General features: G+C 39.7%; 2 protein-coding genes and 2 pseudogenes across 12 annotated transcripts; 1 reads left to right on the top strand and 3 right to left on the bottom strand.

Annotated features, from left to right (window-relative positions):
* Window positions 1–26,095: 26,095 nt before the first annotated feature.
* ZC3H12B (zinc finger CCCH-type containing 12B) lies at window positions 26,096–220,632 on the top strand. Of its 4 annotated transcripts, XM_074323581.2 has the most exons (7): window positions 26,096–26,768; window positions 97,461–97,628; window positions 199,076–199,839; window positions 209,552–209,691; window positions 212,664–212,898; window positions 213,550–213,656; window positions 214,870–220,632. In XM_074323581.2, the coding sequence occupies exons 3-7, from the start codon at window positions 199,229–199,231 to the stop codon at window positions 216,288–216,290; spliced, it is 2,514 nt and encodes an 837-aa protein (XP_074179682.1). In that variant the 5' UTR covers window positions 26,096–26,768; window positions 97,461–97,628; window positions 199,076–199,228; the 3' UTR covers window positions 216,291–220,632. The 4 variants fall into 4 exon arrangements, with proteins under 4 accessions (XP_074179682.1, XP_074179684.1, XP_074179683.1 ...); XM_074323583.2 differs by lacking the exon at window positions 97,461–97,628; XM_074323582.2 differs by lacking the exons at window positions 26,096–26,768; window positions 97,461–97,628 and adding an exon at window positions 148,954–149,742.
* On the bottom strand, window positions 82,173–84,729 carry LOC109439766 (extracellular sulfatase Sulf-2 pseudogene; annotated as a pseudogene).
* LOC109437974 (protein phosphatase 1 regulatory subunit 15B pseudogene) lies at window positions 205,625–208,469 on the bottom strand (annotated as a pseudogene).
* Window positions 220,633–228,843: 8,211 nt separating the features above from the next.
* LAS1L (LAS1 like ribosome biogenesis factor) lies at window positions 228,844–249,256 on the bottom strand. Of its 8 annotated transcripts, XM_019717513.2 has the most exons (15): window positions 248,934–249,256; window positions 248,000–248,125; window positions 246,936–247,005; window positions 246,033–246,114; window positions 244,922–245,203; window positions 244,628–244,674; window positions 243,659–243,768; window positions 241,766–241,851; window positions 241,368–241,418; window positions 240,861–241,067; window positions 240,371–240,518; window positions 234,774–235,309; window positions 231,155–231,305; window positions 229,713–229,851; window positions 228,844–229,183 (listed from the first exon to the last, which is right to left on the bottom strand). In XM_019717513.2, the coding sequence occupies exons 1-14, from the start codon at window positions 249,122–249,124 to the stop codon at window positions 229,728–229,730; spliced, it is 2,211 nt and encodes a 736-aa protein (XP_019573072.1). In that variant the 5' UTR covers window positions 249,125–249,256; the 3' UTR covers window positions 228,844–229,183; window positions 229,713–229,727. The 8 variants fall into 8 exon arrangements, with proteins under 8 accessions (XP_019573072.1, XP_019573070.1, XP_019573071.1 ...); XM_019717511.2 differs by lacking the exon at window positions 229,713–229,851; XM_019717512.2 differs by lacking the exon at window positions 229,713–229,851 and having other exon boundaries at window positions 231,155–231,302.
* Window positions 249,257–268,632: the final 19,376 nt, after the last annotated feature.

Below are 268,632 nucleotides of genomic sequence, written 5' to 3'. Positions count from 1 at the left end.
GTCAACCAGGAGATCAAGGAAGAAATCAAAAGATATCTCGAGATAAATGAAAATGAAAACACGACGACCCAATAACTATGGGATGCAGTGAAAGCAGTCCTAAGAGGGAAATTCATAGCATTGCAGGCCTACCTAAACAAACATGAAAAATCACTAATCATTCGTTTATATTCACACTTAAGGGATCTGGAAAAAAAAAACAAACAGCAAAATAAGCCCAAGGGAGTACAGGGAAGGAGATAATAAAGATCAGAGCGGAAATAAATGAAATGGAAACCAGAAAAGCAATACAAAAGATCAATGAATCCAAGGGTTGGTTTTTAGACAAGATAAACAAAATCAACAAACATTTAGCCAGACACATCAAAAAACAGAGAGAGAGGACCCAAATTAATAAAATCAGACATGAAAGAGCAGAAGTGACAACAGACACCACAGAAATACAAAAATATTTAAGAAATTACTATGAGCAACTATATGCCAACAAATTTGACAATCTGGAAGAAATGGACAATTTTTGAGTCGCATACAACCTACCAATGCTAACTCAAGAAGAAATAGAAAACCTGAATAGACTGATTACCACCAGGGAAATTGAATCAGTAATCCACAATCTCCCAACAAACAAAAGCCCTGGACCAGATGGCTTTACAGGTGAATTTTACAAAACGTTCAAAAAAGAGTTATCACCTATTCTCCTCAAGCTCTTCCAAACAATCCAGAAGGAGGGAAGGCTCCCAAACACTTTTTTTGAGGCCACTATCACCCTGATCCCAAAATCAGACAAAGACACTAGAAAAAAATAAAACTACAAGCCAATATCTCTAATGAACATAGATGCAAAAATCCTCAAGAAAATATTAGCAAACAGAATTCAGCAATGCATAAAAAGATTATACAGCATGATCAAGTGGGATTCATTCCTGGTAATCAAGGGTGGTTCAACATCCACAAATCAATAATGTGATACTCCACATTAACAAAATGAAAAATAAAAATCACATGATCATATCAATAGATGCACAAAATCATTTGACAAAGTACAGCGGCCATTTATTATAAAAATCCTTAAGAAAGTGGGAATAGAGGGATCATATCTCAACATAATAAAGGCCATATATAATAAACCCACAGCTAACATCATACTCAATGGGGAAAAGCTAAAATCATTCCCCTTAAGATCAGGAACAAGGCAAGGTTGCCACTTTCTCAACTTCTATTCAACGTAGTGCTGGAAGTTCTAGCCACAGCAATCAGACAACAAAAAGAAATAAAAGGCATCCAAATCGGTAAGGAGGAAGTAAAATTGTCATTATATGTAGATGACATGATACTATATATAGAGAACCCTAAAGACTCCATCAAGAAACTATTAGAGCTGATAGATGAATTTAGTAAAGTAGCAGGATACAAAATTTATATTCAGAAGTCAGTTGCATTTGTATACACGAATAATAAAATATCAGAAGAAGAAATTAAAAAACAATTCCATTTACAATTGCTTCAAAGACTATAAAATACCGGGGAATAAGTTTAGCCAAAGTTAAAGATCTGTACTCAGAAAATTATAAGACACTGAAGAAAGAAATTAAATAAGGTACAAATAGATGGAAACATATACAATGTTCATGGATAGGAAGGATTAATATAGATAAAATGTCCATAGTGCCTAGGGCAATAGACATATTCAACGTAATTCCTATCAAACTACCAAAAATATTTTTCACAGAAATAGAACATATAATCCTATAATTTATATGGAACCATAAAAGACCCTGGATAGCCTCGGCAATCTTGAGAAATAAGAACAAAGTGGGAGGTATAACGATACCTGACATTAAATTATACCACAGGCTACAGAATCAGAACAGCATGGTACTGGCATCAAAACAGACACATAGATCAATGTAACATACCAGAGAGCCCAGAAATAAATCCATGCCCATATGGTCATTTAATCTACGATAATGGGAGCAAGAATGTACAGTGGGGTAAAGACTGTCTATTCAATAAATGGTGCTGGGAAACCTGGACAGATACATGCAAAAAAAAAAAAAAAAAAAAATGAAGCTGCACAACCTCCTTACACCATATACAAAAATAAATTCAAAATGGCTTAAAGACTTAAATGTAAGATCTGAAACCATAAAATTCCTAGAAGAAAATATAGGAAGAAACTTTACAGACATTACCCGGAGTAAGGTTTTTACTGATATATCCCCTCGGGCAAGGGAAATAATTGAAAAAATAAACATGCGGGATTACATCAAACTAAAAAGTTTTTTCACAGCAAAGGAAACCATCAACAAAACAAAAAGGAGTTGCCAGAGGGTAAGGGGGGGTGGGAGATGAGGGTAAGGGGGATCGAATATATGGTGATGGAAGGAGAACTGACTCTGGGTGATGAACACACAGTGGGATTTATAGATGATGTAATACAGAATTGTACACCTGAAATCTATGTAATTTTACTAACAATTGTCACCTCAATAAATTTAATTAAAAAACAAAACAAAAAACAAAACAAAACAAAAAGGAATCCTACTGAACGGGAAAAGATATTTGCCAATGATATATCCGATAAGGGATTAATATCACAAATTTATAAAAAAACTCACTCATGTCAACTCCAAAACAAACAAACAAACAAAAAAACAAACAAAAAAAACAAATAAAAAATGGGCAGAGGACATGAAGAGACATTTTTCTAAAAAGGACATACAGATGGCAAACAGATACATGAAAAAATGCTCGGGCCGGCCCGGTGGCTCAGGCGGTTAGAGCTCCATGCTCCTAACTCCGAAGGCTGCCGGTTCGTTTCCCACATGGGCCAATGGGCTCTCAACCATAAGGTTGCCAGTTCGATTCCTTGGTGGGCAGAGACCCCTGCAACTAAAATTGAACATGTCACCTTGAGCTGAGTTGCCGCTGAGCTCCCGGATGGCTCAGTTGGTTGGAGTGCGTCCTCTCAACCATAAGGTTGCCGGTTCGACTCCCGCAAGGGATGGTGGGCTGTGCCCCCTGCAACTAGAAAACAGCAACTAGACCTGGAGCTGAGCTGCGCCCTCCACAACTAAGACTGAAAGGACAAAAACTTGATTTGGAAAAAAGGCCTGGAAGTACACACTGTTCCCCAATAAACTCCTGTTCCCCTTCCCCAATAAAATCTTTAAAAAAAAAAAAAGCTCAACCTCACTAATGATCAGAGAAATGCAAATAAAAACCACGATGAGATACCACCTCATCTCAGTCAAAATGGCTGTCATCAATAAATCAACAAACAGCAAGTGCTGGAGCGGATGTGGAGAAAAGGGAACCCTTGTGCACTGTTGGTGGGAATGCAGATTGGTACAGCCACTATGGAAAACAGTGTGGAGGTATCTCAAAAATCTGAAAATGGAACTACCTTATGATCCAGCAATTCCACTCCTAGATATCTATCCAGAGAAATCCAAAATTCTAATTCAAAAAAGTTTATGCACCCCTATGTTTATTGCAGCACTATCCACAATAGCCAAGACATAGAAACAACCAAAATGCCCATCTGTAGACGACTGGAATAAGAATGGGTCGTACATTTATACAATGGAGTATTATGAAAGCATAAGGAAGAAAGAAATTTTACCATTTGCAAGAACATGGATGGACCTAGAGAACATTATGTTAAGTGAAATTAATCAGACAGAGAAAAACAAATACCATATGATCTCACTTATATGTGGAATCTAAAGAAAAAAATAAATGAAAGAACTAATTAGAAACAGTTTCAGAGACATAGAGGAAAACCTGAGGGTTGCTAGATGGTAGGGCGGGTGGGGATAAGGGGGAAGGTGAGGGGATTAGAAAGCACAGTCAGTAACCACAAGATGGCCACAGGGTTACAAAAGTCAATTTGGGGAATGCAATCAATAATGATGTAAAGATTTTGTAGGGTATCTGATGGACACTTGTCTGATTAGGGAGACCACTTCAGGGAAGACGTAGATGCCATATCACTGCATTGTACACCTGAAGCTGAAGCTGAACAATAATGAATGTCAACTACAAGTTTATATATTATGTATATAGTTACAGGAAGTGGAATAAAGCATTAGGAAAGTAGACAGTAGGAATGTAATGGCTGTGTGCGATGTCAGAGGGATAGTGGATGTGGGGAGAATGGTTGACACAGTGTGAGGGATATAAATGATAAATGTCTAACTATTACATTGTTTTGTGCACCTGAAACTAATAAAATAAAAGAATACTATGAAGGACTATATGCTACCAAATTCAATAACCTAGAAGAAGTGGTCAAGTTCTTAGAAACATATAGCCTTCGTAGGCTGAACCATGAAGAATTGGAAAACCTAAATAGACCAGTAACGAAATTGAATCAGTCATCCAAAACCTTACCAAAAGCAAAAGTCCTGGACCAGATGGCTTCACTAGTGAATTCTACCAAAACCTTCAAAGAGGATCTAATACCAGTCCTGCTCAAACTCTTCCAAAAAATTGAGGAAGTGACATTATTCCCTAACTCATTTTATGAGGCCAACATTACCCTGATACCAAAACCTGGTAAGGATAACACAAAAAAAGAAAACTACAGTCCGATATTTCTGATGAATACAGGTGCAAAAATCCTAAACAAAATTCTAGCAAATCGAATGTAGCAATACATTAAAAAGTGTATTCATCATGACCAAGTGGAGTTTTACCCAGGGCACAAGGATGGTTCAACATGTGCAAATCCATCCATGTGATACATCACATAAACAAAATAAAGGACAATAATCATATGATTATATCAATTGATGCAGAGAAAGCATTTGACAAGAAACTACATCCATTTATGATTAAAACACTTAATAAAATATGCATAGAAGGAAAATACCTTAACATAATAAAGGCCATAGATGACACACCCTCAACTAATCTCATAATTAATGGGGAAAACCTGAAGCCCTTTGCTCTATGTTCAGGAACAGGGCAGGGCTGTTCTCTATCACCTCTGCTTTTCAACATAGCACTGGAAGTCCTTGCCAGAGCAATCAGGCAAGAGAAATAAATAAAAGGCATCCAAATTGGGAATGAAGAAGTTAAATTGTCATTCTTTACAGATGACGTGATATTATATATAGAAAACCCTAAAGACTCCACCAAAACGCTATTAGAAACAATCAACGAATACAGTCAAGTTGCTGGCTACACAATCAACGTACAAAATCCATTGCATTCCTATATGCTAACAATGAAATCTCAGAAAAAGAAATACAAAAAACAATTCCGTTTGCAATTGCATCAAAAAGAATAAAATACCTAGGAATAAACTTAACGAAGGATGTGAAAGACCTATACGCTGAAAACTACAAGACATTTTTATAAGAAATTGAAGAATACACAAAGAAATGGAAGAACATTCCGTGCACATGGATTGGAAGAATCAACATAGTTAAAATGGCCATATTACCCAAAGCAATATACAGATTCAATGCAATCCCTATCAAAATCCCACTGGCATTTTTTAAAGAAATAGAACAAAAAATCATCAGATTTGTATGGAAGCACCAAAGACCCCGAATAGCAAAAATAATCTTAGGAAAAAATAACATGGCTGGAGACATCACACTCCCTGACTTTAGCTTGTACTACAGGGCAACAATAATCAAAACAGCATGGTATTGTTAGAAAAACAGACACATAGACCACTGGAATAGAATTGAGAACCCAGAAATAAACCCACACAAACATGGACAGATAATTTTTGACAAAGAAGCAAAAAACATGCAATGGAGGAAAATACAGCCTCTTCAATAAATGGTGCTGGCGGAATTGGAAAGTCATATGTAAAAGAATGAAACTGGACTGCTATCTGTCTCCATGTTCCAAAATTATTTCAAAATGGATCAAAGACTTAAGCATAAGACCTGAAACAACAAACTGCATAGAAGAAAACATAGGTACTAAACTTATGGACCTTGGGTTCAAAGAGCATTTTAAGAATTTGACTCCAAAGACAAGGGAAGTAAAAGCTAAAATAAATGAATGGGACTATATGAAACTAAAAGCTTCTGCACAGCAAAAGAAACCATCGAGAAAATAAAGAGGCCAACAACTGAATGGGAGAAGATTTTTGCAAACAGTTACACCGATTAGGGGCTAATATCCAAAATATACAAGGAACTCATACAACTCAATAACAGAAAAACAAACAGTAGAATTGAAAAATGGGCAGAGGACTTGAAGAGACATTTCTCCAAAGAGGACATACAAATGGCAAATAGACATATGAAAAAATGCTCAACATCAGAGAAATGCAAAGAAGAACCACAATAAGATATCACCTCACCCCAGTCAGAATGGCTATCATCAACAAGACAAATAGTAAGAAGTGTTGGAAAGGCTGTGGAGAAAAAGGAACCCCTATACACTGTTGGTGGGAATGCAGATTGGTGCAGTCGTTATGAAAGGCAGTGGTGAGGTTCCTCAAAAAATTACAAACAGAATTATCATATAACCCCGCAATCTCTCTCCTGGGTACCTACCAAAAAAATCTGAAAACGTTTATATATAAAGACATGTGTGCTCCAATGTTCACTCTAGCTTTATTTACAGTGGCCAAGACATGGAAACAACCAAAATGTCCTTCGATAGATGAATGGATAAAGAAGTTACACAATGGAATACTATTCGGTGGTAAGAAAAGATGAAATAGTACCATTTGTGACAAATAAGTCATACTGAAAAAGCAGAGAACCATATCATTTCACTGACATGTAGTATATAAATTAAAAACAACAAAAGAACAAGACGAACAAATGAGAAACAAATCTCATAGACATAGAGAATAGTTTAGTGGTTACCAGAGGGTAAGGGGGGAGGAGGTTGGTAGATGAGGGTAAGGGGGATCAAATATATGGTGATGGAAGGAGAACTGACTCTGGGTGATGAACACACAATGTGATTTATAGATGATGTAATACAGAATTGTACACCTGAAATCTATGTAACTTTACTAACGATTGTCACCCCAATAAACTTTAATAAACCTCCCCCCCCACACACACACAGAAAAATAATAGATGGTAAACAGAGCATTACGTTATTATTAGTTCTACCTGGGCTCAATATGTCCAGACAAAGTATTGGAAAACTTGATTTGAAGTACATGGCACAGGCTGGAGGCCTGAAAGAGGTTGCTACCTCCCCAGCTCAGCACGAATAAAAATATTACCACCATTTTATTACCTGCAGGGCAGAAAAACCTTAGGTGAAGAGAAAGAACTTTGATGATCCCAGTAGAATGGAAGGAGGAATAGCTGAGAACAAGGCCATGCCCGGTGGCCTGGCCTTTAGTCTATGAATCCATTCCTCAGCTCACAAGTAAATGTGATCCAGGCAGTGACTTTCCATCTCATCTATCAGTTTGGTGTTCCATCCTGTTTAGGAAGCGGGAAGTAAAGAGTAGGAAAAGGTGTAGAAACCACATGTTATGAGTAGAGGACCAAGAACTCGTACTCTCTCTTATCTCTTTGGGTTTAATAGCCAAGATGGTAATCAGCCCACTTCAGGGAGAAGAGCCATGGGAATATCATGGAAGTTCTGCTCCTGCTTTTGTGATATCATCTCCTTGACATTCATCATTCTTCTATGTATCCTCCCAGGACCACAGCAGCACAGCAAATGAAAAATTTACCTACTATTTTTATTTCCTATCTGAAATTATGCTTATCTACAATTGTCCAAAGTTCTTCAATGAGTACAACATAGTAGCATAGTCCAGATAATGCAACATTAGCTCAGCAATATGTTTTACATTTGAACAATATGAAATCCTTCGAAGATTAAGTTTCTGCAAAGATAGAGAGTCCCATATGGAAACCTGCTTCATTTGTAGAAATTAAATTCCCAAAGGAATTAAAGCCCCAAATGATCTTCTCTCCAATTTATTATTTTTGTATACCTCAGTTGGACGAGGTATCACTCAGATGCCTGGGTGGAGTCTGGTTTCCTCCAACAACTACATATTTGGCTCCATTTCACTGAGATTGTAACTCTAACACTTTGGAAGTTGGATTCATACAACTTCAAGTCTCCCTTGGGTCTCACTTTTCTCAAGTTTCAGTACCAGATTCATAAAATGTAGGACAAGTGCTTATGACAATCCCAAGCAAAAAGAATGTTCCCATGTTATTGTTATTACCCTTATTGTTTGGGGAATATGGACAGAGGGTGAACAGAAAAAAAAAAAGCTAAAATCTTCTTTTAACTTCATCTGTATGCCTGTTAATTTGAAGTAATTGTGCAGTGTCTATAACTTATTAAATACAATTCAACTGTCAAGAGATCATGTAAACTTCCATATGTATTTTCTAAAAGCCTGTGCAATCTCAAATATTTATTAGCTCTGTGCTGCTACTATTGGCACTTACCAAACATAGATTCATGGCAGTATTGTTTTCTATCAGCTTTTGAATTCTCCAGGCTTTGGTTACCAAATAGCAATACAAATTTTCTTCTCCCATCTAAATTTCCTGCCACAGGAGGATGTGACCTGTCTCGAAGAAATATACAATTATTGAGCTCCAAGTGAGAGACAGGGTAGATTGGGAAGTGCGTGAGAGAAAGATGCTGTCCCTCCACTCAATGCTTAAAAGCATGTGCACCAACATTTTTTCTATCTAAAGGGTCCTTTCCTGGCTGGCCGTAAGGAGAACCTTCCTTTCTCCATGTGGGACTCTACCCTCTAATCCAGCTTTATTAGAAGTGCAGCTATCTCTTCAGTCTACATTCACCATAGGATCTCCTACTTCAGGACAAAATCTCCTTTCCTACTAATACCAGCTGCAGCTGTTACTAAATATAGGGGGTTGCTCAAAATATTTCCTGGTGTAGAGCGATGGGAAAATGTTGTTGAAATGTGGCTGACTTAAAATCTAAGTTAGGTTTCCTGATGGCACTTCTGTTCCCAAGCTCAAATCCAAATGTTACTGTTCTCTGGCCAGCCACAAGGCACAGGAATGTGAATTAATGCCAGTACTCATTGGGAGACAGAGAGAGGGAGGGAGAAGAGAAAGAGTGGAGGGGAGGGAGAGAGGGAGGAGAGAGATAGGGAGGGAGAGAGAGAGAGAGAGAGAGGGGGAGAGAGAGAGAGAGAGAGAGAGAGAGAGAGAGAGAGAGAGAGAGAGAGAGAGAGAGAGGAGATGAGAGAGATAGCAATGCTGGAATTGCTATAAGGTAGGCTCTGGCTCTCCTATCATATCCACAATAGAGATAGAGGAGAAATAGGAATGGAAGGGCCATGCATAGACATGGGACTTTTGTTTTGCAGACAATGATGCTACCTGCTATTAAATCTGACCTAATCAGTCATGCCATCTAACCTATATTATCAGTATTCCCTTTTCTTGAAACAAAATGAGGATAGAGAAGGGTGGAAAAGCAGGTACCTTCTTGGTCTGGGTAGAAAGGCCTGAGTTCTACCTTCTCTGCTAAAATAGGAATTATTCAGGCAGAAAGGTTGTAAGGGGTGGGGGGTGGGATATAGTTTTCCGGTTAAAGGGAAAAGAATAAGCAAAGATACAGGAGTGTTAAACAGCATGATATGGGAGAACAGTGTGTGTGTGTGTGTGTGTGTGTGTGTGTGTGTGTGTGTGTGTGTGTGATTTTTGTTGGAAGGAAGAGAAATTCGATTTAAACTAGATTGAGCAACAAAAGAAATTTAGCATGACAATAGAGTATCTTACAGAACCCAAGAACATTAAGGCACGTGGGCTTAAAGGAATAAGCTGGATCCAGGGACTCAACTGCTATCTGGAGTCTCCCTTTCTCATCTCTGCATCTTTCTATGTGGCTGTTTCATCTTTTGTAGCAGACCAGTTTTTTCTATTTCCCAGACCATATGGTATAAAAATGGCTGCTGCCAGCAGCTCTAAAGTATACACTACTCAGAATAAGAAAGCAGCCAGAGTGGGCCGAAATCTCTTTGTCTAGATTCCAAATTTCTAAGAAAGGACCACTTCAAGTGATAGATGAAGTGTTTTTATTTCCCACCCCTAGTTCCTTTTCTCTATTTCCCATGGACAGAAATCTGGGTGAAATATAGTCACAATTTCCTTTTGCCTCATTTCAGATACAAAAAGAATACATTCCTCCTTAATCTATGAATATGAATATATATGTATATATTCTGCTGCAATCTAGTGGAATTCCTATATGAAAGCTCTTTAAGCAGGCGATATAGATTGATTCATTTATTGAGGGCTTGCTATGTTCCAAGCACTATTCTAAGCACAAGAGATATGGCAGTGAAAAAAATAGACGAAAATCCCTGTCTTCATGGAGTTTCCATTCAAATGATGCAACTAATTCCTTTTTGGTGCATATAGGCAGCCTATCTTTTAGGAAATGGTACAGCAGTCTTGAGATAACTCACATAAAATGCTCATAATCCAGTAATTTTACCTGTTTCTGCGAGAAGGTGAAATTATTGTGTGATCAGACAATAGTTTAGTAGTTACCAGAGGGTAAGGGGGGTGGGGGGGTGGGAGATGAGGGTAAGGGGGATCAAATATATGGTGATGGAAGGAGAACTGACTCTGGGTGGTGAACACACAATGGGATTTATAGATGATGTAATACAGAATTGTACACCTGAAATCTATGTAATTTTACTAACAATTGTTACCCCAATAAATTTAAAAAATAAATTAAAAAAAAATTATTGTGTGATAACATGGTCTCCCTTTGGTGAGGTTTTTTGTTTTTGTGTTTTTTTAACAAGGAAGAAGAAGACATTAGCATGGGAAGATGATGAGTTTAGTTATGGAAAAAATGAATTTGAATTGCTTGGGGGGGTATCCAGGTGAGGATGTCTAGTGGACAGTTGGATCTACTGATCTAGATATGATGACGGAGGTGTAAACTAGCAGTACAGATTTGAAAGTCATCCATATATAGGTACAAGAGTGTGGAGAGTAGAACAGAAAACATAGGCCATGAGCAGATAACAGAAACATTTAATAGGTAAGTAGAAGAAGAGGGATTCATGAAAATTCCATAAATGAAAAGGCTAAAGAGGAAGGAAAAGAAAAAGGAGAATGTATGTGTCTGGAAGTCAAATGAGTAGAGAATTTCAAGCATACTGAAGTAATCAACACTATCATATGTGGCAGTAAGGTCTAATAAGGAAGGGGCTTAAAAGTACCCTTACACAGAGAAATTTGTCAGTAATTGGTGTTCTTAACAAAAGAAGTTTCAGTGGAGAGGTAGGTGAAATTCCTATTACAATGGTTGAAAGGTGAATGGGAAGTGAAGGAATTGAGGCAGTAAACGTTGATAACCACTTTTGAGACCTCCGGGTGATAAGGAAAGGCAAAAGAGTAACAGGAGAAACATCAAGAAAACTAGAAGAGGCTTCAGGATAAAAGGAAAGTTTTTTCTCTTTTTCTTTTTCTTTTTTTTAAGGATGGAAGAGCTTTGACTATGTTTATAAGCTGAGGGGAATGAGTCAGTAGAGAGGGAGAGGTATCAGGTATTGAAGACAGGAAAAGTGATAGAACAAGACCTCTGAGAGGCTGGCTGGGTGAGACAAGGATCAGGAGGTCAAATGGAATATTTAGTTTTACACAGTCTATGTGAGGCTGAAGGAATCTAAGTAATATGGGAGCAGATGCAGACTGTAGCTGAGAAAAACGATTTTTCAATTTTTTAAAGAAGGTTGGTGATGAAGTAATCAGTTAGGTAGCGGGTTTGAAGGTTGGGTAATGAAGTCATCAGTCAGAGTGGAGAATGGATAAGGTTTGGAATAATAGCTGTGAAGAATTGGAGATGGACTGACCAAGAAAAAGTGAAAGGATTGCCAAGTGGTGCCAAGTGGAGATGAGAAACTAAATCTGTGGTGACATTAGTTTGAATTAAAAGGTCCAAGTGACTTTCTTCAGATGAGCCGGCATAAAAACAGGGAACAAAGTGGGGAAGAACTACAGCACACGGACACACAGGTTTCAAGTATTTGGAATTCCAGGAACTACTTTAATTATGGAGAATCTTTACATTATAGGTCAAGATGAAATCATCCAAGGAGGTTTTGTCAGTAACTTTATCCAAAGTCTAGCACAAGTCCTATTTCCTCCCCTTCAAATATATCTATCAACTTGTGGTATTTTGTTATCTTCTTGCATCCGTCAGATTATAAGCTCTTGAGGAATGGGGCACTGTCTAATACTTATTTGTCCCTGACCCCCAAACAAGTATTAGTATGTTGCCTTATTTTAGCCATCAGATATAAATAGACCTTTTCCAAACTCTTTGGAATGGCATTTACGGCATTTCACAATCTGTCTCTAACCTACTTCTCTGTACTCAGCTCCATTACACCCTTATGCTGCTCAGCTCTTAAATACAAATATAGGATGTATAAGTCAAACATTTTTACTTTCACTAAACATACTATGAACTTACACATTTTCTGAACCTTTAAACATACTTTCCCCTTGCATGGAATATTCTTACCCTTTTCTGGAAATCCCTTACTCATATGTCAATACCCAGAGCAATGCCAAAGTCTTCTATGACTTTCTTATTTATTTAAGAAAGATTTCCTCATGATCTACTAGGTGCCATCTACTGTGCACAGAGTTCTGTTTTTGAAGAACTCACTGAACTGTAAAGGTAAATAAGAGTGAGTAAAGAAGAGACTATGTTCCTCTCCACTTCTTAGAGTGACTTTTTGGGAGATGTAGTGGGCCCGAATCCTTTCTTTAAATTTTGAAATGTAGATAAATCTCTGCAGGGACTAGAAGAGCTCAGTGTCCAGTTTTAGAATGTTGACATGTTTACAAGGTAATGAGCCACATTACCCTTTGAAATGTAAATATATATCTATAGAGTTAATATGAAAGCCCACGTCCAGGTGTAACCATTTGTCTTCCAGGAAGATTCAAGGTGTCTTTTGGGGCGGTTACAAGAGTTTCATTATTTGCTTGGGGGAAGCCAATTAACTAAACTAAACTAGCCACCTCAATTCCCAAGTGAACTTTGTATTTGTTTTACTGAATAAGTTATGTGGAATTTTATTCTGATTTTGCAATCTCTTTTTTTTTTTTTTTTTTTTTTTGAGGGGATTATTTTTACTTTTTATACTTCAGGATATGTAGTATTTTCTTGGTGCTAAGGAAATACTATTTTCTCTAAGTCTTCAACCATTCAGCTCTCCTACAATCTAATCTACTGCTCTATCTCTCACTTAGAAAGGATGTTTATAAAGAAATTAGATCAAACTAATACTAAGATGTCAAACACTGCCCTCCTCCCATTTCAATCTAAGTATTTATCTAATTAGGTTTATGCTTAAGTTTGTCCTTGATTATCAGAGATAATTTACCTGTTTTAGAAAATGTGGAAAAGGAATGGGAAAAGCAGGAATGTATTTTAAGCTCTATCTGCCATGTAAAATAAGAATAACATTGGAACCATGTTATAAGAGTGCTTAGATTACATGGACTCAGCAATGCCATAGGCCACATATTCTCTCTTTTTTTCTTTTAAAAAATATTTAAAAATATAGCTAACATACAATATTATATTAGTTTCAGGTGTACACCACAGTTGTTCAATATTAATATACCTAAAGAAGTGATCACCATAAGTCCAGCAACCTTCTGACACCATACCATTCTATCACAATATTATTGACTATATTCCCCATGATGCATTACATCTCCATGACTCATTTGATCCATTCCTAGAAATTGGAACCTCTTATTCTCTTTCACCTCTTTCCCCCTTTTTAAACTTTTCAATTACAGTTAACATTCAATATTATTTAGTAATAATTTCAGGTGCAAAGCATAGTGGTTAGACACTTGTATAATTTAAGAAGTGATCCTCCTGACTAGTCTAGTACTCACTTGGTACTATATAAAGTTATTACCATATTATTCCCTAAATTATCTATGCTTTACTTTATATCCACATGATTATTTTGTAACTACCAATTTTCACTTTTTTTTAAATTTATTGGGGTGACAATTGTTAGTAAAATTACATAGATTTCAGGTGTACAAATCTGTATTACATCATCTATAAATCCCGTTGTGTGTTCACCACCCAGAGTCAGTTCTCCTTCCATCACCATATATTTGATCCCCCTTACCTCATCTCCCACCCCCACCCCACTTACCCTCTGGTAACCACTAAACTATTGTCTGTGTCTATGAGTTTTTGTTTCCCATTTATTTGTCTTGTTCTTTTGTTGTTTTTGGTTTATATACCACATATCAATGAAATCATGTGGTTCTCCGCTTTTTCTGTCTGATTTATTTCGCTTAGCATCATACTCTCAAGAATCATTCATGTTGTCACAAATGTTCCTATATCATCTTTTCTTACCACCGAATAGTATTCCATTGTGTATATATACCACACCTTCTTTATCCATTCATCTATGGAAGGACATTTTGGTTATTTCCATGTCTTGGCCACTGTAAACAAAGCTGCAATGAACATTGGAGCACACATGGCTTTATGTATAAATGTTTTCAGATTTTTTTGGTAGATACCCAGGAGAGGGATTGCTGGGTCATATGGCAATTCTATTAGTAATTTTTTGAGGAACCTCCACACTGCCTTCCATAATGGCTGCACCAGCCTGCATTCCCACCAACAGTGTATGAGGGTTCCTTTTTCTCCACAGCCTCTCCAACATTTGTTACTATTTGTCTTGTTGATGATGGCCATTCTGACTGGGGTGAGGTGATATCTCATTGTGGTTTTGATTTGCATTTCTCTGATGATTAGTGATGTTGAGCATTTTTTCATATGTCTATTTGCCATTTGTATGTCCTCTTTGGAGAAATGTCTCTGCAGGTCCTCTGCCCATTTTTCAATTGGGTTGTTTGTTTTTTTTGTTATTGAGTTTCATGAGTTCCTTGTATATTTTGGATATTAGCCCTTTATTGGAGGCACTGTTTGCAAAAATCTTGTCCCATTCAGTTGGTTGCTTCTTTATTTTGTTGATGGTCTCCTTGGCTGTGCAGAAGCTTTTAAGTTTCATATAGTCCCATTTGTTTATTTTAGCTTTTACTTCCATTGCCTTTGGAGTCAAATTCATAAAATGCTCTTTGAACCCAAGGTCCATAAGTTTAGTACCTGTTTTCTTCTATGCAGTTTATTGTGTCAGGTCTTATGCTTAAGTCTTTGATCCATTTTGAATTAATTTTGGTACATGGTGACAGATAGCAGTCCAGTTTCATTCTTTTGCACGTGGCTGTCCAATTCTCCCAGCACCATTTATTGAAGAGGCTGTCTTTCTTCCATTGTATGTTTTTTGCTTCTTTGTCAAAAATTATCTGTCCATATTTATGTGGTTTTATTTCTGGGTTCTCAATTCTATCCCATTGGTCTATGTGTCTGTTTTTCTGCCAATACCATGCTGTTTTGATTATTGTAGCCCTGTAGTACAAGCTAAAGTCAGGGAGTGTAATATTTCCAGTATTGTTCTTTTTTCTTAAGATTGCTTTGGTTATTTGGGGTCCTTTGTGGTTCCAAACAAATCTGATGATATTTTGTTCTGTTTCTTTAAAAAAATGCCATTTGGATTTTGATAGGGATTGCATTAAATCTGTATATTGCTTTGGGTAATATGGCCATGTTAACTATGTTGATTCTTCCAATCCATGAGCACGGAATGTCTTTCCATTTCTTTGTCTTCTTCAATTACTTTCAAAAATGTCTTATAGTTTTCCGCATACAGGTCCTTCACATCCTCGGTTAAGTTTATTGCTGGTATTTTATGCTTTGTGCTCCAATTGCAAAAGGAATTTTCGAGTTTTTTTTTTGTATTTCTTTTTCTGAGATTTCATTGTTAGGAATGCAAAGGACTTTTGTACGTTGATTTTGTAGCCAGCAACTTTACTGTATGCATTGATTGTTTCTAATAGCTTTTTGGTGGAGTCTTTAGGGTTTTCTATATACAGCGTCATGTCATCTGCAAAGAGTGATCATTTAACTTCTTCATTCCCAATTTGGATGCCTTTTATTTCTTTCTCTTGCCTGATTGCTCTGGCAAGGACTTCCAACACTATGTGGAAAAGCAGAGGTGATAGGGGACAGCCCTATCATGTTCCTGAACATAGAGCAAAGGGTTTCAGTTTTTCACCACTAATTATGAGGTTAGCTGAGGGCTTGTCATATATGGCCTTTATTATATTAAGGTGTTTTCCTTCTATCCCTATTTTATTGCTTTAATCATAAATGGATGTTGTATCTTGTCAAATGCTTTTTCTGCATCAATTGATATAATCATCTGATTTTTGTCCTTTATTTTGTTTATGTGATGTATCACATTGATGGATTTGCGGATGTTGAATCATCCTTGTGCCCCAGGTGAACCCCACTAGGTCGTGATGAATAATCTTTTCAATGCATTGTTGTATTCGATTTGCTAGAATTTTGTTTAGGATTTTTGCATCTGTACTCATCAGTGATATTGGTCTGTAGTTGTCTTTTTTTGTCTTGTCCTTACCAGGTTTTGGTATCAGGGTAATGTTGGCCTCATAAAATGAGTTAGGGAGTACTGTCTCTCCTTCTATTTTTCGGAAGAGTTTGAGCAGGATTGGTATTAGGTCCTCTTTGAAGGTTTGGTAGAATTCACTAGTGAATCCATCTGGTCCAGGACTTTTGATTTGGGGAAGGTTTTGGATGACTGATTCAATTTCGTTACTGGAGGTCAGTCTATTTAGATTTTCCAGTTCTTCATGGTTCAGCCTGGGAAGGCTATATGTTTCTAAGAACTTGTCCATTTCTTCTAGGTTACTGAATTTCGTGGCATATAGTCCTTCATAGTATTCTTGTATGATCCTTTGTATTTCTGTGGTGTCCGTGTTAACTTCCCCTTTTTCATTTCTGATTTTGTTGATTAGTGTCTTCTCTCTTTTTATCTTAGTGAGTCTAGCCAAGGGTTTGTCAATTTTGTCAATCTTTTCAAAGATCCAGCTCTTTGTCACATTAATTTTTTCTATTGTCTTTTTGTTCTCTATTTCATGTAGTTCTGATTTTCGTTATTTCAATTCTTCTGCTGACATTGGGTTTCACTTGTTCTTTTTTTTCTAGTTCTGTAAGGTGTAACATGAGGTCATTTATTTGGGATTTTTCTTGTTTCTTGAGATAGACCTGTAATGATATCAGTTTCCCTCTTAAAACTGCTTTCGCTGCATTCCCAAAATTTTGGTAGAATGTATTTCATTGTCATTTGTTTCTATGTATCTTTTGATCTCTCGTCTAATTTCTTCTTTGACCCAGTCGTTCTTTAAAAGTACGTTGTTTAGTCTCCAAGTACTTCTGTATTATCCTGCTTCCTTTTTGCAGTTGATATCCAATTTCAAAGCCTTGTGATCAGAGAATATTCTTGGTATGATTTCAATCTTCTTAAATTTGCTGAGGCTGATTTAATATCCCAATATATGGTCTATCCTTGAGACTGTTCCATGTACACTACAAAAAAATGTGTATTCTGATGTTTTAGGATGAAGTGCTCTATATATGTCACTTATGTCCACTTCACCTGACGTGTCATTTAGGGCTGATATTTCATTATTTATTTTCTGTTTAGATGATCTATCCATAGCTGTCAATGATGTGTTTAAGTCCCCTAGTATAATTGTGTTTTGGTCAATTTCTCCCTTTAGTTCTGTTATTAGTTGTTTGGTATATTTTGGTGCTCCCTGATTGGGGGCATAAATATTGATGACTGTTATGTCTTCTTGTTGTATAGTCCCCTTTACCATTAGGAAATGTACATCTTTGTCTCCTGTTAACTTTTTCATCCTGAAGTGTGTTTCATGTGATATCATTATGGCTACACCTGATTTTCTCTGGGTACCATTTGATTGGAGTGTCAATTTCCACCCTTTCTCTTTGAGTGTATGCTTGTCCTTGTAACTGAGATGTGTCTCTTTGAGACAGTATATGGTTGGGTTTAGTTTTTTGGTCCAATCTTCTACTCTGTGCCTTTTTATTGGTGAGTTCAGTCCATTTACATTTATGGTGATTATTGATATGTGAGGTTTTCCTGTCATTCTTTCTTTAGTTTTCTGGTAAGACTGTGTCTCCATTGTTTCTTTGCCATTTTGTTGTTGTCTATTATTTCTGTGTGGTAGTATTCTATGATGTCTCCCTCTGTTTTTTCTTTTATTACTGTATACATTTTTTTTCTGGGTTTTTTTTCAGTGGTTACCCTTAAGTTTATGTAAAAGAAAGTTTGATGTTTAGAGTAATCCATTCTCTTCAGCATGCTTACTTTCTCCATTCCCATATTCCGGTTCGGGCCTTTAGTCTCTCCCTTTTTATGTTTTGGTTACCACAAATTGTCCCTGTTGATGGTGGTTGGATAGCCTCCTTTAGTGTTTCTTGTAATGCAGGTCGTGTATTCCCTCAGCTTCTGTTTGTCTTGTAAAGTCTTTATTCCTCCTTTATATCTGAAGGATATCTTTGCTGTATATATTATTGTTGGCTCATAGTTTCTCTCTTTCAATAGTTTGAATATTTGGTTCCATTCCCTCCTGGCTTGTAGAGCTTCTGCTGAAAAATCTAATTATAATCTAATAGGCTTTCCTTTGTAGGTTACCATCTTCTTTTCCCTGGCTGCCTTGAGGATTCTTTGTTTGTCGTTGATTTTAGATAGCTTCAATACAATGTGTCTTCGAGAAGGCCTGTTGGGATTGAGGTAATTAGGTATTCTATTTGCTTCTTGGATTCGAGGATGCAGTTCTGTCCAGAAGTTTGGTAAGTTCTCCTCGACAATTTGTTTGAATATATTCTCTGTTCCCTTCTCTCTTTCTTCTCCTTCTGGTATGCCCATTATTCTTATATTGCTCTTTCTGATGGAGTCAGGAAATTCTTGTAGAGTTCTTTCATTTATTTTGAGTCTCAAGTCTCTTTCTTGTTCCATCCGTGTAATTTCCAGGTTTCTATTTTTGATGTCACTGATTCTTTCGTCCATCTGGTCAACTCTACTACCTAATCTGGTTATTTCAATTTTAATTTCTTCTGTTGAGTTCTTAATCTCCAGAAATCCTATTTGGTTCTTTTTAAAATTTCAATCTCTTTTGTAAAATGCTCATGTTGTTCTTTGATTGTGTTTCTGAGTTCATTAAACTGCCTTGCTGTGTTTTCTTGTATCTCATTGAGTTTTTTCAGAACTGCAATCTTGAATTCTCTGTCATTTAAGTCACATATTTCCATATCTTTAAGTTCATTTTCTGGAGACTTTTCACTTTCTTTCTGAGCTGTCTTGTTGCCTTGATTATTCATGGCAATTACTGATTTATTATTTCTCTTCCTAGACATCTACAAGAGTGACTTCTGCCACAGGTTGATAGGAAGAGGTCCTTCTTTTGTTTTCCAATACTTGTTGGTAGAATGATTTATTTTCTCTCCAACTGCATCCTTTTTTTTTTCTCTGTCACATGGTAGTGCTATGTTTTCTCTGCACTATTCCAGCTTCTCACACAATGGAGGGATTCCCTGGGGGAAGGGGTTCTCCTCTGTTAATAGTTCGCCTGGGTCACAGGGCGCAGTGTCCGTGTGGGTATGCGGAGAGCTTTTGAAGTTCCAAAGCTCTTCCTGCACCAGATTCAAAGCCTGTATGTTTCAGCAGTTCTGTTTACTCCTGTTGGGATCTGCCCAGATAGGTCGGGCCGGGGGCCGGGTGAGTTGTGAGAAGTGGCCCAGAGCAATGGCAGCGACCACCACCACATCTGGTCCTGCTTCCACAGCTCCCTCCCCTTTGCCGGAACTAATTGGGCTTGGAATCTGTGTCTGCGGTCCATAGTTCTCAGAACAGCAAATATTCTGTTCTTTTGATGTGACACTGCTAGTGTTCTACTTCTAGCACTGGGCTGGTGGTGCGGGGTGAGCTCTGGGAGGGTAGGGAAGGGGCGGCTAGTCTCAGTGCCTAAGGCTTCTGTTCTCTGCTCCGCAGTGAGAGCTTAAACCACTGTTTTCAGCCTTCTTTCCTCAGTCTTTTCTCCGAGGTCTCTGCCGTGAGCGTTGGGTTCAGCCGAGTTATATGCTGCCCCCTCAGCCCTATGGGCCATAAGTGGAGCCCTAGCAGTCTGAGTTCTTTCCTCTCCCGCAGCTGCAGTAGTTCCGGATGCAGCCAGCTCCGAGCACTGAGCTAGGTCTGCGTCCTGTGCCCACGGGGCTCCATCTTCACACTTCTCCCTTCCCTCCCACTTGCGTTATTCCCCCACCTTTAGTTGAATTCGGTAGTGGGCTTCTTTGTCTTTCCTGTCTGCTGTGCAGGGAGTCCTTTGTGTAGTTATTGTTGTTTGATTAGTTAAATTCCAGGGGATCTTTCAGAGGCTCACCTCAAGCCGCCATTTTGATACGGATCATCCAATTTGTACTTCTTAATTCCTTTGCCTTTTTCACCCTGTCCCCTAACCCCCCTCCCATCTATCACCCTATTAAATCTAGTGCCCATCTGACCCCATACACAGTTATTACAATATTATTGATTATGTTCCTTCTGCTATACACCACATCCCATGACTACTTTGTAACAACCAATTTGTACTTCTTAATCCCTTCCCACTTTTCACTCACCACTCAAACCCACTCCCATCTGGCAACCATCAAAATGTTCTTTGTATCTATGAGTGTGTATCAGTTTTGTTTGTTTGTTTATTTTGTTCTTTAGATTCCACATATAAGTGAAATCACATTGCATCTGTCTTTATCTGTCTGACATACTCCACTCAGCACAATATCCTCCAGGACCATCCATACCACCACAGGTGGGAAGAACCCATTCTCTTCCATGCTGAGCAATATTCCATTGTATATGTATACCACTTCCTCTTTATCAATTTATCCATTAATGGACACGCAGACTGCATCCACATCTTTGCTATTGTAAACAATGCTGCAATGAACATTTATATGCACACATCCCCTTGAAATAGCATTTTGAGTTTCTTTGGATAAATACCCAGAAGTAGGGTTACTGGGTCCTTCTTTGTATCTTGTGATAGCCTTTGTTTTAAAGTCTATTTTGTCTGGTGTAAGTATTGCTATCCCAGCTTTTTTTTCCATTTCAATTTTTAATGAAATATCTTTTTCCATCTTTTTACTTTCTATCTGTGTGTGTATTTTGATCTGAGGTGAGTCTCTTGTAGGCACCATATGTAAGGGTTTTATTTTCTTATCCATTCAGCCACCCTATATTTTTGGTTGGAGCACTTAACCCATTTACATTGGAAGTAATTGTTGATAGATATGTAGGTATTGTCATTTTATTATTAATTATTATTAATTAATTTTATTATTAGTTTTTTTATCTTTTTTTTTTCCTTCTTAAAGAAGTCCCTCTAACATTCCTTGTAATACTGGTTTGATGTTGACGAATTCATTTAGTTTTTCCTCATCTGGGAAGCTCTTCATCTGTCCTTTGATTTTAAATGATAGCCTTGCTGGGTAGAATAATTTTGGTTGTATATCTTTGCTTTTCACTACTTTGAATATTTCCTGCCAGTCCCTTCTGGCTTGTAGTTTCTGTTGAGAAATCAGCTGACAATTTTATGGGAGATCCCTCCTAAGTTACTAGTTGCCTTTCTCTTGTTGGTTTTAGGATTCTCTCTTTGTCTTTAACCTTTGCCATTTTAATTATAATGTGTCTTGGTGTGGGCCTGTGTGGGTTCATCTTGTTTGTGATTCTGTGCTTCCTGGGCTTGTATGACTATTTCCTTCACTAGGTTAGGGAAGTTTTCTGTCATCACATCTTCAAATAGGTTATCAATTCCTTGCTCTTTCTCTTCTCCTTCTGGTACCCCTATAATGCAAATGTTGGTATGCTTGATATTGTCCCAGAAGCCCCTTAAGCGCTCTTCAATTTTTTGGATTCTTTTTTCTTTTTGCTGTTCTGGTTGGGCGTTTTCTGCTACCTTATCTCTACCTCGCTGATTGGATCATCTGCTTCATCTAATCTACTGTTGATTCCCCATAATATATTCTTCATTTATGTTATTGTATCCTTTATTTCTGATTCGTTCTTTTTCATGGTTTCCATCTCCATTTTTATGCTTCCTATCTCTCTGTTGAGGTTCTCCCTGAGATCAGTGAGGATCCTTATATCCAGTGTTTGGAACTCTGCATCTCTTAGATTGCTTATCTCCATTTCCCTTAGTTGTTTTTTCTGGAGCTTTGTTGTGTTCTTTTATTTGAGACATGTTTCTTTGTCTCACCATTTTGGCTGCCTCCCTGTTATTGTTTCTGTGTATTAGGTATGGCTGCTATGTCTTCCAGTCTTAGTAGAGTGGCCTTATGTAGTAGGTGTGCTGTGGGATTCAGTGGCACAGTCTTTCTGTTCACCTGAGCCACACACTTCAGGTATATCCCTTGTGTGGGTTGTGTGTGCCCTCCTCTTGTATTTGAGCCTTGGCTGATAATTGCACATCACTGTGAGGGACTGACCCTTGGGCTCACTGGTTGTGAGGATTGGCCTTGACTACAGTGGAAGAGTTGCTGTGCAGGGGCTTATCCTACAGAACAGGCTCTGCCTCAGCAGGACTCTGGTGCCTGTCCAATCTGCCCCTTGGGTGTTTCGTATTTGGAAGTGGCTGGATAACGCTCCAGCTCATTTTGAAGCTGGCTCCTGGGGGCGTTAGCCTCAGGACCACCTTGGAGGGGATCTACTGTAGTTCAAGTTCAGCCACGGCCCATGCCCCACCCAGAGTCACTCGGCAGGAGCCACAAAGAAATCCACAGATGGCTGCTGCCTGTGCTGTGCTTGGAAGCTCCTTGAGAGGCCAAGTTGCAAACCAAGGCTGGCTGCCACTAGTGCCGCACTTAGGGCTGCTCAGCCAGAGTTACAGCACATGCTCAAGCTAAATGCTGATTATCTGGGTTCCGAGAACCTTTGAGAGACCCTAGGAAAGTCTGTAACTTGAGCCAGGGCAGGTGGTCTGCATGAAAAAGCCACTGGAAGCAGCCTGGGTGTGCCCAAAAGTTGGGTGGGGTGGGTAAGTCCGTGCAAGGTCCCTTTAAGAGAAGCACCTAGGAGTGCAGCTGCACTTAGTCTCACTCAGTCACAATCTCCACAGGTTTTCACAACCAGAAATTATGGGGACTTCTCTCCCCAGCCATGGAACCCTGGGCAAGGGCTAGGATCTCTCGCTTTTCTGTGGCGTGGGGTGGAGGGGACCTCTATAGTCGAACTATTCCTCCCGATCTTTAATGGTCACACATGGGTGTGGAACCAGCCCGTTCCATGTGTCTACCCTTCCTACCAGTCTGGACGTGGCTTCTTCTGCACGTCCTTAGTTGAAAGTCTTCAGTTCAGCTTGCTTCTAGGTGATTCTCGATAATGGTAGTTTTGTAGATTAGTTGTAATTTTCATGTGGTTATGAGAGAAAGTAAGCACAGCATTTACCTACTGCGCCATCTTGGTTGTCTCCTGGATAGGTCTCTCTTTGCTTGTAGGAGTTTTCACTTCACCAACATAGTAGAGGCAGATAGGCTGATGTGGGCAAAGAAGCTCAGATTTTATATTGAAACCCTACGAAAAATATTGAAGGAGTTTAAGTGCAGTAGTGACATAGTTCTTCATATATAGAAAGGAATATGGAAGAATTAAAGGTGACTAGCAAAATTGAAATATTTATTCCTCTGATTCACTGTAAATGTAATACATATATGCTATAGAATGTAACAAGTTCAACAAGTACACAAATTACAGATTTTATATAAATACAGGTGTGGGGACAGAGTCCCAGAGAACAGTTTCCAGGCTCTCAGCCTCAGGTAGTAGATGGCCATCAGCTGTGACTAGTTGGCCATCAGCTGTTACCAGTTTGCCATTAGCCACTGATATAACTGCCGTGGCTAAGCTAGCAAGCACAGGTTGCAGTTAGCTTGTTGGATTGCAGTTAGCAAGTGAGGTTGGTTGGCAGAGAAATGGACGGCAGGTTGCGGATCGTGAGGCTCCTGCTTCCTGTGTCTCCAACCTAGCCATCAGCGAGAATATAGTGGTATGACTCCCCTATCTATGGTTCTGTTGGTGTTCCTTTTTGGCTTCACCATATCCTGCGTTCTGGTGCAGGGAGCGGGAGCTGAGACCCCGCATGACACCCCATATGACAACAAGTTTTAGAAGATCTGAGCAAATTCTGTTAGAAGTCTGTTCCTGTGAGTCCTTGATGGTCCTTGAAAAATGTTGAACACTAAGGAATCGTCTTCCTTTGAACCTGAAAGGCATGTCTGTATCATATGGAAGGAAAAGTATAATCTGTGTGAGAACTTTATTCAAGCTCATAGTCATATTCACAGTTGTGATACATATTCCCTCTGTTGATTACAGTTTGTTGATTATTTCCATCTGGTACTTCTATTCAATTAGTCTCAGAGTGAGTCACTGTTTTTCACCTATCCATTGTTCTTCTCTTAAACATTTTCTGGCTGTTTAATCCTCGTAAAGTTTCATTTTAGTCTTATACTCCATTTGAGTTCTCCACTTACGTTTCATTAGCAATTCTTCTTGTGCTTCTCAGACTTCTTACACATGATCCAACTATTTTTACACTTCCTAAAATCTTTAAATCTTTTATTAAATAAACATCCATCAGGGCACATAATGTTTATAAATATGTTTATGTGGTGTATTAAGTTCAAAATTGTTGACATATTTTTATCATTACACATTACAGATTGTGGGGACAGAGTCCCAGAAAGCGGTTTCTAGGCTCTCGGCCTCACGTGGAAAGGTGCTGACTTGAGTAGTAGATGGCCGTCAGCTGTGGCTAGTTGGCCATCAGCTGTAACCAGTTAGCCAATTAGCCACAGATATATATGCCACGGCTGTGCTGGTTAGTCAGTTGGTTGGCAGGCAGGGAAGCGGACGGCAGGTTGCAGGTTGTGTGGATCCAGTCTCCAGTGAGACTATAGTGCCTCCATTGAGACTATAGTGGTATGACTCCCCTACCTATGGCTCTGTGGGTGTTCCTTTTTGGCCTAGCCATATCCTGCGTTCTTATGTGGGGAGCGGGACTAGAGACCCCGCAGGCCGCCTCGATCGACAAACGGCGCAGCGAGCAGGGTCTCCCGCATGACAAATGGCCCAGCATGCAGGGTCTCCTGCACAACACAAATCAAGTAAATAAGCCCCCAGAAAAACTACACAACTTTTGTAAACATTCACTATCTTCACTTGTAGCGAATGACATCAAATTAACATGTGTAGTTTGGGAAGGATCACTGGATACTTACATATTCATTAATTGGAAAGTTTTTGTAGATTTCTTTCCCAGATGAATCTTGGGGAAATATATTTAGGCACTTTACAGATATGGATGTATTTCAAAACGTGCAATCACTGCTCTGTGTTGGGTGCCCAAAGGGAAGTGGAAAGGAGCTACAGTTAGAAAAATAGAGGCAAGATCTTAGAGGACCCCGACTGCTAAGCTAGGGAGTTAGTCAGTACTTTATCCTTTATTATACGCAATAAGATCTCCTGAAAAATAGATCTAATTTTTACTGAGTGCTTACTCTGTACTAGAGTTATGTATGTGAAGTGCATGCTCTCATTTAATCCTCATAGCTATTATATAGGTACTATAATTATTCCCATTTTACAGATGAAACAGATTCATAGAGGTTAAACATCCTCGCTTAAGGAAATATAGCTACTCAGTGATGGGGCAGAAATTCAAAATTGGCTCTAACTCAAAGGCCCATTCTCTAAACCAGAGGGAAGTGAGAGTAGGAGATTTATGTTTCACAAAGATCGCTCTGGTAGAAGTATGAGAACAGATTGCAGGGAGACAAGTCTAAAGTCAGGGGAACCAGAAAGGATGCTTGTTGCAGTAGTCAAGAACTGTTAGGCCCTGTTAAGGGGCTGTCCCTTAACCATAGGAGTTAACGCAGATGAGTGACATGATCAGAGAAATTATTTTGAACATTCCTCAGGAAGCCCATGTGAAGGATGATAGGAGTGGAGGAGAGACTAAAAAATACATTAGGAGGTTGTTGGGATTGTCACTCTCCACCACCAAAGTATTTGTGGAGGGGCCAGGAGACGGTCTCATCTAAGCCCTTAAGGCTCTTCAGATTTGCAGAGCATCCGCCCCTTTCCCCATCTCACTTCTACTTTGACGATGTTCCATCCAGGCCCTGGGAAGGAGGTCTCCATGCACTTTCTTAGGTGGAGTACTGAGCTCTGACAGCCGCGCCAGCGGTGGCGGCGGTCGCCGGCGGGGGTGGAGCGCATGCGCGCGGTTGCTAGGCGACAGCAGTCAGGGCGCCGCGACTGTAACAGCGCCGGGGCTGTGTGAGTAGGCAGCGGCGCCAGAGGAGGAGGAGCACAAGGATGCAGCTGCCACCTTGGCCCAAGAGGGAGCCGCCGCTGCTCTATGTCCGCGGGGGCTGAGGGACGGGAATCAGGCCTGGGGGTCGCGTAGCTGAGGGGACCCGGGGCAGCAGTCCCGCCGGTGCTCCGGCCTAGTACTCCGGGAGGGTCCTGGCCTCCGGGCGAGGGCCTCCCCTTCATTGCCTCCCCTCGCCCCTCCACGTCGATGGTGGTGAATTTGGCGGCGCCAGGGAGCGCAAGGCACCAGGCTGTTTCCCTTGCACCCAGCTCCTCCTGGGGCGCGTCTCTGGCCCCTGCTCACGGACACCTGCGCCGCCGCCTCCTCTCGCTGGCTGAGCCCACCTCTGGCGGCGGGCGGGGGAGGGGCTCCCCCTGCAGGGGCTGAGTCGAGCTGGGCGACGACGGGGACCTTAGGAGAGTAGGGGTGAGTAGTGGCACCGCACTTGCCTGGTGCTGGGGCACGTTTCCGGCCTCCGGGGCCCCGGGAAGCGACTGAAGCGCTGCTTTCTCTTGCAGAAGCTTCTGACGCCTCTCGTACATCTGCTCGCGGCTCCCTATTCCCTTTGAGGTAGTTTTCCTTCTCAAAATCACCACTCTCAGCCTCAACCGCGGCGTCCAGGAATGTGGGGTCGGTGCTTAAGGCCTGGGTCTGCTTCTTAGATGCCATAAATGCTGATAGTTCTACGTACAATCATGTAGCCTGGTCCCTGATTCGGGGAAAGACTTTCCCAGTGACGAGCTCTCCTCTTTTTCCCTCGCTCTTGCTCTCAGGAGGCTCAGCTTGACCACAGGCTTCTCAAGAGTGGATTCTCAGGCTGCTATTGCTCCATGCCTCAAGGCTTGAACAGGCAGCTGGCGTGGCCCCTTTTCAGTTTTCGTGTGCCGGGAGCTTCAGACTCCTGACATATGAATTAGGAAGACAGTACTTATATTCAATAATGATAATGATAAAACTAGCAAACACACCACTTGACTTCCAAAGTGGCATCAAACTTGAAGTAGACAGAGTTGCTGATTGATAACAGGGGAAACAGGTTTTACGAAGTAACTACTCTTCATTCAGAATGATACCGGTATGATGAAACCTAAAATGCCCATAATAAAAGCGAAGATGTGTTGTGATCTATCGGTTCTCCCTGGGATAGACTGAATTTGGAACAGTTGCTTCCAAAAAAACATTGGCGTGAGGGACCTGAAGTGATATTTTGGACAGGGTGATAAAGATCCAAAGTTGTAAGGTGCTTTTTGAAAATTAGCAATATTATCTTTGAGGAATGAAGTTGTTTCATTAAAAGAAAATGTTGACAAAAATTATGGTTCACAGTTGATCCCTTTCAAAAGTAAACTGAATTTAGATTAACTAGTAATTTTGATTTTAAGGTACTTCTGTGCACAATGAAAGATGGGTTCCTTCTTTTATTTGACTCTTCCCTTCATATTGGTTTTTAAGCCATTTCAGGTTTCTATTATTAAACAAGTGGAAAAGAAGTACAATAATGGAAAAGCTAAATATAGTATTGGATAAATGGTTTTAAGCTAAAGATTTTTGAGAAGGATATAGATGTCATTTGTGATTAGATAACTTTATCTAGTGAATCAGTCAAAACTGACAACTCCCTGATAGTGGGTGAAATGCTTTGCTTTGGCAGTTTTCATGCTGTTTGAGTTATAGTTTAAAGCACGATATAATTCTGTTATCATTGCAAAATAATCGTGGACCTTAGCAAGTATTGTTTGTTTTGTGAATTGGCAAGCTGACATGCTTTCAGTTCCTAGATTTCCAAAGTTAAAGATTTTTTTGTTTTGGAAAAGCTCTTGATGAATTCAAGTCTGAGTTATTTGAAATAATAATGTACCATGTGGGTACTTGCTGTTCATCTTCACATACTTTTAGAACCAGGCAGTCATTGGATCCAGTTTAGAATTCTATTGTAATGAATATGGCTACAAAGGTGCCACGTACTCCAGAGCATTTACCTAGAGTGTCGTGACCATATTATAAGAGAATACTAACAGTTAATTTTGCAAGTACAATCAAGGCACTTGAACAGTAAACTCTGGATGAGTTAATTTTTAAAAAAATTGACTTTCAACATGCTTTTATTTTCTATCTTCTCCGAGTGCCCATTACTATACTAGGTACTGTGGAAAATAGAACAGAGACAGGTCCCAGGAGTTAATTGCTTGCCCATTGGAGAAAGAAAATGCATATATGAGAAATCATGGTCAACAATTAGAACATAGAGTAGTACAGAATAAGAGCCACAATAATTAAGAGTAAAGGGAGATCTTTGAAGTTTGGTGTTTGTCTGAGAAGGCTTTATAGAGAAAGTTAAACTTGAGTCATTTTTTGATAGAAGTATAGACTGTTGGAAGGGGGTGGTCAGCGTGGCATGAGCTAAGGCGCTTGATTTTTCTAATCTTTGTGAATATTACTCTTCTTGATAAACCTAAAGAGGGAGGACTCTGTCAGTGGCAATTGACTCCTTTGTGTGGGCATAGTTTTTTTTTAATGAAAAATACTAAATTAATAAATTAAACATAAATAGCTTTTCACATATACATATTACAGAAGTCAGATGTAAAATAGTCATCCTATTTTCTGAGGCAAGTGAGAATGTTTTCTAAGCCGATACAGAGTTTTAAGTTCACATATTTTTAGAACCTGTTTATATATTACTTTATCCTGAGAGAGTTATAATCTATGTGTTTTGTTTAAAATTGATCTGATTAGTACACCTTAGCAGTATTAATATGCTCTAAAGACTATTTCTTGAAAAAGTAAATAATGGAAATTATATAAGCAACATGAATTTTTGTTTATTAAAGTATATAACTTAGTTTTAATACTGCTAAGTAGTACTACTATTTCTATTATTTTCTGAAAACAAAGGAGGGAGGGTATGTCAGAGTCCTGCAAATAGATGTCAGTCAAAGTTCTAATATAATTTTATTAGTAATGCATGTGTTAATATTTGGCAGCTAACATCAGTGTTTAAACTGCAATTACAAACCAGCAAAACTTACTTTCGTGCTTTTCTAATAACTTTTGCAGTGTTGCTAATTAGTTATATGACTAATAGTTTTGTGGGTTTTAGTCAACCATTGTAAGTTAATGTTTGTATATAGAAAAATAACAATAAGAAACTATCCTACAATTATTACATCAGAAGAGAGATATGTCCCTCCCCCAACAGAAATTCACATATTAGAGTGACAAATACAAAGAAATCTTAAGTTAATACACAGATTTACTCTAAGGAAAAATATACCAAACTGGAAATATTATAAGCCTCCCATCTTATACTTTCCATTTGGTATCTTTTGCTGCCAGCAATAGTCTTCTCTGATTACCGTTATTACTAATAAACTTTAATTCACAGTAGATAATAGTTTTAATAAATATAATAATTGTTTTGAGCATCCTCTACTTAGGTCATCAGCAATTATTTAAATAAACAAGTTAGAAAACAGAATGGTCCACAGAGATAGTCAATGAATATTTGAACATTGTTGGAAATTAACCAGTTAAGAGAAAGCAAAATATATTCAGAAGGCATTGGTGTTAGTCTCCTTTGCTAAGCAATTATTTAGTTGCTTATGCTGGTATCAAAAGGGAAAATCTTTGGAAAGAGAACTGGTGAATTCAAATAATGGGCAAACTGCTGAGAAAATAAAATTACCTTATGTTAACTTCTAAGTAGTATGGTGGTTTAAGGCAGGTACACATCTTAGGTAAATTGCTAAATCTCAGTGGTGGCAACATGAGAAATAGGGTAAGGAGTTGTCAGTTTGTGTTATTATATAATATTAATAGGTAACTAAATAATTTTACCATATTGCTGAGTTGGGAGGTAGAGCAGCATTACACTAAGAACCAATGATGTATCCGTAAGTTATAATTTTCCTTAAATATGTCATTTAAAGAGTGCTATTGCATTATTTTTTAAATAATTTTTTATTTCTCAATTACACTTGGCATACAATATTATATTAGCTTCAGGTGTACAACATAGTGATTAGCCATTTATGTAACTTATGAAGTGATCACCCTGATAAATCTAGTACACATTTGACACCATATATAGTTATTACAATATTATTGACTATATTCCCTATGCTATTCTTTACATCCCCATGCCTATTTTGTTACTATTAAATTGTACTTCTTAATCCCTTCCCCTTTTTTGCCTATCCCCCCAACACCCTTCCAATCTGGCAACCATCAAAATGTTCTTTGTATCTGTGAGTTTATTTCTGTTTTTTATGTTTATTTTGTTCTTTAGATTCCAATATAAGTAAAAGCATATGGTATTTGTCTTTCTCTGTCTGACTTATTTCACTTAACATAATATCTTCTAGATCCATCTATGTTGGATCTAGTTAATGTTGCCATCTTGTCTGGATGGCAAGATTTCATTCTTTTCTATGGCTGAATAATATTCCATTGTATATGTGTACTACTACTTTATCCATTCATCTATTGATGGACACTTAGGTCGCATCCATATCTTAGTTATTATAAATAATGCTGCAATGAATATATGGATGTATATATCTTTTTGAATTAGTGTTTTGGGTTTCTTCGGATAAATACCCAAAAGTGGAATTACTGGGTCCTTGTTTGTCTCGTTATATGCATTGTTTTAACGTCTATTTTGTCAAACATAAGTACTGATACCCCAGCTTTTCTTTTTTTGTTTCCATTTTCATGAAATATCTTTTTCCATCCCTTTACGTTCAGTCTGTGTGTGTCTTTTGATCTGAAGTGAGTCTCTTGTAGGCAGCATATGTAAAGGTCTTGTTTTCTTATCCATTCAGCCACCCTATATTTTGACTGGAGCGTTTACTCCATTTACATTTAACGTAATTGTTGATAGATATGTAGTTATTGTTATTTTATTCATACTTTTTTTTTTTTTATAGAGGCAGCCACATCTCTGGGTGATTTTTTTTTTTTTATTAAATTTATTGCGGTGACAATTGTTAGTAAAATTACATAGATTTCAGGTGTACAATTCTGTATTACATCATCTATAAATCCCATTGTGTGTTCATCACCCAGAGTCAGTTCTCCTTCCATCACCATATATTCGATCTCCCTTACCCTCAACTCCCACCCCCCACCCCCCACCCCCCACCCCCCTTACCCTCTGGCAACCACTAAACTATTATCTGTGTCTATAAGTTTCTGTTTCTCATTTGTTTGTCTTGTTCTTTTGTTGTTTTTGGTTTATATACCACATATCAGTGAAATCACATGGTTCTCTGCTTTTTCTGTCTGACTTATTTCGCTCAGCATTACTCTCTCAAGATCCATCCATGTTGTCACAAATGTTCCTATATCATCTTTTCTTACCGCCGAATAGTATTCCATTGTATATATATACCACAACTTCTTTATCCATTCATCTATTGAAGGACATTTTGGTTGTTTCCATGTCTTGGCCACCGTAAACAAAGCTGCAATGAACATTGGAGCACATGTGTCTTTATCTATAAATGTTTTCAGATTTTTTTGGTAAATACCCAGGAGAGGGATTGCTGGGTCATATGGCAATTCTATTCGTAATTTTTTGAGGAACCTCCACACTGCCTTCCATAACAGCTGCACCAGTCTGCATTCCCACCAACAGTGTATGAGGGTTCCTTTTTCTCCACAGCCTCTCCAACATTTACTATTTGTCTTGTTGATGACATACTTTTAAATCTTTTTTCATTTTTTTGTCTTAAAGAAGTCCCTCTAAGCTTCCTTGTAATATTGATTTGGTGATGATGAACGCCATTCGCTTTTTTGTGTCTGGGAAGCTCTTTACCTGTCATTCAATTCTAAGTGATAGCTTTGCTGTGTAGAGTAATCTTTTTTTTTTAGAGATTTTATTGGGGAAGGGGAACAGGGCTTTATTGGGGAACAGTGTGTACTTCCAGGACTTTTTATTTTTTTTCCTCCAAGTCAAGCTGTTGTCCTTTCAATCTTAGTTGTGGAGGGTGCCGTTCAGCTTCATGTTGTTGTCCTTTCAGTCTTAGTTGTGGAGGGCACAGCTCAGCTCCAGGTCCAGTTGCCATTGCTAATTGCAGGGGGCGCAGCCCACAATCCCTTGCGGGAGTCAAACCGGCAACCTTGTGGTTGAGAGAACGCGCTCCAACCAACTGAGCCATCTGGGAGCTCAGTGGCAGCTCAGTTCAAGGTGCTGTGTTCAATCTTAGTTGCAAGGGGTGCTGCCCACCCTCCCTTGCGGGACTTGAGGAATTGAACTGGCAACCTTGTGGTTGAGAGGATGCGCTCCAACCAACTGAGCCATCTGGGAGCGCAGCAGCAGCTCAGTTCAAGGTGTGTTCAATCTTAGTTGCAGGGGGCGGAGCCCACCATCCCTTGTGGGACTTGAGGAATTGAACTGGCAACCGTGTGGTTCAGAGCCCACTGGGCCATGTGGGAATTGAACCGGCAGTCTTCGGAGTTAGGAGCACTGAGCTCCAACCACCTGAGCCACCGGGCCGGCCCTGGGTAGAGTAATCTTGATTGCAGGGCTTTGCTTTTCGTCACTTTCAATATTTCCTGCCAATCCCTTCTGGCCTGCAAAGTTTTTGTTGAGAAATCAATCAGCTGACAGTTTATTTTCTAATTAGTTTCAGGTGTACAAAGCAATGTACTAGACATTTATACCGCTCACAAAGTGATAACCACCTCCCCCATTCTACTACCCCTCTGACATCGCACACAGCCATTACATTTCCACTGTCTCTATTCCTTATGCTGTACCCCACTTCCTGTGAATGTATATATGTGTATATATATGTATATATATATACACACATATATATATATATATGTATATATATAAAAAATTATAGTTGACATTCATTTTTATTAACCTTCAAGTTCAGGTGTACACTGCTGTGGTCAGGCACCTACACCATCCATGAAGTGGTCGCCCTAATAAGACAAGTGTCCATCAGATACAGTACAAAATCTTTACAACATTATTCATTATATTCCCCAAACTGTCTTTTGCATCCCCGTGGCAATTTTGTGGTTACTGATTGTGCTTTCTTGGGCACTCCCTTGTATGTAACACTGCTTTTCTCTTGCTATTTTATGATGATTTATTTGTCTTTAACCTTTAACACTTTAATTATGATGTGTCCTGGGGGCCTATTTCGGTTCATCTTGTGTTTATGACTCTTTGCGCTTCCTGGGCTTGTATGTCTATTTCTTTTGCCAGGATAGGGAAGTTTTCCATCATTATTTCATCAAGTAGGCTCTCCATTTCTAGCTCTCTTTGGCTTCTCATATCCCTATCATGTGAATGTTGGTACGCCTGATGGTGTCACAGAGGCCCCTTAAACTATCGTCATTTTTTGGACTTTTTTTTCCTTTTACTATTCTCATTGGGTGGTTTCTGCTACCTACTCTTCCAAATCACTGATTCGATCCTCTGGTTCATCCAATATACTATTGATTCCCTCTAGTGTTTTCTTCATTTTAGTTATTGTAGTCTTCATTTCTTTTTTTAAAATTTATTGAGGTGACAATTGGTAGTAAAATTTCGTAGATTTCAGGTGTACAATTCTGTATTACATCATCTATAAATCCCATGTGTGTTCACCACCCAGAGTCAGTTCTCTTTCCATCACCATATATTTGATCCCCCTTACCCTCATCTCCTACCCCCCACCCCCCTTACCCTCTGGTAACCACTAAAATATTGTCTGTGTCTATGAGTTTTGTTTCTCATTTGTTTGTCTTCTTCTTTTGTTGTTTTCGGTTTATATACCACATATAAGTGAAATCATATGGTTCTCTGCTTTTTCTGTTTGACTTATTTCGCTTAGCATTATACTCTTAAGATCCATCCATGTTGTCATAAATGTTCCTATATCATCTTTTCTTACCACCGAATAGTATTCCATTGTGTATATATACCACACCTTCTTTATCCATTCATCTATGGAAGGACATTTTGGTTGTTTCCATGTCTTGGCCACTGTAAACAAAGCTGCAATGAACATTGGAGCACACGTGTCTTTATGTATAAATGTTTTCAGATTTTTTTGGTAGATACCCAGGAGAGGGATTGCTGGGTCATATGGTAATTCTATTAGTAATTTTTTGAGGAACCTCCACACTGCCTTCCATAACAGCTGCACCAGTCTGCATTCCCACCAACAGTGTATGAGGGTTCCTTTTTCTCCACAGCCTCTCCAACACTTGTTACTATTTGTCTTGTTGATGATTGCCATTCTGACTGGGTGAGGTGATATCTTATTGTGGTTTTTATTTGCATTTGTCTGATGATTAGTGATGTTGAGCATTTTTTCATATGTCTATTTGCCATTTGTATATCCTCCTTGAGAATGTTCCATGTACACTAGAAAAAAATGTATAGTCTGATGTTAGGATGAAGTGCTCTATATATTTCAATTATGTCCATTTCATTTAACGTGTCATTTAGGGCTGCTATTTCGTTATTTACTTTCTGTTTGGATGATCTATTCATAGCTGTCAATGATGTATTTAAGTCCCCTAGTATAATTGTGTTTTGGTCAATTTCTCCCTTTAGTTCTGTTAATAGTTGCTTGGTACATTACGGTGCTCCCTGATTGGGGGCATAAATATTGATGAATGTTATGTCTCTTTGTTGTATAGACCCCTTTACCATTATGAAATGTCCATCTTTGTCTCTTGTTAACTTTTTCACCCTGAACTCTGTTTCATCTGGTATCATCAGTATGGCTACACCTGATTTTCTCTGGATACCATTTCCTTGGAGTGTCAATTTCCACCCTTTCACTTTGAGTGTATGCTTGTCCTTGTAGCTGAGATGTGTCTCTTGAGACAACATATGGTTGGGTTTAGTTTTTTGATCCAATCTGCTACTCTGTGCCTTTTTATTCGTGAGTTCAGTCCATTTACATTTCTGATGGAGTCAGAAAGTTCTTGTAGAGTTCTTTAGTTTCTTTGAAGTCTCAAGTCTCTTTCTTCTTCCTTTTGTGTAATTTCCAGGTTTCTGTCTTTGATGTCACTTATTCTTTCCTCCATCTGGTCAACTCTGCTACCTAAGCTGGTTATTTCATTCTTAATTTCTTCTATTGAGTTCTTAATCTCCAGAAATTCTATTTGGTTCTTTTTTTTTTTTTTTTTTTTTTAAGATTTTATTGGGGAAGGGAAACAGGACTTTATTGGGGAACAATGTGTACTTCCAGGACTTTTTTCAAAGTTAAGTTGTTGTCCTTTCAATCTTAGTTGTGGAGGGCACAGCTCAGCTCCAGGTCCAGTTGCCGTTGCTACTTGCAGGGGGCACAGCCCACCATCCCTTGCGGGAGTCGAGGAATTGAACTGGCAACCTTGTGGTTGAGAATCTGGGCTCCAACCAACAACTGAGCCATCCGGGAGGCAGCTCAGCTCAAGGTGCCGTGTTCAATCTTAGTTGCAGGGGGCACTGCCCACCGTCCCTTGCGGGACTCGAGGAACTGAACTGGCAACTTTGTGTGAGAGCCCACTGGCCCATGTGGGAATCGAACCGGCAGCCTTCGGAGTTAGGAGCACTCTAACCGCCTGAGCCACCGGGCCGGCCCCTGGTTCTTTTTTAAAATTTCAGTCTCTTTCGTAAAATGTTCATGTTGTTCTTTGATTGTGTTTCTGAGTTCATTAAACTGCCTCTGTGTGTTTTCTTGCATCTCGTTGAGTTTTTTTCCGAAGTGCAATCTTGAATTCTCTGTCATTTAAGTCACATATTTCCATATCTTTAAGTTTCTTTTCTGGAGACTTTTCACTTTCTTTCTGAGCTGTCTTGTTGCCTTGGTTTTCATGGCAATTACTGATTTATTATTTCTCTTCCTAGACATCTACAGGAGTGGCTTCTGCAACAGGTTGATAGGAAGAGGTCTTTCTTTTGTTTTCCAGTACTTGTTGGTAGAATGTTTTATTTTTCTCTCTGACTGCAGCCTTCTTTCCTCTCTCACAAGGTAGTGCTATGTTTTCTCTGCACTATTCCAGCTTCTCACACAATGGGTGGATTCCGTGGGAGACGAGCTTCTCCTCTGTTAATAGTTCGCCTGTGTCACAGGTCGCAGTGTCCATGTGGGTATGTGGAGAGGTTTTGAATTTCCAAACCTCTTCCTGCACCAGATTCAGAGCTCTTATGTTTCAGCAGTTCTGTTTACTCCTGCAGGGATCCGCCCAGATAAGTGGGGCCAGTGGTGGGGTGAGTTTTGAGAGGTGTCCCAGAGCAATGCTGGCGACCACCACCACAGCCGGTCCTGCTTCCACAGTTCCCTCCCTTTTGCCGGAACTATTTGGGCTGTGAATCTGTGTCTGTGGTCCACAGTTCTCAGAACAGCAAATATTCTGTTATTTTGATCTGACACTGCTACACTTCCGCTTCTAGCACTGGGAATGTGGGGGCAGGGTGAACCCTGGGAGGATAGGGAGAGGGCAGCTAGTCTTAGTGCCTAAGGCTTCCATTCTCTGCTTGGCAGTGAGGGCTTAAAGCACCGTTTTCAGCCTTCTTCCCTAAGTGTTTTCTCCGAGGTCTCTGCCATGAGCGTTGGGTTAAGCCGTGGTATATGCTGTCCCCTCAGCCCTGTGGTCCATAAGTGGAGCCCTAGTAGGCCGAGTTCTTTCCTCTCCCGCAGCTGCGGTAGTTCCGGGATGCAGCGAGCTCGGAGCACTGAGGTAGGTCTGCGTCCTGTGCCTGCGCGGCTCTGTCTTCGCACTTCTCCCTTCCCTCCTCATCCACTCTTGCGTTTTGCCCACCTTTCGGTGAATTTAGTAGTGGGCCTCTTCGTCTTGCCTGTCTGCTGTGCAGGGAGTCCTTTGTGGAGTTATAGTTGTTAAATTAGTTTAAATTCCAGGGGAGATTTACAGAGACTCACCTCACGCTGCCGTTTTGATGACGTCTCTCCGTAGTCTTCATTTCTGACTGGTTCTTTTTTACGTTTTCAATCTTCATTTTCATGTTTCTTATTTCTGTGTTGAAGTTCTCCCTGAGATCATTGAGCATCCTTATAACTAGTGTTTTGGACTCTGAGTCTGGTAGATTGCTTGTCTCCATTTTGCTTAGTTCGTTTTTTGGAGTTTTGTTCTGTTCTTTCATTTGGGGCATATTTCTTTGCTGATTTTGGCTGCCTCCCTGTTTTTGTTTCTATATATTAGGTAGAACTGCTATGTCTCTGAGTCTTGGTAGAGTGGCCTTATGTAGTAGATGTCCTGTTGGGCCATTGGCACAGTCTCCCCAGTCACCTGAGTCAGGAGTTCCACATGTGTCCCTTGTGTGAGTTGTGAATACTCTCCAGTTGTAGTTGAATCTTGATTGCTGTTGGCATGCCAGTGGGAGGAATTCACACTCAGGATGATTGGTTGTGAGGATTGGCCATAACTACAGTGGAGGAGCTATTGTGCAGGTGCTGACCCTATGGAGCAAGATTCGCTTTAGCGGGGCTCTGGTGCTTATCAAGTCTGGTCTTTGGGGGTGTTGTTTGTGGAGGTGGTTGGGTTGTGCTCTGGTGTGGTCTGAGGCTGGCCACCAGTGCGTTGGTTCTGGGGCCTCTTGGGAGGGGCTCTGGTGCAGGCCAAGGTCAGCAACTGCCAGTTCCCTTCCAGGAGCCACTTAGTATGAGGTACAAAGTGATCTGAAGATTGTTGCCACTTGTGCTGGGCTTGGAGGTGCCTACAAGAGGCTAATCAGCAAACAGGCTAGCTGCTGCTAGTGCCGGGCTTGGGACTGCTTAGCAAGAGTTACAGGCCATGCTGAGGCCAGATGCTGTTTGTGTTTGGTTTGCGAACCTTTGAGAGATTTTAGGAAAACCTGCAGCATGAGTCAAGACAGGCTGTTTGTATGGAAAAGCCACTGGTAGTGGCTTGAGTGGGCCCACAAGTTGGATGGGATGGGGTCTCATGGAATCTCTAGGGTGAGGCAAACGGTTTTAGCTAGGTTGATGGAGATTCAGACATGGCATCTGCCTGGGAGTGCAAGCTGAGTGTTGGGAGGGCTCAACAACAGAACAGTGGCTTCTGCCAGCACTTGTGTCTGTGAGAAACATGTCCTCCATTCTTTGCCATGAAGCCAGATAATTCAATTACCTCCCCCCCACATGTCCCGGGTGCTTTTTGAGCTGCTGCCACAGTACTTGAGCTCAGAGCATGTGAGTCCATCAGCAATTAAGTCTGTGTGCAGGCCTTTTAAGAAGAAAGTCTGGGATTCCAGCAGCCCTCTCTCTCACTTAGCCATAATGTCTGCTAGTTTTCATAGCCAGAATTTATGGGGACTTCTCTCCCAAGCATTGGAACTATGGGCTGGGAAGCCTGGTGTGAGGCTGGGATCCCTTGCTCCTTAGGAGGGACCCCTGCAGCTGAGATATCCCTCCTGATTTTTAACTGCCACACGTGGGTGTGGGACCAATCTGTTCCTCATCTTCGCCCTGCCTACCAGTCCCTACGTGGCTTCTCCTGTATGTCCATAGTTATAAGACTTCTGTGCAGCCAGACTTCAGGTGATTCTCAATGATGGTTGTTCTGGAATTTAGTTGTAATTTTGATGTAATTGTGGGAGGAGGCAAGCACAGCGAGTACTCTGCCATCTTGAGTGGAAGCCCCTGTTATCATATTCTTCTTCTTCTTTTTTTGATTGTTGTATTCTGCATTTACAGAGGAAGAATTTCAAGAACTTAATTTTTCAGGGCAAACAGGTTGTGAGATTTTTTTCACTTAGTATTCCAAATACAGACATTAACTCCAGCAAGCTGGAACAGATAGCTTCGTGGAGAGAGAGCAGACTAGACCCAGGATTTGAAGATGGGGTTTACACATCGGAATTAGCACTCCAACGCCATCTGAATCTGTGGTCCATTTTGATCTTTGGTTTTCTTACCAGTAAGAGTTACAGCAAATCAATGATTTTCAAACTGGTGCAAGAGCTCTATGGAGCAGCTAGGTTTTGGATTCCCCACCTCTACAACAGCTAATGCATCAAGCTTTTTTTTCTTTTAAATCCTTTAAGATTTCTCATAAATAAAATCTAGTCCAGTGAGTTTACAAATCAGTAGAGTAGATAAAGCTTCCATCACCCAAGGATCTAAATGTTCCATAGTTTTCTAATCAGGCAAACTCATAGTTATGCACAAAGCAGCATTTTGATTCATAAATTGGGAAACAGTGAACTGAGTGAAGCCCAGGTCAAGGAATTTGGAACATTAGCCAAATTCTTTCTTTCCTTCTTTCCTTCTTCCTTCCTTCCTTCCTTCCTTCCTTCCTTCCTTCCTTCCTTCCTTCCTTCCTTCCTTCCCTTTTTTTTTGTCTCAGGTGTACAAAACAATGTAATAGTTAGACATTTATCATTTATATCACTCACACAGTGGTAACTCCCCTCCCCCATCTACTACCCCTCTGACATCACATAGAGCCATTACATTTCCACTGTCTCTATTCCTAATGCTGTACTCCACTTCTTGTAACCATATATATATAATTGTAGTTGACATTCATGATTGTTCAGCTTCAGCTTCAGGTATACAGTGTGGTGATCAGGCATCTACATCATCCCTGAGGTGGTCCTCCTAATGAGACAAGTGTCCATCGGATACCCTACAAAATCTTTATAAAATTATTGATTACATTCCCAAAATTGACTTTCGTATCCCCATGGCAATCTTGTGGTTACTGACTGTGCTTTCTAATCCCCTCACCTTCCCCCTTATCCCCACCCCCCCTCCCATCTAGCAGCCCTCAGTTTTTTCTCTAGGTCTCAGAGCCTTTTTCAGATTAGTTCATGCATTTATTCTTTTCTTTAGATTCCATATATAAGTGAGATCATATGGTATTTGTCTTTCTCTGTGTGAATTATTTCACTTAGCATAATGTTCTCTAGGTCCATCCATATTATTGCAAGTACATGTTGTTTCATTCTTCTTTATGGCTGCGTAATACTCCATTGTATAAATGTACCACAGTTTCTTAATACAGTCCTCTACTGATGGGCATTTCGGTTCTTTCCATGTCTTGGCTATTGTGTGTAGTGCTGCAATAAACATAGGGGTGCATAACTTGCTTTGAATTAGAGTTTTGGATTTCTCCGGATAGATTTCTAGGAGTGGAATTGCTGGGTCGCAAGGTAGTTCCATTTTCAGATTTTTGAGATACCTCCACACTGTTTTCCATATTGGCTGTACCAATCTGCAATCCTACCAACACTGCACAAGGGTTCCCTTTTCTCCACATCCTCACCAGGACTTGTTTGTTGATTTATTGATAATAGCCATTTTGACTGGGGTGAGGTGGTATCTCATTGTGGTTTTTATTTGCATTTCTCTAATGATTAGTGAGATTGAGCATTTTTTCATATGTCTGTTTGCCATTTGTATGTTCTCTTTAGAAAAATGTCTCTTCATGTCCTCTGCCCATTTTTAATTGGGTTGTTTGTATTTTTGGAGTTGAGTCGAGTGAGTTTTTTTTTTAATCAATTTTGGATATTAATCACTTATCGGATATATCATTGGCAAATATCTTCTCCCATTTAGTAGGATCCCTTTTTGTATATTGATGGTTTCCTTTGCTGTGAAAAAACTTTTTAGTTTGATGTAATCCCACATGTTTATTCTTTCTTACTTCCCTTGCCCGAAGGGATATATCAGGAAAAATCTTACTCCGGGTGATGTCTGTAAAGTTTCTTTCTGTATTTTTTTCTAGGACTTTTATGGTTTCAGATCTTACTTTTGAGTCTTTAATCCATTTTGAATTTATTCTTGTATATGGTGTAAGGAGGTGGTCCAGCTTCATTTTTTTGTATGTGTGTGCCCAGCTTTCCCAGCACCATTTATTGAATAGACTGTATTTACCCCACCATAAATTCTTGCTTCCATTGTCGTAGATTAAATGACCATATAGGCATGGATTTATTTCTGGACTCTCTATTCTGTTCCATTGATCTATGTGTCTGTTCTTATGCCAGTACCATGCTGTTTTGATTACTGTAGCCTTGTAGTATAATTATATGTCAGGTACCGTTATACCTCCCAATTTGTTCCTATTTCTCAAGATTGCTGAGGCTATCCGGGGTCTTTTATGGTTCAATATAAATTTTAGGATTATATGTTCCATTTCTGTGAAACATGTCCTTGGTAGTTTGATAGGAATTGCGTAGAATCTGTATATTGTCTTAGGCAGTATGGACATTTTAACTACATTAATTCTTCCTATCCATGAACATGGTATGTGTTTCCATCTATTTGTATCTTATTTAATTTCTCTCTTCAGTGTCTTATAATTTTCCGAGTACAGATCTTTTACTTCTTTGGTTAAATTTATTCCCAGGTATTTCGTCATTTTTAAGCAATAGTAAGTGTGATTGTTTACTTAATTTCTCTTTCTGATATTTTATTATTGGTATATACAAATGCAACTGATTTATGAATATTAATTTTGTATCCTGCTACTTTACTAAATTAATCTATTAGCTCTAATAGTTTCTTGGTGGAGTCTTTTGGGTTCTCTATATATAATATCGTGTCGTCTGCATATAATGACGATTTTACTTCCGCCTTATCAATTTGGTTGTGTTTTGTTTCTTTTTCTTATCTGATTGCTGTGGCTAGAACTTCCAGCACTATGTTGAATAGAAGTGGAGAAAGTGGGCAACCTTGCCTTGTTCCTGATCTTGAGGGGAATGGTTTTAGCTTTTCCCCATTGAGTATGATGTTAACTGTGGGTTAATCACATATGGCCTTTATTATGTTGAGATATGATCCCTCTATTCCCACTTTCTTAAGGGTTTTGATCATAAATTGCTGCTGGATTATATGAAATGCTTTTTCTGCATCTATTGATGTCATCGTGTAATTTTTATTTTTCATTTTGTTAACGTGGTGTATCACATTATTGATTTGCGGATGTTAAACCACCCTTGTATACTTGGAATGAATCCCACTTGATCATGCTGTATGATATTTTTAATGTATTGTTAAATTGTGTTCGCTAATATTTTGTTGAGGATTTTTGCATCTATGTTCATTAGGGATATTGGCCGGTAGTTTTCTTTTTTTGTAATGTCTTTGTCTGATTTTGAGATCAGGGTGATAGTGGCCTCGGAAAAAGTGTTTGGGAGCCTTCCCTCCTTCTGAATTTTTTGTAATAGTTTGAGGAGAATAGGTGGTAATACTTTTTGGAATGTTTTTTGAAATTCACGTGTAAAGCCATCTGGTCCAGGGTTTTTGTTTATTGGGAGCTTGTTGATTACTGACTTAATTTCCCTGAAGGTAAGCCGTCTATTCAGGTTTTCTGTTTCTTATAGAGTTAGTCTTGGAAGGTTGTATGCTTTTAGAAAATTGTCCATTTTTTTCCAGATTGTCTAATTTGTTGGCATAGAGTTGCTCATAGTAATTTCTTAAAATTTTATGTATTTCTGTGGTGTCTGTTGTCCCTTCTCCTCTTACATTTCTGATTTTATTAATTTGGGTCCTCTCTCTGTTTTTTTTTTTTTTTTTTTTTTTGATGAGTCTGGCTAAAGGTTTGTTGATTTTGTTTATCTTCTCTGAAAACAAGCTCTTGGATTCATTGATCTTTTGTATTGTTTTTTGGTCTCTATTTCATTTATTTCCACTCTGATCCTTATTGTCTTCTTCCTTGTACTCCCTTCGGGCTTATTTTGCTGTTCTTTTTCCGGACCCCATAAGTGTGAAGATAAACTGTTGATTACTAATTTTTCTTGTTTCTTTAGGTAGGCCTGCAATGCTATGAATTTCCCTCTTAGCACTGCTTTCACTGAATACAATAGATTTTGGATCTTCGTGTTTTCATTTTCGTTTACTCGAGATATATTTTCATTTCTTTCTTGGTAACATTGTTGACCCATTCATTATTTAGTAACTTGTTATTTAGCCTCCATGTATTTGTGTATCTTCCAGTAGTTTTCCTGTAGTTGATTTGTTTTTATTTATTTATTTATTTATTTATTTATTTATTTATTTATTTATTTATTTTTTAATTAAATTTATTGGGGTGACAATTGTTAGTAAAATTACATAGATTTCAGGTGTACAATTCTGTATTACATCATCTATAAATCCCATTGTGTGTTCATCACCCAGAGTCAGTTCTCCTTCCATCACCATATATTCGATCCCCCTTACCCTCATCTCCCACCCCCCACCCCCCGCCCCCCTTACCCTCTAGCAACCACTAAACTATTGTCTGTGTCTATGAGTTTCTGTTTCTCATTTATTTGTCTTGTTCTTTTGTTGTTTTTGGTTTATATACCACATATCAGTGAAATCGCATGGTTCTCTGCTTTTTCTGTCTGACTTGTTTTGCTCAGCATTACTCTCTCAAGATCCATCCATGTTGTCACAAATGGTCCTATATTATCTTTCCTTACCACCGAATAGTATTCTATTCTGTATATATACCACAACTTCTTTATCCATTCATCTATGGAAGGACATTTTGGTTGTTTCCATGCCTTGGCCACTGTAAACAAAGCTGCAGTGAACATTGGAGCACACGTGTCTTTATGTATAAATGTTTTCAGATTTTTTGGGTAGATACCCAGGAGAGGGATTGCTGGGTCATATGGTAATTCTATTCGTAATTTTTTGAGGAACCTCCACACTGCCTTCCATAATGGCTGCAGCAGTCTGCATTCCCACCAACAGTGTATGAGGCTTCATTTTTCTCCACAGCCTCTCCAACCCTTGTTACTCTTTGTCTTGTTGATGATAGCCATTCTGACTGGGGTGAGGTGATATCTCATTGTGGTTTTTATTTGCATTTCTCTGATGATGAGTGATGTTGAACATTTTTTCATATTTCTATTTGCCATTTGTATGTCCTCTTTGGAGAAATGTCTCTTCACGTTGTCTCCCCAATTGGGTTGTTTGTTTTTTTGTTGTTGAGTTTCATGAGTTCCTTGTATATTTTGGATATTAGCCCCTTATCATAGGCACTGTTTGCAAAAATCTTCTCCCATTCAGTTGGTTACCTCTTTATTTTGTCAATGGTTTATTGTGCTGTATATAAGCTATTAAGTTTCATATAGTCCCATTCGTTTATTTTAGCTTTTACTTCCCTTACCTTTGGAGTCAAATTCATACAATGCTCTTTAACCCAAGGTCCATAAGTTTAGTATCTATGTTTTCTTCTATGGAGTTTATTGTGTCAGGTGTTATGTTTAAGTCTTTGATCCATTTTGAATTAATTTTGGTCCATGGTGACAAGTAGCAGTCCAGTTTCATTCTTTTGCACATGGCTATCCAATTCTCCCAGCACCATTTATTGAAGAGGTTGTCTTTCCTTCATTGTATGTTTTCAGCTTGTTTGTCAAAAATTATCTGTCCATAGTTATGTGGTTTTGTTTCTGGGTTCTCAATTCTATTCCATTGGTCTATGTGTCTGTTTTTCTGCCAATACCATGCTGTTTTCATTATTGTAGCCCTGTAGTACAAGCTAAATTCAGGGAGTGTGATACCTCCAGTATTGTTCTTTTTTCTTAAGATTGCTTTGGCTAATCAGGGTCTTTTGTGGTTCCAAACAAATCTGATGATTTTTTGTTCTATTTCTTTAAAAAATGCCATTGGGATTTTGATGGGGATTGCATTAAATCTGTATATTGCTTTGGGTAATATAGCCATGTTAACTATGTTGATTCTTTCAATCCATGATCACGGAATATCTTTCTATTTCTTTGTGTCTTCTTCAATTTCTTTCAAAAATGTCTTATAGTTTTCTGCATATATGTCCTACACATCCTTGGCTAAGTTTATTCCTAGGTATTTTATTTTTTTGCTGCAATTGCAAAGGGAATTGTTTTATGTATTTCTTTTTCTGAGATTTCATTGGTAGCATATAGGAATGCAATGGACTTTTGTACATTGATTTTGTAGGCAGCAACTTGACTGTATTCGGTGGTTGTTTCTAATAGGTTTTTGGTGGAGTCTTTAGGGTTTTCTACATATAGTATCATGTCATCTGCAAAGAGTGATAATTTAACTTCTTCATTTCCAATTTGGATGCCTTTTATTTCTTTATCTTGCCTGATTTCTCTGGCAAGGACTTCCAACACTATGTTGAAAAGCAGAGGTAATAGGGGACAGTCCTGTCGTGTTCCTGAACGTAGAGCAAAGGGCTTCAGTTTTTCACCATTAATTATGAGATTAGAAGAGGACTTGTCATATATGGCCTTTATTATGTTAAGGTATTTTACTTGTATACCTATTTTATTAAGTGTCTTAATCATAAATTGATGTATCTTGCAAATGCTTTTTCTGCATCAATTGATATAATCATCTGGTTTTTGTCCTTTATTTTGTTTATGTGATGTATCACATTAGTGGATTTGCGGATGTTGAACCATACTTGTGCCTCAGGGAGTAACCCCACTTGGTCGTGATGAATAATCTTTTTAATGCATTGTTGTATTCTATTTGCTAGAATTTTGTTTAGGATTTTTTCATCTGTATTCATCAGAGATATTGGTCTGTAGTTTTTTTTTTTTTTTTTTTTTTTTTAGGTTTTGGTATCAGGGTAATGTTGGCCTCATAAAATGAGTTAGGGAGTACTGTCTCTTCTTCAATTTTTTGGAAGAGTTTGAGCAGGATTGGTATTAGATCCTCTTTGAAGCTTTGGTATAATTCACTAGTAAAGGCTTCTTTTCCCGGACTTTTATTTTTGTTAGAGTTTTGTATGACTGATTCAATTTCGTTACTGGTGATCAGTCCATTTAGGTCTTCCAGTTCTTCATGGTTCAGCCTAGGAAGGCTATATGTTTCTAAGAACATTTCTATTTCTTCTATGTTATTGAATTTGGTGGCACATAATTCTTCATAATTTTCTTGGGTGATCCTTTGTATTTCTGTGGCATCCATGATAACTTCCCCTTTTTCATTTCTGATTTTGTTTATTAGTGTTTTCTCTCTCTTTATCTTAGTGAGCCTAGCCAAGGGTTTGTCAATTTTGTTAATCTTTTCAAAGAACCAGCTCTTTGTCACATTAATTTTTTCTATTGTCTTTTTGTTCTCTTTTTCATTTAGTTTTGCTCTGATTTTTATTATATCCTTTCTTTTGCTGAGGTTGGTTTCTTTTGTTCTTCTTTTTCTAGTTCTTTAAAGTGTAACGTGAGGTTATTTATTTGGGATTTTTCTTGTTTCTGGAGATAGGCCTGTATTGATACAAATTTCCCTCAGAAACTGCTTTCGCTGAATCCCCCAAATTTTGGTAGAATGTATTTTCATTGTCGTTTGTATCTATGTGTCTTTTGATCTCTCCTCCAGTTTCTTCTTTTACCCGGTCTTTCTTTAAAAGTATGTTGTTTAATCTCCATGTGTTTGTGTTTTTTCCTGCTTTCTTTTTGCAGTTGATATCCAATTTCAAAGCCTTTTGATCAGAGAATATGCTTAGTATGATTTCAGTGTTCTTATGTTTGCTGAGGTTAACTTTATGTCCCAATATATGGTCTATCCTGAGAATATTCCATGTATACTAGAAAAAAATGTATAGTCTGATGTTTTAGAATGAAGTGCTATATAAATGTAAATTATGTCCGTTTCATCTAATGTGTCATTTAGGGCTACTGTTTCATTATTTATTTTCTGTTTGGGTGATCTATCCATAGCTGTCAATGATGTATTTAGGTCCCGTAGTGTAATTGTGTTTTGGTCAATTTCTCCCTTTAGTTCTGTTAGTAGTTGCTTGGTATATTTCGGTGCTCCCTGATTGGGGGCATAAATATTGATGACTGTTATGTCTTCTTGTTGTACAGTCCCCTTCACCATTTCTAAATGTCCATCTTTGTCTCCTGTTACCTTTTTCACCCTGAAGTCTGTTTCATCTGATATCAGTATGGCTACACCTGATATTCTCTGGATACCATTTGCTTTCAGTGTCAATTTTCAACCTTTCACTTTGAGTCTATGCTTGTCCTTGTAGCTGAGATGTGTCTCTTGGAGACAGCATATGGTTGCGTTTAATTTTTTGATCCAATCTGCTACTCTGTGCCTTTTTATTGGTGAGTTCAGTCCATTTACATTTAGGGTGATTATTGATATGTGAGGATTTCTTGTCATTCTATCTTTAGTTTTCTGGTAAGGCTATGTCTCCATTCTTTCTTTGCCTTTTTGTTGTTGTGTATTATTTCTGTGCGGTGGTATTCTATGAGGTTTCCCTCTGTTTCTTCTTTTATTACAGTATGTGTTTCAGATGTGGATTTTTTTGAGTGGTTACCCTCAAATGTATATAAGAGACAGTTTGATATTTAGAGTATTACATTTTCTTCAGCATGCTTAGTTTCTCTATTCCCATATTCCGCTTCAGGCCTTTACTCTCCCCATTTTGGTAGCCACAAATTGTCCCTGTTGATGGTTGTTTAATAGCCTACTTTAGTGTTTCTTTTAGTGCAGGTTGTGCATTAGAAAATTCCCTCCGCTTCTGTATGTCTGGAAAGGTCTTATTCCTCCTTCATATCTATAGGATATCTTTGGTGTGACATGGCTTGGCTGTGAGAGAGAAGGACCCTACTACATCCCCAGAGCCCACCCTTTCTGGCCTGCCATGGGTTGGGCAATTACAACTGCAGAGGCACTTCCAGGGATCAGTATTAATCGGCAAATACAGCTCTGGGCTTTTAGCAGATCAAAAATCTCACGCCTGCCACACACACACACACACACACACACACACACACACACGTAAGAAGTGCCCTAAGACTGAGGATAACTGGACAGAGGGCTGGTGGTGCTACTCTCAGTGTGCATATATGCAGGGCAGAGCAGAAACTGCACTGACTTTGTAGAAACTACCATCTAGACCTTAGCCCGATGCATCTAAATCTGCAGTTCCAACGCCACTCTGGGCACCAGGTGACCGGCTCTGCCTGCACAACACACAGAGGACTCATTGGTACAGCGGACGACAACCTCAAGATTACTTGGTGGGGTTAAGACAAGACTGGCGCTGCGTTTCTTGGTTTTGTTTTGTCTTTATATCTTTGGTATCTCTGCCTGTGCTTAGTGGGGGTTGTCGGTTGTTTTTACATGTGAAGGTATTTGATTTTTCTTTGTTGTTGCTGTTGTTGTTGTGCTTGGTGATTTGCTTTGTTCTGAAATTGCCCTACCAGGGCCTAGGTTAAGAGGCACAAGATTCAACATACCCAGAGGCCAACTCCAGACCAAACCAGAGTACTACCGGGTTTGACCTACAAGTGACATACCCAGAGGGAATTCTCTACAGGCACAAGAGCCCATAGAGGCCAAACCACATTTAAGTGGTCAACCCTCACGCAGCAGAACACACTGCAGTGGACAGAGCCAAGTCTCACAACTAGTCAGCCTAAGAGTTAACCCCACCTACTCACAAGCAAAAAGCAATTAAAGATCTTCTTTAACAGGACAATATGCACAACATGAGAGTCACATTTGGAGCACACACAGAGAAGAACGAAGTAGTGCACGTCAAATATAAAGGACACATACTACATAAGATAACCCAGCAAGAACTAAGAACTCTAGGGGATCTACATAATACATCGAAGCAAACACAGAGAGTCAGCCAGAATGGGGAAACAAAGAAACATGTCCCAAATAAAACAACAGAAGAAACTTCCAGAAATGGAACCAAATGAAACAGAGGTAACCAATCTATCAGAGACAGAGTTCAGAACACTTCTGATAAGAATGTTTAAGGAGCTTAGAGACAGCATAAAGAAGGATGTAGAAATCATAATGAACACCCAGCTAGAACTAAAGAACACAATTACTGAAATAAAGACCTCACTTGAGGTAATTAACAGCAGGTTAGATGAAGCAGAGGACCGAATCAGCGACATGGAAGACAACTTAGCAGAGATCACCCAAACAGAACAACAGAAAGAAAAAAAATGGAAAACAATGAAGATGGTTTAAGAGACCTCTGGGATAACATCAAGCGCAACAACATGCGCATCATAGGAATACCGGAAAGTGAAGAGAGGAAGCAAGATGTTGAGAACATATTTGAAGTTATAATGTCCAAAAAGTTGCCTAACCTGATTAAGGAAACCAGCAAACAAGCCCAGGAGGAACAGAGAGTTCCAACCAGGATAAATACAAACATGCCCACACCAAGACACATTATAGATAAAATGGCAAAGGCTTAAAGACAAAGAGAGAATCCTAAAAGCAGCAAGAGAAAGACAGCGGGTTACATACAAGGGAACTCCCATAAGACTATCAAATGACTTTTCTGCAGAAACATTAAAGGCCAAGAGGGAGTGGCAGGAGATACTCAAAGTGATGGAAAACAAAGGTCTACAACCTAGATTGCTTTATCCAGCAAGGCTATCATTTAAAGTTGATGGAGAGATAAAGAGCTTCCCAGAAAAGAATAAGCTAAAGGAATTTATTACCACCAAGCCAGCATTGCAAGAAATACTAAAAGGACTTTTGTAAATAAAAGACAAATGAAAACAATGCAACTACAAATTTTAAAATGGCAATAACTGTGTACCTATCAACAAGCTCTTTAAATGTAAACGGATTAAATGCTCTAATCAAGAGCCGTAGGGTGGCTGTGTGGATAAGAAAGCAAGACCCTAGTATATGCTGTATATAAGAGACTCACCTCACATCAAAAGACACACAGAGGCTGAAAGTGAAGGGTTGGACTAAGATATTTCATGCAAATGGAAATGAGAAAAAAGTTGGGGTTGCAATACTTATATCTGACAAACTAGACTTTAAAATGAAGAACATATTAAAAGACAAGATGGGCACTATATAATAATAAAGGGATTGATCCGATAAGAGGACATAACCCTAGTAAACATCTATGCACCCAACATAGGAGTACCTAAATATATAAAACAGATATTGACTGACATAAAGACAGAGATCAACAGTAACACTATCATAGTAGGGGACTTCAACACACCTCTGATACAGGGACAGGTCTTCCAGACAGAAAATCAATATGGAAACAACCGCCTTAAATGACACATTGGACCACTTGGATTTAATCGATATTTTCAGAGCATTTCACACTAAAGTTGCAGAATACACATTCTCCTCAAGCGCACGTGGAACATTTTCCAAGATAGGCCATATGTTAGGCCACAAAACAAGTCGTGATCTATTTAAGAAAATTGAAATCATACCAACTGTCTTCTCTGACCACAGTGCTATGAAATTAGAAATGAACTACAGGAAAAAAACTGGAAGACACACCAATTCATGGAGGCTGAATAACATGTTACTAAACAATGAATGGGTCAACCAGTTGATAAAAAAAAGAAGTGAAAAGATATCTTGAGACAAATGAAAATGAAAACACGATGACCCAAATTCTATGGGATGCTGCGAAAGCAGTCCTCAGAGGGAAATTCATAGCATTGCAGGCCTACCTAAAGAAACAAGAAACATCACTAATCAACAGTTTATCTTCACACTTAAGGGATGTGGAAAAAGAAGAGCAAAATAAACCCAAAGGGAGTACAAGGAAGGAGATAATAAAGATTAGAGTGGAAATAAATGAAGTAGAAACCAGAAAAAGTATACAAAAGATCAATGAATCCAAGAGTTGGTTCTTAGAGAACATAAACAAAATTGACAAACCTTTAGCCAGACTCATATAAAAAAAGAGAGAGAGGACCCAAATTAATAAAATCAGAAATGAAAGAGGAGAAGTGACAACAGACACCGCAGAAATATAAAACATTTTAAGAAATTTCTATGAGCAACTATATGCCAACAAATTTTACAATCTGGAAGAAATGCACAATTTTCTAGAGGCGTACAACCTTCCAAGGCTAACTCAAGAAGAAACAGAAAACCTGAATAGACTGATTACCACCAGGGAAATCGAATCAGTAATCAACAATCTCACAACAAACAAAAGCCCTGGACCAGATGTCTTTATAGGTGAATTTTACAAAACGTTCAAAAAAGAATTATCACCTATTCTCCTCAAGCTGTTTGAAAAAAATCCAGAAGGAGGGAAGGCTCCCAAACACTTTTTTCAAAGTCACTATCACCCTGATCCGAAAATCAGACGAAGCCACCAAAAAAAAAAATAAAATAATAAAATAAAAATTTTAGAATAGAAAAGGTATGTCTTCTCTATTTTTTCTGTTCTGTCTTATTGCTATACTTTATGTTTATACAGCATCTTTCAACTGAGGAATTCAAAGTATTCTTTTTACATTCTGTGACATTTCTTATCATTCACCTGGAACTATTTTTATTTATCTTTCAAGTTGACAACTAGTTGACATATGAGGTGTGACATGACTAATAGGTTTAATTCCACAGGTCATACATAAGCCAGTTTCATTACTTATTAGTTGTTCCTTGCCCTTTTCCAGGCTGGGAATATATCATATACTAATATATTTTATTGTTCTTGCTGAGTTTAATCTCTAAATGTGTATACAGATCCTTAACTTGTTTCTCTTCCTCTATACTTTCAAGGCTATCGTTAACTGGCTTGTATTTGCTCATCATCACTGGATTTAATAGATTATATTGGTATTGCTGCCAAATTGGTACAGATACCTGTGATTACATAGAAGAAGAGAAAAAGTAGGGGTATAAGAAGAGTGGATGTTAGATTTTATATATTTTAGTTTTGTCTTAATTTGCAATAACTTTGGTGGAATAGGTTTAAAATGGTTGAAGTTTTGAATTTTAGAATATTTTTATGAATTGCAGCTTTTATGGCTTCCTTATACATGTAGTAACCAGAACTAAGTTTAAAAAGCATTACCCTTAGGGAACTTGTTTTAATAAACAGATGAGAATGGATTGTAGTTAGTGTATCAATTAACTCTACAGAGGTGCCCAAAAAAAGTATACACATTTTAAGAAAGGAAAAAACTATATTAAAGTTAGGCTGGTGGTAACCTCTTTGAGCACCTCTTGTAATTGCAGTAGTCAAATGTGACTTGTATTCATCTTTTGTTATCCGTATATATTGAGTATTACAATTTTAATACAGTTTTTGCCTTTCTTAAAATGTGTATACATTTTTTTTTGGCACCCTCTCTATGGAAATTGATATTTCTAAAGTATTTAAAAGTGCTTAGAAGCATTTGTTTTAAGTAGTTTCGATATCTTCTCTATTATCTTGTTTACACTATTAATTTGCTTAACAAACTCTTTATAAGTAATACTAAGGTCAATTTAATTTCAGCCCTGTCTGAATTATCACAAATTCTGAATAAGTAGGGTCCAAATTACAGTACAATAAAGTTCCCTTAATTCAAACCCCACTAATCAATAATTTGTTACAGCCTGTATATCGTATTTATGCTAAAAATATCTTCAGTAGGCTGTTTACCCCGTGCAGGTGATGCATTACACTCCGGAAGAGGTTAAGAATATTAGAACTTCTTTAGCAGCTATCAAATCACTGATACTGAATTAAAATAAGTGCTAGGAGGGATGAAGGTAGGAACATTTATATTTATGTATTTAAAAACATTTAAGTGCTCTATTGAGTATCTGAGAATTAGGATATTAATTGCATTGGGCTATTTACAAGAAAAGAGATTTGTACATCAGTTCATTGTTTAAGCAAAATCAGGGCAATAGTTATGGTATACTGCTCTCAGATGTTTTAAAAACTACCGTAGCAGTATTATTTGCATGTAAATTCTGTACACTTACAAATGTTTATCAATTCATCAGAGTAGGAAAGTAAAGTGTGCATTAAAAGTTACAGCCAGTTGTCTTAATATGTTAATGGTGTTGTAACAGCTCTGAAAGCAGTAAAACTTCAGGACATCATTCTTCTTCAATTCTGAATTAATAATCATGTAATGCATGCATGCATGCTGATACAAATTTGTTCTATTTTTGTTATGTTTCAGTAAGCTCTAAAACCCAGCATTTATGGTGTTATGGAATGAAATTCTTCTAACAAGAAGTTGGAATGAATGTCAAAGTTAACCAGGACAGAGCACAACTACACCTAATAATAGGGTTGCTAGACATTTATTGTTTACTATTGATATTCTTTTGGGAGGGGACAAAAGCTAGTTTTCTGCTTCATGCCTTCTACAGTAATGATAATTTGCCTCTACTATGGAACTCATTGCTCTTCACTTATAGATCTTAGAGTTTAGGAGAAAGAGCAGAGGTTATTGGATGAACTAGAATAAAAATTTAGCCTTCTGGAATTTTTTAAAACTAATTAGAACTCTCCATTTCCCACCCCCTTTACCATTATGATTGAGAGGAATAGAGACTGAGTATTCATGTAACACTTTTCTCATAGCTAAACATCCGATGCAGAATAGGAATTAGTGAAATCTATTTAATTCTTAGTAGTCTACACTAACAGGAGGGGGCAGAAGCTTAGAATTTTTTTTTTAATTATTTGATTTTGTAGGGGAAGATTTTATTGACATTTGAATGCACATGGTTCTAATCTAGGTAATACCAGAGACTCAGTTAAATAAAGGCTATTGAAAAAAACATCGTGGTTGATGAATTTTCTAATTAACTAAGGATTAATTCAAGTATGTAATGAAACTAGGGCAAGGATGCTTTGCATAAGATGTCTGGAGCTTTAAGTTGTGCATAATTTTCTTTGTTAACCGCTGACCCATTTGTGTTTGTTTTGATTCAGGATTTTTGGTTGCAAATAATAGAGGTCCACTTCAAGCTAAATGAAAACAACAACAACATTTTTCCTTTATTAAACTTACTGGGGTCACATTGGTTAGTAAAATTACATAGGTTTCAAGTGTACAATTCTATAATACATCTCTATATATCACATTGTGTGTTCACCACCCAGAGTCAGTTCTCCTTCCATCACCAAATATTTGACCCCCTTTACACTCTTCTACTACCCCTGTCCCCCCTTACCTTCTGGTAACCACTAAACTATTGTGTGTCTATGAGGCTTTATTTTCTTTTTATCAATTTAAGGTGCACAAGACAAAGTAATACTTAGACGTTTATCATTTATATCCCTCACACTGTGTGCACCCCCTTCCGCCATCCACTATCCCTCTGACATCGCACAGAGCCATTACATTTCCAGTCTCTATTCCTAATGCTGTACTCCGCTTCTTGTAAGTACATACAGACAGACAGACAGACAGACAGACAGACAGACAGACAGACAGACAGATAGATATCTATCTATATATATGTAAATTATAGTTGGCATTCATTATGTTCAGCTTCAGATGTACAGCGCAGTGATCAGGCATCTACATTATCCCTGAGGTGGTCTCCCAAATGGGACATGTGTCCATCGGATACCCTACAAAATCTTTACAACATTATTGATTACATTCCCCCAATTAATTTTCAAAACCCCGTGGCCATCTTGTGGTTACCGACTGTTTTCTAATCCCCTCACCTTTCCCCTGATTCCCAACCCCCGTCCATCTAGCAACCCTCAGTTTTTCCTCTATGTCTCCAAAACCATTTCTGATTAGTTCATTCACTTATTCTTTTCTTTGATTTCCTCATATAATTGATATCATATGGTATTTGTCTTTCTCAGTCTGACTTATTTCACTTAACATAATGTTCTCTAGGTCCATCCATGCTGTGGCAAATGGTAAGATTTCTTTCTTCTTTATGGCTGCATAATACTCCATTGTGTAAATGTACCACTTTCTTTTTATTTTATTTTATTTTATTTTATTTTTATTTTATTTTATTTTTTAACTTTATTGGGGTAACAATTGTTAGTAAAATTACATAGATTTCAGGTGTACAATTCAGTATTACATCATCTGTAAATCCCATTGTGTGTTCACCACCCAGAGTCAGTTCTCCTTCCATCACCATATATTTGATCCCCCTTACCTTCATCTCCCACCCCCCAACACCCTTACCCTCTGGTAACCACTAAACTATTGCCTGTGTCTATGAATTTCTGTTTCTCATTTGTCTTGTTCTTTTGTTGTTTTGGGTTTATATACCACATATCAGTGAAATCACATGGTTCTCTGCTGTTTCTGTCTGACTTATTTTGCTCAGCATTACACTCTCAAGATCCATTCATGTTGTCACAAATGTTCCTATATCATCTTTTCTTACCGCCGAATAGTATTCCATTGTGTATATGTACCACAACTTCTTTATCCATTCATCTATCGAAGGACATTTTGGTTGTTTCCATGTCTTGGCCACCGTAAACAAAGCTGCAATGAACATTGGAGCACACGTGTCTTTATCTCTAAATGTTTTCAGATTTTTTGGGTAGATACCCAGGAGAGGGATTGCTGGGTCATATGGCAATTCTGTTCGTAATTTTTTGAGGAACCTCCACACTGCCTTCCATAACGGCTGCACCAGGCTGCATTCCCACCAACAGTGTATGAGGGTTCCTTTTTCTCCACAGCCTCTCCAACACTTGTTACTATTTGTTTGTTGATGATAGCCATTCTGACGGGTGAGGTGATATCTCATTGTGGTTTTGATTTGCATTTCTCTGATGATTAGTGATGTTGAGCATTTTTTCATATGTCTATTTGCCAATTGTATGTCCTCTTTGGAGAAATGTCTCTTCAAGTCCTCTGCCCATTTTTCAATTGGGTTGTTTGTTTTTTTGTTGTTGAGTTGCATGAGTTCCTTGTATATTCTGGATACTAGCCCCTTATCAGAGGCACTGTTTGCAAAAATCTTCTCCCATTCAGTTGGTGGCCTCTTTATTTTGTCAATGGTTTCTTTTGCTGTGCAGAAGCTTTTAAGTTTCATATAGTCCCATTCGTTTATTTTAGCTTTTACTTCCATTGCCTTTGGAGTCAAGTTCATAAAATGCTCTTTGAACCCAAGGTCCATAAGTTTAGTACCTATGTTTTCTTCTATGCAGTTTATTGTATCAATTCTTATACTTAAGTATTTGATCTATTTTGAATTAACTTTGGTACATGGTGACAAATAGCAGTCCAGTTTCATTCTTTTGCACGTGGCTATCCAATTCTCCTAGCACCATTTATTGAAGAGGCTGTCTTTGCTCCATTGTATGTTTTTCGCTTCTTTGTCAAAAATGATCTGTCCATATTTATGTGGTTTTATTTCTGGGTTCTCAATTCTATTCCATTGGTCTATGTGTCTGTTTTTCTGCCAATACCATGCTGTTTTGATTATTGTACCCCTGTAGTACAAGCCAAAGTCAGGGAGTGTGATACCTCCATTATTGTTCTTTTTCCTTAAGATTGCTTTGGCTATTCGGGGTCTTTTGTGGTTCCAAACATCTGATGATTTTTTGTTCTATTTCTTTTAAATACGCCATTGGGATTTTGATGGGGATTGCACTGAATCTGTATATTGCTTTGGGTAATATGGCCATTTTAACTATGTCGATTCTTCCAATCCATGAGCACGGAATGTCTTTCCATTTCTTTGTGTCTTCTTCAATTTCTTTCAAAAATGTCTTATAGTTTTCAGCATATAGGTCTTTCACATCCTTGGTTAAGTTTATTCCTAGGTATTTTATTCTTTTTGCTGCAATTGCAAAAGGAATTGTGTTTTGTATTACTTTTTCTGAGATTTCATTGTTAGTATATAGGAAGGCAATGGACTTTTGTGCGTTGATTTTGTAGCCAGCAACTTTACTGTATTCGTTGATTGTTTCTAATAGCTTTTGGGTGGAGTCTTTAGGGTTTTCTATATATAGCATCATGTCATCTGCAAAGAGTGATAATTTAACGTCTTCATTCCCAATTTGGATGCCTTTTATTTCTTTCTCTTGCCTGATTGCTCTGGCAAGGACTTCCAATACTGTGTTGAAAAGCAGAGGTGATAGGGGACAGCCCTGTCGTGTTCCTGAACGTAGAGCAAAGGGCTTCAGTTTTTCACCATTAATTATGAGAATTGCAGAGGGCTTGTCATATATGGCCTTTATTATGTTAAGGTATTTTCCTTCTACACCTATTTTATTAACTGTTTTAATCATAAATGGGTGTTGTATCATGTCAAATGCTTTTTCTGCAACAATTGATATGAGCATATGATTTTGTCCTTTATTTTGTTTATGTGATGTATCACATTGATGGATTTGCGTATGTTGAACCATCCCTGTGCCCCGGGGATGAACCCCACTTGGTCGTGATGAATAATCTTTTTAATGCATTGTTGTATTCGATTTGCTAGAATTTTATTTAGAATTTTTTCATCTGTATTCATCAGAGATACTGGTCTGTAGTTTTCTTTTTTTGTGTTGTCCTTACCAGGTTTTGGTATCAGGGTAATGTTGGCCTCATAAAATGAGTTAGGGAGTACTGTCTCTTCTTCAATTTTTTGGAAGAGTTTCAGTAGGATTGGTATTAGATCCTCTTTGAAGGTTTGGTAGAATTCACTAGTGAAGCCATCTGGTCCCGGACTTTTGCATTTGGGAAGGTTTTGGATGACTGATTCAATTTCGTTACTGGTGATCGGTCTGTTTAGATTTTCCAGTTCTTCATGGTTCAGCCTTGGAAGGCTATATGTTTCTAAGAACTTGTCCATGTCTTCTAGGTTATTGAATTTGGTGGCCTATAGTCCTTCATAGTATTCTTGGATGATCCTTTGTATTTCTGTGGTGTCCATGATAACTTCCCCTTTTACGTTTCTGATTTTGTTAATCAGTGTCTTCTCTCTTTTTATCTTAGTAAGTCTAGCCAAGGGTTTGTCAATTTTGTTAATCTTTTCAAAGAACCACCTCTTTGTCGCATTAATTTTTTCTATTGTCTTTTTGTTCTCTATTTCATTTAGTTCTGCTCTAATTTTTGTTATTTTCGTTCTTCTGCTGACCTTGGGTTTTACTTGTTCTTCTTTTTGTAGTTCTTTAAACTGTAACATGACGTTACTTATTTGGGAGTTTTCTTGTTTCTTGAGGTAGGCCTGTAACGAGATAAATTTCCCTCTTCAAACTGCTTTTGCTGCATCCCAAAAATTTTGGTACAATGTATTTTCAATGTCATTTGTTTCTATGTATCTTTTGATCTCTCCTCTAACTTCTTCTTGACCCAGTCCTTCTTTAAATGTATGTTGTTTAATCTCCATGTATTTGTGGTCTTTCCTGCTTTCTTTTTGCAGTTGATATCCAATTTCAAAGCCTTGTGATCAGAGAATATGCTTGGTTGATTTCAATCTTCTTAAATTTGCTGAGACTGATTTTATGTCCCAATATATGGTCTATCCTTGAGAATGTTCCGTGTACACTAGAAAAGAATGTATATTCTGATGTTTTAGGATGAAGTACTCTATATATGTCAATTATGTCCACTTTACCTGACGGGTCATTTAGGGCTGATATTTCATTATTTATTTTCTGTTTAGATGATCTATCCATAGCTGTCAATGATGTGTTTAAGTCCCCTAGTAAAATTGTGTTTTGGTCAATTTCTCCCTTTAGTTCTGTTATTAGTTGTTTGGTATATTTTGGTGCTCCCTGATTGGGGGCATAAATATTGATGACTGTTATGTCTTCTTGTTGTATAGTCCCCTTCACCATTAGGAAATGTCCTTCTTTGTCTCCTGTTACTTTTTCACCCTGAAATCTGTTTCATCTGATATCATTATGGCTACACCTGATTTTCTCTGGATACCATTTGCTTGGAGTGTCAATTTCCACGCTTTCACTTTGAGTCTATGCTTGTCCTTGTAGCTGAGATGTGTCTCTTGGAGACAGCATATGGCTGGGTTTAGTTTTTTGATCCCATCTGCTACTCTGTGCCTTTTTATTGGTGAGTTCAGTCCATTTACATTTAGGGAGATTATTGATATGTGAGGATTTCCTGTCATTCTATCTTTAGTTTTCTGGTAAGGGTGTGTCTCCATTGTTTCTTTGCCTTTTTGTTGTTGTCTATTATTTCTGTGTGGTGGTATTCTATGATGTTTCCCTCTGTTACTTCTTTTATTACAGTATATATTTCAGTTCTGGAATTTTTTTGAGTGGTTACCCTTAGTTTATGTAAAAGAAAGTTTGATATTTAGAGTATTCCGTTTTCTTCAACATGCTTACTTTCTCCATTCCCGTATTCCGGTTGAGGCCTTTACTCTCCCCCATTTTGAGTTTTGGTTGCCACAAATTGTCCCTGTTGATGGTGGTCGAATAGCCTCCTTTAGTATTTCTTGTAGTGCAGGTCATGTATTTGAAAATTCCCTCAGCTTCTGTATGTCTGGAAAGGTCTTTATTTCTCCTTCATATCTAAAGGATATCTTTGCTGGATATATTATTCTTGGCTCATGATTTCTCTCTTTCAATAGTTTGAATTTTGGTCCCACTCCCTCCTGGCTTGTAGAGTTTCTGTTGAAAATCTGATGATAATCTAATGGGTTTTCCTTTGTAGGTTACCGTCTTCTTTTCCCTGGCTGCCTTGGGGATTCTTTCTTTGTCGTTGATTTTAGACCGCTTCAATACAATGTGCCTTGGATAAGGCCTGTTGGGATTGAGGTAATTAGGTGTTATATTTGCTCCTTGGATTCAAGGGTCCAGTTCTACAAGTTTGGGAAGTTCTCATCGACAATTTGTTTGAGTATATTCTCTGTTCCCTTCTCTCTTTCTTCTCCTTCTGGTATGCCCATTATTGTAATATTGCTCTTTCTGATGGAGTCTGAAAGTTCTTGTAGAGTTCTTTCATTTCTTTTAAGTCTCAAGTCTCTTTCTTCTTCTATCTGGGTCATTTCCAGGTTTCTATCTTCGATGTCACTGATTCTTTCCTTCATCTGGTCAACTCTACTTCCTAAGCTGGTTATTTCATTGTTAATTTCTTCTATTGAGTTCTTAATCTCCAGAAATTCTATTTGGTTCTTTTTTAAAATTTCAATCTCTTTCGTAAAATGCTCATGCTGTTCTTTAATTGAGTTTCTGAGTTCATTTAACTGCCTATCTGTGTTTTCTTGTATCTCGTTGAGTTTTTTCAGAACTGCAGTCTTGAATCCTCTGTTATTTAAGTCACATATTTCTGTATCTTTAAGTGCCTTTTTGGAGATTTTTCACTTTCTTTCTGAGCTATCTTGTTGCCTTGGTTATTCATGGTGATTACTGGTTTACTATTTCTCTTCCTAGACATCTACAGGAGTGACTTCTGCAACAAGTTGATAGGAAGAGGTCTTTCTTTTGTTTTCCAGTACTTGTTGGTAGAAAGTTTTACTTTTTCTCCGACTGCAGGCTTGTTTTTTTCCTCTCTCACAAGGTAGTGCTATGTTTTCTCTGCACTATTCCCGCTTCTCACACACTGGGGGGATTCCCTGGGAGACGGGCTTCTCCTCTGTTAATAGTTCGTCTAGGTCACAGGGCGCAGTGTCCCGGTGGGTATGCGGAGAGCTTTTGATGTTCGAAAGCTCTTCCAGCTCCTGATTCAGAGCCTGTATGTTTCAGCAGTTCTGTTTACTCCTGCAGGGATCCGCCCAGATAGGTGGTGCCAGGGGCGGGGTGAGCTGTGAGAGGTGGCCCAGAGCAATGGCGGCGACCACCACCACAGCAGGTCCTGCTTCCACAGCTCTCTCCCCTTTGCCGGAACTAGTTAGGCTGTGAATTTGTGTTTCTGGGCCACAGTTCTCAAATATAGCAAATTTTCTGTTGTTTTGATCTGACACTGCTACTGTTTCGCTTCTAGCACCGGGCAGGTGGGGGCGGTGCAAGCTCTGGGAGGGGAGGTAGGGGGCGGCTGGTCTCAGTGCCTAAGGCTTCCGTTCTGTGCTCGGCAGTGAGGGCTTAAAGCACCGTTTTCAACCTTTTTCCCTCAGTCTTTTCTCCGAGGTCTCTGCCATGAGCGTTGGGTTAAGCCGTGTTATGTGCTGTCCCCTCAGCCCTGTGGAGCCCTGGCGGAGCCCTAGCAGTCCGAGTTCTTCCCTCTCCTGCAGCTGCGGTGGTTCCGGGAAGCAGCGAGCTCAGAGCACTGAGCTGGGTCTGCGTCCTGCGCCCGCGGCTCCGTGTCCGCGCACTTCTCACTTTCCTCCTCCCCCCACTCGCGCGAATCTCCCACCTGTAGGTGATTTCAGTTGGTAGTGGGCGTCTTCGTCTTGCCTGTCTGCTGTGCAGGGAGCCCTTTGTGGAGTTTTTGTTGTTCGATTCATTGTAAATTCCAGGGGAGCTTTGCAGAGGCTCACCTCACGATGCCATTTTGATGACTGTTGAGAGATTTTATCATGAAAGTGTGGAAAAATTTTTTGAATGTTTTCAAAAGCTTTTTTTGACTCTGTTGATGTCTGACTCTATTGAGAAGACCATGTGATTTTTATCCTCTGTTCTTTTTTTAAAATTTTTTTTATTGGGGAACAGTGTGTTTTTCCAGGGCCCATCAGCTCCAAGTCAAGTGTTGTCCTTCAGTCTAGTTGTGGAGGGCGCAGCTCAGCTCCAAATTCAGTTCCTGTTTTCAATCTTAGTTGCCGGGGACACAGCCCACCATCTCATGAGGGAATGTGAACTGGCAACCTTGTTGTTGAGAGCTCTCACTCTAACCAACTGAGCCATTCAGCTGCCCTTCTTGCAGCTCATCGGCAGCTAATTGTTTTCAATCTAGTTGTGGAGGTTATAGCTCACTGGCCCATGTGGGATTTGTACCTGCAACTCTGTTGTTCAGAGCTCGCACTCTAACCAACTGAGCCATCTGGCTGCCCCGTCACTTGTTTTGTGATGTTGAAATCTCCAATTATAATTATGGATTTTTGTTTTTCTTTTTTTCAGATCTGTTAGTATTTGCTTCACATATTTTGAAGCTCTATATATTGGTGCATTGATATGTAGGATTTCTGTGTCTTCTTGGTGAATTGACCTTGTTACAATTTTATCATTTTTCCTTTGTCTCTATTATTTTCTTTGCTCTGATATATAGTTCATCTGATATCAACACAGACAACCCTGCTTTCCTCTGAGTAATGTTTGCATGTTATATCTTTTCCCAATCCTCTTTCAGTTTGCCTATATTATTTTTGAAGTGATTTTCTTCTAGACTACATATAGGTGAGTCATATTTTTTATTCCACTCTACCAGTCTTTCGCTTTTAATTGGTGTATTTGTGCCATTTATAATAAATGTAATTACTGATATATTAGGGCTTTTAAGCCTGCCATTTTGTTGTTTGTTTTTTGTATATTCTATTTCTTTTTCATCTGTTTCTCCTGTGTTTCCTTCTTGGTGGTTACTTAAGCCTATTTTAAAGTTCCCTTGTGATTTATCTATAGTGTTTTTGAGTATATCTCTATATATTGAATTTAGTAGTAAGTTGGTATATACATATATATGTACTAGAACAACCACATATATGTATATATAGTGTATATGTTAATGTATATTAAATGTTACATTATACAATGTTATTTTATACATTACATATTATGTATATAGTATATATTATAACACTGTACTACTGTCATCATTTTATTAATTCTGGTGAAGTGTAGAAACATTAACAACTTTTATGTTACTTTACTCGCATATATAGTTTTCTTAAATATTTCCTCTCCATATATATATATTTAGAAGCATATGTGGCGGTATTATGATTTTGCTTAAAATGTCAAACATAATTTTAAAAACTCAAGGGGAGAAGGAAAACTTTATTTTATTACTAATGTTTTGACTGTGTTTTTTTCTTCCCTACTGAATTCTAGGTTTTCTCCTTTTATTATTTCCTTGCTATTTAGGGAAATTTACCATTCTTTTAGGGTAAGTATGCCTATGACAAATTCTCTTAATTTTCCTTCATCTGAGAATATCTTGATTACCCTTTCATTCCTGAAGTATATTTTCACTGATATAGAATTTTGGATTGAAAATTCATTTGTTTTTTCAGCACTTCAGAAATATTGTTCCACTTCCTTTTGGCTTTCATCATTTGTGATGGGAATTCCGCTATCATTTTAATCCCCCCTCCCTCCACCCCCAGCAAGGTGTCGTTTTCCTTTGGTTTCTTTCAGTATCTTTTCTTTGTCTTAATTTTTGCAAGTTTTATTATGATGTGTTTTGTCATGGAATAATTTGGGCTCATCCTGTTTGGGTCTACCTCAGCTTCTTGAGTCTGAGGTTTTATATCTCTGGCCAAATTTGGGATGTTTTCAGTGTCAACCTGAATAAAGAGATAAACTAAGACAAGCTCAAATTACCAAAATTGAGTTTACTTGATAGTAGAAAAGGAATTGCAATTCTGAAAATGCGTGCTGTAGCAAGCTACAGGAGAGCCCATTGGGGGTTTTGAGTGGGCTGTATTTATGGGCAAGGGGTGCAAAGAGGGGGAGGTCCAGCTAAAGTCCAAGTGGTAAGTTCATTGGCTTGAGAATTTTAAAGTTAAGAACATGCCGGAGGTGCCAAAAAATGTATGTACATTTTAAGAGATATTATCTATTTATTGCTTTTCTACCAAACAGTGTTTGCCGTAATCAGAAGTGTCTGGACACTGATGGTAAACACTTTGAGCATGTCTTGTAATTGCAGAAGTCAAACATGACTTGTATTCATCTTTTGTTATCGGTATATATTGAGTATTAAAATTTTAATACATTTTTTCCTTTCTTGAAATGTGTATAGTTTTTTGGCACCCTCTGTGTATAAAAATAATTTTGAGTTCTGAAATTTCAAAGATATTAAGTTTTATAGTTTCCACTTCATTATCATTTATTGATAATAGCCACATACTGTGTTGCCCCCAAAATAAGACTGGGTCTTATATTAATTTTTCCTCCAAAAGTTGCATTAGGGCTTATGTTCAGGGGATGTCATCTGAAAAATCATGCTAGGGCTTATTTTCCGGTTAGGTCTTATTTTCAGGGAAACACTACCTCTTACAAGAGTTTTATAAATAGTTGCGGCAACCCCTAATCTATTGTGTATGTTTATGAGTTTTTGTTCCTTCATTTGTTTGTCTTTTTCTTTTGTTGTTTTCAAAGGGTAAATGGGTCTAATATATGGTAATGGAAAGAGAGCTGACTCTGGGTGGTGAACACACAGTGTGAGCTATAGATAATGTATTACAGAATTGTACACCTGAAATCTATGTAATTTTACTAACAATTGTCACCCCAATAAATTAAAAAAAAAAATAGTTGCAGCAGACATTGAATTGTCCCCAGATAATTTTCTTGGAAAATGCTAAATATTTTGTTCCCCAATAAAACATGCTGAAAAAGGATTGTTAAAGATAATTTAGTTTACTGCAAAATTGACTTAGAGCTTGTGTGGGTCACAGGGCTGGAATAATGTTGACTGCAGTTTGTCTAAGGCATCCTCTAATCAGTGCTCTTTTTCTTCTTGGTGATTCTCTCTCTCTTTTTTCTGTCTTCTTTTCTGTTCCCACTAAATTATGCTAAAGCGTTGTGTTTAACAAAAATTTTAGTTGTTTGGGATTTAAAGTATCCTTCTTTATCTGTGTATTTGGTTAGGGCTTGTGGAGGAAAGAATACCCAGCCCTCCTGTTTCTTATTACCCATTCCTGTCTCAGAGCCCCCAGGTTTCCAAATCTAAGGAGCCTGAAGCTTGGGGGAGTGATAAATCCAGGTGTTCCTTGTGAGATATCTGCCTCTATTCCACCAGGCCTGTAGACCTCTTGTCATTTGAGAAACCAAATGCTCTCCTTAGACCACCTGAGCTGCATCCTAGCTTGGCCTCTGTGTCTAAAGAATATATGAACTTGGGTTACTTGACTTCTCTGTGCCCAAGTTTCTCTGTCAATCAGAAATAAGAAGAATAAGAAGAGCACTTATCTAGCTCTTGATATTGTTATGAAGATGAAATGGCATAGTGGATAGTATTTAACATTCCTTTATGATAAAAGCACTTTAAAAATTACATTGTGACGTGGGCATTTCTAGTAAGTACCCCTCTAAAATACTACTTGTAATAACTTTCAGGTCTTAATAATAAAAGTACTTAAGAAATATAACATACATTTTCCAAGTAAAAACAGAAAGCTAGTGAACTGATAGAATTCCTTAAGCACCCTAATTCATAAAAAACCAGTAACATAAAAGGATAAATATGTATGAATGCATCTGTGGGGACAGAGCCCCAAAGAGCAGTTTCCAGGCTCTCGGCCTCATATGGAGGGCTGCTGGCTCGGGTGGTAGATGGCCATCAGCTGTGGCTGGTTGGCCGTCAGCTGTAACCATTGAGCCATTGGCCACTAATATAACTGCTGCGGCTACGGAGGAGAGTCGAGGAGAGTGGAGGAGAGTCGTCGGTCGGTTGGCAGAAAAGCGGACAGCAGGTTGCACGTCCGGTGAACCCAGCCTCCAGTGAGACCATAGTGGTATGACTTCCCTACCTATGGCTCCGTGGGTGTTCCTTTTGGGCCTGGCCACATCCTGCATTCTTATGTGGGGAGCGAAAGCAGAGACCCCACATGACTCCCTGCACGACAGCATCCTTTCTTCATTTGAAACCCCAATGTCATGTTTTATTTTATGTTTTCCTTACTACATCTAATTAGTTGAGAAATCCTTTGGATTCTTCACTTTAAGTATCGCTTTAAGTATCTGTTTCCCCTTCCTTTTCCATTTCCACAGTTGTATAGGTCTTCATTATTTTCTCCCTGGACTATGGCTAATGAACATAAAGGTGACAGGAATCTTCAAGGAGATTTAATAATAAAGCAGTATGGGCATTATTCATTTAGGGCTATAAATGCAGATCTCTTTAGTGCTTAAATCAACCCACTCCTTCTGGACCTCATATTTGCTGAGACAAAGATGGAATCTTTCAGTATTTTAAAATGTGATTAGTAACTATAAAACCATATACACCTTTCCATTTTTAAGATCCAAGGCAATTTGTTTTACCTCCCTTGCTTCTTTCTGTGAAGATGACATTCTCCTCAGTTTCCTCTTCTACTGAAACCTGTTACTACTCATTTTGTCCTTTGGGGTTCTAGTCTCCATAAATCTGGCTGAAGAATGGCTATGCAATCTCCCCTGCATCTCCTTCCTAGCTACTTCCAATGATAAGCAAACAATTCCCCCCTTTTTAAATCCCTTTTTATTATGAGGTTTTATTCTTTTAAAATGTGTTTTATTAAAGTATATTTGACATAGGATATTATATTTCAGGTGTACAATATAGTGATTCAGCATTTATATACTTTACAATGTGATCATCATGATAAGTCTAGTAATAATCTGTCACCATGCAAAGTTATTATGATATGATTGACTCTATTCCTTGTACTATACACTACATCCTCATGGTTTATGTATTTTGTAATTGGAAGTTTGTACCTGTTGTTCCTCTTCACTTTTTTGTCTTGTTCTTTTGTTGTTTTTGGTTTATATACCACATATCAGTGAAATCATATGGTTCTCTGCTTTTTCTGTCTGACTTATTTCGCTTAGCATTATACTCTCAAGATCTATCCATGTTGTCACAAATGTTCCTATTTCATCTTTTCTTACCACCGAATAGTATTCCATTGTGTATATATACCACAATTTTTATCCATTCATCTATCGAAGGACATTTTGGTTGTTTCCATGTCTTGGCCACTGTAAACAAAGCTGCAGTGAACATTGGAGCTCCTCTTCACTTTTTTCACCCATTCCCCAACCCCCTCCCCTCTGGCAACCATCAGTTTTGTCTATATTTGTGAGAGTATTTCTATTTTGTCTTGTTTGCTCTTTTAAAATAATTTATTAAAAATATAGTTGACATAAATATTATATTAGTTTCAGGCATGCACCATAGTTATTCAATATGTATATACCTGAAGAAGTGATCACCATAAGTCCAGCAACCTTCTTACACTGTACAACGCTTTCACAATAGTATTGACTATATTCACCGTTCTGTACATTACATCCCCATGACTTATTAGTTTTATACCTGGAAATTTGGACCTCTTATTCCCCTGCTCCTTGCCCCCCTTTTTAAATTTGTCAGTTAAAGTTGACATTCAATATTATTTTATATTAGTTTCAGGTGTACAGCATAGTGATTAGACTTTTGTATAATTTAAGAAGTGATCCCCCTGACTAGTCCTGTATCCACCTAGCACTATACATAGTTATTACCATATCATTGAGTACATTCCTTATGCTGTACTTCACATGCCCATGCCTATTTTGTAGCTACCATTTGTACTTCTTAATCCCTTCACCTTTTTCACGCTGCTGGCAACCCCCTCCCATCTATCACCCCAGCAAATCTACTACCCCTCTGACACCATACATAGTTATTACAATGTTATTGACTATATTGCTTATGCTATACCCTATGTCCCCATAACTGCTTTTTTTGGGGGGGAGTGAATATTGGGGAACAGTGTGTTTTTCCAGGACCCATCAGCTCCAAGTCAGTCATTGTTTTCAATCTAGTTGTGGAGGGTGCAGCTCAGCTCCAAGTCAAGTCGTTTTTTTGTATTTGTTTTTGTTTTTAATTTTATTGGGGAATATTGGGGAACAGTGTTCCCCAGGGCCCATCAGCTCCAAGTCGTTGTCCTTCAATCTAGTTGTAGAAGGTGCACCTCAGTTCCAAGTCCAGTTGTTGTTTTCAATGTTAGTTGCAGGGGGCGCAGCCCACTATCCCATGCGGGAATTGAACCAGCAACCTTATTGTTGAGAGTTCGCGCTATAATCAACTGAGTTATCCGGCCATCCCTCTGGCAGTTCAGCGGCAGCTTGTTGTCTTCAATCTAGTTGTGGAGGGTGCAGCTTACTGGCCCATGTGGGAATCGAACTGGCAACCCTTTTGTTCAGAGCTCACGCCCTAACCAACTGAGCCATCCGGCTGCCCCAAGTCATTGTTTTTTCAATGTAGTTGTGGAGGGTGCAGGTCACTGGCCCATATGGGAATCGAACTGGCAGCCTTGGTGTTATGAGCACTGCGCTCTAATCAACTGAGTCAACTGGCTGCCCCCCCATAACTACTTTTTAACAAACAATTTGTACTTCTTAATCCCTTTCCCTTTTTCACCCAGACCCCCAACCCCACTCCCATCTAGCAACCGTCAAACTGTTTTCTGTATCTATGAATTTATTTCTGTTCTTTTGATTCCACATATAAGTGAAATCACATTGCATTTGTGTTTCTGTCTGACATACTACACTCAGCACAATACCCTGCAGGTCCATCCATGCTGCCACAGATGGCAAGAACCCATTACCTTCCAAGCCAAGCAATATTCCATTGTATATATGTACCACTTCCTCTTTATCCATTCACCCATCAACAGACACCCAGACTGCCTCCACATCTTGGCCATTGTAAACAATGCTGCAATGAACATATGGATGCACATGTCCCCTTGAAGTAGTGCATTTGGTTTCTTTGGATTAATACCAGAAGTGGGATCATTGGGTCTTTCTTTGTCCCTTCTTCTTCTTCTTCTTCTTCTTCTTCTTCTTCTTCTTCTTCTTCTTCTTCTTCTTCTTCTTCTTCTTCTTCTTCTTCTTCTCCTCCTCCTCCTCCTCCTCCTCCTCCTCCTCCTCCTCCTCCTCCTCCTCCTCCTCCTCCTCCTCCTCCTCCTCCTCCTTTTTAAGTTTATTAGGGTTACAATTGTTAGTAAAGTTACTTAGATTTCAGGTGTACAATGCTGTAATACATCGTCTATATATTACATTGTGTGCTCACCACCCAGAGTCAGTTCTCCTTCCATCACCATATATTTGATCCTGTTTACCCTCTTCTACAACTCCCCCCTTACCCTCTGGTAACCACTAAACTCTTGTCTATGTCTATGAGTTTTTGTTTCTTCATTTGTTTGTCTTGTTCTTTTGTTGTTTTCAGTTTTATATACCACATATCAGAGAACTCATATGGTTCTCTACTTTTTCTGTCTGACTTATTTTGCTCAGCGTTATAATCTCAAGATCCATCCATGTTGTCGCAAATGGTACTATTTCATCTTTTCTTATGGCCGAATAGTATTGCATTGTGTATATATACCACAACTGCTTTATCCATTCATCTATCAAAGGAGATTTTGTTTGTTTACCTGTCTTGGCCACCATAAATGAAGCTGCAGTGAACGTTGGAGTACATATGTCTTTATGGATAAGTGTTTTCAGATTTTTGGGGTAGATACCGAGGAGAGGGATTGTAGCCTTTCTTTTAAAGTCTATTTTGTCTGGTATAAGTATTGCTACTTCAGCTCTGTTTTTTTTTTTCTTTTTTCATTTTCATTTTCATTTTCATGAAATAACTTTTCCTGTCCCTTTACTTTCTGTGTGTATCTTTCAATCTGCAGTGAGTCTTTTTTAGACAACATATATAAGGGTTTTGTTTTCTTATCCATTCAGCTTTCCTGAAAATAAGACCTAGCCGGACAATCAGCTCTAATGTGTCTTTTGGAGCAAAACTTAATATAAGAATTGGTCTTATATTATGTTACATAAGACCCGTTTTTATATTATAGTAAAATAAGATTGGGTCTTATGTTAATTTTTACTCCAAAAGATTCATTATAGCTGATTGTATGGCTAGGTCTTATTTTCAGGAAAACATGGTATGTCTTTTGATTGGAACATTTAATCCATTTACATTGAAAGTAATTGTTGATAGTTATGTAACTATTACCATTTTATTATTCATAATTTTGATCTTTTTTCCCCCCTTCTTTAGAAGTCCCTGGTGATGAATTCCTTTAGCTTTTTCTTGTCTGGGAAGCTCTTTATCTGTCCTTCGATTTTAAATGATAACTATGCTGGGAAGAGTACCCTTGGTTGTAGGTCCTTGGTTGTCATCCTGTTGAATATTTTTTTTTTTTTAATTAAATTTATTGGGGTGACAATTGTTAGTAAAATTACATAGATTTCAGGTGTACAATTCTGTATTACATCATCTATAAATCCCATTGTGTGTTCATCACCCAGAGTCAGTTCTTCCATCACCATATATTCGATCCCCCTTACCCTCACCTCCCCCCCCCACCCCCCTTACCCTCTGGCAACCACTAAACTATTGTCCGTGTCTATGAGTTTCTGTTTCTCATTTGTTTGTCTTGTTCTTTTGTTGTTTTTGGTTTATATACCACATATCAGTGAAATCACATGGTTCTCTGCTTTTTCTGTCTGACTTGTTTCGCTCAGCATTACTCTCTCAAGATCCATCCATGTTGTCACAAATGTTCCTATATCATCTTTTCTCACTGCCGAATAGTATTCCATTGTGTATATGTACCACAACTTCTTTATCCATTCATCTATCGAAGGACATTTTGGTTGTTTCCATGTCTTGGCCACCGTAAACAAAGCTGCAATGAACATTGGAGCACACGTGTCTTTATCTCTAAATGTTTTCAGATTTTTTGGGTAGATACCCAGGAGAGGGATTGCTGGGTCATACGGCAATTCTATTCGTAATTCTTTGAGGAACCTCCACACTGCCTTCCATAACGGCTGCACCAGTCTGCATTCCCACCCACAGTGTATGAGGGTTCCTTTTTCTCCACAGCCTCTCCAACATTTGTTACTATTTGTCTTGTTGATGATCGACATTCTGACTGGGGTGAGGTGATATCTCATTGTGGTTTTGATTTGCATTTCTCTGATGATTAGTGATGTTGAGCATTTTTTCATATGTTTATTTGCCATTTGTATGTCCTCTTTGGAGAAATGTCTCTTCAAGTCCTCTGCCCATTTTTCAATTGGGTTGTTTGTATTTTTGTTGTTGAGTTGCATGAGTTCCTTGTATATTCTGGATACTAGCCCCTTATCGGAGGCACTGTTTGCAAAAATCTTCTCCCATTCAGTTGGTGGCCTCTTTATTTTGTCAATGGTTTCTTTTGCTGTGCAGAAGCTTTTAAGTTTCATATAGTCCCATTAGTTTATTTTAGCTTTTACTTCCATTGCCTTTGGAGTCAAGTTCATAAAATGCTCTTTGAACCCAAGGTCCATAAGTTTAGTACCTATGTTTTCTTCTATGCAGTTTATTGTGTGAGGTCTTATGCTTAAGTCTTTGATCCATTTTGAATTAACTTTGGTACATGGTGACAAATAGCAGTCCAGTTTCATTCTTTTGCACGTGGCTATCCAATTCTCCCAGCACCATTTATTGAAGAGGCTGTCTTTGCTCCATTGTATGTTTTTAGCTTCTTTGTCAAAAATGATCTGTCCATATTTATGTGGTTTTATTTCTGGGTTCTCAATTCTATTCCATTGGTCTATGTGTCTGTTTTTCTGCCAATACCATGCTGTTTTGATTATTGTGGCCCTGTAGTACAGGCCAAAGTCAGGAAGTGTGATACCTCCATTATAGTTCTTTTTTCTTAAGATTCCTTTGGCTATTCGGGGTCTTTTGTGGTTCCAAACAAATCTGATGATTTTTTGTTCTATTTCTTTAAAATATACCATTAGGATTTTGATGGGGATTGCATTGAATCTGTATATTGCTTTGGGTAATATGGCCATTTTAACTATGTTGATTCTTCCAATCCATGAGCACGGAATGTCTTTCCATTTCTTTGTGTCTTCTTCAATTTCTTTCAAAAATGTCTTATAGTTTTCAGCATATAGGTCTTTCACATCCTTGGTTAAGTTTATTCCTAGGTATTTTATTCTTTTTGCTGCAATTGCAAAAGGAATTGTTTTTTGTATTTCTTTTTCTGAGATTTCATTGTTAGTATATAGGAAGGCAATGGACTTTTGTGCGTTGATTTTGTAGCCGGCAACTTTACTGTATTCGTTGATTGTTTCTAATAGCTTTTTGGTGGAGTCTTTAGGGTTTTCTATATATAGCATCATGTCATCTGCAAAGAGTGATAATTTAACTTCTTCATTCCCAATTTGGATGCCTTTTATTTCTTTCTCTTGCCTGATTGCTCTGGCAAGGACTTCCAACACTATGTTGAAAAGCAGAGGTGATAGGGGACAGCCCTGTCGTGTTCCTGAACGTAAAGCAAAGGGCTTCAGTTTTTCTCCATTAATTATGAGATTAGCAGAGGGCTTGTCATATATGGCCTTTATTATGTTAAGGTATTTTCCTTCTATACCCATTTTATTAAGTGTTTTAATCATAAATGGATGTTGTATCTTGTTAAATGCTTTTTCTGCATCAATTGATAGAATCATATGATTTTTGTCCTTTATTTTGTTTATGTGATGTATCACATTGATGGATTTGCGTATGTTGAACCATCCTTCTGCCCCGGGGATGAACCCCACTTGGTCGTGATGAATAATCTTTTTAATGTATTGTTGTATTCGATTTGCTAGAATTTTATTTAGGATTTTTGCATCGGTATTCATTAGAGATATTGGTCTGTAGTTTTCTTTTTTTGTGCTGTCCTTACCAGGTTTTGGTATCAGGGTAATGTTGGCCTCATAAAATGAGTTAGGGAGTACTGTCTCTTCTTCAATTTTTTGGAAGAGTTTGTGCAGAATTGGTATTAGATCCTCTTTGAAGGTTTGGTAGAATTCACTAGTGAAGCCATCTGGTCCCGGACTTTTGCTTTTGGGAAGGTTTTGGATGACTGATTCAATTTCGTTACTGGTGATCGGTCTGTTTAGATTTTCCAGTTCTTCATGGTTCAGCCTTGGAAGGCTATATGTTTCTAAGAACTTGTCCATTTCTTCTAGGTTGTTGAATTTGGTGGCATATAGTCCTTCATAGTATTCTTGGATGATCCTTTGTATTTCTGTGGTGTCCGTGATAACTTCCCCTTTTACGTTTCTGATTTTGTTAATCAGTGTCTTCTCTCTTTTTATCTTAGTAAGTCTAGCCAAGGGTTTGTCAATTTTGTTAATCTTTTCAAAGAACCAGCTCTTTGTCACATTAATTTTTTCTATTGTCTTTTTGTTCTCTATTTCATTTAGTTCTGCTCTAATTTTTATTATTTCCTTTCTTCTGCTGACCTTGGGTTTTACTTGTTCTTCTTTTTCTAGTTCTTTAAGGTGTAACATGAGGTTATTTATTTGAGAGTTTTCTTGTTTCTTGAGATAGGCCTGTAATGAGATAAATTTCCCTCTTAAAACTGCTTTCGCTGCATCCCAAAAATTTTGGTAGGATGTATTTTCATTGTCATTTGTTTCTATGTATCTTTTGATCTCTTCTCTAATTTCTTCTTTGACCCAGTCCTTCTTTAAAAGTATGTTGTTTAATCTCCATGTATTTGTGTTTTTTCCCGCTTTCTTTTTACAGTTGATATCCAATTTCAAAGCCTTGTGATCAGAGAATATGCATGGTATGATTTCAATCTTCTTAAATTTGTTGAGACTGATTTTATGTCCCAATATATGGTCTATCCTTGAGAATGTTCCGTGTACACTAGAAAAGAATGTATAGTCTGATGTTTTAGGATGAAGTGCTCTATAAATGTCAATTATGTCCATTTCATCTAATGTGTCATTTAGGACTACTATTTCGTTATTTATTTTCTGTTTCGATGATCTATCCATAGCTGTCAATGATGTATTCAAGTCCCCTAGTATAATTGTGTTTTGGTCAATTTCTCCCTTTAGTTCTGTTAGTAGTTGCTTGGTGTATTTCGGTGCTCCCTGATTGGGGGCATAAATATTGATGACTGTTATGTCTTCTTGTTGTACAGTCCCCTTCACCATTATGAAATGTCCATCTTTGTCTCTTGTTATCTTTTTCACCTTGAAGTCTGTTTCATCTGATATCATTATGGCTACACCTGATTTTCTCTGGGTACCATTTGCTTGGAGTGTCAATTTCCACCCTTTCACTTTGAGTCTATGCTTTTCCTTGTAGCTGAGATGTGTCTCTTGGAGACAGCATATGGTTGGGTTTAGTTTTTTGATCCAATCTGCTACTCTGTGCCTTTTTATTGGTGAGTTCAGTCCATTTACATTTAGGGTGATTATTGATATGTGAGGATCTCCTGTCATTCTATCGTTAGTTTTCTGGTAAGGGTGTGTCTCCATTGTTTCTTTGCCTTTTTGTTGTTGTCTATTATTTCTGTGTGGTGGTATTCTATGATGTTTCCCTCTGTTTCTTCTTTTATATCAGTATATATTTCAATTCTGGATTTATTTTGAGTGGTTACCCTTAAGTTTATGTAAAAGAAAGTTTGATATTTAGAGTATTCCATTTTCTTCAGCACGCTTACTTTCTCCATTCCCATATTCCGGTTCAGGCCTTTACTCTCCCCCTTTTTGAGTTTTGGTTACCACAAATTGTCCCTGTTGATGGTGGTCGAATAGCCTCCTTTAGTATTTCTTGTAGTGCAGGTCGTGTATTAGAAAATTCCCTCAGCTTCTGTATGTCTGGAAAGGTCTTTATTCCTCCTTCATATCTAAAGGATATCTTTGCTGGATATATTATTCTTGGCTCATGATTTCTCTCTTTCAATAGTTTGAATATTTGGTTCCACTCCCTCCTGGCTTGTAGAGTTTCTGCTGAAAAATCTGATGATAATCTAATGGGCTTTCCTTTGTATGTTACCGTCTTCTTTTCCCTGGCTGCCTTGAGGATTCTTTCTTTGTCGTTGATTTTAGACAGCTTCAATACAATGTGCCTTGGAGAAGGCCTGTTGGGATTGAGGTAACTAGGTGTTCTATTTGCTTCTTGGATTCGAGGGTCCAGTTCTGTCCACAAATTTGGGAAGTTCTCATCGACAATTTGTTTGAATATATTCTCTGTTCCCTTCTCTCTTTCTTCTCCTTCTGGTATGCCCATTATTCTTATATTGCTCTTTCTGATGGAGTCAGAAAGTTCTTGTAGAGTTCTTTCATTTCTTTTAAGTCTCAAGTCTCTTTCTTCTTCTATCTGTGTCATTTCCATGTTTCTATCTTCGATGTCACTGATTCTTTCCTCCATCTGGTCAACTCTACTACCTAAGCTGGTTATTTCATTCTTAATTTCTTCTATTGAGTTCTTAATCTCCAGAAATTCTATTTGGTTCTTTTTTAAGATTTCAATCTCTTTCGTAAAATGCTCATACTGTTCTTTGATTGAGTTTCTGAGTTCATTTAACTGCCTATCTGTGTTTTCTTGTATCTCGTTGAGTTTTTTCAGAACTGCAATCTTGAATTCTCTGTCATTTAAGTCACATATTTCTGTATCTTTAAGTCCCTTCTCTGGAGATTTTTCACTTTCTTTCTGAGCTATCTTGTTTCCTTGGTTATTCATGGCAATTACTGGTTTACTATTTCTCTTCCTAGACATCTACAGGAGTGACTTCTGCAACAGGTTGATAGAAAGCGGTCTTTCTTTTGTTTGCCAGTACTTGTTGGTAGAATGTTTTATTATTTCTCCAACTGCAACTTATTTGTCTTCTCCCACACGGTAGTGCTGTTTTCTCTGCACTATTCCAATTTCTCACACAATGGGGGGATTCCCTGGGAGACGGGCTTCTCCTCTATTTATAGTTCGTCTAGGTCACAGGGCGCAGTGTCCCGGGGGGTATGCGGAGAGCTTTTGATGTTCCAAAGCTCTTCCAGCTGCTGATTCAGAGCCCGTATGTTTCAGCAGTTCTGATTACTCCTGCAGGGATCAGCCCAGATAGGTGGGGTCAGGGGCGGGGTGAGTTGTGAGAGGTGGCCCAGAGCAATGGCCTCGACCACCACCACAGCCGATCCTGCTTCCACAGCTCTCTCCCCTTTGCTGGAACTAGTTGGGCTGTGAATTTGTGTCTGCGGTACACAGTTCTCAAAATAGCAAATTTTCTGTTGTTTTGATCTGACACTGCTACTGTTTCGCTTCTAGCACCGGGCAGGTGGGGGCGGGGCGAGCTCTGAGAGGGGAGGGAGGGGGCGGCTAGTCTCAGTGCCTATGGCTCCATTCTCTGCTCGGCCGTGCGGGCTTAAACCACCGTTTTCAGCCTTTTTCCCTCAGTCTTTTCTCCGAGGTCTCTGCAGTGAGCGTTGGGTTCAGCCGTGTTATGTGCTGTCCCCTCAGCCCTGTGGAGCCCTGGCGGAGCCCTAGCAGTCCGAGTTCTTCCCTCACTCGCAGCTGTGGTAGTTTCGGGAAGCAGCGAGCTCGGCGCACTGAGCTGGGTCTGCGTCCTGCGCGCGCGCGGCTCCGTCTCCGCGCACTTCTCCCTTTCCTCCTCCCCCCACTCGTGCGAATCTCCCACCTGTAGGTGATTTCAGTCGGTAGTGGGCCTCTTCGTCTTGCCTGTCTGCTGTGCAGGGAGTCCTTTGTGGAGTTTTTGTTGTTCGATTCTTTGTAAATTCCAGGGGAGCTTTACAGAGGCTCTCCTCACTCCGCAATTTTTCCGCCATCCTGTTGAATATTTTGTGCCAATCCTTTCTGGCCTGCAAAGTTTGTATTGAGAAATGAACTGACACTCTTATAGGGGCTCCCTGATAAGTTACTAGTTGCCTTTCTCTTTCTGCTTTTAGGATTCTCTCTTGGTCTTTAACTTTTGCCATTTTCATTATAATGTGTCTTAGTGTGGGCCTGTTTAGGTTCACCTGTTTGGGACTCTCTGCTCTTCCTGGACTTGTATGTCTATTTTCCTTGCCAGGTTAGGAAAGTTTTCAGTCATTATTTCTTCAAGTAGGTTCTCAATCTCTTGCTTTGTCTCTTCTCCTTCTGGTACCCCTATGATGCGAATGTTGTTACTGTTGCTGTTGTCCCAGATGTCTCTTAAACTATGCTCTTTTTTTTCCAATTCTTTTTCCCATTTGCTGTTCTGTTTGGGTGTTTTCTGTTACCTTGTCTTCCAAATTACTGATTCGATTTTCTGCTTCTTGTAGTCTGCCGGTGATTACTTCTAGTGCATTCTTCATTTCAGTTATTGTCTTCTTCACTTATGACTGTCGTTTTTAAAAACAATGGTTTCTATGTCCTCTTTATGCTTGCTATGTCTTTGTTGAAGTTCTCACTAAGTTCCTTGAGCATCCTTATAACCATTGTTTTGAACTCTCTCTGGTAGGTTGCCTGCCTCCATTTTGTCTAGTTCTTTTTCTGGAATTTTCTCCTGTTCTTTCACTTGGGACATATTTCTTTGTTTTCTCATTTTGGCTGCCTCTCTGTGTTTATTTCTATGAATTTGGTAGATCTGTTGTCTCTCAGTCTTGGCCGGATGGCTTTATGTAGTAGGTGCCCTATGGGGCCCTGGCACAGTCTCTCTGGTCACCTGCTCTGAGTGCTCCAGGAGTGTCCATTGTGTGTGCCCTCCTTTTATAGTTGAGCCTTGATTGCTATTGGCATGTCCGTGGGTAGGATTGGCCCTCAGGCTGATTGGCTGTGGGGTTTGGCCATGTCCACAGCTTATGGGATGCTGTGGTGGGGGCTTACCCCACTGAGTGAGATTCTCCACAGCAGGCTCTGGTACCTGTTGAGACCTCCCTTTGTGTGTGCCACTTGTAGGGCTAATTGGGTTGTACTCTGCTGTGGTGTGAAGCCCCCCCTCCAAGTATGTTGGTTCTGGGGACTCTGGGGAGGGTCTTCAGTGCAGGTCCAGGTCACCCACTGCCTGCGACCACCTGGGGACTATCTGGTAGGAGCTATAAAGCTATCCACAGTTGTTCATCGCCTGTGCTAAAATTGGAGGCAAATAGGAGAAGACACACTGCAATTCAAAGATGGCTACCACTAATGCTGGGCCTTGGGTGTCTCTTCAAAAAGCCAGGACACCCCAAAGTCTGCTGCCTCCTGCTGGCTCCGTTAAGTTTCAGTCACTGATAAAGCCTCGTGTGGTACGTGAATTTGGGTGAGTCAGGGCCTCAGGGAGTCAGTAGTGTGGGAAGATTTGTGGTCACCAGTTAGTGTAGACTCTGGTTTGGTGCCAGTGTTAAACCTGGAACTACTCAGCAAAAGTCGCAAGGCACACTGAGGTCAGTCACCACCCACCTGGAACGGGCTGACTCCAATAATTTTGCAAGAAAGTGTACAATGTGGGTGGGGCTGGCTGCTCCTGAGAAAATGCCTCTGGCGTTGGGGGAGTTGTGTAGGGTGGGGTCCCAGTGAGTCAGCAGCAGTGGAGCTCACCAGGCCAATCAGATTCAAATTTGGCCTGTGGAGGGAGGACTCAACATGGGAAAGATGGCGCCTGCCTGTTGGCTTCATAGGAGTAGGACCCCTCACAGGGAAAATGGTGTCTGTCCTCCAGCCCTGCCCTGAAGCCACACAGCTCAGTCTGACCCCCGTATGCCTCCGACACCTCCCAAGTCACTGTCCCTTTGTTGGAGCCCAGGGTGAATGCCTGCAAGCGAGTGAATCTGTGGGCAGGCCTTTTAAGAGGATGCCTGGGTTTCCCATAGCCTTCTGTCCACCTGGATGGTTGGAATTCCCACTGTTTTTCACAGCCATATGTTGTGGGGGCTCCTCTTTCTGGCACCAGTACTCTGGGCTGGGGAGGCTGGTATGGGGCTGCGGTCCCTCACTCCTCTGGCAGGATCCTCTGTAGCCAAGACATCCATCCAGGTTCTCAACCGCCACACAGAGGTTTGGGATTAGCCATTTCCATGTCGCCACCCCTCCTACTGGTCTGGACATGGCTGCTTCTTTATATCCTTAGTTATAAAACCTCTGTTTAGCCAGACTTCAGATGGTTCTCCTGGTTGATTATTTTATAATCTAGTTGTAATTTTAATGTGTTCACAGAAGGAAGCAGGCACAGTGTTTATCTACTCCACCATCTTGGATGTCCCATTTGTTCTTTGGTTAGTTTTTTGTAGTTTAATTCTAATTATTCTTGGGAACAGAGAATTAAAACAAACAAATAAGTCAGTTTATTTCTGCAATCATTTGTTATTAGGTGTTCATAATATGTTAGATACTGTACTAGCTCTTGGGATATAAAGATGGATAAGCTTTTGAATATCACAGCCTATTTAAGAACATTACAGCTCTTGAGCAGATCACAGTCTAGGGGATGATGTTACAAAAATCGTAGAATCTAGTAAAATTCTCATAGCCACGATCTCTCTTCTTCAGTTCCTGTTTCACTTTGAGATAGTAACTAAAAGCTCTGCAAGATTTTTGCTTTCTACTTTTATTTCTGACCATGAAGCTCATTAAATCTCACCTTTAACTTTCCTCAGTGCTACATAAACGCCAAGGGCACACTTGTCCCTTCTTCCACAAAGCTTCCCAATTTGGGAACTTGAGAAGCAGATTGAGAAGGATATCTTAGTCTCAATGGGTATTTTCCCCAACCCTGAGTTTCTCTGGATTGGCTGGTACCCATCTCTTCAGGCATCTACCCTGCCCAGGATTTCTACCTTCTGAATGTTTTCTCACATTTGTTATTTTTTCAAGCATGAAAATATTTAATAGAGAAATAAACTATGACTAGTTATACTTCAGATTTGTTTCCTTTATCATTTTGAGAAATATTTCCCCATAAACTCCCATAGTCCACTATTATAATGTAAATATTGTATCTTATTGCATTTGAAGCTATTATTATTTAAGCAAATCATATAAAGTTTCATGTAATTAGCACATTTGCTTCTAAGAAACGTGTGATATAAATTAGGACAAACTAGTTTCCTTTACCTCTAATATTTTACAGGTAGGTAACTAAAGTAGTAAGTAACCTGAAAAGTGGAAAGGATTCATGAAAAACTTCTAAACACTTCCACCAAAACTGGAAAATAAATATGTGAAAGTAAATGTAACCAGTATCAAATTATCTGTTTTTTAAAAGAACAGAATTATGAAAAAGAGAGATGATGTTTTATATAACCAACATATGAAAAACGTCTTTATTCTTATGTTTGAGCTACAAATTACTGTATTTATAACCAGTACTCTTTTTGTTAAAACAAAAAGTACTAGAATGCATTTCCCCTGTAATAACTACCTATTTTTATTAAATTTAATTATTTACAACTTATTTAGTGGGAGTTTGATATTTAATTTTTAAAAACCTAATTAATTATTTACATTTTAATAAATGGTATGTTTTAATATGTATCCATAAGGACATAAAATATCTAAAGTGTTTTATTTTGTAGCATAATACTTATATTTTTCATAAATATAGGTAGAAAACTATTACCCACAAGAAATGCCATACCTTGACTGTGTTTCCATTAATTGTAGTTTTCATTTCAGTTTTTTCTTTACTCTTAGAAACAAGTGGCTAAATTTCTGTCATCTATTTCCTCAACTAAACTGTGAGAGAAAGAATAACGGGAGAGGAGAACAATTCATATGGAACTCCTACCAGTATCCCGTGTAGTCCTCCTTAGACCGAGCAGAATTTGAGGGGAAAGGCACAGTGAAGTTTACCATTTAATCACAAGTACCACAAACTATTAAATACTAAACTTCCATATGAGGTATGATCACAAAACATGGTGCCTATTTAAATTAAAAAAAATATTACAGTAAAAGACACATTGCCATTAATACACCTCAAAATACTCCCCCTCACTTCAAATACACTTATCCCATCATTCTTGCCACTTTCTGAAGGAGTTCTGGAATCATCTTTTGTGAGTGTCTTTACTTCATCCTCCATCATGACAATGCTCCGTTTCACAAGTTGCTTCTGGTTCAGCAATTTCGATCAAATGAAAACATTACAGTGTGTCCTCATCCACCTTATTCACTGGATCTGGCACCATGTGACTTCTGGCTCTTCCCCAAAGTCAAAATGACCATGAAAGGAAAACATTTTGAATCGATTCAGGACATCGAGGCAGCCACAACAGTGCAACTAAAGACACGAAAGAGGACTTCCAGAAATGCCTCAGAAAGTGGCAAGAATGATGGGATAAGTATGTTTTAAGTGAGGAGGAGTATTTTGAGGGGGATTAATGGTAATGTGTCTTTTACTGTAATAAATGCTTTTTTAATTTAAACATTCACCATATTTTTTCCTTACACTTCATATTTTCCCTTTTCTTTTTCTTTCCTGGCTTTTCACCGTCGAAATAGATTGTGCAATGGATTTCTTGTATCACATTCAGGGGAAGTGGGAAGTGATACACTGATTTTAAAAAAAGCATATAGAGAATATAAGGTGCCTTTTACTAGTATGGAAACTTAAAATGCATGCATATATTTTACTTCATTTGGACATTAAATTCATCCTGCTTTGTTAAAAACTAGCTATTGACCTCTACTGCTTTATGAGATTCCTTATTGTTGGTCTGGCTTATATGACTCTGAGAAAGAGGTAGCAACATCTTCCCCCTTAAAAGTAGCTCTGCATGAATATTTATGTGCTTGTAGTATGTTTAAGGAACATTATAGCACCGGATTAGGAAGCTTTCTAGAAAAATTTGAACAAGAGTCCTATGCCAAATTTTGTCAGATATGTTTTAAAAAAACATATACCATTTGTCCTTAGGCTTCTTATAGTTTTGTTGGGAAAGGAGATGAGAAAAATTTATAATAAAAAATAGATAACATAGCAACACCTTAATTAAAGGGAATAATATTTGTTTTTAATTTTTTTCCTCTTACACTGTCCACAGAGCATTTATTGACACCACCATTCTTGAAAATTGGGTTTTCTTATTAGTTAGACTCTCCTGAAAGTTCCCATGCTGTTTTCATATAAATAGTCATGCATATACAGTGAATTTAGTTCCTTCAGAGGCAGCCAGGGTTATAGTGCTAGAGAAGTGTCACTTCTTTTGTGCTGTTGACTCCCTGTCAAATTCTGTGCAACATTTCTAGCATCTGTAAGTTGCCTCTGTCCTACTACTTAGTTCCTTCTTTGTGACAACCCAAAAAATAAGAGGATTTAAAACAGGCTTCTTGCCTTATGATTAAAAAAAAAAAAAATCCAATGACTTTTCACTCATGAGGGAAATTTCCAAGAAATCTTTCTCTTTGTTCTTTTTCCCTTGTGAGTCTCTCAGAGAGGGTCAGTGGTGACTTTTTGATATGAAAATGCATTTTGTGCAGCCAGTGAGGTATAATCCAAAGTAAAAGCAGGGGCAAAGATAGACTACCTGAAGTATCATTACTCCTGGTGGTTCTCTTCCAGAGAATTTGCCATGTTGACTGAAATCAAGTTCTGTGTCTCTCAGATCTCCTGGCCAACAGCATAGGTTGATTTCATATGCTTGAAATCATATCCGTTTTCTCATTGTCTGTACAGTCAGATGATGCCTCTGTTTTAGTAGGTACATCTCGTGCTGCTTAACTTTCCCAGCCTTTTCACAGTTGTCCCAGTGATTTGGAAGAAAGTCTCTTTATTTCTGGGCACTTTCAGTGCTGAAACTACATGTACTGCTCATAGTTCCCTCCGTCTTTGTCACAGGTCCATGTTTGGATGCAGGGGTTACACTGCTTGTAACCCTTGCAACTTCTCAGCTCCATGAACTGTACATGTAGCTGTCTGAGGACTTCCCTGTCCAGTGTATTCACTGAATGCATCAACTGGTATCAGTTTGTGTTGAAATCAAAGTATTTGAGGAAGCCAATTGCAAATTCACAGAAGAGGAAATTGTTGGTCTCCTTGATTGTCCTCATGCACCAGTGCATGTTGTTATTGGTGCTGGTGCAGACAGAGAAGGTCTCCAGTATCCAGAGAGGTGCAGTCTGCCAGTGCTGGTTGTCATGGGTAAAGCACGTGAAGTCTGACATGCTGCACTGTTGTTCTGCAGTCGCTTGAGCAGCTTGCGAAGTTTCCTCTTCTGCTCCTGCAACAGTTACACCTTGTCCTTCTCTTGCAGCCCCTTCAGAAAGGATGTGGACTGGTGCCTTTATGCTTGAGGTGGCCTTTGTGCTGGGTGTGGTGATTTTGTGACAATTACATTCTTCTAGCCGGTTTTTCTTCGGGTGACCTTGGACTTCCATCAGATTCTTAATTTTGTTTTGCAGGGTTTCGATCTCATGGTAAATGTGCAGCTTGTGTTCTTTGCAGGCCTGCAGGGACTTGTACAAGTCCAAGTCACAGTGGACCGTGTTGTTCTCTAAGATGTAGCACCGATGTGTGACTTTAATGGGTTGGAGGCTGAGTAGTCCAGAAGGCCTCCAGTGCCACTGAAGTCCCTGCTGTCCTTGGTCCTCAGGGACCTGGTCAGTGCTTCTTGGTAAGGTTGTGGAACTGGGACACATCATCCAGATCTACATGGTGTACCTCGCTATCCATCTCGACGGCCACTGAGTGGATGGAATGATTACAGGGATAGCCGGCCTTGTGCTTCTTGAAGAACTTTTTCTGATGTCCAGGCAGGTAGTCCCCAGCATCACAGGTGCAGGTCTCGCTGCCCTGCCCATAGTACTTGGGTACCAGGTTGGACGGGGCTCTGCCCCCAGGCTGGGCCAGGCCCTTGCACTTGTGCACCTTCGGTGTCCCCATGGTATCCTTCACATACTGTCATTTCTGTCCCAGCTGCCCACACGCGGTCTGGTATTTGGCATGCTGGCACAGGTCTTTCACGTGCTGGTACTTGGGTAGGAAGTTGTCCTGGGCATCCACCTTGTCATTGTCTCTGTTGTGTAGCAGTTTGACTCTTTCCACCAAGAAGGAGTCCCACCAGAGCCTTATCTTCTTTTTCAAGTGAAACTGATTCACCCGCTGCTCTGTGTCCAGAAACTTGAAGATGGATTCCCCATCCATATCCAATGGGATGTCCAGACCTGCAATGTCCAGGATGGCGGGGGTCAGGTCAGTGTTGAGGACAATGTGGGGATTCAGCGAGCCAGCCTCCATGTTGGGGCCCCTCAGTAGAACCAGACCCTGATGTTAAACTCATACGGCATGGAGGCATGGACTTACCCTTCACCAGGCTGAACTAGCCTATGTGGTAGCCGTGGTCAGCGGTGTACATGATGTAGGTATTGTCCAGCTCACCTGTCTCCACCAGCATGTTGTAAATTGTCTCCATGGAGTCATCCACAGACATGAGGGTCTGCAGGCGCTTCTGCTGCAGCATGTTGGTGAATTCCATGGATGGGTTTCATGGGCCTCGTGTAGTGCATGATCCAGTGCTTGTCAGGGTTGTGCGTATAGTTGTAGCTCCAAGTGATGTGCTGCGACACTTTGTGGAAGAGGCGTAAGTACTGAAGGCCTAAGTCCTGGGGCTTTGTAGGACTGCCTGGCTGATGACCATTAGGGCTGGCCAGTGCAGGTACATCTTGGACGTGTGGGAAAATGTCGCTGTCATTGCTGATGATGTCCGGGAATCCTTGGAGTAGTCAAAGCCATGCTTCTCCTTCACCCTGTTTCAGTAGAGCATGGAGTTATAAGCAGGAGTTTTTAAAGAGGCTGACTGACTCCATCCAGCCTGGTGGCACATAGGAGCCAATGTATTCAGTCAGTTACTTCCCAAAGAAAACTGTCTGGTAGCCTGTGCTGTTGACGTACATGGCAAGGGTATGGCTCTCATGCTGTACCTGCTAGGAGGGCAAGGAGCAATTCTTGTTGTTGGTGTAGGTGTTGTGGTTGTGGATGTACTTCCTGGTTAGGAGAGCGGAGCACAAGGGGCAACTAATGGGCCTAGTCACCAAGGCATTGATGAAGGGCTCCCTGCCCTGCACTGTGATGCACCTGATCTTGTTCATCACCTGCATGGAACTGAGCTCCATGAACTGCTCATCCATCAGCACCAGGATGATGGTGGGGTGGATGTTTCTGGGGTCCCTATGACACCTGCCTTTATGACAGGAACTCCCACCCAGCACAGAGACAACATTTGCTGACAGCAGGCAAAGCAGGAGACCGGGACGTGCCATTTTGTTTTTGTTGATCCCTTGCTTCTTGCAGGAGGCAGGAGTCTGAGGTTGCATCTAGTGGATTTGTTTCTTTGCCCTCTTCCCTCTCTGCTCACGGATCTCTGGCTGGAGAGAGACACGCGGCCCAACTGGCCGGACCCCACTGCCCCAGACTCATGGCTCTGGCCCTGAAGTCCTGCCCAGAATAGGGCAGCAGCAGAGAACTGGGGTCCTGACAGCGCTCTGCCTCTGGAAGCTGCAGGATCCGGCTTGGGAATGATATTCTTTAAACAAAGTTCTATTCTGATTATAAAAGTAACATATTTGTGGTAGAAAACTTCTTTCTGACTTGGGTTTCATTTGTTCTTCTTTTTCTAGTTCTTTAAGGTGTAACGTGAGGTTATTTATTTGGGATTTGTCTTGTTTCCTGAGATAGGCCTGTAATGATATAAATTTCCCTCTTAAAGTCACCCCAATAAACTTTAATTTAAAAATAGAATACATATCAATAATCCATTAAAAAAAGAACTGAAAAAAAGAACACTTCAAAAAATATAAATAAGAAAATCAATAAATCATCAGTGACTCCTTACCAGTGCCTGAGATAACCAGTTATCATTTCAGAGAATTTCTTTCCTTCTATCCATATTGCTCTACATAATTTTAGATCATACTGATAAACAATTTCATTCTCCGTTTTTCATTAACATTGTTTTTATTTAAAAGTTTCCTCCATGTCATTAAAATTATTTGTAAACATTTTTGATGGCTGTGTAATAACCAATTCAATAATTATACTATCGTTTATGTAATAACTTCCCGATTGTTAGACATTTAGGCAAGTCATTTTTATTTTGCATTATAAATAAAACTGATAAACATTTGTGGCATAAATTTTTGCATATTTTAAAAAATTTATTGGGGTGACAATTGTTAGTAAAATACATAGATTTCAGGTGTACAATTCTGCATTACATCATTTATAAATCCCATTGTGTGTTCACCACCCAGAGTCAATTCTTCCATCACCATATATTTGATCCCCCTTACCCTCATCTCCCAACCCCCACCCCCCTTACCCTCTGGTAACCACTAAACTATTGTCTGTGTCTATGAGTTTCTGTTTCTCATTTGTTTGTCTTGTTCTTTTGTTGTTTTAGGTTTATGTACCACATATCAGTGAAATCACATGGTTCTCTGCTTTTTCTGTCGGACTTATTTCGCTCAGCATTACACTCAAGATCCATCCATGTTGTCACAAATGTTCCTATATCATCTTTTCTTACTGCTGAATAGTATTCCATTGTATATATATATACCACAACTTCTTTATCCATTCATCTATCGAAGGACATTTTGGCTGTTTCCAGTCTTGGCCACCGTAAACAAAGCTGCAATGAACATTGGAGCACATGTGTCTTTATCTATAAATGTTTTCAGATTTTTTGGGTAGATACCCAGGAGAGGGATTGCTGGGTCATATGGTAATTCTATTCGTAATTTCTTGAGGAACCTCCACACTGCCTTCCATAATGGCTGCACCAGTCTGCATTCCCAACAGTGTATGAGGGTTCCTTTTTCTCCACAGCCTCTCCAACATTTGTTACTATTTGTCTTGTTGATGATAGCCATTCTGACTGGGGTGAGGTGATATCTCATTGTGATTTTGATTTGCAATTCTCTGATGATTAGTGATGTTGAGCATTTTTTCATATGTCTATTTGCCATTTGTATGTCCTCTTTGGAGAAATGTCTCTTCAAGTCCTCTGCCCATTTTTCAATTGGGTTGTTTGTTTTTTTGTTGTTGAGTTGCATGAGTTCCTTGTATATTCTGGAAACTAGCCCCTTATCGGAGGCACTGTTTGCAAAAATCTTCTCCCATTCAGTTGGTGGCCTCTTTATTTTGTCGATGGTTTCTTTTGCTGTGAAAAAGCTTTTAAGTTTCATATAGTCCCATTTGTTTATTTGAGCTTTTACTTCCATTGCCTTTGGAGTCAAGTTCATAAAATGCTCTTTGAACCCAAGGTCCATAAGTTTAGTACCTATGTTTTCTTCTATGCAGTTTATTGTGTCAGGTCTTATGCTTAAGTCTTTGATCCATTTTGAATTAACTTTGGTACATGGTGACAGATAGCAGTCCAGTTTCATTCTTTTGCACGTGGCTATCCAATTCTCCCAGCACCATTTATTGAAGAGGCTGTCTTTCCTCCATTGTATGTTTTTCGCTTCTTTGTCAAAAATTATCTATCCATATTTATGTGGTTTTATTTCTGGGTTCTCAATTCTATTCCATTGTTCTATGTGTCTGTTTTTCTGCCAATACCATGCTGTTTTGACTATCGTAGCCCTGTAGTACAAGCCAAAGACAGGGAGTGTGATACCTCCATTATTGTTCTTTTTCCTTAAGATTGCTTTGGCTATTCGGGATCTTTTGAGTTCCAAACAAATCTGATGATTTTTTCTTCTATTTCTTTAAAAAATGCCATTTGGATTTTGATGGGGATTGCATTGAATCTGTATATTGCTTTGGGTAATATGGCCATTTTAACTATGTTGATTCATCCAATCCATGAGCACGGAATGTCTTTCCGTTTCTTTGTTTCTTCTTCAATTTCTTTCAAAAATGTCTTATAGTTTTCAGCATATAGGTCTTTCACATCCTTGGTTAAGTTTATTGCTAGGTATTTTATTCTTTTTGCTGCAATTGCAAAAGGAATTGTTTTTTGTATTTCTTTTTCTGAGATTTAATTGTTAGTATATAGGAAAGCAATGGACTTTTGTATGTTGATTTTGTAGCCAGCAACTTGACTGTATTTGTTGATTGTTTCTAATAGTTTTTTGGTGGAGTCTTTAGGGTTTTCAATATATAGCAGCATGTCATCTACAAAGAGTGATAATTTAACGTCTTCATTCCCAATTTGGATGCCTTTTATTTCTTTCTCTTGCTTGATTACTCTGGCAAGACCTTCCGACACTATGTTGAAAAGCAGAGGTGATAGGGGACAGCCCTGTCATGTTCCTGAACGTAGAGCAAAGGGCTTCAGTTTTTCACCATTAGTTATGAGATTAGCAGAGGGCTTGTCATACATGGCCTTTATTATGTTAAGGTATTTCCTTCTATACCTATTTTATTAAGTGTTTTAATCATAAATGGATGTTGTATCTTGTCAAATGCTTTTTCTGCATCAATTGATATAATCATCTGATTTTTGTCCTTTATTTTGTTTATGTGATGTATCACATTGATGGATTTGCGGATGTTGAACCATCCTTGTGCCCCGGGGATGAACCCCACTTCTTTGGTCCTGATGAATAATCTTTTTAATGCATTGTTGTATTTGATTTGCTAGAATTTTATTTATGATTTTTGCGTCGGTATTCATCAGAGATATTGGTGCGTAGTTTTCTTTTTTTGTGCTGTCCTTACCAGGTTTTGGTATCAGGGTAATGTTGGCCTCATAAAATGAGTTAGGAAGTACTGTCTCTTCTTCAACTTTTTGGAAGAGTTTGAGCAGGATTGGTATTAGATCCTCTTTGAAGGTTTTGTAGAATTCACTAGTGAAGCCATCTGGTCCTGGACTTTTGCTTTTGGGAAGGTTTTGGATGACTGATTCAATTTCATTACTGGTGATCGGTCTGTTTAGATTTTCCAGTTCTTCATCGTTCAGCATTGGAAGGCTATATGTTTCTAAGAACTTGTCCATTTCTTCTAGGTTGTTGAATTTGGTGGCATATAGTCCTTCATTGTACTCTTGGATGATCCTTTGTATTTCTGTGGTGTCCGTGATAACTTCCCCTTTTTCGTTTCTGATTTTGTTAATTAGTGTCTTCTCTCTTTTTATCTTAGTAAGTCCAGCCAAGGGTTTGTCAATTTTGTTAATCTTCTCAAACAACCAGCTCTTTGTCGCATTAATTTTTCCTGTTGTCTTTTTGTTCTCTATTTCATTTAGTTCTGCTCTAATTTTTGTTATTTCCTTTCTTCTGCTGACCTTGGGTTTTACTTGTTCTTCTTTGTCTAGTTCTTAAAGGTGTAAAATGAGGTTATTTATTTGGGAGTTTTCTTGTTTCTTGAGATAGGCCTGTAATGATATAAACTTCCCTCTTAAAATTGCTTTCGCTGCATCCCAAAAGTTTTGGTAGGATGTATTTTCATTGTCATTGGTTTCTATGTATCTTTTGATCTCTCCTCTAACTTCTTCTTTGACTCAGTCGTTCTTTAAAAGTATGTTGTTTAATCTCCATGTGTTTGTATTTTTTCTTGCTTTCTTTTTGCAGTTGATATCCAATTTCAAATTTTGTGATCAGAGAATATGCTTGGTATGATTTCAATCTTCTTTAATTTGTTGAGACTGATTTTATGTCCCAATATATGGTCTATCCTTGAGAATGTTCCGTGTATACTAGAAAAGAATGTATAATCTGATGTTTTAGGATGAAGTGCTCTATATATGTCAATTATGTCCATTTCATATAATGTGTCATTTAGGGCTGCTATTTCGTTATTTATTTTCTGTTTGGATGATCTATCCATAGCTGTCAATGATGTATTTAAGTCCCCTAGTATAATTGTGTTTTGGTCAATTTCTCCCTTTAGTTCTGTTAGTAGTTGCTTGGTATGTTTCGGTGCTCCCTGATTGGGGGCATAAATATTGATGACTGTTATGTCTTCTTGTTGTATAGTCCCCTTCACCATTATGAAATGTCCGTCTTAGTCTCTTGTTATCTTTTTCACCTTGAAGTCTGTTTCATCTGATATCATTATGACTACAACTGATTTTATCTGGGTACCATTTGCTTGGAATGTCAATTTCCACGCTTTCACTTTGAGTCTATGCTTGTCCTTGTAGCTGAGATGTGTCTCTTGGCGATAACATATGGTTGGATTTAATGTTTTGATCCAGTCTGCTACTCTGTGCCTTTTTATTGGTGAGTTCAGTCCATTTATATTTAGGGTGATTATTGATATGTTAGGATATCCTGTCATAATATCTTTAGTTTTCTGGAAAGGCTGTGTCTCCATTGTGTCTTTGCCTTTTTGTTGTTGTCTATTATTTCTGTGTGGTGGTATTCTATGATGTTTCCCTCTGTTTCTTCTTTTATTACAGTATATATTTTAGTTCTGGATTTTTTTGAGTGGTTACCCTTAAGTTTATGTAAAAGAAAGTTTGACATTTAGAGTATTCCGTTTTCTTCAGCATGCTTACTATCTCCATTCCTGTATTCCGCTTCAGGCCTTTACTCTCCCCCTTTTTATGTTTTGGTTGCCACAAATTGTCCCTGTTGATGGTGGTTGAATAGCCCCCTTTAGTATTTCTTGTAGTGCAGGTCGTGTATTAGAAAGTTTCCTCAGCTTCTGTATGTCTGGAAAGGTCTTAAGCCTCCTTCATATCTAAAGGATATCTTTGCTGGATATATTATTCTTGGCTCATAATTTCTCTCTTTCATTAATTTGAATATTTGGTTCCACTCCATCCTGACTTGTAGAGTTTCTCTTGAAAAATCTGATGATTATATAATGGGCTTTCCTTTGTAGGTTACCGTCTTCTTTTCCCTGGCTGCCTTGAGGATTCTTTCTTTGTCGTTGATTTTAGACAGCTTCAATGCAATGTGCCTTGGAGAAGGCCTGCTGGGATTTAGGTAATTAAGTGTTCTATTTGCTTCCTGGTTTCGAGGTGCAGTTCTGTCCACAAGTTTGGGAAGTTCTCATCAACAGTTTGTTTGAATATATTGTCTGTTCCCTTCTCTCTTTCTTCTCCTTCTGGTATGCCCATTATTCTTATATTGCTCTTTCTGATGGAGTCAGAAAATTCTTGTAGTGTTCTTTCATTTCTTTTAAGTCTCAAGTCTCTTTCTTCTTCTATCTGTGTCACTTCCAGGTTTGTATCTTCGATGTCACTTATTCTTTCCTCCATGTGGTCAACTCTACCTAAGATGGTTGTTTCATTCTTAATTTCTTCTATAGAGTTCTTAACACGTTGCATACGTATCACGAGAATCTTCGTTTTTTCTGAGCCATGCGTTGAGGATTGATAATGAGAATTTTCGTTTTTACTGTTGACTCTTTTTACTTTGCATATTTTATTGAATTATTTCTAGAATAATTATTTATAGAATAATTTATTTGTAGAATCTATTATTTATAGAAAAATAATAAATGACATAGAAGCATTTACGCTGTAAAGAGAAGAGTGCATTTTAAAGTAGTTTCTTTTAAAAACCTGTGGGAACAGAGTGGTATGAGGGATTTAAACCCCGCCGTACGCAACGTGTTAATCTCCAGAAATTCTATTTGGTTCTTTTTTAAAATTTCAATCTCTTTCGTAAAATGCTCATGTTATTCTTTGATTGCGTTTCTGAGTTCATTTAACTGCCTTTCTGTGTTTTCTTGCATCTCATTGAGTGTTTTCAAAACTGCAATCTTGAATTCTCTGTCATTTAAGTCACATATTTTCGTAAGTGTAAGTTCCTTTTCTGGAGACTTTTCGCTTTCTTTCTGAGTTGTCTTGTTGCTTTGGTTATTCATGGCAAGTACTGATTTATTATTTCGCTTCCTAGACAGCTACAGGAGTGGCTTCTGCAACAGGTTGATAGGAAGAGTCTTTCTTTTGTTTTTCACGACTTGTTGGTAGAATGTTTTATTTTCTCTCCGACTGCAGCCTTTTTGTCTCTCTCACACTGTAGTGCTATGTTTTCTCTGCACTATTCCAGCTTCTCACACAATGGGGCGATTTCCTGGGGGACGGGCTTCTCCTCTGTTAATAGTTCGCCTGGGTTACAGGGCGCAGTGTCCGTGTGAGTATGCTGAGAGCTTTTGAAGTTCCAAAGCTCTTCCTGCACCAGAATCAGAGCACATATGTTTCATCAGTTCTGTTTACTCCTGCAGGGATCCACCCAGAGAGATGGGGCCAGGGGCGGGGTGAGTTGTGAGAGGTGTCCCAGAGCAATGGCAGCGACCACCACCACAGCCGGTCGTGCTTCCACAGCTCCCTCCCCTTTTCCAGAACTAGTTGGGCTGTGTATCTGTGTCTGCGGTCCACAGTTCTCAGAACAGCAAATATTCTGTTCTTTTGGTCTGATACTGCTACTGTTCTGCTTCTAGCACCGGGCAGGTGGGGTCGGGGCGAGCTCTGGGAGGGCAGGGAGTGGGCAGCTTGTCTCAGTGCCTTAGCCTTCTGTTCTCAGCTCAGCAGTGAGGGCTTAAATCACTGTTTTCAGCCTTCTTCCCTCAGTCTTTTCTCCGAGGTCTCTGCCATTAGCGTTGGGTTCAGCCATTTTATATGCTGTTCCTTCAGCCCTGTGGGCCATAAGAGGAGCCCTAGCAGTCCGAGTTCTTCCCTCTCCCACACCTTCGGTAGTTCCAGGATGCAGCAAGCTCGGAGCACTTAACTAGGTCTGCGTCCTGCGCCCGCGTGACTCCGCCTCCGCACTTCTCCCTTCCCTCCTCTCCCTGTGGAGCGATTCTCCCACCTTTACGTGAATTCTGTAGTGGGCCTCTTCATCTTGCCTATGTGCTGTGCAGGGAGTCATTTGTGGAGTTATAGTTGTTTGATTAGTTGTAAATTCCAGGGTAGATTTACAGAGGCTCACCTCACGCCGCCATTTTGATGTTAGCTATGTATATAAAGATTTTGTTGGGAAAGGGGACCAGGGCTTTACTGGGGAACAGTGTGTACTTCCAGGCTTTTTTCCAAGTCAAGTTGTCCTTTCAATCTTACTTGTGGAGGGTGCCGTTCAGCTTCAAATTGTTGTCCTTTCTGTCTTAGTTGTGGAGGGCGCAGCTCCGCTCCAAGTCCAGTTGTCTTTTTCTAGTTGCAGGGGGCACAGCACAGCATCCCTCGCGGGAGTCGGATCGGCAACCTTGTGGTTGTGAAGATGGCTTCCAACCAACTGAGCCATCCAGGAGCTCAGCGACAGCTCAGCCCAAGGTGTCGTGTTCAATTTTAGTTGCATGGGGCGCTGCCCACCATCCCTTGAGGGACTCGAGGAATCAAACTGGCAACCTGTGGTTGAGAGCCCGTGCTCCAACCAACTGAGCAATCCGGGAGGCAGCTCAGCGCAAGGTGTGGTGTTCAATCTTAGTTGCAGGGGGCGCTGCCCACCATCCCTTGTGGGACTCGAAGAGTTGAATCAACAACCTTGTATATGAGAGCCCACTGGCCCACCTGGGAATTGAACCCTCAGCCTTCGGAGTTATGAGCATGGAGCCCTAACCGCCTGAGCCACTGGGCCGGCCCAATGTTATGTATATTTTTAATAAAAATATCTAAAAACAAAAAACCACATTGAGGTACTACTACATACCTAATAGAATGACTAAAATTAAAAAAAAACAAAAAACAAAAAACCTGACCATAAAAAATGTTAGCAAGAATGTAGAGAAAATAGAACTTATACATACACTGCTGATGAGAATGTAAATTGTTGCAACTAGTTTGGAACACAATTTGGCAGCTCTTTGAAAAGTTAAATGTAGAACTACCATAGGAACCAAGCATTACACTCATAGTTATTTAACTAAAAGAAATGATAGCACATGTCCATACACATATTTGTATACAATACAGCACCTTTTTAAATAAAACTGGAAATAACCTAAAGGCTCATCAACAGGTAAACGAATAAACAAATGGTAGTATATACATACAGTGGAATACTTCTCAGAACTAAAAGAGTACTAGGGGTCAGAAAAGCTGTATTCCAGTGCAGTTTCATAACATGGAATAAGTCCCATAACATTTCAAGACCTCAGTTTCCTAATTTAGGTAATAAGTAAATAATATTTACCTTGTTTGTTTAATATGTTGGTTCTGAAACTCAAATGAGGTAAATATATGGAATTGCTTGGTAAACTATATTTGTATGACTTTTTATTGGCATTTTAATTTCTTTTTCTGATTGAATGCATGAAAATACATTTTCTGAAATCTGATTTTTTTCTGTTAATGTTTTCTCATATTAAAGAAGACTGTAGCCTGAGAGCTCCTTTAAGTCGTAAATAATAGTTGATACATTTGGACATTCTTAGAATGTTGATTCGTGTTTGATAAGAGGTGGCAAGAATATCATCATAACTGTTTACTTTTTAGCACACCAACAATATTTATGCTCTGTTTTTGAATTCTATTTCTTGGCTTCTGGACTCCAATAAGAGATTTGGGGCACAAAAATATCCAGTCCATCTGTTACTCTTAAATGGCTAAACTCAGAGTCTTAAGATTGGAACATATCTTTATTATGAGAAAATATTATTAGTATTTACACATGTAAATTGTGATCCAAGATTGTACAGACTTCTTCTGTTTGGTTTAGTGACCTTCTTAAAGCAATATTTGTATAAGAACATAAAACAAAACTATACAAAGGTAATGCCACCAAAGAAAATATGCAAAACTAAGTCAATCATTGAACTAGTGCACAGCATTAGACTACTTAACAGTCACAATTTGGATCTGTTTGGCTTTTATTGGTTTAACTTATACTAATGATTTACTACATATGAATTGTCTACTGTAGTGATATATTCCTTGTTACATTTAGAAGTTATATACATACATATGCAAAGGAAAGGGTATTTTTCCCATCGGGGGAAATGATTTCTGATTTATCAGCTGTACAAAGGGGAATGATTCTTCTTTCCAACTGGGAAATAGGAAACAAAGTTTATAGATTTGGTTTCTTCTTCTAATAGAGATTTGTTTCTTCCTTGGGATGGTCATCTGTCCTGATAGGTAGCCCTTTAATTTGCTCATGAAATTTAGAAAATTCTTGGGATCCTGTTGTTTATGTATTTATTCTTTGTTATTTCTAGATCATGTTTATTTTAATTTGCTTCTCTCTCTCTCTCTCTCTTTCTCTCTCTCTCTCTCTCTCTCTTTCTTTCTCTCTCCCTCCCCCCACCCCCGTCCAGTCAGACCATTGTAGATTAGATTTCTCGAAAGTCAGTGAAGACTGATACACTTTCTTAACCCTGTTCACTACCTTCTGTACTCTAGCAAGATTTCACTTTAAGGGGGGGGGCACATAGTCAATAGTTACCAACTGTGCTTCTTCTAATCCCTCTATAAGGAAGTAGCCTAAATAGCCAAGTTACAAGATACTACTGCTTCTTTTAAGGACCAGGAGTTTCATAGGTGGCACTTGGAAAGAGAGATAATGACCACCTATCTCCCTCATCCTGGGCACACAGGAAGGTAGGTGAATAGCAGCTCCTCCAAGACATACATTCCCATTTGCAGCATTGTGTGAATAACTTTATCTGCTGCTTCAAAACATTGCTTCTTATCCTGCTTGTTTATGACAATCTACTCAAGGAAATAGCTGCTATTCAGTGATCAAGACAAGAAGGAAAAACTTGGAAGGTCAGGAAAATTCCTCGTTCCTTTTGGATCTTATAAGCTATTTAGCATATATTTGTGGAACATCTGCTAGTGTGAAGCTTAGCACCGGGGTCTTAGGGATGAACAAGACTCACCCTGTCCTAAGAAGCTTAGTTTAGCAGAATGAAAACTATTGAGGACATTCTTCACAGTCTCTTAGACTTCAGAGTCAGATTGTAAGTCTTGGCTGCCCACAATTGTAGAATTATTGCATCTATAAATCACTAAAACTGTAGAATGAGAAGATGTGGGTAAATAAGGTTGATCCTTTTTTCACGGTAACTGTGGCAACAAGGAGCTACAACTAACAACATAGTTGCTGATATGGCCAGCTCAGATGCCAGTGCCTCATGGGAATATATTAACTACAGATTGGTGATGCCAGCTTGAGCTAACCCTAATATTCTGATAAAATATACATAGGGTATCAACTCCAGAACAGCATCTCACTCTTGAACTTGTTTGACATCTAATAGAGGGTCATAGGTGTATTTGCATAAAACTGTATACCATTTTCTGGAAATTTACATGTCTAAATGAACTATGAAATATATTCTCTAATGATTTCAGGTTAAATATTATTGTCAGTTTTTCCTGCCTTAACTTTTAACTGATTTTTTTCACCTATCCAGTATCATTGACTCAGATGTTCTACTCATACAGTAACCAAATTTTCAAGACTTTCTTAATTTCAAACATTCTCTCCTATTGTCTCTCCAAATCATCAGTGTCCCAGAAGTTCCATTTATTTTTTCAATATTAGAGTTACATCTACTGGATTGTATCTGGCACCAAAAAGTGACACAAAAACCTCATTTGTCAGATCTTATGGCCTAATTTGGAGTTTGGAAAATATAGTCACCACACCACTAAAAATAATATTCAGGGAATGGGACAATACCCAAAGCTAGGAAATGGGAGTAATCATAAGGACCTCCACAAACCTTTGTTAGGCCATAGTTTGCTCCTGGACCATGATTTAGTGTCCTAACTTCTAGATGAGAAACATGTTTGAACCCTTAAAATTAGAAAACACTAATTGGTTATTAGTGTAATGATTTAGCATTTTAAAAATTAGTTTCAGGTGTACAAAACAATGCAATAGTTAGACATTTATACACCTCACAAAGTGATAACCCCCTCCCCCAATCTGCTACCCTCTAACGTTGTATATAACTGTTACAATTCCATTGACTCTATTCCCTGTGCTGTACTCCACTGATCCCGTGACTATATATATATATATATATATAGAGAGAGAGAGAGATAGATAGATAGATAGATAGATAGATAGATAGATAGATAGATGTATAGATGTATATATGTATGTATATATATTTATATGTATATATAAAATTATAGCTGACATTCAATATTATTCAGCTTCAGCTTCAGGTGTACAGTGCAAGGTGAGGGGATTAGAAGGCACAAATTGGTAATCACAATATTTCCATGGGGATAGGAAAGACAGTTTGGGGAATATAATCAATAATGTTGTAAAGATTTTGTAGGGTGTCAGATGGGCGCTTGTCTTATTAGGGAGACCACTTCATGGATGGTGTAGATGCCTGCTCACTGACCATGATTTAGCATTTTGGAATCATTAAAATTTTCCAAAAAATTTGAAAATTTGAAAATCACTAAATTTTCCAAAAGAATGATTCATTCATTTATTTTGGAGTGCCATAAAAGGAAGTGGGTAAAAGTTTCAAAGCTAGTCTTGTTCAATTTTTTTTCTTGTTTCTGTCAACTTTGTAAACTGCATGTGTGACATTTTAGTTAATTGGACCATGAAGGAACTAAAGGACAGAAAAGTCTCCTCAAGGTGTAAATTTGATATATTTCAAATCATTAGGAAATTAATGTTTATTCTGAATTGTGATACTTTAAGATTATGATCTTATTTTGTTTTGCATAGAAGATCAACAAGAGGAAATATTAGTAACTAATCTGAAAATTTTACATAGGATCTATCTGGAAACATTGTGCTACTCAATGAAAACTCTAGATTAAGTAGTTCTTAAATTCACTGTTCGTCTGTATTTTTCTTCTTTAAAAATTGTATATGTGCGTGTGCACACATGTGCACACGCACATAATTCAACTACTATTCTTTTAGACTGAGTTTTATCCACAGTTATGAGATAAATTCTCTTAGGCGTGTGCGAGATTCTGAGTGTCAGGAAACGAGTATATAGAAAACTATAAGAATGCTATACCTCAAATTACAACAATTATTGAAAAGAACTGTCAACCTTTGAGATCCAAAACTCTGCTGCCCTGACTATAGTATGAAGTTTTAAATGGGTAAAATGTGTTTCAGAGGAAGGTTTGCCTTCTGCTCATACAACTTTATTGGAATTTCCCTTTCCCAAGGCTTTGGACTCTTTTGAACATTGCTGCCTCAGCAACAGAGAATAAAAGGCACGATGTGATGGATAAGCCACACAAATGAGAAATACAGATGTGGAGTACAGGCCTCAAAAAGAATTGAGCTTGCTGAGGATCTGTGCCAGAAGTTGGAAATGTCTGAGATGTTAAGAGGTGGGTACTTTGGTGGTTATTGTTATTAAAGGATGAGTGTGTGTGTGTGTGTGTGTGTGTGTGTGTGTGTAGACTATAGTGAGAAGATTATCATGATTTGTATAATATAAAAAGCTGAGGCTACTTTTATGAGAAAATTAAGCTTTCTTTCAGAAAAGTTATCAAAGCAGTGGTGAAAATCTGAAGTACACAGCTAATAAGATTATCTTCTTAGGTTGAAAAATACGTAGGCTTTTGTAACAGGAAACCAGCCTAGGAGGGAGTGAGAGAAAAGGAACTGTTCTTTATTGAGCTTTACTAATCAAATACCAGCTGCTTTACATGTGTTATCCTGTTTAATCCTCATAACAATCCTATGAGGTACATACTACTGTGTTTCCCTGAAAATAAGACCTAGCCAGACAATCAGCTCTAATGCGTCTTTTGGAGCAAAAATTAATATAAGACCTAGTCTTATATTATAGTAAAATAAGACCCGGTATTTATTATATTATATTATATTATATTATATTATATTATATTATATTAATTATATTAATTATATTATATTATATTATATTATATTATATTATATTATATTATATTATATTATATTATATTTTACCCAGTCTTATAGTAAAATGAGACTAGGTCTTATATTAATTTTTGCTCCAAAAGACTCATTAGAGCTGATTGTCCAGCTATGTCTTATTTTGGGAGAAACACAGTGTTATCTCCATGTTACACAGAGGAAACAATCTTGAGCGGGTTACTTTACTTTCCTAAGTTCATGTAGTTATTAAGTTTGGAGTTTTGTTTTAGATATAGGTCTCTCAGAACTCTAACACTGTACATAGAGAGTACTAAATATCTAAGAGAAAACTGACTATATCATTTCATGGTTTTCTTATGAAGAATTGTACCTCTACTTCATTTTAGTTTTCTCAGGAAAGTTTTTTCACACAGTATTCAGAAAATGCTTCAGCAACCACAATATATTCAACTGAGGAAAAAATCAGCACTGGAGATAGAAGCAACCATTCTCAAGTAATGAAATAGATGTGGCTCTGACTTTTTATTATTTTTTCCTTCTTCGTTTTCCCACATATTATATAAATGTAAACCAAATTTTCCAGAGCATTTATACCCTTTGTAAGTGTATAAAGGAAGCCTTCCATTTTGATATATGTTGAATTTATTTAGCTAAAGCAGCAATGCAATGTTCATGTCAACTGATTCTAAACTCATGTCTCATACTTTTGGACATTTGATCAGTCTAAGGAATTTAAGCCTCTTTTATTTTTTATAATTTAGAAACATTTAGATAGTTTCAAAGGTGGAAATATTAGTCAATTCTTATGAAGTTACAGCCTTAGAACTTATTCTGGATGGCATTTATTAACTTTTAATTACATCTTTACTAATATTTTTCAGAGTTCAGTAAGTGTGCCAAAATTATAGGCAACTTTGCTATAGCAGCAAGATCTCGTGATTTGAAATCAGAGAATCTGAATTGAAATGTCAGCTCTGCCTCTTATTTACTATGCAAATTTGGGTAATTAATCTCTCTGATCCTCAGTTTTCTCATATGTAATATGAGGATAATAATCCCTGCCTCATGTAGTTGCTGTGAGAATAACTTGAGATAATAAATGTGAATGTACTTTGTAGACAGTAAAATTCTATCACTATGTAAGGGGAAAGAGAATCAAATGAACAGTAAGGGAATACCTACCACTGTGATAATTAGTTGATAATTTATTTTCTCTTTGTTGCTCCCAACAAGAATAAGTCCTGCATATTTCTGAGAAAGACAAGCATGCCCCACACTAGGTCACATTTCCCAACTCTCCTATGTATTGCCCCAGTAGTCATGTAGTAGTTGACAAGATACTGGCAGGAAGGTAAAAATGTATGGAAGAACTACCTCCTAGTTTATTCTCTTCATGTAAAGTGATCTTTCATAAAGGAGAAGCCTGCTTAACAATACATATCAATATCTTGGTTCAGGGCAATTAAAGGAACTTTTGGGATAGACAGTAGTTTCATAACAAAACCCAAAAGGACCATTGAGATGAGACATTGTTGTAGAGTAGGAAATGCACTGGCCTGGAAGAAAGGATATCAGAGAGCCAATCCTGGTTTCGTCACTAATTGCATAATCTAAAAGCAAGTCCCTTTTCCTTCTTGGCTTCTATGCAATTATGTGGGGTAGACTAGATTATCTCCAAGGTCTATTTCAGCACTGACAATCTGTGATCCTATTTTTAATCATAATAAGAATATTCAAGTTGTATAGATTTTAGGATACCATTTTACACCTCAAAAAGAAGAAGGAAAAATTACTCAAATTGTTTCTACATTGTGTCATAATAAACATTCATTTACGTTAATAGCTGTATTGGGGTATAATTAACATAATTTTTTACATTTTTAAAGTATTTTAAGATCTAGCATCTCCTTTGAGTCTCAAAATAATGGTATTTCTTCACTTATTCTTACATAATAAATTAAGAAACTGAGACTCAAAGAATTTATAATACATTCAGTTTTGTAATCAGTTAAGAAACTGAGGTTGAAAAATTTACAGAGTCACATACTGTGTTTCCCCCAAAATGAGACCAGATCTTATATTAATTCTTGCTCCACAAGCTGCATTAGGGCTCATGTTCAGGGGAAGTCATCCTGAAAAATCATGCTAGGGCTTATTTTCTGGCTAGGTCTTATTTTTCAGGGAAACATGGTAGTTAGCACATGATAGAGACAGAAATCCAACTCTGGTCTGTCTGTCTCTAAGCCCAATGTTTTCCCACTACACCAACCTACCTAGGTGATTTTATCTAGGCTTAGAATAAGTGGAATTCTTCTAGAAAATGAATTTTTAAAAAAACTTACTGTTTTTTCATATATTGAAAGTAAAGAATAAGGATGATTTTTATATTCCTTAAAAATTCTTCACATTTGAAACTGAAGCTGCTAACCACATTGAAACAATTGTACAAATAAAATGTAAATGAATCTTTCAGAGCCCTATGGATTATGAAAGGTTAAAGAAATAGTATTTGTAACATATTTTAATATCATTGGAAGAATATGACTATTTAAATATAACATTTAGAGCAATCACCCTCAGACATGCAATAGAAAGGGAAAGAATAAAGGAAATATAAAGGTATATAAGAAGATGTGCATTTATCTAAGGATCATCTATCACATTCACTGTGTTAGTATAGACTTTTGTGTCAACTGCTATATTCCCTACTTTTCCTTTCCCATGCTTTTTCAATCAATGTCCCAATAAATATAATTCTAGGCTTTAATGAGTTTACAGTGAGTAATCTCTGTCAATGGGTGTAGTGGCTGCTTGTTATTTGTGTCATACCAACAAAAAAGCAACCAATGGAGACTTTGCATTTAAAAGTCATTATTAGTAATGATTTCAGAAAATGTGTCTTTTCTGTGGAGTTTATGCATTAAAATTAAAGAAACCCTATCTCTGATGAATAAATGGTTTGTGAATGTGGAAGGCATTAACTTGCTAATTAGCATGTTAAAGTTGTAATCAGATCCAGCAAAAGAGATTTAGGTATATTGGAGACAAAGACTCTGGAAGATAAGTCTATATGCATTCTGAAGAAGCCTACTGTTCCAAAAACATGAATTCCAAGCCTTTACAGTCCATGGAAAAGTAGGTATCAAATATTTACTATGAAATCAAGTCTGTTGAGGAGGTGACAGAGCTTTAAGATATGAACACTACCCTCCTGGGGCTTACATCCTAATGGTGGACATTGAAAGATACCTTACATCCGTTATCTTACTTGATAAACAAAACTAGCTTGTGAGGTAAGGAATTCAGGTTCAGAAAACTTAGGTAACGTGCCCAAAGTCACACAGTAGTATATGGCAAGGTCAGGATTCAAACCCATTAATTACAAAATCTACACATTTCTTTGTACAACACATGGGACAAGATAGACAAAGGAAAAGTAACACTTTAGCAGTAAAATACACAGGACATACTTGTCATGTGGGGTGTCCTGTGTGGTCTCTGGTCCCGCTCACCATATAAGAATGCAGAATATAACAAAATTGACAAACCCTTAGCTAGACTCACTAAGATTAAAAGAGAGAAGACACTAATTAACAAAATCAGAAACGAAAAAGGGGAAGTTATCACGGACACCACAGAAATACAAAGGATCATCCAAGAATAGTATGAAGGACTATATGCTACCAAATTCAATAACCTAGAAGAAATGGACAAGTTCTTAGAAACATATAGCCTTCCTAGGCTGAACCACAAAGAACTGGAAAATCTAAACAGACCGATCACCAGTAACGAAATTGAATCAGTCATCCAAAACCTTCCCAAAAGCAAAAGTCCGGGACCAGATGGCTTCACTAGTGAATTCTACCAAACCTTCAAAGAGGATCTAATACCAATCCTACTGAAACTCTTCCAAAAAATTGAAGAAGAGACAGTCTCCCTAACTCATTTTATGAGGCCAACATTACCCTGATACCAAAACCTGGTAAGGACAGCACAAAACAAGAAAACTACAGACCAATATCTCTAATGAATACCGATGCAAAAATCCTAAATAAAATTCTAGCAAATCGAATACAACAATGCATTAAAAAGATTATTCATCACGACCAAGTGGGGTTCATCCCCGGGGCATAAGGATGGTTCAACATACGCAAATCCATCAATGTGATACATCACATAAAGAAAATAAGGGACAAAAATCATATGATTATATCAATTGATGCAGAAAAAGCATTTGACAAGATACAACATCTATTTATGATTAAAACACTTAATAAAATAGGTATAGAAGGAAAATACCTGGACATAATAAAGGCCATATATGACAAGCCCTCTGCTAATCTCATAATTAATGGTGAAAAACTGAAGCCATTTGCTCTATGTTCAGGAACAGGACAGGGCTGTCCCCTATCACCTCTGCTTTTCAACATACTGTTGGAAGTCCTTGCCAGAGCAATCAGGCAACAGAAAGAAATAAAAGGCATCCAAATTGGGAATGAAGAAGTTAAATTATCACTCTTTGCAGATGACATGATGCTATATATAGAAAACCCTAAAGACTCCACCAAAAAGCTACTAGAAACAATCAACGAATACAGTAAAGTTGCTGGCTACAAAATCAACGCACAAAAGTCCATTGCCTTCCTATATACTAACAATGAAATCTCAGAAAAAGAAATACAAAAAACAATTCCTTTTGCAATTGCAGCAAAAAGAATAAACTACCTAGGAATAAACTTAACCAAGGATGTGAAATACCTATATGCTGAAAACTATAAGACATTTTTGAAAGAAATTGAAGAAGACACAAAGAAATGGAAAGATATTCCATGCTCATGGATTGGAAGAATGAACATAGTTAAAATGGCCATATTACCCAAAGCAATATACAGATTCAATGCAATCCCCATCAAAATCCCAATGGCATATTTTAAAGAAATAGAACAAAAAATCATCAGATTTGTTTGGAACCACAAAAGACCCCGAATAGCCAAAAGCAATCTTAAGAAAAAAGAACAATAATGGAGGTATCACACTTCCTGACTTTGGCTTGTACTGCAGGACTACAATAATCAAAACAGCATGGTATTGGAAGAAAAACAGACACATAGACCAATGGAACAGAATTGAGAACCCAGAAATAAAACCACATAAATATGGACAGATTATTTTTTACAAGAAGCTAAAAACATACAGTGGAGGAAAGACAGCCTCTTCAATAAATGGTGCTGGGAGAATTAGATAACCACGTGCAAAAGAATGAAACTGGACTGCTATCTGTCACCATGTGCCCAAATTAATTCAAAATGGATCAAAGACTTAAGCATAAGACCTGACACAATAAACTGCATGGCAGAAAACATAGGTACTAAACTTATGGACCTTGGGTTCAAAGAGCGTTTTATGAATTTGACTCCAAAGTCAATGGAAGTAAAAGCAAAAATAAACGAATGGGACTATATGAAGCTTAAAAGCTTCTGCACAGCAAAAGAAACCATCAACAAAATGAAGAGTCCACCACCTGAATGGGAGAATATTTTTGCAAACAGTGCCTCCAATAAGGGGGTAATATCCAGAATATACAAGGAACTCATGCAAGTCAACAACAAAAAAACAAACAACCCAATTGAAAAATGGGCGGAGGACCTGAAGAGACATTTCTCCAAAGAGGACATACAAATGGCAAATAGACATATGAAAAAATGCTCAACATCACTAATCATCAGAGAAATACAAATAAAAACCACAATTAGATATCACTTCACCCCAGTCAGAATGGCTATCATCAACAAGACAAATAATAACAAGTGTTGGAGAGGCTGTGGAGAAAAAGGAACCCTCATACACTGTTGGTGGGAATGCAGACTGGTGCAGCCGTTATGGAAGGCAATGTGGAGGTTCCTCAAAAAATTACGAATAGAATTGCCATATGACCCAGCAATCCCTCTCCTGGGTATCTATCTAAAAAATCTGAAAACATTTATACATAAAGACACATGTGCTCCAATGTTCACTGCAGCTTTGTTTACAGTGGCCAAGACATGGAAACAACCAAAATGTCCTTCGATAGATGAATGGATAAAGAAGTTGTGGTATATATACACAATGGAATACTATTCGGCGGTAAGAAAAGATGATGTAGGAACATTTGTGACAACATGGATGGATCTTGAGAGTATAATGCTGAGTGAAATAAGTCAGACAGAAGAAGCAGAGAACCATATGATTTCACTGATATGTGGTATATAAACTAAAACAACAAAAGAACAAGACAAACCAATGAGAAACAAAAATTCATAGACACAGACAATTGTTTAGTGGTTACCAGAGGGTAAGCGGGGTGGGGGGTGGGAGATGAGGGTAAGTGGGATCAAATATATGGTGATAGAAGGAGAACTGACTCTGGGTGGTGAACACAGAATGGGATTTATAGATGATGTAATGCAGAATTGTACACCTGAAATCTATGTAATTTTACGAACAGTTGTCATCCCAATAAATAAAAAAATAAAAACAAACAAACAAAAACAATGTAGGATATGGTGAGGCCAAAAGGGAACACCAACAGAGCCATATGTGGGGGAGTTATTCTACTATAGTCTTGCTGGCGGCTGGGTTGGAGACACAGGAAGCAGGAATGTCAGGCAGGGTGTTGGGTGTGGTCTCTATTTCCGCTCTCCACATAAGAATGCAGGACATGATGAGGCCAAAAGGAACACCCACAGAGCCATAGATAGGGGAATCACACCACTATAGTCTCGCTGGCAGCTGGGTTGGAGACACAGGAAGCAGGAGCCACACTATCTGCATCCTGCCGTCCACTTCTGTGCAACCCACACTCCGCTGTGCTAACTGCAGTCCGTGCTTGCCAGCCACCATCTTCTTGGTAGCCCCCATTTTCTGCTAGCATAGCCACAGCAGTTATATTAGTGGCCAATGGCTCACTGATTACAGCTGACTGCCAACTAGCCACAGGTGATGGCCATCCAATCACAGTTGAGCCAGCACCTTTCCACGTGAGGGTGAGAGCCTGGAAACTGGACTCCTGGCTCTGTCCCCACAAGGAGCTACACTGTCCGCAGCCTGCTCCCCTCCGCTTCTCTGCAAACCAACCCCACTTGCTAACTGCAATCTTTGCTTGCTAGCTCAGCCATGGCAGTTATATCAGTGGCTAATGGCTAACTGGTTACAGCTGATGGCCATCTACTACCTGAGCCAGCAACTTTCCACATGAGGACGAGAGCCTGGACACTGCTCTCTGGGACTCTGTCCCCAAAATAGCATAAGTTCAAGAAGAATTCAGAGAGGGGTGACCTGAATCCAATATAGATCTTAATCAGTCCATGTTTTCCTCATGAAGGATATAATACCTAAAGTCAGTCTTGTAGATTGTCTAATTAAAGAAAAAGGGGGGTAATGAATAACCTTCTCTCTGAGTCTTTCTTCATTTTTAAAACAGAGATGATGTCATTACCCTCACAGTACCATTGCTAGGATTGAGTAAGATCACATGTGTAAAAGCACTTAGTAAATTAAAAAGTATTAAACAATGTAAACTATTATTACTTGCTAAAGTATAAAAGTGTGATGCATATGATGTGTGTGGTCATGTGGGGCGGCCTGCGGGGTCTCAGCTCCCACTCCCCACACAAGAACGCAGGATGTAGCTAGGCCAAAAAGGAACATCCATGGAGCCACAGGTAGGGGAGTCATACCACCACAGTCTCACTGGAGGCTGGACTCACACGACATGCGACCTGCTGTCTGCTTTTCTGCCTGCCAACCAACAGACTCCACAGTGCAGCTGCGGCAATTATATCAGGGACCAATTACCTAACCGGCTACAGCTGACAGCCAACTAGCCACACCCGACGGCCATCTACTACCCGAGCCAGCACCTTTCCACGTGAGGCCGAGAACCTGGAAACTGCTCTCTGGGACTCTGTCCCCACAGTGTACAAAAAGCTGACTCTGAGGATATTGTTTTAAGGATGGATGGCTCTCCCATTAACAACTTGGAGGATTATAATATCTCTGAATAGGGAGGAAACCTCAAAGGTCATCTGAACTAACCCCCATCTGGTGCTAGTTAAAAAGGAACCTGGGGGTCATAGGAATGGCGGCACCTGGGTGCACTTTTTGAGTTCTCCTCCAGATCTTATCACAAACGGGACATCTATAACCCATCAAAGGACTCTCTGCTCATCACACAGAACAGCTAAGAGACTCGTGGAAGGGTTACTTAAAGGTGGGCAAATTGGGCGAGCAGGGGAAGAGGGAAGGGAGCAAAGTGGATACCCAGCCCACATCTGTGGCGGTGGAGACACGTCCCACATCTGTGGCTGTGGGGACGCGGCCCGCATCTGCGGATGTGGAAACGCGGTCCGCACCTGTGGCTGGGGAAACGCGGTTGGCATCCGGAGCTGCAGAGATCCAGGGGATCCCAGGACGGAACAGAGAATACAAAAGCCAGGAGGTGGGATCTTTCCCTGCGTCCCACCAAGGGGGCAGCATATCCAGCATTTGAGGCAATAACCACAGTGAGACCTTCAGTTGGGCCCTAGGCCAGACAAAGGACACAAATTCCATACCAGGGCCCCTTCCCTCACCCTTCCAATCCTACCCCCAGCCTTCCAGAGACTTAAACTGGCCCCTGAACTGAGGAGTAGTGTCAGATTACAGAGGAGCCTTAGTGCTCAGGCTCTGGGAAGACTGGTGTGCAGCTTTGACCCAGGGAAGAGGCTGGGAAGAGTGTGATTTTTGCTGGGCTAGGTGAGAAGAGACTCCTCCACCCTCAACCACCACCTTTTCTGGCCTGTGGGAAGAGTGTGACATGGCTGGGCTGGGATAGAGAAAAACCCTCCATCCCCAGCCCCCACCCTGTCTGGCCTGCCTAGTGCGGGGCAATTACAACTGCAGAGGCACTCCCAGGGATCAGTAGTAAGCAGCAGATGCACCTCTGGGCTTTCAGCAGCTAAGAAATCTCCCGCCTGCCACACACACACACACACACACACACACACACACACACACACAGAAGAAGTGTCCTAAGACTCAGGACAACTGGACACAGGGCTGGTGGTGCTACTCTCAGTACGCATATGTGCAGGAAAGAGCAGAAACTGTGCTGACTTTGTAGAAACTACCATCCAGACCACTCAGCCCCATGCATCTAAATCTGCAGTTCCAACGTCACTCTGGGCACCAGGTAACCGTCTCTGCCTGCACAATACGCAGAGGACTCTTTTGTACAGCAGAGGACAACCTGGAGATTACTTGGTGGGCTTAAGGCAAGACTGGCACTGCTTTTTGTTTTGTTTTGTTTTGTCTTTATATCTTTCATATCTTTACCTGTGTTGAGTGGGGGTTGTCGGTTGTTTTTACATGTGAAGGTATTTGATTTTTTCTTTGTTGTTGTTGTTTTGCTTGGTGATTTGCTTTGTTCTGAAATTGCCCTACCAGGGCCCAGCTAAAGAGGCACAAGATTCAACATACCCAGAGGCCAACTCCAGACCAAACCACAGTACTACTGGGTTTGACCTACAAGTGACACACCAGAGGGAATTCTCTACAGGCACAAGAACCCATAGAGGCCAAACCACATTTAAGTGGTCAACCCTCATGCAGCAGAACACCCTGCGGTGGACAGAGCCAAGTCTCACAACTAGTCAGCCTAGGAGTTAACCCCATCTACTCACAAGCGAAAAGGAATTACAGATCTTCTTTAACAGGACAGTATACACAACACAAGAGTCACCTTTGGAGCACACGCAGAGGAGAAAAACCAAGTAGTGCAAGTGAAATATAAAGGACACATATTACATAAGATAACCCAGCAAGAACTAAGAACTCTTGGGGATCTACCTAATACATCAAAGCAAACACAGGGAGTCAGCCTGAATGGGGAAATGAAACATGTCCCAAATAAAGGAACAGAAGAAACCTTGACAAATGGAACCAATTGAAACAGGTAATCAACCTATCAGAGACAGAGTTCAGAACACTGATGATAAGAATGTTTAAGGAGCTTAGAGATGACATAAAGAAGGATATAGAAATCATAACAAACAACCAGTTAGAAATAAAGAGCACAATTCCCGAAATAAAGAACTCACTTGAAGGAATTAACAGCAGGTTAGATGAAGCAGAGGATCGAATCAGCGACTTAGAAGACAAGTTAGCAGAGATCACCCAAAGAGAACAACAGAAAGAAAAAAGAATAAAAAACAATGAAGATGGTTTAAGAGACCTCTGGGATGACATCAAGCGCAACAACATGTGCATCATAGGAATACCAGAAGGTGAAGAGAGGAAGCAAGGGATTGAGAACATATTTGAAGTAATAATGCCCCAAAACTTCCCTAACCTGGTAAAGGAAACCAACATACGAGCCCAGGAAGTACAGAGAGTTCCAACCAGGATAAACGCAAACAGGCCCACACCAAGACACCTTATAGTTAAAATGGCCAAGGTGAAAGACAAAGAGAGAATCCTAAAAGCAGCAAGAGAAAGACAGAGGGTTACATACAAGGAACTCCCATACGACTATCAAATGACTTTTCTACAGAAACATTGAAGGCTAGGAGGGAGTGGCAGGAGATACTCAAAGTGATGGAAAACAAAGGCCTACAACCTAGATTGCTTTATCCAGCAAGGCTATCATTTAAAGTTGATGGAGAGATAAAGAACTTCCCAAAAAAGAATAAGCTAAAGGAATTTATTACCACCAAGCCAGCATTGCAAGAAATACAAAAAGGACTTCTGCAAATAGAAGAAAGATGAAAACAATCTAACCACAAATTTAAAAATGGCAATAACTATGTACCTATCAATAATCATTTTAAATGTAAACAGATTAAATGCTCCAATCAAGAGACATAGGGTGGCTGAGTGGATAAGAAAGCAAGACCCTTGTATATGCTTTATACAAGAGACTCACCTCAGATCAAAAGACACACAAAGGCTGAAAGTTAAGGGTTGAAGTAAGATATTTCATGCAAATGGAAATGAGAAAAAATCTGAAGTTGCAATACTTATATCTGACAAACTAGACTTTAAAATGAAGAACATATTAAAAGACAAAGATGGGCAATGTATAATAATAAAGGGATCGATCTAACAAGAGGACATAACCCTAGTAAACATCTATGGACCCAACATAGGAGCACCGAAATATATAAAACATATTGACTGACATAAAGACAGAGATCAACAGTAACACTATCATAGTAGGGGACTTCAACACACCTCTGACAACAATGGACAGGTCTTCCAGGTAGATAATCAATATGGAAACAACAGCCTTAAATGACACATTGGACTACTTGGATTTAATCGATATTTTTAGAACATTTCACCCAAAATCTGCAGAATACACGTTCTTCTCAAGTGCACATGGAACATTTTCCAAAATAGACCATATGTTAGGCCACAAAACAAGTCTTGATAAATTTAAGAAAATTGAAATCATACCTATTGTCCTCTCTGACCACAGTGCTATGAATTTAGAAATGAACTACAGGAAATAAACTGGAAGACACACCAATTCATGGAGGCTGAATAACACGTTACTAAATAATGAATGGGTCAATCATGATATCAAGGAAGAAATCAAAAGATATCTCGAGAAAAACGAAAATGAAAACACGACGACCCAAAATCTATGGGATGCCGCGAAAGCAGTCCTAAGAGGGAAATTCATAGCATTGCAGGCCTACTTAAAGAAACAAGAAATATCACTAATCAACAGTTTACCTTCACACTTAAGGGATGTGGAAAAAGAACATCAAAATAAGCCCAAAGGGAGTACAAGGAAGGAGAGAATAAAGGTCAGAGCGGAAATAAATGAAACAGAAACCAGAAAAGCAATACAAAAGATCAATGAATCCAAGAGTTGGTTCTTAGAGAGCATAAACTAAATTGACAAACCTTTAGCAAGACTCATTAAAAAAAAGAGAGAGAGGACCCAAATTAATAAAATCAGATGAAAGAGAAGTGACAACAGACACCGCAGAAATACAAAAAATTTTAAGAAATTACTGTGCGCAACTATATGCCAACAAATTTTACAATCTGGAAGAAATGGAATATTTTCTAGAGGCGTACAACCTTCCAAGGTTAACTCAAGAAGAAACAGAAAACCTGAATAGACTGATTACCACCAGGGAAATAGAATCAGTAATCAACAATCTCCCAACAAACAAAAGCCCTGGACCACCCCAGTCAAAATGGCTATTATCAATAAATCAACAAACAACAAGTGCTGGTGGGGATGTGGAGAAATGGGAATGCTTGTGCACTGTTGGTGGGCTTGCAGATTGGTGCAGCCACTATGGAAAACAGTGTGGAGGTATCTCAAAAATCTGAAAATGCAACTACCTCATGGTCCAGCAGTTCCACTCCTAGGTATCTATCTGGAGAAATCCAAAACTCTAATTCAAAAACCTTTGTGCACTCCTATGTTTATTGCAGCACTACATACAATAGTCAAGACATGGAAACAACTGAAATGCCCATCGGTAGATGACTGGATTAAGAAACAGTGGTACATTTATACAATGGAGTATTACGCAGCCATAAAGAAGAAAGAAATCTTACCATTTGCAACAACATGGATGGACCTAGAGAACATTATGTTAAGTGAAATAATTCATACAGAGAAAGACTAATACTATATGATCTCACTTATATGTGGAATCTAAAGGAAAGAAAAAGTGAATGAACTAATCAGAAATGGTTTTGGAGACATAGAGGAAAAACTGAGGGTTGCTAGATGGACGGGGGTTGGGAATCAGGGGAAAGGTGAGGGGATTAGAAAACAGTCGGTAACCACAAGATGGCCACGGGGTTTTGAAAATTAATTTGGGGAATGTAATCAATAATGTTGTAAAGATTTTGTAGGGTATCCGATGGACACTTGTCCCATTTTGGAGACCATGTCAGGGATGATGTAGATGCCTGATCACTGCACTGTACACCTGAAGCTGAACCATAATGGATGCCAACTATAATTTTATATATATATATATATATATATATATATATATATATATATATATATATATTTATATTTATATTTATATTTATATTTATATATATATATGTATGTATATACTTACAAGAAGCGGAGTACAGCATTAGGAATAGAGACAGTGGAAATGTGATGGCTCTGTGCGATGTCAGAGGGATAGTGGATGGGGGGAGGCGGGTTCACACAGTGTGAGGGATATAAATGATAAACGTCTAAGTATTACTTTGTCTTGTGTACCTGAAACTAGTAATAAAAAAAAAACCTGGGGCGGCCAGGTGGCTCAGTTGGTTAGAGTGCTAGCTCTCAACAGCAAAGAGCTGCGCCCTCCACAACTGGATTCAAGACAATGAGCTGCTGTTGAGCTTCTGGAGGGGCTGTCAGATGGATCATTTGGTTAAGATGCGAGCTCTCAACAAGTTTGCCAGTTCAATTCCCACAAGGGATGGTGGGCTGTGCCCCCTGCAACTAAAGATTGAAAACGGCAACTGGACTTGGAGCTGAGCTGCGCCCTCCACAAATAGATTGAAGGACAATGACTTGGAGCTGATGGACATTGGAGAAACACACTATTCCCCAATAATATATATATATATATATATATATATATATATATATATATATATATATATATATATATATATGTCGTGCGGGGCGGCCTGCGGGGTCTCAGCTCCCACTCCCCACATAAGAACGCAGGACATGGTGAGGCCAAAAAAGAACACCCACGGAGCCATAGGTAGGGGAGTCATACTACTATATTCTCACTGGCGGCTGGGTTAGAAAAACAGGAAGCAGAAGCCACACTATTCACAACTGTCACTGCACTTCTTGCAGGCTCAGCCACCATCTTCTTGTTATCCCCCATTTTTCTGCTAGCATAGCCACAGCAGTTATATTAGTGGCCAATGGCTCACCAGTTACACCTGACGGCCAACTAGCCACAGCTGATGGCCATGCAAATCACAGTTGATGACCATTTGCTTCCTGAGCCAGCACCTTTCTACCTGAGGCCGAGAGCCTGGAAACTGCACTCCTGGCTCTGTCCCCACTATATATATATATATATATATATATATATATATATATATATATACACACACACATACATACATACATACATACATACATATACATATATACATATATATATATATATATATATATATATATATATATATATATATATATGGAACCTGTGAATATATATAAAAGGAAACTGGAGTAGAAAAAGGTGTGTTGTCTCTTAACAGAATTTATCTGTATCTTTTTTTTTTTTTCCTATTTTATTTTATTTTATTAAATTTATTGGGGTGACAATTGTTAGTAAAATTACATAGATTTCAGGTGTACAATTCTGTATTACATCATCTGTAAATCCCATTGTGTGTTCACCACCCAGAGTCAATTCTCCTTCCATCACCATATATTCGACCCCCTTACCCTCATCTCCCACCCCCCGCCCCCCGCCCCCGTTACCCTCTGGCAACCACTAAACTATTGTCTGTGTCTATGAGTTTCTGTTTCTCATTTGTTTGTCTTGTTCTTTTGTTGTTTTTGGTTTATATACCACATATCAGTGAAATCACATGGTTCTCTGCTTTTTCTGTCTGACTTGTTTCGCTCAGCATTACTCTCTCAAGATCCATCTATGTTGTCACAAATGTTCCTATATCATCTTTTCTTACTGCCGAATAGTATTCCATTGTGTATATATACCACAACTTCTTTATCCATTCATCTATCGAAGGACATTGTGGTTGTTTCCATGTCTTGGCCACCGTAAACAAAGCTGCAATGAACATTGGAGCACACGTGTCTTTATCTCTAAATGTTTTCAGATTTTTTGGGTAGATACCCAGGAGAGGGATTGCTGGGTCATATGGCAGTTCTATTCGTAATTCTTTGAGGAACCTCCACATTGCCTTCCATAACGGCTGCACCAGTCTGCATTCCCACCAACAGTGTATGAGGGTTCCTTTTTCTCCACAGCCTCTCCAACATCTCTTATTATTTGTCTTGTTGATGATAGCCATTCTGACTGGGGTGAGGTGATATCTCATTGTGGTTTTGATTTGCATTTCTCTGATGATTAGTGATGTTGAGCATTTTTTCATATGTCTATTTGCCATTTGTATGTCCTCTTTGGAGAAATGTCTCTTCAAGTCCTCTGCCCATTTTTCAATTGGGTTGTTTGTTTTTTTGTTGTGGAGTTGCATGAGTTCCTTGTATATTCTGGATACTAGCCCCTTATCGGAGGCACTGTTTGCAAAAATCTTCTCCCATTCAGTTGGTGGCCTCTTTATTTTGTCAATGGTTTCTTTTGCTGTGCAGAAGCTTTTAAGTTTCATATAGTCCCATTCGTTTATTTTAGCTTTTACTTCCATTGCCTTTGGAGTCAAGTTCATAAAATGCTCTTTGAACCCAAGGTCCATAAGTTTAGTACCTATGTTTTCTTCTATGCAGTTTATTGTGTCAGGTCTTATGCTTAAGTCTTTGATCCATTTTGAATTAACTTTGGTACATGGTGACAAATAGCAGTCCAGTTTCATTCTTTTGCACGTGGCTATCCAATTCTCCCAGCACCATTTATTGAAGAGGCTGTCTTTGCTCCATTGTATGTTTTTAGCTTCTTTGTCAAAAATTATCTGTCCATATTTATGTGGTTTTATTTCTGGGTTCTCAATTCTATTCCATTGGTCTATGTGTCTGTTTTTCTGCCAATACCATGCTGTTTTGATTATTGTAGCCCTGTAGTACAAGCCAAAGTCAGGAAGTGTGATACCTCCATTATTGTTCTTTTTCCTTAAGATTGCTTTGGCTATTCGGGGTCTTTTGTGGTTCCAAACAAATCTGATGATTTTTTGTTCTATTTCTTTAAAATATGCCATTGGGATTTTGATGGGAATTGCATTGAATCTGTATATTGCTTTGGTTAATATGGCCATTTTAACTATGTTGATTCTTCCAATCCATGAGGACGGAATGTCTTTCCATTTCTTTGTGTCTTCTTCAATTTCTTTCAAAAATGTCTTATAGTTTTCAGCATATAGGTCTTTCACATCCTTGGTTAAGTTTATTCCTAGGTATTTTATTCTTTTTGCTGCAATTGCAAAAGGAATTGTGTTTTGTATTTCTTTTTCTGACATTTCATTGTTAGTATATAGGAAGGCAATGGACTTTTGCGCGTTGATTTTGTAGCCGGCAACTTTACTGTATTCGTTGATTGTTTCTAATAGCTTTTTGGTGGAGTCTTTAGGGTTTTCTATATATAGCATCATGTCATCTGCAAAGAGTGATAATTTAACTTCTTCATTCCCAATTTGGATGCCTTTTATTTCTTTCTCTTGCCTGATAAGCTCTGGCAAGGACTTCCAACACTATGTTGAAAAACAGAGGTGATAGGGGACATCCCTGTCGTGTTCCTGAACGTAGAGCAAAGGGCTTCAGTTTTTCTCCATTAATTATGAGATTAGCAGAGGGTTTGTCATATATGGCCTTTATTATGTTAAGGTATTTTCCTTCTATACCCATTTTATTAAGTGTTTTAATCATAAATGGATGTTGTATCTTGTCAAATGCTTTTTCTGCATCAATTGATAGAATCATATGATTTTTGTCCTTTATTTTGTTTATGTGATGTATCACATTGATGGATTTGCGTATGTTGAACCATCCTTGTGCCCCGGGGATGAACCCCACTTGGTCGTGATGAATAATCTTTTTAATGCATTGTTGTATTCGATTTGTTAGAATTTTATTTAGGATTTTTGCATCTGTATTCTTCAGAGATATTGGTCTGTAGTTTTCTTTTTTTGTGCTGTCCTTACCAGGTTTTGGTATCAGGGTAATGTTGGCCTCATAAAATGAGTTAGGGAGTACTGTCTCTTCTTCAATTTTTTGGAAGAGTTTGTGCAGAATTGGTATTAGATCCTCTTTGAAGGTTTGGTAGAATTCACTAGTGAAGCCATCTGGTCCCGGACTTTTGCTTTTGGGAAGGTTTTGGATGACTGATTCAATTTCGTTACTGGTGATTGGCCTGTTTAGATTTTCCAGTTCTTCATGGTTCAGCCTTGAAAGGCTATATGTTTCTAAGAACTTGTCCATTTCTTCTAGGTAGTTGAATTTGGTGGCATATAGTCCTTCATAGTATTCTTGGATGATCCTTTGTATTTCTGTGGTGTCCGTGATAACTTCCCCTTTTACGTTTCTGATTTTGTTAATCAGTGTCTTCTCTCTTTTTATCTTAGTAAGTCTAGCCAAGGGTTTGTCAAATTTGTTAATCTTTTCAAAGAACCAGCTCTTTGTCATATTAATTTTTTCTATTGTCTTTTTGTTCTCTATTTCATTTAGTTCTGCTCTAATTTTTGTTATTTCCTTTCTTCTGCTGACCTTGGGTTTTACTTGTTCTTCTTTTTCTAGTTCTTTAAGGTGTAACATGAGGTTATTTATTTGGGAGTTTTCTTGTTTCTTGAGATAGGCCTGTAATGAGATAAATTTCCCTCTTAAAACTGCTTTCGCTGCATCCCAAAAATTTTGGTAGGATGTATTTTCATTGTCATTTGTTTCTATGTATCTTTTGATCTCTCCTCTAATTTCTTCTTTGACCCAGTCCTTCTTTAAAAGTATGTTGTTTAGTCTCCATGTATTTGTGTTTTTTCCCGCTTTCTTTTTACAGTTGATATCCAATTTCAAAGCCTTGTGATCAGAGAATATGCATGGTATGATTTCAATCTTCTTTAATTTGTTGGGACTGATTTTATGTCCCAATATATGGTCTATCCTTGAGAATGTTCCATGTACACTAGAAAAGAATGTATAGTCTGATGTTTTAGGATGAAGTGCTCTATATATGTCAATTATGTCCATTTTATCTAATGTGTCATTTAGGGCTACTATTTCGTTATTTATTTTCTGTTTGGATGATCTATCCATAGCTGTCAATGATGTATTTAAGTCCCCTAGTATAATTGTGTTTTGGTCAATTTCTCCCTTTAGTTCTGTTAGTAGTTGCTTGGTGTATTTCGGTGCTCCCTGATTGGGGGCATAAATATTGATGACTGTTATGTCTTCTTGTTGTACAGTCCCCTTCACCATTATGAAGTGTCCATCTTTGTCTCTTGTTATCTTTTTCACCTTGAAGTCTGTTTCATCTGATATCATTATGGCTACACCTGATTTTCTCTGGGTACCATTTGCTTGGAGTGTCAATTTCCACCCTTTCACTTTGAGTCTATGCTTGTCCTTGTAGCTGAGATGTGTCTCTTGGAGACAGCATATGGTTGGGTTTAGTTTTTTGATCCAATCTGCTACTCTGTGCCTTTTTATTGGTGAGTTCAGTCCATTTACATTTAGGGTGATTATTGATATGTGAGGATTTCCTGTCATTCTATCCTTAGTTTTCTGGTAAGGTTGTGTCTCCATTGTTTCTTTGCCTTTTTGTTGTTGTCTATTATTTCTGTGTGGTGGTATTCTATGATGTTTCCCTCTGTTTCTTCTTTTATTTCAGTATATATTTCAATTCTGGATTTATTTTGAGTGGTTACCCTTAAGTTTTTGTAAAAGAAAGTTTGATATTTAGAGTATTCCATTTTCTTCAGCACGCTTACTTTCTCCATTCCCATATTCCGGTTCAGGCCTTTACTCTCCCCCTTTTTGAGTTGTGGTTGCCACAAATTGTCCCTGTTGATGGTGGTCGAATAGCCTCCTTTAGTATTTCTTGTAGTGCAGGTCGTGTATTAGAAAATTCCCTCAGCTTCTGTATGTCTGGCAAGGTCTTTATTCCTCCTTCATATCTAAAGGATATCTTTGCTGGATATATTATTCTTGGCTCATGGTTTCTCTCTTTCAATAGTTTGAATATTTGGTTCCACTCCCTCCTGGCTTGTAGAGTTTCTGCTGAAAAATCTGATGATAATCTAATGGGCTTCCCTTTGTAAGTTACCATCTTCTTTTCCCTGGCTGCCTTGAGGATTCTTTCTTTGTCGTTGATTTTAGACAGCTTCAATACAATGTGCCTTGGAGAAGGTCTGTTGGGATTGAGGTAACTAGGTGTTCTATTTGCTTCTTGGATTCGAGGGTCCAGTTCTGTCCACAAATTTGGGAAGTTCTCATCGACAATTTGTTTTAATATATTCTCTGTTCCCTTCTCTCTTTCTTCTCCTTCTGGTATGCCCATTATTCTTATATTGTTCTTTCTGATGGAGTCAGAAAGTTCTTGTAGAGTTCTTTCATTTCTTTTAAGTCTCAAGTCTCTTTCTTCTTCTATTTGTGTCATTTCCAGGTTTCTATCTTCGATGTCACTGATTCTTTGCTCCATCTGGTCAACTCTACTACCTAAGCTGGTTATTTCATTCTTAATTTCTTCTATTGAGTTCTTAATCTCCAGAAATTCTATTTGGTTCTTTTTTAAGATTTCAATCTCTTTCGTAAAATGCTCATGCTTTTCTTTGATTGAGTTTCTGAGTTCCTTTAACTGCCTATCTGTGTTTTCTTGTATCTCGTTGAGTTTTTTCAGAACCGCAATCTTGAATTCTCTGTCATTTAAGTCACATATTTCTGTATCTTTATATGCCTTCTCTGGAGATTTTTCACTTTCTCTCTGAGCTATCTTGTTGCCTTGGTTATTCATGGCGATTACTGGTTTACTATTTCTCTTCCTAGACATCTACAGGAGTGACTTCTGCAACAGGTTGATAGAAAGCGGTCTTTCTTTTGTTTGCCAGTACTTGTTGGTAGAATGTTTTATTATTTCTCCAACTGCAACTTATTTTTCTTCTCCCACAAGGTAGTGCTATGTTTTCTCTGCACTATTCCAACTTCTCACGCAATGCGGGGATTCCCTGGGAGACGGGCTTCTCCTCTGTTAATAGTTCGTCTAGGTCACAGGGCGCAGTGTCCCTGTGGGTATGCGGAGAGCTTTTGATGTTCGAAAGCTCTTCCAGCTGCTGATTCAGAGCCCGTATATTTCAGCAGTTCTGTTTACTCCTGCAGGGGTCCGCCCAGATAGGTGGGGTCAGGGGCGGGGTGAGTTGTGAGAGGTGGCCCAGAGCAATGGCGGCGACCACCACCACAGCCGGTCCTGCTTCCACAGCTCTCTCCCCTTTGCTGGAACTAGTTGGGCTGTGAATTTGTGTTTGTGGTCCACAGATCTCAAAACAGCAAATTTTCTGTTGTTTTGATCTGACACTGCTGCTGTTCCGCTTCTAGCACCGGGCAGGTGGGGGCGGGGCGAGCTCTGAGAGGGGAGGGAGGGGGCGGCTAGTCTCAGTGCCTATGGCTCCATTCTCTGCTCGGCCGTGCGGGCTTAAACCACCGTTTTCAGCCTTTTTCCCTCAGTCTTTTCTCCGAGGTCTCTGCCGTGAGCGTTGGGTTCAGCCGTGTTATGTGCTCTCCCCTCAGCCCTGTGGAGCCCTGGCGGAGCCCTAGCAGTCCAAGTTCTTCCCTCACTCGCAGCTGTGGTAGTTTCGGGAAGCAGCGAGCTCGGCGCACTGAGCTGGGTCTGCGTCCTGCGCCTGCGCGGTTCCGCCCACTTCTCCCTTTCCTCCTCCCCCCACTCGTGCGAATCTCCCACCTGTAGGTGATTTCAGTCGGTAGTGGGCCTCTTCGTTTTGCCTGTCTGCTGTGCAGGGAGTCCTTTGTGGAGTTTTTGTTGTTCGATTCTTTTTAAATTCCAGGGGAGCTTTACAGAGGCTCACCTCACACCGCCATTTTTCCGGAAGTCCCATCTGTATCTTGATATAATCATTTCCCTCCTAAATTCTGTTAATTTTAGACAGTAGTGCTGCAGATTTTTTTTATCGATTTTATAAGTTGACTTTAATTTACCTTTTCTTTAACTATTAAATATTTTAATAATCTTGATTGAACTGAAAGTGTTATATTTATTTAAATGACGACTCTTCCTGTTCTAATTATCCTCTTCCAAAAATGTGGGAACTGGAAGATAGGAAGGCCGTCAGCTTATACTCAGTTTTTTCTGAATTGTACTCCTAAAAGCAGAGTCCAGTGTCTTTGCATTCCTAAATAATAAAGCCTAACTCACTGGGGGTGATGTTTGTGGGGACAGAGCCAAGCGTGCAGTTTCTAGGCTCTTGGCCTCACATGGAAAGGTGCTGGCTCAGGTAGTAAATGGCCATCAGCTGTGGCTAGTTGGCTGTCAACTGTAACCAGTGAGCCATTGGCCACTAATATAACTACCGTGGCTACGCTGGCCGCAAATGGGGGCTAGCAAGAAGATGGTGGCTGAGCTAGCAAGAGCGGTGTCGGGACAGAGCCCCAGAGAGCAGTTTCCAGGCTCTTGGCCTCACAAAGAAAGTTGCTGGCTCAGGTAATAGATCGTTATCAGCTGTGACTAGTTGGCCATCGTCTGTTATGGGTTAGCCATTAAACACTGATATAACTGCCGTGGCTAAGATACCAAAGTGTGGTGTAGTGGTGGTGTAATGGCGTTGCGTGGTGGAGTATGGATTACGGATTGCAGAGAGGCGGATTGCAGTTAGGAAGTGAGGTTGGTTGGCAGAGACAAGTGGACAGCAGGTTGCGAATTGTGTGGCTCCTGCCTCCTGTGTCTCCAACCCAGCCGCCAGCAAGACTATAGTGGTATGACTCCCCTGTTTATGACTCCATGGGTTTTCCTTTTGGCCTCACCATATCCTGCGTTCTTATGTGGGGAGCAGGACTAGAGACTCTGCGTCTCACCCTCCATGACAAGTGGATTGCAGTTAGCATGGCAGATTGCAGCTAGCAAGTGAGGTTGGTTGGTGGAGACAAGTGGATGGCAGATTGTGAATCGTATAGCTCCTGCTTCCTGTGTCTCCAGCCCACCCACCAGTGAGACTATAGTGGTATGACTCCCCTTTTTATGGCTTCGTGGATGTTCTTTTTGGCCTCACCATATCCTGCGTTCTTATGTGTGGAGCGGGACCAGAGACCCAGCATGACACCCTGAATGACATGTTCTAACCAAAAGCACAGAAAAGTGACAGAAGAACCCACAATTTCATCTTTCAGCTCACTTAATCTGGACATGAGTCTGCCTGGATGCTAATTCATTTTAGTGAAGACCCTACCACTAATTTGAATCAGGTTGGACTTTATAGTCAGTAATCATTTCAAGGTAGTCTTCAGTGCATATGGGTTAATTCCAAAGGTAATGTTGGTCATTTTCTATAACTCCAAAAATACTTTCTAATGAAATAACAATATTATAATGGTAGTTAACCAAAATATTAAAAGTTATTACCTTTAGACAGGGAAAACACAGGTTACATTTATTCTTTATATGTTTTTCTGTTTTCCCATTTTTCTACAACAGACTCGTTTTACATAAATAAATTTTAAAAACTAATTTATTGAAGTGAAATTCACATAACATCATAGCAACCATTTTAATGTTAATCAATTTGGTGGCATTTAGTACAGTCACTATGTTTTGCAACCACCTCTGTGTAGTTGGAAAACATTTGCATTCCTCCTAGGTGAAAACCGTTACCTGTTAAGCAGTTTCTCCTATTCCCCTCTGTCCTTAGCCCCTGGCAACTACCAGTCTATATTATGTCTTTACGGATTTATCTATAGTGAGTATTTCATGTATGTTTTGAATATTTCATATATATAGAATCATACAATGTGTCTCACTTCTTTCACTTACCATAATGTATTGAGATTCATCCATGTTGTAGAATGTATCAGTATTTCATTCTTTTTTATGGCTGAATGATATTCATTTGTTTGTCCATTTATCCTTTGATGAACACTCTGATGATTTACACCTTTTGGCTATTGTGAATAGTGCTGCAACAAACATGTGTTACATGCACATGTTTCAGTACATGTTTTTAGTTCTTTTGGTTATATACCTAGGACAGGAACTGCGAGGTCGTATGGTAATTCTATGCTTAATTGCTTAAGGAACAACCAAACTGTTTTACACATTGATTGAGGCATTTTATGTTCCCACCAGAAAAATATGAGGGTTCAAATTTTTTCACATCATCATAAACACATGTCATTTGCATTTATTATTGTTATTTTTTATTATTAAATTTATTGGATTGACATTGGTTGGTAAACTTACAAAGGTTTCAAATGTACATTTCTAGAATACATCACCATATATTGGATCCCCTTTTCCCTCCTCTACTGCCCCTTTCCGTTACCTTCTGGTAGCCACTAAACTCTTGACTGTGTTTATGAGTTTTTGTTTCTTTGTTTCTTTGTCTTGTTCATTTGTTGCTTTCAGTTTTATGTACCACATTTGAGTGAAGTCATATGGTTCTTGAATTTCTGTCTGGCTTATTTCACTTACCATAATAATCTCAAGATCCATCCATCTTGCCACAAATGGCAGTATTTCATTTTTTCTTATGGCAGAGTAGTATTCCATTGTGCATACATACTACATCTTATTTATCCAATCATCTATTGAAGGACACTCTGGTTGTCTCCATCTCTTGGTCGCATAAATAATGCTACAATGCACATTGGAGTACCTATATTGTTAAGGATAAATGTTTTCAGATTTTTGGGTAGATACCCAGAAGGATTGCTGAGTCATATGGCAATTCCATTCTTAATTTTTCAAGGAACCTTCATACTGTTTTCCATAGTGGCTATGCCAATTTATATTTCCACCAACAGTGTATGAGTGTTCCTTTTTCTCCACAGCCTCTCCAACACTTATTTTTATATGTCTTGTTGATGATAGCCATGCTAACAGCTATGAGGTGATATCTTATTGTGGTTTCATTTGCATTTCCCTAATAGCTAGTGAAGTTGACCATTGTTTCATATATCTGTTGGCCATTTGTATGTCGTCTTGGGAGAAGTGTCTATTCAGGAACTCTGCCCATTTTTCAATTGGATGGTTTTTTTTTTTTATTTGTTTGTTTTAGAGTTGTATGAGTTCATTATATATTTTGGACATTAGCCCCTTTCAGACGTATTGTTTGCAAATATCTTCTCCCTCTTTGGTTGCCTCTTTGTTTCGTTGGTGGTTTCTTTTGCTGTGCAGAAGCTTTTTGGTTTGCTATAGTCCAATTCATTTATTTTTGCTTTTACTTCCCTTGTCTTTGAGTTCAAATTAATAAAAACCTCTTTGAGCCCAAGGTCCATAAGTTTAGTACCTATGCTTTCGTTCTGCAGTTTATTGTTTCAGATCGTTTTTTTTTTAATTAAAGTTTATTGGGGTGACAATTGTAAATAAAGTTGCATAGATTTCAGGTGTACAATTCTGTATTACATCATCTATAAGTCCCACTGTGTGTTCACCACCCAGAGTGAGGTCTCCTTCCATCACCATATATTTGAACCCCTTTACCCTCATCTACCACACGCCTATCCCTTACCCTCTGCTAACCACTAAACTATTGTCTGTATCTGTGAGTTTTTGTTTCTTATTTGTTTGTCTTGTTCTTTTGTTGTTTTTGATTTATATACCACATATCAGTGAAATAATGTGGTTCTCTGCTTTTTCTGTCTGACTTATTTCGCTTAGCATCATACTCTCAGGATCCATTCATGTTGTCACAAATGATCCTATATCATCTTTTCTTACCGCCCAATAGTATTCCATTGTGTATATATACCACAACTTCTTTATCCATTCATCTATGGAAGGACATTTTGGTTTTTTCCATGTCTTGGCCACCGTAAATAAAGCTGCAATGAACATTGGAGCACACCTGTCTTTATGTAAAAAGGTTTTCAGATTTTTTGGGTAGATACCCAGGAGAGGGATTGCTGGGTCATATGGTAATTCTATTTGTAGTTTTTTGAGGAACCTCCACACTGCCTTCCATAGCGGCTGCACCAACTGTGTTCCCACCAACAGTGTATGAGGGTTCCTTTTTCTCCACAGCCTCTCCAACACTTGTTACTATTTGTCTTGTAGATGATAGCCATTCTGACTGGGGTGAAGTGATATCTCATTGTGGTTTTTTATTTGCATTTCTGATGATTACTGATGTTGAGCATTTTTCCGTATGTCTATTTGCTATTTGTATGTCCTCTTTGGAGAAATATCTCTTCAGGGCCTCTGCCCATTTTTCAATTAGGTTGTTTGCTTTTTGTTGTTGAGTTGTATGAGTCCTTTGTATGTTTTGGATATTAGCCCCTTATTGGAGGCACTGTCTGCAAAAATCTTCTCCCATTCAGTTGCCTCTTTATTTTGTCGATGATTCATTTTGTTGTGCAGAAGCTTTTAAAGTTGATATAGTCCCATTCACTTATTTTAGCTTTTATTTCCCTTGCCTTTGGAGTCAAATTCATAAAGTGCTCTTCAAACTCAAGGTCCATAAGTTTAGTACCTATGTTTTCTTCTAGGCAGTTTATTGTGTCAGGTCTTAGGCTTAAGTCTTTGATCCATTTTGAATTAATTTGGGCACATGGTGACAGATAGCAGTCCAGTTTCATTCTTTTGCACATGGCTTTCCAATTCTGCCAGCACCATTTTTGAAGAAGCTATCTTTTCTCCATGGTATGTTTTTTGCTTCTTTGTCAAAACTTATCTGTCCATATTTATGTGAGTTTATTTCTGAGTTTTCAATTCTATTCCATTGGTCTGTGTGTCTGTTTTTCTTCCAATACCATGCTGTTTTGATTATTGTTGTCCTGTAGTACAAGCTAAAGTCAGGGAGTGTGATACCTCCAGCACGCTTTCAATTTTTAAGTTGGCTTTTTCTTGATTCCGTGTTTGCTTGGTTGCTGTGAATATTTTACTGTTTTCTAGAGTTCTGACAAAGTTAGCTTTGAAAGTTTCCACTTGTTTTTAATGTTTCTATGGGTAGTTAGGAGTTTGAATCTGACTACTCCAGCATTTTCCTGATGTAGCTACATACATATACAACATGATGAAGTTAATTTTAAATTACTGGCATAAAAGTGGTGGTTAAATTCCCAGGTCAGTCACCACTCTCCCACCACCACCAAAACCTAGTTAACCTATAAATCTACCTGATTTGATTCATTCCCCCAGAAAAATAATTGTGCCTGATATATTTCTTTTTTTTATGGTTAACATTTCATTTATTTTTTTTCTAACTTTTTTTTTTATTTGTTTCAGGTGTACAAAACAATGTAATATTTAAACATTTATCATTTATGTCCCTCACACAGTGATAACCTCCCTCACCCCATCTATTACCCCTCGGACATTGCAAACAGCCATTATATTTCCACTGCCTCTATTGTGCCTGATATATTTCTGTAGTCCCAATTTCTAATATAGTAACTATAATAAAGCAAGTGCTCATTAAATTCATTTCGAATAAATGACTAGTACTATAAAATCTAACCATTAGTAGTAACAGTTTTTACAGAAAAACATGTGAAATGGCAGGAACACAGAATTGTATTAGCAATCAGTTTATATCGATGCACCCCTTTATAGCTTCTAATACATTTGCATGTTTATTATCCCATGAGATCTTCATAACTATACTGTGAAGTAAAAATGATAAGGGTTTTTAGCCCCATTTTATAAATCAGGTAGACTAAACGATGTTCGAAAACATCCAACAGTAAATGGCCATGGAAAGAATTTTATCTGGTGGACATCATCAAAATGGCAGCGTGAGGTGAGCCTCTGGAAATCTACGCTGGAATTTGCAACAAATCGAACAACTATAACTCCACAAAGGACTCCGTGCACAGCAGACAGGCAAGAAGAAGAGTCTCACTACTGAATTCACCTAAAGGTGGGCAAATTGTGTGATCAGGGGAGGGGAGGAGAGAAGGGAGAAGTGCGGAGACGGAGCTGCACAGGTGCAGAATGCAGACCTAGCTCAGTGCTCTGAGCTCGCTGAATCCCGGAACTACTGCAGCTGCAGGAGAGGGAAGAACTCAGACTGCTATGGCTCCACTTATGGCCCACAGGGCTGAGGGGACAGCATATAATACGGCTGAACCCAACGCTCACAGCAGAGACCTCGGAGCAAACTCTGAGGGAAGAAGGCTGAAAATGGTGGTTTTAGCCCTCACTGCTGCAGAGAAGGGAAGGATTACACACAGAGACTAGCTGCACCGCCCTACCCTCCCAGGGTTCACCCTACCCCCACCTGCCCATTGCGAGAAGCAGAACAGTAGCAGTGTCAGATCAAAAGAACAGAATATTTGCAACTCTGAGAACTGTGGTCCCCAGACACAGATTGGCAGTGCAACTAGTGCTGGCAAAGGGGCGGGAGCTGTGGAAGCAGGACCGGCTATGTTGGTGGTCGCCGCCATTGCCCTGGGCCACCTCTTACAACCCACTCCGCCCCTGTCCCCACTTATCTGTGCAGATCCCTGTAGGAGTGAACAGAGCTGCTGAAACACACGGGCTCTGAACCTGGTGCATGAAGAGCTTTGGAACTTCAAAAGTTCTCTGCATCCACAAACAGATGTGGAGCCCTATGACCTAGGCGTATTGTTAACAGAGGAGAAGCCCGCCTTCCAGGGAATCTCCCCACTATGTGAGAAGCTGGAATAGTGCAGAGAAAACATAACACTATTGTGTGAGAGAGAAAAAAGGCTGCAGTCAGAGAGAAAATAAACATTCTACCAACACATACTGGAAAACAAAAGAAAGATCTCTTCCTATCAACGTCTTGCAGAATCCCTACTGTAGATGTGTAGGAAGAGAAATAATAAATCATTAACTGCCATGAATAACCAAAGCAACAAGACAGCTCAGAAAGAAAGTGAAAAGTCTCCAGAAAAGGAACATAAAGATATGGAAATATGTGACTTAAATGACAGAGAATTCAAGATTGCAGTTATGAGAAAACTCAATGAGATGCAAGAAAACATAGAAAGGCAGTTTATTAAACTCAGAAACACAATCAAAGAACAACATGAACATTTTAACAAAGGGATTGAAATTTTCAAAAAGAACTAAAGGTCATTTCTGGAGATTAAGAACTCAATAGAAGAAATGAAGAATGAAATAGCTAATTTAGGTAGTAGAGTTGACCAGATGGAGGAAAGAATCAGTGACATCGAAGATAGAAAACTGGAAATGACACAGATGAAAAAAGAAAGAGACTTGAGACTTAAAAGCAATGAAAGAAATCTACAAGAAATTCCTGACTCCACCAGAAAGAACAAAATAAGAATAATGGGCATACCAGAAGGGGAAGAAAGAGAGAAGGGAACAGAGAGTATATTCAAGCAAATAGTCGATGAGATCTTCCCAAACTTGTGGAAAGAGCTGGATCCTCGAATCCAAGAAGGAAATAGAACACCTAATTACCTCAACCTCAACAGGCCTTCTCCAATGCACATTGTATTGAAGAGGTCAAAAATCAACGACAAAGATAGAATCCACAAGGCAGCCAGGGAAAAGAAGACAGTAACCTACAAAGGAAAGCCCATTAGATTATGATTAGATTTTTCAGCAGAAACTCTACAAGCCAGGAGGGAGTGGAACCAAATATTCAAACTATAAAAAGAGAGAAATTATGAGCCAAGAATAACATACCCAGGAAAGATATCCTTTAGATATGAAGGAGGAATAAAGACCTTTCCAGACATACAGAAGCTGAGGGAATTTTCTAATACACGACCTGCACTATAAGAAATACTAAAGGAGGCTATTCGACCACCATCAAAAGGGACAATTTGTGGCAACCAAAACATAAAAAGGGGAAGAGTAAAGGCCTGAACCTGAACATGGGATTGGAGAAAGTAAGCATTCTGAAGAAAATGTACTACTCTAAATATCAAACTTTCTTTTACATATATTTAATTGTAACCGCACACAAAAAATCCAGAACTGAAACATATACTGTAATTAAAGAAGAAACACAGGGGAAAATCATAGAATACCACCACACATAAATAATAGACAAAATCAAAAAGGGAAAGAAGCAATGGAGACACTGTCTTACAAGAAAACTAAAGACACAATGATAGGAAATTCTCACATATCAATTATCACCCTAAATGTAAATGGACTGAACTCATCAGTAAAAATGCACAGAGGAGCAGATTGGATCAAAAAACTAAACGAAACTATATGCTGTCTCCAAGAGACGCATCTGAGCTACAAGGACAAGTATAGACTCAAAGTGAAAGGGTGGAAATTGACACTCCAAGCAAATGGTATCCAGAGAAAATCAGAGGTAGCCATAATGATATAAAATGAAACAAACTTCAGGGCTAAAACGGTAACAAGAGAGAAAGATGGCCATTTCATAATGGTAAAGGGGACTATACAACAAGAAGACATAAAAGTCATCAATATTTATGCCCCCAATCAGGAAGCACCGAAATATACCAAACAAGTAGTAACAGAACTAAAGGGAGAAATTGACCAAAACAGAATTATCGTAGGGGACCTAAACACATCATTGACAGCTATGGATAGATCATCGAAACATAAAATAAATAACAAAATAGCAGCCCTAAACGATACATTAGATGAAATGGATATAATTGATATTTATAGAGCACTTCATTCTAAAACATCAGATAATACATTTTTTTCTAGTGTACATGAACATTCTCAAGGATAGACCATATATTGGGATATAAAACTAACATAAGGAAATTTAAGAAGACTGAAAACATACCAAGCAAATTCTCTGATCACAAGGCTTTGAAATTGGATATCAACTGCAAAAAGAAAGCAGGGAAAAAAAATACATGGAGATTAAACAACATACTTTTAAAGAACGACCGGGTCAAAGAAGAAATTAGAGGAGAGATCAAAAGATGCATAGAAACGAATGAGAATGAAAATACATCCTACCAAAATTTTTGGGATGCAGCTAAAGCACTTTTAGAGGGAAATTTAAATCATTACAAGCCTATCTCTACGAACAAGTAAAATCCCAAATAAATAACCTCACGTTATGCCTTAAAGAACTAGAAAAACAAGAGCAAATGAAACCCAAGGTCAGCAGAAGAAAGGAAATAGTAAAAATCAGAGCAGAAATAAATGAAATAGGGAACAAAAGGACAATAGAAAAAATTAATGTGACAAAGAGCTGGTTCTTTGAAAAGATTAACAAAATTGACAAACCCTTGGCTAGGTTCACTAAGATAAAAAGAGAGAGCATACTAATAAACAAAATCAGAAATGAAAAAGGGGAAGTTATCACGGATGCCACAGAAATACAAAGGATCATCCAAGAATGTTATGAAGGACTACATGCCACCAAATTGAATAACCTAGAAGAAATGGACAAGTTCTTAGAAACATATAACCTTCCAAGGCTGAACCATGAAGAACTGGACAACCTAAGCAGACAGATCACCAGCAACGAAATTGAATCAGTCATCCAAAACCTTCCCAAAAGCAAAACTCCTGGACCAGATGGCTTCACTAGTGAATTCTACCAAACCTTCAAAGAGGATCTAATATCAATCCTGCTCAAACTATTCCAAAAAATTGAAGAAGAGACAGTACTCCCTAACTCATTTTATGAGGCCAACATTACCCTGATACCAAAACCTGGTAAGGTCAACACAAAAAAAAGAAAACTGCAGACCAATATCTCTGATGAATACAGATGCAAAAATCCTAAACAAATTCTAGCAAATCGAATGCAACAATGCATTAAAAAGATTATTCATCAAGACCAAGTGGGGTTCATCCCTGGGGCACAGGATGGTTCAACATACGCAAATCCATCTTGTGATATATCACATAAAATAAAGGACAAAAATCATATGATTATATGAATTGATGCAGAAAAAGCATTTGATAAGATACAACATCCATTTATGATTAAAACACTTAATAAAATAGGTATAGAAGGAAAATACCTTAACATATTAAAGGCCATATATGACAAGCCCTCAGCTAATCTCATAATTAATGGTGAAAACCTGAAGCCCTTTTCTCTACATTCAGGAACACGACAGGGCTGTCCCCTATTACCTCTGCTTTTCAACATAGTGTTGGAAGTCCTTGCCAGATGAATCAGGCAACAGAAAGAAATAAAAGGCATCTAAACTGGGAATGAAGAAGTTAAATTGTCACTCTTTACAGATCACATGATGCTCTATATAGAAAACCCTAAATACTCCACCAAAAAGCTATTAGAAACAATCAACGAATACAGTAAAGTTGCTGGCTACAAAATCAATGTACAAAAATCCATTGCATTCCTATATACTAGCAATGAAATCTCAGAAAAAGAAGTACAAAAAACAATTCCTTTTGCAATTGCAGCAAAAAGAATGAAATACCTAGGAATAAACTTAACCAAGGATGTGAAAGACCTATATGCTGAAAACTATAAGACATTGTTAAAAGAAATTGAAGAAGACACAAAGAAATGGAAAGACATTCCGTGCTCATGGATTGGAAGAATCAACATAGTTAAAATGGCCATATTACCCAAAGCAATATACAGATTCAATGCAATCCCCATCAAAATCCCAATGGCATATTTTAAAGAAATAGAACAAAAAATCATCAGATTTGTTTGGAACCACAAAAGACCCCGAATAGCCAAAGCAATCTTAAGAAAAAAGAACTATAATGGAGGTATCACACTTCTTGACTTTAGCTTGTACTACAAGGCAACAATAATCAAAACAGCATGGTATTGGCAGAAAAACAGACACATAGACCAATGGAATAGAATTGAGAACCCAGAAATAAAACCACATAAATATGGACAGTTAGTGTTTGACAAAGAAGCAGAAAACATAGAATGGAGAAAAAACAGCCTCTTCAATAAATGGTGCTGGCAGTATTGGAAAGCCACGTGCAAAAGAATGAAACTGGACTGCTATCTGTCACCATGTACCCAAATTAATTCAAAATGGTCAAAGACTTAAACATAAGACCTGCCATAATAAACTGCATAGAAGTAAACATTGGTACTATGCCAATGAACTTTGGTTTCAAAGAGCATTTTATGAATTTGACTCCAAAGGCTAGGGAAGTAAAAGCTAAAATAAATGAATGGGACTATATCAAACTTAAATGCTTCTGCACAGCAAAAGAAACCATCAAAAAAATAAAGAGGCAACCAACTGAAGGGGAGAAGATTTTTGCAAACAGTGCCTCCGATAAGAGACTAATATTCAAAATATACAAGGAACTCACGCAACTCAACTAGAAAAAAGCAAATGACCTGAAGAGACATTTCTCCAAAGAGGACGTACAAATGTCAAATAGATATATGAAAAAATGCTCAACGTCACTAATCATCAGAGAAATGCAAATCAAAACCACAATGAGATATCACCTCATCCTAGTTATAATGGCTATTATCAACAAGACAAATAGTAACAAGTGTTGGAGAGGCTGTGGAGAAAACGGAACCCTCATACACTGTTGGTGGCAATGCAGACTGGTTCAGCCGCTATGAAAGGCAGTGTGGAGGTTCCTCAAAATATTACGAATAGAATTACCATATGAACCAGCAATCCCTCTCCTGGGTATCTACCCAAAAAATCTGAAAACATTTTTACATAAAGACAGATGTGCTCCAATGTTCATTGCAGCTTTATTTACGGTGGCCAAGACATGGAAACAACCAAAGTATCCTCCGATAGATGAATTTATAAAGAAGCTCTGGTATATATACACAGTGGAATACTATTCGGCAGTAAGAAAAGATGAAATAGGACCATTTGTGACAACATGGATGGATCTTGAGAGTATGATGCTAAGCGATATAAGACAGAAAAAGCAAGGAACCGTATGATTTCATTGATATGTGGTATATGAATGGAAATCAACAAAAGAACAAGACAAACAAATGAGAAAGAAAAACTCGTAGACACAGACAATTGTTTAGTGGTTACCAGAGGGTAAGGGGGTGGGGGGTGGTAAAAAGGGTAAGGGGGATCAGATATATTGTGATGGAAGGAGGACTGACTCTGGGTGGTGAACACACAATGGGATTTATAGATGATATAATACAGAATTGTGCACGTGAAACCTATGTTACCTTACAATTGTCACCCCAATAAACTTTAATTTTAAAAAAGGAATTTTATCTAGGTCTGCTGCACACAAAACTTTTGCTTTTTTCGTTTTTCCCAGTTTCTTTCTTTTGAGACCCACTACGGAATAAAATAATATCTCTTCTCAGTAGCCCATCCTGAATGAAGCAAGCACTCTGCTCTTTTGAAGGTTTTGAAGACTACCAACTGCCAACAACTACATGAAACAGACAGATATGAAAAGAGTTTCTTCTCTAAACCACCCGATTCCGTTAGTCCTCTCAGAAAAATTGAATGTGTGCATATGTGTGAATGGAGGGGCCTAAATCCTTGGAGGGATAAGTGATCTTTATCTTTATAACATGACCGGCCAGCCTCAGAGTTTGAGTCATTTACCATAGGAGCAGGAACAGACTGTGAGAGGGATGTGGAGATCAGGCCAGGCACTAAGGAAGTAGGGAATGGGAGAAGAGAGACAGCTACACAGACCTTAGGTCTTTCCTCTCTCTTTATTTCTGATTGCCTCTCCTATCCCCATTAGTTCTCTGTGTTGTCACTAAAGAATTGGAGCATAGGGCAAGAAGAATTGGTGTAGGAAGAGATAGGAGTGGTTTCAGGCAACAGTGAAATGCACAGTGGTGAAGGAGGAAGAAAGGGCATATTGTAAGTTAAGGCACACAGAAGCATTAAGAGAGTTCTTCTGGTTTCTGTAAGTGAAAGAAACTGCTCATGCTAATGAAGTTTGGATGCCTGTCTTACAGGACGCTCTACAAGGAGTACGGCCTGCAGAGACCCAGAAGAACTGTCTACGTATCCAGCTTCTCAGCCTGAGCTTTTTTATTCCCTGTAAAGAAAGCAGCATGATATTAAAAAAAAAAATGGAGTCAGATAGACCTAAGTTCAAATCTAGCTCCACTACCAGTTAACTACCTGTGTGATCTCAACAATTTAATTTAATTCTCTGAACCTTAGTTTAGATAGTCATCATTTAAGAAACTATGATTATATGTGTCTCAAAGTATTATTGTGAGTATTACATAAAAAAATGAACTTGGTTTTTAAATGTTAGATGTTGTTATTATCATCTTTGGATTTCCTGGACTCCAGTTTTAGGTAATCTCCGTTTATCCTGCATCATTTGGAATTGATAGAGTGGTTTTCAAAAGTGAATTTATCAGACAACTTAAACAGTGTTTAAAAGTTGACCATCAATGGAAATATTTCTAAAATGTATTGTACAATTCTCTACCTGCTTAAACAGTAAACTAAACAGATTTAAACCTCTTCTTGATGACTGGGGTTCATTATTAATGAGCATCCATTATCTCACATCACTATCACATAAGATAACAGTGATTATCCTCAAGGAGTAGGAGACTGGTAGTCATGGAAGAGGGGTGGGAGTGAGACACGTAAGGTTCTTGACACTTACACTCAGTAGCCTGAGAAATATATATTCATTTATTTCTTATATTTCTTTTTCATAGTACCTGTTTTTCCCCTCCATCCTCAGCCTGTCAGATATTGCTTCTTGCTGCTATTGGTATGCCTGCCTCTACTCCCTTTCTCATTGTTACCTGCTAACCTAGACTAGAGAACCATATAATTAAACTTGTTAAAATTATGTCTATGGAGTAGTTCTCCTGTTGTGATCCTTGGACCAGTAGCATCAACGTCACTGAGAAACATGTTAGAAATGCAAAATCTCAGGCTGCACTCCATACTTACTGAATCAGAGAACTCTGGGGTAGATCCCGGTAGTCTGTGTTTTAATAGGCCCTCTAATTCTGATGTATGCTGAAGTTTGAGATTTACTGCCCTAATATACCTGTTAGTAATTCACACTCCTGCGTACCACTCTGAGATGTGATTTAGTAGGTCTGGATTAGAACTCAAGAGCCTTAATTTTTAACCAATACCCAGGATTATTCTAATGAAAGTAGTCAAAAGACACACTTGGAGAAATGTTTCCCAAGCCTAGACCAATGCTTCTCAAATTTTCCTGGGATTTTGTTAAAATGCATATTCTGATTTAAGAGGTCTGATGTTCAGCATTTAAATGAGCTCCTAGGTTATACCTATGCTACTGGCAGGTGGGCCACACTTTGAGTAGTAAGGCCCTAGAATCTTATATAGTAGGTACTTTTATATAAGTGTTTTTATTTTACTTTGTTTTTGAATGTTTTTAACCCAGAATTTTGTCTATAAGTAAAAATGTATCAATCTTTCTTGTTGCAAAAGATGCAATTTTCTCCAAAAATCAAATAGTTTTCAAGGGTGTTTTTTCATATTTTTTTAAATTAAAAAAATGAAGTTTTAAAATCATAATATGAGTTAATCAGTGGCTTTATGTACAGAACAGAGGAACTCTCCTATGAGTAAAGTTGTATGAACTTTAGTTTCTAGACCCAGTGTCATCTTTTCAGCTTCTCAGGGGCCTTTTATTAATACTATGTCTTCTGGGTTTTAAGTATGCCTCCAGTAGGGAAGGGGTAGCAAAGCTTCCCTACCACAGGGTCAACATTCTATGACAGATTACATCATTCTGTCTGGCAGCTAAAATAGATGCTGCTTTTTCTCTAGTCTCAACTCTAGTGTCAGCATTTATCTCCTCCCTGAAGGGTATTGACAATCCAAACCTTTTCCCATGGGTGAAACCATTTGTTCCCTCTGAACGAGTATCATGAATGTTTCACTCTTTCAAGAGGAAATGGAACTTCAAGGCAGGCCTTGCTGCTGATGCCTGGCTTTGGCAATCTCTGAACCTCTCCTTATGGAAAGAAAATGCCTTGATAGGGAGCCCGTCATGGAAAGTACTCATGCTTCACCTTGTGGATTGCTTTAAACATTACTGTTACATAAGGGGTTTGTGTTGGTTGCTTCCCATAGGGAGGAAAACAAATAAATGGTAAAGGATGTCAACCTAGAAAGCTTTTCATTTCTCCCATTTCAGGTTAGATAAATTACTCCAGAGCATGAGTTCTGAAGTGAACTCAGTGTCCCCAAAATACTTCAGTATGGCAATTGGACCTTCAAAATGGGATGTGTTGAGTTTCAGGATTGAGAGCACTGCTGCTATTTATATAAAACAGACTTAAATATTATTCTAGTTTATTTTCGAGAAGTCCCAAACTTAGGTTTATTGTAGGTAAGCTACAGTGTCATGTACTTGTTACTGCCCTATACACTTTTACCTCTTTCCTCTCTTCGTGCTGTTAGAATAGGATAGTGGAGCTGATATCAGACAGACCTGAGGTTCAAATTTAAGCACCTGCTCTTTTCTAGGTGCAGGCCTGGGATAAATGACTTAATCTTTCTAAGCCTTAGTTTACTCAACTGTAAAATTAAGATAACAACAGCATATTGCATGGTTGTTATGAGCATTAGAGATAATACACTGGGGGTGCCAAAGAAATGTATACACATGACTTGTATTCATCTTTTCTTATCAGTATATATTGAGTATTACAATTTTAATACAGTTTTTTCTTTCTTAAAATGTGTATACATTTTTTGGCACCCTCTGTATATAAAGCATCTAGCAATGATGTCTGGTGCATAGTAAATGCTCAATAATTAGAAGCTTTCAGTGTTGATTGTAACATTATTACCTGCCCTCTTCATTTCACAAAGTTATGAGAGTGAGCTCGGATATGTGTAAACTCTTTGCAAATTATAAACTACTATACTCAGGATAGTACTATACCTTATTATTACCTAACCATTATTTTCTATGAATCCATAACCCATGCTGTTCACTCCATGTAAGTCTGTTCATTATACCATCAAATACTTTTTCTTATGATATCTTTATGCTGTTCCTCATCTGCTTCATGTTTTTCACCCATCTCAGTGAGTCTTAAATGTGTCCAGGTGGCAGAACAACTGAAGTCATGATTCTCTTTGTAGAATATCACAAAATAACTTTATCGAACATAAAATAACTCATTATAAGAGTAAATTCATTACTATCTTATTCTCTATTTTAATTTAGAGAAGCTGTAGCAAGTGTCAGAGAATTAAAGACATGTATAAAACGGAAATTTCAAATTGAGAGAATGTTATCTTTTATTTAAATGGGACACCCTGGCCCATTATGCAGAATCCTGGTGCTCAAATAGAGGATTTTGAGATACACTGGAGTATCCATTTAAAGGGTATCCATCCCTTAAAGACAAACTCAACTCCCACCTCCTTCAGGAATACTTCTCTAATCATTGCAATCTTCTCACTAGTCTGGCTTTTCTGAATTTTTCACACAGAATCAATACCATGAAATACCTGTAGACTGAATTGTTCTCTGAGAACTTCATGGTTACTAACTTCCTCACTGTTAATTGTAAAAGAAAGGGAAGAGAAAGAATACCCACTGAGTGTTTATTGTGTTCTAGTCAATGTGCTGTTTCCTTCATACACGTTACCTCATTTTCCTCTCATGAGAGCACTTTAATTTGTTTCATTAACCCCATTTGCAGATAAGGAGCCTGAAGCTACAGGTTACACAACTAGCAAGTGGCAGAGTCAAAATTTGAACCAGGGTCTACAAGATTCAAAATACAACAAATCTTGAATTAGGGAAAGGGAAGAACCCATGCGGATGTGATCACTTGGATTACTATTTACCCAGGCATTTGTAGTTTAAAAAATAATACACAAACTGTATTAATATCTTATTGAATAGCAAGATATGATAAGATTAAGAAATATATATAACTGATTAGATTGAAGCTGCTTTTTTCCTTCATAGTATATATTTTTTTATTTATTGCGGTGACAATTGTTAGTAAAATTAAATAGATTTCAGGTGTACAATTCTGTATTACATCATCTATAAATCCCATTGTGTGTTCATCACCCAGAGTCAGTTCTCCTTCCATCACCATATATTCGATACCCCTTACCCTCATCTCCCACCCCCCTCCCTCCTTACCCTCTGGTAACCACTAAACTATTGCCTGTGTCTATGAGTTTCTGTTTCTCATTTGTTTGTCTTGTTCTTTTGTTCTTTTTGGTATCTATACCACATATCAGTGAAATTACATGGTTCTCCGCTTTTTCTATCTGACTTATTTCGCTTAGCATTACACTCTCAAAATCCATCCATGTTGTCACAAATGTTCCTACATCATCTTTTCTTACCGCCGAATAGTATTCCATTGTGTATATATACCACAACATCTCTTTTTTTAATTCATTATTTTTAATTTATTTTTTACATTTATTGGGGTGACAATTGTTAGTAAAATTACATAGATTTCAGGTGTACAATTCTGTATTACATCATGTATAAATCCCATTGTGTATTCACCACCCAGAGTCAGTTCTCCTTCCATCACCATATATTTGATCCCTCTTACCCTCATCTCCCACCCTCCCACCCCCCTTACCCTCTGGCAACCACTAAACTATTGTCTGTGTCTATGAGTTTCTGTTTCTCATTTGTTTGTCTTGTTCTTTTGTTGTTTTTGGTTTATATACCACATATCAGTGAAATCACATGGTTCTCTGCTTTTTCTGTCTGACTTATTTCGCTCAGCATTACACTCTCAAGATCCATCCATGTTGTCACAAATGTTCCTATATCATCTTTTCTTACTGCCGAATAGTATTCCATTGTGTATATATACCACAACTTCTTTATCCATTTGTCTATCGAAGGATATTTTGGTTGTTTCCATGTCTTGGCCACTGTAAACAAAGCTGCAATGAACATTGGAGCACACGTGTCTTTATCTCTAAATGTTTTCAGATTTTTTGGGTAGATACCCAGGAGAGGGATTGCTGGGTCATATGGCAATTCTATTCGTAATTTTTTGAGGAACCTCCACACTGCCTTCCATAACAGCTGTACCAGTCTGCATTCCCACCAACAGTGTAAGAGGGTTCCTTTTTCTCCACAGCCTCTCCAACACTTGTTACTATTTGTCTTGTTGATGATAGCCATTCTAACTGGGGTAGGTGATATCTCATTGTGGTTTTGATTTGCATTTCTCTGATTGTTAGTGATGTTGAGCATGTTTTCATATGTCTATTTGCCATTTGTATGTCCTCTTTGGAGAAATGTCTCTTCACGTTGTCTGCCTATTTTTCAATTGGGTTGTTCTGGGGGTTTAGCTCAGTGGTAGAGCATTTGACTGCAATTGGGTTGTTTGATTTTTGTTGTTGAGTTTCATGAGTTCCTTGTATATTTTGGATATTAGCCCCTTATCGGAGGCACTGTAAGCAAAACTCTTCTCCCATTCAGTTGGTTGCCTCTTTATTTTTTCGATGGTTTCTTTTGCTGTGCAGAAGCTTTTAAGTTTCATATAGTCCCATTAGTTTACTTTAGCTTTTACTTCTCTTGCCATTGGAGTCAAACTCATAAAATGATCTTTAAACCCAAGGTCCATAAATTTAGTACATTTGTTTTCTTCTATGCAGTTTATTGTGTCAGGTCTTATGCTTAAGTCTTTCATCCATTTTGAATTAATTTTCTTACATGGTGACAGATAGCAGTCCAGTTTCATTCTTTTGCACGTGGCTATCCAATTCTCCCAGGACCGTTTATTGAAGAGGCTGTCTTTTCTCCATTGTATGTTATCTGCTTCTTTGTCAAAAATTATCTGGCCATATTTATGTGGTTTTATTTCTGGGTTCTCAATTCTATTACATTGGTCTATGTATCTGTTTTTCTGCCAATACCATGCTGTTTTGATTATTGTAGCTCTGTAGTGCAAGGTAAATTCAGGGAGTGTGATACCTCCAGTATTGTTCTTTTTTCTTCAGATGTCTTTGTCTATTCGGGGTCTTTTGTGCTTCCAAACAAATCTAATGATTCATTTTTCTATTTCTTTAAAAAATGCCACTGGGATTTTGATGAGGATTGCGTTAAATCTGTATATTGTTTTGGGTAATATAGCCATTTTAACTATGTTGATTCTTCCAATACATGAGCACGGAATGTCTTTCCATTTCTTTGTGTCTTCGTCAGTATCTTTCAAAAATGTCTTATAGTTTTCAGCATATAGGTCTTTCACATACTCGGTTAAGTTTATTCCAAGGTATTTTATTCTTTTTGCTGCAATTGCAAAAGGAATTGTTTTTTGTATTTCTTTTTCTGAGACTTCATTGTTGTATGTAGGAATGCAATGGAATTTTGTACGTTGATTTTGTAGCGGCAACTTTACTGTATTCATTGATTGTTTCTAATAGCTTTTTGGTGGAGTCTTTAGGGTTTTCTATATATAGCATCATGTCATCCGCAAAGAGTGACAATTTAACTTCGTCATTCCCACTTTGGATGTCTTTTATTTCTTTCTATTGCGTGATTGCTCTGGCAAGGACTTCTAACACTATGTTGTAAAGGAGAGGTGATAGGGGACAGCCCTGTCGTGTTCCTGAACGTAGAGCAAAGGGCTTCAGTTTTTCACCATTAAATATGAGATTAACAGAGGGCTTGTCATATATGGCCTTTATTATGTTAAGGTATTTTCCTTCTATACCCATTTTATTAAGTGTTTTAATCATAAATGGATGTTGTATCTTGTCAAATGCTTTTTCTGCATCAATTGATATAATCATATGATTTTTGTCCTTTATTTTGTTTATGTGATGTATCACATTGATGGATTTGCGGATGTTGAACCATCCTTGTGCCCCAGGGATGAATCCCTCTTGGTCATGATGAATAATCTTTTTAATGCATTGTTGTATTCGATTTGCTAGAATTTTATTTAGGATTTTTGCATTGGTATTCATCAGCGATATTGGCCTGTAGTTTTCTTGTTTTGTGCTGTCCTTACCAGGTTTTGGTATCAGGGTAATGTTGGCCTCATAAAATGAGTTAGGGAGTACTGTCTCTTCTTCAATTTTTTGGAAGAGTTTGAGCAGGATTGGTATTAGATCCTCTTTGAAGGTTTGGTAGAATTCACTAGTGAAGCCATCTGGTCCAGGACTTTTGCTTTTGGGAAGGTTTTCATGACTTTCAATTTCGTTACTGGTGATCGGTCTGTTTAGATTTTCCAGTTCTTCGTGGTTCCGCCTAGGAAGGCTATATGTTTCTAAGAACTAGTCCATTTCTTCTAGGTTATTGAATTTGGTGACATATAGTCCTTCATAGTATTCTTGGATGATCCTTTGTATTTCTGTGGTGTTCGTGATAACTTCCCCTTTTTCATTTCTGATTTTGTTAATTAGTGTCTTCTCTCTTTTAATCTTAGTGAGTCTAGCCAAGGGTTTGCCAATTTTGTTAATCTTTTCAAAGAACCAGCTCTTTGTCACACTAATTTTTTCTATTGTCTTTTTGTTCTCTACTACATTTAGTTCTGCTCTGATTTTTGTTATTTCCTTTCTTCTGCTCACTCTGGGTTTCATTTGTTCTTCTTTCTCTAGTTCTGTAATGTGTAACATGAGGTTATTTATTTGGGATTTTTCTTGTTTCTTAAGATAGGCCAGTAATGATATAAATTTCCCTCTTAAGACTGCTTTCGCTGCATCCCTAAACTTTTGGTAGGATGTATTTTCATTGTCATTTGTTTCTATGTATCTTTTGATCTCTCCTCTAATTTCTTCTTTGACTCGGTCGTTCTTCAAAAGTATGTTATTTTTTCTCCATCTAGTTGTGGTTTTTCCTCCTTTCTTTTTGCAGTTGATATCCAATTTCAGAGCCTTGTGATCAGAGAATATTCTTGGTATGATTTGAATCTTCTTAAATTTGCTGAGGCAGATTTTATGTCCCAATATATGGTCTATCCTTGAGAATGTTCTATGTACATTACAAAAAAATGCATAGTCTGATGTTTCTGGATGAAGTGCTGTATATATGTCAGTTATGTCCATTTCATCTAATGTGTCGTTTAGGGCTCCTATTTCCGTATTTATTTTCTCTTTGGATGATTTATCCATAGCTCAATGATGTATTTATGTCCCCATGTATAACTGTGTTTTGGTCAATTTCTTCCTTTAGTTCTGTTAGTAGTTGCTTGCTATATTTCGGTGCTCCTTGATTGGGGGCAGAAATATTGATGACCGTTATGTCTTCTTATTGTATAGTCCCCTTCACCATTATGAAGTGTCCATCTTTCTCTTATGTTACCTTTTTTACCCTGAAGTTTGTTTCATTTTATATCATTATGGCTACACCTGATTTTCTCTGCTTACCGTTGGCTTGCAGTGTCAATTTCCACCCTTTCACTTTGAGTCTATACTTGTAGTTGTAACTCAGATGCGTCTCTTGAAGACAGCATATGGTTTGCTTTAGTTTTTTTTATCCAATCTGCTACTCTGTGACTTTTTATTGATGAGTTCAGTCCATTTACATTTTGGGTGATTATTGATATGTGAGAATTTCCTATCATTCTTTCTTTAGTTTTCTTGTGAGACTGTGTCTCCACTGTTTATTTGCCTTTTTGTTTTTGTCTATTATTTATGTGTGGTGGTATTCTATGATTTTCCCCTGTGTTTCTTCTTTAATTACAGTATATATTTCAGTTCTGGATTTTTTTGAGCAGTTACTCTTAAGTTTATGTAAAACAAAGTTTGATATTTAGAGTAGTCCATTTTCTTCAGAATGCTTAGTTTCTCCATTCCCACGTTCGGGTCCAGGCATTTACTCTCCCCCTTTTTATGTTTTGGTTGCCATAAATTGTCCCTGTTGATGGTGGTCAAATAGCCTCCTGCAGTGTTTCTTGTAGTGCAGGTCGTGTATTAGAAAATTCCCTCAGCTTCTGTATGTCTGGAAAGGTCTTTATTCCTCCTTCATATGTAAAGGATATCTTTGCTGCGTATATTACTCTTTGATCATAATTTCTCTCCTTTTATACTTTGAATATTTGGTTCCACTCCCTCCTGCCTTGCAGAGTTTCGGCTGAGAAAGCTGCTGATAGTATAATGGGCTTTCCTTTGTAGGTTACCATCTTCCTTTCCCTGGCTGCCTTGAGGATTTTTTATTTGTCATTGATTTTTGACCGCTTCAATGAAATGTGCCTTGGAGAAGGTCTGTTGGGGTTGAGGTAATTAGGTTTTCTATTTGCTTCTTGTTTTCGAGGATCCAGCTCTTTCCACAAATCTGCGAAGTTCTCATTGACTATTTGTTTGAATATACTCTCTGTTCCCTTCTCTCTTTGTTCCTCTTTTGGCATGCCCATTATTCTTATATTGCTCTTTTTGATGAAGTCAGAAAGTTCTTGTAGAGTTCTTTCATTTCTTTTAAGTCTAAAGTCTCTTTCTTCTTCCATCTGTGTAATTTCCAGGTTTCTATCTTCGATGTCACTGATTCTTTTAGATAAACTTAAGGGTAACCACTCAAAAAAAAATCCAGAACTGAAATATATACTGTAATAAAAGAAGAAACAGAGGGAAACATCATAGAATACCACCACACAGAAACAACAGTCAACAACAAACGGGGAAAGAAACAATGGGGACACAGCCTTACCAGAAAACTAAAGATAGAATCACAGGAAATCCTCACATATCAATAATCACCCTAAATGTAAATGGACTGAACTCACCAATAAAAAGGCACAGAATAGCAGATTAGATAAAAAAAAACTAACTAAACCCAACCGTATGCTGTCTCCAAGAGACACATCTCAGCTACAAGGACAAGCATAGACTTAAAGTGAAAGGGTGGAAATTGACATTCCAATCAAATGCTATCCGGAGAAAATAAGGTGTAGCCATAATGATATCAGATGAAACAGACTTCAAGGTAAACAAGATAACAAGAGACAAAGATGGACATTTCATAATGTGAAGGGTACTATACAACAAGAAGACATAATAGTCATCAATATTTATGCCCACAATCAGGGAGCACCGAAATATACCAAGCAACTACTAACAGAACTAACGGGAGAAACTGAACAAAACACAATTATGCTAGGGGACTTAAATACATTATTGACAGCCATGGATAGGTCATCCAAACAGAAAATAAATAACGAAATAGCAGCCCTAAATGACACATTAGATGAAATGGACATAATTGACATTTATAGAGCACTTCATCCTAAAAAATCAGACTGCACATTCTTTTCTAGTGTACACGGAACGTTCTCAAGGAAAGACCGTATATTGGGACACAAAATCAGCCTCAGCAAATTTAAGAAGATTGAAATCATACCAAGCATATGCTCTGATCACAATCCTTTGTAATTAGATATCAACTGCAAAAAGACAGGAAGAAAAAACACAAATACATGGAGATTAAACAACATACTTTTAAAGAACGACTGAGTCAAAGAAGAAGTTAAAGGAGAGATCAAAAGTTACATGGAAACAAATGACAATGAAAATGCATCCTGCCAAAATTTTTGGGATGCCGTTAAAGCAGATTTAATAGGGAAATTTATCTCATTACAGGCCTATCTCAAGAAACAAGAAAACTCCCAAATAAATAACCTCATGTTACACCTTAAAGAACTAGAAAAAGAAGAACAAATAAATCCCAAGGTTAGCAGAAGACAGGAAATAACAAAAAACAGAGCAGAACTAAATGAAATAGAGAACAAAAAGACAATAGAAAAAATTAATGTGACAAAGAGCTGGATCTTTGAAAAGATTAACAAAATTGAGAAACCCTTGGCTAGACTCACTAAGATAAAAAGAGAGAAGACACTAATTAACAAAATCAGAAACGAAAAAGGGGAAGTTATCACGGACACCAGAGAAACACAAAGGATCATCCAACAATACTATGAAGGACTATATGCCACCAAATTCAATAACCTAGAAGACATGGACAAGTTCTTAGAAACATATAGCCTTCCAAGGCTGAACCATGAAGAACTGGAAAATATAAACAGACTGATCACCAGTGGCAAAATATAATCAGTGATCCAAAACCTTCCCAAAAGTAAAACTCTGGGACCACATGGCTTCACTAGTGAATTCTACCAAACCTTCAAAGAGGATCTAATACCAATCCTGCTCAAACTCTTCCAAAAAATTGAAGAAGAGACAGTACTCCCTAACTCATTTTATGAGGCCAACATTACCCTGATACCAAAACCTGGTAAGGACAGCACAAAAAAAGAAAACTACAGACCAATATCTCTGGTGAATACCGATGCAAAAGTCCTAAATAAAATTCTAGCAAATCGAATACAACAATACATTAAGAAGATTATTCATCACGACCAAGTGGAGCTCATCCCCAGGACACAAGAATGGATCAACATCCGCAAATCCGTCAATGTGATACATCACATAAACAAAATAAAGGACAAAAATAATACGATTATATCAATTGATGCAGAAAAAGCATTTGAAAAAATTCAACATCCATTTATGATTAAAACACTTAATAAAATAGGTATAGAAGGAAAATACCTGAACATAATAAAGGCCATATATGACAAGCCCTCTGCTAATCTCATAATTAATGGTTAAAAACTGAAGCCCTTTGCTCTACGTTCAGGAACACGACAGGGCTGTCCGCTATCACCTATGCTTTTCAACATAGTGTTGGAAGTCCTTGCCAGAGCAATCAGGCAAGAGAAAGAAATAAAAGGCATCCAAATTGGGAATGAAGAAGTTAAATTATCACTCTTTGCAGATGACATGATGCTATATATAGAAAACCCTAAAGACTCCGCTAAAAAGCTATTAGAAACAACCAACGAATACAGTAAAGTTCTGGCTACGAAATCAACGTACAAAAGTCCATTGCTTTCCTATATACTAACAATGAAATCTCAGAAAAAAATATACAAAAAACAATTCCTTTTGCAATCGCAGCAAAAAGAATAAAATACCTAGGAATAAACTTAACCAAGGATGTGAAAGACCTATATTCTGAAAACTATAACACATTTTTGAAAGTTATTGAAGAAGACACAAAGAAATGGAAAGACATTACATGCTCATGTATTGGAAGAATCAAGATAGTTAAAATGGCCATATTATCCAAAGCAATATACAGATTCAATGCAATCCCCATCAAAAAACCAATGGCATATTTTAAAGAAATAGAACAAACAATCATGAGATTTGTTTGGAACCACAAAAAGACTCCGAATAGCCAAAGCAATCTTAAGAAAAAAGAACAATAATGGAGGTGTCACACTTCCTGACTTTGGCTTGTACTACAGGGCTACAATAATCAAAACCACATGGTATTGGCAGAAAAACAGACACATAGACCAATGGAATAGAATTGAGAACCCAGAAATAAAACCATATAAATATGGACAGATTATTTTTGACAAAGAAGCTAAAAACATACAATGGAGGAAAGACAGCCTCTTCAATAAATGGTGCTGGGAGAATTGGATAGCCACGTGCAAAAGAATGAAACTGGACTGCTATCTGTCACCATGTAACAAAATTAATTCAAAATGGATGAAAGACTTAAGCAGAAGACCTGACACAATAAACTGCATAGAAGAAAAGATAGGTACTAAACTTATGGATCTTGGTTTCAAAGAGCATTTTATGAATTTGACTCCAAAGGCAAGGGAAGTAAAAGCTAAAATAAATGAATGGGACTATATGAAACTTAAAAGCTTCTGCACAGCATAAGAAACCATTGACAAAATAAAGAGTCCCCCAACTGAATGGGAGAAGATTTATGCAAACAGTGCCTCCGATAAGGGTCTAATATCCAAAATATACAGGGAACTCATGCAACCCAACAACATAAAAACAAACAACCCAATTGAACAATGGGCAGAGGACCTGAAGAGACATTTTTCCAAAGAGGACATACAAATGGCAAATAGACATATGAAAATATGCTAAACATCGCTAATCATCAGAGAAATGCAAACAAAAACCACAATGAGATATCACCTCACCCGTTAGAATGGCTATCATCAACAACACAAATAGTAACAAGTGTTTGAGAGGCTGTGGAGAAAAAGGAACCCTCATACAGTGTTGGTGGGAATGCAGACTGGTGCAGCCATTATGGAAGGCAGTGTGCAGGTTCCTCAAAAAATTAAAATTAGAATTACCATATGACTGAGTAATATCACTCCTAGGTATCTACCCAAAAAATCTGAAAGCATTTATCCATAAAGACACGTGTGGTCCAATGTTCATTGCAGCTTTATTTATGGTGGCCAAGACATGGAAACTACGAAAATGTCCTTTGATATATGAATCCATAAAGAAGTTGTGGTATATATGCACAATGGAATACTATTCGACAGTAAGAAAAAATGAAATAGGACCATTTGTGACAACATGGATGTATCTTGAGAATATAACGCTAAGCGAAATAAGTCAGACAGAAAAAGCAGAGAACCATATGATTTCACTGATATGTGGTATATGTACGAACAACAAGAAAAGAACAAGACAAACAAATGAGAAACAAAAACTCATAGACACAGACAATAGTTTAGTGGTTACCAGAGGGTAAGGGGGGAGGATCGTTGTAGGTGAGGGTAAAGGGAATCAAATATTTGGTGATGGAAGGAGAACTCACTCTGGGTCGTGAACACACAATGGAATTTATAGATTATGTAGTATAGAATTGTACACCTGAAATCTGTGGATCTTTACTAACAATTGTCACCCTTATAAACTTTAATTAAAAAAAAAATAACACCAAGGTTGCCAGGTCGATCCCCATATCGGCCACTGTTAGATGTGTCCTCCTAAAATAAATAAGTAAATTAGTAAATAAATAAATAAAATAAAAATTGCACCAAGTGTCAATTTTCCTAGTTCAGTTTATCCCTCTGAATTAATGTTGCTATTATGATTAGAATGTGAGACTCTTTGTTTCAAGGTTGAAAGTTTATGCACCAACTTGGGTACCTAATTTGAAATCTGGTTTAATGGAAAGAATAGGAGGAGGTTTGAGTGAGATTACCATGTAAGGTCATTTTACCTCCATATTGGACATTTGAACTATAGTTTCCTCATCTGTGAATTGAAAATAATAGTGTACTTCCCAAGCTCCCTTCCAGGGTTGTTGTGAAGATCACATTAGATAATATAGATTAAAATGTTTTCTACACTCTGAAGCATATACAATCTGTTTGTTGCTGTCTGACAGGCATTATGCTTAACTCCAAAGTGCACAACAAAGCTGAGCATCTGGACACTTGGGCTCTAGTCTACCTCTACCCCTAATTAGATTATCCTTGAGATCCAAGCGTACTTTAAAGTTTTCTATAATTCTTTGGTCACTTTTTATTTTTAAAGGAGGACAGCTCTTAACACTCACAAACTAAATGAAATCGATTGTAGGTCCAAATTATTAGCTGCAAGAATTACCGTCTATTGCTTGAAAAATATATCTGCATTATAAGGCAAATTCATTGGATGTAATTTGCTGTTATGTGCAGAAGTTCTACCAGACACTTTAGCATGGGCGCAAGATCTTTAAGAAATTAACTATTTTAATAAATGTTTACCAAGATTAAATACACAGGAAATAAACTTCCAGGATGACAACATGAGCAGCTCTGATGACTTCCCTAGTGCAACTGGTGAAATCTTTTTAAAAACAGCCATTTAAAGCCTTTGGAAATGGTCCTAAAAGCAATCAGCAAACCTAGTAACATCTATTTAAGAAAATCTATGAAAATATTTTAAGAAAAGTCAGTCTGTGGTATTAGAACCAACACTGCTCTCTCCTTTCCCCTTCCTGTTACTGAGCAAGAGCCTGTTGCCTAATTCGCATAGGATCCAATGCTATGGCACCATCTTTTGAAAAAAGAAGAAGCTTTTATTGCTAAGTCAGTTGGCAAGGAGACAGGCCGCAAGGCTCAAATATGTCTCCCCAATTCAGAGTTTGGAGCAAGTTTAAAGAGGTTAGGGAGAACAGGTTCATATGCAGAGTGTTGGCAGGGCAGGTTTGATTAGAGAGATTTGGAACTTGGCCATTTATGGTAAGATATGGTAAGGGGCTTCAGAACTGGATCTTCCTGGACAATGGACCCTTGGCTTCTGAAATGATTCTGGTGTTCAAGCTCTGGTCATGTTTTTCCTGGTCCTTTGGTTCCATGGTGGTGGAAGTGAGACTTTGGTTCCATGTACAACTGGAGGAGAAAGATGACTTACAGTTTTGGTCTATTGTCTCTGGAAAGCAACTCTGTATCTTGTTGGAAGCAGGATAGGAATAAATTGAGCTGGTACTGCAGTTACACTCCTAGCTCAGTGAGGCAGAAACTACTCCAGACTGCTTCAACCAAGAACACAGGGCTCCCTCTACCCCAGCTCCCATCCAGAGGGATTTCTTCCTTGGAAGAGCAGGACCTCAGTGTTTCTCATCCTTCTCCCAGCTAACTGTTGTTGAGGCTAAGGCGTAGGCAAGTAAAGGAGAGAGGTGACGGACTACCAAAGAAGTGGAGACCAACCTCCACTAATGGAACAGAAGCTTTACTCTGGACGTGGTACACTGATAGTCCTTCCTGAGCTCATGAGGCTGTGGTTCTACACCACAAAAGGCAAGGGACTTCAGGCTACTTCCCACCCACCACGTACTTAGCTACTAGAGTAAGAATGTCATTCAAAGAGAAGTTTTCCATTATCCCAACCCCAGCTCCAGAGGCCTGGCACAGTGGTTTTGCCATAAAACAAAGAGTTCCAAATATTTTCCTAAAGGAACTGACTTCATTTGCAACAAAGCAAGGAAAAATTTAAACCTGAGGGTGCGCTCAAGAACAGTGGAGGTTGATGAAAGACAATTGGGAGGACATTTGTAAAGCAAATGAAAATATAGCCTAGACTATAGGCCAGCAAGCTCACAAGAGGGAACCAGGGAGTAAGGTAGTTAAGAATCCAGCTAGGGTGAGAACAGATATCAAATACTGACCTCAGAAACGATTCCATCAAAGGAGATACAATTTTGATTGGATTAGTTTGTAAAGGAACTTATGCCCCAGGGCCCTGTTGAAAACAATAGGACAATCAGCCAGCAATTAATGGAGTTTCACAACTGGGTAAGGTAAGGTAAAGAGAAAAAGTGAATGTTGCCAACACTATTGTCATCCCAGAGTGACTATGGACATACCCAAAGGTGTCCCTGAGGAACAATGTTAGAGGCTTAACCTGGGAGTAGAGGAGTACACTTAACTGAAAGAATTCCAGCCAGTCAATAAACAAATAAGAAAATAGCAAGCCCTTGGGGAGGGGGAAAGTATCCAGAGTTGCTACAATACATTATCTGAAATGTCTAGTTGCAACAACAACAAAAATGAGTTTAATTGTGTCCCCCCAAAATTCATATGTTGAAGTATTAATCCTCAGTGCCTCACAATGTGACTTTATATGATAATAGGCTCATTGACGATGAAATTAGTTAAGATAAGCTCATACCTGTAGTAGAATGGGCCCCAAACCCAATAAGACTTATATCCTTATAAAAAGGTGAAATTTGGACAGACAGCCACACAAGGAGAATGCCATGTAAAGATTGGAGTTGTGCTGACACAAACCAACGAACTGACAATAGCTACCGTTTTCCCAAAAATAAGACCTAACCAGATAATAAGCCCTAGCATGATTTTTCAGGATGATACCCCTTGAACATAAGCCCTAATGCATCTTTTGGAGGAAAAATTAATATAAGACCTGGTCTTATTTTTGGGGAAACATGGTAGGAGGACTGAAACAGATTCATCCATAGCTCCTTCAGAGGAAACATGGGCTTGCTGGCACCTTAATCTCACATTACTAGCCTTCAAAACTGTAGACTATAAATTTCTACTGTTTAGATGAATCAGTTTGTGGTACTTTGTTATAGCAGCCCCAGGAAATTAATACATCATTATAAATATGTTCACAGAAGTAAAGGAAAGCATTTAAAGAAGTAAAGGGAGGTATAATGACAGTATTGCACCAAATAGAGAATATCAATTAAGACATAGAAGTTATTTTAAAAGTCAAATAGAAAATATGGCATTAAAAAAGTACAAAAACTGAAATTTAAAAAATTAACTAAAGGAGCACAACAGTAGATTTGAACTAGCAGAAGAAAGAATTAGCAAACTTGAAATTAGGTCAATAAAATTATGCAAGCCAAAAGCAAATAGCAAAAAGAATGAATAAAAATGAACGTATTCTCAGAGAAATGTGTGACACTAATAAGGACACCATTATAAGCCTACTGGGGATAGCAGAAAGAAAGGAGACAGAAAGGAGAAGAAAAAATAATCAAAGAAATAATGGCTGAAAACTTTCCAAATTTATTGAAAGACAATAGTCTACAAATCCAAGAAGCTCAGTAAGTCCAAGAAAAATAAATATTAGGTTGTTGCAAAAGTCATTGCAGTTTAAAAGGTTAAAAATAATTGCAAAAACTGCAGTTGCTTTTGCGCCAACCTAATACAAAGACACCCGGAAACTAACAATCATACTAAATTTGATGAATGTCAAAGACAAGGAGAAAATGTTGAAAGCAGCAAGAGAAAAATGACACATCATGAACAAAAGAACCCCAATAAGATTTACGACTGACTTCTCATCAAAAACACTGGAGGCTGGAAGACAATAGTAGTACAATTTTTAAATTACTTAAAGAAAATGCTATCAATTAAGAATCTTATATCCAAAGAAGCTATCATGAAAAATGGAGGTAAAATAAAAACTTTCTCAGACAAACAAAAACTAAGAGAATTTTTTTTTAGCAGACCAACTTTACAAAAAATAATAATGGAAGTTCTTCAGGCTGAAAACAAGTGATTCCAGAAGGTAATTGGAATCCACACGAACAGACAGCACCAGTAAAGGTAATTATAAAATACACTATAAATTTTTTCTTCTTCTCTTAGCTGATTTAAAATGTAAAAGTATAGATAATTTATAGTGTATTGTTAGGCCTATAATAAGTACAAATATAATACATGTGTAATATATTTTCCAATAACATTACAAAGGAGGTGAATGGGAGAAAAAGGAAATGAATACAGATGGCAAAGTAATAATTATAGCAATGTATTGTTGAGTTTGTAATATTTATAGATGCAATATATATAATAACAACACCCAAAAAAATGGAAGAAAATAAAATAGAGCTATATAGGCGTAAAATTTTTATATCACTGGAATTAAGATAGTTTAAATCGGAAGCTTATTCTGATAGTTAAGATGTATATCTTAAGTCCTAAAACAATGACTAAAAATATAAAATTAAAAATGGTGAAAAATTGTTAATTATATTTAAATCCTACATTTAAAAGTGTCCCGGAAAGCAGTAAAAGAGAAACAGAAGAAGAAAAAAGCTGAGACATACAGAAAACAAAAAGTAAAATTGTGGATGTAAATATAACTATATCAATAATAGCATTAAATATGTGTGGATTAAGCAATTCCATCAAAAGCCAGAGATGGAAAGACTAGATTTAAAAAAAAGAAACATGATCCAACTATTTTTTTTTAATTGGGGAAGGGGAACAGGACTTTATTGGGGAACAGTGTGTACTTCCAGGATTTTTTCCAAGTCAAGTTGTTGTCCTTTCAATCTTAGTTATGGAGGGCACAGTTCAGCTCCAGGTCCAGTTGCTGTTGTTAGTTGCAGGGGGCACAGCCCACCATCCCTTGTGGGAGTCGAGGAGTTGAACCAGCAACCTTGTGGTTGAGAGCCCACTGGGCCATGTTGGAATTGAACCAGCAGCCTTCGGCATTAGGAACACGGAGCTCCAACCGCCTGAGCCACTGGGCTGGCCCTGATCCAACTATTTGTTGACAACAGGAAACACACTTTAAATTCAAAGACACAAATAGTTTGGAAGAAAAATGGTGGAAAATTGTATTTTATGTGAACAGCACTACCAAAAAACTAGAGTGGTTTAATATCAGACAAAATAGTCTTTTGAAAAAAAGGTTACTAGAGATAAAGAGAGATGTTTTATAATGACTAAAGGGTCAACCCATCAGGAAGATATAACAATTATAAACATGTATACATCTAATAATAGAGCATGAATATACAGGAGGCAATAACAGACAGAAATAAAAGGAGAAATAGAAAAGCCTATCTTACTTTCAGTAAGGATTGAACAATGAGACAAGATCAGTAAGGAAATAGAAGACTTTAACAACCCAATAAATGAACTAGATCCAACAGACATAGAACCCTCAAACCACCAACAACATAATGTACATTCTTCTCAAGTGCACAAGGAGCATTCAATTTAGGATAGACCATGTGTGAGGACATAATCCAATAATACAAAGTATGTTCTCTAATCACAATGGAATAAAGTTAGAAACCAATAACAAGAAATGAGAAACTACAAATATGTAGAAATTAAACAATACATTCTTAAACAATCAATTGGTAAAAGAAGAAATCAAAAGGAGCTGGGGTGGACGGGTGGCTCAGTTGGTTAAAGCATGAGCTCTGGGCAACAGAGTTGCTGGTTCGATTCCCATGTGGGCCAGCGAGCTGCAATCTCCGCAACTAGAATGAAGACAACGAGCTGCTGCTGAGCTTCCACTGAGCTCCCAGGCAGCCGGATGGCTCAGTTGGTTGGAGCGCTTGCTCTCAACCACAAGACTTCTGTTTCGACTCCTACAAGGGATGGTGGGCTGTGCTTCCTGCAACTAAAATGGAACAACAGCAACTGGACTTGGAGCTGAGCTGCCCCCTCCACAACTAAGATTGAAAGGACAACAACTTGACTTGGAGCTGATGGGTCCTGGGGAAAATACACTGTTCCCCAATAAAGTCGTGGAAATACACACTGTTCCCCAATAAAGTCCTGTTCCCCTTCCCCAATAAAATTTTTAAAAAAGGAAATCAAAAGGGAAATCAGAAAATACTTTGAAATGGATGAAAATAAAGACACAGCATACCAAAACTTACGGGATGCAGCCAAAACACTCTTTAAAGATGGATTTATAGCTGTAAATGCCTATAGTAAGAGAACTAAAATCGTATTAATAATCTAACCTTCCACCAAAAACACTAGAGAAAAAACAGCAAACTAAACCAAAAATAAGCAGAAGAAAGGAAATAAAGACTAGAGTAGAAATTAATGAAATAAATTATATAATAACAATAGAGAAAAATCAATGAGACCAAAAGCTTGTTCTTTGACTAGATCAGCAAAATTAACAACCCTTTAGTTAGTTTAACCACAAAATACTCAAATTACTAGAATCAAAGATTAAAGAAGGGACATCACTGTCAACTTTGCAAAAATAAAATGGATTATGAAGGAATACTATGACAATTTTACTCCAAAAAATTAGATGACTTAGATGAAATGGAAACATTTCTAGAAAACCACAAACTACCAAGAGTGGCTCAAAAAGAAATAGACTGTCTAAATAGACCTATAAGTGAAGAGATTTAATCAGTAATAACAACACTACTAGTAATACTACTACTAATAAACTACCCATGAACAATAGCCCAAACCCAGATGGCTTCATGGCTAAATTTCATCAAGCACTCAAAGAGAATTAATACCAATTCTTCACAAACTCTTCCAAAAAGTGGAAGACTAGGGAAAACTTTCCAACCCATTTTATGAGGTCAATATTACCTTGATACCAAAATTTGACAAAGACATCACAAGAAAAGTATAGGCCAATATCTCTTATGTATATGGGCACAAAAATCCTCAACAAAATACTAGCAAATAAAATCTAGAAACATTTAATAAGAATTTTACGTAATGATTAATTTGGATTTAGCCCAGGGATGCAAGGTTGGTTTAACATCCCAAGTCAATTAATGTTACACATCATATCAATAAAAAAAGTAAAATCACATGATTATCTTAATAGGCAAAGAAAAAGCATTTGACAAAATATAACACCCTTTTTTGATAAAAACACTCAACAAATTTGGAGTAGAAGTAAACCTCAATCTTCTAAAGGGCATAAAAAAACAACAACCCAATTAGCTAATACTTTTAAAATTAGGAATAGGACAAGGATGTCTGCTCTTGCCCTTTTCCATTCAACATTGTGCTTGACGTTCTAGCCAGATAATTAGGCAAGAAAAAGAAATAAAAGGCATCCATATTGGAAAGAAAGAACCAAAACTATATTCACAGGTGATATGATTTTATACATTAAAGCATTCTAAGGAATCCACTAAAATATGTTAGAACTAATAAACAAGTTCAATAAGGTTGCAGGATACAAATTCAGTTTACAAAAGTCAATTGTATTCCCATACGCTTTCTTTTATTTCCAATTATAGTTGACATTCAATATTATTTTACATTAGTTTCAGGTGTACAGCACAGTGCTTAAACATTTATATAATCTATGAAGTGATCCCTCCCATAGGTCTAGTACCCACCTGGCACTATACATAGTAATTACAATATTATTGACTATATTTCCTATACTGTACTTTACATCCCATGACTATTTTGTAACTACCAATTTGTACTTCTTAATCCCTTCACCTTTTTCACCCATCCATCCCCTCCCATCTGATAGCTATTAGTTTGTGCTCTGTATCTGAGTCCATTTCTGTTTTTCTTTTTGTTGTTGTTGTTGTTTATTTTTTCTTTAGATTTCACATATAAGTGAGATCATATGGTATTTGTCTCTCGCTTTCAATAAACAATCAGAAAATAAATTAAGAAAACAATTCCAGGGCTGGCCCGGTGGCTCAGGCAGTTGGAGCTCCATGCTCCTAACTCCAAAGGCTGCCGGTTCGATTCCCACATGGGCCAGTGGGCTCTCCACCACAAGATTGCCTGTTCAATTCCTCGAGTCCCGCAATGAATGGTGGGCTGCGCCCCCTGCAACTAAGATTGAACACGGCACCTTGAACTGAGTTGCTGCTGAGCCCCCGGATGGTTCAGTTGGTTGGAGCAAGTCCTCTCAACCATAAGGTTGCCAGTTTGACTCCCGCAAGGGAAGGTGGGCTGCGTCCCCTGCAACTAACAAGGGCAACTGGACCTGGAGCTGAGCTGCCCCCTCCACAACTAAAACTGAAAGGATAACAACCTGAAACTGAGCAGCGCCCTCCACAACTAAGATTGAAATGGCAACAACTTGACTTGGGAAAAAAAAAGTCCTGGAAGTACACACTGTTCCCCAATAAAGTCCTGTTCCCCTTCTCCAATTAAAAAACACACAAAACAATTCCATTCACAACAGCATTAAAAAGAAAATTCATAAGAATAAATTAATAAAAGAAGTGTAAAACTTATAATCTGAAAAATTCAACACATTGTCAAAAGAAATTAAAGATCTAAGTAAATGTAAAAACATCCCATGTTCATGAATCAGAAGATTTAACATTGTTAAAATGGCAATAATCCCCAAACTGATTTGTAGAATCAATGCAATCCGTATCAGTATCCCAACTGGCTTCTTTGTAGAAACATAATAGGTGATGTGATTCTATAATTCACATGGAACTGTAAGAGACCCAAAATAACCAAAACAATCCTGTAAAAGACTAAATTAGGGGACTTCACATTTCCTGCTTTTAGAACTTAAAGTAATCAAGTAGTAACAATAATCAAGACAATGTGTTACTGGCAAAAGGATAGACATATGGATAAATGTAATAGAATAGAGTGTCTGGAAATAAGTCCATACATTTATGACCAACTGATTTGTGACAAGGGTGCCAAGACTATTCAGTGAAGAAAAGTATAGTATTCTCCAAAAATAGTACTGGCGTAACTGAAATTGTACACTTACCTCATATATAAAAGTTAACTCAAAATGGATTAAAAACATTTTTTTAAAAGCTTAGAAGAAAAGATAGGGACAAATCTTCATGACCTAGGATTTTTGACAATGGATACTAAGACATGACACAAAAGCCCCAGGAACAAGTAAATAAATGGACTGCATCGAAGTTAAAAACTTTTGTGTTTCAGAAGAATCCATCAATAAAATGAAAAGATAACTAATCTATGGAATGGGAGAAAATATTAGAAAATCATGTATCTGACAAGGAACTTTTATTTGAAACATATAAAGAACTCTTACAACTAAACAATAAGAAAACAAGTAACCCAATTTGAAAATGAACAATGGATGTGAATAGACAATTCTCAAAAGAAGATATACAAAGGGCCAACATCACATCAAAAGATGCTTGGAAACATTAATCGTCAGGGAAATGCAACTCAAAACCACAATGAGATACCACTTTACACCCACAAAAATTGTCAAAAATAAAAAAAAATCAGATAATAAACAAGCAGAAGTGGAAGAATCAGAATCCTCATACACTGATGGTGGGAAAGTTAAATGGTGCAGTCACTTTGTAAGACAGTATGTCATTTACTCATATGATTAAACCTAGAATTACCACATAATTCTGCAATTCCTTCCACTCATATTTTTATAACCAAGAGAAATGAAAATGTGTTTTCACAGACAATTTTACATGAATATTTTTAGCAGCATTGTTTTTAACAGCCAGTAGGTGGTAACAACCCATGTCCATCAGCAGATGAATGGATAAGCAAAACTTGTTTTATCAATATAATGAAATATTATTTAATCATAAAGAGAATGAAGTATTTATACATGCTACAGCATGGATGAATCTTGAAAACATTACACTAAGTGAAAGAAGCCAGTCACAAATGACCACATACTGTATGACTTCATTCACATGAAAATCCAGAATAGGAAAATCTATAGAGATTAGTAGATTAGTGATTACTTAGATTTGGGCTGAGGATGGAGGGATATGTGTGTGAAAGCTAAAGGTTTCAGGGTATTATTTTTTATTTTCAGCTGTGGTTAAATGTACATAACATACAATTTATCACCTTAACCATTTTTTTTTTAGTTTAAACAGACTATCTCCTCATTCTGTCATACCAAGTCATGTGCATTGGAAGTTTTGTTTGTTTGTTTATAATAAAAACATATAACAAAATTTATTATCTCAGCCACTTTTAGATACATAGTACAGCACCGTTACCTGTACACATATTGTTGTGCAGTAGCTTTCTGGAATTTTTTTGTCTTGTAAAACTGAAACTCTATATCCATTGAACAATAGTTCCTCCTTTCCCTTTTACCCCAGTCCCTGGCAACCACCATTCTACTTTCTGATTCTAAGAGTTTGTTTCTTTTAGATACCTTATGGAAGTGGAATCATGGAGTACTTCTTTTTTTTTCTGTTTTCTTTTTTTGTGACTGGCTTATTTCCCTTAGCCTAATGTCCTCAACTTTCACCCATGTTGTAGCACATGTCAGAATTTCCTTCCTTTTTTAAGGCTGACTATTCCATTGTATGTATATACCACAATTTTTTTATTCATCCATCCATTGATGGACACTTGGATTGCTTCCACCTCTTGGCTATTGTGAGTATGCTATAATGAATGTGAGTGTACAAAGATGACATTGAGACACTGATTTCAATTCTTTTGGGTTTATACCCAGAACTGGAATTGATGGATCATGTAAGTAATTTGTTTTTGTTTGTTGGTTTGCTTGTTTGAGGATATTCCATACTATTTCCCATGGTGGCTGCACCATTTTACACTCCAAACATCAGTGCATAAGGATTCCAATTTCTTTATATCCTTGCCAATATTTATTTTATGTTTTTCTATAGTAGCCCTCCTAATGAGTGTGAGGTGGTATCTCATTGTGGTTTTGATTCGCATTTCTTTAATGATTAGTGATGCTGAGCATCTTTTCATGTACTTATTGGCCATTTGGGTATTCTTTATGGAAAAATGTCTATTCACATATTTTGTCCATTTGTTTATTGTGTCATTTTTTTTCTGACGTTTTAGGAATTATTTGCATATTCTGGCTATTAAACCCTTTTCAGATATATATTTTACAAATATTTTCTCTGATTCCGTAGGTTGCCTTTTCACTCTATTGGTTCTATCCTTTGTTGCGCAAAAGTTTTTAAGTTTAATGTAGTTTATCCATTTTTTACTTTTGTTGTCTGTTCTTTTGGTGTTATATCCAATAAATCATTACCAAAACCAATGTCATGAAGGTTTCCCCCTATGTTTTCTTCTAAGAATTTTATAGTGTTACCTTTTACACATAGTACCATTTTCAGCTAATTTTTGTATATGTCATAAGGCAAGGGTACAATTTCATTTTTTGTATGTGAATATCCAGTTTTCCCAATACCATTTAATGAAAAGACTGTCTTTTCCCCATTAAATGGTCTTTGCATCCTTGTAGAAAGTAATTTGACCATATACGTGAAGGTTTATTTATGGGTTCTTTGTTGTATTCTATTGGTCTATATTTCTCTCTTTATGTCAGTACCACATTGTTTTCATTGCTGAGTTTGTAGTAAGTTTTGAAATCTGTAAGTGTGATACCTCTGATTTTGTTCTTTGTCAAGGTTGTTTTGGCTATTCTTGTTACCTTAAGATTCCATATGAATTTCAAGGTAAATTTTTATATTTCTGCAAAAACCACCACTGGGATTTTAATAGGGGTTGAATTAAATCTGTAGATCACTTCAGGGAGTATTGCCATCTTAATAATATCAAGTCTTCCAATCCATGAACACATGGGGTTTCCTTTTGAGGTGATGAAATGTCCTAAAATTGACTGATGATGGTCACACATATCTGTAAATATACCAAAAACCATTGAATTGAACACTTCACTTGTAAATGGATGAATTGTATGGTATGTTAATTATATCTCAATAAATCCTTTTGTGAAAAAAAGTTGAAAGTACAGTGTCCATACCAACATCTACGCCTACGGATTTGTGTATGTAAAGACATGGTGATAGTTTGGTGTGCTGTAAATCTCAGACTATTCCATATGCTACCTAACTTTCATAATAAATATGGTTTTGTTACTATAGTTTCTATCATATTATCCTCTCAAAAATCATTTTTTTGTAATGTAGCACAATTATCATTATTTCCACCTAACATCAAGAAACTAAAGTGCAATAAGTTTGTGGGAATTTCTTTTTCTTTTTTCTTTTTATTATTAGTTTCAGGTGTACAAAACAATGTAATAGTTAGACATTCATACCCCTCATAAAGTGACAACCACCTCCCCCACTCTACTACCACTCTGACATTGTATATAGCTGTCATAGTTCAACTGACTCTATTCCTTATGCTGTACTCCACATCCTGTGACCATATATATATGATAGTTGACATTCATTATTATTCAGCTTCAGCTTCAGGTGTACATTGCAGGGGTCAGGCACCTATGCCATCCATGATGTGGTCTACCTAATAAGACAGGTATCCATCAGATACCCTACAAAATCTTGACAACATTATTGATTACATTCCCCAAACTGTTTTGTATCCCCGAGGCAATCTTGTGGTTACCAATTGTGCTTTCTAATCCCCTCACCTTCTCCCTCATCCCCACCCACCTCCCATCTAGCAACCCTCAGTTTTTTCTCTATATCTCTGAGACTGATTAGTTTGTTCATTTATTCTAATTCTTTAGATTCCACATATAAATGAGATTATATGGTATTTTTCTTTCTCTGTCCAACTTATTCCATTTAGCCTAATGTTCTCTTGGTCCATCCATATCATTGCAAATGGTAAGATTCATTCTTCTTTATGGCCAAGTAATACTCCATTGTATAAATGTACCACAGTTTCTTAATCCAGTCATCAACCAATGGGCATTTCAGTTGTTTCCATGTATTTCTTGGCTATTGTGAATAGCGCTGCAATAAACATAGGCGTGCATAAATTTTTTTGAATTAGTGTTTTGGATTTCTCTGGATAGATACCTAAGAGTGGAATTGCTGGGTCATAAGGTAGTTCCAATTCCAGTTTTTTGAGATACCTCCATACTGATTTCCATAGTGTCTGCACCAATCTGCATTCCCACCAACAGTGCACAAGTGTTCCCTTTTCTCCACAACCTTACCAGAACTTGTTGTTTGTTGATTTGTTGATGATAGCCATTCTGACTGGAGTGAGGTGGTATCTCATTGTGGTTTTTATTTGCATTTCTCTAATGATTAGTGAGGTTGAGCATTTTTTGACGTCTGTTTGCCATCTGTATGTCCTCTTTAGAAAAATGTCTCTTAATGCTCTCCGCCCATTTTTTAATTGTGTTGTTTGGTTTTTACGTGTTGAGTTGAATGAGTTTTTTATAAATTTTGGATCTTAACCCCTTATCAGATATATCATTGACAAATATCTTCTCCCATTCAGTAAGATGACTTTTTGTTTTGTTGCTGGTTTTCTTTGCTGTGAAAAAGCTTTTTAGTTTGATGTAATCCCATATGTTTATTTTTTCTCTTACTTCCCTTGTCCAAGGGGATATATCAGTAAAAATGTTACTAAGGGAAATGTCTGCAAATTTACTTCCTATCTTTTCTTCTAGGACTTTTATGGTTTCAGATCTTACATTTAAATCTTTAATCCATTTTGAATTTATTCTTGTACATGGTGTAAGGAGATGGTCCAGATTCATTTTTTTGTATGTGTCTAAGTTTCCCAGCATCATTTATTGAATAGACTGTCTGTACCACAATGTAAATTCTTGCTTCCCTTGTCGTAGATTAAGTGACCATATAGGCATGGATTTATTTCTGGGCTCTCTATTCTGTTCCATTGATCTATGTGTCTGTTTTTATGCCGATACCATGCTGTTTTGACTACTATAGCCTTGTAGTATGATTTAATGTCAGGTATTGTGATACCTCCCACTTTGTTCTTATTTCTCAAGATTGCTGTGGCTATTCAGTATCTTTTATGGATCCATATAAATTTTAGAATTGTATGTTCTATTTCTGTGAAAAATGTCCTTGGTAATTTGGTAGAAATTTTGTTGAATCTGTATATTGCCTTAGGCAGTATGGATATTTTAACTGTGTTAATTCTTGCTATACATGAGCATGGTATGTGTTTCCATTTATTTGCATCTTCTTTAATTTCTCTCTTCAGTGTCTTATAATTTCTGAGTACAGGTCTTTTACTTGTTTGGTTAAATTTATTCCTAGGTATTTTACAGTTTTTGAAGCAATTGTAAATGGGACTGTTTTCTTAATTTCTCCTTCTGATAGTTTATTATTGGTGTATGCAAATGCAACTGATTTCTGAGTATTAATTTTGTATCCTGCCACTTTACTGAATTCATTGATCAGTTCTAATAGTATTTTGGTGGTGTCTTTGGGGTTCTCCTTATATACTATCATGTCATCTGCATATAATTACAATTTGACTTCCTAACTTTCCAATTTGGACGCTTTTTTTAAATTTTAATAACACACTTTATTTAACCCACTATATCTAAGCTATGATCATTTCAATATGTAATCTATATTAAAAATGAATGAGGTATTTTACATTCTTTTTTTCCATCCGAATCTTTGAACTTTCATGTGTAGTTTACACTTACAGCACATGACAATTTGAGCTAGCCCCACAGTTCAAGTCATAGCCACATCAGACAGCTCAGGTTCAGCATCTTGGAGATTAAGTGATGTGGTTAACTCACTAGTGATGTGGGTAAAAGCAGACAACAAGCTTTTTTTGCTAAGGGCTATTTAATTGGGCCCATATTCATTGTGTGAAGGGTGGTGATTTATAAGCAAAACGGAAGATCTGTTATGTTGATTTTCAGGTAAACTGAAGCAAAATGGGATCAGATTTTACTTTTTATCAAGAGTGTGAAAATGACTACTGGTACTAGATAGAAACTACGACTTAGGGCCCTTTTGCACACAAGATTTTTTTGTGTTTTAAATAAATGGGTAATGCAGTCAGACTCATACATGTACACTTACATGCATATGTACATATGTATGTAGTTGGCAGTGAAAAGTCCCTTCCTCCTTCATTCCCACTGGCTCACTTCCCACCCATCCCTTACCTCTATCACATACAAGTTACCACTATTACCGGTTTCTTTTCAGTCTCTTCATGCATATATAAACAAATGTGAATTTATATTCTTATTTCTGTTTTACACAGAAGATAGTGTACTACATGCTATTCAAAACTTCTGTTTTTTCTTTTTAACTTAAAATGAATATATATTGGAGCTCTTTCCATGAGTACTTAAAGATCCTCATCTTTTTTTTATGTTAAGTTTTTTTTATGTTAAGTTTTTTTTATTAGTTTCAGGTGCACAAGGCAAAGTAATACTTAGACGTTTATCGTTTATATCCCTCACACTGTGTGAACCCCCTCCCCCCATCCACTATTTCTCTGACATCACACAGAGCCATTACATTTCCACTGTCTCTATTCCTAATGCTGTACTCTGCTTCCTGTAACCATATGCATACATATATATATATACATATATACATATATACATACATATATATATGTACATATATGTATATAAAATTATTAGTTGGCATTCATTACTGTTTAGCTTCAGGTGTACAGTGCAGTGAACAGGCATCTACATCATCCCTGAGGTGATCTCCCAAATGGGACAAGTGTCCATCGGATACCCTACAAAATCTTTATAACATTATTAATTACATTCCCCAAATTAATTTTCAAAACCCCGTGGCCATCTTGTGATTACTGCCTGTTTTCTAATCCCCTCACCTAACCTCTTATCCCCACGCCCCCCTCCGATCTATCAACCCTCAGTTTTTCCTCTATGCCTCCAAAACTGTTTCTGATTATTTCATTCACTTATTCTTTTCTTCAGATTCCACATATAAGAGAGATCACATGATATTTGTCTTTCTCTATCTGATTTATTCCACGTAACATAATGTTCCCTAGGTCCATCCATGTTGTTGCAAATGGTAAGATTCTTTCTTCTTTATGGCTGCATAATACTCCATTGTATAAATATACCACAGTTTCTTAATCCAGTCATCTACCGATGGGCATGTCAGTTGTTTCCATGTCTTGGCTATTGTGTATAATGCTGCAATAAACATAGGAGTGCATAAAGATTTTTGAATTAGAGTTTTGGATTTCTCCGGATAGATACCTAGAAGTGGAATTGCTGGATCATAAGGTAGTTCCATTTTCAGATTTTTCAGATACCTCCATACTGTTTTCCATAGTGGCTGCACCAATCTGCAATCCCACCAACAGTGCACAAGCGTTCCCTTTTCCCCACATCCGCGTCTGCACTTGTTGTTTGTTGATTTATTTATAATAGCCATTTTGACTGGGTGAGGTAGTATCTCATTGTGGTTTTTATTTGCATTTCTCTGATGGTTAGTGAGGTTGAACATTTCTTCATATGTCTGTTTGCCATCTGTATGTCCGTTTAAGAAAAATGTCTCTTCATGTCCTCTGCCCATTTTTGAATTGGGTTGTTTGCTTTTTTGGAGTAGAGCTGAGTGAATTTTTTTTATAAATTTGTGATATTAACCCCTTATCAGATATATCATTGGAAAACATATTTTCCCATTCAGTAGGATCCCTTTATGTTTTATTGATGGTTTCCTTTGCTGTGAAAAAACTTTTTAGTTTCATGTAACCCCACATGTTTATTTTTTCTCTTCTCTTGCCTGAGGTGATATATCAGTAAAAATCTTACTCTGGGTAATGTCTGTGAAGTTTCTTCCTATATTTTCTTCTAGGAATTTTATGGTTTCAGATCTTACATTTAAGTCTTTAAGCCATTTTGAGTTTATTTTTGTATATGGTGTAAGGAGGTGGCCCAGCTTCATTTTTTTGCATCTGTCTGTCCAGGTTTCCCAGCACCATTTATTGAATAGACTGTCTTTACCCCACCGTACAGTCTTGCTTCCATTGTCATAGAAAAATGGCCATATACACATACATGGATTTATTTCTGGATTCTCTATTCTGTTCCTTTGATCTATGTGTCTGTTTTTATGCCAGTAACATGCTGTTTTGATTACTGTAGCCTTGTAGTATAATTTGATGTCAGATATCGTTATACTTTCCACTTTGTTCTTATTTCTCAAGACTGCTGAGGCTCTCTGGGGTCTTTTATGGTCCCATATAAATTTTAGGATTATATGTTCTATTTCTGTGAAAAACATCATTGGTAGTTTGATGGGAATTGAGTTGAATATGTGTATTGCCTTAGGCAGTATGGACATTTTAAGTATATTAATTCTTCCTATCCATGAACATGGTATGTGTTTCCATCTATTTGTATCTTCTTTCATTTCTTTCTTCAGTGTCTTATAATTTTCTGAGTACAGATCTTTTACTTCTTTGGTTAAATTTATTCCCAGGTATTTTATAGTCTTTGGAGCCATTGTAAATGGGTTTGCTTTTTTAATTTCTCCTTCTGATGTTTTATTATTGGTATGTACAAATGTAACTGATTCATGAATATTAATTTTGCATTCTGCTACTTTATTAAATTCATCTATCAGCTCTAATAGTTTCTTGGTGGAGTCTTTTGGGTTTTCTATATTTAGTATCATGTCATCTGCATATAATGACAATTTCATTTCCTTCTTACCAATTTGGATGCCTTTTATTTCTTTTTCTTGTCTGTGTGCTGTGGCTAGAATTTCCAGCACTATGTTGAATGGAATTGGAGGCAGTGGGCAACCTTGCCTTGTTCCTGATCTTAAGGGGAATGGTTTTAGCTTTTCCCCATGGAGTATGATGCTAGCTGTGGGTTTATCATAGATGGCCTTTAATATGTTGAGATATGATCCCTCTATTCCCACTTTCTTAAGGGTTTTTATCATAAATTGCTGCTGGATTTTATCAAATGCTTTTTCTGCATCTATTGATATGATCATGTGATTTTTATTTTTCATTTTGTTAATGTGGTGTATCACATTAATTGATTTGCGGATGTTGAACCACCCTTGCATATGAGTGATGAATCCCACTTGATCATGGTGTATGATCTTTTTAATGTATTGCTGAATTCTGTTCGCTAATATTTTGTTGAGGATTTTTGCATCTATGTTCATTAGACATATCGGCCTTTAGTTTTCTTTTTTTTTTTTTTTCGGTGGCTTTGTCTGATTTTGGGATCAGGGTGAGAGTGGCTTTGAAAAAAGTTTTTGGGAGCCTTCCCTCCTTTGGGTTTTTTGGAACAGCTTGAGGAGAATAGGTGATAATTCTTTTTTGAACATTTTGTAAAATTTACCTATAAAGACATCTGGTCCAGGGCTTTTGTTTATTGGGAGATTGTTGTTTACTGTTTCAATTTCCCTGCTGGTAATCAGTCTATTCAGGTTTTCTGTTTCTCCTTGAGTTAGCCTTGGAAGGTTGCATGCCTCTAGAAAATTGTCCATTTCTTCCAGATTGTAAAATTTGTTGGTACTCCTATGTTGGGTGCATAGATGTTTACTAGGGTTATGTCCTCTTGTTGGATCGATCCCTTTATTATTATATAGTGCCCATCTTTGTCTTTTTATGTGTTCTTCATTTTAAATTCTATTTTGTCAGATGTAAGTATTGCAACTCCAGCTTTTTCCTCATTTCCATTTGCATGAAATATCTTACTCCAACCCTTCACTTTCAGCCTGTGTGTGTCTTTTGATCTGAGATGAGTCTCTTGTATACAGCATATACAAGGGTCTTGCTTTCTTATCCACTCAGCCACCCTGTGTCTCTTGATTGGAGCATTTATTCCTTTTACATTTAAAGTGATTATTGATAGGTATATAGTTATTGCCATTTTTAAATGTGTAGTTAGATTGTTTTAATCTTTCTTCTATTTACAGAAGTCCCTTTAGTATTTATTGCAATGCTGGCTTGGTGGTAATAAATTCCTTTAGCTTATTCTTTTCTGGGAAGCTCCATCAACTCTAAATGATAGGTCCATCAACTCTCCATCAACTTTAAATGATAGCCTTGCCAGCAATCTAGGGTGTAGGCCTTTGTTTTCCATCATTTTGAGAATCTCCTTCCACTCCCTCCTGGCCTTAAATATTTCTCTAGAAAAATCATTTGATAGTCTTATGGGAGTTCCCTTGTATGTAACCGTCTGTCTTTCTCTTGCTGCTTTTAGGATTCTCTCTTTGTCTTTAAGCATTGCCATTTTAACTATAATGTGTCTTGGTTTGGACCTGTTTGGGTTTATCCTGGTTGGAACTCTCTGCACTTTCTGGGCTTGTATGTTGGTTTCCTTCATCAGGTTAGGGAAGTTTTCACTCATTATTACTTCAAATATGTTCTCAATCCCTTGCTTCCTCTCTTCACCTTCTGGTATTCCTATGATGCGCATGTTGTTGGCGCTTGATGTTATCCCAGAGGTCTCTTAAACCATCTTCATTGTTTTTTATTCTTTTTTCTTTCTGTTGTTCTGTTTGGGTGATCTCTGCTAACTTGTCTTCTAAGTCGCTGATTCGATCCTCTGCTTCATCTAACCTGCCGTTAATGCCTTCAAGTGAGTTCTTTATTTCAGTAATTGTGTTCTTTAGTTCTAACTGGTTGTTCATTATGATTTCTACATCCTTCTTTATGTCGTCTCTAAGCTCCTTAAACATTCTTATCATCAGTGTTCTGAACTCTGTCTCTGATAGGTCGGTTACCTCTGTTTCATTTGGTTCCATTTCTGGAGGTTTCTTCTGTTCTTTTATTTGGGACATGTTTCTTTGTTTCCCCATCCTGGCTGACTCTCTGTCTTTGCTTCGATGTATTAGGTAGATCCCCTAGATTTCTTAGTTCTTGCTGGGTTATCTTATGTATTATGTGTCCTTTTTATTTGATTTGTACTACTTGGTTCTTCTCCTCTGTGTGTGCTCCAAAGTTGACTCTTGTGTTGTGTATATTGTCCTGTTAAAGAAGATCTGTAATTGCTTTTCACTTGTGAGTAGGTGGGGTTAACTCCTAGGCTGACTGGTTGTGAGACTTGGCTCTGCCCACTGCAGGGTGTTCTGCTGTGAAGAGTTGACCACTTAAATGTGGTTTGGCCTCTATGGGCTCTTGTGCCTGTAGAGAATTCCCTCTGGGTGTGTCACTTGTAGGTCAAACCCGGTAGTACTCTGGTTTGGTCTGGAGTTGGCCTCTGGGTATGTTGAATGTTGTGCCTCTTTAGCTGGGCCCTGGTAGGGCAATTTCAGAACAAAGCAAATCACCAAGCACGACAACAACAACAACAACAAAGAAAAAATCAAATGCATTCACATGTAAAAACTACTGACAACACTCACTCAACACAGGCAAAGATATCAAAGATATAAAGACAACAGAAAACCAATAAAAAGCAGCTCCAGTCTTGGCTTAAGCCCACCAAGTAATCTCCAGGTTGTCCTCTGCTGTACCAAAGAGTCCTCTGTGTATTATGCAGGCAGAGCTGGTCACCTGTTGCCCAGAGTGACGTTGGAACTGCAGATTTAGATGCGTGGGGCTGATGGGTCTGGATGGTAGTTTCTACAAAGTCAGTGCAGTTTCTGCCCTTGCCTGCACATATGCACACTGAGAGTAGCACCACCAGCCCTGTGCCCATTTTTCCTGAGTCTTAGGGTACTTCTTCCATGTATGTGTGTGTGTGTGTGGGGGGGGGGCGGGAGATTTCTGAGCTGCTGAAAGCCCAGAGTTGTGTCTGCCGCTTACTGCTGATCCTTGGGATTGCCTCTGCCGTTGTAATTGCCCCATCCTAGGCACGCCAGAAAGGGTGGGGGTTGGGGATGGAGGGGTCTTCTCTCTCCCAGCCCAGGTGTGTCACACTCTTCCCGCAGGCCAGAAAAGGTGGTGGCTGGGGTTGGAGGAGTCTCTTCTCTCCTAGCCCAGCAAAAATCACACTCTTTCCAGCCTCTTCCCTGGGTCAGAGCTGCACGCCAGTCTTCCCAGAGCCTGAGCACTAAGGCTCCTCTGTAATCTGACACTACACCTCAGTTCAGGGGCCAGTTTAAATCTCTGGAAGGGCGGGGGTAGGATTGGAAGAGCGGGGGAAGTGGTCCCGGTATGGAGTTTGTGTCTTTTGTCTGGCCTAGGGTCCAACTGGAGGTCTCCGCTGAGGTTATTGCCTCAAATGCTGGATATGCTGCCTCCTCGGTGGGAGAGATCAGCTGTGGGACGCAGGGAAAGAGCCCACCTCCTGGCTTTTGTACTCTCTGTTCCGTCCTGGGATTCGCCTGAATTTCTGCAGCTGCCGATGCCGGCTGCGTTTCCACCACCGCAGATGTGGGCTGCGTCCCCACAGCCACAGGTGCAGACCACGTTTCCATAGCCACAGATGTGGACCACATCTCCACTCCGCTTCCTTCCCTCTTCCCCTGCTCGCCCAATTTGCCCACTTTCTATTAATCCTTGCACGAGTCTCTTAGCTGTTCTACGTGATGAGCAGAGAGTCCTTTGATGGGTTATAGAAGTCCCGTTTGTGATAGCATCCGGAGGAGAACTCAAAAAATGCGCCCAGCTGGCACCATTCCTATGACATCACTCCAACTTGGATGCATTTTATTTCTTTTTCTTGTCTGATAGCTGTAGGTAGAACTTCCAGAACTGTGTCGAATAAAAGTGGAGAAAGTGGGCAACCTTGCCTTGTTCCTGATCTTAAGGGATATGGTTTTACCATTTCCCCATTGAGTATGATGTTAGCTGTGGCTTTATCATATATGGCCTTTATTATATTGAGAAATGATCCCTCTATTCTTGCTTTCTTAAGAGCTTTTATTATAAATGGCTGTTGGATTTTGTCACTTGCTTTTTCTGCATCTATTGATATGACCACATGATATTTATTTTTCATTTTGTTAATGTGGTGTATCATATTAATTGATTTGCGGATATTGAACCAATGTTGCATACCCAGAATGAATATCACTTGATTGTGGTGTGTGATCTTTTTAATGCATTGCTGAATTCTGTTCGCTAATATTTTGTTGAGGATTTTTGCATCTATGTTCATTAGGGATCTCGGACTCTAGTTTTCTTTTTTTGTAATGTCTTTGTCTGATTTTGGGATCAGGGTGATAGTGACCTCATAAAAAGAGTTTAGGAGCCTTCTTTCCTTCTGGATTTTTTGGAATAGTTTGAGGAGAATAGGTGATAATTCCTTTTAGAATGTATTGTAAAATTCACTGGTGAAAGCATCTGGTCAAGGGCTTCTGTTTGTTGGGAGCCTGTTCATTACTGATTCAATTTCACTGTTAGTAATCAGTCTATTCAGATTTTCCGTTTCTTCTTGAGCTAGACTTGGAAGGTTGTATGCTTCTAGAAAATTATCCATTTCTTCCAGATTGTCTAATTTGTTGGTATATAGTTGCTCATAGTAATTTCTTACATATTTTTATACTTCTGTGGTATCCGTTGTCACTTCTCCTCTTTCATTTCTGATTTTATTAATTTGGGTCCTCTCTTTTTTTTGATGAGTCTGACTAAGGGTTTGTCGATTTTGTTTATCTTCTCCAAAAACCAGTTCTTGGATTCATTGATCTTTTGTAATGTTAGTTTTGGTTTCTACTTCATTTATTTATGCTCTGACCTTTATTATCTCCTTCCTTGTACTCCCTTTGGGCTTATATTGCTGTTCATTTTCCAGTGCCCTTAGGTGTAAGGATAGACTGTTGATTTGAGATTTTTCTTGTTTGTTTAGGTAGGCCTGCATTGCTATGAATTTCCCTCTTGGGATTACTTTCGCTGCATCCCATAGATTTTGGGTCATTGTGTTTTCATTTTCGTTTGTCTCGAGGTGTCTTTTAATTTCTTCCTTGATCTCATTGTTGACCCATTCATTATTTAGTAACATGTTATTCAGCCTCCATGAATTTGTGTTTCTTCCAGTTTTTTTCTTGTAATTGATTTCTAGTTTCATAGTACTGTGGTCAGAGAAGATGCTTGATATTATTTCAATTTTCTTCAATTTATTGAGACTTGTTTTGTGGCCTAACATGTGATCTATCTTGGAAAATGTTCCATGTGCGCTCGAGAAGAATGTATATTCTGCATCTTTGGGGTGAGATGCTCTAAAACTATTGGTTAAATCCAACTGGCCTAATGTGTCATTTAAGGCTGCTGTTTCCATATTGATTTTGTGTCTGGAGGATCTGTCCCTTGCTGTCAGTGGTTTGTTGAAGTCCCCTACTATGATAGTGTTGCTGTTGATCTCTGTCTTTATGTTGGTCAATATATGTTTTATATATTTAAGTGCTCCTACATTGCATACATAGATGTTTATTAGGGTTATGTCCTGTTGCTGGATCGCTCTCTTTATTATTATGTAGTGCCCTTCTTTGTGTTTTATTATATTCTTCATTTTAAAGTCCATTTTGTCAGGTATAAGTATTGCTACTCAAGAATTTTTCTGATTTCCATTTGCATGAAATATCTTATTCCATCCCTTCACTTTCAGCCTTTGTGTGTCTTTTGATCTGAGGTGAGTCTCTTTTACACAGCATATGCAAATGTCTTGTTTTCTTATCCACTCATCCACCCTATATATTTTGATTGGAGCATTTAAAGTGATTATTGATAGGTACATAGTTATTGCCATTTTGTTGTTTGTATTTCTGGTCTTCATTAGTTAGATTGTTTTCATCTTTCTTCTGTTTAAAGAAGCCCTTTTAACATCCTGCAGTGTTGGCTTAGTGGTAATGAATTCCTTTAGCTTATTCTTTTCAGGGAAGCTCTGTATCTGTCCTACAATTTTAAATGATAGCCTTGCTGGATAAACCAATCTAGGTTGTAGGATTTTGTTTTTCATCACTTTGAATACCTCCTACCACTCCCGTCTGGCCTGCATAGTTTCTGTAGAAAAGTCTTATGGGATTACCCTTGTAAGTAACTTGCTGTCTGTCTCTTGCTGCTTTTAGGATCTCTCTTTGTCTTTAACCTTTCCCATTTTAATTACGATGTTTCTTGGTGTGGGCCTATTTGGGTTCATCTTGGTTGGAACTCTCTGCACTTCCTGGGTTTGTATGTCAATTTCCTTCACCAGGTTAGGGAAGATTCCGGACATTCTTACTTCAAATATGTTCTCGATCCCTTGCTCCCTCTCTTCTCCTTCTGGTATTGCTATGATGTGCATGTTGTTGCACTTGATGTTATCAACAGGACTCAAACTATGTTCATTGTTTTTTATTCTTTTCTTTTTGTTCCGCTTGGGTGACCTCTGCTAACTTGTCTTCTAAATCGCTGATTCTATCCTCTGCTTCATCTAACCTGCTGGTAATTCCTTTGAATGTGTTCTTTATTTCAGTAATTTTATTCTTTAGTTCTAACTGGTTGTTCTTATGATTTCTCTATCCTTCTTTATGTTCTCACTAAGTTCCTTAAACATTCTTATCATCAGTGTTCTAAACTTTGTCTCTGATAAATTGGTTACGTCTATATCACTAAGTTCCAATTCTGGAGGTATCTTCTGGTTTTTTGTTTGTTTGTTTGTTTGTTTGTTTGTTTGGGACATGTTTCTTTGTTTCCACATACTGTGTGACTCTCTGTGTTTGCTTCTATGTATTAAGTACATCCCCTAGGTCTCTCAGTCTTTGCAAGGTGGATTTATGTAGTATGTGTCCTTTATATTTGAAATGCACAGTCTCCCTATTCTCCTGTGTGTGTGTTCCAGAGGTGTCCCTTGTGTTGTCTGTATTCTCCTGTTGAAGTTGAGCTTTAATTGCTTTTGGCTTGACAGTAGGTGGTATTGATTCCAAGGCTGACTAGCTGTGAGAATTCGCTGTGCCCACAGTGTATGAATTGCTGTGTGAGGGTTGACCCCTCAGATGAGGCTTGGCCCCTATGGGCTCTTGTGCCTGTAGAGAATTCCCATTGGGTGTGTCATTTGTAGGTCAAACTCAGTAATGCTCTTGTTCGTTCTGGAGTTGGCTTCTGAGTTTGTTGATTCTTGTGCCTCTTGGGCTGGGCCCTGGTGCAAGGCAATTTCAGAGCAAAGCAAATCAACAAGCACAACAACAACAAAAAACCCAAATATACTCACATGTAAAAACAACCAACACTCAACACAAACAGAAATATCAAAAGTACGAAACAAACAAAATAAAAGAAACAAAACAAAAAAATAGCAGCAGCCCCCCAAACAATCAATATAGAAAAATGGAAAGAAGGAGGAAAAGTAGAGCAAGGAAAAGAAAAAAGAAGAGATAGAGAAAGGGGAAAACAAATGTGTATCTATCTACTAAAAATGATAATAATACTAAAATAAGAAAAACAAACAAGCAAAGAAAAAACCAAAGGAAAAAAAACAGCACCAGTCTTGGCTTAAGCCCACCAAGCTATCTCCAGGTTGTCCTCCGCTGTACAAAAACTTCTCTGCTTCTTTTGGAGGCAGAGCAGTCCACCTGGTACGCAGAGTGGCCCTGGCAATGCAGTTCTAGATGAGTGGGGCTATGGGGTGTGGTTGGCAGTTTTTACAAAGTCAGTGCAGTTTCTGCTCTCACCTGCACAAATGTGCAATGAGAGCACCACAGCCAGCCACTGGGAAGTGGGCTTCTTCCCTGTGTGCAGGTTTCCTGAGTCTTAGAGCACTTCTTCTGTGCGGGAGTGTGGAGGGCTTGAGATTTCTGAGCTGCTGAAAGCCCAGAGCTGCCTCTGCCACCTGCTGCTGACCCCTGCATGGGTCTCAGCTGTAATTGCCCTGAGCTGCCCAGAAAACTTGGTGGCTGGGAAGGTGTCTTCTGTCTCCCTGCGCAGCCTCTTCCCTAGGTCACAGCTGCAAACCAGCTTTTACCAGTTCTTGAGAGCTGCAGCTCCTCTGTAATCTGACACTACTCCTTTCTGTCTGGGGACCAGTTTAAGACTCTGGAAGGGTGGGGGGTAGGATTGCTGTGGGAGAGTGGGGGGAGGGGCCCAGGTATGGAGTTTGCTTTATGTCTGACCAAGAGAGCCCAGCTGCTGTTCTTAGCTGAGGTTTCTGCCTGGAACACTGGGCACCAAAGTCCTCTATGCTGATTTCTCAGTGGGACTGTGGGGCACAGGGAAAGAGCCCACAGCTTGGCTGTTGCAATCTCTCATCTGCGTCCTGGGACCCCTGCATCTCCGCGGCCGTGAATGAGGGCTGGTCTCCACACCTCTCCTTTCCCTCTTCCCCCGTTTGCCCAGTTTGCCCACCTTCAGGTTTGCCCACCTTCAGGTAATCTTCGTGCAAGTCTCTTAGCTGTTCTGTGTGATGAGCAGAGAATCCTTTGATGAGTTATAGATGTTCAATTTGTGGTAACTTCCAGGGGAGAACTCAAGAAGCCCACCTCGCTGCTGCCATTTCTATGATGTCCTTGTGGGAATTTTTTAATAACATCCTTTGGTTGAGAAGTATTAGAGCTAAGACTTGAACATAGGTCTCTGACTACAGTGTCTGCGCTCTTTTCACTATGCCACACCACTTATAACAACTCATTAATTTTATAAACTCTTTGAGGCCAGGGACTATTTACACATCATTGTGTCACAAATAATGTCTGGCCTATAGCAAGTACTTCATAAATATTTACTAGACTTTTAAACTGATCTGTAATTTACAAAGTGCATTACATTTATTGTCTTATTTAATCTTTACCATAACCAGAAAGTATTATCCCTGCTTTACAGATATTAAAATTGAAGCCTAGAATGATGTCACCAAGGTGGTGACATAGGTCATTCCTGACTTCATTCCCCCTCACAAGAAGAGCAACTAGCATCTATTCAAGAATAAGACCCCACTGAGAGAATCCTAGAACATGGGTATGGGTCTGAAGCACCTACCTGCACCTCAGAGACCAAGACAGACTGTATTAGAAGGGTAAGAGGAGCAGCTACATGTTGACTGCATTGCTTCTCCCCAGGGTCAATGCATCACCACAGAAAGGTCTTTGAGTTCTGAGCCTTTGGTTCCTCCAATAGGAAAAGAGGACACAGGGGGCCAACTAGTCTCATCCAGCATTGTAGGTCACTTTGTGGGAACCCCTACTCTGATCTTGCACCATGACGATTGCAGAGAAATCTGTAGGGCCCAGCCACTGGGAATCTGACTGTGACAGAGAAGAGGGTTGGAGCTTGCAAAAACTGAGGGGATTACTAATTAAGCAATGAAGGTGGACCAAGTTCATACATTCATTGCTTAATTAGTCATCCCACCAGCAGCTTTTCTTGTCTATAGAACCAAGACAAGGGCACACTCTGAGTAGGGAACTAGGCAGGGTGCAGATTTGCCTGCCTCAGGTCCTCAAATGAGTATTGCCAACCCTGGAGCCTGGTTTGCCCAGTCCCAGGCAAGGTACTGAGTGATAACACCACACACTGTGGAGAGTGCCTTTCAGGCCCATTTGACCAAAAGAGTTGATGACAACTCCTAGAAGTTGTTTTGCACAGTGGCACTCAAGCCAAGAAGTTTGTGGGCAGAACTGATTACCCCAGAGCAAAGTCAGTACTAAGCATGAAGGCTTCCCTGCTATGCATGATGGGGGGATTAATTCATAATCAAGGCTTAAGGTAGCTCCCAGCCCCTCCCAACTAGAAAGCATGTTTGGGAAATTGAGAGTAGCCTGGAGCATCCCCTCTCACCCCTTCCAGGCAAGGGGGCTGAGACATAGCCCTAACTGCTGTGGAGATAGTCTTCTAGCTCCATTTGACATGAAGAGCTAGAAACAACTCCAGGAAGCTGTGCAGCCCAGTGGCCCTTGAGCGAAAGGAAGGGCAGATAGAGCCAATAGTTTGCAGAGCGAAACCAATGGCCCTGTTTAGCCAGGGGCCAGGCAACTTGGGGTGCAGTTTGGCTTGAGTTAAGACAACAAACAAAGCAATTTACCAGTTTTAGAGGTGCTTCTCCTGCTGTGCCCAGGCAGGGAATCTGATTCATACTCCTGCTCATTTATGAATACAGTCTTCAGCCTGTCCAACAAGCAAGCCTAATTAGAGCACATGGGAAGCTGTGTAGCCCATTCAACAGTCCTGTGAACAGTGGCACTTGAACAGAGAGCACAACTAATGGTTTCTGCCATCTGGAGAGCAAAATCAATGGCCGCATCTGACCAAAGAATTCAGTGCACAATGAAGACTGATTCAGGCCCCCAAACAAGTTATAACAGTCGCTGGGTTCTGGCCTGCTGCCCTGCCAGGGCACGGAAGCTAATTAATAGCCTCATCTATTACTTACTGAATATAGTGTCCAGTCCCAACCATCTAGTAAGCCTGACCAGAGAATACAGACAACCTTGGAGCCCATCCTATAGCTTCACTTGGTTATGGAAGTAAACCAGCAGTCCTATCCAACTGGTCTTAGCCAGTGGCACACACACCTCCATCCTTGACTTCAGAGCTCGGAAAGTTTCCTCACTCAAATACAGACCATAACAGAAGGCTCCGTCTGCCTAAAGACACCATGTTTCCCCGAAAATAAGACCTAGCCGGACAATCGGCTCTAATGCATGTTTTGGAGCAAAAGTTAATTTAAGACCTGGTCTTATATTATAGTAAAATATAAGACCTGGTATGATATGATATATGATATGATATGATATGATGATATATTATATCATATCATATTATATTAAAGACCCGATCTTATATTATAGTAAAATAAGACCGGGTCTTGTATTAATTTTTGCTCCAAAAGATGCATTAGAGCTGATTGTCCGGCTAGGTATGATTTTCGGGGAAACACGGCATTACCAGCGGACACATCCAGAAACCCAAACTGAACTGACTGGTGAAGAACTATCTCTGCCAAAGCAAACCTGTTAAGTCTGGAAAAAGAGTCCCGTTCCTCAAATGTGCAGATAGCAACCTAAGGAATTAAGGATTAAAAAGTCAGGTAAATGTGACACAATCAGAGGAAAATAATTAAAGCTCCAATAACTGACCCTAAAGAATGGAGGTCTATGAACTGACAAAGAATTCAGAATAATCCTCTTAAGGAAGTTTAGTGAACTACAAGAAAACATATACAGATGACTAAACAAAATTAGGAAAACAATAAATGAACAAAATGAGAAGTTTGATGACAAAATAGCAACCATCAAAAAAAAAAAAAAAAAAAAAGAAAGAAATCCTAGAGTTGAAAAATACAATAATTGAACTGAAGAATTCAATAGAGAGTTTCAAAAATAGACACAACCATGCAGAAGAAATAATCAGTACCCTGGAGGATAGGGCACTGGAAATTACACAGTCAGAGGAGCAACAGAAAAAAAAAAAAGAATGAAAAAGAGTGAAGAAAACCTATGGGAATTCTGGGACACAATAAAAAGAAGTAATATTTGCCTTGTGGGAATTCCAGAAGGAGAAGAGGAAGAGGAAAGGAAAGAAAGCGTATTTAAAGCAACAATGGCTGAAAACTGCCCAAACCTAGGGAGAAAAATGAACATTCATATCCATGAATCCCAGAGGATCACAAATTGGTTGAATCCAGATAGGGCTACACCAAGTCACATTATAATTAAATTTTCAAAAGTCAAAGAGGCCAGCAGAGGGTGGTATCCTGAGAGGTGCATGAAATCTCGCTGACATCTTGTCAGAGACCCAAACGCAGGTGGGCACGGAGTTTCTCAAACTGGTGGAGCCCTCCTCTGCTAATTACATCTCAGAAAGAATCAACTTTTATCAATGGATTCATTCATCAAATGAAATATGCCTGCACTATTTTTAAAAGATTTGTATTTCATGATGGGAAAATTTACTCCCCAAAATGAAAATGAAGACATTTGACAAGGTGATTTAAGGTGCGGACATGTGAGAAAGTGTCCCATCAAATCAGTAAACCAAAGGATAAGTATTAAATAGATTAAAAGATTAAACCTAAACATTTACCTTATAAAAAAAAAACAGGAATATTTCATCTTGACAGAAAAAGAACTTTTATTCAATATGTATTTTCTGAAATTAAAAGAGAGACAGGAATAGACTTAAAAGAAAATAGATATTTAGTAATTAAGCAATGTCAATTTATTTTTCTGATGAGGATAATTCAGTGATGTTAAATCCTTTTCAAATCCCTGGTTGTGGTCCTAAAACCAAGAATTTTTTGATGGGACTGATATTAAGGAAAGTAGGACCTTTTGTATATTCAACTCACAGTTGTAGAACTTACAATCATCGACATGAGTAGCTTAAAAAGGAAATAAAGAAGCTTTCAACTAAATCCAAAACTACAGTCATAATTTTTAATGCTGTGATTATAAAAGCCTCTTCATACCATTGAAAATGAATTGACAACTATTTTAAAAGATTAAAGAAAGGCAGATGTCTGCAAACAATCCCCCTCCATCAGCCCAGAAGTCTGTATTATCTGCAACTCTTCCTGCTGTGCTTCCAACTCCTTCTCCCTGTTCAGTCCTAAGACAGGATTCTCTTCCCAACTCTCTAATGGAAGCTTCAGTGCACCATCACTCACCAGCTCCAGAGGCTCAGTGCATACAATTTCATTTTTACTGCAAATTGGCCTTACACAGGAGAGTGTTACCACTGAAGCCTAGTAACTATTTTTATCTGCTGTCAAGGATCTTCTGTGCTCCATTGTTTATCAAAAGGCATTGTGCATACTATTTATATCAATATTGTTTCTAATGCTTTTCTATTAATTATACATGCAACAAAGAGAACACATATGGATCAATCAATTGTTTATATCCTAATTCTGAGCATTTTTGGAAGAGTCCTAATAGCCTCTGAGCCTAAAGTCTGAAATTTCAGAGTCTTAACAACTGGAGCCTACCGTATGTCCCAACTTTAAAATACTGCTTATTTAATTGTCTATTTAAGAACAGGAAAATCAGTATAAAGTCAAAAGAATTTAAGAAATCTCATTTGATTTCAGAGAAAACAGGATGTAGAGAGTGGAAGGCATCAAGGTGGTTTATCAAAAGGCTGGGACATAGCAGCAGCTGAGTCCCAGGTCCATACTTTAGTCATCCTAGGTGCCCTATGTTCTGCCCTTCTTTTTTATACTCTCTTCCTTCCCTTTACTTCATTTCACCTAAACTGCCATTAAATATGAGAGGAGCACATACTCTCTTTCTCTCAAAAAACAAGTAAATGAGTTTTGAATATATGACAGAATATATGAAAATTTGAAAACTGAGTGTGGTTTTGTTTCCCATCCACCCACCCCCTGCCCTGTACTATACCATATCTTAAGGAACATTAGCTAAGTGTCTTTAATAATCTTGGTTTGATGGATGAGCTGTTATGTTCTCTATTTTATCATTAATATATATATATATATATATATATATATATATATATATATATATATATGTAGTGTGAATTGGTTACATTTTATTTTTAATGGACAAAACATATATTTCAGATTTGTTTCAAAGAAATTAGTATACTTTATGTTTCAAAAATCATGTCAGTGAGATTAATATATTTGCATTCAGGCTCCTCATCTTACTGTTTTTGTTTCAATTACTTATGCTTTATATGGTTTGCCATTATCATCTGATGTAGAAGTAATTAACAGTTCAAAAACTGTGATGTGGTTTGTGAAAATGACTTATGCCTCCTGTGTTTTAACAGTGATTTTTCTATTTAAATGTAGTCTAAAATAAGATTAACTTTCCCTATGACCCAGCAATCCCTCTCCTGGGTATCTACCCAAAAAATCTGAAAACATTTATACATAAAGACAAGGGTGCTCCAATGTTCATTGCAGCTTTATTTATGGTGGACAAGACATGGAAACAACCAAAATGTCCTTCGATAGATGAATGGGTAAAGAAGTAGTGGTATATATACACGATGGAATACTATTCGGTGGTAAGAAAACATGAAATGGGACCATTTGTGACAACATGGATGGATCTTGAGAGTATGATGCTAAGCGAAATAAGTCAGACAGAAAAAGCAGAGAACTGTATGATTTCACTGATATGTGGTATATGAACCAAAAACAACAAAAAAACAACACAAACAAATGAGAAACAAAATGGAATACTATTCGGCAGTAAGAAAAGATGATATAGGAACATTTGTGACAACATAGATGGATCTTGAGAGAGTAATGCTGAGCGAAACAAGTCAGACAGAAAAAGCAGAGAACCATGTGATTTCACTGATATGTGGTGTATAAACCAAAAACAACAAAAGAACAAGACAAACAAATGAGAAACAGAAACTCATAGACACAGACAATAGTTTAGTGGTTGCCAGAGGGTAAGGGGGGCGGGGGGTGGGGGGTGGGAGATGAGGGTAAGGGGGATCGAATATATGGTGATGGAAGGAGAACTGACTCTGGATGGTGAACACACAATGGGATTTATAGATGATGTAATACAGAATTGTACACCTGAAATCTATGTAATTTTACTAACAATTGTCACCCCAATAAATTTAATAAAATAAAATTAAAAAAAACACACACACAAAAAAAACTTATAGACACAGACAATAGTTTATTGGTTACCAGAGGGTAAGGGGGGAGGGAGGTGGTAGATGAGGTAAAGGTGATCAAATATATGGTGATGGAAGGAGAACTGACTCTGGATGGTGAACACACAATGGGATTTATAGATGATGTAATACAGAATTGTACACCTGAAATCTATGTAACTTTACTAACAATTCTCACCCCAACAAATTTTAATTTAAAAAAATTACAAATAGAATACCATATGACCCAGCAATCCCTCTCCTGGGTATCTACCCAAAAACTCTGAAGACATTTATCCATAAAGACAAGTGTGCTCCAATGTTCATTGCAGCTTTTTTTTTACGGTGGCCAAGACATGGAAACAACCAAAATGTCCTTCGATAGATGAATGGATAGGTTGTACTTTTTAATTTAAAGGTAAGATTTTAACTTAAATACAATTTGTAACTTTTAAAAAAGTCAAAGCAAAGAAAGAATTTTAAGAGCAGCAAGAGAAAAGAGAAAAGTTACATACAAGGGAACCCTGCATAAGACTAGGCAGATTTCTCAATAGAAACATTTCAAGCCGGGAAAGAATAGGATGCCATATTCAAACTATGAAAGAAAATAACGTAAGCAAGAATTCAATACATAGTGAAACTGTCCTTTAGAGACGAAGAAATAAGGACTTTCCTGAACAAACAAAGACTGAGGGAGTTCATTACCACCAGACCTGCCTTACAAGAAATGCTAAAGGGAGTTCTTTAAGTGGAAGTAAAGTAATGCTAATTAACATAATAAAAACAGAAAACGGGGGCCAGCCCGGTGGCTCAGGTCGTTGGAGCCATGCTCCTAAGGCCAAGGTCGCTGGTTCAATTCCCACATGGGCCAGTGAGATGCGCCCTCTACAGTTAAGATTGTGAACAACGGCTCTCCCTGGAGCTGGACTGCTGTGAGCAGCCGGAGGTCAGCGTGAGCTGCTGTGCACTGCCAGTGTGAGCAGCCAGCAGCCAGCAGCCAGCGTGAGCTGACGTGGGCTGCTGTGTGCTGCTACGGGCTACTGTGCTACCCTGGGCTGCTGTGTACTGCCAGGAGCAGCCGGTGGCCAGTGTGAGTGGCCGGCAGCCAGGAGAGCTGCCCTGAGCAGCCTACCGATGACCCTGGCCACCGACTGCCTCAGCTGAGGGGGAGCGAAGCACAAGGCTCATAATACCAGCTTGGGCCAGGGAGCTGTGTCCTACACAACTAGACTGAGAAACAACAGCTTGAACTGGAGTGGGGGATGAGGTGGAAGAAGGGGGGAAAAACACAAAAAGGTAGCATAAATCTCACTGGTAATAATAAATATATAGTCATAGTTAGATTCTACAGCATGGTAATAATGGTACATAACTCATTTAAATGTTTAAAAAATGAACATAGCAAAAATGACCATAAAATTGAAGCTTAGGGAAGTTAAGCAAATTTCTCAGAGTTTCACAGCTAGTAAAGTATAATTAAGACTGTAGCTTTGTAGTAATAGTCCTCCAAATTTGTTTTCTTAAAGATTGTTTTGGATATTCACACTTGCATTTCCATGTAAATTTTAGTATCAGCTAGTCAGTTTCTGCAAAAAGATGCTCTGGGATTTCGATAGGAATTGCATTAAATCTGTATATCATTTGAGGGCAGTATCACCATCTTAACAATATGAAGTCTTCCATTACATGAACATAGGTGTTTTTTTTTTCATTTATTCAGGTCTTTAATTTCTTTTTATGAGGTTTTGTTATTTTCAGTTCTCAAGTCTTGCCCTTACTTGTTAATTTTATTCCTAGGTATTTTTTGAAGTTATTATAAATGGAATTTTCTTAATTTAATTTTGAGATCGTTTATTGCTAGTGTATGGAATTATAATTAATTTTTGTATACTGATTTCATATCCCAAAACATTGTTAAATTCATTTACTAATTCTAATTATTTTTGGGTTCCTGAGAATTTTCTTCATAAAAAATATATATCCTCTGCAAATGGAAATACTTTTACACCTTCCTTTCCAGTTTGGCTCTATTTTCCTTCTTTTTCTTGCCTAAATGTCCTGGCTAAACTTCAATTACAATGTTGAATAGAATTAGCAAGAGTGTTAATACTTGTTTTGTTCCTAGTCTAAGGGAAAACTTTACAATCTATCACCATTAAGTTTGATGTTAGCTGTGAGTTTTTCTTAGATGCCCTTTGTCAAATTGAGAAAGTTTCCTTCATTCCTAGTTTTTCATTTAATGTTATCATAAAAAGATGTTGGATTTTGTCAAATACCTTTTCTGAGTCTTGAGATTACCCTATGTGTTTTTAAATTTGATCAATATGATATATTACATTGATTGATTTTCATATGTTGAGCCAAACTTATATTTCTGAGTTTATTCCCATTTGATCATGATCTACAATTTTGGTATGTTCTTGGATTCATTTTGTTAGTATTTTGTTCCGGATTTTTGCATCTATATTCATAAAGGATATTGGACTGTCATGTCCTTTTCTTGTGATATCTTTGGTTTTGGTATCAGTGTAATACTTGCCCCATATTTTGGAAGTCTTTTCTCCTATTCTATTTTTTGGAAGAAGTCTTAAATCATTTGTTAATATTCCCAGTGAAGCTATCTGAGTTGATTTTTCTTTATGGAAATATTTTTAAATTATTACTAATTTAATCATTTTACTTATTATAGATCTCTTAAGATTTTCAATTTCTTCTTGAGTCAGTTTTGGTAGTTATATCTTTCTAAGAACTTTTTCATTTTATCTAAATTATATAATTTGTTGGCATATAGTTGTTTACAGTGTTCTGTATGATCATTTTTATTTCTGTAAGTTTGACAGTAATATCCCCTTTCATTCCTGATTTCAGTAATTTGAATATTCTCTCTTTTTCTTTTGGTCAGTCTAGCCAGTTTGTTAATTTTGTTGATCTTTTCAAAGAATCTTCTTTTAGTTACATTGATTTTCCTCTATTATATCTTATTCATTATTTATCTTCTAATCTTTATTATTTCCTTCTTTCTCCTTACTTAAGGTTCAGTTTGTTCTTCTATTTCTAGTTTTCTTTCGGTGGAAGAATTGCTTATTGGTTTGTGATCTTTCTCATTTTTTTATGTAGGTGTGTATGAGTAAAAAATTTTCTCTAAGCATTGCGTTTGCTGCATCCCATTAGTTTTGGTATGTTGTAGTTTTGTTTTGATTCATATCAAAGTATTTTCAAATTTGCCTTGTGGTTTATAATTTGAATGACTGGTTATTTAGGGGCATTTGGTTAATTTCCAGATACTTTTGAATATCCCAAGTTTCCTTTTGTTGTTGATATTTTTTTATTTCATTCCAATGTACAGAGAACATACTTTGTAGGATTTTAATACTCCAAAATTTACTGAGACTTATTTATGGCCTAATGTATGGTCCATCCTGGAGAATGTTCCACATGCGCTAGAGAAGAATGTGCACACTGAGGTTGTTGGATATAGTGTTCTATAGATTTCTATTATATTTAGTTAATTTATAATGGTGTTGAAACCATTATTTCCTTGTTAATCTTCTGCTAAGTTGGCTTTTTTATTATTGAAAATGGGTTATTTAAGACTCAAAATATTAGTGCTGAATTGTTTGTTTCTTCAATTCTGTGTGGTTTTGCTTTATGTATTTTGGGCCTCTGTTTTTAGGTACATATATGTTTATAATAGTTTTGTCTTGATGGTCGACCAATTTATCATCATAAAATATCCTTTTTGTCTCTAGTAAGAATGTTTGTCATAAAGTCTATTTTATATGATATTAGTATAGCCACTCCAGTTGCTGTATCTTTTCTGTTACTGTTGTACCTTTTTCTGTTACTGTTGTATCTTTTTCTGTTACTGTTACTCCATTACTGAATTATTTTGTGTTAAATACGTACTTTCTAGTGTATCATTTTAATTCGTTTCTTTTCCTTTTTACAATTTTTAAAGAAATGGTTGTGGGGATTACAATGAGCATTTTAACTTATAACAATCTACTTTATATTAATACAAACTTAATTACAACAGTGTACAAAAATTTGGCTCCAACATATGTAAGTTAGGCCTCCCTTCTCCTTTGTGCTGTTTTCACATACAAATTACATGTTTGTACATTGAGTCTCTAACTCAATTTTAAAATTATTTCATTACGCAGTTGTCTTTTAAATCTGATAGAAAAAATATTACAAACTAAAAATCTGCATGGACTGGCTTTTTAAAAAATTTAGTGGGGTGACAATTGTTAGTAAAATTACAAAGATTTCAGGTGTACAATTCTGTATTACATCATCTATAAATCCTATTGTGTGTTCACACCCAGACTCAGTTCTCCTTCCATCACCATATATTCGATCCCCCTTACCCTCATCTCCCACCCGCCACCCCCCCTTAACTCTGGTAACCACTAAACTATTGTCTGTGTCTATGAGTTTTTGTTTCTCATTTATTTGTCTTGTTTTTTGTTGTTTTTGGTTTATATACCACATATTAGTGAAATCATATGGTTCTCTGCTTTTTCTGTCTGACTTATTTTGCTTAGCATCATACTCTCAAGATCCATCCATGTTGTCAAAAATGTTCTTATATCATCTTTTCTTACCACCGAATAGTATTCCATTGTGTATATATACCACAACTTCCTTATCCATTCATCTATCAAAGGACATTTTGGTTGTTTCCATGTCTTGGCCACTGTAAACAAAGCTGCAATGAACATTGGAGCACATGTGTCTTTATGTATAAATGTTTTCAGATTTTTTTGGTAGATACCCAGGAGCGGGATAGCTGGGTCATATGGCAATTCTATTCGTAATTTTTTGAGGAACCACCACACTGCCTTCCATAATGGCTGCACCAATCTGCATTCCCACCAACAGTGTATGAGGGTTCCTTTTTCTCCACAGCCTCTCCAACATTTGTTACTATTTGTCTTGTTGATGATCGACATTCTGACTGGGGTGAGGTGATATCTCATTGTGGTTTTTATTTGCATTTCTCTGATGATTAGTGATGTTGAGCATTTTTTCATGTCTATTTGCCATTTGTATGTCCTCTTTGGAGAAATGTCTCTTCAAGTCCTCTGCCCATTTTTCATTTGGGTTGTTTGTTTTTTTGTTGTTGAGTTGCATGAGTTCCTTGTATATTCTGGATACTAGCCCCTTATCGGAGGCACTGTTTGCAAAAATCTTCTCCCATTCAGTTGGTGGCCTCTTTATTTTGTCAATGGTTTGTTTTGCTGTGCAGAAGCTTTTAAGTTTCATATAGTCCCATTCGTTTATTTTAGCTTTTAATCCATTGCCTTTGGAGTCAAATTCATGAAATGCTCTTTGAACCCAAGGTCCATAAGTTCAGTACCTATGTTTTCTTCTATGCTGTTTATTGTGTCAGGTCTTAGGCTTAGGTCTTTGATCCATTTTGAATTAATTTTCGTACATGGAGAAAGATAGCAGTCCAGTTTCATTCTTTTGCACGTGGCTATCCAATTCTCCCAGCACCATTTATTGAGGAGGCTGTATTTTCTCCATTGCATGTTTTTTGCTTCTTTGTCAAAAATTGTCTGTCCATATTTATGTGGTTTTATTTCTGGGTTGTCAATTCTATTCCATTTGTCTATGTGTCTATTTTTCTGCCAATTCCATGCTGTTTTGATGGTTGTAGCCCTGTAGTACAAGCTAAAGTCAGGGAGTGTGATATCTCCCTTATTGATCTTTTTTCTTAAGATTGCTTTGGCTATTCGGGGTCTTTTGTGGTTCCAAACAAATCTGATGATTTTTTGTTCTATTGCTTTAAAAAATGCCATTGGAATTTTGATGGGGATTGCATTAAATCTGTATATTGGTTTGGGTAATATGGCCATTTTAACTATGTTGATTCTTCCAATCCATGAGCACGGAATGACTTTCCATTTCTTTGTATCTTCTTCAATTTCTTTCAAAATTGTGTTATAGTTTTCAGCATATAGGTCCTTCACATCCTTGGTTAAGTTTCTTCCTAGGTATTTTATTCTTTTTGCTGCAATTGCAAAAGGAATTGTTTTTTGTATTTCTTTTTCTGAGATTTCATTGTTAGTATATAGGAAAGCAATGGACTTTTGTACGTTGATTTTTTAGCCAGCGACTTTACTGTATTCGTTGATTGTTTCTAATAGCTTTTTGGTGGAGTCTTTAGGGTTTTCTATATATAGCATCATGTCATCTGCAAAGAGTGGTAATTTACCTTCTTCATTCCCAATTTGGATGCCTTTTATTTCTTTCTCTTGCCTGATTGCTCTGGCAAGGACTTCCAACACTATGTTGAAAAGCATAGGTGATAGCGGACAGCCCTGTCATGTTCCTGAACGTAGAGCAAAGGGCTTCACTTTTTCACCATTAATTATGAGATTAGCTGAGGGCTTGTCATATATGGCCTTTATTATGTTCAGGTATTTTCCTTCTATACCTATTTTATTAAGTGTTTTAATCATAAATGGATGGTGTATCTTGTCAAATGCTTTTTCTGCATCAATTGATATAATCATATGATTTTTGTCCTTTATTTTGTTTATGTGATGTATCACATTGATGGATTTGCGGATGTTGAACCATCCTTGTGCCCCGGGGATGAACCCCACTTGGTCATGATGAATAATCTTTTTAATGCATTGTTGTATTCGATTTGCTAGAATTCCGTTTAGGATTTTTGCATCTGTACTCATCAGTGATATGGGTCTGTAGTTTTCTTTTTTTGTGTTGTCCTTACCAGGTTTTGGTATCAGGGTAATATTGGCCTCATAAAATGAGTTAGGGAGTACTGTCTCTTCAATTTTTCAGAAGAGTTTGAGCAGGATTGGTATTAGGTCCTCTTTGAAGGTTTGGTAGAATTCACTAGTGAAACCATCCGGTCCAGGACTTTTGCTTTTGGGAAGGTTTTGGATGACTGATTCAATTTCGTTACTGGTGATCGGTCTGTTTAGATTTTCCAGCTCTTCATGGTTCAGCCTGGGAAGGCTATATGTTTCTAAGAACTTGTCCATTTCATCTAGGTTATTGAATTTGGTGGCATATAGTCCTTCATAGTATTCTTGGATGATCCTTTGTATTTCTGTGGTGTCCGTGATAACTTCCCCTTTTTCATTTCTGATTTTGTTAATTAGTGTCTTCTCTGTTTTTATCTTAGTGAGTCTAGCCAAGGGTTTGTCAATTTTGTTAATCTTTTCAAAGAACCAGTCTTTGTCACATTAATTTTTTCTATTGTCTTTTTGTTCTCTATTTCATTTAGTTCTGCTCTGATTTTTGTCATTTCCTTTCTTCTGCTGTCCTTGGGTTTCACTTGTTCTTCTTTTTCTAGTTCTTTAAGGTGTAACATGAGGTTATTTATTTGAGATTTTTCTTGTTTCTTGAGATAGGCCTGTAATGATATAAATTTCCCTCTTAAAACTGCTTTCGCTGCATCCCAAAACTTTTGGTAGGATGTATTTTCATTGTCATTTGTTTCTATGTATCTTTTGATCTCTCCTCTAATTCCTTTTTTGACCCAGTCGTTCTTTAAAAGTACAGCTGATCCTGTTTCCACATCTCCCTCCCCTTTGCCGTAACTAGTTGGGCTGTGTATCTGTGTCTGCGGTCCACAGTTCTCAGAACAGCAAATATTCTGTTCTTTTGATCTGACACTGCTACTGTTCCACTTCTAGCACCAGGCAGGTGGGGGCGGGGCGAGTTCTGGGAGGGTAGGGAGGTGGCGGCTAGTCTCAGTGCTTAAGGCTTCCGTTCTCTGCTTGGCAGTGAGGGCTTAAACCACCGTTTTCAGCCTTCTTCCCTCAGTCTTTTCTCCAAGGTCTCTGCCATGAGCGTTGGGTTCAGCTGTGTTATATGCTGCCCCCTCAGCCCTGTTGGCCATAAGTGGAGCCCTAGCAGTCCGAGTTCTTCCCTCTCCTGCAGCTGCGGTAGTTTTGGGAAGCAGCGAGCTCGGAGCACTGAGCTAGGTCTGCATCCTGTGCTCGCACGGCTCCGTCTCCGCGCACTTCTTCCTTTCCTCCTCCCCCGCTCGTGCGATTCTCCTACCTGTAGGTGAATTCAGTAGTGGGCCTCTTCGTCTTGCCTGTCTGCTGTGCAGGGAGTCCTTTGTGGAGTTATTGTTGTTTGATTAGTTGTGAATTCCAGGAGAGCTTTACAGAGGCTCACCTCACGCCGCCTTTTTCATGACCAAAAGTCGGTAGTATGTATTTTCATTCTCATTTGTTTCTATGTATCTTTTGATCTCTCCTCCAATTTCTTCTTGACCCAGTCGTTCTTTAAAGCTATGTTGTTTCATCTCCACATATTTGTGTTTTTTCCTGCTTTCTTTTTGCAGTTGATATCCCATTTCAAAGCCTAGTGATTAGAGAATATGCTTGGAATGATTTCAGTCTTCTTAAATTTTCTGAGGCTATTTTTGTGTCCCATTATATGGTCTATCCTTGAGAGTGTTCCATGTACACTGGAAAAGAATGTGTAGTCTGATGTTCTAGGATGAAGTGCTCTGTAAATATCAATTATGTCCATTTCATTTAATGTGTCATATAGTGCTGCTATTTATTTATTCATTTTCTGTTTGGATGATCTATCCATAGCTGTCAGTGACGTATATAGGTCCTATACTATAATTGTGTTTTGGTCAATTTCTCCCTTTAGTTCTCTTAGTAGTTGCGTTGTATATTTCAGTGCTCCCTGATTGGGGGCATAAATATTGATGCCTGTTATGTCTTCTTCTTGTATAGTCTCCTTTATCATTATGAAATGTCCATTTTTGTTTCTTGTTACCTTTTTTATCCTGAATTCTATTTCATCTGATATCATCAGATACTCCTGCTTTTGTCTGGACACCATTTTCTTGGAGTGTCAGTTTCCACCCTTTTAGTTTGATTCTATGTTTGTCCTTGTAGCTGAGATGTCTCTTCGAGGCAGCATATGGTGTGGTTAATTTTTTGATCCAATCTGCTACTCTGTGCCTTTTTTTGGTGAGTTCGTTCCATTTACATTTAGTGTGGTTATTGATATATGAAGATGTCATATCATTGTACTTTAGTTTTCTGGTAAGACTGTGTCTCCATTTTTTCTTTGCATTTTTTTGCTGTCTATTATTTCAGTATGATCGTAGTCTATGATTTTTCCCTCTGTTTCTTCTTTTATCATGTTACATATTTCAGTTCTGGATTTTTTTTTTTGAGGGTTTACGTTTGTTGTCCGTTGTTTTCATTATTTTTAATCTCTGCAGTGAAAACAAGTGCTTTCCAAAAAAAAACCTAGTATTAATGTTGACTGAAATACAAAATCCATTATATGCATATTTTTAGGAAATAACCCCTAGATAATATGTGACTCATGAGAAATCATTTTAACCCAACTAATCATTATTTAAGTAAAAGTCAGGGCTAATATAACTGACATAAAATCAAATGGATTTTAAAACTTGGATCAGCTGAACTTGGTGGTAGGTTTCTATGAATATATAGGCCACAATAATACAAAGAGCAAATATTTAATTGATTTTTTTTGGTTTTTTGTTTTTATTATGTTTATGAGGGTGACATTGGTTAGTAAAATTACGTAGGTTTCAAGTGTACAATTTTATAATACATCATCTATATATTGCATTGTATATTCATTACCCAGAGTGAGTTCTCCTTCCATCACCATATATTTGACCCCCTTTTCCCTCCTCTACCACCCCCCACCCCCTTACCCTCTGATAACCACTAAACTATTCCCTGTGTCTATGAGTTTTTGTTGGTCTTGTTTTTTTTGTTGCTTTCATTTTTATATCCCACATATGAGTGAAGTCATATCATTCTTGATGTGTTGTGTCTGACTTATTTCGCTTAGCATAATAATTAAAACCTACCATGTACATAGCAATGTGCGAAGTGTTGGGATTGGGGAAAGCAGAGATACAAACATGTATTTGAATGGTTCTTGCCTTCAGTTGAGCTCAAATTTTAGTGGGGGAGAAAGACAAACTTGTAACAAATGAGGGAGGAAGTGAAGTGGGAGAAATAGAGGAGAGAGTATACTGAGTTTGAAGAGCATTACTCACTATTCTTGACCCTACCGTGGTCTTTCACACTTCCATACCCTTTTATGTGGTATTCCCTCTGGCCAGCATGTTTTCTACAATTTCCTTATCCTTTCCCCAGTGAACCCTCAAAGCCAGCTCAAATTCTATTTCCTGCCTCATATAACAGAATTACTTATTCCCTCCTTGGTATTCCCTTATGAACAACATTATGAAGACATATTGCATTGTTCTGTAACTATTTATATGTTTGTCTCACCTAATAGAATGTGAGACCTTATAGGGACATACTTGTTTTAGAACTCTCAGAACCTGGAACAGTGCTGGGCACAGATTGTGCAGAGAGCGGGAGTGAAAAGTTAGAATTTCCTAATTTCAAAGTCCAAATTTACATTTTTTATATATATATAATATGGAAGGGCAGTTTTTGGATATCCTCCTAGTTGCAATGTCTAGATAAGAGAGGAATGCAAGCCCAAGAGAAATACTACTTTGACATTGTGTTTCAATAGTATAGCAACCTACCAAGTCTGGGGATATGAAAATAGGCTAGATGGAGAACTAGCATAGAGCTTTCCAGTTTATAAGCAGCTTTTGCATCTGTTTTGCATTCAATCTTTACAAACCCCTATGAAATACGTGTCATCATTGTCCTCAATTTACAGATGAGGAAACTATGGCTTAGAGAGGTATTATAATTTGCCCAAGATCACACAATTAGTCACAGTAGAGTTGGGACTAACACTTCAGTCTCCTGAGTCTCATTCTACTGTAGTTGTCACTGCTTATTATTAAGTTTCATACCTTTCTCTGCTGTAACCAATAGTAACAATGTCTTACATTTGTACAGTTTTACAGCTTATGACATACTTTCATCATACATGTTATTGTTTGATCCACACACAAGTCCTCTCAGCAGACAGATAAGAGTATCCACGTTTTCCAAGTGAGAAAACAGACTCATAGGTGAGCTGACTGCATAAAGTCACACAGCTCTTGTTAGTAGAAGGAAGATTTGAACCCATGTCTCCTGACTCCAACTCCAAATGCAGAAGGCTTATCACTGTATTCGGTTCTCCTATTCTTGTTTGGAACCTTCAAGCATCACCAACACCATACCTAGGCTCATGGAACAGCCAGGAGAGTGCCTATGGCATAACACGGCTGACATATTATTTCGTATAGCATATTGCGTTATTAAGCATTACTTATTCTGAAAGTCTCTGAAATATTTTTAAATTGTTTCTTATGAACTTCATTGACCACAGAAATGCAGTGCTGCTGAGATAGAACAGAGTAGCTGTTGAAAACAACAATAACACGTAACTGTCTGAAGAAGTAAAAACAAATAATGTGCTGGTTTAAATAAGGAGAATTAAGACTTATGAGAGTCTCATGACCTCTAAGACTGTTCCACTCCCCCTTTTCCTTCTATTGCCATTTGCCTCCCAATACCTTTCAGATTTCTTCTTGGAGATCTTTGGGCTTACCAGGCCTAAGTTGATGACATCACGGCTGCAATACTGCAGCTACACCTCAGTATTGTCCTGATCATTGATCCTTTCTCATTTTAGTCTAATAATTTGATATGAAGAAATAAAATAGGATATACTCTATTCCAATCATTTTTCAAAGCAATCAAATTGGAGAGAATCAAGAAAGATCGAGCTCAGTATTATTAACTGAATGTGATGCTCAAGATATGTTTATTGCTGATTAAGTCATAAAACAGGCATTTTTTTTTTTTCAATTTACTGGAAGTATAGAATAACATAGCCACATTTCACTACAGCTTTCAACCAAGAGTCTTAGGGGTGGGAGCATGTGGCACAGAGAGAAAAATAGAGAAGGAAGAGGAAGGAGAGAAAGGGGGAAAGAGGAGAAAAGAGCAAAGAGAGAAAGAGATAAGAAACTTCATCAATGAGTCAGAGAAGTGGGCGTGTTTTCTCTGGAGAAGCCACTTTAATAAACAGCTCCCCAGCCGTCACTAGTGACCAGAGAACACGTAGTCACTGCAGTTCTTCTAACAGAGACCATCTTCTGTAGTGTATGATGCAGCTTTCCCACATGAATTTCAACTGATATTTTTCCAGACCTTCTTTATATAGCAAGAAGAAACTAGTAAGTATATAACCTATAGCTTTCTTGTCCTTCTGGAAGGTTGAGCACTAGAAATGCTTTTTGTATGGGAAATTGAATCCAATATAAATTCACGTTACATTTACCAATGTGGTTTTAATTAATTTGAACAACAAAGTGCCTGTAGTACAAGGTGTTTTAGATGTGCTACGGACATAAGTCCTTCCTAATGCGATAAATGGTGATGGAAGGTAGCAGGAATGTGAGCTCCAGTTCAAAACCTGGGAAGAATGGGTCTTGAAATCAAATCATTGTGTGTCTGTTATGTTTGAAATCCTAGAAGGATGAATGGATAATGAAAATCAACATACTATTGTTTTCCTATAAACATTTTGTCTAAAGCTTCAACATTTCATATGGGGGCAGGGGATAAGAATTAAGGTCATTTAATCATACAAAGCTGTGAATTGAAATCCTAAATTTTAAATAAGCTCAGTTATGCTTAGTTCTGGTGGTGACAATTTTTGCTGTGATACACATCATATTGAGAATGCATTGAAGATTTTAAAAAAAATAAAAAAAGAAAGAAAAAGCCACTTCGTTTTAGAGGGTAGTGTAAAAATACACAGACAGGCTGAAAAGCTTATTCTCATTGCTTGAGGGAAATCTCAGTTTTACAAACCATAGAAAATATGCTATTTCTTATACTTATTCTTTTGCTAAGTGTTACTACCTATAAACCAAGAGCGCATGAACAAGTGGGTGTAATTGGAGATTGAAGAAGCAGTGAAGCAAGTCTTTATCACTTCTATGATACGATTGCTGTATGTAATTCATTTAACATAAATGAAAATGGAAACATTTGGATTTTGGATTTTCTTAGATCGCCTTCATGTGAACCTTTTACATTTTGAGAATCAGTAAAGGTTTCAATCCCCTTTGCCTCCCAAGCATTGAGAAAGCTTACAAATTATGTTTCTCCCTGGGATTTGTGTGACTTCTTCAGCTGATGTGCTTGACACAGGGAATTAAAGGTGGGCTATATAAGTCATAACTACCCAAATCTGAGTTATGTAGATAATGATGTGGCCCTATTGATTGAAAGTGTGTATGTTAAAGCACTTAAACAACCCTAATCTGCAATGGAAATGTAAATGATTGTTCATATTTTATGACTGTTACTAAAGTTTCATAATAACTTTTATTTTTTGTCATTTTTAAAGTAAAATATGATGGATTGATACAATGTAGATTTGAATTTGTTTTCTTTAAAGCTAATTCTGAAAACAATGGTGCAGTTCAAAAAGTAGAAACCAAGAAAAGAGCTTAGTATTCTTATGATGACTGAACTATAGTCACTTCTCAATTATCTGGGCCCCACTAAAAATCCCACACAGTAGATAATTTTTGATATGTGTATTTTCTTTGAGGATTCATACTATTTAAAAAATTTTTAGAAGGGAAAGGTGTTCCTACATCTCTCTCAAAACATACATTCACAGAACACAGATTGAGATTCAACAATTCCACAAATAATAAAGTGGCTTAACCACATGTAGATGATTGAGAATTTATTATTCTGTCCTTGACTTGGCATCTGCTGGATAGACTTTGTCGTTCATGGATGGATATTGGGCTTTTTTGAACATTTCCAATGGTTTTGGCTCATTAGATGTGGCCAGATATTTCTGTCTCCATACAGGGTGTCTGGCATATTTTGGTAAAAAAAAAAATGAAGCAGAATTTTTAGTAGAACCTGAAGATTGATCTTGGAAAATTGTTCTGTGCAAATGCAAAATGAATGAATTCTGTTTCCTAATAGAAAGATAGGGGAGGGGTATAGGAAGAAAATACACTGAGCAGACTAAATGGTAAGGAGAAGACTTTTTTTTCCCTTGGTGAAAATTTCTTGAGGTCATTATTGGCAGCTTTTGCCTGCTTATGTTTCTCTGCTTTTTTAGATTCAAATGCAAGTTTGCAATCATTGGCTTAATTATATTAAGCAAATTACAGGCAAGCTTTGTACCTATAACACATGGCTTTCTGTAACAAAGTTTCTAACGTCTTAAAACAAATTATATCCAATCTTATAATTTCATCTGACTAATGTGATTTTCCAAAGTATGCTATTATTTAATGCATTCATTTGTGATTTTTTTCAATCAATAATAATGAAAGATAAAACCCTTTTCAACACCTATCATAAGTAGCTGCTGGAACATCATCTTTGAAACTTTTCTCCCACTCACTTCCTTTTTGGGCAAAAGTAACTATTTTCTTTTAGCCATCTTCAATGCTTTTATTTACCACTGCTCATCAGTAATGTTAGGCATGAGGTGTTGACTAAGGGCACAATGTCATATTAATATTTATATATCTATAATTTTAAAAACTCTTCCCTGCCCAGCAAATTGTTACTCTTTCCTTTAAAGCTCAACTCTAGGGAGCTTCCTTTATAGCTCCCTATACTTTTTAAAATTATAGCTGGCATACAATATTATATTACTTTCAGTTGTATAACATAGTGATTTAACGTTTATGTACCTTACGATGTGATAACCACACTAAGTCTACTAACTGTCTTTCACTGTGTAAAGTTATCATAATATTATTCATTATATCCTTTTCACCTTTTTCGCACATGCTCTCAACCTTCCCCCCTCTGGCAACCATCAGTTTTGTTCTCTGTTTCTTTTTTTTTTTATAATTTATTTTTTTAATTTATTGGGGTGACAATTGTTAGTAAAATTACATAGATTTCAGGTGTACAATTCTGTATTACATCATCTATAAATCCCATTGTGTGTTCACCACCCAGAGTCAGTTCTCCTTCCATCACCATATATTTGATCCCCCTTACCCCATCTCCCACCCCCCCCCTTACCCTCTGGTAACCACTAAACTATTGTTGTTCTCTGTTTCTATGAGTCTGTTTTGCTTTGTTTTGTCTGTTCATCTTTTTGTTGTTTGTTTTTTAGATACCACATATAAGTGAAATCATGCAGTATTTGTCTTTCTCTGTCTCTTAATTACTTGTCACAGTTTGTAATTGTGAATTATGTATTTTATTATTGTCTCCATTCCCCACCATGACCACTATAAGAACCTTAAAATCAGGGTCTGTGTCTGTTCTTTTCTTTTTTTAACTTTTATTTATTTATTTGTGTTTTTCTAGAACCCATCAGCTCCAAGTCAAGTAGTTGTTTCAATCTAGTTGTAGAGGGCACAGCTCACAGTGGCCCATGTGGGGATCTAACCAGCAACCTTGTTGTTAAGAGCACTGCACTATTTCCATTACCATATATTTGATCCCCTTTACCCTCATCTACCACCCCCCTCCCTCCTTACCCTCTGGTAACCACTAAACTATTGTCTGTGTATTTTTGAGTTTTTGTTTCTTCATTTGTTTGTCTTGTTGTTTTTAGTTCTATATACCACATATCAGTGAAATCATATGGTTCTCGACTTTTTGTGTGTGTCTGACTTATATTCTGACTCTGGGTGGTGAATACACAATATGATATATAGATGATGTATTACACAATTGTACACCTGAAATCTATGTAACTTTACTAACAATTGTCACCCCAATAAACTTTAATTAAATAAAAAAAGCACTGCACTCTAACCAAATGAGCTAACTGGCCTCCCCCAGGCATGTCTGTTTTTATATTCCTAGCCCCTAACAGGAAACCCTGGCACATAGTCAGCTCTAAGTAAATGTCAATTAATTACTTCATTAATAACTCAAAAAATGACTTCAAATATTATATCCTTCTTGAATCCTTTCCTAATCCCTTTAACCACCACCCCCATCTACAACCCAATGCACAGAATTGAACATTCCCTCTTCTGTATGTCAATGGAAATTTTCAAGTAAATTGAAGGACAAACCAACTATACATCAGGTTTACCTGGGACATCCCCAGTTTATGCATATTGTTCTGACATAATAATAATGCTCCTTTCATAATGTCCTAGCTTATACTATAATTAAATGGTAACCCTGTATAGAATTGTGTTTCAGCACTTTCTAGGGCCTCTTCTGGCCAATTTTTATTAGTTTGCAAGGTGTCTGAGGACAGGATCAGTTCTGGTTTCTCTTCCTAGACCCCAGTCTTAAACACAGTGTCTGACATTCAATGACTGTTCTTTTGAATAAAAAGATATTCCTGAAATCTTTCCCTCAAGAAGTTTGCATTGTAAAACAAAACAAACACAAAAAACATGATACTTATACACCTACATAGTGTGTAGGCCAGACAACCAACATTTTTAAAAAACTTCACTGCTTAAGGCTTTGAACAGCAAATTGAAGTTTATGTCTGCTAAGTCACTTATTTCTCTTCTACTTTAGGTTATTGAGTAGGTAAATTTCACAATAATAACTAGTAATTTCAATGAGGGTTTCCTATGTTGTAGGATTTCCCCTGAGTTTAAATTTGCTATTGTATATCTATGTGAACATGGTAAAAGTGCTCACACCGATGTCAATTTGAACAGAACGAAAATCAAGTAGTAGAGAAGGAGGAAAATATTCTATGGTCCAGTAGCTAAGAGCAGTAAAATGTGTTTTTTATAGGTACCTTTCGTTTGCCAAGAAAAATGTACATTTAGTCTTGTAAACAGTTGTTTTTAAGTGACTTTGGAGCTTTCAATAAATGCAGAGTGGGAAATCTCAATGCTCTAGAATTATTTTGAAGAGAATAAAATGTAAATCAATAGTAAATGTGGAATTTATAAAGAAAATAGTCTTTAAATTTTGAATAGCAAAGATTAATGGAGAGGTAAAAGTGAAATGGGTGTCTATGTGTTGGCTAACTCATTAAGGAAAATGTTGAAGTCACAAGTGGTAGTATGATCATTAGAGGAGTTATTATATGCTCCCTGAATGTCAGTTCTGAGATGTCAATTCTGTGTGCGTATGATATTTCCAAATGTGACTCTCCTAGGTAAGCATGCAGTTATCCATATTATTCTTAGAGCTATTGGTAGCTTTTCTTCTTGTTTGTATAAATAAGATTGAAGTGTAACTGGAAAGCCCTAGTATACTGTTTACATAGATAGTCTGGTATTAAATTAGTGAGTACAGTTGCTATCCAAAGAGGTTGTCAGTGCTCACAGCTCTACAGCCTTGCCTTGCAGTCAGTCTTCTCCTCCTCTTCTTCCTTCTCCTCCTCCTCCCTCCCCACCTCTTCCTCCCCAACTTCCTCCTTCACCTCTTCCTCTTTCTCCTTCTTTTTCTTTTTCTTTAAAAACAAAAACCAAACCCCTGGTGGTGTCTCTTGCATGCTTTACATATATTGAAAACCTACTATGTTCTATTCACTTTTCTTTTTTTTTTTTTTTTAATTTAGTTTTTAAATTTATTGGGGTGACAATTGTTAGTAAAATTACATAGATTTCAGGTGTACAATTCTGTATTACATCATTTATAAATCACATTGTGTGTTCATCACCCAGAGTCAGTTCTCCTTCCATCACCATACATTTGATCCCCTTTACCCTCATATACCACCCCTCTCCCCCCTTACCCTCTGGTAACCAGTAAACTATTGTCTGTGTCTATGAGTTTTTGTTTCTCATTTGTTTGTCTTGTTCTTTTCTTGTTTTTGGTTTATATACCACATATCAATGAAATCACATGGTTCTCTGCTTTTTCTGTCTGACTTATTTCGCTCAGCATTACACTCTCAAGATCCATCCAAGTTGTCACAAATGTTCGTATATCATCTTTTCTTATTGCTGAATAGTATTCCATTGTGTATATATACCACAACTTCTTTATCCATTCATTTATCGAAGGACATTTTGGTTGATTCCATGTCTTGGCCACCATAAACAAAGCTGCACTGAATATTGGAGCACACGTGTCTTTATGTATAAATGTTTTCAGATTTTTTGGGTAGATGCCCAGGAGAGGGATTGCTGGGTCATATGGTAATTCTATTTGTAATTTTTTGAGGAACCTCCACACTGCCTTCCATAATGGCTGCACCAGTCTGCATTCCCACCAACAGTGTATGAGGGTTCCTTTATCTCCACAGCCTCTCCAACACTTGTCACTATTTGTCTTGTTGATGATAGCCATTCTGACTGGGGTGAGGTGATATCTCATTGTGGTTTTTATTTGCATTTCTCTGATGATTAGTGATGTTGAGCATTTTTTCATATGTCTATTTGCCATTTGTATGTCCTCTTTGGAGAAATGTCTCTTCAAGTCCTCTGCCCATTTGTCAATTGGGTTGTTTGTTTTTTTGTTGTTGAGTTGCATGAGTTCCTTGTATATTCTGGAAACTAGCCCCTTATCGGAGGCACTGTTTGCAAAAATCTTCTCCCATTCAGTTGGTGGCCTCTTTATTTTGTCAATGGTTTCTTGTGCTGTGCAGAAGCTTTTAAGTTTCATATAGTTCCATTCGTTTATTTTACCTTTTACTTCCATTGCCTTTGGAGTCAAATTCATAAAATGCTCTTTGAACCCAAGGTCCATAAGTTTAGTACCTATGTGTTCTTCTAGGCAGTTTATTGTGTCAGGTCTTATGCTTAAGTCTTTGATCCATTTTGAATTAACTTTGGTACATGGTGACAAATAGTAGTCCAGTTTCATTCTTTTGCATGTGGCTATTCAATTCTCCCAGCACCATTTATTGAAGAGGCTGTCTTTGCTCCATTGTATGTTTTTTGCTTCTTTGTCAAAAATTATCTGTCCATATTTATGTGGTTTTATTTCTGGGTTTTCAATTCTATTCCATTGTTCTATGTGTCTGTTTTTCTGCCAATACCATGCTGTTTTGATGGTTGTAGCCTTGTAGTACAAGCTAAAGTCAGGGAGTGTGATACTTCCAGTATTGTTCTTTTTTCTTAAGATTGCTTTGGCTATTTGGGGTCTTTTGTGTTTCCAAACAAATCTGATGATTTTTTGTTCTATTTCTTTAAAAAATGCCATTTGGATTTTGATGGGGATTGCATTAAATCTGTATATTGCTTTGGGTAATATGGCCATCATTTTAACTATGTTGATTCTTCCAATCCATGAGCACAGAATGTCTTTCCATTTCTTTGTGTCTTCTTCAATTTCTTTCAAAAATGACTTATAGTTTTCAGCATATAGGTCTTTCACATCCTTGGTTAAGTTTATTCCTCGGTATTTTATTCCTTTTGCTGCAATTGCCAAAGGAATTGTGTTTTGTATTTCTTTTTCTGAGATTTCATTGTTAGTATATAGGAAAGCAATGGCCTTTTTTTTAAATTTAATTTTATTAAATTTATTGGGGTGACAATTGTTAGTAAAATTACATAGATTTCAGGTATACAATTCTGTATTACACGAATATATGGTGATGGAAGGAGAACTGACTCTGGGTGATGAAGCAATGGACTTTTGTACGTTGATTTTGTAGCCAGCGATTTTACTGTATTCCCTGATTGTTTCTAATAGCTTTTTGGTGGAGTCTTTAGGGTTTTCTATATATAGCATCATGTCATCTGCAAAGAGTGATAATTTAACTTCTTCATTCCCAATTTGGATGCCTTTTATTTCTTTCTCTTGCCTGATTGCTCTGGCAAGGACTTCCAACACTATGTTGAAAAGCATAGGTGATAGCGGACAGCCCTGTCGTTTTCGTGAACGTAGAGCAAAGGGCTTCAGTTTTTTTGCCATTAATTATGAGATTAGCTGAGGGCTTGTCATATATGGCCTTTATTATGTTAAGGTATTTTCCGTCTATACCTATTTTATTAAGTGTTTTAATCATAAATGGATGTTGTATCTTGTCAAATGCTTTTCTGCATCAATTGATATAATCATATGATTTTTGTCCTTTATTTTGTTTATGTGATGTATCACATTGATGGATTTGCGGATGTCGAACCATCCTTGTGCCCTGGGGATGAACCCCACTTGGTCGTGATGAATAATCTTTTTAATGCATTGTTGTATTCGATTTGCTAGAATTTTGTTTAGGATTTTTGCATCGGTATTCATCAGAGATACTGGTCTGTAGTTTTCTTTTTTTGTGTTGTCCTTACCAGGTTTTGGTATCAGGGTAATGAGTTACCTCATAAAATGAGTTAGGGAGTACTGTCTCTTCAATTTTTCAGAAGAGTTTGAGCAGGATTGGTATTAGGTCCTCTTTGAAGGTTTGGTAGAATTCACTAGTGAAGCCATCTGGTCCAGGACTTTTGCTTTTGGGAAGGTTTTGGATGACTGATTCAATTTCCTTACTGGTGATCCGTCTGTTTAGATTTTCCAGTTCTTGATGGTTCCTTCTTTTTTTTTTTTTTTTTTTTTTTACAGTTCGATAATTACAATTACAATAAATAAAAATAAAAGAAGCTGCAGATAGAATTCATGAGTATGCACAAAACTGTTTTCTTATCTGGAGCACACCTCTCTATTGGTTACCCTTACAGCCTGCTTCAATCGCTTGAAAGCAATGTAAATGGTTTTCTAATTTCCATAGTAGATGGGGTCCCTAATATTTTGCAAAGAGTAGTGCTGGAGAGATTTTACTCTACAGGAGTGTAGCTCAGCTTTATCAAGAAGGATCTGATGTGGGATCTGGAAAACTTACCTGGCAGAAAGGAAGAGGGAGAGTCCTTTCAAGGATATATATATTCCTGTACCCTGTTGAAATGCCACATTTCTCTTTTTCAAAGTTGTTGTGATAAGCAGTTAACTTTACCTGTGATTTTTGTGTGTGTGGGAATTACAGCATTATTGCCACCAATGAAAGTCATGTGTAGAATTAAAGACTCTTTATATTTTTAATGTAAGGTGAGTCCAGTAGTTTTAAGCAGAAAAATAAAATGTCAGACAATATGTAGCTTCTTAGGAAGAAGCCTCTATATTCTAAAATGCTTTACCAGAATTTTATGAAATATGATTGTGGTATGTGTATTCATTTGTAGAGACTGGTAACATCTGAACATACCAAACCAAACAGAAAAACTCTTGAACCATCGCTACCACTAAATTTTACCACGAAGAAATGCCACTGCACGTGGATTCCAAACAGGCTAAAAAGAAAAAGAGCTGATTAGATCTCATACTCATTGAACGGGATGACGGCCACAGCTGCAGTGGAGACAACAAAAATGAAGAAGAGTGCCTCCAAGGAAGAGAAGCAGCAGCCTAAGCAGGACAGCACGGAGCAGGGCAATGCTGACCCTGAAGAGTGGATGAGCTCTGAGAGTGACCTTGAACAGATGAGCCTTAAGAGTGGTAGCAACAATGACAATAGCTGCCAACCCGGGGATGTTCAGTTAAAGAAAAAGGAAATTCCTTCCAAGCCACACCGCCAGCTCTGTAGATCACCCTGCCTAGATCGTCCAAGCTTCTCCCAGAGCAGCATTCTACAGGATGGGAAAATTGACTTGGAAAAGGAATACCAAGCCAAGATGGATTTTGCTCTAAAGCTGGGCTATGCAGAGGAACAGATTCAGTCAGTGCTGAACAAGCTGGGCGCAGAATCACTTATTAATGATGTATTGGCAGAGCTTGTCAGGCTCGGGAACAAAGGTGATTCGGAAGGGCAGGTCAACTTGAGTCTGCTAGTGCCTCGGGGGCCCAGCTCCAGAGAGATTGCAAGCCCTGAACTGTCTCTTGAAGATGAAATAGACAACAGTGACAATTTGAGGCCAGTTGTCATCGATGGAAGTAACGTGGCAATGAGGTAAGACTGGTATATTTTCTTTCTCTTTCTTTAAAAGTGCTCGGAGCTCATAGAAATTGTCTTCCTTTGCAGAACACTATAAGAGTCCTTGGTTGTTGTCTGTGGCTTGTGCTCCTCCAAGTGAACAGAGATGATTCTGCCCTGTCCTTTTTTCTCTCCTTTGAAATTGTTGCCGATTTGTTTTCAGGTGTTGTGAAAGTAGCTTAGACATCAGTGATGCTTCGGAGGAGCCATAACCATTCAGCTTGTATTCTTCTAGGGGTTCCCTCTCCCACCTATACTTGGCTAGACCAATCATCCTGAAAATATTGCTTTTACTTGTATAATGTAACTTGGGGACATACTTGGGAAGTTGCAGTAATTTCCAATTGCCATTCTATCAAATTTGGGTCCTTTTGCTTGGCTTTATGATCTGACCTTTGCTTCCTCCCATTTGATTGCATCTCTCACACATACTGCATTTACATCAGTCTCTTTAACAGTCTCCATGTAAATTATGCTGATTTCTTCACCCACTACTTGTGTTCATGTCATTTCCCAACCTAGAAGTGACCTCTTCCTTATCTTCATACCCTTCCAGATGTACCACCTCCACAAACACCATTCTGACTTTTCTGATCCCAATGATTACCTCTAAGCTGCAGTACTTATGGTAGGCTGAGTAATAGCCCCCTAAAGATGTCTACATTCTAATCCTTGGAATGTGTGAATATGTTATCTTACATGATAAAAGGGACTTTGCAGATATGATTGAGTTAAGGATTTTGAGGTAGAGGAGATTTCCTAGATTCTCAAGTTGGGCTCAATGTAATCACAAGGGTGCTTATAAGAGGGAGGGAGGCAGCAGGATCAGAATGAATAGTAGATGTGATGACAGGAACAAGAGGTAGGAGTGATATAACAAAGGAGCCATGAACCAAGGAATGTGAGCAGCCTCCAGAAGCTGAAAAGGGCAAGGAATGGATTCTCCCCTGAAGTCTGCAGAAAGAACATAGCCATGCCAACACCTTGATTTTAGACTTCTGACCTTCTGGATTATAAGAAAATAAACTGGTGTTACTTTAAGCCACTAAATGTGTGGTAACTTGTTACATCAGCAATAGGAATGTAATACAGAACCAAGAGTACCTTTATAGTTTATTCCAACTCTCTCATATAATTTTTTTTTACTTCATGTCAAAGAGCCTTAAGAATCCCTTCTATTGTTCAAATGAGTTGTCATCCAGCCTTGGCTTAAAAATTCCTAGTGATCAGGAGCTTACTTTCTATTGAGTCCATCATTGCTTGATGAGTTCATTAGAATTCATAGACTATACACAATCAAAACAAAGTAAAAAGCCTTAGACTAACAAATTTTTCATTTGACTATCCCATCATTTTTGAGGGCAGAGACCTTATTTTCTGCCTCCTTTTCACCTCCTTCCCACCCCCTGCCCACCGCACATAACACACTAGTATTGGATGCTCCCACAGAGATATGAGGGAGTGGGGATAGAAGCAAGTCTTATGAACCATACTATTGCTGCATGCAGGGGTTGCCTAGCAGACTATCTGGAAGTACACTTTAATATATAGTTCTATTTAATCCTCACAGCAACTTTATTTGACAGATGAGACAACTAGAGCTCAGCAAGTTTAAGTAACTTCCTTAAGGTTACTTGCTGTAGCTAGTAAGTAGCAAAGTAAGGACTTGAACTTAAGTCTTCTGGCTTCGAAAGAATGAAATGAAACTAACACTTTAAAATATATATTCTATGCCCGGTACTTTTGCATATGTAATTTAATCCTCACTACAAACCCAGTAAGAATGGACTAATTAGGTTCATTTTTGCAGGTGAGCAGATTCAGGTTCAAAAACGTTGAGTAACTGCCCAAGGTTATGCAAGAAATAAGTGACAACGCGTATCTCAAAACCTGAATCTGACTCCAAAGCTCCTTTGACAATATCATGCAACGGTATATGGCTATTAGTGTTAATAAGAATATTTGGGATCCTTCCTAGTAGCAGACAAAACATTTACAGATTTCCTTTTTCAAATTTTTAAAATCATGACAGCATCATTGCAAGGTGGGTAAAGCAGGCTAGACATCTCCCCTGTTTTAATGGGGAGTCACTAGAAACATAATAACAATGAAGTTAAATGACCTGTACACAGAGAATAAAGGGGGAGGGGGGAGGTAGATGAGGGTAAAGGGGATCAAATATATGGTGATGAAAGGAGAACTGACTCTGGGTGGTGAACACACAATGGGATTTATAGATGATGTGATACAGAATTGTACACCTGAAATCTATGTAACTTTACTAACAATTGTCACCCCAATAAATTTAATTAAAAAAAAAAGAAAGAAAGAAAAAAATGACCTGTACACAAAACAGTAATCAGAATGATGCAGTGGACCAGTGAAAAGCAGAGGGTGATTTCTATGTTCAAAGGGCCAAAGGTAATTCTGTGCCCCTCCTAACAAGCATAAACTAGAATGATTCTTGAGAGGAAGAGGTATGGGATCTGCTAAACTCAATCTCTTATCAGATCAGACCACCCAACACACCTTAAATTGGACTTGCTTCCCAAGGCCTACCCTTCCTTAGGGGTTTTGTTTTGGAGGTGAGGATGAGATGAACTCAGGACTTCTTTGAGGACTTTAATTTCATGGTAATACACAAACTTCCTTGTCTGGATTTCTGTTCAAGGATTGATAGTTGTGAAGGATAGTGTATGGTTCTCTTGCTTTGAAAGGAATAATGAAGAGATTAATTACCAAGGTAGTTGTTTTAAACATATCTGGTCTGTGCCAGTAGCAAACTGTCATACTGATAGGAAGATAAACTTTTATCTTTTGTAGGAGTTGCCTTACTAAATTAAGGATACCTCACACAATTTAAATAAAGCAAAAAAAACACACACAAAAAAACCAACAACAGCACAACCTTATTTTTAGGAGCATATTAAAATAGTGCATAGTGGACCACATAATTTTATTTTAATTTCCAGCTTTGTCCTTGCTAACATCTCTTCCCTTGTCCAACTGGGTAAATTCCTGATGAGTCCTATTTATTCTGCAATCACATTTTACATGGTCAAAGTTCAGCACCATAGTCTGCTTATGAATTTGTTAGTGCCATTAATCTAAATTTGGTTTGTTTTTCCTGTTGGTTAGCTGTAACATTATCATGGTTGGTATCTTATAACATTTGTTCTTCCCAAGCACGTTAGGTGAAGCCTGCATTGACATAGTAATGTTTTGTTTGTCTTTGATAGCATTTGTTTAACATTTACAGTAGTGGTGTACCTGTGAATCACATACTCATATATGTTAAGATCCTAAAGGGTGCATTCATTCAGCAAGCTGTGTCCTTTGGGAGGAAAAATCAATTTCAAGGGAATTAAGGCTTTCAAATGTAAATGCCACCATATTCTTTGTTAAGTCTGGGAGAAGCCCAAATATGTGAGCCCTATTTAAAAACAAACAAAAAAACCTCAGAGGGGGAGGCCAGGGACCCATATGCTAGGCAGAATTTGGCTTGGAACCTGAATCATGATATATATCTAAGCCAGTTTACAGGACAAAGTGAACTCTAGCGTCACCAAGGCACTCTGTGATTTGTAGGTCCTAGGCTTTTAGATTGCTTTTTAGATAGGCTTTTAGTTTCTAGCTTTTTTATATTGCAAAAGGACATTTTGTGTGTTTGGGCTAAAACACATCATCTTTGTGTTACTTTGTTTCCCACTTTTTTTCATTTATTCATTCCTTAAATATTTATTGAGCACTACACTTTGCAAACTGGGCCTTTGTGTAGGACTTCATTGCCACCTTGATAAATGTTGAAATGAATTCTGATTCCCATTAGGCTTTTGGTGCACTTCATGGAATGCTCCAATGGCATGATTTTAATATATTTTCAATGGAATGCTATAAATATTTTACATTTTTTTTCTTAACATAATTCTCAGTATGCTAAAAATTTCATATCAAAATACAGATGCATCAAAATATTGCCTATGCTTGTCTCTGGGTGGTAGTAGAACAGATTCCGCAGGGATTTTTTTTTACATTTTATGTATTTTCCATATTTTCTACTATAAGTAATTACCTTTATAATGATGAAAAATAATTTTAAACAAAAATCATTTTTAGAGGGCCGGCCCGGTGGCTCAGGCGGTTAGAGCTCCGTGCTCCTAACTCTGAAGGCTGCCGGTTCGATTCCCACATGGGCCAGTGGGCTCTCAACCACAAGGTTGCCAGTTCAATTCCTCGAGTCTCGCAAGGGATGGTGGGCTCTGCCCCCTGCAACTAAGATTGAACACAGCACCTTGAGCTGAGCTGCCGCTGAGCTCCCTGATGGCTCAGTTGGTTGGAGCGTGTCCTCTCAACCACAAAGTTGCCAGTTCGACTCCCGCAAGGGATGGTGGGCTGTGCCCCCTGCAACTAGCAACGGCAACTGGACCTGGAGCTGAGCTGCGCCCTCCACAACTAAGACTGAAAGAACAACAAGTTGAAGCTGAACAGAACCCTCCACAACTAAGATTGAAAGGACAACAACTTGACTTGGAGAAAAGTCCTGGAAGTGCACACCGTTCCCCAATAAAGTCCCGTTCCCCTTCCCCAATAAAATCTTTTAAAAAAATCATTTTTAGAAAGAATTTTGTAGTATAAAGTATAAAGTTGGAGGATCCAACAGCAAATGTTACTCTTGTATTTATTCCTAGTTTTAAACTGTGTTTATTCCTACAATTGCTTTTTAGTACCACAGAGCAAGTGAAATCCCATCCCATTTCTCCAAATCTCTCCTTTATGGCAATTATGATTTTCTGTAGTTCATGTTATTCTTATACTTACCAGTGCTATAGCAGTGGGAAAAATCACAGCTGAACATTTTCCCTACCTGCCTGTTTCATGCTGGTGTCATCCAGTATTAACCATTTAAGAGCCATGGGCTTGCCCAATTTACCCATTGTTCAACTTTTTAGAAGGAATCAGTGGTAGCTGTCTCCAAGGCTACCTTGCAGTAGATTGGCAGTTAAACACATTTACCTTTCTTTTTTTTTTCTAAGTACTTTGACTTTCAGTAGAGTAGTATAATTGCTTTATGGTACTCATTGGAGACTTTTAAATATGATTAACATGTTTGGAAATGTTAACAAAGGCATTTAATAAATTTTTGTCATGTGCCTCAAGAGTGATAAGATTGTGGGAAGTCTTGCAGTGCATGTATTAATGGGGCCCCTGAGGTTATGTATGAATTCACCCAAAGTAAACAATATAATTGGAGCTTGTAGTTGAGTATTAGTGAGAAAGTGAAGACTCTAAAGAGAGAGCTCTCATCACATTGTCTTAATTAGCCTTCTAGGAAAAGGGTTCCTTTCTTCTGATCAATCTTGACACATAATATTCACTTTTTTGCAATAAAATTGGTACGTGTGAGCCACTTTGTTTTACCATCCAAGCTGTTTGAATTTACTGTAATTTAGTGTGGTTTATGTATATGTCAGAGCACCAGATTCTATGCTAAGAGATCAAAATTTTCACAGCCAAACTAGTACACCATTTGTGAGTTTTTAAGATGATGACAATAAATATCCTTCCCAATTCATCTGCTAATTTTCCCTCCTCCAATTTCCAGTCAAATGAGTTCTTTGGCTTTTTAAAGTTATTTACAGTGCTTATTCCTACAAATAATTGTGATAGAATACCTTCTCTTTTGACATCATGTCCTAATGATAAAAGGAATACTTAATTTTTGAGGGAATTTTAGAATTAGAGAAAGAAAATAAATCACTTATTACCTTCACACAGAATAACAATTTTTATTAGTGTTTTGATATATCTATTCTCTAAACTTATACGTAGCCTGTTTTCTAAAAAATTGGGATTACATTATATTTACTAGTCTGTATCCTTTTTTTTTTCAACACAAATCATTTTTAGAAGGAAAAAAAATGACACAGGATGATGTACCTTAAGTTGGTAGCATATGCAAGATTATTTTCTTAGCCTTAAGGTAGAAGGGCCAAATCACTAAGAAAATATAGAGAAAATACAAAAGCCCATTAATTTCAGATTGTTGAAGAGAGAAAAAAGAGCCCAAAGTTTTTAGATAGGTATACAGAATTTAAATTAAAATGGAAAATGAGCTTTGAACCCTGTATTGTTTCCCAAGAAAGTAAGTTTTGGAAGTGCAAAATTACACCTTAAAAAGTTCCCTTTTCACCTCAGCAAGCAAACAACATCCAAAAACACATCCAACTACATAAAACAGGGGAGGATTAGAAATCACACCATCTCACCCTTCATTATCAAGGCTTGGCTTCAAACCTGGACATTTCTGAGTGGGATATATTGCAAAACAATATTAAAAAAGGTCGCTGGATCCAAGTTATAGAGCCTCTAAAAAAAAAAAAAGTCAAAGGACAGCTGCCAATTTTTATTTTAAAAGAAACCTCTCTGAAGTAAGAGTTAGTATATGCTAGGGACAGAGACTATCAAATCATCTGAACATGGCTCGAAAACATCAAGTCCTTTGAAGCATGTTTCCTGGAGTCTATGAAACATTCTTTCCTGTGTTCAAATGTGAAGCAATATCCAATAGCATCTTGTGTTTCTTGAATTGGTTTCTGGAACCTGCATCCATCCTGTGCAAATTCTGCCCATGGTCCTTTGCAATCCTCATCACCACTTATATAATACTGAGTAACTTCTTCAAAGAAGATTACTTTTTTTCTCTTGATATGTGTGTGTCTTTCTCCAGAAAGAACCCCACCCTGTAACAAGTCTGGAAATTCACTGTCTTGGCTCCCGAACAATTGCACCTTACAGGACAGTAAGGTGTGACATTCAGAAATGGCCACAGTGGATTCAGATGGCTTCTCTGAGTCACGACAGCCTTTCCAATTTTTCCCTGATGTTTGAAAGAGAGCTTTAGAATTTAAAAGGTTGTAGGAATCGTCCGAATTACAAAAAAAGTTCCACAGCTTGAGACTCTCTCTTACATCTGCACTAGATTCCCAGTCATCTTCCTCCCTAGAATTATGGTCAGGAGACTCAGGAAGATTTCCAGTCTGGAGAGAATTCTGTAGATCAGACTCGTCAGACAAATCCTTCTCTGAGTCAAAGGAGTCTCCAGGAACAATTCTGGCAGCAGTCTGAATCACTGCTGTAAAGTTTTGGGGATGATAAGGATCTACACTGTAGAAAGAGTTCCAAAGGTGAAGCCCGTCAGAGTCTTGTTTGTCTGATTTTGAGAGTGAGCTATCACTATCAAAACCGTCATCCTTAGCTTCCTCATCGCAGTCCACACCTTCTGAATCAGAATTTGTTTCGTGGTCACTGGATACACCTCCTAAAATGTAATCTATCAATCTGTTACTACACGCTGGCCTGGCAGAAATGGGAAGGTCATCGTCTGTGTCTGAGAAGTCAACTATAGTTATTTGGTCTTCCCCTGGCTTTCTTTCCACAGGTACCTCACAAGATGCACAGCTTTCCAAAGGGCCCTCTTTTTCCAAAGCAAGAGGAACCTCTTTAGTCAATTCTATTTTTTCCTCCGTGGGTTCCTGGGCGGTTCCAGGAATGGCTCCAGGAAGGGGAACAAACTGTGTTGGACTATCTCTGCAGGGCTTCGGGTCCATCTGGAGAAGGCTGTGTTCCTCCTCCAGGCTGTGGTAGCCATAATCTTGGTCAGGGGTAGGTAACGCTTGCCCCTTGCTAGCCTGCTGAAGGAATTCCAGCCGTTTCATACAAACATGATGGATTTCTGGCAGACCTTCTCTAGAAAGAGGTGGACATCCCTGCCACAAGGCGCTAATGATCTTTGCATTCAGTGGCTGGGGATGAGAATGGTCCTCAGGCAGACAGCTGCACTCTAGGCTCACTGTCTGGAAGTTAAGTAGTTTCCCACTTTGGATGCCGTTCTGATAGCTGAGCTCTACCAGCAGCAGGCAGTCCCGATAAGAGGGGTTCAGCAAATAAGAGACGGCGTTGAAATTGCTTAAGCGCTGAAAGTTTCGAGGCCCTGAGGAGGAAAGGCCAAGTTCCCGGTCAGAGAGCAGCAGGGTGTGAAGGCTATTCGGCAACAGTTCCACTCCCCACAGCTGCTGCTCGAGGAGAAATGCGTGGGCCGCAGGGTTCATGGCTCTTCCCTGGGCTTTCAGTTCCAATTCTAGATCAGGGGACGAGCGCTGCCAGTGGATCTCCTCCTTTGGGCAGTCCAGGAGACCGGCAGTCGAGTCGGCCGAGGGGTCCAGCCGCAGCGAACTCGGAGATTTCTGCGATGCGGGGCCAGCCGGTTCCTCCCGAGCTCTCAGGGATCTCAGGGCGCTGTAGCCTCCAGTGTAACCTATCCATCTGGTCGGAATCATCCCACTGAAAAGCTGGCTCCAAATCAGCAGCTTCTGAAGCAGGATGGGGAGAGGCGCGAAGAGCTGGGAAAGGAGTTTCATCCAGTAGCTGGTCCGAGCGTCAGGCCAGGGAGAGGAGGCCGTTTTGGGGTCCCCGGGATGCTCCGCGACAAGAGGTGTGGGGAACCTGACGGTGCTTGGTGGCGAGCGCCGACGAAACAAGGACAGGCGGAACAGGGGGCCCGTCCGCGGCGCCAGCCCGCCTCGTGGCCCGTCCGTTCCCGGTTCCATCGCCCGGCTCTTGACAGTGTCTCAGCGAGGTACGCGGACGAGGAGGCAGGAGCTCGGACAGGATCCGGAGAGGCCTACACGGTCCCGGCCTCGCCTCGCGGCGTTGTCGGCGCCCCAGGCCGGGCCCCGGGCCAGCAGAAAAGCCACAGAGGGCAGCGGCTTCGGCCACAATCGGCAGGCCCCAGTCCGGAACGGCCAGCGCAGGACACAGCGGCGGCGACAACACCCATCCCGGCGGGAAATAGGGGTCCTAATCAGCTCGAGGCCTCTCCACCATACAGGAGGCCTCCAGCGGCGGCGGCGCCACTTTCCACAAGAGACAGACCGTTAACAAACCCCTCACAGCGCGCCCTGGAAGGACTGGGCGGCCAGGCACGCAGGCTCGGGGCAAACCTAAGCTAAAATGGCTGCAGGGCCAGCGCCGAGGCCGGACACTCCCCAGGCACTGGACGGGAACCTACCAGGACGATGGGCCTACGCCACCAGCCCAGCGCTGCCAAACGTCACTCCCTTTCTTTTTTCTTTTAGCATTATATTGTGAGCATTTCCCACATCTTAAAATTTTCAATAATGTGATTTTTGTTGGTGCTTTATATTTAATTAAATGTGATAACTATTTTCAGTCAGCATCTATGTGTGTCTTTTGCTGTCAGTGTTCCTTTTTAAGCTTAGTATATGTGCTTACAACTCATCTCCAACTAACCCTCCATATAAACTTTATCTAAACCTCTGGTGACACCTCTTCTTTTTTCATCTGTTGAGAATATCTCAGTCTTTGAAAAGAAAGTGTTAATAGAAACAGAAAGAGAAGAGAGAAAATGGAAGTAGTGATAGGAAATAACCACCAGGGCTGCTATAAATTGGGAGTTGATATTAACAATCTGTGGCCTTGAATGTAACTATAATAATAACGGCAATGTTTGCAATGATTGAATAAGAAGAATTTGATTTGCTCTTTTTAAACATACATTTTTGGCATTATCAAGAAAGAAAATGTCTGTTATTAATGTCTTGATACTAAGGAGTATTTCTTTGCTATCTGTTGTAAATCCTCTCTCCTCTCAAATTCTTTCTTTCTAAAGCCATGGGAATAAAGAAGAGTTCTCCTGCAGAGGAATACAACTTGCTGTGGATTGGTTTCTAGATAAAGGCCATAAAGATATTACTGTATTTGTGCCTGCATGGAGAAAGGAGCAATCCCGACCTGATGCACCAATTACAGGTCTGATTTCAAATAAGACATTTTTTTTCTCATCCAGAGGCAAAGCTTGTAAGATAGTTTGGGGAGAGGTTGATGGTCCTGATTTAGATAATTATTTTCCTAAGTTTGTTAAGTATACTTAAATGTATTTTGTTTCTGGGTTTGTTTGTTTTTTTGTCTGTTTCTTTCAGGTGTACAAAACAATATAATAGACATTTATACCCCTCACAAAGTGATAACACCACTCCCCCAATCTACTACCCCTCTGACATCGTATATAGCTGTTACAATTCCATTGATTCAATTCATACATGTATATGTATATGTATGTATGTATGTATATATGTATATGTGTATATACACATATGTATATATATACACATATATATGTGTGTGTATATATATATATATATATATATATATATATATATATATATATATATATAAAATTATAGTTGACATTCAGTATTATTCAGCTTCAGATTCCGGTGTACAGTACAATGGCCAGGCATCTACACCATCCAAGAAGTGGTTTCCCTAATAAGACAAGTGCCTGTCACCCTATAAAATCTTTACATTATTGATTATATTCCCCAAACTGTCTTTTGTATCCCCATGGTGATATTGCGGTTACCAATTTGTGCTTTCTAATCCGCTCACCTTGCTCATTTATTCTGTTCTTTAGATTCCACATGTAAGTGAGATCATATGGTATTTGTCTTTCTCTGACTTATTTCACTTAACATAGTATCACTTAGCATAGGTCCATCCATGTTGCAAAGTACACCTGAAGCTGAAGTAGAATAATATTACATGTCAAACTATAATTAAATATCTGTGTGCGTGTGTGGTGTGTGTGTATACACAAAGGGTGCCAAAAAACTGTATACACATTTTAAGAAAGGAAAAAAAACTATTAAAATTGTAATACTCAATATATACCAACAACAAAAGAAGAATACAAATCACATTTGACTTCTGCAATTACAAGAGGTGCTCAAAGTGGTTACCATCAGTGTAATTTTAATACAGTTTCTTCCTTTCTTAAAATGTGTGCACATTTTTTGGCACCCTCTGTATGTATGTATGTATGTATGTATGTGTATATATATATGTATATATATGTATGTGTGTATATGCGTATATATGTGTGTGTGTGTATATATATATACCGGGAGTGCCAAAAAATGTACACAAGTGGACACTTTGGTCAATATTGCTCAAACAGTAGTTAGCTATAATCAGAAATGTCTGGACGCTGATGGTATCTACTTTGAGCACCACTTGTAATTGCAGAAGTCAGAAGTCAAATGTGAGTTGTATTCATCTTTTGTTATAGGTATATATTGGGTATTACAATTTTAATACAGTTTTCCTTTCTTAAAATGTGTATACATTTTTTGGCACCCTATGTATGTGTGTGTGTGTGTGTGTGTGTGTGTGTGTGTGTGTATAGTCACGGGATGTAAAGTACAGCATAGGGAATATAGTCAATGATATTGTAATAGCTATATATGACGTCAGAGAGATAATATACTTGGAGGCATTATCACTTTATGAGGGGTGTAAATGTCTAATCATTACGTTGCTTTGTACACCTAAAACTAATATAAAAATAAAATTAATTAAAAATGTATTTTATTAAGTGCATTTTAAACATATTTTTCCTGATCCAAATAAAATCACTATATTGTGACATATGACAGTTAAATAGAGACAACTTTAATTCAGCAAAGAATAAGCACACAGTTAAAAAAAAAAAAAAAAAAAAAAGGTGTGGTTTTCTATTTGACCATAGACTTCAGACTAAAAGGGGGTGATCTGGTTATAAATGTGACCAAGTTTCCCAAAAGACTAAAGAAACTGTGATAGACAATGACTCTCATTCTGTACCAGAAACGTGACTGTGGGTTTGCAAATTAGGGGATATATAGAGAGAAAAGTCCCATGGCAGTCAGAGCCAACTTATCTGTGAGACACAGTAGGCTCAGTGCCTAGGGCCCATGATACTTTTAGGGTCCCATAGAAATGTTTTAATTTTATTTTCTTTTAACATTAGGAGGAAAAGTTGAATATAATAACAATGAATGTATAATGATGTATCTAACTAGATTATTTGTCTCTATACTAATGTAGTTTAAAGTGTAATTTTTAATATTTCTTTATGGAAGAAGGGTCCTATGAAAGCAAAAGTACCTTAGTTTCCCCCAAATCATATGCAGCCCTAATGGCAGTAGGATCACTACATTCACTAACAACAATATGTGAAGCTAGCTCTTTACAACAATTGAGAGCAGATAGACCACAGCCCTAGGAGTATCAACGTTGCCTGATGCGGCAAATGAGAAAGTCCAGTGAATGATTGGAACTGTGTCATGTTGCTGCCTGCCAGCAACTGAATAGGCTCCCAGTTTCAGTCTGAGAATGGATCCTGGCCCTGCGTGAGCCCAGCCTGCAAGCTTTCTTTCTCCAGAAATTAAGAGGCACAAAGAAACAGGGGTCAGTATTCACACACTACAGCTTAATGTTTTCCCTTAGCTATGGCCTTCCTTTAGGCAGAAGGCAAAAATGTAAGTCCAGAGGAGTGATGCTTTACTCCCTTCCTGGCAGACACATCCTCAGCATACTGCCCTGTTCTTTTCAGCAGTCAAAAGCTGATGCTTCAGCCAAAGGGCAAAACAAGCATCAATAATTCTAGGGTATCAGTATTACATATTTCTCACTCTTTGTGATAGTTTTTAAAACTTAGTTGTCATTGAATCCAGTTCCTTCATTTTACTGCAAATAAAACTAAAGTCCAAAGAGGAATATAGATGACTTGCCTAAGGTCACAATTCAGATTGGTGCCATAGCCAGGGATAGAGGCCACTTTCTCTCTAAGGGCAAATAAAATATTCATCTAGTACCAAATTATGTATTCGTAATGTGGGGATAATGCTGTTAATTAGCAAAGATTATTTCTACTCTGTAATATATAATCCATATTTTGACAGATCAAGATATCCTACGTAAACTGGAGAAGGAAAAGATTCTTGTCTTCACACCATCCCGAAGGGTCCAGGGCAGGAGAGTTGTCTGCTATGATGACCGGTTCATAGTCAAATTGGCTTTTGACTCCGACGGCATCATTGTATCCAATGATAACTATCGAGACCTTCAAGTAGAAAAGCCAGAATGGAAGAAGTTTATAGAAGAGCGATTGCTGATGTATTCTTTTGTGAACGACAAGTACGCTTCTTTCCAGTGGGCTCTGAATAGCCTAAATTCAAGTGACCACTAGGAGTAGATTTCATTTCATGTCAATAAACATTTACTGAACGCTTACTGTGTATCATGCATTATACTGGCTTCCATGGGGCTAAAAGGCTGAATAAGACACGGCTTACCCTTAAGAAGTGCAAAGTATGGGGAGAGAGAAAGAGACAACCACAATGTATTGTAATAAGTGCTATGGTTAGAATTTTTTAAATTCCTTTATGTATGTGAAATGATAGGAAAAGTCCTCACAGGGGCGATGACATTTGAGATGAAGTTTACAGAGCAAGGGGGGCTACTGAGCATTACAGGTAAGGGGGACATCATGAATAAAGCTATAAAGATGTGAAAGTAGGTTGTATGTTGGGAAAACCAGCAGGCATGCCAATATGACTGAAACATAGTCCATGGAAGAATTATGCAAAGGAAAAATCCTTTTTTTGTGTGATCAAATAGGAACAGAGGGAAGATCTGCTGGCTTAGCAAAAGATAGACTTGAGGCAGTAAGGACAATTAGAAGGCTGTGACAATAGTATAGGTATGAGGTAATGAAGGTCTGAATTTCTGGTAAGGGGTAGTGGGGACAGAAAGGAAAACATTTACCTCTTGCTTGCTTGCTTTCAGATTTATGCCTCCAGATGATCCCTTAGGACGCCATGGTCCAAGCCTTGAAAATTTCTTAAGAAAGAGACCTGTTGTTCCTGAGCACAAGAAGCAACCATGCCCTTATGGTGAGTAGCAATGTGAAAAACTGAGTTCTTGTAAAGTGTTATGTTACTAAGGGAAACATAAGGTCTCTGTGAATAGTTTTCCCTTCCAGGTTTCTCTTTCAAATGGAAAATTCTGGCTTGTCCACTTTCTGTGTGTTAAAGTCTGTGTCTTCATGTATTCTCATTTAGGCATTTAAAGAAACATCCTAGAAACGGCATAAGAAAAAGGTAACTAGAATTGAAGGGAAGATTAGTTATCACTTGTTAAAATGATGCATGTGTTCTAGCTGCCTTCGTCCTGAGCATTGTTGCTGGGGGCAGGGAAGTACAGAACCTCACAGGGCCTACAGAAGCAGAAAGGACAGTGCCAAACTGGGTTTGGCCCCAAGAAAGACATGTCTCTCACGCAGGTGACTGCATCCTCTGTCAACTAATAATACCCTATTCTTCGGATCTGTACTTTCTAGTTTGCTTCTGAACATTGTTTCCATTTACACTTTTTTCTTTAAATAACTGTTTTCTAGAGTACTTTCGTGATCTCACCCAACTCCCTCTGTTACAAAGTTTGTCAGCTTGACAGTGCAGTATGGGCTGCCTGGTCTGAGGCTACTTTGGATGTTTACTCTTTTTGGATAATCATTTTGTTTATAGAACATCTTGGGTTTTGTTCTCAATTAACATTTATTTAAATCATAGAGTATTTTCATGTCCATTATCTTCATTTAACCTTCACAATGGTCCTATAATATAGGCATTATATATATTATAAACCTTGTTTACAGAAGAAGAAAATGAGACTTAGGAAGTTAACTCACTTCCCAAGGTCACACGGCTACTCAGTGACATAGCTGGAATTGAAACGTAGGTCTGACTGGCCTCCAAGCCTGTGCTCTTTGCATCGCACCATGCTGCCTGCTGCTGCTTTACACCACCTCAGCATGCAGGTTATGCCTAGGAAAATTTGTGAATTATAGAAAAATGAAGGCTGTTCAACTGCTCAGCTCCTAGCTTTGACACTGCAGTCTCCTTCCCAGCTCTAACTTCTTCCCTCTCCCCTCACAGTGTGTGATGCCTCCTTGATGTTGTCTGTCTCATCTTTATGGAAAGTTGATTTTTTGCCTTAACCCTAAACAGTAAAAGTCTAATCTGAGTGACCACATTGTTACGACAGTTTCTGGCACAGAGCGTTGCACCACTATGAGAGAGAGTCTTACCCCAAGGCATTATTTTTCAGGCAAAAAATGCACCTACGGCCACAAATGCAAATACTACCATCCGGAGCGGGCCAACCAACCCCAGCGTTCGGTGGCTGATGAGCTCCGCATCAGTGCCAAACTGTCCACAGTAAAAACCATGAGCGAAGGTACCCTGGCCAAGTGCGGCACAGGGATGTCTAATGCCAAAGGTGAGATAACCTCAGAAGTCAAGCGTGTGGCCCCCAAGCGCCAATCAGATCCCAGCATCCGGTCTGTGGCTATGGAACCTGAGGAATGGCTGTCCATTGCCCGTAAACCCGAGGCCAGTTCTGTCCCCTCACTTGTAACTGCCCTAAGTGTCCCTACAATTTCACCCCCAAAAAGCCATCCAGTGGGTGCACTCAACACCCGTTCAGCCAGCAGCCCAGTGCCAGGATCCTCTCATTTCCCCCACCAGAAGTCCTCATTGGAGCACATGGCCAGCATGCAGTACCCCCCTATCCTGGTCACCAACAGCCATGGGACCCCTATTAGCTATGCTGAGCAATACCCAAAGTTTGAGTCCGTGGGGGACCATGGCTACTATTCAATGCTAGGCGACTTCTCCAAATTGAACATCAACAGCATGCATAATCGAGAGTATTACATGGCTGAAGCAGACCGGGGGGTGTACACCAGGAATCCCAACCTCTGTCCAGAGAGCCGTATGAGCCATACCAGGAACGACAACTATTCCTCTTACAACAACCTGTACATGGCTGTAACTGATGCCCATCCTGAAGGAAGTCTGAAGCTGCATCACTCAGCATCTCAGAACCGTCTTCAGCCTTTTCCTCATGGTTACCATGAAGCCTTAACGCGAGTACAGAGCTATGGTGCGGAGGATTCTAAGCAAGCCCCCCACAAGCAGTCAGTGCCCCACTTAGTTCTGCATGCCCAGCACCCAGCAACTGGAGCACGCTCCAGCTGTCCTGGAGACTATCCCACGCCTCCTACTATCCATCCTGGGGCAACGCCCCAGCCAGGACGTGCCCTGGTGATGACTCGGATGGACAGCATTTCTGACTCCCGCCTCTATGAGAGCAACCCCATGAGGCAAAGACGACCTCCTTTGTGCCGGGAACAACATGCCAGCTGGGACCCACTGCCTTGTGCAACTGACTCCTATGGCTACCACTCCTATCCCTTGAGTAACAGCCTCATGCAACCATGCTATGAGCCAGTCATGGTACGGAGTGTGCCTGAAAAGATGGAGCAGCTTTGGAGGAATCCTTGGGTTGGAATGTGCAATGATTCCAGGGAGCATATGATCCCAGAGCACCAGTATCAGACCTACAAGAACCTCTGCAATATTTTCCCATCCAACATCGTCCTTGCAGTGATGGAGAAGAATCCCCACACAGCAGATGCCCAACAACTGGCAGCCTTGATTGTTTCTAAGCTTAGGGCTGCACGTTGACATGACATAGGACCTATTCCTTTATACAAATATGAATATTAATACTAATATGCACTAATAGTATGGTAATAGTGACTAATAATTTTGTGTTGCGCTTTACAAGTTACAGAGTATTTATGTCATTGAAGCGCATAACAACCCTGTGAGGTAAGTCTTATTAATGTCTTGTTTTCTAGACAAGGAAACTGAAGCTCAGTGAGATTAAGTGACTTGCCAATGTCAACCTGCTCGGGAATGACCTAGTCAGGACTCACACCCAAGTCCTCTGACTCCAAGTCTCATGCCCTTTTGCACTGCACCATGCAGGTCATGGAGGGCAAAACCCAAGGGGAGAGGCCTAAATGCAAGAAACCCCAAAGGGTTCCGTTATGAACATTGTCTTAGTCACACATTTTATATTATAAAGTATTGATGATAAATCTAATTTAGAGAGCATCAGGATCAGATCATATGTCGAATTAACCTTTTAGGATTTTTAATAGGAATACTTAAAGCTATTTAAAAGTAAATGCATACTTTATTGCATGGATCTGATCATTCAATATCTTTATTAACCAACCTATAAGGTCACATTGAAGCTTCTAGAACTATATTTCAAACATATTGTTAGCAATCATATTGCATGTATGACTGTATGTATTTAGTCTGAGATGTGTGTGTATCTCTGTGTAACCTTTTATATAGTGATGATGAGAAGATAGGCTCTACATGGTCCCTAGTCTACAGCTGTATAGATCACAAATCTGACCTGATGATTTTATGTCACACTTCATAGTTTCACTAGTTTTCAAAGTGAAATTACATGCCAATATTTGACATTGCTTTCTTAGGCACCAGAGCAAATTAGCTCGAGTTCCTTTGCTGTTTTTACTTGTCAACATTTATTGACAGTTCTTAGCTTTTAAGTCTCTTCACCTCAGCAAATTAGGGATCAGATTGCTGCCTTCCTCTGCAGAGTAGCTGATGGATAAGCTCAAGTTCCAAGCGTTGTGTGCTAGACAAATGCAGAAGAGTTTGACCAGGGCCAAGGGATTTACTACCAGAGCCCGCTTCCCTTATCCCAGGGGAGATGGCCAAACTCATGGAGTATTAAATGATGAACACAAAAGCTGCACTCAAGGAGGATCTAATGGATGCTCTTTGGACTTCTGATCTATGCAGTATTCAACATCACAAGATGAAAAGTAATGGAGGACAGTGTACAGTCATGTAATCCACTTTCTCCTGCTGTCCACTCTGGGCAATAAGGTCGATCATTGGTGGGGCAGAATTTCCTTAGAAAACAAAACCAGGGGATTTTCTAGATGGAGAAAGGCAGCTTCCAAAAGGGAGTGCTACATCTTTGCTAATAGCTGGCTCAGTTATGCAGTTCAAATTCACACAAAGAGTGTACTTGTCCTTAGATAATTCTTAAATGTGTTACTAAAGAAGGCAGGACTTTGGGTTGAGTGGTACCATTTGCGCAACTTGTATCTTGCTCAGGGTGGGAACGTTTGTAGCTAAATGCCTCTAGAAGAGGCACTTTTTGGGGGTTTTTGTTGTTGTTGTTTGTTTTTAACTGCGCTAAATGAACCCCCTTTCTGAATCCACTGTATAGTTCAACATTTTGAACCACATCAGCTCACTGTTTCTTGAGCTGGAATTTGCTAATTTCTATGGTCGTTTTTTCATGAAAGTTAAGAAGGCCTAGTATTGGCCTTTTATTTCTTCATGAGAAGGTGTGACACTGCCTATGTTTCTTACTCTGAAACACTCAGAATGTGAGGCTGTAGTCAGGGTTGTTTCTGGTGGTTTGATAATGGCTTGCATGCTGCGTTCTGGCTTTCTGTCTCTGTCCTCGTTGATCAAAACTGCATCTCAACCATTGTTTCTCTTCGGTTAACCACAATTTCACATTCATCTCCTACCCTCTGATCTTTCCATCCCCCAGCATATTAAGGTGTAAAAGTATTTTCTGTCAGGTAGGTCCATAGAGAGTGACAGTTGCCACTGAAGTGCTTGCTATTTCACACAAACACCATTTCATACTTTCAACTTGTTGGACCTTCTAAACCTGTCCTATGTCTAAATCAGGGTATTCAACAATCTTAGATGACTCTATTGCCTTTGTGCCAGTTAGTTCATCTTTCTACCCAAATCAGCAATGGTACCACAGTATCCATTAGCTGCACAATTTTTAGGGAAGCACAAGATTAATCTTGTCAGCTGCACGTCATCTGGAACATGTTCACGTTCAGTACTCAAAAAACTGTAAGCTTTTCCCAACACAAGAAACAGCTTTTTTTTTTTTCCAAGGCAAAATATGTATTATTTCCTAAAAACGATTGTCATTCTTCTCTTCTCATAAAATGTGTATTAACCAAAGCGGCTAGGAACAATGCCTCAAATAACCAGAAATGACCTTTTGTTGATACAAATTGTATCTCTTTTTTTCCTGACTGTATAGAAACAAATGTACAAAACTCATCCTAAACTAGGTTTGGTACTGACTTTTCACCATGATGTTTGTGGCACTGTGTGTCACAGGTATGTAGCCCAAGGGTCGTGAGGGAGCTTTCATTTCCAAAGGGCAGTCATAATTTATAGACAAAGACAGTTTTTCAAGGCCTCTTTATTACTATGTGCACAGCTATTGTGTGTAGTTTCAACCATTATATTGCAACAAGTTCTCTTTAGCCCATTCAATTTAATATGTCCTTGCAAAAGGTATTTTGTGTAAAAAATGTCAGTGGTAGTGAATCATTTGCAGGAATCTATAAATGGAGCTGTGTTAATTATGAATGCATAAATCCAGCTTGGTTCTTAGTGAAATTATTAGAGAAATATTTTTTTTATATTGAAGTCTGCACACTACTTTTCCATTTTGTCTGTAATTATAAAATAGCAAAAGCATTGGGACTCTCTTGGCTCCCTTGATAAAACAAAAACAAAAACAAACAAACAAACAAAAACCTCAAGCTTCCTTCCTGAGGCTAAGTGTGTGTCCTTCCCGATTTTTACCTCCAAACACTCAGCAGGTTTACTGCACAGTGTTTTGTGTGGTTTTCAAGAAACAGTACATTTTGCAAGAGGTGCTTTGCAATTTTAATTCTTTCACTGAGTTTCTGAACTCATAGGAAGTCTGTGCCTGTTCAGGCCTTAGATTTTATAGATTTTGTGATTTTTTTTTTCTTTTTGTTGTTATTATGTTTTATTTCGACCTGAAGAAGTGTGACTCTGGAGTGGCATGGTCAATCCAGGGAGACTTTTCAAAGGTAACATACAGCCATTGCACTCTCTCTTAAGGTACAAGGTACGGGATAGAGAAAGAGAGATGCCTTACGGAAATGGTCTACAAAACTTTTCTTCTTCTAAGTAATTATATATATGATATATATGTGATATATATCATATATATATATGATATATATATATATATAATTTCTCTCTCTGCTAGTTTTCAGGAGAATACTTCTAAATCTCATTTTTTCTATTTTAGATAAATTATCTTTATACGATATTCAAATATTGATATCCATTTAACCTTTGGCACTGGGTTTTCTTCTAATAAAAATAATTCATTTTGAGAGGCGCTCAGTTACCATTATATCTATGCTGTAAGTATGAGACTTTGTACAAATGCCCTTTTTGAGGGGCAACGATTTCAATACACTTTGTTTTACTCTGTGAACCAGATCTGGAACTGCACAGGCTAAGTAATGTCAAGCTGTCCAAAGAGTCCTGCTCAGGTCTCCTCCTAACCCTTCTCTGCCTTCCCCTAGTTTGCTTCTTCTCAGGTCTGACACTGAGGAGTGCATAGTCTTCAAGTGAAATGACATTACAGTTAGTTCTCATTGGAAACCAAACCAGTATATTTCAGGAACCCGCTTGTCTAAAGTAGTCTATGCCTTTGAAAAGACTCAGCATATTCAATATCTATCATATTGTAGCTAGCTATATACATAGGCAGACTGACTATTTTTAGTCCTGGTTTGTGAATCATTGAGCTATAGTAGTTTGCTTTATCCATTTGTGGGATTAAACAATACTGTTTAATGGTTGTAAACTTTTATAAAACCTCTTTGGGTTTTTTGTTTGACCCAAACATAATGTAAGTCTCAATGACAAAATATACAAAGCCAACCAGAGGTGAGTGAAAATATACTCCATCCCCAGTCTTGTCTGCCCCTATAGTGCACGTGCAATGCTTTGCAATACGTTCATACTAGCATGAATGTGCTATGACTACTTCATGAGGTTTTAATTTGTTTCACCTTTCATCATGATGAAAAATGCTGTATCATTGACAACAATGAACTGTAACCACACTTATTTACTGTATAAACTATTTGTCTACTAACCACTAATGGCTCTGTTTCTTTAAGAACATCAACACCAAAACTATACCACGTCTACATATACACACACTCCAGTTTGCTCCTGAAAAATTAAATTTCTGTCCTTGGGACTTGTATCTCGAGATAAGCTATAAGGAGAGGGATCTCCCCAAATGAGTTCATCTGAATTTTATCATAGTCAGCATATGGCCTCTAATTTTTGTATACTAATATAGCTCCAAATGCTAGTCAACTAGTGTTTTCCACGGGGTTGGGCTGCACCAGGCCTCCCCACTGGTGGGTCAGAACCAGCTGGAGGGCTCAGAGCCCAGACTTATTTCTGTAAACAACCTACAGTTTCTCCCCTGAATAATAATAGCCTCAGTATCACAGGGGCATCATCTGCTGAGCCTTAGCCAGAATATCAGAGCTAGAAGTGGCCTGGCACCCCTACACTTCACAGAAAAGTCACTAGGGGAGTGTTCAGCTGCATCAACTACATCAGGTTATAGGTGTGGTAACTGAGACTCCAAAAACTGGAGATTTGACCAAGGTTGAACAGGGAGTTAGTGGCAAAGTCAGGATTGGAACAGTAGTCTCATTCATTGCTCCAGGCCAGGGAGCCCTTTATCACAATGGTGTCTGCTCTTCCCTCAGGCCTCTCTGAAGCCTCCTACTCATCCCTGCTACTCCAGGCCAGTCTCATTCTACAGGCAGAGATAGCCACAGTGGCTGCAGGGAAGCCCAGCCTAAGAGCCTGTCATGCGGGGGACCCTGCTCGCTGTGCCATTTGTCATGCAGGGCGGCCTGCGGGGTCTCTGCTCCCGCTCCCCACATAACGCAGGATATGGTGAGGCCAAAAACGAACACCCACAGAGCCATAGGTAGGGGAGTCATACCACTATATTCTCTCTGGCGGCACTATACTCTCACTGGAGGCTGGATCCACACTGTCCGCAAACCGCCATCCACGCTTGCCAGCCCAGCCGCCATCTTCTTGCTAGCCCCATTCTTTCTTCTCTCTTCTCTCTTCTCTCTTCTAGCGTAGCCACAGCAGTTATAATAGTGGCCAATGGCTCACTGGTTACAGCTGACGGCCAACTAACCACAGCTGATGGCCATGCAATCACAGTTGATGGCCATTTACTACCTGAGCCAACACCTTTCTATGTGAGGCTGAGAGCCTGGAAACTACTTTCTGGGGCTCTGCCCCCACACTCCACCCCTACAGGCTCTCGCCTCACAATCTACGCGACAAGCGTCTTCCGCGAGGGGCCCTGTGCGAGGAGCCTGAAGGTGAATGCAATATCCTGGACACAGCCAGGCTCTCTGGGCACAGCCAGGGTTTCTCAGGGCACCACCAGTACTTCTGGGCACGGCCAGACTTCCTGGACTTCTTAGGGTACCACCTGTCTTCCCGGACACAGCCAGGGTTTCTCAGGGCACCACCAGTGCTTCTGGGCACGGTCAGACTTCCTGGACTTCTTAGGGTACCACTAGTTTCCCCGGGCACAGCTAGGATTTCTCAGGGCACTGCCACTCTCTCTGGGAACAGCCCGACTTCCTGGGCACAGCCAGGGTATCTTCAGGGCTCAGCCAGACTTCCTGGACTCAGCCAGGGCTCTCAGGGCACTGCCACTCTCTGTGGGCACAGCCACACTTCCTGGACACAGCCAGGGCTCTCAGGGCACTGCCACTCTCTCTGGGCCTCTCAGGGTACCCTGCTGGAACAACAGCGACTCACAATCAAGGTGCTTACATATTCTCAATGGCGGCCAGTCAAGACACAAAAGCAAATATCCCCCAGTTCCACTAACAACAGTTCCCAAACAAACAGTCAAGCGGTCCATTAAATTAGGGATGGAAGGCAATTCCCCATAGTCCATAGTCATTCGCCAGGGCTGTCCTGGGGGTGAGGGACAACCTTGACCTCACCCTCATCTCCCATGGAGGACTCAGCAAGCGTTACCTCCTGGGACTACAAGTCCTGCATCCGGGCTGCCCGAGCAGGAACTTCCCCAGCCCACAGGGCTGCAACAACCTTCGCTTTCTCCGGCCTGTGCTGGTTGGGGAACCGTCCATATCTTTCCATCTTTCCACGGGGCTCCATCTCTCCAGCAGCTGCATGGCTTTTCCTGTGCTGGTGGGAGAACAGTCCACGTCCTCCCACCCCTCCACGGGGGTCCAGCTCTCCGGCAGCTGCTCCTCCTGGTCTTCCTGAGACTGAGTGTTCATACACACAAACTGCTCCACCGCCCTTCGGGGAGCTTTGGCCGGCACCATACCCTGCTCGCTGCGCCATTTGTCATGCGGGGGACCCTGCTCACTGTGCCATTTGTCATGCAGGGCGGCCTGCGGGGTCTCTGCTCCCGCTCCCCACATAACGCAGGATATGGTGAGGCCAAAAACGAACACCCACAGAGCCATAGGTAGGGGAGTCATACCACTATATTCTCTCTGGTGGCACTATACTCTCACTGGAGGCTGGATCCACACTGTCCGCAAACCGCCATCCACGCTTGCCAGCCCAGCCGCCATCTTCTTGCTAGCCCCATTCTTTCTTCTCTCTTCTCTCTTCTCTCTTCTAGCGTAGCCACAGCAGTTATAATAGTATAATGGCTCACTGGTTACAGCTGACGGCCAACTAGCCACAGCTGATGGCCATGCAATCACAGTTGATGGCCATTTACTACCTGAGCCAACACCTTTCTATGTGAGGCTGAGAGCCTGGAAACTACTTTTTGGGGCTCTGCCCCCACAGAGCCTTTGGGAGTGGCTATTCATGAATCTGAGAATCTCGTTTGTTCTTTTACCATCCTTCTTGAGACTAAGAGCTCATTTCTCCTGACCCTCTTTCTCTTTACTCTTGCTGCCTTCTCTCACATTTCTCAGGCTTGCTTGTATCAAGTTCTTTCTGAGTACCAAATAGGGGCGTGGCCTATACTGGATTAGGAGGAGGAACAGTCCTTGTCTTCTGGAATTTGCACTCTCGTGAGGGAATGAAGTACACTTAGAGAAGAAATTAATAAATTAAGATTTTCCTTATTATAGAATTGTACACCTGAAACATATTAACCAATCTTACCCCAATACACTTAATTTTTTTAAAAAAGGAGGACAGTGGCAGCATGAAGGTAGGGAGTGATAAGAATAGTTAGAATTCCAAGAAGGGACAATTCAATATTTGTCGTGCGGGGTATCCGGCGGGGTCTCTGCTCCCGCCTCCAACAAGAGAACGCAGGACATGGTGAGGCCAAAAACGAACACCCACGGAGACATAGATAGGGGAGTCATACCACTATATCCTCGCTGGCGGCATCCACCTCTCTGCAATCCACTTTTGCCAGCCAGCCACCATCATCTTGCTAGCCCCCATTTTCTGCTAGCGTAGCCACAGCAGTTATATTAGTGGCCAATGGCTCACTGGTTACAGCTGACGGCCAACTAGCCACAGCTGATGGCCATCCAATCACAGTTGATGGCAATTTACTACCTGAGCCAGCACCTTTCCATGTGAGGCTGAGAGCCTGGAAACTACTTTCTGGGGCTCTGTCCCCACACTCCACTCCTACAGGCTCTCGCCTCACAATCTACGTGACAAGCGTCTTCCGCGAGGGGCCCTGTGCGAGGAGCCTGGAGGTGAATGCAATATCCTGGACACAGCCAGGCTCTCTGGGCACAGCCAGGGTTTCTCAGGGCACCACCAGTGCTTCTGGGCACAGCCAGACTTCCTGGGCTTCTTAGGGTACCACTAGTCTTCCTGGACACAGCCAGGGTTTCTCAGGGCACCACCAGTACTTCTGGGCACGGCCAGACTTCCTGGACTTCTTAGGTACCACTAGTTTCCCCAGACACAGCCAGGGTTTCTCAGGGCACTGCCACTCTCTCTCTGGCCACAGCCAGACTTCCTGGACTCAGCCAGGGTTCTCAGGGCACTGCCACTCTCTCTCTGGGAACAGCCCGACTTCCTGGGAACAGCCAGGGCATCTCAGGGCTCAGCCAGACTTCCTGGACTCAGCCAGGGCTCTCAGGGCACTGCCCCTCTCTCTGGGCCTCTCAGGGTACCCTGCTGGAACAACAGCGACTCACAATCAAGGTGTGTGGGGACAGAGCCCCAGAAAGTAGTTTCCAGGCTCTCGGCCTCACGTGGAAAGGTGCTGGCTCAGGTAGTAGATGGCCATCAACTGTGATTGGATGGCCATCAGCTGTGGCTAGTTGGCCGTCAGCTGTAACCAGTGAGCCATTGGCCACTAATATAACTGCTGTGGCTACGCTAGAAGAGAAGAGAGAAGAATGGGGGCTAGCAAGAAGATGGCAGCTGGGCTGGCAAGTGTGGATGGCGGTTTGCGGACAGTGTGGATCCAGCCTCCAGTGAGAGTATAGTGCCGCCAGAGAGAATATAGTGGTATGACTCCCCTACCTATGGCTCCGTGGGTGTTCCTTTTTGGCCTCACCGTGTCCTGCATTCTTGTGTGGGGAGCGGGAGCAGAGACCCAGCAGGGTCTCCCGCACGACAAATGGCGCAGCGAGCAGGGTCTCTCGCACGACAAGGTGCTTACATATTCTCGATGGCCGCCAGTCAAGACACAAAAGCAAATATCCCCCAGTTCCACTACATGGTGGTATGTTCCCAAACAATACCATTAAATTAGGGATGGAAGGCAATTCCCCATAGTCCATAGTCATTCGCCAGGGTTGTCCTGGGGGAGAGGGACGACCTTGACCTCACCCTCATCTCCCACGGAGAACTCAGCAAGCCTTTCCTCCTGGGACAAGTCCCTCATCCCGGCTGCCTCAGCAAGAACTTCCCAGCTCACAGGGCCGCAACAACCTTTACTTTCTCCGACCTATGCTGGTAGGGGAACGGTCCACGTCTTTCCACCCCTCCACGGGGCTCCAGCTCTCCAGCAGCTGCTCCTCCTGGTCTTCCTGAGACTGACTGTTTATACGCACAAACTGCTCCACCGCCTTTCGGAGAGCTTTGGCTGGCACTATACCCTGCTCGCTGTGGCATTTGTCATGCAAGAGACCCCACCGGATACCCCGCACGACACATGGCGTAGTCGGCAGGGTCTCCCGCATGACAATGTTCCATGCCTCTCCCTAATCATAGGTGGAAAATCAACTAGTTTGACCATATCCCTCTTTAGCTTACCTTTCTGGCCTCAGAACCTGCACTTTCTTCACACAACCCATGTACCAATCATCTTGGACCCTTCACAGGTGCCACAATGTGACATGCTCTTTCTTATCCTATCCACGCCAGACTTTTTACCTTCCTTCTACTCCTTGTTCTGATTCATTGCTGTCACCTCCTTTATTAAGTTGCCCCACATCCTTGTCTAGACATTGTTAGTCCTTCCCCCAGTGGGCCTTGCAGTCATCTTGAACAATACCTTTATTTTAGCACTTGCCACTCTGTAATAATTATGTTGGCACACAGACTCCCCCACAAAACAGGAAGTTCCTTAGGGGCAGCAATCATGTTCTTCATCATTGATGAATTATCTCCATTCAGAAGGGGTGACTCTCAATTACTGTTGTTGAATAATAATATAATCTATGCTTCCTCCTCTTGATCCCCAACCCTGTTCCCCAGTTAAATGCGTGCAGTTGAAAGACTTTTCCTACTCTGATCTCCAGCCAGAAGGAAAAGGTCCAAGGACAGTGGACTAAGGTTGCTCCCTGGCCGGTCCTCTGCCACCCCCCTCCCACATCCCCCACCTCCACCCGTCCCTGTCATCTGAAGCAGCCCACCCAGGTACTTGGCTTCACAAATCCCAGGTTTCAGGAAGATTCCGGCCAACAATGACCCTTGGCTTTTACTCTCCCGAGACCTGGACTAGAAATGAGCTCAGACAGCCTGCTGCTCATCTCTAGGTCAGTCTTTGAGGGCCAGGGGACAGCCTTTGTCCTGGGTTATATGGAGACCTGACTCCTGAGTTCAAGGCCCACCAACCCTGGCATGAATTCATATCACTCATACATACAAAGCATGAGCTTCAGAGAGCACTTTCACGTCTGTTATCTTTTTTGATCCTTGTAACAAGCCTGTGAGGCAAATATTATCCTCCTTCTACAGATGAAGAAAGCTGTGGCATGATTTGCCCCAGGCTGCTCCCGTTAAGTGGTGGAGCTTACCTGGAACCTAGGTCTTCAGGTAGCTTTCTCCTCTACCGTGTTTCCCCGAAAATGAGACCTAGCCGGACAATCAGCTCTAATGCGTCTTTTGGAGCAAAAATTAATATAAGACCTGGCATATTATATTATATTATATTATATTACATTACATTAGAAGACTCGGTCTTATATTATAGTAAAATAAGACTGGGTCTTATATTAATTTTTGTTCCAAAAGACGCATTAGAGCTGATTGTCCGGCTAGGTCTTATTTTCGGGGAAACACGGTATACCTGTGCATCTCAAACTTGAGCGTGCATCAGAATCACCTGAAAAGATTGTTAAACCAGATTGCTGGTCACCTTCAACCCTTCTGATTCAGCTCAGGAGTGGGGTTCAATATCTGCATTTTTAACAAGTACTCAGGTGATGCTGATGTTGCAAGAAATGTGGATCTACACTAACCTATTAACTTGTTCTTTGCCATTGGGCAAATCCCTTCCCTTTTTGTCTGCCTCAGTGTCTCAATGCATAAAATGAGGGGGCTACATTAAAACTATAATTTCCAATCTTTTTTTAGCAACAAAACCCATTTTGAAAAACAAAAAATCCTATGTAGGAGACCAATACATACATGATGGATAAAATCGAGGCTGTTCTAGAGGAAGTGGTGGAGGGGAACCAAGAGCTTGCAACACCCATCTTCCCATGGAGCAGGCGCTGAGCCATCTCCCAGAGTACTTTCGCAAATCCCTTGACTAGATGTGGCCTAGATGCTCTTTGAGGGCTCCTTCATCCCTGACATTCTCCAGGATGTGACATATAGCATTTACCCTTGTGGCAGGAGAGGGAAGAGCTGGAGGGAAACTGACTTCATGTGAATCAGTTCAGGAGACTGCTCTGCCCATGCCTAATGCTTGGGTCCATACAGGACAGGAAATCGTAATCCTATTGGGCTGGTGGGCTCATGGACCCCTTTGATAACTGGATTCGATCTGTGGACTCACTCTAGAAAAACGATTATGTACACATACCCAGAGATATTCAGGATATCCTTTAAAAGGTGTTGGGGACTCCCTTGGGTTCCCAGTTAAAACCCTTGACTGAGGGCTGTCATGACATTTCCATTAAATTTCTCCTTGGCATTTTCATAGCATAAGCCCTCTCCATCATTCCTTGGCTCAGCCACTTCTTGGGCCAGCTTCTTGGCTGGAATGTTGTCTGGTTCTGTCCCTTGCTCCCCTTATCTGGGCCCAAACTTGGTCTGACAGAGATGCCCACTGTCTTGCCCAGCTAATCACTCCCCAGAGTGGGGGTGGGGGATACTGTAGCCAGACTTGACCTCAGTCAACCACCACCCTAGAAATATCACTCTGAGAAAAACAAAAAATTTGTAGCACACCGGAGCTCCCTTGAGGCATTTAGTAGAGGAAATCGGGTTATCATAATGGGTACCGTCCTTTCTCACCAGGCAGATGTCTCTGAGGGGTGAAAACATGATTTATTCATCTGCCTCTTGGCAGCTCAGGGTTGGGTGACACAGGATAGGCACCCTGAATGTCTGAGGCAATTAGGTGACCATAGAGAAGGAGCTCTGGGTCAGTCCCTAAGGGATTTCTCTGGCTCCAGTGCCCACCACAGGAAGTCCACTCTATCTTGTCTAGGCCAGTGGAGTGTGAAAGTCACAAAGAAAACTTTCTCTTTGGCTGTCAACTGCTGTTTGGTGCCCAGTGAGGGCAGGCAGGGAAATGAGTCAGAAGCCTGCTGGGTAGCATCAGGAAGGCCTGGGGCTTCCCACTGTCAGGGAGGTTCTGAGCACATTCCCCTGATGCTGGCTGGGCTCTATGGCCAGCAATGCCTCTCTTCTGGGGTCTGATGCTTCCAAGTGATCTGGCCTCATACTATAGCTGAGGGGAGCAAAAATGGTTTCAGTTAAGATCTTAATGGAGCTTGGTGGTGGAAACAATCAGGGGCAGTGGGCCCAAGGGCCTCAGGACCCACCTCCCACTCAAAGCCCTGTTATGATCCTGCCTTCTCTGGACACCCCAGAATAAAGGGAAAACTAACTACATTGATCTGCTCCAGCATACACATCTTCACCTCACAAACACCAAAACAACAGTTGCCTGTTTATTTTTTTCAAAAAACCCAACCAACACAAAACATAATTAAAATGCCATTGTGGTGAAAGATGAGCTGATGCTGCTGATTCGGGCTGTCTCCCAGATTGTTTTCAGGGAACATCAGGTGGACTGGTAGGGTGGGCTGCTGTCTCAGCAAGAATGGCACCAAGGCAGGCATCAGAAGAGCTGCAGGCCAGTTTTGAGCCTGTGCATCTGACCCTGGCTCCAGAGAAGGCCCTCCAAGTTGCTGCTGTCGTTGCTGCAGCTGCTGCAGTTGCCACTGCAGTTGCCATTGCAGTTGCCATTGCGAGTGCCACAGCTCAGGCCCAGGGAGCTGTGGAGAGGGGCAGGGGACTCAGTTAAGGAAGGAGGCAACTTTAGGCTCTAGAAGGGGTAAGGATGCTTGATGTGTGTGTCTGTGGGAAGGGCCCTCCCTCTCACCTAGCTTTAAAAAGAAGGGACTAGAGCAAATCTGAGAAACCACTTCAGATGGGACCCAGTGGTGGCTCTGCCCTCCCCTCACTTGAAGGAGATAGGGAAGAAATGGAACTTTTCAAATGGAACTTTTCAAATGAAACTTTATGCAGAGCCCCAATATATAAACCAGATTAAAGCAGAGATATGTAGGTGGAGGTAGGAGGGGAACCTGCACCACCCCACACACAGGAAGATATTGAAAGTGGCTGCCTTAACAGGCCTTCTTCCAAGGCCCTAGAGCTTGGGAACCCAGAGGACCCAGGGCTGGATCCCTCCCACCTCCAACAACTGGTTAAAAGGCCCAAGGCCAGGCTTAGGCTACAGGGCTGGGCCCAGTTCCCACCCCAGGATTTTAAGATTGCTCTAGGGAGACACTGCCCTCTCACCTTCCCTGGCCCTGCTCAGAACACTCTTGCTTCCCCTGCTTCCTGCAGGTCAAAGGTCCTTCCAGGTTGGTGAGGGTGACAGCTGAGAGCAAAGCCATCATCCCTCCTCTCAAGCAGATCCATGGTTACACTACTGCAGCTGAAAAAACCCTTATAGATCTAATCCCAGCCCCGCCCATCACCCATCATCTTACAGACAAGGGAACTGAGGCCCAGAGATGAAGAGGGACTTGCTCAAGGCACAAAGCCAAGTGGGTGGAGCTGAGACAAGGAGCAGTGGTGGGAATGCCGGCTCCAGTGGAAGAAGCCTTCCTACTACAGGGGGTATGGTTGTTGGGTCAAATCAGCTCCACCTGCCCACATTTCACCCTTGGTACCTTGGTGCTCATCAAGCCTGCCTCACCGAAGCATAGAGGTGTCTCTGTCTCTCTCTGTCTCTCTGTCTCTCTGCCTCCCTCCCTCCCTCCCTCCTTCCCTCCCTCCTTCCCTCCCTCCCTCTTTCAGACTTGTGGGTGCCACTCCCAACTACACCACCTGGCTTCCCCAGCTGCCTCCTCTCCTCTCCAAGAGACCTGCTGCGCCTTGGCCTCGGACAGTGAGTCCATGTCACTGCTTTAGGCTTGGCCTGCTGCTGGGCCCCTGGGTTCTGTGGCCCTCTCTCTGAATGTCCAGAGGAAGATGGGCTCATCTCCCAGGGAGTGGTCAGGTAACCCAAGGATAAACTCTCAGTTTCATGGGCCCACAGAGGTCTGTCTCTGGTACACACAGGATTCTCCCAGTCATGACTGCCCCACATTCCAGAATGTATGGGCCTCCTGGACGGGCTCCTTTTGAGTTACCAGCAGAGACCCTCAGCAAGGGCCACTTGGTTCCTGAGGCTCTCAGATGACCCAAGGGCTCCCACACCTGTGATTCAGAGGCAAGTTTTGAGGGAGAGCATGAAGCCCTGCACAGGCCTTGCTACCAAGATGCCTGGACAATGTGGGGAGACCTATTGATTACTCTGTGCACCTCTGGACAAATCCCTTCCCCTTTCTGGGCCTCAGTTTTCTCCTTAGGAACACGAAGAAGTTGGATTAGAGCATCTGTTCTTGACCTTTTGAAAGTTGTAGACCCTTTAGAGAACATGTTGAAAGTTATGGAATTATCTCCTCCCAAGATGCACATGCACACATACACACACACATACACTCACACGTGGATGGAATCTGAGAGGGGTGTCAAGCCAGTTCTGTGTGGCTGCCTCAGTGGCTCCCCCACTAGGGGCTGGCAGTCCTGGCAAGGGCCCAGCCAGGGACTGGAGCTTACACTTCACTAATTTAGGCCCTGACCAAGGGCAGCTACCTCCCCCACCCACCCCACTTTGTGTCCTCTTCCTCCTTTCCTCCCTCCTGCAGGAGGCAGAGGAAGGGGAGATAAATCCTGCCACCATGGGCACTCACCCTGTCTTGCATGATGGGGGTTCCAGCCGCTGCTCTAGCACAGGCTGGTCCAACAGATACATGGTGTCATAATTTTCCAGCATAAGCTCTGCTGGGTCCTCGGTCTGACCTGGTATTTGGCCTAAGGGGAAGGTGTCCCACCGCACATCTTCTGTGGAGTGAAGGGAGGAGGCAAGAGCGGATTGGTTAGCTAGTTCTCAGGCCCACCTCCCCTATCTACCCACCCACCTCAGTGAGCCCACTCAGCATGGCCTCCGTGTATCTAAAGCCTCACTCTTCTCTGCATCATTTCTCCAGAGCTCCTGTCCACCTCAGCAGTCCCCACCCATTCCCCACTCCCCCATACACTCTTTATGGCCCTTCTTCCCGTGTGTGTAGACACACACACACCACCACCACCACAACTCACCTGCACAACAGGCACAGAACTACAGACACTTCTCTTCCTCTCCACTCTTCTCCCACATCCCCAGACATGTCCCCACACAGACACAGACAATGACATCTGCTTCAGACCTGGCTTTATATCGCTACCTCAACGTCTCACCCTCACCCCCATTTCCACACACATATATGTCCTGGAGAGTCTGGGTGCCCCAGAATTCCCACTGTACCTCCTCCCCAAACTCACAGAGTATCTGAATGATCTAGGTTTCCTACATATGTGTACACAAACTCTGACAGGTTTGAATGCCATGCCATTTCTGTGGCTTTGCCTTGACAGATTTACACACACACACACACACACAGCACCTCAGGGTGGACTTCCTCACAGACATTATGCTCCTCCTGCCCCCTGCAGTCTTATTGCCCCTAGCTGTACACAAAGAACATTCCTTGTCTAGGAAGGGCTGTCTTACTGCATACCCTACCCCCACCACTGCCTACGTGTACACACAAGCACACATATCAAGCCCCCCATTCAATGAATGTTCCCAGTTTCACTCTGTTCCTCCTACACCTCTCATACAAGCACACAACCCAGTAATCTTAGTGTCACTGCATCCCCCCATATGTGTATGCACACAGACAAAGCAATGGCAAAGGGGAGAGGGAAAGGTTTTAATGTCGTAGCCTTTCCACATTCACAAACCACTCCTTCCTTTCCCCATCCCACAGATACTCCACTGGAGAATGAACTATGACAGACACTCTCAACCCCTCTGCCCTGCCCCATGCCTTACACACTGTCCACACAGTATTACATTAAATCCCCACCCCCATGCTTACACCAATACATCCAGTGTTTTCACTTGAAGCCTTCACTAATGAGCTTCTCCAAGTAGACTCAGTTTCTGGCCTCTTGGTACCCAAAGAATTCTCCCTGTCATAATGCATTCTAGAAAGTATCAACCCTGGACTAGCTTTTTATGTTACCCATAGAAGCCTATCAGGAAGGGCTATTCCTTTGCCTGCCTATCTCCCCCCCCGGCTCTTTTATAGGAACGAAGTCCTTCCTTGCCCTGTGTGTACAAAGATAGTTGTGTACACAAGGACCAACGTCCCCATGTCACTGACCTGACTATCCTCCCTCTCCATCGCTAACATCCCCAACCCTGTCTACATCACTGCCTCGTCTCTCTAGCTTTACACTCTTGTATGTGTTCCGTCAGTGACAGCATGGACACACAAGCAATCTCTGGATGGCGGTCTCACTGCCTGTTCTCACAAATTTCCATACACTCCCACCTCATTGCTGCCACTTCTCTCCCTCATACAGATACCTCCTGGTCCCCATGGGTCTTGGCAACCCTGCCTCCTCTTCCAGCCTCCTCTTCCAAAAACATCCATAACTACGTATGTGTGTATGCACAGATGCATGTACAGTGACTTCACAATGATCTCTTTTCATAGCCCATTCTCTCTCTCTCTCTCTCTCTCTCTCTCTCTCTCTCTCTCTCTCTCTCACACACACACACACACACACACACACACACTCTCTCTGCCTGTGTCAATGCCCTTCACTTTCGATATTTACAAAGACCCACAAACACAGACCTCCTTGCCCTAAGAGATTTCTCACTGTGCCTTGCTTTGTCCAGCACGGGCAGGCACATACCCATTGACACACACAGACAAAAACATGTTCCCTCACCCCTAGCACTGTCATTATGCCCCAGCCCTTGCACACACATCTACACAAGGGCAAAGGCTCCACCTTTCCCCCAAGTTCCTTTACTGCCTCCCCTCTCTTGCTATGGTTCCCCACCATACCCACCCTACACCACACCCAGTCCTAGCTGTTTTCTGTCCCTCCCTTAGGCTCCATCACACAGGCTGTGCCCCATATCTAAGTTTGTACATGTACACACACACAAGTGCGCACACGCACACACATACCAGACTCTTCATTCCTTTGGGGTCGCCCTGGCTTAAGGTTCCTGGTCCTTAACCTAAATGAGGGCACTCAAAAGACCACCCTCAGGAGGAGCAGATTCATGTTCCCCCACTTTCTTATCACCCAGCCCTCCCTGTCCCCTTCCCAGCTTTGCCTCACTAAGTTGTATGCTCACCTAAAAACCATGTCACTCTTTATGCTCACTCTCCTGATCTTACTTCCACTTCCTGATTTAATGCCCCTGGTTTCCTTCTTTCTCACGCACACAGCAAAATCCTGTCTCATCACCACCCAGCCTCCATGTGTGTATGCACGCGCACATATGAGGTCTGACAATTAGGTTCAAGAACTTGTTGCAACGATGTTGCTAACCTTTTTTTGGTATCAGAGGGATTATTCATTATGAATTTGTACTAACTGGACAAACAGTTAAGCAAGTTTACTATTTGGAAGTGCTGCAAAGGCTGCGTGAAAAAGTTACACAACCTGAACTTTTTGCTAACAATTCATGGCTCTTGCACCACGACAATGCACCAGCTCACATGGCACTGTCTGTGAGGGAGTTTTCAGCCAGTAAACAAATAACTGTATTGGAACACCCTCCCTACTCACCTGATCTGGTACCCAATGTCTTCTTTCTTTACCCGAAGATAAAGGAAATAGTGACAGGAAGACATTTTAAATGACATTCAGGACATCAAGGATAATACGATGACAGTTCTCATGGCCATTCCAGAAAATAGTTCCAAAATTGCTCTGAAGGGTGGACTAAGCACTGACATTGGTGCATAGCTTCCCAAGGGGAGTACTTCAAAGGTGACCATAGTGATATTCAGCAATGAGGTATGTAGCACTTTTTCTAGGATGAGTTCGCGAACTTAATTGCCAGACCTCGTATATACAAAAAGTACTGTGTTCTCCCTGCCCTGCGTCACTGCATATGAAAAACACATGCTGAATCAGACATACATCCACCCCCTACCTCTCGCATCCTTCTTGGTTTTGCTGAGCAGGGCCCACACCCACACCATCCTCTCTGAACATGCTCTCTGCGTGAAGCAGCCTGCAGCATGAGTGCTTAGGTCCCTGGTGCTTACACTCTTCATCCTAAGGGGTAGGGAAGCTAGCTGTTATCCATACACCAGACTGCGACCCAGGCTTGCCTCATGCGGGCTATCTCCTGCAACTTTTCCATCTCTGCTCTAGGGTGGAAGGAAGCCTCAAGAGCCAGCCAGTAAGGGCAGATTGGTGTGAGGAGAAAGTGGGTGTCAGGCTTCTTACCCGAACTAACTTGCCATGCAGAGCCCTGCAAAGCTCCTCTTTTCTGGGCCAGGAGCCTGGCATTCTCGGCAGTGGGGGACTCCACTTCCACAGAGAAAGGCTCCACATCCATTCTGCCTTCATCATCTTCTTCGTCTTCTTCATAATCATCGTCATCGTCATCGTCATCATCATCATCTGCATCATCATCCTCCCTCCACTTCTCCCGGTCATCATTTTCCTCTTCTCCCTCTTCTTCCTCCTCTTCGACATGGTCTTCGATGACCTCTTTCACCTCCTTCTCATCTTCCTTGACATTATTAAGGCTGCCCTGCTCCTTCTGTGGCTGGGTTTCTCCTTCAGACCCAGAGCAGGAGCCAGCAGGTTTGAGGTTCCCATACAGGCTGTCCAGGGTGTACGCAGACTTCCCAATGGGGGAGGCCTCTGAGCCCTCCTGCGCCAGACTGTTTTTTCCATTCTGGGTATAAATGGAACAGATGCCCAGAAGTTTCTCCTGGTCCTCATCTGGCAAGAGCTGCCCCATGGCTTTGAAGATTCTGAGCAAAGGGAAGGATGGGGTAAAAAGATTCAAAATCTTAAGTCACTTCATACCCAACACTCCACGGTTTGAACTTGGTCTCTGAGCTTCCAGACCTGCCTGTGAAAGGCAGTGCAGTAGAGCAGACAGGACACAGAAACAAGACCATGAACCCTGAACAAGCTCTGTGATTCATCTGTGGCTCACTTCCATTCTTGGGTAAATGAGGACAATAATGGCACGACTTATAGAATGCCTGGCACAGTGCCTGGCACATAGTGGGCATGCAATAAATGATAGCTATTATTAATCTGTACTAAAATGCCATGTAAATACACAAACTAGTCAATAGGCCTGCAGGGCTGGACCTGAGAATGGCAGATCCCTCTCTTCCCCGGGCCTAGCTGAGCAATCTGTCCTGAGCTCCGAAGATATGCCTGGAAGTGTGCTGGGCTCCTTCTGCCTCAAACGAAAGTGGGATACCTTTCCGGGAACAACTACAGCCCAGCCTGGAATGGAGGAAAAGAAAAAAAAAAGCAGCAGTCGACAAGACAAAGCAGGATGTGGGAGGGAGGCCAGATGAGCACTGCAGAGCCCGGGCACTACGGGAGCTTGGGGGAGGCAGAGAGCATAGGACAACAGGAGAGACTGAGGGACGGCTTTATGCAGAGACAAGAGCTAGCACACTGTGCTGTGTGCATGTGGTGAGAGAAGCCTGGCTCCAGGGGGAAGGGCTGTGCTGAGGAGCTGTGGGAGGAAGAGCAGGCTACAAAGGTGAAGTGTGTGTGTTGGGCGGAGGGGTCACCTGATGATTGAGCACAAGGGAAGGCTGCGTTTCTGGAGATCTCCATGGTGCCCATGTGGAGGAGGGCCTGGATATGGCAGGCTGGACGCAGGGAGACCAGGGAGAGTTGGTGAGGGCTGACCTAGGGCACTGGCAGTGGAGATGAGAGGGAGAAGCTGTGAAGGACAGACGGACAGACAGACGGACGGACGGAGAGCACAGCTTGATGACCAGATGGCAGGAGTCAGGCAGGGGAGTTAAAGATGGTGACATGGTGCACACATAGGACGGCGCTAACAGCAAACCCACCAACAGATACACAGCCGCTGGGGAGGAGAGCTTCTGGGGAGGAAGAGGGTGAGAACCCCTCGCAGAGCCTCACATAGAACCAGGTACCTAGAAGGCACCTGGCCACTGATGGAGGCATGGGTGGAGCGGACAGATGGGACGGTTTCTTCTCGGTGTATGGTGTAAGGTGAACTGTGGGCCGTTCATAGAGGGGCCACATATTCTCAGGGGGCTGTTTTCTCTCTGGGCCCCACAGGTAGTCTGGCCACATATGCGTGGTCACTGGTTGCTGGGGGCTAGTGACTCAACTGGTAGACCCTCTCTGTAGGGCTAATTTCATATCCAAGAGGACACTGGCTCAAACTGAATTGATATTGGCTGGCTGGGGGAAGCTCTTGAAAAGCTTCCAGCCTTACTAGAAGAAAAGCCAGAGAGAAACTCTCTTCTCTCATTGTGGCCCATTAATATGATTAATAATAAATATTCCCAGGCACTTGACATTGGCAAGATGCCATATCACCGCTGTTTATTATTACCTACCTACTATCTCGAGCTGTCTAGTCTGACCACTGAGGTGCAGGGGTGATACGAATCTTAAAATGCATCTCCTTGCTCAGGTTTGTTGGGTCACAGGTCAGGTTGGTGGAAAGGAGGTGGACTTTGGACTCGCAAGACCTGGGCCCAAATCCCTGCCCCCACCATCAACAAACCACATGACTTTTGGATAAGTCACTACGCTCCTCTGAGCCTCAATGTCTTTCTTATCTGTCAAATAAGGGTATTATACCTCCATCTCCAAAGACTGCTGTGTCAAGTGAAATAACTTCTACAAAAAACACAGCACCATGCCTGACAATTGCCAGTGGTATCTTTTATTTTTCCTCTGGAGAAAACAAAAGCCCTGTTTTGTATGTGCCTAATCACATGCTTTTTGCAGTAATGCGATCTAATAGAACACCACAGGAGTAAGGACTGGACTACCTGGATTTTGGTCCCAGCTCTGACTTGCAGATTTGCTACTGACTTGCAGCATACCTGGGGAAATCCCATTTCCCATTCTGTGTAATGGGGTGATTAGGACTAGATTCACTGATTATCTGGCAAAAGCAGGATCTGTGCACAAGGAATCGTACCCAAGTGAGCCGCTGTTACTGCTGGCATGTGTCGCATCCCTCTGGTATGCTTGGGTTGGGAGATCTCTGTGGTCCAGACTTCTCCAAGACCAGCAGCTTCCACTCTGCAGGCACTTAGGATTGGAAAGTACCTTGAAGGCCACCTATCCAAACCTCTCCATGCTGCTTTTTTCACTCCCTCCCCCCATTACATACACATGCCGTGTTCCTTCTGGCTTTTAAACTTCCTTTATTGTTTTTCGTGCTCGAATTGCTCAAATGTCTGTGATGCTTTCCTTACCCCTCCAGGCCTTTGTAGTTCTCCTCCCAGTTTCCCACCCATCCATATAACTTCCGGTCTAGAGCACACACATCTGGAGATTTGGCTGTTTGGTTCAGTCCCATCTCCTGCCAGTCTTGCCCTGGCTGACCCTGTCTATAAGTCTACTTTTTTTCTCTTCTCAGCTACTACTGTGCCCTGAATGGCATCAGGGCTCAAGACTCTCTGGCTCTATGGGGCGATCAGGGGACTAAGAGGGTCTTGGCATCCAGACTCCCACTTCATTCATTCCCCAGGCATGGATTCGGCTCCTACCAAAGACAGAACTGCTGGCAATGAGACAGCAGAGTATAATTTAGTTCAACAATGTTTACTGAGGCCTATTTGGGACCTGGACTTGTGTGGTGTCCTGTGGTACAGATGGCTATGCAGACCCCTTGCCCTTGAAACGCTTAGTCTGAGAGAGGGAAGGAGACACTAGGGAAGTAGACACAGCAACACAAAATCTCAGATTTGGGAAGTATTTGAGAGAGTCAACATGACAGGATAGATGGTGCTGGCACCAAATGAGATAGGGAGCAGAGGAGGAAGACCACTTTGGGGTTGGGGTGGGGAGTAAGATGACCAATTCTCTTTTGGTCACAATAAGGTACCTGTGGGCCATCCAAGGGGAGATATCTGATTTGCTGTCAAATATAGGAGGGTGAATCTTGGGGGAAAGGCTAGGGCTAGATAAAGAGAATTGGGCCTCGGCACTTTATAGGAACTAGTAAAAAAGCACAGGCATTTCAAGGTGGGAGTGGTAAACAGCATCAATGCAGCAGACATAGCAATGGACAAGGGCCCACTGGATTTGGTAATTAGGAGGTCAAAGCAGCTCTAGGGGTGAACGCCAAATTGCGGCAGGTCGAGGTGTAAGAGGGTAGTGAGGAAATCGAGATTGTTGAGTGTAGATTACTCTTTTGAGATGTTCTGATGGGAGAGGAAGGAGGGATAAGCTGGTGATAACCCAACAGAGGGATGCAGGGTCAAAGGAGATTTTGCTTGTATTGTTGTTATTGTTGTTTTAAGATGAGAAAAACTCAGGCACGTTCATAGGTTGAAGAGCAAGAGCCAGTAGAGCAAGGGAGAGGCTGGGATGAGGCCCCAGCGATGCTGGCAGAGGTGGCTCCAGAGCACAGGTGGAGGAGCAGGCTCTGAGGTGGGGCAAGGCCACCTCATTCTGAGACTGGTGAGAAGGTTGAGTGGAGCTGTAGATCAGTTCACGAGGACTGGACCTTGGGTCGAGGGGGCCCTGCTGGATGCCTCCATGTGCTCGAGGAAGCTAGGGTGAAATGGGAAAGGGGGAGGGGCTTGAGGTGAGTGGTAAGGGTTTACAACAGTCAGGAAATGGGAAAGTGGGCAGAAAACAAGTAAAAGTTCAGATAAGCAGAACTGAGGCCTGGCCCGAGATTTAAAATCATACCTCTGCAGTGGCAGCAATCCGCAGTGCTATGTGGTTTTCTCCAGCAGAGCTCAGCTCCTCGGGCTGAGGAGTGGGGGAAGCAGAGTAGGGATCAATCCCAGCTTGGGGGTTTGCAAGTCAGATATGACAAAGGATGGGCAGAGCCAAGGGTCCTGATGAGTGGCTGAAGTGATCAACCACAGACAGGATCAAGGGGAAGCAAGGTTGAATGAGGTAGGAAATGGAGGGATGGAGTCTGGATGCAGGCAAAGAGCAGATGCCATGTGATGTGACGGTGAGGACTGGAAGGACAAGAGGTGGTGGTCATCGAGTGGGATGCTGGGGTGTCAGCTTTCAGAGATGGAACAGCTCTGAGTGGTGGAAATGGAATAGTGAGTGTCATGGAGAATGAAAGTCACCAGAGTTGAGGAGCTGCAGAGTGTCAGATGGGTCACTCAAATGAAACAGATATTGCTCCAGAAAGCAGGAAGAGAATCAGGTGCTAAAGCCTTCTATGAGTATGAGGGAAGTAGCTCAGGGTCAGGAAATGACAGAGAAAAGGAAAGGGAGACAACCACAGGTATTTACAGGAACCAGTGCAATATTCAATTTGACCACAGTGCCCAGGGCGGATTGGGTAAAGGGGAATCACAGTGCACAGGGCAGATTGGGTAAAGGGGAATCTGCCCCATGATAGGTTGGGGTAGCAGCATTAGAAAGATCTTTGAATGTCAGGCTAAGAAGCCCAGGCATCATCAGGAAGACAATAGAGAGCCACTGAAGGTTGCTGAGCACCTATGAGAGGTATACTTTGGTAAGATAACAGAGGAAACAGTACTGGGCTTAGAGTCAGAAGACAGGTTCAGTAATAAACAGCAGCTACCATTTATTGTGCACTTACTCTGTACAGGCCACTGTGCTAAGCACTCTAAGGGAGTTGTCTCATCCATTCTCACACTGGACTCAGTTCAGCCAGGCCTTAAGCTGTGTGATCTCAAGCAAGAATACTCTACCCCTCCCCTCTTTGGGACTCAGTTCTCTTATCGGATAGTAGGAGGGAGACGCGAGTAGGTGTCCTTGCAAGGGCCCGTCTAACTCTGCCATTCTAGGGCTGTGCAGCTCTGAGGCCTGCAGGGCATCACCCTCTTACAAGATGAATTCAAGAGACTTACAGCTGAAGGAGTTGGGGGCTGGCCCAGCAAGGTGAGCCCAAGCAGGACTCAACCACCTGGGGCCAGTCAAGGGAGGCAGAGCAGTTGAATAGCCTCCAGTTCTTTCTCGCTTCCCACTGGTCTGCAGAAAATCGGCGGGCATTCCGTCCTGAGAGAGAAGAGAGGGCGTGAGAAGGAACCAGTAAGCCCCCACCCTGTCCACTTTGAAAACCTTGGCTCTGTCCCTCCCTATCCTCCCATACTCCCCACTCTATACCTCCTAGTTGCTCAAAGCATTCCAGGCCCTGTGTCCCCAGCTCAGTTTAGTTGGCTCTAAGAAGAAAAAGGTGGAGGGAGATTTCTCCACTGATGCTGTAGGGCCCTCTCAGGCAAACTTAAACCTTTAACCAGGGATGTGTCCGCCTGGCGCTATTCAGCCGAGCTGAGGACAGTGGCAGATGTTCTTGTCTGGGCTGCGTTAGGCCCTGGGGCTAGGGCTAGTCTCCCTCACCAGTCTTGGTGTTAGCCACGATCAGTTCAACGGTCCATCTGAGGATGTAGGTAGGCCGAACCCCACTGCTCCCCAAGGCTGGCAGCTCGGAGAGCATCCTCTCTAACAGGGCCTGCGTGAAGGTCTGGGAGTGCAGGCCCCTGAGCAGGGGCTGCCAGAATTGAGAGAATGGCTTTGGCACCACGATGTCACTGAAGTCCATGTTTTCTGGTTGCAACGGACACCCGTTGAAAGAGAAAGGCAAGGAGTGGGCAATGGGAGACAGGGAGCAGGAGGGAGAGAGAAAGCAGAAAGGAGGGACAGAAGGGAGAAAAGAAGGGGAGGAAAGAGAGGGAAAAAGAAAGGAGGCCCCGACAACAAAAAAAGTTCCCACCGCAGAACAGGAGGAAAGAGAAGAGCAGAACAGCGGGGAGAGAAACTAGTTAGTATCTGGAAACAAATTGACTCAAAACAGAGTATAAAAGAAAAAGAACTCTGGTTCTAGCTTCAGCTTTGTCAGTAACTCACTGTGTGACTCTGGGTCAGTACCTTCCCCTCTCTGGACCTCAGTCTGTCCATCTGTAACGTGAGGATGTTGGACTAGATGGCCTCACAAGGCCCTTCCAGTTCTGCTGTTCTAGCTCTCTAGCAAGTGGCTAAATCACAATTAACACAGCACAATAACGGCACACAGACTCTCCATCCCATCCCACCCCACCCCACCCAATTCCAGGCCACCTAAGAAAAGCCCAGCAAGGGCTTATTAGTGAGGCTCCCTGTTCTGCTCAGCCCAGAGGGGCTTCCAGAGGCTAAGGAATGGCAGGTAAGAGCCCTTGCCCCCCAGCCCAGGGCCTCCCAGCACACCCCTGGTGTTCTTGCCCCGCAAACACAGTACCCTAGGCTGCAGTGAGCCCTCAGGACCCTACCTTCATATTCTATCTGCAAAGCTGCCAACTGCTCAAACGTGGGGATGAGAAAGCCATCATCCAGAAAAGCATCCAGCACAGCTTCCCTGGAGCAAGAGGACGCTCAATTAAGCAAACTGAAGTAGACAGAAGACTCTCTCCTACGCCCTCCCCCCCTTGCCCCACTCCCAAAGCAGCTAATGCCTCTGGCTCAAGTGGTCAAAGCAGCATGGGGCAAAAGGAACGCAGCTGACAGTTGGTTCTCAGGCCTCAGCCTCTTGGGGCAGGGGCTGGGCCAGAGATGGATCAGTGAGTTTTGAACAAGCGTTTACCAAGCACAAGCTGATCTAAGGCCCATAATAAGAGCAGCAGCAGCTGAACAAGCCTGAAAGCACAGATGGAGAAAAGTCTCTGGCCCCCAGAGGAGTTAAATGTTTGAGGTCACAGGGTTAAGTGCTTTTAGACTTTAGTTCCTACTCAGACTATTTCTCTTGACATTCCTCCAGTCTCTTACCCCCTCCCCTTCTCCCCAGTTGCTTTCTTTCACATCCTAAAAGCAGAAACTTTGGGGACTCAACTGCTGGACCAAATATGATCCTTATCCTAGGGACTCCAAAAACCCAGAACTAAGTTACAGAGGTTGAAAGTGCAGGTTCTAGGGGCAATCCCTCATCCTCATCTACCTTAAACTGAAACCAGCAGCAGCCAGCTGTCTCCTCCAGAGCTAGCAGTTCCCCAAGAGGCTCTCCTAGCTGAACAGGCCTAGGAGGGGAACGAGCGGTCCCAAGGTGTCTCAGTGCCTGGAGAGTTGTCACATGAGCTCAGATCCCTCCCTCCACCAGGCTTGAGGAGGAAAGAGTTGTCTGTCCTTCTATCCACCTCCCATCTCCTCAGTATCTCCTCAGTATCCCATACCAGTATCCAGAAAGAGCACTTAAAGCAGACAGCCAGCTGCCTACTCAGCACAACCAGGCATATACTACTGTACAGGGGCACAAGGATAGTTTTCCACCTGCTGAGGGGGCCACCAACCACCCCTCTGCTGAAGGGTGCAGCAAAGAAGCGTAGGCTGGGCAGACACTGATAAAACACCTTTGGACTAAGTAGCATCCTGGAAATGAAGACTCCAGGGGCGACCCCAACCTGCACTGAGGCTCCTACCCAGGCGCACTCGGCCATCTACTCATCACCTTCCTACACTCTCTGCTCCATCCCAGATTCCTTCCAACCTCTGCAGCTCGGAAGGTCTAGCACTGCCTCCACAGGTTCTCAGAAGAAAGTTCTCCAAAGCCCTTTCCAGCTGAATTTTTAGGTAGTGAGCACCCAAGAGCTAGGAAGGACAGGAATGGATAGACATTGTTTGACTGCTCTGGATTTAACTAAGCACTGTTTTTTGGGGGGTGGGGGAAATGAAGGCTCATGGACATACTGAGGGGTTGAGGAGCCAGGCCTTGGAAGGCCCCTCCTGTTCCCCAACCATGACTATACAGGGGATGCTGATACTCTCCAATAACATTTCAAAAGAAAAGACCAGCAGTGCCAGCCATGAGGTAAGCAGTGCTTACCTCAAACTTATAGACAAGGGCTAGGCAGCGAGGTGGTAAGGATTTAAAACTTTTCCTAGTTGCCAAGAGCTGCACATACCACTGGACAGAGAGAAACAAAGCTGGCTGACAGGACACATTCCTGCCCCTGGCCATTTTAGTGATTCAGAGTTGGCAACCCCCACCTGGTAGCTGGCAGGGCCAGGGGAAAAGGGTCATGCAGAATGCAGGGTCACCCATAGGGTATAAGGATCATCCCTGAGATTTCCTACAGCAGAGGTTGGCAAGCTGAGATATGCAAACTGGTATCAGTGAGGCTGCTACGTTCTACCCTAGAGAGTAGGTGGCCCCTGATTACCTAGTTACACACCTGTTCTCCCATGTAATGCCCTTGAGCTCTGCCAGGATGCATTCTACAGGTGGGGACAGGTTATTCCATGCCTTAATGGCCTGAGGTAAATGCCTAAATTTCTCCAGCACCTGCCAGCAAAGAAGGTCCCATCAGAAGGCTGGTTTAGCCAGGCAACCCGCCCCCACACCTTCAGGACCCCGTCCCATAGGACCTCTCAGCACCTCCCTTTAGGGGACAGGGCAGGGTGTGCAGGGGTGGGCCCATCACTCCCCTATTGGCCCTGCAACTGAAAGTATCTGGCCCTCAAATGCCAGACCTTCTCCTCTTCCTCCCCTTGCCCCCCCCAATTCCTTGTGGCTCCCAATGACCAGATACCCCAATACTGAGATATTCAGTGGGGACATTTGGTTGGAGTTGGGCAGACCCTTGGGCCAAGGGGTGAGGGGAAACAATGGGTTATGGAAGAAAGGAAATCAGAAGACCCAAGTTCTAATCCTGGTTCTATCACTAACTGCATATGTGACCTTGGGCCAGTCTCTTCACTTATGCATGGCTTCAATTTCTTCGTCTCTGAAAAGGAAGGGTTGAGCTACGTTGCTTCTAAGCTACCTCCCTTCCTGCTAAAAGCAATACCCCTCAAGCTCACCTGATCTAGGAAAGTTCCTGGGCACCATCTGATGATCAGCTGCAGTACTGCAGGGCTATGCAACTACCTACGTACGCCCAGTTGTTCCCTACCACCCAGTGGGACAGATTATCCACAAACTTCCATCATCTGCTCCCTTCCATCAGTGGAGAGGATCAGCCAACTGAACTCTGCTCCTCTTGTCTCCTTCCTAGTTCCCCCCTCTCTCTTTCCGGGAAGTTCCCTCAAGCTTTGCCACTTTTCTTTCCAATTCCTTCTCAGGACTTCTCTCAGGTAGCTGGCAAGAGGAAAGAAACGACTGGGGCAGGTGACAACACACCAAGTGAAGGGCACTTTCTTACCTTAAACTGCTCCTCTTCGTATGAGACCAGCAGTTCTCGGGTTCTTTCTGAAAACAGAATGGGGAAATAGGTAGGACAGCCAGCTCAGCCCCTTTTCCTGATAGGATTCTGAGCCCCTCTCACCTCATTTCTTGAGTAAATAGAATTCTTGCCTCTCCTACTTCACAGGGCTTAAGGAAGTTGGTTTGTGACAGTAATTCTTTTAAGCCAAGATTCACCACATCCCCAGAGGAAATGCTACACCTGAATCTTCCAGGATCCTGGGCCCCTCTCTGCCCATTGAAGGACACCTACCATATAGTTCTTTATGTCTCTGAGCCTTTTCCAAATGCTCGTCAACCTCTCTGTTTTCTTTGCTGTCTCCATCAGCTCTGACATCCAGCTCTGCACCCTTCCCCTCATCCTTAGGCTCCGATCTCTGTTCTGTGACATCATCAACAACTTTCTTTTCTTCCTCTTGGTCATCTTCATCTGTCTCTTCCTTGTCCTCCTCCAACTCCCAGGTCTCTCTCAGACTGTTCTCCAGTTGGCGGCTCCAGTAGGTCTGCTGGAGCCAACCCAGCACAAAATAGCAGCCTAAAGGAGGGGAAGAAGGAAGGCAGTGCCACAGAAGCAGCTACAGGCAAGCAGCTCCTAGCAGCCTCATCTTGCAAACACTATAGGAAGGCCCCAGAGAAGAGGCTGGGCTCCAAGAAGGCACAAATCTCCAATATCTGAAGCAGCACCTCTTGCTCTGGGTTAACCTCCTGTTCTCTGCTTTCTCTTGCTTACTAGCACTTTTCCTAGAAAAAACAAAACACTAATACTGGACTTAGAGATGGGATGCCAAAAATGGCACAGGGCTGACAAGTGGGAGAACATGGACAGCCCCACCAGCTGGTTATATGGCCTTGGCCAAGTCTCTTCCCCTTTTTAGATCTCAGTTTTCCCCAATACGAAGGGGCTAGGCTGGATCAGGGGTTTTTAGTTGGAATGGGGTATCCAAAGAACCCCTGGGTTCATGACATTTGATGGCTCGCACCTCTCAACCCGCCCCCCCCCCGCCGCCCCACCTCCTTCTTAGGCACAAAATTTAAGGGAATGCTAGAAAAACTCAGTAATCGAGGTATCAAAGAGGATCATATTGGAGCCTAAAGCAGAAGAATTCAGTAACACTAATACTGTCTTCATTTAAAAATTTGGTATTTTGTTCATCGTGGGTTTTCCACATTAAAATGTTATCTATCTTAATTACTTAGCTTATGCCCCCTTAAAGTTTGTGTCCAAGGCAAGCACCACACTTGCCTCACCCTAGTCCTGGCTCTGACCCCAGGTGGAGACCCTCCTCCCTTTCCCTCTCTCCACAGTGCCACCCAGCCCAGGTCCCTGGGCTTAACTGTGATAGATATACTCCCTGGGGACTCACCTCTGCGGCAGTCATTTATGTGGGGCATTTTCTTGTGGGTCAACTCATGGCGAAGTTCAACAATCCAATCTGGAATGTTCACCTGATTGCGGGGGAGGGTATGAGTGCAGAAATTAGAAATTATTAAAACTGGCGGGACCACAGAGATGAATTAGCCTGGCCTCCCCCCATTTTACAGACAGAGAAATTGAGGTCCTGAGAGGTTCTGGTCTTAGTGGCAGAGCAAAGATGAGAAACCAGGTCTCCTTATTCCTTTTACTGCTCTGAGGAGGTTAATCTTGAAAATCAGAAGATACTTGCTTCCCCCAACCACCAACCACATTCCTCCCACAAAGAGATTCCTGTGAATGAGCATTAACAATCACCTTCTCCAGCCTCCCTCTGCCTTGTCTGTACCAGTCCCTCTCCCTGGATTCCCTTTACCCCTCCTCCCTCTCTTTCTCCTTCCTATACCTCCTCCAGGAAGCTTCTCTTGATGGTTGAGAACTGGCCTGCCCTCTTGGCCTCTACACAGCTCACATACTCACTCAGGGCAGGAATGCCTGGCATTTTCATGCAGCTTGGCTGAGCTTGTCTCCTCCCTCAGACTGTCAGCTCCCAGGAGGCAGGTGCTGTGACTGCCACCTCTTTCCTGTCCCCACCCAGTAATGCATTCCATTTGAGCGCCTCAGCTTCACTGGGTCATCCTCAGCAAGCTGGGCAGGCCAAGCCCACTGAAGATAGCAGCCATGAGCAAGGGAGCAAGTCTGCTTCTTTCAAGCTGGAGGCTGAGGCTCTGGGGTTCTTGTTGGGCTTGGTGGGTAGTGGTGAGATGAGCTAGTCTGACTGTGCCCACATCACTCCATGCCCCTTAGTGAGCCCTCCTGGGGAGAGAGTTGAGAAAGAACATTTTATCATACATACCTCCTGAGCCAGAAACTTGAGGGGAAGCTTGACAAACTTTGTCTTCCTTTCCGAGATAAGATTCACAAACCTGGGGTTAGGGGAGAAGTAAGTGGCATAGCCCAAGTAACAGTTTTACTCAAACCACTGGGACTTCAAAACATGTTGCTGAGTTACTGACACCTTACTTTTCTACAACCTTTCCACTGACTATTCTGTCCTGTTCTTATGGTTAGTATCAGTGAGAGCAGGGATGGTTCCATCCAGTCCAACATTTACTGAGTCTGCCCTGTACTGAACCCATACAGGTGAATAAGACAACTGCTCTGCCCTTGAAGAGTTCAGTCTTGGAGAAACAGTCATGCCACAATATAGCATATTATGCTAGAACATACTGTTATAAATGCCAGAACAGAGGACTACATCAAATGATACAGGCAGCACAGCTAAACAATGGAGAAGGTAAGAAGAGCTAGGAAGGATTTCAAAGCTGACAAGGGGAATAGGATGAGATGAGCAAAGACTTTGACAGATGAGAAAACTCAGTAGCAGATTTTTTGCCAATGTGCATGAGACAGCTAAAACTGCTCTGAGTCACTCTGTAAGCCAGGAACTCCCAGCCCACATCTCTGCTTCCACAGCTTAGCAACTTTTCAGTGTTCGTGGAGAGAAGGGGAAAAGGGTAGTACGGGGTACAGTTGGAAAAATCCACATTAAACCATGGCCAAGGACATTGAACCATTCAAAAAGTTCCTCTGCATGAAGAGTTAAAGGGGAAGAAAAAAAATCAACTGTCAAAGCAGGAAGAGTTCCACAGAGATCACTTGGTCTGAACCACCTCCACCCCACATTCCAAGAAAGAGAAAGAAAGAAAAATAAGAGAGAAGGGTCTTAGGAAAAGAAAAAGAGGAATGTGTGTTGACAGAAGCTGTCAAGTCAAATAATCACATGGTGACCCATACACTGGGACACACAAGGCTTTCTGCTTTAAGTAGCACCTGACGCCAAGATTTGCTCATCACATGCTACCCCACCCCACCCCTGCCCTCAAAAGCACCCTCCACCCCTACCCACGTAGGTCTTACCTGACCAATGCCATGCCATAGAGCAGTCTAAGTTCATCAGTGCCCACGCCACCAGTTTCATCCATGAGCTTACAGCGTACCAGGTCAGCAGTAGAAGCGACTGCCAGGGGGAGTTCGTTGCCTAACCTAAAGGGCCACAGTCCAGCACCATCATAAAGGTCCCTTACATTGGTCCACCCTCCACCTCAGAACCTATATATTTGGAACAGCTGTAGGCTATTCAAAATATATGTATTTGGAATATATATACATACTTGGAATAGCCTACAAATATATACCGGCTGAAGAGCACACAAATGGACACAAATCAAGAAGGTGGGAAGAGGGAGGGTAATGTCGCTGGGATAAAATAGTATACAGGGCATGAGAGGCTGGCTAAGCTACACACAGGACATCTAACCACTCACAATCAACCCAAAATTCAGCATAGACACACCCCTTTCTTTCACCCTGAAACCCTCAATTCATTCTGGTAGAGAAGATCCTATCCCTGAAACCTTTATCCCTTGTCCACTCCCAAATCAATCTTACCAACTGGACTAGGCGCCCGCATTTTACACGTGAGCTCTCCACCAGAAACCTCTTTAATTCAAATCGGAAATCCATCCTGGGGTGTTAACCTATTCCTTAAGCCCTGTATCAGCCACACTGGTCCCTCCCGCACCCTCCCCAAGATGGGGGAAAGGGGAAAAGCTCGCAGATTTGACAAGAGGGTTGCTGAGGCACGCCCCCTTTCTTTCTGCAAACCGGATTAGTGCAAGAGCTTGGCTGCGACTTTCCCCAGGTACTTGAGAGGCAACGCACAAACCACGCAAAGGGGCACCACTAGGCAATTTGGGAGAAGACTGGAGAATAAGGCCTTACAGGAATTCCACAAAGGAAGACGTGAGGCTCCACCAGCACGTAGACAGGAGGGCTGAGCCTGTTGCTTTACCTGCTCCTCCACACCGAGATGCGGTTTAGCGCGTACCGCTGCAATTTATGGTCGTCGGAGAACAGATACACCGTCACCTGGTCCCATTCGGCCCTACTGAGCCAAGCGACCACGACGCGCTGGGCCCAGAATGGTGGCAACTCTTTCTCTTTGACGCACTTCCCACACCACGCACTACACACGCGATCCATCCCCCGGGGACCAAGACCTGACCCGGTCCCGGATTCCCACCAGACCCTGGGCTAGTCTCCAATCCTTGTGCCGCGATACTCCACACAGCCTTCAGCTCAACGTGCAAGCCTCACTCCAAACCGCCGCCGCGCCAGCAGCCAATGGGAGAGCGTGACCCCGACGCAAGCCCGCCTCCCAGCGTTAGCGTGGCAAATCGGAATGTGAAAGCTGGGGTCGACCGAACCACAAGTTAGGGGTACGTCCTCGCCGGCCGGAAGTGTTCTTTTCTGAAAGCAGTTGTACCAGCTACAAGCATTCAGGCTCAACGTTCCACTAATTTCCTGGTTTCCTCTGTCCCAGAGACGGGCGCGGAGGGGGCGGGAAACGGGTATCTGGAATGCAGGAGGAATTTTAATCTTTGTCCCTGGTAGGCAGTGGAAGGATTGTGCTTGCCCTGTGTACTGGAAATGCGTTTATAAGTACGTTTCCATGGCCACATATCAGCGCCTAACCCAGTAAAACACTATTGGCACTAAAGCAAGACTACCAAATATCTAATATATAAACGTCTTAAATTGGGTTGAAAAATCTGCTGAGTTTTCACATCTGTACAGTGTGTGGCTTAGAATGGGTGATGTCTAGCTTCTCTTCCATAGATGAAAATTGTAGGGAGTTTACTCTGCCAGCATTCCACCACTAGGTTGGTTTCAACATCCACAAAAGAATATTTAGTTTTTCTGGATAATTTCTGGAGTTCTGGGAGGAAAGCAATTTTACGAAACCCTTCTGATTTTACAGGTTGGCTAAAATGTGTTCAGGACTCTGTCCCAATCTTCACAGATGTTGTTTTCCAATCTTAACATTCAGAGAGATAACTGTTGCTAGCAATCTTAACAGCATTGCTGTGAGTAGGCTCTTTTTCACTTTTACAGCAACAAATTCCAATCTATTCTCCTTATGTGCTTCTTTCTCCAGCCAGCTTCTCCTAAGATGCAGTCTGCCTATGGTTCTTGAATGTGATGGTTATTCTTCCCTGAGTAGTCATGCCAACCAGTAGGCCAGGTGTCTGCCAGAAACCTGACACCCTTTCACCTGCAGGATCTTGGTTGTATGCAGCCAAAGACAGGGAGATGGCTTATATGACCCTTCAAGATCCAGTCCAGTCAGAGGAGCTGCCATGTCTGCAGGAATCATTCATGAACTTTTTGGGTGGTTACAGGCTAATTATGGATAATGCTTTTCAGGTAAAGACTCTTGTCCTTCCCCTTCTCCATGAAACTGAAGATCTCTCTGTTCCATGTGTTCCAAGAAAACTTGACCAAAGCACATAACAAGAGCACTAAGTCTAATATGTGGCAAATGAGGCCTGAGACCTATTGAAAATTAGGGATTACTGGATCAAATGTGTTAAGTAGTGATAGCTTTGAGGAAGTACTATATTAATTTCATGTGGCTGCTATAATAAATTTCCACAAACTTGGTGGTTTTTACTATAGAAATTTATTGTCTTGTAGTTCTGGAAGTCAGAAGTCCAAAATCAGTATTATTTGGCCAAACTCAAGGAGCTGGCAGGACCATAGTACCTCTGGCTGCTCTAGGGGAGAATCTATTCCTTGTCTTTTCCAGCTTCTGGTAGCTACTGGCATTCCTTGGCCTTGTAGACACATGACTCCAATGTTCAAGGCCAGCATCTCCAAATGTCTCTCAGCTCCGTCTTCACTTTTTCTCTAAGTGTGTAAGATCTCCCTCTAATACACGTGATTGTATTTAGGGCCAATCTGGATAATCCAGGATAATCTCCCCGTTTCAAGATCTTTAATTACATCTGCAATTAAATTTATTTTAAAATTTATTTTACCTAACAAAGAAGCATTTTCTTTTCCTTTCTTTCTTTCTTTCTTTCTTTCTTTCTTTCTTTCTTTCTTTCTTTCTTTCTTTCTTTCTTTCTTTTTCTTTCTTTCTTTTTCTTTTTCTTTCTTTATTTTGCCATTTAAAGTAGCGCACACAGGTTCCAAGGATTATGCTGTAGGTATCTTTGGGGGACAGGGGTGATTTTTTCACCCTACTATAGGCACTATGGAATCCATCCTGGCTCAACATGCTCAACAATCCTAAGAATCCTTAGGCATGTGGTGCTGCAGGACACCTTCAGTTGTACCAGTGGACTTGAATTAAACAAGCACTCTCCAAGTCTAAGGCATTGCCTATGAAATCTTGAAGTTGATCAAATTTGTCTTCAAGCTACTGCTTCCCCTTGTTTGTTTTACCATTCACCTACATCTAACTCCCCAGCCCCCTTTTGTGCATCCCATTTACCTAAAGGCCATCCCGAGGCCCCTACTGAGTATATTCCTATATGTTAATGCCTTTCAAGTCTCCAGCTCTGGTCCTAATCTTTCTCTGGAGCTCTAGGTCCATGTAATCAGCTGCCTGCTGTACTCAATATCAACCTGTCCAAAACTTCTTTCCCCATAAATCCAACACCCCCCCCAAACCCCCTGCTATATCCTTTGATCCCAGTAAATGGCAACACTATTTACGCAGTTATCCAAACTTCAGTCTCTGAACTCAGACAGTTTGAGCTTGAATTCAGGTTTTACCACTTACTGTATGTGAAAACATGAGCAAGTTAGTTATGCCTCATTGTCTTCATCTGAAAATGGAGAAAAAAAGAGCACTTACCTCATAAGACTATTGTGTGGATTAAAAGAGATAAGTATAGAGTTCTTAGAACCATGCATGGCACATTGTAAGCACTTGAAATATTAGCCTATATTGTTATTAACATTATCATCCTTCACTATTCCACCTCCTCCCTCACATCATGCTTCCCCTCCCCATAATTACATAATCTGTCTAGTAAATTCTATTTATCTTTTTAATCAGTCTTCTCCTTGACATCCTCATGGCCACTGCTCTAGTTTAGGCTTTGGTCCTCTCTGGATCATATACTACCTGTCTACCTGGTCTCCCTGCCTCTATCTCTTACACAGTAGAGGAGGGGTTTCATAAACTAGAACCTCATCTTGTTAGAGTCATAAATTCCTGGACTATTTTCCTGAAACAGGAGGCATTAAATGGCTTTTCAAGGGTTTTTACAATTATGCTCAAACCTACCTCATGTCTAGTTACTCCCTGTGCCACAAGGAAGTTACAGCCAATCTCTGAATGTGCAAACCGCTTAATAAGCCTCTATGCCTTTGTCTATTATGTTAGCCCTATTTAGAATGCTCTTCTTTCTTCCATCTTTCTGGCAAACCACTATTCATCCTTTAAGATTCAGGATCCTTTGTCAAATCCAGTTCTCCCAAGCAGAGTAAACCTTTCAGTTTCTTCTCTGAACCCACACACCATTTTGTACATTCTTCTATTGGAAGAAGGGAGAGAAAGAAACACTTATTGAATGCCTCCCACAGGCCAGGTGCTATGCTAAATGTTTGGCAACATTGAATTTTATCTGAGCCCTGGGCTCCAAGAAAGCAGCCACAGTTGATAAACTCCCACACCCTTCTGTGTTCAAAAAAACCCCAGCTAATTGTAAAGGACCGCACTGCCACTGCCCTGGCATATTCTGAGATAAGACGCTCTCCATACTTCCTCATGACTCCCATAAGACGTTTTGATGCTTCTGTTTACCTGCCTCTATAAAACCCCAACTTTCATTATTTTTCCCCTTTGAGCATTCTCCCTATGGCCATAGTCTGAAAAAAATCATCTCTTTAACTGTCCGAAGCATTTTGTCTTTTATATGGTCCTCATAATTCTGTGAAGTTGGTTTTGTTCTTATCAGTTTACAGATGAGAAAACTGAACTCAGCTGCATGGCCTAAGATGGCACCATTAAGAAAGGAAAGAAATGCAATTCCCTCCCAGGTCTGTGGCTCTGAAGTCTAGGTTCTTTCCACAACACTCAGGGGCTGTGATTTACCTGTTTACAGGTCTGCTTCAGACTATGAAAGCTTCAAAAGCAGGGACAGCCAGTCTCCAATGAATCTTAATCCTTGTTGGCTGAATGAATTCCTGAATAAACCACATCAACTCCCACTAAGGTAGTGTTGCTGTGCTTCTCAAACTTTCTTTTTAATCCAAGCTTCTTTTTGATAAGTAGGAAGAACAAATATGAACAGCTGAAATTATGAGGCAAAGGGGAATTTACACTTTAAAATGGAGACGATAGTGCCTTATCCAAAGTAATTGGGCCCTCTGGAGAATTTTAGGCCTGATAGGGGGGCGGGAGGGACTAATGCCCCTTCTAGCACCTCTAGCCTTCTAAAGCCCTAAAGTGGTGAATTTCCTCAGAGAAGTAAATGACCCACTTGAGAACTCTTCCTTGGCCACTGTTTCATATTTATCATTCTATCCAAAAATACCTCAGAATCAGGTGCTCGGAGGTGATACACAGATAAATACACCTCAGGTTAACTGCCTGCTTCTGTTGTAGGATTCTCTCTGGAATCATATCCTTCCAATGGAGGGGGCCCCAGAGGTCATTTTATTTAGTTCTCTGACTACGTAGGTTGTATCTCTGCCAAATGGGAACCTATGCCTTCTTAAGAATTTGTTTTAGATGCTAACAATACTTATGTAGGAAGTTGTTATTTGTGTTTAGCCTCCATCTTTTGTGCTGCAGTAGCAACATGAATTCTTTTTGCTTTCTGCCAAAATGGTGGACAGCCTTACGGATTCAAAGTTCCTGCTCAACTCTTAATCTACATGGACAGGGCTTCCATTCCAACTCTCAGTATTCTTCCCTGACACAGCCAGATATTCCTCTACTACTAGAATGGAAGATTAGATTGAAGCCATACAAACTGGCTGAGAGAGGAGATCATCCCTCTTAGGGAGGGATCTATCAGCATTTCTCTAAGATAGTAGATTTCAAACATTTCTGGATCCAGATCCATTGTAAGGAATACATTTATTTCATGACTCATTTCACATGTACATATGTATAACTGAAACAAAATTTCCACAAAACAATACTTACTCTTACTACATGCAATTCAACCCTAGTTTATTTCATTTTATTTTTTGAGAAATGCTGGTCATCACTGTCATGTAAGGAGGTCATGGATATACACCACTAGCACCTGAGAACCAAAACCTTCTATCCCTATACTTAGCCTGGACATTGAGAACTGAAACCATGCCTTACTGTCTACGCTAATATGATTTTGCTATTCTACTGTCTTCATTAGTATGCCTTTACTTTTCCAGGACTCCCTGACTAGGCAAATAGTTCATTAACAGAACATCCTGAAATTAAAATACCCAAGATCTAACTCTTCAATGGAAAGTATCAACAGAGATTTTTGAAATGCCCTAATATTCTTTAAATCCCTTACTTCAAAATTCTTGTCTTGCTGTTTCCACTAATCCTGGACTGTTATATTATGATATTTAACTAATTCTAATCAAGTCACTGCATTAAAAGCCCTACCTCAAACCAAACTTCCAATTCTCAAGTTCTGACCTTGTCTTCCCTACCTCTGAGACACCTCTGCTGTAGCTTTGCAGAGGTGGTGTTCTCCACCCAGTAAGCAAGAAACTCAGCTTGTTTTTATCAACAGGCTGTGTTGGTGACATTTGAGGAGCTAGCTTTCCACATGCCACAGGGTACAGATACAACATGGAGTTTACTGGGGGAAAACTTACAAGCAAGCCGAGAAGTAGCAGAGCACGCACAGTCCCAAACTCTCCTTGTTCCATCGCATAGGCCAGTCACAGATGTTCTTTATGCACTAAGGCCAAAGTCCCAGCAAAGAGGAGCTGCTCAGACAGCAAGCTTACTGTAGCACTGTGAACACTCAAAGAGAACAGGAACTCCACCTCCACATTGGGAAAGAGGGCTAAAGCGATACATAGTTACTCTAAGTAACAAGAAATGTATCAATGATCTCTTAGATCAGGAACAATGCTAGGGAGTATGTATGATCTGGGCCAAGGTCTGCATACCAAAGGCCTTAGGAAGAATCTTGTTTGCCAGGAACACTGACATCAGCCAAAGTCCTTGTCTTTCTACAGCTAGCTCAGTACAGCACACCGAGCTCTGAGCTAAGCTACTGAAAAGGGAAAGGAAATGAGGCTCCAGGGATATCCAGACTTGTCTCTCATCAATTACCCCAAAAATGATTTCACAAATGACTATTGGGTTGCAACCTACAGTTCAAAAAACACTGTTCTAACTTTTGGGATGATTATTATGTTCATTATATTGATTGTGGCCATGGTTTCAATAGTGTATACATATACCAAAACTCACCAAATTTTATACCTTTAAATACATGCAGTGTATTGTATAAAAATTATACCCCATTAAAGCTGTGAAAAATTGATAAAAGGAATGAGTAAGAGTAGAAGGTATACATGCAACAAGATTGATTGTATGCTGATAATGATCAAAGCTAATTTTGGCTGTATTTGGAAATTTCTTAAATATTTTTTTTTAAATTAAAGTTTATTGGGGAGACAATTGTTAGTAAAGTGACATAGATTTCAGGTGTACAATTCTGTATTACATCATCTATAAATGCCATTGTGTGTTCACCACCCAGAGTCAGTTCCCCTTCCATCACCATATATTTGATCCCCTTTACCCTCATCTACCACCCCCCTCCCCCCTTACCCTCTGGTAACCACTAAACTATTACATAATTTTTTAATGAATTTTATCATGCAGGTATGAAAAAACACCATCAAAAAACAAAGAACCTGTTCTAAGGATCTGAACCATGGCTGCACCATTATTATAAGGAGAGTAGAGAGTGAAAGTTGCTCCAAAGCAGAAGCAGAAACAAGTTACTTTAGAGCCTTCTGTTACCCTGGTGAAAGAATTTCTAATATCCTAAGGGCAATGAAGAAATATGGGGACTAAGTGGTATTCATGCATTCACTAATTAATTGAAGAAATATTAACTGAGCACCCATATGTTCCAGGCACTGTTCTAGGCACTGGAGATGCAACAGTGGGCAGAACAAAGTCCTGGCCTTCATGGAGCCTACTACATCCTAGTGAAAGGAGAGAGACAACTTACAATAAAACAAATACTGAATGGTATAATTTTAGGTAATGATAAGAGCTATGTATATATAAAAAAGAAATAGGTATAGGGATAAGAGAGTAACAAGTAATTCATGAGAGACCTCTAAAGAATGGTCTCGATCTAGAGCTGGGAGTGAAACATTGAAAATGGAGACAGGGGAAGGAAGAGGAAAGGGGACTAAATACTAGAAATGAATGTATTGACTGGATATTAGAGGGAAAATGCTAAAGATAAGGGAACTATTGCTCAAGTGAAATGTGTCAAAGCCCCTGTCCTTATCCCTGTTAATAGAAGGGGATCAATACAGGGTTTGGAGAGGCTAGGTCCTAAAGAACTGGGGTTCAGGAGTCTAGTCCCAGCATAAGCCCAGGACACTTAGGAAATACCAAACTTCCTCCTATCTGGTCTGGTTCTGTTAGAGTTGAAATAGTGCAACTGGTTTCTGGTTGGTCACCTTTCTGTGTCTCATTTTTTCATCTGTCCAATGACCCAGCTGTGCTCTATGCTGCTCAGCAATTGATCTGTGTAGCAGGTCAGAAAGCCAGAGCTTGGGGGCCGGGCATCAAGGAACTGAGAATTATTAAATCCTGGTCCTCTACTGACCAGGGTCAAGGGACTGCTCCACTTGAGGGAGTGTGACCTTAGATGGAGCTTCAAAATTATTGCCATGCCTACTACAACCTTACCACCTGCCAATTTTATATTGTTTTAATTATATTCTTCCAAACAGGTTTACATTTACAGAATATGTAAATTGCCATCAGCTATGTAACTCTGATCATATAAATATTGGGGATATTTTGAATAGTCTTTTTTGTGGGAATCCTCCTTCTCATCATTCCTATAATCCAAGGTGATATGCTATTATATATCCTTCCCTGCACATAACCAGATATCCTATGCACAGATGTACGTATTGTTTGTTTTCCAAAATAGGATTATATCATAAAGACTTTTTTACATATTGCTTTCAGTAATATCTCATTAAAGCCCCTTCAAGTCATCTGGTAGAGCTGCAATTATTTCTTTTTAATGGCTGCATAATATTTCCTGGTGGGATTGTACTATGATTTTTTCAACTACCTCCTATTGCTAGGCATTCACTTTCTTACCAACTCTTTGCCTGTAATACTCTTGTACAAATTAGCGGAAGAGGCAGTGTTGTGGTACATAGCTCACATGGCTATATCTGGTGGTCCTGCCAGGAAGGGCAAACAGGCTCTTAAATTTAAACAAACAAACAAAAACCTCATTGGTACTGTTTGCCAGTTTCATGGTTTAAATACTTTCATCATAGCTGATGTCAAGCTACCAATATGAAATCACTGAATCCAGATTGGGAAGAGGTGCACACAATTGGCTCCAGCCTGTATGAACCAGCTCCAAAACATCACTGTGAGGACAATTGAAAATGTGGAGTTCTTTACAGTTTTTATTTATTATTTCTTTTCTTTTCAATTTTTTGGATGTATACATTTGTTATAAATGTTTAGGATTTTGATTAGAGAAATATAGAAGTAGATAGGTTTGTGAGTCAAAGAAATGGATTGTGCCTTCATTTGGAGAGTTGAGAAGAGAGGATCAAAAATAGGGTGATAAACTGTCAGGAATAAGAACAGCACCCTTACTAGCAGGTCTGCACTGCACCATTCACACCTACATAAAGGGAGTTGTACAAAGCGCAACTGTTCTTGGTGGCCTTATTTCCTAGTACTCCTAAAAAGATACCATTGTGCTTCTTTGTAAGGCTAACCTAACGGTGCAGAGCAGAAGTTCTCAAAGTTTAGCATGTAGCAGAATCACCCGGGGTACTGCTTAAAACCAAGGTTACTGGGCTTCAACCCCAGGGTCTCTGACTCTGTAGGTCTGGGGTGGGACCTGATATTTTGCTTTTCTAACAAGTTCCCAGATAGTCGTGATATTGTTGATTTAGGGACCACCTTTCCAGAACCACTTGTATATAATAAACTAGGTGTTTTCTTTGTGAGCAGGATATACATGGCTAGAATATTCAATTAGACTCACGGTAGAGAAGGGTCCCAAACTCAGATGCCTATTGGACCTGGCAGGTAACAGAAGTATGTGTAAGGGCTGGCTGGTGTGTAGAAAATGTTACCTTTAGGATTAATTCATTTGCTTTGAGATTTAGTTGTGTTAAAGACAAAATTCCACTGAATAAATATGAAGATCTAATTGGCTTTATTAAATGATTCACGAATCATGCAACATCCCATCTAGAAGGGCTTTCTAAGGGGTTGTACCAAAGGGAAGGTTTTTATAAGAAGAAGACTGTAGCAGGGTACCCACAAACAAAATAAAGGAAAGGATTATTTTTAGATGAGAACATCATCTTTTGGGAGGAAGGGAACAGTAAGGGTTTTATCATGCACATTGACTCTTCTTATGTGGACATGGGGGATGGAGAGGGCCCATGTGACAGATTACCTCATTGGCATTGAACAGGAAATTCCAGAGTGATTATGATTTTACATTTCTGCTTAAGATCAAAACTACAATTAGGTCAGATATTAAGTGTAGTTTGGTTATCATGGGCTTTAGCACAAGTGATGCTACTTTGGGCCTGTGGACTTCTGTTCAACAGGAGCTTTAGAAAGGACAAATTGACCAAGGTCAAGGGCATTGGGGGAATGGGAGCTAGACAATGAGGCAGGGAGATGGGGTTGAGATAAGAGTCGACAGCCCAGGACCAGTGTAAAAAAATATGTCCTCCTTAGGGGGGTGGGGGGGTGGGAGATGAAGGTAAGGGGGATCAAATATATGGTGATGGAAGGAGAACTGACTCTGGGTGGTGAACACACAATGGGATTTATAGATGATGTAATACAGAATTGTACACCTGAAATCTATGTAATTTTACTAACAATTGTCACCCCAATAAATTTAATAAAATAAAATTTTAAAAAAATATGTCAAAAGAGGAGAGGGAGGGTCCATAACCTCCTTTTTTTCTAACCTCCCCACACCCTAACATCTGCCTCAAGATCCTCAAATTCCAGGGTATTAGAGAGTCTGATGTGTGAGAATTAAGGGTACAGAGGTGTAAGGAGGTATGTTGGCTTGTACTCCGCACTATTATGAAAGGGCCTGCTTGGATTGAGAGCCTGATTCCAGAGAATGCAGTGACATGAACGCTGCACTAGATGGCAGGTCACCCTAGTGTTTCTGTCCTTCTTCACCCTCAAGACCATGAGCCAGATCTTTTTCTGGACTTCTCTATCTGTAAAATGAGAGCTTTGGGGTGGATTACATCAACAGGTCACTTCTATGAGCTCTGCAGTACATGAGGTGGCCCCTCTTGAGGGCTAGTTTTGGAGTCAGGAGCTGGAGACATTTTTGTGAAAGCCAACAGGCTGGAGGGATGGGTTTGTTGTCTCCCCAAAACTGACTACTGTCTTTCCACTCTTACCTGTCCAACACCACCCTGGTCCCCAGCTATTACTTACCTCCAGGTCTCTCAGAGGCCTTAACCAATGACCAAATCCTCATTGCCTTCATACCCTGTGCCCTGTCTGCGAGTGCGTGAGGCTGGGTAGGGTACACTGCAGGGTACAAGGCTAAAATAGATTGAGAAGCTAACAACTTGAGTTTTGGAAACCCCGTCTTTTCATCTCTAACATAGTCTGTGTCTTATCATGCCAGGGATGCAATAAAACCAAATGAGGTGATAAACAAAACATTTTTCCAGAGCATTGCAATATTATAAGAAAATAAGTGGATTCAGAATCAATTAGTCTGGGTTTAAATCCTATCTGGTCCACTTTCCAGCTCTTTGACCTTGAGCTACTTATTTCTCTCAGCCACAGAGTCTTCATTTGTGGCATCTACTGAGCTAATAATAGTCATTAGACCAGGGTTTCTCAACCTCAAGACTATTGACATTTTGACCCAAATAATTTTTGTTAGACTAGTCTTATGCATTGTGGAATGTACAGCAAACAGCACCCCAACCCCCACCCACCACATGCTAATAGCATTCACCCCTCTCCCCAGGTTTTGACAACAAAAAGTGTCTCCAGACATTGCCAAATGTCCCCTGCAGGTAAAATCACTTCAGTTGAGAAGCACTTCCCTAGAAGACAGATCTGAAGGATTAGACATTAGAAGCACATTGCAATTTGTTGGACTTATGTATTTGTTATAAATGTTTAGGATTTTGATTAGACAAATGCAGAAGTAGATTGGTTTGTGAGTCAAACAAACGATAATGTGAGATGGTTGGATTGTGCCTTCATTTTGGAGAGTTGAGAAGAAAGGATTAAAAATAGGTTGACCAGATAGGAATAGCGGCAGCGGGGTGCACTTTTTGAGTTCTCCTCCAGATCTTATCACAAACGGGACATCTATAACCCATCAAAGGACTCTCTGCTCATCACACAGAACAGCTAAGAGACTCATGCAAGGATTACTTGAAGGTGGGCAAACTGGGCGAGCAGGGGAAGAGGGAAGGAAGCGGAGTGGAGACACGGCCGGCATATGCTGCGGTGGGGATGCGGCCCGCACCTGCGACTGTGGAAACGCGGCCTGCATCCAAAGCTGCAGAGACGCAGGGGATCCCAGGACGGAACAGAGAACACAAAAGCGAGAGGTGGACCCTTTCCCTGCGTCCCACAGCTGATCTTTCCCGCCGAGGGGGCAGCATATCCAGCATTTGAGGCAATAACCACAGTGAGACCTCCAGTTGGGCCCTAGGCCGGACAAATGACACAAACTCCATACCTGGGCCCCTCCCCCCACACTTCCAATCCTACCCCCGCCCTTCCAGAGACTTAAAATGGCCCCTGAACTGAGGAGTAGTGTCAGATTACAGAGGAGCCTTAGTGCTCAGGCTCTGGGAAGACTGGCGTGCAGCTCTGACCGAGGGAAGAGGCTGGGAAGAGTGTGATTTTTGCTGGGCTAGGAGAGAAGAGACTCCTCCACCCCCAGCCACCACCTTTTCTGGCCTGTGGGAAGATTGTGACACGGCTGTGCTGGGAGAGAGAAGACCCCTCAATCCCCAGCCCCCACCCTTTCTGGCCTGCCTAGGATGGGGCAATTACAACTGCTGAGATACTCCCAGGGATCAGCAATAAGCAGCAGATACAGCTCTGGGCTTTCAGCAGCTCAGAAATCTCCCGCACACCACACACACACACACACACACAGACACAGACACACATACACACACACACACGGAAGAAGTCCCCTAAGACTCAGGAGAACTGGACACAGGGCTGGTGGTGCTACTCTCAGTGTCCATATGTGCAGGCAAGGGCAGAAACTGCACTGACTTTGTAAAAACTACCATCCAGACCCCTCAGCCCCACTCATCTAAATCTGCAGTTCCAAAGTCACTCTGGGCACCAGGTGACCGGCTCTGCCTACACAATATGCAGATGACACTTTGGTACAGCAGAGGACAACCTGGAGATTACTTGGTGGGCTTAAGCCAAGACTGGCACTGCTTTTTCTTTTGTTTTGTTTTGTCTTTATATCGTTCATATCTTTGCCTGTGTTGAGTGGGGATTGTCGGTTGCTTTTACATGTGAAGAGGCATTTGATTTTTTCTTTATTGTTGTTGTTGTGCTTGGTGATTTTCTTTGTTCTGAAATTGCCCTACCAGGGCCCAGCTTAAGAGGCACAAGATTCAACACACCCAGAGGCCAACTCCAGACCAAACCAGAGTACTACCGGGTTTGACCTACAAGTGACACACCCAGAGGGAATTCTCTACAGGCACAAGAGCCCATAAAGGCCACACCACATTTAACTGGTCAACCCTCACACAGCAGAACACCCTGCGGTGGGCAGACCCAAGTCACAACTAGTCAACCTAGGAGTTAACCCCACCTACTCACAAGCAAAAAGCAATTAAAGATCTTCTTTAACAGGACAATATACACAATGCAAGAGTCTCCTTTGGAGGACACGCAGAGGAGAAGAACCAAATAGTGCAAGTCAAATATAAAGGACACATACTACATAAGATAACCCAGCAAGAACTAGGAACTCTATGGGATCTACCTAATACATCGAAGCAAACACAGAGAGTTAGCCAGAATGGGGAAACAAAGAAACATGTCTCAAATAAAAGAACAGAAGAAACCTCCAGAAATGGAACCAAATGAAACAGAGGTAACCAACCTATCAGAGACAGAGTTCAGAACACTGATGATAAGAATGTTTAAGGAGCTTAGAGACGACATCAAGAAGGATGTAGAAATCATAATGAACAACCAGTTAGAACTAAAGAACACAATTACCGAAATAAAGAACTCACTTGACGGAATTAACAGCAGGTTAGATGAAGCAGAGGATCGAATCAGCGACTTAGAAGACAAGTTAGCAGAGATCACCCAAACAGAACAACAGAAAGAAAAAAGAATAAAAAACAATGAAGATGGTTTAAGAGACCTCTGGGATAATATCAAGCACAACAACAGGCTCATCATAGGAATACCAGAAGGTGAAGAGAGGAAGCAAGGGATTGAGAACATATTTGAAGTAATAATGAGTGAAAACTTCCCTAACCTGATGAAGGAAACCAACATACAAGACCAGGAAGTGCAGAGAGTTCCAACCAGGATAAACCCAAACAGCCCACACCAAGACACATTATAGTTAAAATGGCAAAGGTGAAAGACAAAGAGAGATTCCTAAAAGCATCAAGAGAAAGACAGCGGGTTACATACAAGGGAACTCCCATAAGACTATCAAATGACTTTTCCACAGAAACAATGCAGGCCAGGAGGGAGTGGCAGGAGATACTCAAAGTGATGGAAAACAAAGGCCTGCAACCTAGATTGCTTTATCCAGCAAGGCTATCATTTAAAATTGATGGAGAGATAAAGAGCTTCCCAGAAAAGAATAAGCTAAAGGAATTTATTACCACCAAGCCAGCTTTGCAAGAAATACGAAAAGGACTTCTGTAAATAGAAGAAAGATGAAAACAATCTAACTACAAATTTTAAAAATGGCAATACCTATGTACCTATCAATAATCACTTTAAATGTAAACAGATTAAATGCTCCAATCAAGAGACATAAGGTGGCTGAGTGGATAAGAAAGGAAGACCCTTGTATATGCTGTATACAAGAGACTCACCTCAGATCAAAAGACACACACAGGCTGAAAGTGAAGGGTTGGAGTAAGATATTTCATGCAAATGGAAATGAGAAAAAAGCTGGAGTTGCAATACTTATATCTGACAAACAAGACTTTAAAATGAAGAACATATTAAAAGACAAAGATGAGCACTGTATAATAATAAAGGGATCGATCCGACAAGAGGACATAACCCTAGTAAACATCTATGCACCCAATATAGGAGCACCTAAATATATAAAACAGATATTGACTGACATAAAGACAGAGATCAACAGTAACACCGTCATAGTAGGGGACTTCAACACACCTCTGACAACAAGGGACAGGTCTTCCAGACAGAAAATCAATATGGAAACAACAGCCTTAAATGACACATTGCACCACTTGGATTTAATCGATATTTTCAGAGCATTTCACCCCAAACCTGCAGAATACACGTTTTTCTCAAGCGCGCGTGGAACATTTTCCAAGATAGACCATATGTTAGGCCGCAAAACAAGTCTTGATAAATTTAAGAAAATTGAAATCATACCAACTGTCTTCTCTGACCACAGTGCTATGAAATTAGAAATGAACTACAGAAAAAAAGTGGAAGAGACACCAATTCATGGAGGCTGAATAACACGTTACTAAATAATGAGTGGGTCAACCAGGAGATCAAAGAAGAAATGAAAAGATATCTCAACCCAAATGAAAATGAAAACACAACGACCCAAATTCTATGGGATGCTGCAAAAGCAGTCGTCAGAGGGAAATTCATAGCATTGCAGGCCTACCTAAAGAAACAAGAAACATCACTAATCAACAGTTTATCTTCACACTTAAGGGATGTGGAAAAAGAACAGCAAAATAAGCCCAAAGGGAGTACAAGGAAGAGGATAATAAAGATTACAGTGGAAATAAAGGAAATAGAAACCAGAAAAAGTATACAAAAGATCAATGAATCCAAGAGTTGGTTCTTAGAGAACATAAACAAAATTGACAAACCTTTAGCCAGACTCATTTAAAAAAAGAGAGGACTCAAATTAATAAAATCAGAAATGAAAGAGGAGAAGTGACAACAGACACCGCAGAGATACAAAACATTTTAAGAAATTACTATGAGCAACTATATGCCAACAAATTTGACAATCTGGAAGAAATGGACAATTTTCTAGAGGCATACAACCTTCCAAGCCTAACTCAAGAAGAAACGGAAAACCTGAATAGACTGATTACCACCAGGGAAATTGAATCAGTAATCAACAATCTCCCAACAAACAAAAGCCCTGGACTAGATGTCTTTACAGGTGAATTTTACAAAACGTTCAAAAAAGAATTATCACCTATTCTCCTCAAGCTGTTCCAAAAAATCCAGAAGGAGGGAAGGCTCCCAAACACTTTTTTCAAAGTCACTATCACGCTGATCCCAAAATCAGACGAAGCCACCAAAAAAAAAAAAAAAAAGAAGAAGAAAGAAAGAAAACTAAAGGCCGATATCTCTAATGAACATAGATGCAAAAATCCTCAACAAAATATTAGCGAACAGAATTCAGCAATACATTAAAAAAGATCATACACCATGATCAAGTGGGATTCATCACTCATATGCAAGGGTGGTTCAACATCCGCAAATCAATTAATGTGATACACCACATTAACAAAATGAAAAATAAAAATCACATGATCATATCAATAGATGCAGAAAAAGCATTTGATAAAATCCAGCAGCCATTTATGATAAAAACCCTTAAGAAAGTGGGAATAGAGGGATCATATCTCAACATAATAAAGGCCATCTATGATAAACCCACAGCTAACATCATACTCAATGGGGAAAAGCTAAAACCATTCCCCTTAAGATCAGGAACAAGGCAAGGTTGCCCACTTTCTCCACTTCTATTCAACATAGTGCTGGAAGTTCTAGCCACAGCAATCAGACAAGAAAAGGGAATAAAAGGCATCCAAATTGGTAAGGAGGAAGTGAAACTGTCATTATATGCAGATGACATGACACTATGTATAGAGAACCGTAAAGACTCCACCAAGAAACTATTAGAGCTGGTAGATGAATTTAGTAAAGTAGCAGGATACAAAAGTAATATTCAGAAATCACTTGCATTTGTATATACCAATAATAAAACATCAGAAGGAGAAATTAAAAAAAAACAACCCCATTTGCAATTGCTCCAAAGACTATAAAATACCTGGGAATAAATTTAACCAAAGAAGTAAAAGATCTGTACTCAGAAAATTATAAGACACTGAAGAAAGAAATGAAAGAAGATACAAATAGATGGAAACATATACCATGTTCATGGATAGGGAGGATTACTATAGTTAAAATGTCCATACTGCCTAAGGCAATATACATATTCAACACAATTCCTATCAAACTACCAACTATGTTTTTCACAGAAATAGAACATACAATCCTAAAATTTATATGGGACCGTAAAAGACCCCAGATAGCCTCAGCAATCTTGAGAAATAAGAACAAAGTGGGAGGTATAACAATACCTGACATCAAATTATACTACAAGGCTACAGTAATCAAAACAGCATGATACTGGCATAAAAACAGACACATAGATCAATGGAACAGAATAGAGAGTCCAGAAATAAATCCATGCCTATATGGCCATTTGATCTACGACAATGGAAGCAAGAATGTATGGTGGGGTAAAGACAGTCTATTCAATAAATGGTGCTGTGAAACCTGGACAGACACATTCAAAAAAATGAAGCTGGACCACCTCCTTACACCATATACAAAAATAAATTCAAAATGGCTTAAAGACTTAAATGTAAGATCTGAAACCATAAAATTCCTAGAAGAAAATATAGGAAGAAACTTCACAGACATTACCCAGAGTAAGATTTTTACTGATATATCCCCTCGTTCCAGGGAAGTAAGAGAAAAAATAAATATGTGGGATAACATCAAACTAAAAAGTTTTTTCACAGCAAAGGAAACCATCAATAAAACAAAAAGGGACGCTACTGAATGGGAAAAGATGTTTGCCAATGATATATCTGATAAGGGGTTAATATCACAAATTTATTAAAAACTCACTCAACTCAACTCCAAAAAAACAAACAATCCAATTAAAAAATGGGCAGAGGACCTGAAGAGACATTTTTCTTAAAAGGACATACAGATGGCAAACAGACATATGAAGAAATGCTCAACCTCACTAACCATCAGAGAAATGCAAATAAAAACCACAATGAGATACTACCTCACCCCAGTCAAAATGGCTATCATCAATAAATCAACAAACAACAAGTGCAGGCACGGATGTGGAGAAAAGGGAACGCTTGTCCACTGTTGGTGGGACGGCAGATTGGTGCAGCCACTATGGAAAAGAGTATGGAGGTATCTCAAAAATCTGAAAATGGAACTACCTTATGAGCCAGCAATTCCACTCCTAAGTATCTATCCGGAGAAATCCAAAACTCTAATTGAAAAATCTTTATGCACTCCTATGTTTATTGCAGCACTATACACAATAGCCAAGACATGGAAACAACTGAAATGCCCATCAGTAGACTACTGGATTAAGAAACTGTGGTATATTTATACAATGGAGTATTACGCAGCCATAAAGAAGAAAGAAATCTTACCATTTGCAACAACATGGATGGACCTAGAGAACATTATGTTAAGTGAAATAAGTCAGACAGAGAAAGACAAATACCATATGACCTCACTTATATGTGGACTCTAAAGAAAAGAATAAGTGAATGAACTAATCAGAAACGGTTTTGGAGACATAGAGGAAAAACTGAGGGTTGCTAGATGGGCTGGGGGGTGGGGATAAGGGGGAAGGTGAGGGGTTTAGAAAATAGTGGGTAACCACAAGATGGCCACGGGGTTTTGAAAATTAATTGGGGGAATGTAATCAATAATGTAAAGATGTTGTAGGGTATCCGATGGAAACTTGTGCCATTTGGGAGACCACCTCAGGGATGATGTAGATGCCTGATCATTGCACTGTACACCTGAAGCTGAACAATAATGAATGCCAACTGTAATTTTATATATATATATATGTATATACTTACAAGAAGCGGAGTACAGCATTAGGAAAAATACAGTGGAAATGCAATGGCTCTGTGTGATGTCAGAGGGATAGTGGATGGGGGAGGGGGGTTCACACAGTGTGAGGGATATAAATGATAAATGTCTAAGTATTACTTTGTCTTGTGTACCTGAAACTATTAAAAAGGAAATCTAACACAAGGTATTTAAGACAAAGAGGTAATAGTATGACAAACATGCAAACACTAGTACAATAGGAGTGAGAATCTGGTATCAGGCAGTGTAGAATTCAGACAGAAAAGCCATCAATAAGGGAGAGAAATTGAGAGATTTTTTTTTCTTCTGTAGACTGTCTTCTAAAGTCTTTTTTATTCTGACCTTCATTACTTTTGAAACCATACTAAAGATGAAACTTTTCTCAGACTCTTCACTAATTAGGTGAAAAAATTAACCAACCACCCAAACAAACAAACAAAAAAGCACCGTAACTGAATAAGCTGCTTACTGAAATAACTCTGTGATCCCTGCAATGCTAATATAAATGACCAGCTTGCAGAAAACCATAAGGATGTAGTAATACTTTTAATTGGTGCTTATTCTGAACATTTATATCAGAATAGTAATAGATAGCAACTACATGAAAAGGTGACAATTATTCCATGTTAACAAGAAACGAATTTATCTTACTTCAATATTAGGAGGAAAAAAGTAAAGAAATTACATAACTACAATTAGAGAGACTTTAGTGTTTATTAATTTAATAAACATTTACTCAAACATTAAGTAAATGTTTATTAAATTTAATATTTAAATGAATGTTCATTCTTTAAAAAAACTGAAAGAACAACCACATTGTTATGGTGATTCCACTTACTATAACAGATGTGTTTATTAAAAAATAATCTTAACTCAATGCCAGTTTCAGTCTTATGAGTAGAACAGATCCAAAATTGCATGCTTGGACAACAGAAAGCACTATATTCCCTAAGCTCTATGATTTGATGGAAAATTCACAGAAGTCTTAAGTTATAACCTTAAATCTCCCACTAGTCTTTTGTGTAATTTTGAAAAGTAATTTTATTTTACTGATTCCTTGTATCCTTATTTATAAAATAAATTAGTTCTTTAAAATGAAAAAGAAAAAAAAATAGGTTGACCAACTGGCTTCTCTGCCAGAACTCAGGGAGTTTCCCATGATGTGAGACTTTCAGCACTAGAACCAGGAAAGTCTTGGGCATACTGTAATGTCACTCTAGTCAAAATAGCCAACACCAGTATGTACTATATGCCATGCGTTGTGCTGGGCACTTTATACATATTATTCAATCCTGGCAACAAGCCTGTGACAAAAGTAATA

Source organism: Rhinolophus sinicus, chromosome 18 (genome assembly GCF_057876585.1).
Source record: "Rhinolophus sinicus isolate RSI-liver-muscle chromosome 18, RSI-T2T, whole genome shotgun sequence".
NCBI classification, from domain to species: domain Eukaryota; kingdom Metazoa; phylum Chordata; class Mammalia; order Chiroptera; family Rhinolophidae; genus Rhinolophus; species Rhinolophus sinicus.
Note: the sequence above shows the minus strand (reverse complement) of the source record. Positions and strands in the feature narration are given on the sequence as shown.

What these genes read in the sequence shown, in the direction of transcription:
- LAS1L (XM_019717511.2), bottom strand. Translation starts at nt 249,124, where the DNA reads ATGGATCGCGTGTGTAGTGCGTGGTGTGGGAAGTGCGTCAAAGAGAAA. An exon ending in TACTGACCCAGAGTCACACA is followed by an intron (nt 241,068 to 241,367) that starts GTGAGTTACTGA and finishes CGTTGCAACCAG; the next exon opens with AAAACATGGACTTCAGTGAC. An exon ending in AGCCCCCAACTCCTTCAGCT is followed by an intron (nt 235,310 to 240,370) that starts GTAAGTCTCTTG and finishes CCCTTTGCTCAG; the next exon opens with AATCTTCAAAGCCATGGGGC.
- ZC3H12B (XM_074323583.2), top strand. Translation starts at nt 199,229, where the DNA reads ATGACGGCCACAGCTGCAGTGGAGACAACAAAAATGAAGAAGAGTGCC. An exon ending in ACCTGATGCACCAATTACAG is followed by an intron (nt 209,692 to 212,663) that starts GTCTGATTTCAA and finishes ATATTTTGACAG; the next exon opens with ATCAAGATATCCTACGTAAA. An exon ending in GAAGCAACCATGCCCTTATG is followed by an intron (nt 213,657 to 214,869) that starts GTGAGTAGCAAT and finishes ATTATTTTTCAG; the next exon opens with GCAAAAAATGCACCTACGGC.